At 44.2% G+C, this 263,868-nt stretch overlaps 5 protein-coding genes across 9 annotated transcripts; 4 read left to right on the top strand and 1 right to left on the bottom strand.

The window, feature by feature from the left end:
* The first annotated feature begins 35,192 nt into the window (after positions 1-35,192).
* cep350 (centrosomal protein 350) lies at positions 35,193-80,671 on the top strand. 4 transcript variants are annotated; one of them, XM_029254714.1, is made up of 39 exons: positions 35,193-35,270; positions 38,747-38,832; positions 39,337-39,380; positions 39,708-39,822; positions 40,138-40,306; positions 41,675-42,216; positions 42,347-42,460; positions 44,610-44,726; positions 46,079-46,204; positions 47,212-47,882; positions 48,564-48,688; positions 53,978-54,891; positions 55,217-55,373; positions 56,130-56,278; positions 56,702-56,894; positions 59,033-59,313; positions 60,603-60,766; positions 60,950-61,060; positions 61,344-61,484; positions 61,655-61,785; positions 61,889-61,990; positions 62,934-63,103; positions 63,223-63,425; positions 64,233-64,423; positions 64,763-64,850; positions 64,947-65,093; positions 65,901-66,058; positions 68,876-68,998; positions 71,089-71,312; positions 71,566-71,756; positions 72,775-72,925; positions 73,234-73,394; positions 73,667-73,803; positions 73,900-73,982; positions 74,161-76,148; positions 76,630-77,094; positions 77,558-77,704; positions 77,793-77,915; positions 78,114-80,671. In XM_029254714.1, the coding sequence occupies exons 2-39, from the start codon at positions 38,760-38,762 to the stop codon at positions 78,276-78,278; spliced, it is 9,354 nt and encodes a 3,117-aa protein (XP_029110547.1). In that variant the 5' UTR covers positions 35,193-35,270; positions 38,747-38,759; the 3' UTR covers positions 78,279-80,671. The 4 variants fall into 4 exon arrangements, with proteins under 4 accessions (XP_029110547.1, XP_029110548.1, XP_029110546.1 ...); XM_029254715.1 differs by having other exon boundaries at positions 71,566-71,759; positions 72,775-72,898; XM_029254713.1 differs by having other exon boundaries at positions 71,566-71,759.
* A 4,043-nt stretch (positions 80,672-84,714) lies between these two features.
* qsox1 (quiescin Q6 sulfhydryl oxidase 1) lies at positions 84,715-105,187 on the top strand. The gene is made up of 12 exons (XM_018726722.2): positions 84,715-85,220; positions 87,023-87,123; positions 88,263-88,311; positions 89,215-89,317; positions 90,261-90,351; positions 90,565-90,710; positions 92,210-92,344; positions 92,691-92,820; positions 96,427-96,549; positions 97,487-97,625; positions 99,656-99,832; positions 103,069-105,187. Exons 1-12 carry the CDS (start codon positions 84,938-84,940, stop codon positions 103,986-103,988), a joined length of 2,397 nt encoding a protein of 798 aa, XP_018582238.2. The 5' UTR covers positions 84,715-84,937; the 3' UTR covers positions 103,989-105,187.
* A 19,156-nt stretch (positions 105,188-124,343) lies between these two features.
* lhx4 (LIM homeobox 4) lies at positions 124,344-136,055 on the top strand. Of its 2 annotated transcripts, none has more exons than XM_018726747.2 (6): positions 124,344-124,422; positions 129,308-129,479; positions 131,991-132,193; positions 133,405-133,559; positions 134,914-135,085; positions 135,667-136,055. In XM_018726747.2, the coding sequence occupies exons 1-6, from the start codon at positions 124,344-124,346 to the stop codon at positions 136,053-136,055; spliced, it is 1,170 nt and encodes a 389-aa protein (XP_018582263.2). The 2 variants fall into 2 exon arrangements, with proteins under 2 accessions (XP_018582263.2, XP_029110879.1); XM_029255046.1 differs by having other exon boundaries at positions 124,347-124,353.
* Positions 136,056-141,521: 5,466 nt separating this feature from the next.
* acbd6 (acyl-CoA binding domain containing 6) lies at positions 141,522-171,490 on the bottom strand. Its single transcript, XM_018726703.2, has 8 exons — positions 171,003-171,490; positions 168,894-168,958; positions 167,906-168,002; positions 164,262-164,344; positions 161,048-161,153; positions 156,090-156,179; positions 144,403-144,433; positions 141,522-141,847 (listed from the first exon to the last, which is right to left on the bottom strand). Exons 1-8 carry the CDS (start codon positions 171,276-171,278, stop codon positions 141,693-141,695), a joined length of 903 nt encoding a protein of 300 aa, XP_018582219.2. The 5' UTR covers positions 171,279-171,490; the 3' UTR covers positions 141,522-141,692.
* A 5,012-nt stretch (positions 171,491-176,502) lies between these two features.
* Positions 176,503-256,289, top strand: xpr1a (xenotropic and polytropic retrovirus receptor 1a). Its single transcript, XM_018726800.2, has 15 exons — positions 176,503-176,985; positions 185,789-185,840; positions 232,033-232,134; positions 237,285-237,505; positions 237,600-237,749; positions 238,002-238,085; positions 240,883-240,964; positions 241,315-241,502; positions 242,040-242,219; positions 244,622-244,790; positions 247,366-247,557; positions 254,395-254,561; positions 254,789-254,928; positions 255,091-255,312; positions 255,577-256,289. Exons 1-15 carry the CDS (start codon positions 176,917-176,919, stop codon positions 255,635-255,637), a joined length of 2,079 nt encoding a protein of 692 aa, XP_018582316.1. The 5' UTR covers positions 176,503-176,916; the 3' UTR covers positions 255,638-256,289.
* The last annotated feature ends 7,579 nt before the right edge of the window (positions 256,290-263,868 follow it).

Raw genomic sequence — 263,868 nt, 5'->3', positions numbered from 1 at the left:
AATTCTGTCAAATTTCAAAATGGAAAACTAAAGATTTCAAGCTAAGATCTTGTAATATGTATGTTGTTTTGCCCTGTGCAAAAAAACAGGTGTTTTTGAGGATTTTCACTAATCATAATCCAGCCAAAACAATGACCTTGTTCTGTTAAGTAGCTTGGGCTTCTGATTTGGGGTGGAGGCCAGAACTTTCGCGTAAAGAGCTAATAAATGCTTTTTTCCCCATTACTGGGACGATATGGTGTTACACTGCTTTGGGGAATATTGTTACATTATCTCACCTTGTACAGTTGTTTCAGCTTTTGCCGTTCCCAAACAATCTGGTCTATGAGCTGGGTTCTGCTGGTTTCTGTGAAGTGTGTTTTTGGATCACGGTATGAAAACCTGCTTTCAGATTTGTTCACTGTAGCTGGGAAACAGGATCCATTAATGAAGTGTGCTTATTTTATGTCAACAAAAGCCCATAGATATAAGCTGCCAACTGAACCTGGTGTTTTTACATGTATTTATATTCATCAGGAAGTCTGGACAAGAGATAGGCAGTAGTTGAAGTTTAATAAGGATGACATTATGCCCCAGCTCTAATAAACAGCCTGGAAAATCATGATTTTCTTTTTCCGCTTCAATCTGTAGTTAAATCACAGGGTGAAATACTATTATTCATTTGTGCTTTTCAAGAAATTAATATAGAGTCATTGCTGATTAAACTGATTGGCAGCTTTGCACTAACCCGGTTCAGTCAAATCCCTATAAGCATTCGGGTGAGATTTGGAGCTTTTCGTTCAGGCTCCACAAAGCATTGCTTTTGCTTCAGATGAAATAGACCAGGGGTGAGAAGAGTGATCCAGAGGCCAGCCTGAATCACTGCGTGAGACTGGCAAAAAAAGTGCTCCAGTCAGGGGGCAGAACCATGAACAGCATTACAGCCACTAGGATGGTAAAATGGTGTACTCATTCCCAGGGTCTCATATCAGCCACCACCTTCCGCTTGGGTTTTCAATACTTCTTACGTTCCGTGTTACTACAGCTGCTTATGTTTAAATAATCATTAGAATATTAAGGTCCATATTAATAAAATGAAATGCTATCAAACTGTAAACAATTTTTTTCATGCATTCAAATTTCTTTCAACACATGGAATGTAAAAAACAAATGTATACTAAGTACAGAAGGATTTTTGACATTGTTTTTAATGTGGGAATAAGGGGTTACTAAGTGGGACTGGTTTTTAAAGTCTTCAGCAAAGTCAACTGAATGTTGCATCCGGCTAAAACACACACAACGCCGTTATGAGGGGACATCGATCAATCAAACCCTCGTGGTGATGAAGACGGCTCAAAGAAGAGTGAAGGAGAGCACAACCCGTTGATGACCACTCTTTCCACACACCTCACATTGCTCTTCAGCGCCCAAGGCTCATAATTTCTAAAACAAATAAAGACATTCCTTCAGAATAAATCACTACATTCGCAAACACGAGAAATATTTCTACATTAGCGCTAAATAAAGAGACTTCAGAGAAAACAAGTTGTCCGTTCTAATATCTATCGCCAGGTGCACGGACTCTAAGGTCAGATTGCAATTTTCAGACATTAATTCACAGTGACACTTACAAGTGAGTGAAGGCAGGCGTGCGAGAGCAGGCACTAATGCTGCTTATAAAGGTACTAGATCACACAGACAATTCCAGGTCTCCTCCCGTTGGTTTTTATATCAAGTGGATATTGACTATAATTTTCACACCATAGAGTGACAAAAAACTGAGCTCAAATCAAGCTATACTGTTACATTGACTTACTGTAACTATGTCCAGCTGCTTGTTTATGGGTTTTTGTTTAACCACCATGTATTAGTCCTCCCACCACTTCTAAGAAGTTCACATCTGAGGCCAGATGAACACATCTTTCCGCTGAACAATTCACCCTTAGAAACCAGATAGCACCTGTGGCTTACAGATAAATGCAGAACAACATCCACCCATTTTCTCCAGCTGCTTGTCATGGTCAGGGTCAGGGTCGCAGAGGAGCTGGGCCTATCCTTGAATCACTGGGCTCAGGGCCAAGGGGGATACACCCTCGATGGGACACAAGTCCATTGCAGACACAAAACAACAAAACACACCAATCACCTGACTGGAACAAAAGCATTAATTTGTTCGTAATGACCACACAACAGGATACCAGCAGGCCACCAGCAGCAGTAAAGTCTCCACCTGTCCGAACCTCAAATTAAGGTCAGCACTGATAGGAAAGCTGAGGAACCTGGACAGGACGTGACCTGAGGCTTCTGTGTGTGCATGTTCCCCCTCACTGGGACAGCAGAGCTCCTGCTCTGGAGCACGACCTGGGGACCAGCACCGAAACAGAACCCACAACCCAACGAAGACAGGATTGAGCCTTCACTAGGACAACAAGAAACTTCTTTCTGTTTTCAGAATTACAACACAACAAATCAAAGCATAAGTTCACGTTTTTAAAATCTTTTTCTCCTCCACATTTTCCGATGTTTCTCTGCACTAACAGACATAATCATACAGAATTCAGATAAACCAGGATTCATCAAGACGCATTTTGATTGTTTAAAAAAGCGATTTCAGCCAATTCTCAATTAGAGCAAAGACATTCTCAACAAGGCCAGGAAAAGCAGATCAGAGCATTAACCAAAAAAACAAGAATATGTTCGTAAACGGAGGTGATATGTAACTTTGTGCCCATGGGAGTGCTAACATATGTCTTTTGGGTGACCTATGGATGACAGACAAATGTGGCATGGGGGACAGCCCATTGAAATATGCTGCAGAAGAGGCAGAATGTTTGACAGTGAGAATAAAGACACATAACCAAGCAAGGCGATTTTCTGCCAAAAAGTGGGAGCGCTGTCAAGTCGTCGACATGTTTCCGACTTTCAGGAAAGGAGTGGAAAAGATGGTTTCCATGGCAATGCAGCAGCGATATCCTGGGTTGGTATTTACCCAATCAAATCATATTTTGAAAGGGAAAGAAAGGGTTTGTCATGCTTACTGCAGCTATAATAAAAATTTAATCTGGATGTCATTTGAATGTTCCGCTCAAAAGAGCGCTGGCATTTCCACAGCTCCAGTCATAGATCAAATCAGAGAATTGCTACATTAAGACAATTCTTCCTTTCACAGTGTGTTTTAGAACACATACATTTTACAGTGCAATATAACAGGCAGTTGTGATATTATGCAAAGTAAGCAATTTCACAAAATAGATGAGACGGTGACCATCGACCCCGTTAACGAAACCCCCTCAAAAATCTGCTATATTTCCTTCACATGGGACACTAGGCACACTGCTGCCTTAACCCTGAAACAACCAGCCAAGTCCTGTAACAGACATTTCCTGGGAGATAGGCATTCACATAACAGAGAAGATCTCAGCAGATACTGTAATAAATCACTTTAACAAACAAATTCAGCAGGATCCGAGTCACTGATGGTCTCAGAGGATGGGTTCCGTAGGGTCTATGCTGACTGGAACACCAAGACAGTTTTCACAGTTGGACTGTCAGACCAACAAATGGTGGCTCCTGTCAAAGAACCACCGCTGAGAAATAACGGTGCATTTACATGCATGCATGAATCCACAGGTAAGGCAATCGTCCTAGGAGGCCCATGACGTGTGCGGGTTTTCTCTACTTCCCAGCATGAAACACCTTAATTAAAAGCAATCATTCAACTGAAAGAAGAAATAGCTCCTGGCTTTAACACAGCTGTGTCATTATTAACCACAAATGACAGGCTATGTTTTTCCTATAATCTAAAGAGCAACTTGACCCTCCAGTCTTCACGGAGAGTACGGCATGCTTGCTTATGACTCCAATTTCATCTCAAGATTCGAGAAAATCATTCTATTTCATTTGATTTGTAAAAGGCATTAACCAAAGCAACGTACATAGTGCATAGTACAAAATTCCTCCATTTGTTGAGCTGGACATTTTTTAAAGGAATAGTTGCTCTGAAATGTATGGTGTAACAGCCCTCTGAAAAGATCAGCAGCCCTTTGACCTTTCACAACTACACTGTCTGCAGCTGAAGGATTTTTTGCATAAAGTCACAAAAAAGGTGAAGATAATGAAGGGTCATATTGATTATAAAAATTAGGGCAAGCTACTGTGTGGTATTATTTTCTGTGTATAACTATGCACTTCTATACAAAGTAATATATATTTAGAACTGAATGTTACCAGGTAATACTATCTAATGCTGTGAACAGGGGAATTTGACATGTCATTAAAAGGATCAACAAATTAATGTTTACCAACAGATGGAACAAATGGAAAAAAAATAACTTTAACAAACACTTGAATGTTGTTCCTATAGAATAGGTACTATTTGCAGATTGTGGTCTTTGAAATGCGATCACATTTGAAAAGGTGATCTGGAACGCTGCAGAACAAGCTGTGTTAGGTCTACCAAAGTGTTTCCATGCATCTTTCATGCTCATCTCTTGATTGATTTCCTGCAGCTGCCCATATCAAGTTCAAGACTGTTCATGGCCTACAGGACAGTGAAAGGACCTGAATCCTAATATCTACAGGACTGATCACACCCTACACCACAGCAACAGCGCTGCTCTCTTCCACATCTGGCTGCTTCGTGGACCCACTCATAAGTGGTCCAAAGTTAGTAGGTTCTCAGTTTTGGCCTCATTGTGGTGGAATGAGCACCCTCTCCCCCTTTCACCATTCAAGATGGATCACATAATACATCTCTTTTCAAATCCTGTAATCTATGAATTTCCTACCTGACTTTGTCTGCTACACAGCTGCTTGAGTGATGCAAACCAGCAACATCACGGTATCAGACAAAGCTGTTCTTTGATAGTCGTGAGTCTGTATCTAAAGCTTTAGTGTGTTGGGGAATGCACTCTTGTTAACTGCATTGTACATCACTTTGGACAAAAGCATCTGGTAGATGGAGAACTGTAAATGTACATGGAAAATCCAGTCAACGATAACTGATTTGCGTAGATTTAGTCTTGAATTAATCCACTTCTGGCCTGACAAACTATTTTGATCCTTCATCACTTAAAATGTTTTGAAGTCACTACTGTTTTACTGCTTTTTCAAAGATATACACACAGGTGTGTTTTTAACATGTATGGTTATACTATGGGTGAACAACCGTTTTATGGGAGTGAGGTGTCCAGCAAGCCAGCTTTTACACACACACACACACACACACACAGTCTGAAACTGCTTGTCCCAAGCGGGGTCATGGTAAACCAGAGCCTAACCCGGCAACACAGGGTACAAGGGCAGAGGGGGAGGGGACACACCCAGGACGGGATGCTGGTCCGTCACAGGGCATCCCAAGCGGGACTCAAACCCCAGACCCACCAGAGAGCAGGACCCGGCCAAGCCCTCTGTGCCACCACACCCCCCAGCCAGCTTTTAATAAATCACAAATAGCTCTCAAGTAACAAATAATAATCTGATATGTTCATATATAAAATGCAACACTATGCATTCAACATTAATGCAATGTTGCAACATGCAACAACAATGCATTCAGTAGCGCTGCTGTCTCACAGCACCTGGGTGGTGCGAGAGGACGTGGCTTCAATCCCTGCTCAGTCTGTGTGGAGTTTGCATGTTCTCCATGTGTCTGTATGGATTTCCTCTGGGTGCTCTGGTTTCCTCCCACAGTCCAAAGATGTTCAGGTTCCCCATAGTGTGTGAGTGACAGAGAGAGTGTGTTCCACTGATGTATGGATGAGTGACCCAGTGTAAGTAATGTATCTAGCAGTGTAAGTCACCTTGGTGAATAAGTTGTGTGGGATGATAACACCACATAGAGTTCATTGGAAGTCGCTTTGGAGAAAAGTGTCTGCTAAATAAATAAATGTAACAGGACCACCACTGGGGCCTGTCCCTATTCAACATCTGGGTTTGCTCCTTTCTGCGCCCATGGGAAATTAAGACACTCTGGAAAGGAGAGCTATGGCACTCATCCCCACAGGTGAACACTCACACCCTCCTCTTTAGGAAAGATGCACGACGACTATCACCTGTGACGCACGTTTCAAGCAGCCATTAGTTACATATTAAGCAAGGCTTGGACTATACAGAATGATGTAAGTTGTGCAAAAATGCAAATCTGAATAGATTTGAAAGCACATTTTTCCTCTTGTCGTCTGGACATTAAATGCAGCTCACTGATGTCTATAATTTGTAGGCTTTGTCTAGACTGAAGCACTGATGAAAGAAAACATTTTTCCATTGTGTTTGTTAAAAAATGACCTTTTTTGCTTTTTCATTTCCCAAACAAAAGGTTTCACATATGAGGAAACCCTGATACCATTAGCAGAAGCATAACCAAATCTGTTAATTGCATTTCTGGTCATGTAATGACAACTCTAAAGAGCACCGTCCATAGCCCACTGCTAATCAGATAGTAGCAAAAGTGACAATGTAATAGCTGCTTACCTAAAGTCACTACAGTTTACGCTCTTCCATTAGAGTGCTCAACATGACTTGATTTCTGGAAATGACATGGAACAGACTGCTCTGTTGGCAGGGCAGGATTCTAGCTGGAGGATGATTCTAGATCTCTACTGTACTGCTCTAACAAGACATAGCCTTGATCTGGTTTTAGCCAATACATCTGAATGTCTCTGCAGCTCTACAGAACCCATTATTTGACCTCTTCCACCTATTGTTAAGTTACACTCAAGCAGATCAGCGGTAAAATGTCATGAGTAACAAGCAGTCAATTAAGACTGGTAAATGTACTTTGGATACTACTCTTAACTAGCAACTCTATGTAGGCTTATCCTTGGTACTTATCGTTCAGTAATGTCATATTTTGCATCCATTTAAACTGAAGTTGTCATTTTCTAATTTCAGATAACTGAGGAGTATTATCCTAAATTGTTATTCGCCTATATAACTTTAGTTCAGCAAAGCCATCAAAAAAGCATTTTAAAAACCCTCACATTTTTGCCTTATTTGTCTTTAAACTATATGCAATCATATTTGGAAAAACTACACGTTACTCTATTAATTCATCTTGAAACAACCATACTCAATGTTTTTTGTTTTAGACTATGAATTTCAAGAAGAGAACCATTGATACTGTCGTAGAAATTTCAAGAATATGGCTTTTTATATGAACACCTCGTACAGCTTCACTTGCAAATGACAACAGCGATTGCTATCCAGACATGTAAACTGTTTCTTCTCTGCCTGAGGCAACTGCTGGATGGGAACTGTGGTATGAGATACTTACTCCCATTCCTTGCGCCGGGCCTGTGGTGTGCTCTGGATCTTGTGCGCCTGGTGGGCCTTGACAATGTCACGTTGCTCAATGAGGCCTCCACGTCGCCGTTTGATGACATGGGGGCTGATCGGAAGGTCCATCTCTGGTCCACGCGGTGAGATTTCCATGGGACCTTGCACGTCAGTAGCACATGGGAGTTCAAGGCTAAGGACGGTCGGGGGCTCGAGCCGTGTGTTGCTCGGGATCAGCCCCTCAGTCAGACCACCCCGGTGCTTCTTCCAGCTTTCCTGCTCAGGTGGCAGGAGGAAGTAGCGGTGAGGCATGCCACTGCCACACACGCCCACGCCCATGCCGACACCAAGCTGAGGGACTCTGAGGGCACTGTGGCCCGACAGAGGGTGCACTCCCCCTGAACAGGTGCCCAGTTCCAACATCCCGAGGCCAGGTCTTCAACACAGTACTGTGAAGAGCACTGCAAAAAAGGACAGGACAGAAAGAAGGTACTGTTAATAGAATAAAAGTATTCATATTATTTTATTCAATTATACAACTTCACACTGTCAAGAAGCAGTTTGGGTATGAACCTTATATACCTTATATAAAATAGCAGTGGCCAATTGGCCTATGATTAACAGCCACCTAATTAACCATCAAATTATGTGGACACCATAATTAGGGTAAGATGTATAATACTGATATGGATTGGCGTCCTGTCCACGGTCTACACCCCCTCAGGCTTGCACCCAATGCTTCTGGGATAGTCTCAGGACAAGCAAATATTAAAATCAGATAGATGGATGGATGGATGGATGGATGGATGGATGGATCACACTGATGAAATGTACACTAGTAAGTTGTTATACCTAAACTGCATGATGCCATGAACCAATTGAGTAACTGGGTCAGGATGATTGAAATTATAATATAATCTCTGTTGAATTGATTCAGCTGTTTTCTTCACAACATCACATGTTATTGACAATTTCCTGCTGTCTTTTGAGTCCACAGCCACTGACTCACACGTTGCCTGTCTCAGTTGGCAGCTGGCCTTTGACAGGAAGGAGGTGATGTACATTAATACCATCTGTACCCTATTACAAGAAAACGGCAAACAAATCCCATCCAACAAGACTAACAGAGCCAACCCATTAAATGCAGAATTGAAAAGGTTTTCTTCTTACATTGCTACGTTGCTTAGCACAAGCTTTTATTTACAGTGCCTAACATATCTCACCGTTTTACAATATTATCTTTTGAAAACACTCTGTTTTACCGAAGCAAACCATGAGGACCTCTCAGACCTACAGTAAAATTAATTCTGCACATCCCCCACTATTCCAGGCCTGCAGGACAATTCATCATTCACAAACATTATTGACGAACACGGTGAGAGCACAAAAAGGGAAAATAATGGTGAACTGTACCAGATTTTTAAAACCTGCTCAGTGAAGTTCATTGCATTTTTAGCCACTGTTGGAATACACCTGAACCTTTAAGACACTGGGAATCCATACTGATTATCTAATTTGGCATTTATAATTTCATGTTTCCTCCACATTATGCTATTTGTCACTTCTGTGTGGCCCCAGTGGTCTGCTGTTCCTGCCACGGAGTGCCAAAGACATCCTGCATATCATCCCTCATCAGTTCAAAGTGACTCAAACCTGCGCCGTGACGGAAAGATCTGACAGGCACTCAGGGCAAGTGCTTTTACTGCCTTGGCCATTCAAGAGCCCCTTCTCTCTTTGTGCTATAACACAATTATAATATGTCAAACCGGCTAACATTCTCTTTCTGAAGAGTATATAGCTGGATGGGTGCTGGTTGCATCAACCTAACTGCAAAAAACTGTCACGCGTAAAGTGCACAGAAGTCATACAGCATCCATTCTGATAATAAACTGGCACGATGATGTACTGTATTGACTGTTTTGCCTCAAAACCATGTTAGTGTAGAAAAAACTGCATAAAAATAAATCATCCATTCATTTGGTCATAAATGCAAAACACAAAATTCTGATTTTTTAAAAATGACAGAGGAAGGTCAAGGGCATTAAACTAGTTGCCATATTTTTTATTCTCAAACATCTTGGATAGTTATAAAAAGTATAAGAATTCAGCTCATAACTTAGACACTGGACATATTAAAAAGACAGAAAACAAAGTAAAATATCCAAAACCATATGGATCATGTGAAATATCAAAAAAAATCCAAATAACTGTTAAATTTCCAAAAAAAAACACCTGAACATTTTATAATACTCATTCAACAATATACTTTATTAATGTAATACATTAATTAATGTAATTAATTTAATAAATCGATTACTTATTGAATTAATTACATTAATTATAAAATTAATTGATGTAATTAATTTAATAAATCGATTAATTTATATTGCTTTATTATGTCTAAATAAGTGCAAGAGAGACAAATTGTGCTGCTGTTTTGTTCCCATGCACTGATTTCTTTTGGCCTCATTAACAGAGAAATTTCTGCAGGCCACATAACTGGAACACACACATCCAGAGATCCAATGTCCCATTATTCTGAGCACATAGCTCTTCCTTCATACAGCAGAAGGCAGCTCATAAAAAGAGGAAAATACCTTACTCTAAAGCTGTTACTCGGTAGACAGACAGATAGGTGGAAAACGTATCATGTGACAAGCCCTTTCCATGAAAACAAACTCTCCAGCACACCGCTTGTCTCTTCAGCTTCAATTTCAGTCTAATTAACGAATAATTTTATCCATCTGATGTCCGTCCCTGCGCTGCTTCATCAGCCTTATCGAAGTTTAACTGACTCCAAGTATAACACAGATTGTTATTCATTATGACATTAGGAGAGAGGAAATTACATTTTTTTTTCCCAGCAATATCCATGAGCCTAGCTGTTCAGAATCTATCCCTGGTGTGTGATGCCAATCCAAAACTGAGACAGAAAATCATGGACCTAACATTCTGTAGCATTACGTTTCTGCGCCTGACCGTTGCCCTGGTGCAACCTCCTGAAATAGCGCTGCACCGGACTCCTGCCAGGCACCCACCTCTGCAGCCCAGCACTCTGGATTAACCCCGTGCTTGTCGACTTGCCTCGCTGGGGCAAGCTAATGAGGGCCCGCTCCGTGACGCCAGCGCAGGATTGTCTCGGAAGGAGCTGGATAAATGGCAGCTGCGCCACGCGGAATGCGAGCCTCCAGCTGGGTGCCTCAGCCAAGCTTCCTTCACAGGCTCCAATTAACCTCTTTAGCGCACCATGGCATACAGCTCAATGGAAATGAAGGCGGCTGCCGCAAATAAATACGTATTTAGCCCCAATGATACATTTCTGGCACAGGTTGCTCTGTAAGTGACAGCGCATCAACTGAACTCGACCGTAATAAATCCATTTCCTAATTGCATTTCGAACCAGATATAGCATGAAATACGGCGCACCCTGCGCAATTCGGCTGTGCTGCAACTATTTCTCTCGTACTACTTCTGAAAAAGCTCCCCTAAAAAATAACACTTGTAATCCTATATATTTAACTTGAATAATGCTAAATAAATGGAAACGGGTGCAAAAATTAATTTTAAAAAAATGGAGAGAAACAAAAAAGGATATCTACCCAACGATCCAACGTATGGGGCATTTTTTTCCACATCTTTTAACAATGGAGACATATCCCATAGACAGTTTTTCTATCCTATAGGAACTTCAGACACCATCGAGCAGTCATCGTCAGGCACCACTGCTCATTTATAACATTCTCCAGCAGTCACCCTCACACACTGATGGGCACTATAGACACTGTCCTTCAGCGATTCTCAGACATCACTGCACTTTTTACTGCCATTGTGTCATTGCAGCTTCAACTCTATTCACTGCTGGGACTAAAAATGATTCTTGGATTCTCCCAAAAGAGAAATAACCATAAAACCCAGAGATTTCTGAGAAGAGATACATTCCAAGAAAAAAAAAAAAAAAAAAAAAAAAACGCAAGGACAGGAGCAAAGGCAAAGGCTTAGTTGGTGTTACAGGATATCACATTAAAGATTAAGGGTCCCATATTCTGCATATTAACACGGAGGCAAATTTGGTTCAAACTGCAATACTGAAGGTTTACATTATATTTGCTCTCCATGTCCTGGTTTAAATATTTATGACACAAATTACAGCAATATGAGTGATTGGTTTGCTCGAAGCACACAAATGAAAGGAGTGAACTGCACAGATTATTCCAAAAAATGACAAGCTATTTTTCAAAACTACACAATACTTGAAGATCAGTGCCGGAGAGTTATGTAAGGGTCTCCTCAGATTCCATCTGAAAACGTTGTTCTCACAAAAGACACATTCAGTCTAGTGCTTGTAATATTACATCCAAACAAGAACAACACTTCAAGGCCTACGCCGAGTAAAAACCGAAAAGGCTGGGCTTTGGAGGTTCCGGGGAAAATATCCGAGACACAATCATGCAGCACACGTTCGCATGCTCTTCAAAGTAGTATAACTTGCATACCCGAGAGGCTAATTATGGTGGATTGAAACAGAGAGGTGCAAGGAAAATGACCTCTTCAAGCACCTGCTGCTCATGATTTGCTCTGATTAACCATCACATGTCTTTCCCACCCCGTACCCTTGCTCTCAGTTCCTTCCTCGACAGCGGCATGGGCATCAAGTCACATTACAGTAACAAAACGCACAGACAGAGAGACAGACACACACACACAGACCTCATAAAGGAAATGTAATTTCAAATGTCTTCTGCAAGGTAAATTACTGATCATTGTCTTAACTTCTAAACCACTTCATTAGAGGTGTACAGCTGTTACACCAAAGACTGGAAGCTTCCATACTTCATTTTAATAATTTAATGGTGGAAACATTTGATATAAAAAGTGAAGGAATTAGACTGGAAAGAAATCTTAGAGTGTGTTGACAAATAATAAGGCATTGCTGCTTGAACGCCTATGAAGACCCTACTGGTTAATTGGCGTTACTACTGATAGCTATTCAATAATGGTATCTGCTAAAGTAACATTAAGGTAAACTGTCAACATGAAAACTTTAAAATGAATGCTTTGATCTTCAGAAAAGGCAGAAAGATTACAGTAAAGTAACTGAGAAGAAATCTTAAGGCAAAAAGATGAGAGTTTGCATAAAATCTTTTCAGGGGTTTATGTATTATTTGGAGAGATAACTTGATTATTTATATAAACAGACATAATATTTACAATTAATTTTTGAAAAATGGACGTAGATTTGTCAAAATCAGAGCAATTAGAGGTGCATGATTTCTGAAGGGTACGTGTTCATTTCCCTCATCTCTTTGCCTTAGCAGCTACTTAACACTTTGAAAGTTGTAAAACCATGACACTATGTGTCACACATCCAATTAAAATTTATTTTAGGCACAACCATGATGCGATCTTTAAACTGCCATTACTGATGCCATGAGTCCAGCACACAGCAAGAAGAAAAGTGTCTTCTAATGAAACGCAGGCTGTTGGAAGCCATGGTTGAATTCTGGTTCCCCAACCGTTTCTCTTAGTCCTTGCAGAGCCTTTGACTGACCTTTAGGCACCAGCTGGAATCAGCTAGCTATTAGAACACATGAAGAAACAGCATGCCACCAATCCTTCAGGCTTCCTTCTATCACTGGGGCCAATATGGCTAGCCCTTAGAGGAAAGCCTGTCTCTCATCATAGCTCTGCATTTTCCATGTACTTAGCAGATCAAGGGACCTCCAAGGCAGTTAAGAGGAATACTTCTTTATAAGTGTAAGACAAGTGACAAGTAGTGCCCCGGTTTGGGATTTCACCTTATAATGCGAAGGTTCCCTGTTCGAATTGCCACTTCAGCTGTATAGCCTTGGCCCGTATTGCTCCACAACAAAACCACATGGTACAAATGAGCAAACTATTGATGCTTGTCTAACACTGTTGGACAAAGGTCAAATAATGACATTTTTAAACAGTCATAAAACAGTTGCTAATAATATAGTGCAAAAGAGTAAATGGTGCATAAATATACAGTGGATGGAAAAAAAGTAAAAAGTAAACAACAGCACCCAATACCACTCAGGTAATAAGAGTTTAGTCCCACCCTGACAGTGAGAGGACTTATTGTAGAGCCTAATAGCCATTGGCACAAATGACCTACAGTAGCACTCCTTGGAACGGTGCAACTGGACCAGTCTGTTGCTGAAAGCGCTCAACTGTTTAGCCAGGGTGGCATGCAGAAGGTCAGAGTCTTTGTCTATAATTGACAGCAATTTGTTCAGCGTCAACTTGCCATATACTATTTGACATTATTTTAATATAATTCAATTCAGTTTAATTGCATTTATTTTTGTAGAGCGCCTCTCTTACACAGTGACACAGAGCCCTGAACAAAGGATCTGAGGCATAATGCAAATAAAAGGTTGGCTATACATTTAATTACTGGAGTAACTATGTAATTATTAAAGCTGTAAGTAAGCCAACTGGCCATGGAGGAAAGGAACAAAAAAAACTCCCAACTGAAAGTCAGAAGGGAGAAAGAAAACATCTGGGGTCCAAGTGCCAGCGGCTGCCCACCCCTCTTGGGCATTCTAGATTTAAAAAAGTCAATTTTCAGCTATTTATAACATCAAATGAATAGAGGAATCATTCTCAATGGCATAGTTTTACAATGCAATGGTTAAAAACTAAAACATTTTTTCTGCTTAAAATTGAATTCTTTTATAGCTTGAATATTCAACTGACACTCATTTTCTGATCCATTTCTCAGCGGGGCGGCAGTACAGCAGTGCCTGTTGAATATTCTATTACATGATCTAAATTGTATAATTTTTAATATTTTTAAATTGCTGTTGTGACCAGAGGGGGGCACGGTAGCGCAGTGGGTTGGACCTGCTCTCCGGTGGGTCTGGGGTTCGAGTCCTGCTTGGGGTGCCTTGCGGCGAACTGGCGTCCCATCCTGGGTGCGTCCCCTTCCCCTCCAGCCTTGCGTCCTGTGTTGTCGGGTTAGGCTTTGGCTCCCCGCGACCCCGTATGGGACAAGCAGTTCCGATAACGTGTGTGTGTGTGTGTGTGTGTGTGTTTATCCTTGTGTGCGGTGAAACGCATATTTGAGAGAAGTATTCTTGCAGCAACCACTTCAGCTGTGTCAAACCCGATTAGCACACTGCAAAAAATGTCACTGCACACTGCGAAGAGATGGTATTCACATGGTGATTTGTGCAACCAGGAAAAAATCTACTTACTCCTCTCAGCTCATTCTGCAAGACACGTGCAGCTAGGATGCATATGCAGTCTGCAAATGATCCATCCAGCATTTGACACCTGATGGAGACACTCCACACCAGGTCTGCACAGTCTCCACCACCGCACCCATCACCTGAGCAACATCTGCAAACCTGAATATTTTAGCTTTACAGAAAGATTTTTTTTCCTTATATTCTCATACAAGAAAATAAATTTATTGCAAATTCCATGCAGTAATTACTATTTCTGATATTATCAAAAGTTAAAACAGTGGAATAAAAAATTAAGTGGGAGGTCCCCAGTGGGAACTCTATTCACTCTAATTCAATATGCCATGATGTGTGTACACTGAGATTTCACGGTATAGTACTGGTGCTGTTGCCTGAGAGCAGAACGGACAAAATAGATCACTGCAGCAGAAGGAGGCATACTGGATTTATACCTTGACAACAAAGTTTGCATTGTCTTACAACACACACACACACACACACACACACACACAGACGCACGCTGTCTGAAACTGCTTGTCCCAAGCAGGGTCGTGGCAAGCCAGACCCAGCAACACAAGGCTGGAGGGGGAGGGGGACACATCCAGGACAGGACATCGGTCCATCACAAGGCACCCCAAGCGGGACTCGAACCCCAGACCCGCCAGAGAGCAGGACCCGGCAAAGCCTGCTGCACCACCACGCCCCCCTTACAGTAGTACTTTTATAATTACATTTTTGCACCTATGCAACATTTTGTGGCTTCAATTTACAAATGTAAAAACGTACATTTTAAGCCTTGCACTGTTTTGTGTTTTACGTTCTTTCAAGCAAACACCGAGGAAGGCCGGTACCAAAACCAGCATAAAAAACATTATCATAATATTATGAACATGTAGTATTTTTAAACACGTACACCGTTTAGTCAATATCTGTTGAGCAGAGAAAGTACAACCGCAAGTACAACAGTAAATGAAGATGTAAAGTAATTGCATGCATACCGACTACAAGAACGATGCATTTATCATTTAGTTCCGCGCAGCAGCTCAAGAAACACACACCCTGGCTTTTTGTTATCAACCCCACTACCAGCCCATGTGAACGGCAAGAATGACAAAGTATTGAATAAAATCATTTTCCTTTCCATGCGTCATTTAAGACGAGCCAGACTGACGAAAAGACAAATTCGTGAAAAGGTGATCATATCACCAACCTGAAACTTAGAGTGAACAGCAAAAACACACTGATTGCTAAAGAGTAATAAAATTTGATTCTACTACAGAGTTGGAAACTTACAACAGTCAGTACCTGATTTGTTGTATAGAGCAAATTGGCAGAGAAAGCTAACGAGGTACTTAGTCACACTTCGTTATTGAGATAAATTATCAGAATGCTTTGCTGTCATTTGTTTAAATTGCTTTCAGGGTTTTATTATGTTTTCCATCAGGCAGTTCTTGTAAAATATAATAAGTGCTATTATTTCAAATATATTATTAAAATGAAGAAAAATTACTACTTTATGTGCTGTGCAGTATATACATACACCAAAGACAGAAAACACACAAAATATTGAAATATGGGGGGGACTTCCAGACCAAGATGTAAGAAGCTGTTTGGTGCAAAACAAAATGATGGAATTCACTTTGCCGTAGAAATCAAAGTATTGATTTTGTGCAGCCTCAGGGGAAGCATATGTGAGCAAACTTTGACAGAGATTTCAACCCCAGAAAATATAATCAGAAACCCGGCTGAAGATATACAGTTAAAAGCGACAGTTGTAATGACCCTCATGAGAATAGGCTTTAAAATTTGAGCCTGTATGAGGGGCTGGGCACAGTTGCCCAAAAGCCCCCATCGGAAGAGGAGTAATTACAAGACTGCAATCCACAGCAAAGCAGGAAAGAAGCAGAGCTGCTGTCATCTGTTTGTTTTAACCATCAGTCAAAACACAGAAAATCCATTAAAAAAAAAAAAAAAAAAAAAAAATTAAAAACTGGAATCACCAGAAGATTGGTAAGTATCACAATGTGTATCATCTTGTTTTTTTTTTGTTTTTTTTAATAATTGCATCAGAGCCAAAAGGACAAAACATCCTATGACTTAGCAGCAAAGTCTATTTGTTTTTTCCTTTGACTCGTTTGTTAGAAATAGAAGGCAATGGCTTGCAATTGTGATAAGCTATTCTTTTTCTTAATGTTGTTTTAAACTTTCACAGAGATAACAGAGATGGCCCAAACTTCTGAGTTAAGCACTGTCATACTATACTCTACAGGCATTCTGCCGAACGGACTGTCACCTACAACCAAAAGACATATTGCTGTCACACTACAAGCCCTTTTCATCTGGTTTGAAAGAAAACAAGCAACAATAATGCTATGAAATACTTAAAAAACTTGCAGTAGTTTACAGTACAGCTTAAGTTCCAGAACAACTTTTATAGGCAAAGTGTTAGTAGTCCTGAGTGCACCATGCTGCTGAGATTTTGCATTTTTCCACTCCATTGTTTACTAATTACTCATTTTTTTACTGCATTTTCCCCTCAGCTTATATTTGTGTGTGAGCTCGTTTTATTGTGTTTACACACCATAAACTCTAAAGTTGGCTCAGTTATGTCGTTCTAAGCTGGGATAGGAGTCTGTCATATTTCTAAATGTCAATCTTATTTCAGCATAAATTATAAGAATACTTGCAGTATTCTACTCACCAAATATTCCAGAGACTGTATGGGAAGGGTCACAGTACCCTGATGTAGCATTTGTTGTATTTAATTCTAAAAATCCAACAGGGATGGGAGGGCCAAGTAATCAAAGCACTAAAGTGATGTAATCTTGTTCAATGCTTGTATTGTAGGGGGTGTGGTGGCGTAGCGGGTTTGACCGGGTCCTGCTCTCCTGTGGGTCTGAGGTTCGGGTCCTGCTCGGGGTGCCTTGCAATGGACTGGTGTCCCATCCTGGGTGTGTCCCCTCCCCCTCTAGCCTTGCGCCCTGTGTTACCGGGTTAGGCACTTGCTCCCTACAACCCTGCATAGGTCAAGCAGTTTCAGACTGTATGCGTGCGTGCTTGTATTGTCAATTAGAATTGCTTGCTCATTCCAAAGCACAGTACAGCCATGTGCCAAAAAATGACCATTTGGTTTACAAGAATTTGACATCACAAAGAGTTTCATTTAAAACCTCTACTTTGGCTTACAAAGCATTTCTTCACACTTAGAACCAAAGCTGAACTAGTGTGTTTCTCAACCTCTGAGCAGAATGAGACCAGAGCATCTTCTTCGCAAGTATTCTTTGGCTCCTACTGCATTCATTTCTCAACCTCCATTATTCCTTATTTGGTGGTCTCCCTTCGGTAACCATGACCCCATAATAAATCACGTTCGGACTAGCCAAACGCTGTCAACTTATTCAGTGAGCGCAAATTAATTTGTATTGCTTTCATTGATTTCGTTCATCTTTTTTTTGCATTAAAACTCAGATAATATGTAAATGTTTGGTTCATATGATGGAAAGAAATTAACTGCACTTAAGAATCACACATCTGCATCTAAGTTTCTCTTCCTGCGAGTGTAATGCACGCATTGTATTTTCTGAGATGTATGTCACTTTGGACAAAAGCCGTCTGCTAAATGAATAAATGTAAATGTAAACGTAAACACTGAGTATCACATCTGTATGTTTTCTTAGTGTTTTGTTAGCCGTACAGGCACAGTAAACATCCATACACTGTTGAGTTATTAATGAAGGGAAATTGCATTTTTATATTTTGTTATAACTAATGTTAACTTGAAGTAAATTTGTGTTAACGGAATTTGAAGATATCAAATTTTAACATAAATAAACCTTACTAATGGTAATTACGTCTTATGCAATATTGTGACATACTTGTGATGTCACCGACTCATAACTGTCTACCTTAATCTTTGAAGCAAAATGTTCTGCAAGCTTTGTAATGGAAGACCTTATAAATATTCTAAAAATAGGCCCCAGAAAATGTACTGTGCATGTTGTGGAAAAATCACTCTAGAAAACAATATAGACAAGAAAACCTGCACATAGACCTTCCAGAACAACATGTATTTCATTCGTCTCAATTTTTCAGTTCATGTTTGACTAATGCAAGTGTGTCTCTCCTCACCATGTTTCACGCCCACTTCCATCATTTTTACAGCAATAATTTCATCATGGACATTCTACATATTTAAAGACACATGTAGGTTTCTTCATCCAAAGCAAACAAATTTGATACATGTAGATTGCTAAATGCATCACAGTTATAATAATAAAAATATGGTTAGTTGCACAGTGGCATCATGAGAAAAGACAGAATGTTAACTTGAGCCATGAGTGGTACAATTGAATGACCTCAAATTATACTGAAAATACAACTACTTTAAAACATTTTACAGATGTACTACAATGAAAGTGCAAACAAAAAATGTAATCTCCTATGGTCAGTAATTTTCTTGGATCTGCATTTTACATGAAGCACAGAAAATACATACATTTAATTACTCAATGTAACAGGTTTTTTTTTTTTTTTTTTAAAAAAAAAAAAAAAAAACAAAAAAAACATCAATCAGTGCTGAGAAAATGTTTTACAACCCAAGCTGTTGGTAGTGCAAAACCCTTTCTAAAGATTGCTGGTTCACATTGAAGGAAGGGCTTTGTTGCAGTACCCATGACAAATGAGATTAGCTAATCTCTCCATAAATGTTTAGTAATATCTGTCAGCTTTATCACTCGATTTTGGACAAAAACACCAGCAAAGAAACAAAACTAAAGTTAAAACATTAAATTGAAGTCTGAAACCAATAAGCAGGTTGACTCATTTCCATGGCAACAGGGGATAATGCCTTATCTTAGAAATTATTAAATAGTTTCTAATTCAAATAGCTGAATTTCCAATGATAATTATTGTTTATTTGAAGTTGTTGCTGTGAGGGATTCCATTCAAGGAATGACTGCAGAGGATTCAATGAACGCTACTGCAAGTGTAAATGTGCAGGCATGAAACATCTGGGTGCAACCATCATGAGACAAACAGTGAGCCACAAAAAATATGCAGCATTCTGTTCATCTTTCAAAACAGAGCAACAATACACTTTATTACAATCACTCACGTTCTGTGCGTTTTCTACCCGTTTATGACATCTCACCCATATGACCATCATCGGATCTGCAGTACATGTTATACATTTTACGCAAAACAAAGACTCTTCTTTAAGAAAGAACTACAAATATATGTTTGTAAAGCTGGTCAGCATAATTTTTTTAATATTGTAAGACGGCTGGCCAGCGGATGTGGTCTGCATGGACACAGGTTCACCCTCAGGGCAGTATAATCCATTAGACCATGCAAACAAAGCCCCAGGTGCACAGCAGGAGATAAATGTCAGTGGTAGACCTGGATCCATAAACGGGCCTGACATTTCCTACCATTAGACCTGAGATTTCAATAAATCTAATAGAAATCTATGAATGATATGTGCTTAAATTACTTGCCCTGACAAGACCCCAACACCACCCACCTACATCTGTGTACACAAAACTGTATTCACCTTTTCAGAAATTATTTTAGAAATGGATTTAATAAAAAAAAAAAAAAAAAAGAACTTGGGGAATGTGGCAAAATGTTCTCTCTTCCAAACGGTAATTTCTGTCCAATTTATCACCAGAGCAATTAATGATGTTACACCCCCTCGGGCTGCGTGCATGGTCATTTTGTCTTTCAACTTTTTGCCTTTGTGTGATAAATATTGTGGTAGATTGACAATAACGCTGGCTTGCTATTTAAACATTTGATGTTGAACCATCAGATCCCAGAAATAGAGACCTAAAGATGATCCCAAGATCACCTGACATTTTTTCCGTACAAGTCAACTAGCTTTTCTTTAAGTACTTTAATTTTCAGAAGTATAAGTCGGATACAATGTTTATACCAAGCGTCTATGAAAGTTACTGCCAGCTTAGACGAGAAGCAAAAACACCTCCACAAGCAATACTGTGGATCAAATTGTTTAATATGTTATTTTGTGTTATATTGTGACACCTGAACAAGATTCTGTAGTTTATTAATTCTGACACTGAGGGTAATGAAGCAATAAAAAGCATGAGTGGTGTGCATGTGACTAATATTCTTGATTACTACGACTTTTTCAGACTACCAACGTTGTACGTACTGAGCAGCGCTTAGTAATTCCGTTCTTGTTTGTTTTATTGAGTTCCGTACTGCTTCCAGAAAGAGATTTCATTACATCGATCCCTTATCTTAAACGCAGAACTAGAAATGCAGCCCTCATCTGAATATTTTAAGAGATATATTTGAGAAACCTGGGTTGTGAGTGAGTCAGATTTACATCAGTATGATTCAAACTGGATGACATGATTTAACTCATACTGTACAAGAAACAGGACATCTTTAACCGTGCTACTAACTGTCATTCAGTTGTTCATGTTTATCATCATTTAAAAAGTTTTGTTAAGCATGCTTTATAAGAATCGGTTGTCTCATATTAGTTGGATTCTTTTTAAATTGTAACCGTAACACATAATTGTTCAAATACCATAGAATGCCATTACATTGTTAAGCATTAACAGCCAACTCTCATACTCTTTGTCATTAGTTTGTTAGTTAGCCACAGAGGTAGTTGGGCACATTAAGCTGAAAGCGCAAGCGCAAGCGCACGCGCGCGCGCGCACACACACACACACACACACACACACACACACACACACACACACACACAGGCTGAAGTCACGGCAAGCAGGAGCCTGACCCGGCAACACAGGGCACATGGCTGGAGGGGGAGGGGACACACCCAAGATGGGATGCCAGTCCATCACAAGGCACCCCAAGCGGGACTTGAACCCCAGCCCCGCTAGGGAGCCAAACCCAGCCAAACCCATTGCGCCACCACGCCCCCTAAACTGAAACAGTATGACCTGTATACACATCTAAACACTTGAAAGAACACAACACTTCCACCTCTGGGTAACCTGCAGTGTAGTGATCAGAGAACCAGACTTTTCCAGCGCAAACACATACATGTCAACATCACAAAGACACACACACACTGGCTGAAGCTGCTCGTCCTGAGCGGGGTCACGGCGAACCGGAGCCCAACCCGGCAACACAGGGTGCAAGGCTGGAGGGGGAGGGGACACACCAAGGACGGGACGCCAGTCCATCACAAGGCACCCCAAGCAGGACTCAAACCCCAGACCCACCAGAGAGCAGGCGCAGGCCAAACCCGCTGCGCCACCGCATCCCTACGTCACAAAGAACTGAAACTATTTAGCTCAACGAACAGCTTTCAGAAGGATTATGCAAGGAAACAAAATGATTAAATACTTCATATTATTTGTTTGCTAAATAAAAAAGACTGACACATTGACAATAATTCATAGATGGCCCTCACTCAATAACGAAATAGACATTTCACTACATATCAATGATCACACTTATCTGTGTTAAGGTATTAATTTGTTCAATTTCAATGTCTTTTTTCCCCTAATGTGTTCATTTATTATTTATTACTTTGCACAACATACTGTTCAGAAAATTGTTCTACGAATGCTTTGGCAATACAACGTCTCATGCCAATAAATTGAAAATTATTATTTAATAATTCCCGTCCTGGGTGTGTCCCCTTCCCCCTCCAGCCTTATTCCCTGTGTTGCCGGGTAGGCTCCAGTTCCCCGTGACCCCGTATGGGACAAGCGGTTCTGAAAATGTGTGTGTGTGTGTATTTAATAATTGCAAATAAATTGAAAGTTGACATTTCAATGGTGCATGGTGACAAAATTTAGTCACTCACTCACCATCAGTAGCCACTTGCTCAATTTGGGGTTTCTGTGGGCTGGAGCCTATAATGGAAGTACAGGGCACAAGATTAGTCAAGGATACGCCCTGGAGGAGGCACCAGTCCAGAATGAAGTAGCCATGCACATACACTATGGGCAACTTAGAGCCACCAATCTACCAAAAATGCATGTTTTTCCAGATGTGGGATGAATGTAAGCACCACACAGAATAACCTGGATTTGAATCTACACCCACACAGCCCAGAGCTGTGAGACAACAGCACTACCTGCTGCACCACCATGCCACCCTAAACATGCGCGCGCGCGCGCACACACACACACACACACACACACACACACACACACACACTGGCTGAACTGCTTGTCCCATACGGAGTCGCAGGGAGCCGGAGCCTAACCCGGCAACACAGGGCGCAAGGCTGGAGGGGGAGGGGACACACCCAGGATGGGACGCCAGTCCATTGCAGGGCACCCCAAGCGAGACTCGAACCCAAGACCCACCAAAGAGCAGGACACGGTCCAACCCACTGCACCACCATGCCCCCTGCCCTAAACATGCACCATATTCTTATTTATAATCCAGGCATGAAACATTGCTCCAAGGAGGAGTCCACATGAAACAATTAATCAGATTACTGTAACAATACTGAATATTCCTCTCCCCTCCCCCTTCTGTTTCATTTCATCTTAATTTTGCACATTTTGCACATTATTTTGTTCTAAAAACACCGATGACTTTTCCATGAAATTGCATAGTGCCTTCCCACAGCTATTTTTGTCTCTTTGTAGTGATGAAATCTTGGAAGCCTCAGACTAAGAGCCTCCAATAGTAATCACTGTCTAACATTGTCATTAGGCCAGTGGTGCACAGCTGCAGTCCTAACGTGCTACCAACCAGCACAATTTATCCATCCCTCAGTCAACAGCTCTCATTTTTAAATGACAAAGAAATTCTCATCCAATCTAATAACTTATTTGACTGGGTATTGCTTTTTAATAAATCATAACTCCGCCAGTTTCTTAGCCTCCAAGACCTTACATTTGTTCCCGCTCAGACGTAAGCAAATTTCAGTCACAAAGATAATTAGTAACAGCTAAATAATTTAAAACTGCTTTAGTCACAGCACATTTACTAACTGATGGACACTGCTTATATTCAGATCACAAAAACATACCAATGTGTCCCGTTTTCGAAAGCACCATCTTTTCGCTGGGGAGTAAGAAGCTTAAACGTGAGAATGGACGCCAGGAGCAGCAATGAAAACCAGCGGTAATGAATTGATACAAAAGCACCCAGTGGTAAGACAAGAATGCAATGCAATGAGAAATCACACGTGAAAGTGGGCTCCGTCTGGCCTGCACACTCTTTCGGAGAACAACTACACACCGGATCTAGACAGCTGTCCAACATGGTCTGCATTTCAATGACATGGGTTCGGTGAGCAGCAGAAAGGAAGGAAAAAGAAAAAAAAAAAACCTCATAGGAGCACTCAGCAGTGCAATCTACAAAACAGTCCCTGTACAGACTCTGCGCTGCCAACACTGAACACTGCATTAAAGTTATAGACATAAAAACCAAATTGTAATACAAAAAAAGTTAACGTGGCGCAGTACAAACAGAACGATTGGCATTCCTCCCTTGTATCATACATCTTCTCACACCTACATATTAAGCCTTCTTTATTTTACGCAGCCTTCAAAACAGCATATCAGGTGTCACAAATAAAATACTAAATAAAATAATTAAATAAGGATTAGGTAACACACGCAAACACCAATGGCTGTGATTTCCATAATAATCTACAGTAAGGCTGTGGAAAAGCACTGGGATCAAAGCTTTAGGCACAGGAAACCGGTACAGTGCAAGAAACATCTAACACTGACACTGACACACACACACACCAGCAGCAATACAGACACAAAAGCAGCTTCACACTCCATTCTGTGTCTAATCTCAGCTACAGGTGCTCTCCCCCAATGCCAGTGTTCTTCTGCAACTTGAATCCCTCCAGACACGAACAGAAACACATACACTATATACATACACACACATAGAGACACGTGTTTGTGTGTATATACACATACAGTATATATATATATATATATATATATATAAAATGTTTCTGTCAGACTGGAGCCAATGGGAAAATTAATGCTAACGAAACGTTAGTTTACCCGAGCAGATCGGCGCTGCTCCCCACATGTTCCCTCCAAGCTCTCCTCTCCTTGCCGTTGAGATGCTGGCGCGGCAGCCAGCGGAGCTCGCGCTGCGCGCTCCGTGCAGGTGCCTCGAGTGGGGCGGCGCGCGCGAGGGGGGCGGGTCCACAGGTTAGCGCACCGCCGGGGGGGGGATGGGGACGAGGAAGGGTTAGGCTCCCGGAGCCACGCTGCCTGGCTAATTAAGATAGTGCTGCGTAAATAATTCAACGCGCGCTGATGCCGCTCACAGAAAAGTGACTAAGGGAGCTGTCAGGGCTCACGATCGCACCCAGCCCACTTGTTGTTGTTGTTGCACTGAGCGACTGACTTGGCTCCTTCCCGACCCCGACTAATTATTTTTATGCGGGTGCAAGTTGTGATTGGCAAATGGGGTGTGGTCTGTTCGTCCAGTGGACGCCGGCGCGGAGGACTCGCGCTTTATTTCCGTTTCATTTCTTCTACAGTCTGCTCACTGACGAGGAAACGTGATCGTTTGCCTGCAAAAGCCCTCGAAGGCGGTCACGTACTTCCCCGTTCGCGCTGGACTACGAGTCTGGACTGTTTGCTTGTGTCCCAGCAATGAACGATCAGCTATTAATTCGTTAGGAGAGAACTGCGAATTAAGTTTTTTTTTTTTTTTTTTTTTTTTTTTTTTTTTCCTCCCTTCACTCTATCGCCATTGTTGATCGGAGCTTTCAGCAAATCTAGCTGTATAGATTAGAAAATGTATAGTTACTGTTCGCACAGGAAAAAGGAAATACTATCGCGGGTGGGGGTCCAATCACAGTCCCTAACAGTCCCCTCTATGGTTGCATAGATATGTACACTTCCCAGCAACCCTTGTTCTCGTCAACTAAAATGTATACAAAATGCCCGGGAAAAGGTGCAACAGGTTAAAAACTGAATATGGTTACAATATAAATAAATATGAACAAGCTTTGTAACATAACGTCACATGCAGTTAGTGTAAAAAAAAAATGGTCAGAAATTAAAGTAAAAAATGCACAAACCTGTATTTTCGTTATGACTCTTATGGTAAAATATAATGCTTGAAGCTTGTCCTGCCAGTGCCTGGACTAAAGGTTTTAGATTACATATTTAATGAATGCATTTTTACTGAGTTCGGTGTAGGAGGCATTTAGCTGTCTCACTGTGTTGTTTGTTCACCTGCATAGTATACTCTATCATAATATATTACACTATGTTCAATTCAATTCAATTTATTTTTATAGAGTGCTCTTCTCACAAAGTGACACAGAGCGCTTTAACACAAGCATAAGGCAAGAAAAACAAACACATCAGATAAAGAAACATAGAAGACAGTTGATTACACACTATCATAATATAATGCTTTTATAGAACTATAAGTATGCCTACTGGCCTCAGAGGAAAGGATCAAAAACTCCCAACTGAAAATCGAGGGAGAAAAAATCTCTGGGGGTCCAAGGGCCAGTGGCTTCCCACCACTCCTGGGCATTCTAGATTAAGTAACAGCTCTAAGCCAGTTTACAAGTAATTACAATATTGTTGCTGTATGGTGGCTTGAATCCCCAGCTCAGCATGGTACGTCTCGTCCATCATGGCAGTTGGTCATCATCTTCAGTCAGCATCGGGGTGCGTCTATGACTGCCGGCCGGCCTTCTCAGGTCTTATGTAGGGAGACAATGGTTTAGAAGAAGAAATACTTAGTAATTTGTAATTTACAAGTAAATTTAATTTGCATTGATATAGAGGTGGGGGGAAAAAACACAGGCAAGTGAAATCACATTTCGAGGTGAAATGCCTGAGTAAACATGTAAGTCTTTAGTCTGGATTTGAAGACAGAGACAAACGGGGCATTCCTGACAGTAACTGGTAGAGTATTCCATAGTTTAGGAGCTCTGTAACTAAAGGTGTGACCTCCTACTTGTAGGTACTTTAAGGTAACCTTCATCCAATGAATGAAGATATCATCCCAGGATATACACACACGATCTGAAACTGCTTGTCCCATACAGGGTTGCGGGGAGCCGGAGCCTAACCTGGCAACACAGGGCGTAAGGCTGGATGGGGAGGGGACACACCCAGGACAGGACGCCAGTCTGTTGCAAGGTACCCTAAGCAGGACTCGAGCTCCAGAACCACCGAAGAGCAAGACCCGGTGAAACCCACAGCACCACTGCGCCACCACACCCCCCTCCTGGGATATAAGAATCAAGAATCTCACAAAGGTAAGCTAGGTCAAAAGTAGGATTTTATAATGAACTCAAAATATGACCAGGAGCCAATACAACACTTTAAGTACCGGTGTTATATGGTCATACTTCCTAGTTCTAGTGACAATTCTCTCAGCAGCATTTTGTACCAACTATGGCCTGAATACAGTCTGGTATGGACAAGCCAATAATAAAGCATTACAATAGTCTAGCCTGCTTAAAACAAAAGATGAACTAATTTCTCAGCATCCTGTCTACATAGGAATCGGTGTAATTTAGCTATGTTTCTTAACTGAAGGAAGCACGACTTAGTCAAAGCATTTACTTGAGATACAAATGACAAATGCCACACACACACACACATTTTCAGAACCGCTCATCCCATACAAGGTCGCGGGGAAACAGAACCTACCCGGCAACACAGGGCGTAAGGCTGGAGGGGGAGGGGACACACCCAGGACGAGATGCCAGTCCGCCGCAAGGCACCCCAAGCGGGACTCGAACCCCAGACCCACCGGAGAGCAGGACCCGGTCCAACCCACTGCGCCCCATATGACAGATACCATGCAGTGTAATTCACATTGCATACTGTTTTTCCCAGGGTCAACTTCAATGTTTGAGACCATAAACAGATAAGTATCTATTGAAAATAATGCCCCTCCCGGGTGTCTCCCCTCCCACTTCAGCTTTCCGCCCTGTGTTGCCGGGTTAGGCTCTGGTTCGCCACGACCCCGTTTGGGACAAGCGGTTTCAAACAGTGTGTGTGTGTGTGTGTGTGTGTGTGTGTGTGTGTGTGTGTGTGTGTGTGTGTGTGTGTGAAAATAATGCATGCACAACTTACATGAAAATACAGGGCTTTGTATTATGCATTTCTGACACTAAGTGGCAGCACTGGAAAGCACTAAATTTCACTGTTTTTGTATTCCATTGGGGGGGTGTGGTGGCGCAGTGGGTTGGACCGCAGTCCTGCTCTCCGGTGGGTCTGGGGTTCGAGTCCCGCTTGGGGTGCCTTGCGACGGACTGGCGTCCCGTCCTGGGTGTGTCCCCTCCCCCTCTGGCCTTACACCCTGTGTTGCCGGGTAGGCTCCGGTTCCCCGTGACCCTGTAAGGGACAAGCGGTTCAGAAAATGTGTGTGTGTGTGTGTGTGTGTTCCATTGGCAAGGGGGTGTGGTGGTACAGTGGGTTGGACCGGGTCCTGCTCTCCGGTGGGTCTGGGGTTTGAGTCCCGCTTGGAGTGCCTTGCGATGGACTGGCATTCTGTCCTGGGTGTGTCCCCTCCCCCTCCAGCCTTACACCCTGTGTTGCCAGGTTAGGCTCTGGCTCCCCCTGACCCTGAATGGGACAAGTGGTTCAGACAGTGTGTGTGTATGTATTCCATTGGATGATGGGGTTTAACAATATTTAAATTTCTTCATTTAGCTGACACTTTTCTCCAAAGTAACCTACAATGTTAAGGTTACCACTGTTATTTACCCATTTATACAGCTGGGTAATTTGCTGGAACAATTTAGGGTAAGTACCTTACTCAAGGGTACTACAGCTGGAGATCAAACCTTTGACCTTTGGGTCCAAAGGCTGTAGCTCTAACCACTACATTACCAGCAATATATGTGCTGTACCACAGTACAATGCGCACTAAAAAGCAGGTGGTTAATCACATGTCACTGTTTGACTAATGAGTGAAGATTTAATTTCAGCGTACTGCATACTTTAGAGTTACACGTCATTGTGCTTCAGGGTCCTTGAAACATTGCATGAGCTGGTTTTTCAGATCAAGAAGTTTTGTAATTTGAGTTTCATAATAAAAGATAGGGCTACGTGTGTCAAGATCCAATCTTATTAGCCTAAAATTAAATTCAATCAGTATTAAAATATTAGTCAGACTAATATTAATAGACATTTCAGCAGTGTTGTTCAGTGCTTGACAAATTTTTTGGTCAACCAGGAGCTCTTGTGAATATAATTTTTTTTTCCTTAAATGAGAAATATATTTGTGAAATAGATACCATGATCAAGAAAAAATGAGTACTGTTGAATTAATAATATTTTTCCCTTCTTTTACACAGTTTTCAGATAATTTTACCAAGAAAAGTTGCTTTACATATCAACTGAGCTTTTTTCTTTATTTTGTTTTATACAAAGCACAGCTTTCTATCAAAAACTGAGGCATTCGGATTCCAAACATTAGAGTTAATACTGTAGAAATTAAAGATGATTCAGTGTTGCATTGCACTAACTGATAATAAGCATTTCATACTCTATAAACCTAAATTCATTAACTTCTCTCAGTTTTATGGCATCTCAAGAATAGAGTCGGGTGATATATGTTTTGTGCAGTAATGTGTGCAAGGACCAACTATAATAAATGTTCTGCAGTTACTGATGCTGAAAAGAATTTGAGTTTGCCTGCTTAAGCTTTGCAGGGGGTGCGGTGGCGCAGTGGGTTGGACCACAGTCCTGCTCCCTAGTGGGTCTGGGGTTCGAATCCTGCTTGGGGTGCCTTGCGGTGGACTGGCGTCCTGTCCTGGGTGTGTCCCCTTCCCCCTCTGGCCTTACGCCCTGTGTTACCGGGTAGGCTCCGGTTCCCCGTGACCCTGTCTGGGACAAGCGCTTCTGAAAGTGTGTGTGTGTGTGCGCGCTTAAGCTTCTGATACCTCCTATTACTGAAGGTAACTGTTCTAAAGGCATAACTTTACTATGAACTACTGATGATGATGCTGATTATCATTATTTACATGTACTTACTGCCAATGTGAACATTTTTTTTTTTTTTGGGGGGGGGGGCAGAGAGACCCAAGCCCCAAAAGTACCATTAACCCTGACTGTATAAATGGTAAGCTTTTGTATTAAAATGTCAAGATTCAGTATTTTTGTAAATTATTTGTTTCTGACAGAAGATTTTAAAGAAACTCAATTTACACTAGATTAAAAATGGAATAAAAGGCAAAGACATTGACACCAAAATGAAATGCATAACAATAGCTCCTACAAAATATTTTTAAATCAGAGTAAACCTTCTGTCTCAGTTAACCTCTCTGGAAAATTCTAGCAACAAATACCGTTTAGCAAAGTATAGTAAAGTTATTGTATCTGACATAATGATGACTTTGTAAATGGACTATTTCATGTAAAGAATAAATTCTTCACACTCACAAATGCCAGAGTTGTATAAAAACCAACTCTGGGGTCAGAAGGTTACAATTTATCACAGGTATAGTGCTGCTGTCTCACAGCACCTGGGTGGCGCGTGAGGACATGGGTTCGATCCCCACTCAGTCTGTGTGGAGTTTGCATGTTCTTCCCATCTCTGCATGGGTTTCCTCCCATAGTCCAAAGATATGCTGTTCAGGTTTATCCCTAGTGTGTGAGTGACAGAGAGACTGTGTGTGTTGCACTGATGTATGGATGAGTGACCCATTGTAAGTGGTGTATCTAACAGTATAAGTCACCTGTGAATAAGGTGTGTGGGCTGATAACAGTACATAGAGTTCATTGGAAGTTGCTTTGAAGAAAAGCATCTGCTAAATAAATAAATGTAATGTAAGTGGGACAGCCACTAGTGTAGTGCTTACAGCTGCTGCCTTTGGCTCCAGAGGTTGCAGGTTTGAGCCCCACCTCTGGCTGTAGTACCCTTGAGCAAGGTACTTACCCTGAATTGCTCCAGTAAAATTACCTGAATGCGTGAATAATTGTAACCTTAATACTATAAGTTGGTTTGGAGAAAAGTGTCACTGAATGAATTATATTAAAAAATATTTTTAAAAATGGACAGCATGGTGGCACAGCAAGTAGCATTGTTGTCTCACGGTGCCTGGGTGGTGCGTGAGAACATGGGTTTGATCCCTGCTCAGTCTGTGTGGAGTTTGCATGTTCTCCCTGTGTCTGTGTGGGTTTCCTCCCACAGTCCAAAGACATGCTGTTCAGGTTCCCCTTAGTGTGCGAGTGTCACAAAGAGAGTGTGTTTCACTGGTGTATGGATGAGTGACCCATTGTAAGTAGTGTAAATCACCTTGGTGAATAAGGTGTGTGGGCTAGTACACTACGTAGTATGTGTTGTAAGTTGCTTTGGAGAAAAGTGTCTGCTAAGTGAATAAATGTAAATGTATGATCATGTAACACTTTCTAATAGCTTCCAGAAGGGTGTCCAGCTATTCTATCCATCCATCCATTTTCTTGACCGATTATCCTACTAGGGTCGCAGTGGCAACAGGGAGAGCAGAGAGGCCCAGCCGTCCCGGTCCCCCGCAACTTCCTCCATCTTAGCCCGGGGATCTCCAGGCATCCCCAGGCCAACTGTGAGATATAATCCCTCCAGCGGGTCCTGGGTCGACCTCCGGGCCTCATCCCAGTTGGCTGTGCCTGGTATAGGTAAGGGTAAGGGATGTGCCCAGGGGGCATCCATATCAGATACCCAAACTACCTCAGCTGGCTCCTCTCAATGTGGAGGAGTGGCGGCTCTGCTCTGAGTTCCTCCTGGATGTCCGAACTCCTCACCTTATTATGGAGAGCGAGTCCCAACACCCTGTGGAGAAAACTCATTTCAGCCCCTTGTATCTGCGATCTTATTCTTTCGGTCATTACCCAGAGTTCATGACCATAGGTGAGGGTAGGGACCTAGATCGACCGGTAAATGGAGAGCTTTGCCTTATAGCTCAGCTGCCCCTTCACCGCTACAGTGCGGTACAGCGACCACATTACTGTTGCTGCTGCTCCCAGTTTGCGGCCGATCTCACGCTCCCTTCTCCCCTCACTCGTGAACAAGACCCCAAGATACTTAAACTTCCAACTCCCACATAAAATGCTCTCCTGACCTCGACTGTGCCTTGATATCCTGTCCATGAAAACCACAAACAGGAGTGGGGACAAGGCACAACCTTGGCGGAGTCCAGCGCCTACATTGAACAAACTTGATTTAATGCCGAGTATGCGGACACAGTTCTCACACTCCGTGTGTACAGAGACTGAATGGCCCGCAGTAGTGGCCCTGACACCCTATACTCCTGAAGCACCTCCCACAGAATTTCTCGGGGAACACGGTCATAGGCCTTCTCCAAGTCCCACAAAACACATGTAGACTGGATTAGCAAACTCCCATGCCCCCTTGATTATCTGTGAAAGGGTAAAAAGCTGCTCCACTGTTCCATGGCCAGGACGGAATCCACATTGTTCCTCTTCAAGCTGAGGCTCAACTATCGGCCAGAGCCTCCTTTCCAGCACTCTGGCATAGACTTTCCCAGTGAGACTGAGAAACGTGATACCCCGATAGTTGGCACACACTCTCTGATCCCCTTTCTTAAAAGATAAAGACCACCACCCCAGTTTGCCAATCCAAAGGCACTGTCCCCGAGGTCCATGCAACATTGCAGAGGTGTGTCAGCCATGACAGCACTACAAATTCCAAGACCATAAGCAGTTAAGGGGCAGATCTCATCCACCCCCGGTGCTTTGCCACTGTGGAGCTTACCAACTACCTCAGTGACTTCCACCAAAGAAATGGACTCTGATAGTCAGGAAGCCTCTGGCCCTGACTCCCGTAAGGGAGGCATATCTCTCGGGTTTAAGAGTTCCTCAAAGTGCTCCACCCACCTCCCGACAATGTCCTCATTAGAGGTCAGAGTTTCTCCACTCTTGCTGAGCACAGCTTGAGCAAAGCTCCTCTGACCTCTCGTGAGCTGCCGGATGGTTCTCCAGGACCTCTTTGAAGCCAACCGATAGTCATTTTCCATAGCCTCTCCAAACTCCTCCCACGCTCTAGATTTTGCTTCTGCAACCGCAGCCACTGCTCTTTTTTTGCCTGCCTGTACCTGTCTGCCGAGTCAGCAGTCCCCAGAGCCAACCAGGCCCTAAAGGCCTCCTTCTTCAGCTTGACGGCCTCCCTCACCACCGGTGTCCACCAGCGGGTTTTTGGGTTGCCACCTTGACTGGCACCAACAAGCTTTTGGCCACTTCCACAATGGAGGTTTTCAACAGGGTCCATTCAGACTCCACGTCCCCTACCTCCTCCAGGACGTGGGAGAAGCTCTCCCGGAGGCGACTTAAAATCATTCCAGACAGGGTCCCCCGACAGTCGTTCCCACCACACCCTCACTAAACACTTGGGTCTACTGGGGCTGTCCATCAGTTTTCCCTGCCATCTGATCCAACTCACCACTAGATGGTGATCGGTTGACAGCTCAGCACCTCTCTTCACCCAAGCGTCCAGAACATGTGGCCTCAAGTCAGATGTGAAACGACTACAAAGTCAATCATTGACCTTTGTCCCAAGGAGCTCTGGTATCAAGTACACTTACAGTATGAGAATCCTTGTGTTCGAACATGGTGTTTGTTATGGATAAGCCATGGCTAGCACAGAAGTCCAATAACATTTCACCATTTGGGTTCAGATTGGGCAAGCCATTCTTCCCAATCACCCCCTGCTAGATTTCCCAGTCATTGCCAACGTGAGCGTTGAAGTCCCCCAACAGGACTATGGAGTTAGTAGCTGGGGCCCTGTCCAAAACCCCACCCACCCTTTCCAAGAAGGTTGTATACTCTGAACTGTTTGGTGCATAAGCACACCCAACAATCCAAGTTTTCCACTCTGCAACCTTAAGTCGCATTGAGGTGACCCTCTCGTCCACCAGGATAAACTCAGCTGTATGTCAGTATCCCCAAACCTGCCCAGCACCTCTCACCCTGTGCAACTCCTGAGTAGGAGAGAGACCACCCCCTATCGAGGAGTTTGGTTCCAGAGCCAACACTGTGAGTGGAGGTGAGCCCAACTTTATCTAATTAGTATCGCTCAACTTCCCGCACCAGTTCCGGCTCCTTGCCCCCATTGACGTTACATTCCACATTCCAAGAGCCAGTTTCTGTCGCGAGGGTGACGCCACGCGCCACCCCGCTGGCTCCTGCTGCCTGATAAATATCGCACCCAACCCTCACATTGGACCTTGCGGGTGGTGGGCCCACATGCCCCCCCCCTGTTATCTTTCGGGGTTGCCTTCTCTTTTCGGGCTGGGCCCAGTCAGGTTATGTGGGCTGCCCAGCCACCAGGCGCTCGCCTAGGAACACTACCCGCAGGCCTGGCTCCAGGGGTAGGTCCTGGTGACCCTATTCCGGGCAGGGTAAACGTTCTCATGTTCACTTTTTTCATGGAGGTTTTTGGATCACATTAATCTGGATCTTCACTCCAGACCTGTTTGCCTTGGGAGACCCTACCAGGAGCATACTGCTCCTGCCGATATAGCTCTTGAGATCCCCAGATCACACAAGCCCTTCCGCCACGCCAAGGTCCCGATCTTCCACAATCCACCTGTCAGATTTTCAAGTGGAAGAAACAAATACTTTTATCCATGTGTTTACAGAGAGAACTTTGTAGACAGACCAAGCATTAAAATACATTTTTTGTCAGATATGTAGGAATAGCTTATGTACAACATCTTCCAGAAAGGAGTTGAAGCCTTTTGTGTTGACTTGCGACAAAGGATTTGAATATAAGAGCTTTAATAGGTATTACCCAATTTAAGTCTATCCAAGACAGCAAATAAGAAACACCATTCTACTTGGTCAAATGCTATTTACATTTATTCATTTATTTTAGCAGACACTTTGCTCCAAAGCGAAACACATGTCACAGCAATACAATCAATGCCCTGGCTTTCGTTTCGCAGAGACAGATGATTACACCAGGTTCAGGCTTTCCAGCAATGTTTATAATATTTAAGACATGGAGTCCCCTCCCCTGGTTATGCCTATTTTGCAAATTAAAAAAAAAAAAAAAAAGAAAAAAAAAAGGCAGTTTTCCCCCTAAAAACTTTTACAATTCAATTTAACGCTAGCAGTCAAACGTAATTGATCTCGTCGACCTAGCTAAGCCTAACTAGTAGGCTAATAGTTCAGCTTCCACCTCACCGAAAGTGTCCTACAACGGACTATATCACCTCTATCTATGTTCATAGCTATTTTGTCAAGTGAATAAGACATTGCATTATACGTTTAACTCCTGAACTAATGCCATTTTTCATGAAAGTCTAATTTGCGCTTTACTGCTAAACGGACGAGTCGCAGACACAACGAACTGACACCGAAGCCGTTGTCTTCTTCTGTTTCCTCCTGAGTCGAGTTCTCCTGTCTCGCGATATTACCGTACTCCCGCGAATCGACGCGCCTCTCCCTCTTCGGTTTCCTGCCTTTCCCAGTTGTTTAGTTAATGGCGGACGGAAAAAGTGCGATCGACTGCATCTTCACTTTTAACCGGGAAAATACAGTCAAAGAGGCGGTTACTTCAACTGACACTTGGGGGGGTGGGAAATTTGCCTTACTGAGGAGACGCGGAGAAGGCCTTACTTACAACCCGAAGCGACGTTGCCTTGAAGAACGCTGACACAGGAACTAAAGTTGGCTAGCATTAGCTTCCCTGTTAGCTGTGGTAATGAGCGTTACGGTAGTGGAAGTGTCCGTCTGAGCACAAGCTGTTCGATCGGCTGGAGAGAAAAAAAAAAAAAAAAAAAGCAGCCGGTAAAATAGACTCATCTGTGTGTGAAGCCAGGGCGACGCTGAGTGGAGGCAGCCTGCTGCGGACGTGTGACATGGCCCTGCTCGTTTCGGAAAGGTGACATGAACCGAAGTGCCGAGAAGCTGTGTGTGTTGTTGAAGTTAGCCGAGCTTCTGTGTGTGTGTGTGTTTTGCAGGCCTCCCGCTAGGCGCTCGTCTTACGCGCTAACACGGCCACATCATCGGGCAGCGAGCGCTCGGGTGCTGAAGTGTACTAGCTCTGCTCTCCAGCGAGACTGCTGGCTCTGCGATCCCGTCGGGCTGTGTGTTAGCTGGAGCCCGCGGGCGCGGCGGCGCTGCGGGAGCGGGAGGCTGCGCCGGCCGGGATCCCCCGCCCGAGCCGAGGCTGCGCGAGCGTCTCTGCGCCGCTGGCGGAGGGAACGAGCGGCCCAGTAGCAGAAGCGCCGTCTCCAGCGCGGCGGAGCGATGAGCCGTGAACGAGTCCGCGCGACGGTCACTCGCTCTCCCCTTTAATCATCTCACTTGTCTAAGTGCAGCTGCGAGTCATTCATTGCGTTGGGAGAAGATGTGACATTGTTGTCTGTGCCTGAGGAACTTGCGCGAAGAAGGTGGTTTTGACAGCAGCGCAGCAGCTTAAACTTGAGCTTCTGTGATAATTATAATAATTAATACAACCAAGATTGATTTTATGCATTTGGACCTTCCCCAGGGGATATGACAGCCCTAAACTGCTCACCAACCCAGAAAGAGAGAGAGGAAGAGCTTAAACTAGAGAGCAACTAAGTGTAGATGCGTAAAACAAACAGGACCGTCTGGTTCGAAGAGCCCGTGTCTGAGTCGGGACGGGACAGAACAGTACAGTACGATAAAGATGTAGCTTACACTAGCTGGTCTACAGCACTTCAGTTCGTGACCGAAGGATGTGTTGAGCATCGGAGGACAGCGGGTGACGTGTGCTGGTCGGAGCCGATTCTGCCTGTCTGAAAGTTGTTGGTTCACATGTGCAGCACCCCTTGACGGTGCTGCATGCCCCGATCTGGTGGGGTATGAATACTTCTCTGCGCTGATTGGTCAAGGTGGGGGTGCGGTGGCGCAGCGGGTTTGACCAGGTTCTGCTCTCGGGGGGTCTGGGGTTCGAGTCCCGCTTGGGGTACCTTGTGACGGATCTGTCCTGGGTGCGTCCCCTCCAGCCTTGCACCCTGTGTTGCCGGGTTAGGCTCCGGCTTGCCGCGACCCTGCTTGGGACAAGCCGTTTCAGACAGTGTGTGCGTGCACGCGCTAATTGGTCTAGAGTCCTTTTTGTGCAAGAATGTCTACTGTGCGACAAATTAATGAATGAAGACTTTTTCAGAGAATGATTTGCGGGCTGCTCAGCGTTTTGTGGCTCAGATTCCGAGGCTGGTCGTAAAAACGTGTTCTGAGCTCTGTGCTTGTAGGGTATGGATGCACAATGTCTATGAGGAGTCTCCTTCATGTAAGCACACATTTGTTCCAGGTCAGCAAATGCACGGAAAGAATATACCAGTTAAAAAGGACAACGAATGAGATATTTTGCAGTACATTTTTAGGTCAGTTTTTTTTTTTTTTTCTTCCTCTCTGCTTTCATGCTTTCATGAAACCGGAGTGAAGGCTTTCAGCTGCGTACAAAGGTGTTTGATTTATTTTGCCATATGCTTTGTCTCAGTTTAGCAGCAAATTGGTAAGGGACAGATCATAAAGGGAATGAGTTGCCGCAGTTGATAGGGACGTCCATTTTTGCTTTGTGTAACACTCGCATAACGTTCATCTAATTTACAGTACCTGTTTTTAAGGCTTGCCCTACATTTGTTGAAACATACGTTATTCACATGCTCTGCGGGCACAGTTTTCCAGGGTCATCTGGGTGATGTACCGGTTTACACTTCAATCTATATGGTCAGACATTTAGTGGAACACTTTACACATTAACTGCTCTTCTTTGATTATTATCTACACGCAGTCACATGTTTTTGTTTTTTTTTTTTAAAATTTCTGACATATTGTGTTGTGCATTTGTCATGAGTGCCCAGACTGAGTAGCAGAAATAGTGACTAGTTCAGCAGTATTACTGTGATGGGAGAAGCAAGATGGGAATAACTGCCATCAGAGCAAGTATCACGATAAGGAACGTAAAGATTACTAGATCAAATGTAGTCTTTTACAACAAAGAACAAACTTGAATCATTTAGTGCATTGTATTAGCTATTACTGTACAGTGTTATTTGTTTCCTTTATAGTGTAACTTCTACAAGGCAAAAACATTCACTGCTATTCTGACAGTCATCATTGCTTAACCTGTAAACATCGTCATGCTTTTATTACAGACAGTACTGTGTATGAAAATGTTTACTCTAAAGGTATAATGGTTGTTGTAAGTGAATAGTTAAAAGTAATGTTGGTTATTTTATGTCATCTCGTGTTTAATAAGGAAGGACTTGCCAGTCTGTCCATTTTACTTGTAGACCAGGTATATATTTAGAGACCTGATGGCCATATACCTCAGGGGTGTTTATCACATAGCTGATGAGAAATAAACTGAAATGAAAAACTTGCTGTGTTTGAGATAAAACTTGTTTTTTAGACATCTACATAATGTATGAAGTAACATATTTGACAGCACCTTTATTCAGAAACAGCATGTCTGGCTTCAAGTTGAACTATATGCCGATTCTTTGTGAATTGCTAGTTTTGTTTTAAGGTGACAGTAGCAGCTATATTGAAGAAATCTGTTTTGTTTTTAAGTTGTTAAAATATCCTGGGAGCTGTTCTGCCGAATCTTCCAAAAATCAGTATTCTGTCCTTAGTATTGTTCGCTTCTTTATTCAGAACGCTTTGTACCATGTATCGTGTTTTTGTTTTGAAGGAATTGGCTGTTATGGTTGGAATGCTTGAGGCATGTTGTGTGCAGTTTCAGAATGCAGACTGTTTTTCACAAGTACAAGAACTGAAGCCCTGTGTGTTTGTGTAACCTAATCCTGGTGGCTGTGGAGACCAAATAACCTATTCAGAGCAGTGTCCTGTTAACAGTTACCCTGTTTGGCTTTTGAGTTACTCCCTTGTGATTGTGCTAAGAGGAGAAATAGTCATCTTTTTATTATTGTTTTTTTCCTCTCTCTTTTTTTTTTTTTTTTTTAAAAAAAATAAATCTTCCCTCTATCGCCACACGTTGAGTGCCACGCAGGTTTTCATGCTAAGCTTGTTTATAATTGGCAGCTTGGCATTGAGTACAAGAACATATTCTCTGTCAGCATTCTCTTAGAAAGACAGGCATTTGCTGCCTCTTTTACTCTCTATATAAATAATTGTCCTTGTATTTACATATGTTTGTTTTTGATGCACAGCAATATTAGAGTAGGTTCCTAAAAATTGTTGCATTTCAGCCTTTAATATATGAGACTAAGGAAGAACTAAGACACAAATTGTTAAACTTGCTTATGCATCCTTTGTACTTTATGGATGCGTTACAAGTCATTTACCACTGCATATATTGTGTTTGATGATATTCTACCAAAGTGGCCCTAACAGACCCTGTGTCCCTTCTCCTGTCTTCCTCAGGTGACCAAGCAAGATGTTGAGTCGAAGGCTAAATGAGGTATCTCAGATGGCCTCTGCACATCCTGGCGGAGTGGACCCAGGGAAAGGTCAGGCTCCTCTGGCACTACCTTTCATGTCATGAAGTGACAGTGCATCGCTCTGACTTTAGACTTTTAAAATTTCACAACCATCCTGAATAACTGTTTGGTGGAAGTATGTGAACCCTATAGGGATAGTCATTAATCTTGTACAAAATAATGACAAATACTTATGAAATCTAAATCTTAAAATAGTCTTGTGAAATGAATAAATGATTATGATTTAAACACCTAATTCTACTTACATACTTGGTTTAACCAGTGCCCTTTGGGGTTCACTTATTTTTGCACCTGCACTGCTGCTGTTTTTCTTCTAGGTAATATATGAAATTGATAATTACACACCTCTTATGTCAGATGAAAGTACTTCTCATTCAGTGACCATTTTGGGACACAAAGGTTCACATACTTTAAAGCAGCACACTATGCACTCTTATGTTATTTCTTAGCATTTCCTGATTTTATGTATGTACTTTTACTTGAAGGGGTTCAGTTATTTCTTACTTATTTCAGAGCTGTCGTCTGCATGGAAAAGTCTGAGTCAGACCAAAGCTGCAGTAAGTATGGAGAGACTGCTTTGTTTGCACATTTAAGCAACTGATGCAGTTGGTTGATAGTTTTATCATGTATTTAATCATAGGTTTAACATTAAAACTATAGTTTCTTGAATAAACTCCAATGTAGACTCAGATTTGTTATAACATTCTTGATAAAAGTTCTTGTATTGATGTGCATTAGTAATTATGCAGCTATCTATATAAAAAAAAAACAAAATTGGAAACAGTTTTGGGGTTTCTTAGCAAATGTAGCACCTCAGCGTCAGTCTTTCAAAAATAGCTTAGTGTGTGCATTGTAATTAACGCAGGGATTTTGTTTCCTTGTAGTTACGGCACATTGAGAACCGCCTGGAGGCAGTCCCTGGCACAGGGGTGCTGCTAAACTCAGTCATGGACACCAAGAAAGCATCCAGCACCACCACGAGGAAGATTAGCAACAGAGGTGAGGAACTAGAGCTGCTCAGTGGTAATAGCTGGCAGGCGATGCTGCAAACGGTCCTTTTATTGACAGCATGTTGTGAATCATTGACTCTCTACCCTTACATTAAATGAATGCCTTAGCAATTGTTTCAGAGAGGGTCAAATTAAAATGGAAACATCACTTTCTGTGGGTTAAGTTATCGGAGCAACTGATTAGTCATTTAGAAAAGGGATTAGTGGCCTTGGTGGGGGTATGGTATAGTACCTTGAAACAAAGTATTTTAGCAGACATGCAGATTGCAATTAATAAAAGCCATGTCATTCTTGCTACCCTCAGAAGGGCGACACGCTGCGGACACTTTCCAAGGCCAGGTCTCTAAGTCAAGAACTCGGAGTTGCCGCAGCCCCGAAAAAAGCTCGCGCAGTCCTCTAAGGACAACCACGCTGGACAGCAACGTGCGACGGACTGGCTGCGTGGAGTTCAAGGAGCCGCTTGCCTCTTATAGGTCAGAGCAGAAACTGCAGTCTTTCCTTGCAGTCTTCTGAAACTGTTTTAAATGTGTCTTCGAGGATCAGAACATGTTATCTCTCTATCTCTCCATCTTCTTCCTTTTTCCCTCCACAAGTTTGTTTGGCCCTACTAGGCTTAGATACAAATATCCAGATATTTTTGGAGCTATTTAGAAGTTTCTGAGATATTTAGAAAAAAACTGATATCCTGGGATATTTAGAAAAATGAAGCATAGTTTTGAGTCTGCTTTGAGGGTTTCTTTGCATTTCCGTTGGTTTTACTGAGCCGGCAAGCTAATCATCCAGCATCTTTTACTATTTCATAATGTATCCCACAATGCCTGGTGCAATCCAACATGGAGGATGCAGATCGTGACGACAGGCAAACCCCTGAAGCTCAAAGTTCCAGTACTAGTACAGCAGTGAGGGAAAACAAATTGGTGTGCCTTTTAAATCATCTCAAAGCTCCAGGGTTTTTGAGAGGGTTTTCTCGTTACTGGCCACCATGTTTGGCAATCAACAGCATGAAGCTCTAGAAGATTACACCGAGGTGGCATTGATGCTACAAGTTAACGGTCATTAGAACAGGACTCAATCTAGTTGTCTGCCAGACATTTACATTGACTACTGTTGTAATGATTATTAGGCTATCAGTAATGATTGGTGGAATGTTGAACCTTAGTGTATAAATCCAACAACAGCCAGCCTCTGTAAACATGTTCTTTGTTGTTTTGGATTCAACGCACTTTAATAACTTTTCTGCCAACCCACTGGAACACTAGAATCTGAATCAAGCATGGAAGTTCTGAGATTTAAGTCATTTCAAGTACGTAATAAAACCGTTTTTACGCGTTTTTCAGTCTCATCCTTTCATGGACAACACAATCTTTAAAATAATATAGATATGTATATAGATATTTAGGCATTTTTGAGGATATTTAGAAACTTGAAACACATTTATGCTAATTTTCAAGATATTTGTGTCTAAGCCTAGGCCCTACCAGGTACAGCACACAATAAGGTTAAGTTTTCACCGACTGATTTTATTGACAGATAGTCTAAAGCATTCTTATGCATTTTATTCTTTGTTGTTATTCAGTCATCTCCATGTATTTTGATTTTTTTTTTTTTTTTTTTGGATGAGTTATCACATAATTCCTTCTGAACAGCTTTTTATAGCAGATAACAGCCAAAAGACAGCTCCTGCCTCTGGTAGAGTTAGTTAACTAATGTGTTGTGGTTTTGAGAATCATTTTCTGGTGTCATTGTTCCATCATTACTCTTTTGTTTTCTGTGGCTTTCACTAAGACACCACTGGTCACGACTTGTCATAGTCACGAAGGTTTGTTTCCCCCTTTTTACAGAGAGCCCTCTCCATTGCCTTTGACTTCTTCCCAGCATGAGGCTCAAAATCTGATGTCTGTGGTGCCTCCTTCCCCTAACCGTGAAATGCGGCTGAGCCAACTAGTGTACCGGCGAGACACACGTGACCAGCAGACCAGTGAAATAGGCAACACCTTCCCCTCAGCCCCTGACAACACTGTGGTGCGTTACCTCAATGACCGACCTGCTCTTGATGCTCTTCGTCAGCCAGTGACCAGGTCCAACGAGTCTTCTCATGGAGAGTCACTGCTAGCTGAAGCCCCACAGTCCTCCAGCCCAAGTCCCACCTCCCAGCGGCTGGAGAATCTGAGACGTAAGCAACCTGATGATAAGCTGGAGAAACTTAAGGAGAGGATCCGCCGGCAGCGTGAGCATCTAGAGGAAGCAGCTGAAGCACAGAGGATGTTGGAATGCCTGCAGCAGCCAAGGTGTGTGGCCAATGGAACTGAGAGCGTGGCAGCAGCAGCACCCATCGCCAAAGTGCGCAAGGTGGCAGCTGCTCCCCCAGCCCCTGTATATAAAGGTAAGAATTCACAAAGGGTCCAACTTTATACCAAATTGTCCAGTTCCTCTGAATATGTTGACCTTTTTAAAGCCTCTCTGGGAAGAGGGTGTAGGCTTGCTTTTAATTAGGTACTGATTTACTTTGACAGGTTTCAACCCCAGTGTGCCGAAGGTCCTCACTCCCACTGGGAAAGAATGGTGTGAGGAAGACTTCCAGAAATTGAGTACAGATATCTACCCAGATCTGTCCGTTCAGCTGGCAGGTAAGTACACAGAATGGAAGCAAAGGGGGAGGGAGGGAGGGAGGGAGGGAGAGAGAGGGAGAGAGAGAGAGAGACTACTTGCACAGGCAGCCAGCTGACCTGCTGTTTCTGACTGGCAGTTTGAGCTGAAACAGTTAAAATGCACTGACATTTATTGATTTAATCAATGCTTTTCTCCAACTGTGTAAACAAAAGTGCATTTCACAAGAGGTTTAGATGCAGAAGTGATTGTTGAAGCAGTTTGTCCAAATCCACTGTCTTTGCTATGTCACATTACATGAATATGTGCCGAGAGAACTTGTAGGAAATACAAAGGTAATCATGGCAGATAATGTGATAGGAATTTCTGGAGCACAAGTGGGTTTGAAAGACATGCATTTCAGGCTGCTGCTTGCTTTTTGAATGTTGAAAGGGATTTAACAGTTCTGAGGGTGCTCCTTCCACTACAGTGGACCCATAACTGAGTACCTACAGACTATGGACCTCTTGTGAGTGGGACTACCAAGTGTCTACAAGTGGAGGAGGGCAGTGCTCTTGCCAGGGTATAGGAAGTGATCAGGCTCTGTAGGTATCTGTGTGCAGATCCTTTGACCATTTTATAGACTGTATTCAGTGTCTTGATACGGAGAACTAGAGGGATCCAGTTGTAGGAGATGAGGAAGTGTGAACACTTTGACAAATTAAACTCAACTTGTGCAGCATTATTTTGGATCATTAGGAGAGGCTTGATGGCAGAAGTAGGTAGACGAGGCTGGTGGGAGGTGTAATAGTCCAGGCAGGATATCACCATGGTCAAGACCAAGTGCCATGTATTGTGAAATGATGGACAGATCCTGTGGTTATACAGATGGTATGTGCAGGTTGAAACAGTAAAGACATTTCTGACTGAGTTTAAAAACCAACCAAGCTCTTGTTTGAAACCCTCAATCACTTTGCTGCCAAAAAAAGGCATTCTTAAGGTCCCTGTGAACACAGAAGAGAAAATGTTTTAAAGTTAATGTCATCTCTCTGATTCTGTTTAAATTTGAAATGAACACATCAGTGCATTTGTTTGTGTTAGGCCCAAACAGCATGTGAACATTCCTAAAGAAGAGGTGCAGGTTCTGTTGCTCCGTTCCACAAAAGTTATTGTAAGGCCTGGATATTTCCTCATTCGAGAAAGTTTTTGGTTTTCCTACAACCAAACATTATTCTTGATATTATTAGTTCTCTGGCTTCTTGTATTATGTCAGAATAATGGCCCTTTTGCAATTTTTTTCATTGTTTTTACTGAAGCACAGATGCATACACAGATACAAGAATTTTTTCAGTGTCATGAGAAAAGGTTGATGTACAGATTGGTTTGTATGTCAGGATGTCACGAATATAGATTGTGTGAGTTTTTTTTTTTTTTTGTACAAAAATGTTTTATTCTAGAAATAGATGCATGACAATGGGTTCTGAAGGCTCTGCATTGAGTATATAATAGTTAACAAAAACATACATAAATTCTTATACATTTGAAGATCTTTGAAGTAATATTGAACAAGAATAATCAAACACAATAGGCACAGTACTGAAGTGCAAACCTGCACAAACTGAGGACAGTAGATACATGGTTCTTGGAATAGAAATAACCAGTAATGTATAATGAGGACAAACATGGCTGAGAACCAGTGAAATCAAATTGTAGGTAAAGGAAGACTGATACTCATTTTAACCAGTATTGTGGCAGATCAATTAAAATATGCCATTTCTAATACCTTTCTCAGTGGACCATTAATCTATCAATATTTGTCTGAGATTAACTCAGTTCTGTCAAACAAAACCTGTCTTCCAAACTTACTGTGTTGGTGTTTTTCGCTATTGAAGTACAACCCAGTAGAATTGGTTTTATATCAGTTCTTCATGAAAGGGGACCAGTCTTTGGTCTGCCCAAGGCTGGACTTTCAGCTAATAATTGGGCTGTCGTCTTCTCTCTCTCATTCCTCCTTTCTCTTCTCGTTCATTCTTCTTTAAATATGTTATTCAGGAGCTCCTTGTAGGTGCTCTTATCTTGAGTTCTTACCGTAACAGTTATCAATTTAAATGAAAATGAACCTCCTGTTTTTGTTACATCTGTTGATCTCCCTTTAAACTCATTGTTTTGTTGTCTTGTTTTTAATTTCAGCAGAGAAAGCACAGAGCATACCAAAGCCAGTGGACAGAGGTCAGGACAAGAAACCCTGCAAGCCCGTGAGAAAAGTGCACAAGTGGGCTCCCCAGCCCACTTCTGACACCAAGCCAGGTTCGGCCTGTTTTGTACTGTTTCTACTTTGCCTTTTGTCATGTAAATGCTTGGAGTCTACGGAGTTTTCCTTCTGTCATTTGCATACTGTTTAATCTCTGGCTCTCATGGAAGTCTTTTGCTTACTAAGGGAAAAATTTGGGTGGGGTTATTTGCCGACTTCTGTATCAAGAGCTGTTCTAGCTCTTACATTTAGAATCTACATGGTTGACCTTGCATAGCAACATTGATTTGTCCCGTGTCTGTGGAAACCGGTCCCTTATATATGTACGCCTTCTCGGGGTAGAAATGATCAGTATGTGTAGTATGGGAATTCTCAATATGCTGCCTGGAATGCTGCTCCTTTCCAAAACTGATACTCCAGTACTGAGTGCTGGAATCTAGAAGACCTTTGGTACCTCCCTCCCTTCTCCTAATGCACACCATGAGGGTGTTTTACTCTGACCTCGTAACCCAACCCACCCAACCCAGACATATCGTTGGCACTAGTTGTCCTGGCTAGAAATAGCACTGTAAATCTATGATTAAGTACTTTGCTTGTTCAGACTGGTCCAATACACTGAACCAGATGCATTTTTGTCTGATGTAGAGAACAGATTTAATCGGCTGTAAAATGAGTCAGTCTCTCAACTTTAAATTAAGTTGCTACAAAGCATTTAACTGTAATACAAAAAACTGTGGAAAATTGCAGTAACATTTCAAAAGAGCTTTTTTCCAACTTGGTAGGTAAGAACAAATTCAAACACAACTAGATAAAAGTACCCACCTACAGAAATTTTAACATTTTATTTTTTTGGCATGAGACATATGTCTTCTGCTCTCACCTCCCACTTGGGTGTTGTTTAATCATTTCTGCTTTGGTTTTTACATTTATTCATTTAGCAGATGCTTTTCTCCAAAGCAACTTCCAATGAACTCTGTGTAGTGCTATCAGCCCACACACCTTATTCACCAATGTGACTTACACTGCTAGATACACTACTTACAATGCGTCACTCATCCATACATCAGTGGAACACACTCTCTCTGTCACTCACTCACACACTATGGGGGAACCTGAACAGCATGTCTTTGGACTGTGGGAGGAAACCGGAGTACCTGGAGGAAACCCACGCAGATGCGGGAAGAACATGCAAACTCCACATACCATTTTTGAAATGGTACATGAATAAATGGCTGATTTAAGTTTCAAGAAACAGTCAGGGAATTCTCCTAATGAAAGATTTGTGAACCCACCATCTTTAACTGTTTCACTGAAAGAAGTGCCTGCAGGCAGCATCCAGTGTTCACTGCTTTAAAGATCCTTTAAATCTTTCTCTTTTCTGCTGTTGCTGTTCCTGGTTTATCTTCAGCTGCTCCAGTAATCAGTACCTCATCTTGGCGGGAAGGTCAGAAGCTGGTTGAAATGGTTTTGGGACCGACACCTCGGCTTCCCCGTGAGCTGAGAGCAGAGCCTGTAGAGACTGCTGAAAGGAAAGGTGGGGAATCACAGCAATCTCCCCTCGGCACATTTATTTACAGTTTTACTGTAGCATTCGGCACGTTCAAAACCTTTGTTACCATTACTTAGACCCTGATAGGAATCTCACATTTTCTCTTCTAAGCATTTTTTCAAACATCGGTGCCGAGTATTAAGCGAAAATGACATTGGACTTTTGTAGTTACACAGCTTTATAGATGCATGTCCCGTCCATAGTGGCATAGAGAATGTGAGACATAACAAACAAACATATGCAGTGGCGGGCTGTCGGAGTCGATGACCGTAAGGAATGGGATTGACTCGCTGTTTCTGACTCGCTGAACAATTCAGCAGAACCACATTGCCCAGTGCTACCCTCATCCCCTACTTCACACATACAGAGGGTGTTGAGAGGGAAATGGTGGGACGGGACATTTTACACTGTTTTCAGATATCGCAGTGCTTGTCAGTGCAAAATGTAATGTCATGCCCCCAATACATTGTTTTTCTGTAACAGTTCCCCTCAAAAATGTCACATGCATTTAAAGGCACACAGTATTAATAGGACATTACTGTTATCTAAAAGAAGGAAGGAGAGGAACTGTGAATATGTACGAAGGTGCAATGTGTGCAGAATGGTGTAGTTTTCTGGTCTGAGATCAGAGAATAGAAATAGTAGTTTTTTCTTCCCCCTCATAAAATATTTATCAAAGGAACCGCTATTGAGTTGTAATCCTTACTTATACCTGCAGATTCTGAGGTAATAAAAAAAATGATAATCATTAGGCAGTCTGTAAAAATAATGCAATGTCAAACTGCATTTCTGAATTAGTGAGGTTATAGTTACTGGTTTATTTTACTGCAGTATTTCCTTTCAAATCCTTCTATTGTCACAAAGCAGTGAATTCCTATATGTTTTCATAGTGTGCTTTTGTTATCCTGTCCTTTGGCAACTTTGTTTCAAGGTTGCTCATCAGATAGTGTTCATCTCCTTGTCCCCTCTTTTTTTTTTTTTTTTCTTTCCAGGTCCTCCACGGGCAAAGTCTGACTCCCGAACAGAGTCCTGCAGGAGGCCCAGAGCAAGCAGCACTGACAGTTCGAAGAAACGGGTTGCTTTTGGGGAGCAGGTTAAGGGGGTGCAGCTCAAGAAACTATCAGCGGGACTGGGGGAAGAAACCAAGAGGACAGTGAATGACTTCCTTCCATCAGACATGCAGGGGATTCTAGATGACTTACAGCTGGACAGTGGGGTGCATGGGAAGGGCAGCGGTGCAATGGGTAGCAGAGTGGCCACAGGTGCAGGGGTGAAGCAGCGCACAAGGTCAGCACCTGCTTCCACATCCCGCACCTCCCGCAGCACAAGTCCTATCAAGCATAGGCCAGAGACAGCTGAAGCCCCACCAAGGACGCGACACTATGATGCCAACTCGGTACGCCAGTACATCACTCGGCAGCAAGAGGAACGCAGGAAGAGGCAGCAGGAAGAGCGGAGGGCACAGAGGCAGGAGGCCGAGCGCCGGAATCATCGCTTGCAGGAACTCTACAGGAAGCAGAGGGAAGGTGTGTCCAGGGTCCCCCCAACCCATGAAGGTGCCCCACAGAAGCGTCTGCAAGAGACTTACTCAAAGCTGCTGCTTGAGCAGGCCAAGCTGGAGCAAGACCTGCCCTGGACGCAGCCCATACTGGAGAGTCTACAGGTGTGATATCAGTAAACCAGGAGAACCAGAATGACACACTAAAGCACACTGACTGCAAAGCCTGTTATGTTTGTTTCAGTAAAATTACTTCATAATAATTGATCATTTTACTGACTTTATCACAGGGTGGAATTCTGCCAGTTAGGCATAAATTTGACTTTTAGGAACAGCTAGCTCTGCTCTGAAGTCTTCATCATCTGTTTAAGGAGTGTTTCTTCAACCACACAGAAATACTGGAAAAGATGAGCTTGTTGAACAATTGAAAACTCATGAGGTCTTAACACATTCGGTTTAACATTTTTTTGAATTGCCAGATGCATTCAGTCACTCAAATGGAATGGAAGGTATACTGTACAGCTTGAAGGAACAGCATTCCCTATTCCTGTTTTAAACATTGAGTGCCATCATAGCAGTTTTATTAGGAAAAAAAAAAAACTTCTGCATTATTTCCTGTTCAGTATTTGCTCTTATATTATGGCCTCACTTGTTTTTGACATCCTCATTCACTTTAAATTTATTTTGGGAGACTTTTGTCAAGGTCGTTCATCTATGTAATTTAGCTCGATTAGAGCATTTTGTCCTTTTAGATAATCTGAAAATACATGATTTGTCCAGCCCTCACAGTAGTTTGTTTGTCAACAGTGCTGTGTGCTTCATGTATTGATGTGTTTGTTTTTGCAGCCCAAACCGCTTTATCAGCCCTCAGGGGAGTCTGACAAGGAGAACAAGAGGTTAGACAGACCACAGAGCGCCTCATCCAGTAGTGACCTCTCCCTGTCTGAACCGCCGGCCCCTCTGCTTACAAGGTAAGACCTCCTCCTCTGCTGCCCTACTACTTTGAGTGTGTGTCAGTGCGTAACACATACATGAGGGCCAAGACGGCACGGTTTTGTGACATTTACTTCTTTAAGTAAGAGAAGCACGGTGTTCAGCAGGTAACACCAGTCCCTAACAGTTCTTGGGCAGTGGTTTTTATTAAGGGATTCCGCTCCAGCACAATCTGTGAAATTTGCATGTTTACCCTGTGTTCGTATGGGCTTCCCCCAGTCCAAAGATATGGGGAAAAGAAAGTAATGGAAAACCATTTCCATACCCTCTTTTTCCATGAACGCTACTCAAGTGTTCACAAGTATTTGTTAACATGGGCTTGATGGCATTTACTCTACCCTACATACCCTTCAGGAAAGTAAGTAAAGCTGGTGGCTCACAACCACAACAAGCTTTAAATGTACACATTACAAACTGCATGCTTAGCGCTTCAGTACATATTGTTCACTTAATTTTTGCAGTGCTTTGTAATTGTTGGTATTAAATGGACATTGTATATCGTAGAAAAACACGTATGCCGTTAAGTTTAATGAGCAGGAAAATGTCAATTTACAATACATATCGTGGTTACATTAAATAAGGTAAAATTTAGAAGCTTTTTTACCATTCAGAAACAAGGGATCCATACAGCTCTAGTAAAATTTAAGGTCAGATCAATGCTGATTCTTCGAGTAACTCCAAAAGCAAACAGCAGGAGTGCACAGATGGTAATTCCTGTTACGCCAAGAGCTGACGCTGTTAAGGTAATATGACCAAGGGGTTGAGAGATGAAGGATCCCCCCTCCAAATCTTTAATATTTGTTTAATTAATTAATTTATCCCTCTCAATCCCAATATCTCCATTCCACAATCCAACATAGTTGGTAGAAGTAATGTACCTTTATTTTGTCTACCAACACTCATTACACTACTTTCCACGTAGTCTACTTAATAGTAGAACTTGGAACTGATAAAGTATGCAAAGCATTGTTGTGTTTTTTATTTTTACTTATTTTGGCTTAGTATGCGTTAGTTTTTGGTATGGTTCTTTGCAGAGTGACTTCAGAGCCATCCTGTTTCTTTTGGTCAAATGTCCAGTCCACATCCACCTCTGGTAAATTTGCTTGATTGAATGTTATTTAGAAAGGCACATACTCCTTTTTATAAGGTCTCACAGCTCACAGTGCCTGGCAGAGTAAAAAACATGCCATGAAGTCCAAGGAACTCTACTTAGACCCCTGAGATAGGATTGTGGCAGTACACAGACCTGGGAAAGGCTATTAAAATTTGCACAGGAGGTTCCTGGGAGCACAGCAGCCTCCAGTGTGTCAAATGGAAGAAGTTTTGAACTATTGAGACTCTTCCTAGAACTGTCTGTAGCCAAACTGGGTATTTGGAGGTGACCGAGAACCCGAAGGCTGCTCTAACAGTTTCACAGTTCTTGTGTACAAATGGGAGAACTTGCTAGAAGGACAACCATCTCCAGCGCTCAATTGGGTCTCTGTGGTAGAAGAGGTGGTAGAAGCTAGATGGAAACCAGTCTTGAGCAAAAGACAGATGACAGCCTGTCCGGAGTTTGCCAAATGGTGCATAAACCTTGTACCAGATCTATACATTTTGAATTAAGTCTAGAACACAGCAAAGTGTGGGGGAAAAAATTGAGAGATCTGAATATTTCTTAAAGGCACTGTGAACGGGGTAACTGGAAATGCTGTCTTGTAAATTAAAGAATGTTTGTCTTGAAAACTACCTTTGGGCTTTCTAAGGTAAATAGCTCAAAGAAACAAACATGCACAGTGTAACAGCCCAGTTAATTGTAGCATAAATAGTACAGGCATTCCTCGGATTATGAACAAGTTCCGTTTCTCAGTCTGTCTTCAAGGCGGACTTTGGCACAAGTCAGAACAGTTAGGTATGGTGTGTATCTAACGTCAGTTTGTCAAATGTTTGTCTTAATATATAGTATATCGAGTACTTTTCTATGCATAAAAAACATTAAAGAAACATTTCGGGATACACATCTTTAGTATAACAGTTATTTCAGCCGGCAGCATTCTGTGCTATTTCAGCAAGAGATGCGCCCTGCTTAAGCTACAGACATACAAATGTTATCAATACCCCAAGAGTCGGCGAGAGCAGGGGTGGAAGATGACTCATTAGTGGATATAATGGTTTCAGAACTTGCTGTGAATTTGACCACGAGCAGGGGGAGAGGCACAGACATAACCATGCCAGGCAGGGGTGAATCAGTGCTACAGGTGTGTATTGCAGTTGGAGGAAAGTGGACTAGGAAAGTGACTTGAACGTGAAATTTGTGAAGTCGTTGCTTGAGCAAGAGAAGTCCAGTTGTTTACATGTTAGAACGCAGGAGCTGGAGAGTTACTTGCAGGAGATGCACACCGATGGTGAGAGAGGGAGAGTTTTTGAAGTATCTAGAGATATTCCTCCACTAGGGGAGATTGTGGCACAAATGGATGTGAGTCCCCCGAGGCTGAAAGAGGTACAAGAGGTGGTGCGTGGCACGAAAGCAGCATCTGCACTGAGACCTAATGGGGTTCCTTACCGGGGTTACATAGGCGCACCAGATGTCCTAAAGATTTATGGAAGCAGATGGTGGTTGTATGGAAGAAAGGTATTATTCTGAAGGCATGGCGGAGAGTAGGAGGGCGGTCTTTATACCCAAAGAGAAAAATGCTGCAGAGATACGGCAATTCAGGACAATTTGCCTTCTTAATATTGAGTGGTGCAGAGGTTGTCTGCATATTTGTTAGCAAACAATGTAATTGACACATCTGTGCAGAAAGCAGGAATTGCAGGATTTTCAGGATGCCTGGAACATTGTAGTATGATCTGGCATCAGATTAAGGTAGCCAAGACAGAAGGTAAAGACCTCCACGTGGTATTTTTGGACTTGGCAAATGTCTTCGGCTCAGTGCCACATGCTCTCTTGTGGAAGGCATTTGATGTTTTTTTTTTTTTTTTTTTTAAAGTTCCAGAGTGCATTACAAGACTGGTTAAGGTGTATTTTGAGGACATTCAGTTTTATTTTTGCACCAAACGATACACCACATCCTGGCAGCAGTTGGGGATTGGCATAATGCCCAGATGCACAATCTCACCACTGGCTTTCACCATGGCCATGGAGGTGATGATAAAATCTTCGAAATGGGTGGTTGGGGGCATGAGGTTGAAGGATGGCACCCGCCTCTCACCAATTAGAGCATATATGGATGACATGACAATGGTCACTACTACTGTTCCGTGTACACGTTGCTTACCAGCAAAGCTAAATGAAAATCTAAATTTGGTCAGGTTGAAAGTTAAACCTGGTAAGTGTAGGAGTCTGTCAATTGTTAAGGGTAAGTTATTCCAGAAGAACTTTCAGAGTGATGGAGAAATGATTCCATCGGTGGTTGAAAAGCAAATTAAGAGCTTGGGTAGATGGTAGGATTCTTCCTTAAGCGACAGGAAACAGGTAAAAGGACTGAGAGGGGATGTTGTTCAGGCAATTAATACGATTAAGTCCTTTTTAGGGAAGCTGAAGGTTTGGTGTCTGCAATTTGGTATATTTCCTCGTATTGGGTGGCCACTAACTGTACGAGGTCTCTGTGTCAGAGGTGGAAAGATTGTAAGGTGTTTTGAGTAAAGATATATGGAAATGGTTGGGTGTTCCTCACTGTTTGAGTGGTTTGGCATTGTATGGAAAGGGGGTCCTGGAGTTGCCACTGAATAGTGTGGTAGAAGAATTCAGGTGTGTCAAGGTTGGCTTGGAACTGACGTTGTCAGGCACAAGGGACCTAGCGATGAGATCAGTACCTATGAGATTAAAAGCAGGATGTAAGTGGAATCTGTGGGAAGTAGTGGCGCAGACAGCATTGGAGCGCAGAGTTGTGGTTGGTCAGGTGCAAGTAGGTAGGGCGGTGCTCGGTGCAGGTGACCCGATAAAGTTGTGGAGTAAAGCTAAGTTACCAGAAAGGAGGAAGATGGTTATTGGCTTCATCCGCGAACAGGAGGAGGAGACGAGACAGGCGATTTCGATGTCACACAGAGTTCAGGGGCAATGTTTGGCTTGGGAGTACGTGGAGAAACGGAAGATCGGCTGGCGTGATCTGTGGGCGATGGACGCCGGTCGTATTAATTTCATTGTTGGAGCCACCTACGATGTTCTTCCTACTCCACAGAATCTTAGTCGCTGGGTCTTTTATAGCCAAGCGCCCCCGATTGAAGCTGCTGGTTGAGGTGCAGGGCATGGTCGAAACAACTACAGTATTTATGAGCGCGTGTAAAACATTTAACTTTAATGTTCGCTTTACCAGTGTTCGTTGGTGTTTCACCTTTCGCTTTATTCTTTCCACTTTGGTTTCAGTCATGATTGTTCTTCTTTGATGCATCACCATCACTTGCTTCACATTTACGCTTTGGTGCCATGCTTGGGAGTGTGAAAACTGAAAAATTAAAGCCAAATACAGTAACACATGAGACATTTAACAGCAACATGGTCCGATTGAAAAGAAAGAAGTCTTTATCCTACCTCGGGCTCGCGCGCCCATGAGCTGATGTACCGCTGTAGACGCACAATGTTTTGACGCAGGTCGCAAAGTAGCGCCTGTTTCTTATTACAAATCATTGTAGGTAACTCGAATTTTTAATATAATAGGCTTTACAGGGGTGGTTCGTAATCACGGGTTGCACGTAAGTTCGTAACCCAGAGACTGCCTGTGTGTTGTTTCTTTAATTAAAAGAGTATTAATAAAGTATGATCAAATTGCACTGTTGCGCAAGGGGTCCAGATGTTTCAGAATTCCTTAAAATTGTCATTGAAATAGTGTAAATTTTTCAAGCAGGAGTCATCCATAAATTTACATTACAAAATTATCATGTAGACCACATCATTAAAATACATTTCTTTGCCAAATATGTAAGAGTGATTAGCCTGTATACCATAACATCAGAAAATCTGGGTTGAGATTTAACAAGAAAATAGAGGGTTAACAAATTAAAATTAACAATTTCTTTTGTTGGTTGCATGAACCCCATTCCAGTGAATTTGCATCTTATCGAAATCCTGGGGTAAATGTATCAGTGCCTGTAGAAGTTTTGCATTTAAAACACAGCTGTTCCTTTCCTAGTAATTAAAAAAAAAAAAAGCTCACACTTGTCTAAGCCAGGGTCATGGTTGTCCACTGCCATCCTTTCAGTGCAAGATGAATAATATTCACTGTGATGGCAAAAACAAGAGCTTAAGAAAAAAATCTTGACAATTTTTTTTTTTTCTCTCCTCATGTAAGAGCTGAGTTGGACCTTGGCCCAGCTTGGCTGCAAGCAGACAGCATGAGACCTCCTTCAGAAGCAACCAGCTCTTTGGTGCCACCAGCTGGTCACCTCTTCACACAGCTTCTGGGCCTGGACACAGGAACTTCAGGGCTGAAAAGGCAGAACCAGAATGTGCCACCTGCAGACGAGTTGACAAAGAGTAAAACGAGCCGCATTGAGGCCCTGAAGGCGAAGGCAGCCTCTATCTCCACCCGCATTGAGACTGAGGCCCGCAAACTGGCTATGGCTGGAATCAGCAGTGGCCATGCCTCTGGGCTCATCAACACAAATGCAGTGTTCTCCCCACAGGTTCCACAAGACAAGGGACCCTGGATCAAACCCTGCAGCCCACCAGAGCGTGAGGATACTAAGCCAAATGATCTGACACTTAAGCTCCAGCAGCTGCTGAGTGCTGGGCAGTCTGGCTGTGATGGTACCCTCCCTGGGGTGGGAAACCTGCATACCTTTGGGAACTTGACAGAAGCGGTCAATGAAGTCAACAAGCCCAGGGCAGCCTCAGTGACCCACCTGGGTCCAGTCTCATCACATGAATCTGAGCATGATGCTGGTCACCTTAACTCTAGTGTTGAATCCATCAGTGAGGGGCCCCTACTGAGTGAAGGTAGTCTGTCAGACCATGACCATGATATAAGCATTGAAGGGAGTATACCTAAACCAGTTCAGTGCATTGGAAGCCCTGGGTTCTGTATGGCTGAGCGAGATGCTCTCCATCCTATCGCTCGCTTCCAGAGGGAGGCACAGAAGTATCATGCCTTTAGCTCACTGTCCCCAACAACAGAAAACAGGAGCCCATGGGAGGAACTAGCAAAGGGGAGCCCCCACAGTGTCATCAACATCTTCACCAAGAACCTGCACAGCTACAGCAGTGGTCAGTGCCCCATCATCCAGTAGTGTTTCAAAACTTTATTGGCACTCATTTATGTGGTACAGTCAGTAATCTACAGTAGTGCCACTCAGTGGCCAGTTATAGAATTTACTGACTCTGTACCATGTAGATATTTGGCAAGTTTTGCACTGTTGGTTTTGGACAGAGTTTAGTTTCTTGAGTATCTTTGGAAGAATATTACATCTGTATCTGTTTTCCAAATGCATGGACAGATTTTTCCTCTTTATGATTTCATGTTGCATATAGTTTTAATATGGTGTGTCAGTGCAAGACTGATTTATTTCTTGCTCCTTCTCCCTTCCTGAAGCGATTGAGCAAAAAGCAGACCAAGGTTCCCAAGCCACACGCCCGGCTATATCTGCTGCTAGCCCACTGGATAGCAGAGGGTACGAGGACGATTTTATCTCCAGTCACAGTGCTGGTGGCACCAGCCAGTCAAGCAGGAGATTACACAGCAGACTCAGGTAAGGAATGCTCCTGATTCATCCTATTCTGTTGGAGTAAATTTAATATAGTTTCACGCTTTGACATCTATGGCTATTGACAGTGAAGTCAATCCAAACAGGATTGCTTTAAACATATCAAAACAGCCTCAGGAAAATGCAGCTGAAACTACGATGGGATGCTGGTTGGCGGAAAATTGTCTATTTAAATATAATATCCATTAGGGGGAGCCCTTAGAGCACATTTTAATATGGGTTTTCTGTTTATAAGCTAAAGACAAGTTAAGATACTTTGTCACTGTATTACACACACACACACACATTTTCAGAACCGCCTGTCCCATACGGGGTCGCGGGAAACCGGAGCCTACCCGGTAACACAGGGCGTAAGGCCGGAGGGGGAGGGGACACACCCAGGACGGGACGCCAGTCCGTCGCAAGGCACCCCAAGCAGGACTCGAACCCCAGACCCACCGGAGAGTAGGACTGCAGTCCAACCCACTGCGCCACCGCACCCCCTTACCACTGTATTACAATACAATGAAATTCTATATGGCAACCCTCAGAAGAACAGCAGCACAAAGAACACTTGATACAAACAACCAAATAAGTCAGTAAATAAATAAATAGGAATTAGAATAAATAAGAATTGCACTGAAAAGATAGCAGGAACATGAACTCTTCTGCTTTTTTTCTTTACTAATTCAACCTGTCCTTTGATCTCCTCTGAACAGTTGAGAAAGATTTAATTGTTTTGTTCACCCCCCCCCCCCCCAGTTCTGACCACAGTGTCTACAGTCCCCATGATGAGTTGCTGAACAGGAGGTCTCCGAGTGATGTCCAGGCCATGGATTTGCAATCTCTTCATTCCTCAGGCTCCACACCTGTCTCTTCCCCACACTCAGCAGACTCCCTTCAAAAACAGGGTGAGGCACTGCTATATAGTGCTCCAGATCACTGAAATATAGCATTATGGATAATTGGTACTGACTCACTGCATGGGTGACACTTTAGTTTAGCTTGTAGCTACCAGCTTGCAGACTGGAATCTAGCACCTTGTCTGTGTTGAGTCTGCATGTTGTAGCTCCATTTGGGTGTTTTCCCTCTGGGATATCTGGTTTCTTCGCATGATCCAAAGATATTTTATGTATTTTTATGCATGAATTTGATGCATGTCATTTTTAGAAATGAAAACTAGTTCCCTGCTGACATTACTTTATAAAGTAAAAGTTGAGTTCAAGTAAAATTAAAGAGAAGTGCCCATTTTTCCAGACATTAGTTTTAAAAGTATCTGTTGGTTACTCAATGCTAGCCCATGTACTTATGCATATTGCTCTTCACCTCAACAGCTGTCAAAGCATTGGAAGAAAATTCAATGGAACGCACGTTGGTGGATGGCCAGAAGCCTACCTTAGATGGCTCAGGTAGCCAATCCCAGGAGTCCAAACAAGGCTCCCCTGGCAACAGTCATCCCTGCAGTCCGGGGCATGGCACAGACTCAGATGCAACACTGCGCAGTGTTTCAGGCCTTTCTGCTCTCAGGTAACGCCCACTGTTTGCATGGGACAAGAAAGATTTTGTTTTAACTGCATGAAGTCCTTGCAGGTGATAAGTTCTTAGGCAGGTTATTAAATCATGCTGTAATTTTCAAATATATCACCATGTAAGAGGTTAAACTTTTTACCCTTGTGGCATAACATCAGTCTGCTCATTCTAAATTAATGCTATTACTGTGCATGGCCAGACTTAGCTTTATGCAAATAGAAAATGAGAATTAAATGATTGAATTAACTGAACTGTAGCAAGTTTCTTTTACCAATCAACCAATGTCAACAACCAATTGTCCCGAGTGGGGTCGCGGCACACCAGAGCCTATCCCGGGATCAAGGTGCAAGGCTGAAGGGAGAGGGGGGAAACACCCTGGACGGAACGCCAGTCCACCGCAAGGCACCCCAAGCAGGACTTGAACCCTGGGCCTGCCACACAGATATATAAAACATATATTTACTGTTTGCAAAAAACTATGCTCCATTTGTCTGAACTTTTTTTTTTATCTGGGTAAATAGTGGGGAAATGGGAAAAGTAAAGACAGTCATCTGTAGTTAAGAAAGTATTGTTATATGATGTTTTTAGCTCTGCTTAAGTACAGCTTTTCCCCACTTATTTAACACTTACACTTTTTAGTGCCTTGTTTTGTGGTCATGTATATTTATTAAACTAGTATTTTTACCTTTTTTACTGAATAAGGGAGTGATTAGAAGAGGTCAACAAACAAGTAAGGGTATATCTAGTTGAACGGCAAAAGTGCAGCGCTAGCCTTCCCGGGCAATACCCACTTACAGCCTGAAGAGGAAGAAATGCTTTAAAATGCTTACTCAGCAGAAGAGATCAGGGTAGAGAGCTAAGTGCCATAATAAATATGCTGACAAAAACCTATGTAAAAGGTGCCAATGAAAACAGTCTGATGGTATGCCATTTTGTGAAGGCTGAATGGTCTGAACCCAGGATGCTGTTGGGGTAGGGTGGAGGGGCCTTACCGCCCAACACTGGCTCCTTTGTGTGGGTTGTAAGGTGGGTAGATTGTCCTCCACACTACCTTGGGTCTCCTGCCAGTGAGAGGGCTTTGTGACATCGGGGAGTCGTTCTGGATTTTTTTTTTTTTTCAGCCCGGGTACTAGATTCCTCCCATGCCTTGTCACCGGTTGAGTGTGTTTGTGGTTTTGCTTCCTTGTCTCTGTCTATTCTAGCTTGAGTAACATGGTTTTTATCTTACAGAAATGTAAAGTGATACATTTTAATCAGTTGGAACCTAGATGTATTGCTTCTAAGTTTCACGTACAAAAATAGTGCTTTTGTGTTTGGTAGATCTGCAGTCATTTTTCTAGATTTATTTAAACCTATGTTATCCATTTAATTTGTAAGGCACATTTTTTCTAAAATGATTGACTGTTTAGCTGAAACCTTTGTTTAAGGTGACTTGTGATTCTACACACACTGCACTGAACCCTCTACAGTAATTCTCCCCTTTATATAGCAGAGCAAGGTAATGTACTTGCTCACTCAGTCTCACACACACACATATTGCGAACAGTGTAGGTTCCCCAGTTCACCTCAAGCATGCCTTTGGATTGTGGGAGGAAGCTGGAACACCTTGAGAAAACCCAGAGGGAGAACTGACTGATAGATTTGAGTCCCCCCATGCAGAGAACAGAGTTCATGCATAGCCAAGGTGCTGCAAGGCACCAGTGTTACCATCATGTCTAGATATTTGGTTAATTGCAGCATGACTTATGAAATGTTCAGAATGTCAGTCAGAAGACATCAGATACGGTTGTGCATCAAGTAGCACTTCTGTCTCACAGCACCTGGACAGTGTGAGAGGATATGGGTTTCATACAACTCGCTCTGTGGAGTTAGCATTTTTTCCCCTGTGTTCATGTGAGTTATCTCCGAGTGCTCTAGTTTCCACCCACAGTCCAAAGACTTGTGCTGTTGCGGTGGCATCCTGAGTGGATTTACCCACGGCAATCAATATAATTATTACCATGTTGCTGGAGATGCAGCTGTTGAATAGGCAGACTGAGACACTGCTTAATCATTTACACAGTTGATGTGGAAACCTTGACTCCCCTTTTTCACATGTGAATAAAGCAATTTTTCTTTTGCTTGTATTTTCACAGCTTGGTGTCAGATGGCAAGAAGTCACCCAGGAGCCCAGCTCAGTCTGTCTCTCCAGCGTCTGGCTCTCCAGGGTCTCCCTCTCCAACACGCTCTTCTTCCCAGAAAACTTCACCGGATACCACGTCTTCAGCTGGGGCCAGGCACAGAAAAGCACCTTCATCAAAACCACCTAATGCCCCAGGACCGTCGTCAGCCTCTTTGCCCTCTGTCCAGTCTGTTGTTGATCCCAGTGCTTTGACTGGGCATAGAGGTGAAGGAAGGGCAGAGTGTAAAACTACAGGTACACAAAAAAAAAAATTTGTTATAGCATGTGGGATTCATTAAGCGGTCCCCACACCACTGATGATTATAAGCATCGAAGTACATATTTTCAGTTAAGTTCAGGACACAAGTGAATCTACTAAAGGAAACACTCCTTAAGGCTTTATATGTATTTAAACACTTTCTAACAAGGTAGATTAAGCAGTCATAGTGATAGTGTATCATTTCCTGTGGGTGAAAAACTAGCCAAAATGTTTACGGTGGTTTAGATCTGCTTGATTTTACTTGCATTCCAAACAAAAAACATCACCAAGCAATAAGTATGTTCTTTCATACTTGGGCCAAGCGAAATGAGCCGTACTGCATTCTCCTTAATGTCAACTAATTTAACTGTGATACAGTGAGTATAGGTTAGGGTTGTATGAATGCCAAAAATTACACTGGCTCCTCTTGCTATGGTCAGATTTTTAAGGATAGAAACAACTTTCAATCTATTTTAAATTGCATTTTCTTCACTTTTATGTTCTAAATTTGGGTTTGTAGTGAAACGCAAGCTGACAAACCAACAGATGCCAGAAAAATGTGGTAAAATAGAATGAATTGTTAATGTACTTCACCTAGTTTCCCCCGTTTATTTGCTTACTAACGTCTAGTTAGCAGTAAGGTCCACCTAAATATTATATTGTATGATCACCTTTATCTAATAAATCGCCGCAGTGTTTACAACTCTTCTCTGGTGTTTATCAGTACTGAATTGCATAAAATTATGGGATGAATTGGTCAGCAATTGAGTTTCCAAAGAATGTATTTTTGATTTATTTAAAATTAGTTTTAATTCAGCTCCAAGTACCACAATGTATTTTATACATCATAGCTATATTTTAAATTGCATTTAAGCCTGATGTACCTCAAACTTTAGAAATTTTTATTTTTTTTCTTTTTTAAACATATGACCTGATGTATCTGTTGACTGCAGCAGTGAGTTTAATACATTTATAAATGTTTGAATTATGGATTCTGTTAAAAAAAAAAATGTGCAGTCATCAAATGATTGTGAGGTATACATTCTTCTTTCTTTTGTGTCCTGTCTTTTTTTATTTGTTTAATAGGTCAGTTCATATAAAATTTGAAATAATTGATCCTGGTTGTTTTAAATTAAAAATTAAATTAGTAAGTGTCAGCTAAATTGATTAATGTAGAAATAAATGGTCCCATTTAATTTTATAACAATCTTTTGACTAAGATTAGCTGTTACTTTGATGGCATCATACAAGTCCTTTTAATTCCTGTTTATCCTTCCTTCCCAAGATGAACTTCAGTACACACCAGGCGTGCTGCAGCATCGCATGTCTGCTGAGCTTAGCTACCTGGATGCCATTGAAGAATCGGTGCGACAGCTGGCCGATGTGGAGCGCCTGCGGGGAGTATCTCTAGCCCAGCAGGAGAGTGTCTCTCTGGCCCAGATACTCAAGGTGAGTGAAGAGGCTCTGTGCTGGCTGGCAGTGATGAGGCACAGATGAAATGGTGAGCCTAATCAGGGCTGTTTAGTTACCATAGTAACTAATAGAGATAGCAAAACTTTACAATGTTTTCATTTTAGGTGCAGGATTGCTTTTGAAATATATTAATTTCCTACCCTACACACATTTACAAAGGCACAGCAACAGAGACATGAGCATGACCTGTTGCTGTTGAAGCTAAAGGCTGAGAAGGAGGAGCTGGAGACTAGGCGGCAGCTGGAGGAGACTCGGCAGCGAGCTGCACGGGTATGGGCCAGATTATTACATTCATCATAGTGGCACATGGCTTCTCTTTGTTTTTGCCTGTCTGTTTGTGAGTGACAGGAATTAGTAACAACTAGATTTTATTTAATTACAAGAACTGTTTTAAAGCCAGAGCATTTTATTTTATAGTTGTGCATTTACAGTATTTTTTTTTCCCCCCCCATTCTCCACAACAGTGGCCTTTTCACATGGCCTCTAGCTGTCTGTGTGAGAAAACTGAGTAATAACAATAGCTCCTTACACAGTGTTTTCTTTCCCACCTTAGGCCCATGCTGAACTTCAGGAAAACGTGGCCAGATCACGGCAAGAGTCTCTGGGCAGTCTGCAGGAAGCTACCACTAAGATGATTGGCCAGCAGGCAGAGGCTGTTCGCTACACATCAGATGCTGCCCGCCACATCAGAGAGGTGCAAGAGACTTACCTCATTCATCACTCAGACCCGTGTTTTCATAACTTCATCAATTATTGTAGCAAATAAATTGACAAAATTTGACACTTGAGTTACTTTGAGAACTGCAAAGGGTCTCATTTGTTGTTTCGAGAGCCTACTGGCCTGATGTTTGTTTTGATTTTTAGATGACAGAGCTGGCACACTCCCACATCGCACAGGCTCTGAATGTCCCGGCCACCCCTGTTACTGCACTCTTTGATCAGCAGCGGCAGCAACACCACATGAGACAGATTGAGTGTCATGTTGCCACTGACAGGTAACCACTGCAGACCTGGTAGGAGATGCTCTGACAAAGTACCGGACTAGAACAGGAAAATTCTATGAGGTTCGTTTAAAATATTTCCCCCCTTTTTCAACAGCAGGAAGACCGAAGGTTCTTCACCAAGATCTCGGACAGAGGAGTCCGTCTCCTCTCTCAACAGCCCCTCTGAATCCACCGCCTCTAGGACACATGCCCTAAGGTAGAAGCTCTTAAATTCACTTTTTCCTTCAGTTTGTCTGATTGTCTGACATTTTGCACCAGGGGTGTCAGTGGCAGTGTGGTAGTTCTGTTTTGTGCAATTGGCTTTGCATTTTCTTTTCTTTGCAGTTCATATGTTGCATTTTCTTACTTAAAACTGATATTGAGTTGGTTACTTTTTGGGAATAACATTTAGCATTTACCTGAATCTATGTGCTAAACATAGCTTCCGAGTCAAGAAAGAAAGCTTTCTGATAAATGTAATATATTTCAAGCAAAATGGGTGAGTTTGATATGAAGCAAAATTGCTTCAGTTCTTAAGGAACATAATGTTAAGATGTTTGCAAAACTTTAGAGTAAGACAAGTTTTAAGGCCAATGTTGAGAAAACTACGTCTGAAAATTACTCTTACGGACAGCAGTGACTTTTTAAGAATGTGTTCTTTCAGTCAGAATCACTGGTCAGAGTGAGCTGTGCAGTAGCTGAAAATTGTAATAAAAAATATAGAAGCCTTTTTTGTGTAGCAAATTTGTTTTTTAAAAAAAAAAAAGGTTTTCACTGAGTTGCTGATATGTCTTGAGAAGAAATACAGTTTGCAGGTGTACAGCTCACAATATGGACAAGTTAGCCACTAGTGTTGAGCATTTTTAAAAACGAATGCATAAAGTGTCACATATAATTATTGTAGTGTCTTTATTGTTATTGTGCATCCAACTTGAAGAAAAGGTTTGAAAAATTTCTCTTTGGCCTTTGAAAAGAATCCTCTCTCAAGAGAGGAGTATCCTGTATCCATTTTTATATCACAAGTTACAAGTTACCCTTACTGTGGTTTTTAAATATACGGGTCCAAAACCAGTTCAAAGTAACAGTCGTGGCATTTGGTCAAAAATGTTTGCACACCACTGTACAGTAATCAAACCAAATCTGTCGTCTGCCATTCCCAGTACTAGCAGCAACGAGATTGCCCAAGTAAACCTGTCCAGGTCTGACAGGCGGAAGAATAGCAGTCTGTCCATAAAGGAGGTGACTGGCAGTTCTGTGGAAGAGGAGGCTCATGTGGCAGCAGACACCTCGGTCCACAGTGACAGCATTCCTTCACTCCTGGATGAGAAGGGTGTGTACTGGGGGTCTCATGAGGATATGGCACAGGGACTTACTGCTTCATTGGGCTGCTGAGATTTCATTGAGCCATCTCAGATAATCTGTAAGATGGTGCTTTGTTTTCCCTGGCAGACAACACTTCAGTTGCCACAGAGTACTCCCTGAAGTTTGATGAGTCAATGACAGAGGATGAGATCGAGGAGCGTTCTTTTCGCTCGCTGCTGCCCTCAGAGTCTCATCGCCGTGGCGCCGGCATGGAAAAGAAGCGTGGCACGCATGAGGAGTCAGAGGATGAAGCTTGCCAAGAGAAGTCTAGTGTGCTTGATGGTGGCAAGGTATACCCCATCATTCAGGGTAACAGTGGGACAGCTGTTATATGACAGTTCGCTGCTAGTTTTCAATTTCTGTATTGCTAACGTAAATCTAATTGTGTACCCATATAGCAAAACTCATGCCTGTCTAAGGACTTAGTTGGAACATTTGGGGTTCAAAATAGTTTATGTAAATTCCAGGTAGTATTTAAAAAATTTTATGTCACTCCTTTAGTATTGTAGTATTTTTTGAGAAAAGACTGAAATGGTAGGTATGTGAAGGGAGTAAACGCATACCACTATACCTGCTTGTCTTGGCAGACTGATATGATGGCGAACTACCCTCTACTGTGACTCCAGTTGTCATTAATGTTGAGCTCTTTGGAGATCCACGTATTCCACACTGCCTGAATATTTTAAATAAAGTGGTTAAGTAACAGCCTCACGCCCTGTGTTGCTGGGTTAGGCTCCAATTTGCCTCGACTCCGCTTGGGATAAGCGGTTTCAGACTCTGTGTGTATGTGTGTGGTTAAGTAAGACTTTGGTGGTGAGATAGAGAGGAGAACCATGGTAAAGTCTGGAGTGTTACTTTATTGGGTGGCTCAGGTTGTTCAAATGGCCATGAGGAAAAATTTTGCTTTCACGTATTCCTTCGCTGGCAGCAGTATTTACAAAAGGAGAAAACTGTTTTCCTGTTCAGTTTGTGAGTCCTAGGATGGATTACAGAAATGCAGTTATCGGACACTGAGCTTGTTTCCTCGCCTGAATCTACTATTGTGTCTTTGTGCCAGTGACTCGCCCTACCCTCACTCTGCCTTCCCTGTTCCCTAGTCTCAGGAAGGGAGCGTGTCTTTTTCCAATGGCCAGGACAGCTTCTCCAAGTTCACCATGGACATGGTACGCCAGTACATGAAGGAGGAGGAGGTGAGGGCACAGCACCAGAACTCGTTGCTGCGGCTGCGGGAGAAGGCCCTGAAAGAGAAGACCAAAGCGGAGCTGGCCTGGCTGGAACACCAGAAGAGGCATGTCTCTAATCATATAGTGGTGCCATGATTCTCATCCTTATAAGTTCCTGTTAACAGAGGCAGCAGTGCAAATTTGATCTGAAAGAACATACTGAGTGCCCCTATTTCCACTAACCAGCTGGTGAATTTACTGAACTGAAACTCCTCAGTGTAATACATGTTGGAACTTATATTACATGGATTTGAACAAGGATTCGGCTCAGTGTTTTCGTGGGGGACCTGTGGATCGTTCTCACAGCGCAAGGCTTTTGGATAAATGGCCAACCTTAAATTGCCAGTGACGCATGATGGAATAAATACATTTCTTTTTTATTCTTTCCTGGCCTTGCTTTGCAGGCATCTGAGAGATAAGGGAGAAGATGACAAGATGCCGCCCATTCGGAAGAGGCAGCGAGGCCTGTTGCTGAAGCTGCAGCAGGAACAGGTAACAGCAGACTTTGCACACATTTTCTCCCCACCAGTAGCAGATGCGGAGGGTTTAGTTACCGTTTCCCTTGTCACTGTTCCCCCTGGCCCACAGGCAGAGATCAAGAGGCTGCAGGAGGCCAACAAGGCAGCAAGAAAGGAGAGGCAACTTCTGCTGAAGCAGCAGGAGGAGATTGAGCGGCTGCGCCACACTACCCTTAAGATCAAGGAACGCCTCAAATCTGCAGGGGAAACACAGATGGTCAGTGCATACCCCACCCCCACTGCTTTTGACACACTTAACATTCAGCAAGGTGTCCAAATTGTTCCTGTTTAACATCCAGCTATACATTAGTAGTACCACATACGAAAGGTAAAGCGTGGAGGTTCTCAGTTCCAGCTCCTTTGTGGTGGAATGACCATCCCCCCCACTCAGAACTGCAGAAACTCTGTCTACATTCAAGAAAGGTCTTAAAACTCACCTTTTCCCGACTCACTTCATCCATGATCTTTCAAGCTTATGTATGATGTAAATGTTCATGCACCGTAACTTTATGATCATGTCCAGATAACCCTTTACATAGCCGCTACTCCTGTATTGTATGTAAATGTTTGTGTACCTCTTTTATTTAAAAAACATTTTTAAAAAAGTAGGAAGGTGATCAGGATTAGTCTATCCTGAGTTTTGTGCACGCACTTGAGCGATGAACATTGGTGGATAAACTGGAAAGAAACGAACTAGGTTTACTTAATCATGTCTGCAACTATGTCTCTCTTTCTCATAATGCAATGCACAAGTTGTATTTTCTCTGAGATGTATGTTGCTTTTGAGAGAAGCATCTGCTAAATGAATAAATGTACATGTAAATGTATTGTAAGAAAGACGCATTGAGGTTGAATTAATCAAATAAGCCCTGTAAGGCTGCCTTTTTTTTTTTTTTTTTTTTTTAAATTTTTTTTTGCCCTCTCTTTTCTTTTTTCCTTTTGTGTGTTTTATGCTCTGTATGGTCTGTTGCAACCACATGATCCTGTAGCTGTGACATTGTCATGGTTTATGTATCCGATACAGGAAACTTCCACCATGGAGGTCACAGAGGATGTGGCCACACCTGTTCAAAGTATGACAGACCTGGATACACGCAGCCCCTCCCCCATCTCTGTGTCAGGCAGCGAGACCAGCAGCATCATGCAGAAGCTGAAGAAGATGCGCTGTCATATGGATGAAAAGTAATGACACCTTCCTGTTCTTCATAGCACATTGTAAAGCATTTTGTTTCATATATTAGCTGAACTTCTGAACTGCACTGAATTCATTCATGATTTTATATTCCAATTTGGGCTTTGTTCTGTATCCTAATATTTTAATACTCTAACCCTTCGCTTTTAGTTGTTTTCCTTTTTCTTCAGTTCTTATAGGAGCTCTTATGCCTCTGTAGATTGTACAGATCTTACAAGTTAGTCTTAGGGAATTGCATTTTTTAACATAATTATTAATTCTTTTAACCCTTTGCAAAACCATAGCCATTTAATTATGTCATTACAGACTGTAACAGTGGCTACACTCAAGCACTTGCAGTATTTTTTTTATAATTATAATGTAACTACAGATGTATAATGGCCTGTTTTTGTGTGAGAAACGACTGATGGAAAGGGTTAGGTTTTATCAAGATGTCTTTCCTAGTCAAGTTATATTTCAAGTTTGCTTGCTTTGGTTAACACAATATAAACTGGTCTTCGGCAATAGTTGTTTTTTTTTTTTTTTTTTTTTTTTTTTTTTTTTTTTTTTTTTTTTTTTTAAAATGTTCCTGAAAGGCATGTTCAGTTGATACCAGGTCATGGTATATGATAGTGCTCATATTCCTCTGTCATCTATACAGTGGTAAATACTGTTAAATTTACTTCCTGTGATATATGATGGATGATCTGGATTGGATGTTCTCAAAGTGACTTGTGGGGTTGAGATCAAGTCCTAATATAAATTAGATGTAGAAAAATTGGCAGTTCCCAGATTGGGACATTTCTTACTATGAACTGAGATTGATTTTGAACCTTTGAGTGTAAAATGGAAGTCTGAAATAAAGGGGGGGTAGTCAGAATAAAGCAAACCAACAGTGACTAGCAAGAGCTTCATATTAAATTTATACTCTGCCAAAAGTGAGGTGTTAGAGACTGAAATTCCGGCCTCTGTCACTGATGTGTTCAGACTCAGTGTTACTGGTCTGCTAAACAAACCCATTACCTAGTGCACCTTTGCATTTTTAGCACTAAATCAGTCTTGGATATATCGCTTCTTCAGCCTTACAAGTACAAAATGCAAACTTGCTCTATGAAACAAGTGATTTCTGTTACTACTAGTTCTGTTTAAGTTACAACAGCTGAAATCCATGGCACGAGGAAAATTAAGAGCATTTATCTTTTCCTGTTGATGAAATGTTACCATTGTTCTTCAAAAGCCAGATAAGCAGGGCTGCATGCGGCATCGCTTCCCCATGTGTGCTAAGAAGCAGGACGGGGGATTAGTGCTGTACTGACTGTGAGCTGCTCTCCTGCCTGATCACAATCTTCCTCCCCTCTGTGGTGTGTGTGCGTGTGTGAATACGAGCATGTTGTATACAGGAAATCAGTAAATCGTGCCCATTTGCAGTCGGAAATGCAGTGTCGTACCCTGTCTGAAAGCACCTCCGTATCTCCCTGTAATCCAGGGAAAATTTGATAACTGTCAGTGGCTTTCTGTAGCTCTATGTTTCCTTTTCTTATTCTCTCTTTGACCATAAAAATATAGGTACAGCATCCTTTTGTAGTCTCCATAAAAACAGCCATAACTGCTGAATGGTACTCAATCTGTGTTGCTCAACACACAAAGCTGCCATTTCTATGAATTTTATCGGTTTTGCTTTGAGTCAACAGCTTTAGCTGTGTTTTTTTTTATTTTTTATTTTTAAAAGAGAATGCCAGTTCAGTAGTACACTTTTTTAAACTTGTAATTGACTTCTGAAGCCTTCTTATATACAGGTTATTTGACTAATTGCCATCAGTTGACTTATAGCTGTAGCTTCAGTTCTGCTATAACACGTTTTAATTGCACGATTTGGGTGTAACATATTGAAAAAATTGAGGAACACAGTCGTCTTAGATGCAGATTTTTGCAAGTGCAATTTCATAATAATTCCATTCTGAAAATTCAAACTCTCACCATGCATTTTTGCATTTTCTGTTTAATTTTGAGCTACTGTATTCTAGTTAAACATGGTTGCCCAAAGTGATGAGTGTAAAGAAGCATTCTTCTGGTCCATGTTCTGATCAAATAAGATAGCTAAAACTCTAGAACAGAAGCGCTTAAGAAACAAAACAAGTTTCACAAACTGCATACTTTTTATTTTCATGTGTTTTATCATTTATTAGCAATATTTTGGTATGTTTTAAATTATCTTCTAATTTGAATGTGTGTATGCAGGGAGTGATGATTACCGTTTTATGTGCTCTGCCTGGAACCACATTTTTCCCATTGAAAATTTTTCTTACAGGAATTACCATAACAGAATATTTCATAGGAACACAGCTGTCATGTTATAGCAGAACTGACTGTATCACTTTAAATTGCGCTCACAAGCTGCTTCATGCTGTTCTTCTGTTTCTTCCTGTATTAATCATTGCTTAGTCAAATTCCCTCTGTTTCTCAATATAATCATACCTTCTTTTGACCCTCACTTTCTTCTCAACTAGCAAAATTTCTACCTAAGCATCAGCTTTGACTATGCTTCAAGTCCTGAAACCATCACACACAAAAACAATATATGCGATGACCCCTTCATTGTTAGTGAAAGCATGTGGATTAAAGGAATCTTCATGAGCATGTCCCATTGCAGCCTTTTTGAAGAAACTGCATTTCGCCTTTGAATGAAACATTAAATGCAATAAGACTCATGCTTATTCACTTTTCTCTCTCTCCCCCCTTCTCTATGGTTCTTGACCCAATTCTTTTTCAAATATTTTCTATACTCATCCTTTTTTTTTTTTTCCCCCCCTTCATGCTTTATTTTGTAGACACTGCTCTCCTGTCCACTACTTCTTCTCTGTCTTTACGGCTCACCATTGGGCCTCTCTCAGTGTCTGTTTCCCCAACCTCCATCCCAAATTCCAGCTGTTTATCTACAGCCAGTTGGTCAGGTACAGTGCCCGCGCCTCTCTCAGTTCCTCCCGCCCCCACCCCATGTCCCACGGAGCATGCTCTTGTTCAGTCACCGCCACCAAAGAGTGGGCGGGAAGGTTGTTGTTGGGTGGGGGTTATGGGTGGTTTTTGCTGGGGAGCAGCCAGGAGGTATGGGATTAGAATGCTACACAGCATAGCTTTGTTCAAATGAGTGGGCTTCTTGGCATGTGTGGATACATGAACAAATCCATAGAACAAAAGCAGCCTTTCCATTAACTTAATATCTCCCATTTTATTTACCCTTCCCTGGCTGCAGAGGTGTCAGGTCCCCTCTTGTAAAAGTGATGGAAAAAATCAGTTGAATAATTGGACTGTTCTGTGACTGTTAAGCCTGAAGCCAAAAGGTCATCGGAAGGTTTATCTCAAGATGACCAACATTTGCACTCATTTTGACATAGTTGCGCTGTTTGTACACAGGTCTGTCTAAATACCAAGACTTCTCATGTCTCTATGGGCTGTTGCTTTTTTGTCCCTCCTAAACCCTGATTTAGTTTCACTCATCTGTAGTATATAAAAGGCTCTGGCACCAAAAAACTCAATCATTAGTGAATGAATCATGTTCCATTTCCCATCATCTTCACCCTGCAGTTTTGAGAAAGAGGTGGCAACACGAGTCAAACAATTTTTTTTTTTTTTTTTAGCGATTTTAATTTGTGGATGCATTTACATTCTGCACCCACTGCCCTTTGAGCTTACAACAAAGCTCCCACTACTATCAAGTCAATTATTTATTAACAGGTAGCACTGAGTAATGGGAATGACTAAAAAAATAGACTACTGAAGTAAATAAAGGTACAGGGAAAAATGCATCCTGCTCTTCGTAATTGATAAATTATTTAATGATGATAAAACACACCATTTACAGTGTTATTAGCTGGGTAATGGTCTCTGTAAATCCTGGCTGTTTCTTATGATGAGATTATGTGGAAGTTAGCGGTTATAATAAGTGTATATATTATATATATATATATATATATATATATATATATATATATATATATGCAGAGAGTAAGTAATAAAATTACATGGTCATAGACCAATACCTTAAACATCTGATCCTTTGCATCAGCTTGTACGTTGTACTCCGTAATCTTAATTAACTTTTTCAGTTTTCTTACTACATCGCTGACTCCCAGACAAGTAAATCTTGTGCGAATGGTGTGTCTTCTGTGAGAATCCAGAATAGTTTCTAATTAGAGCTGAGGTTCTTGTTACATGTCTATAAATGAATTCAGAGAAAATATTGCCCTGTTTATTGCACTGAAACTTTTTTTTTTTACCTTGACATAAAACTGTCATAGTTAACTGCTGTTTATTTGTGCTTTTAAGTTAGTGCTATTTTCAAAGCAAGTTTGCTCTTCGCAAACTCCCTGAAGCTCATATATAGACCGCCCCCCAAAGGGGTCCATGGACCCCATGACAAACACTCTTGAATTAAAATGAGATGAACAGGAAGATCAACCAGTTCACTAGGTTTTTAGCTGCCACACACTGAAATGCTGCATTAATTTGAAAGTCCATATATTGGTGCCTCCATGGAATGTATTGGACATTCTCAAGTTGCTCCCATAGAGACATGCAAGTTTTTTTTTATACACTGTGTATTACTCCTGGGTGGAATTGCTTGTGAATGGATTGCTTTCAAAACCTCCTGTGCTGAACCGAATGCATGAATCCCTGCCTTGTAATAAAATGGTACAGCTCATTGCGGTGCCAGTTCTCTTCCATTGTGGTGAAACTTCCCATGTACTCTCCCTGCTTGGTTTGAGTTGGTGCAGCTACACAAAATGGGAAAACCCATATGTGTCGAGGCAGGCATGGTCCTTATGGCCGGAGTGTGGTTGGTTAAAAAGGTGTTTAAATGGGTATCCAATGGGTGGGGATCATTTGGTTTTTGATGGGCTGCAGCAGGCATTTACTGTGGTTCTGTGGTCATTTCTCTGCTCCTCACGCTGGCTGTCCCTTCTCTGTGTGTCTCCTTTTTTCTACTTCCTCCACCCGGTGCCTCTTTCTTTCCATCTGCCTTTTGCTCATCTCCCACACCCAGGTTCCTAACTAAGAGGGAACAACAGCTCATGAGGCGACGGCGCCATGCAGAGGAACTGCTAGAGTGGAAGCAGCGTCTGGATGCTGAGGAAGCTGAAGTGAGGCGTATGGAGAAACAAGCACTGGCAGCTTGGGATGGGGAGCATCAGCGGGATAAGCGCCACCGCAGGGAAAGCGCCAGCATTGCTGTAGCTGCTGTCCCTAAGAGTCCGGAGGCAGCCCAGGGTGAGCTTGAGCCACAAGTGGGAGTGAAGGAAGTTCTGAAACTGTCAGTTGCAAAATAAGGTTCTGTGGACCAGTTAAAGCGATAAGCCATTATTACATATTTAATGGTTCAATAATGTTAATGAGCCAGTGGATCCTTCTCATTCCAGCTGACTTTTTGACTTTTTTCCGCATTTTGATATTCCACTATATTAGCTGTGCTACTAACTCTACAGGACCTAAGTATCTGTATTCTGTTTGTGTCTCCCCTCAGAGCTAGCCAAGGACAGTCACTCTGCAGATAATATAGTCTCCAGCCTGCCCACTGAGCCTTCTGTGCCTGAGGACCTGGACAGTCCATCCACAGACCACCCTGTTTCTGAGTTGCCCTCACCTCATAAGGACAGTAGCCAGGATGAACATTCTGTTTACTCTCAAGACTTTGACTCCAGCTCAGAGAGCAAGGTGGTGAGTCTAGAAAAGTCTGGCTTTCAAGTCATATTTGCTGCATTAAAAATTGCTGGGGCAATATGCAGCACTTTTTCAGTATTAACTGCTGAATCTGCTGTAAGATATCCTTGAGTCTTGGGCTGCTGAGCCATTTTAGTAATGTCCTCTAATATTAAACAACAGCTAGTTGTAGTGATTAGAGCTGCTCCCTTTGGAGCTAAAGGTTGCAGGTTCAAATCCCATCTCCCGTTGCAGTACCCTTGAGCAAGGTACTTACCCTAAATTGCTCCAGTAACAATTACGCAGAGTTAGATATGTAATTGTAGGTAGATTAACCTACAATTGTAAGTTGCTTTAGAGAAAAGTGACAGCTAAATGAATAAATGTGAATTTACAGATGAAATTTAACAGAAATGGGCAGAAATCTATATTTTCAATTTTTAGTATAATTTTAGGACAAGGTTAGGTTTTATTTGATTTCTTTTGAATGCAGCACTTTGAGTTTGTTGTTTTTTTTTTAAAGATAATGTAACCCGAAGATTCCAAAACACCTTTTAGCCACCAAAAAAGTCAATTTGCAGACTGTAGTTGCACTGCTCCAATCTCACTTGGCGTTTGTTTATCCTTAGCAATGCTTTCCTGAAAGGACTGATTTTTGTTTCTAATGTAAACCACAGTAACATTTGTATTAAATCCTGATGTAATTCTCTTGTGTTCAGTGCACTGTAGCTAGAAGTTTCCAAGAATATTATGTTCTACAGTTTGTATTCTGCAGTTTTTCAGAAAAGTACTGAAAACAATTTTCTACTTGTGATTTCCCAATACTACAGAAACCCCTCAAAAACACTAAAAGAAGTATCTGTTTTGAGTTAATACAGAAGCAGTTATATTAAACCTCACAACTTAGACATGTTAGGTAATGCTAATATTGAAAGTTTACCATAATTTCTTGAAAAATTTGCTTTGGAAGCCCTCTGTGTGGTATGCTCAGTGTGTCAAAAGCTGTCCTAAGGCGTGTTTCTTTTCTTGAAAGTCTCCAATATGGAAAGCCGTAGACAGTGTGTCTAGACATCCTGAGAGCAGTGGAGCCAACAAGAGCAGTGGCAGCAGATCACTATACAGTTCCATCTCTTTGGCTGCACCCATTGAGCCCTCCGGTGAGCAACGCTCGACTCCACCATCCGGTGAGCTCTATCCCTGTGCCACTTCTGCTCTGCAGTGTGGAAATAAAAACTCTAAAAACACTTATTGCAGTGTACAGAGAAAAATTTGTTCTTCCTTGACCACTCAGCCTGTGTAGCTGATGACTGTAAACCATTATTAGATTTAAGCTTTGTTGTCATGACCAAGTTAGCAATATTCAGCGGTGTTGAATATTCTGTTATATATCGTACAGAATTACTTAGTTACAAAACTGATTATCTCTGCATGTCCTTCACTAAATAGAGCAGTGCATTTTAAGGGGTTTAATGTGAGAGATCCTGTGCTGCAGAGCCAACATCTGACCAGAGTGACATTGAAAGCCGCATCCGTGCCCTCAAGGAAGAGCTGCGCAAACGCAAGTCCGTCGTCTGTCAGCTTAAAAAAGAACAGAGGAAGCGTCACAAAGAGCGCCTCAAAGCCCAAGAAGCAAGCTTGCTGAAGCAGCTGGAGGTCAGTGTGTCCCACCAGGCATTTTTGTCAGACATGACCTTTAAATCAAATACAGGTGAACAAGACAAGGAAAGTCACACCAATAGGATTCCATTGCTAAGATTTGCCTATTATTATGGTAGGTCATTGATCGTTACAATGACTAGTTCTGTCAGTGCAAGTTTTTAGCTTTTGTTTTACACTTCTCAATTCTTTCACAGTAGATACTTTCACCCCCCTGAACCAGCTACTGATTGTTGTGTTTATGTCAGATTGCGTTATTTCTTTTCTAGTCCTATAATGAATTCATTCAGAAGACCAAGGCTGAGTTGGATGAAGACCTAGACATGATACCCACAACTAAACCCCAGATTAAAACACCAACATCAGCCACAGAAAAACCCCGAATTAAACCACCACCTGTTCAAAGGTATTACCCTGAAAATCAGTTTGTGTGCACTGATTTCTGACACTGCACTGAGTACACAGTATAGGTGTAAACTTTATTTTTATATCTGTTTTACAGGCCGGAAACAAGCAAACACTTTAAAGTTGTTACAGAGTTAGAGAAGGAAAAGAAAGTCCAATTGGATTCTCAAGCAGAATTTGGTGTGTATAAAACTTTTTTTTTTTTTTTTTTTATACTGTATTTGTACAAAAATTTTGCAAATGACAGTTTAACTTGGTTTCCTTAATATATTTTGTTCATCAAATAGTTTCTTGGAAGTGTATTTCAGAGGCTATTCTTTCATATATTGTAAGACCTAATTTTCAAAAATAATTTCAGATGACATCACACCATCTGGCCATAGTAAATTTACCTTTATGAGTGAAGAAGGATCCTCAGAGGATGATCACTCAACAATGACACCAACTCCTGTGCTGAAAAGTCCAGACCACTTTAGTGGTTTGAAGAATTTAATATCATCAGAACTTCACTCCTATTCTCTATCTGAACAAGTGCAAGCCCAGGAAAAACTCGCCAAACCCATTGCAGACTCTGGTGAAGAGGTTGACACCTCCAGTCAAAAATCAGAAGTGGAAGAACAGCTAGAATGCTTGAAATCTGACAAGTCTGCAGGTGACAGTTCTCACTTGCTCAAAGTGGTCCAAGAGCAGCAACCCAGAATCCAACAGGAGGATTCACTAAAAGATGACTTATCTGCTAGGAGCAGTGAAGGAGGGCTTTTGTCGAAGAGCACCTGTGATGATATAGAGAATGTTATTGAAAAGGAAGACCTCCTGTCTAGCAACTCGCATTCAAATAAATTGAAATCATTGCATGAAGAACAGGAGCAAAAAGGCAGAGACGAGCACTTGTCTGAGATTAATAGCTCCATCAAGGAGCATCACTATACTCCTGAATTTGACATTCTGCTACCAGACAATGACAGGCAAGTGATAAAGGAGGAACATTCTGATGCATACCTTGATGATTTTGAATCTTCAGCAGATTCATCTCCTCATGAGGGTTATCAAGACTCTAAACCAAGTTCACATGCAGCACTGGACAAAAAAGAAGAAACTTTCAGTAGGTCTCATACATATACCACTGAGGAAGACATTGGTGAGGAGCTTGGTGAAATATCATTTGCTACCAGTGGCTCCTCTCATTCTGGTGTGATTTTAGATGTGAAATCTCAGGCAGTGCTTTCTGATAAAACTGAGAGAGAGAACAAGGAAGGGGTCGGAAGTCTTAGGCATTCACCCTCAGTTTCACCTCCCCAGTCTCCAATGTTCGACTTTAACATTGGAGACAGAGTCCTTGTGAGTAATGTGCAGCTAGGAACACTAAGGTTCAAGGGACTAGCTAGCTTTGCCAAAGGATTCTGGGCTGGAGTGGAGCTTGATGAGTCTGAGGGTAGCAACAACGGCACCTATGATGGGGTAGTTTACTTTGAATGTAAAGAACGGCATGGCATCTTTGCTCCGCCGGATAAAATATCTCGGGTTCCAGAGAAACTTGAGGTCTTTGTGGACACTAGTGAAGATGAGGACTCTTTTGATGAACCATCTGACAGCATGACCAAGAAGGAGCATGAAGCAAAGGAGGATCGGGGTAAGCTCACAGAACTACAAGACACAAAACAAGATGAGTCAAAGAGCAGTGGTTGCTTAGAAAACAAGACACCTTCTGACATGAATGAAGCCACAGCTGGATACCCCACAAAACAAACTGTGTTCAGTGAAATGAAGATGTCAAAACAATCTGAGTTTGAACTATATGATCTCAAAACAAATACTACTAAACTGAATGGAGCACTCCATCCAACTCCCAACGGAACCAGCAGGAGCATCATCTTGGAGTTTGAAGATATATCAAATGATGACTATGATCTCTTAATTACAGAGGCAAGAAATGAAACTGTAGGGGAGATAGAAAAGGCTTCCACTCCAATCTTGGACCTCTTGGCTAGAGAGAAAGACAACCTTGAGACTCAACAAATATCTTCCCTCTCTCATCAGACTCCTGAGGCAGAATCATTTAAAAACACAGATGCTGAAAAAATCCTTGATGAGAAAAATATCAGCAGTTTTGCTGATAACCTCCTTAACAACTTTTTGATGGATGCAATTAAGCAATTACAAAATATTAAAAAAAACAAAACTGAGAAGATAACAGTTTCTAATCAGTTGGCAGGTGAAAATGGGACAGGTGACCTCCAAGAAACAACCACTGATCATGTAGGTCCCTGCATTACACAATCATATCTTATCCCCAGTTTCATAGAAGATGGGCAGGAAGTCCCCTCTCCAGAACTCTACATTCGTCCGGTGAGTTCATGACTATTTCAGTTATAAGTTTACATAGCAAAAAGATCTCTCTGGCAAAACGAGAAGGCTCAAAACAAAGAACAGAGAACCTGCACTGAAAATGTGTTAAATTATTACTTAAACATGAGTCATCAAGTAAATGAATAAACCAGTAGCGAGATAACCCACCTCAGCAAGAAGAAAATCATCAATTTTTTCAGTGATATTGACATACATCCAGTCCTTGATTTGGCCTCATTTTTTGTTCACATATCAAAGTACAAAGGTTAAACAATCCAAATTCTCTGTAGTCCAGACAAGTTGTTTTTCAGCTCATTGTACTTGCTGTCAGTAAAGTTTAAGTAATTTAATTTAATGACATTTCTAGCCATTGTTTGTGCAGTTGTTTGTATTGAGTTCTTAACAGTGAAGTATACTGTTTCTGCCTCAAAGAGTAGGTATACAGGTTTCTGCTCTAAACCATCTTCCCTATTCTTACCAGGAGAGCCCTGTGCTGGGGGCCAGTGGTCAGGAGGAGCTGGCCAAGCGTTTGGCTGAGCTGGAGCTGAGCAGGGAGCTACTGGATGATCTTGGCGATGAACAGGACTGGTTTGACGAGGACTTTGGCCTCAGTTCACGAAAAGAGCAACAGAAACGCCAGCAGTCCCTGTCCTCTTCGGGCCCTGTTGCCTTTGAGGGAGGGGAAAGGACCAAGATCTTGGCCAAGCCTGAGCACCCCCAGCACGCTAAACCTACAGAGGAGCCAGCCATGGTGGTGCCACACACCTCACTAGAGGTGAAACAGCTTGTGCACTCTGCCACACAGGTGATCTGGAACAGCTGCAGTCTGGGCCAAAGCCTGCCCAATCTTGTGGGAGTCTCCATCCCAATTGCCCCTGAAGACTATTATGGGTGTAATGCCCATGATCAGGACCTAGAGAGCCTCAGCAAACGCAGCTACAGACAGGTGAGGCAAGAGAATCAGCTGATGGTGAAATGACAGGTCTTTTTTATCTTTATTTCCCTTCTTTTATCCATGGACTGCTGGACAAGTCGTGTGTTTTCTTTCATGGTTTTCAGTCATATCAGTGATCTTCAGGTGTCCAAATGAAGTTTAACAACTGTAACAACACCATAACTGACATGAGATTTTATCTTATCAACTTTCTAACAATTCATTTTTTTTGTATGATTCATACTTCAAGAAACAGGTTTTGTGGTATCACTATCAAGTAAATGAGAATTACATAATCAGTTCCTCTATGGTTAGAACAAAATTATAGCTATTGAAGAAAGCTGTAGTCTCTAAGCAAGGGTTCAAAGCAAATATCAAATATTTGTCCTTGATATCCAGTACATCCGTAATGTAAATGAACTGGAGTTCAACAGTTTTTGAGAGACCTTGTGGTTTTTTCCATGATATTTTGCAGGTTGTGTTTGACTTAACTTGGGAGATCATACAGGAGATCTTTGCAGAGGATCCTAATGCCCATCAACCCCAGTGGGTTAAGCCCCGTCGCATGAATTCCTCATACTTCCATCGCGTGAAATGCCCTAGCGATATTTCTGAGGTGCAGGTGTGTACTGTACTTCCTTCCATAAGCTTATAAGAGAGTGTGTGTGCCTGTTTAAATATTGAGGCATTAGTTTCTGCTCCCATTACAGGACTTTGTCACCAATGAGGTTTTAAAGCTGCTTGGCCTAAAGAAAGACCAGAACCAAAAAACTGATTGGCAAAAGATGCTGAAATTTGGGAGGAAGAAGCGAGACAGAGTGGATCAAATTCTGGTAAAAAAAAAAATGTTGTCTTTACAATGGGTTATCATTAAATCACCATTAATCTTACAACATAATGTTAAACATGACTACCAATTACTTGTAAGCATGTAATTTCTGGTGTGTATACAGTCTCAACACACTTGAAAAGCAATTTGAAACAACTTAAACTGTTCTGAAGTAGTAGAAAAACCCCTGTCTTTATTTCAGGTTCAAGAGCTACATGAAGAGGAGTCTCAGTGGGTTAACTATGACGAGGACGAGCTCTTCGTGAAGATGCAGTTGGCTGACGGAATCTTTGATGCCTTAATGAAGGACACTATTGATGTCTTCCTCCAAATTCAGGAGAAGCAAGCAAAAAGAATCTTTTCATAAAAGTGTGAACTTTAATTTTCAAAGATGATAACAGACCCTCCAACAAACTTCCAAACCCAACGTGCCAATAATTTCCTCTTGCCTTCACTCGCATACCTTGGGCAGCCTTACCCTAAACTTTTTTCTGAAAAACAGTACTCTTCTTTTCTTACTTGAAAACAGTTTCACCAAACGAATATGAAATCCAGCTTTTTACCAATTTAAACATTTTTAAAGTGCATTTTGGGTGGCTTGGCCTTTTCATCTGACCTCCAAAATATCACATGCTGGACTATCGCTGTTTCTACGACAGGGTTCGGTTTGAATGACCTGAGTAATGGACCTAAGCTTGATTTGTTGCTGCTAAACAAACTTCTCAATAGGGACATTCTCTCTTGCCTTTCTTGTGGGAGGTTTTGAAAAATTGGTTGAAAATGCATTATTGAAATCTTTAGCTCCTGCAAAGTCCCAGTTTTCACAACATAAAGATGAACTGGAGAAATTAACGAAAATTTTTATTTTGTATAAGACGCATGTTTTCTATTCTTGCGTCCACTAGATTACTGTATTCTGATAGGGTTGATGCATTTTTCAGTTAGGTAAAATACTGAATATTGTACCTAATTTACTACCAGTAGCATTATGACCACTAGGCTCAGACATAAGACAACCCTGAAATACTGTTTGAATTTACACACTGTGCAGAGTTTTGTAATATATTTTATGAAAATGGTAGAAAGGACTGAGGACTAAAAACTACAGCATTTTGAGTTTGTACAAAACCTTTTCACTCTAATCACACAACTCAAACGTAGTTACCGGAAGGTAGTCAGATTGGTGCTTTAAGATGCATAAAAACTGTCATGCAGAACTTGGACCACAAGATTTGCCTTTTTACTTAAGTTTTTAAGTGCCTCCATGGTTATGAATTTTTGTGTAAGCCCTTATTTGGCCCACTGTGAAGGTTTTTATTCTGTTCAGTGTGTATAATTAGAATAAAATGGTATACATGTAGATATACATGTAGTTGCATGTATAGTATTTTATTCTTACCCTTAACAGCAATAATTTCCATTTCCAGATGGGCAAGGCTTTGTTCTCTGTAACATCATTGTAGTTTTTTCCAGTGAAATGTCAGTGGTGTTTGCTGCCAACAGTTGCCCTAATTGCCTTGTTTATTTCATCAGTCCGTATTATTGATGGTACATAACGTGAAGTATAATTTGAAAGCCACAGAAGTTTAAAATGTAATTTAATATTTATTAATCTGTGGCAGGATTCCAGTATACATGTTATAAAAGCGTAGCATTAAAACTGGAGTATACTTTCCACCTGTCACGTACACAGTGGGTATTACATCTTACTAGCTAGTGAGTCATGGATTGATTTGAATTTCATAGAGAACAGCAATTGTTCAGTGACTTGTTTTGACTACTGCGTACAGCTGAAAATAGTACATTACAGAAATTATCTCCAACTACATCCTGGCACATTCGTGAGAACATGACAAGGCATGACACATTTGCGATTAGTACATTAAGTGTCCTTAGGTGAGAGGTAGGCAGTCCTGTATAATCGGTCATGTTTAAATTTTGCTGAGTTAACTGGCCATTGAGCGAAGGTGGTTTGCACAGGTGTTGGGGTCATGTACAAAACCCATGGAAGAAAAGCATGTTTTATGTGTACTTTTAGTATGAAATCTAGGGTTAATCTCTGACTATTTGTTGCCCATTTTCAGAAGCTGTATCTAGTAAGTGCTGTTGCTGAACACCTCTTTTTTTTTTTTCTTTTTTTTTTTTATGTACTGTGGAATTTGTTGCTTCTGTTTTTGCTTGGGGTACTGTTTTTGAATCATCTTCTGCCTAACTATGCATTATTTCTAGTACTGATTGATTTATAGATCTTAGTCTCTACATTTGTGGGCATGGACCAGGAGAAAGCCAAACTACAGTCTGTGAGTTTATTAACAGTGGACCTTGTAAAAGACTGCAAATTAACAGCCTGCTTTTTCCTGCACCCCCACTGAACAGTCCTCATAGTGTCGTGTTATAGAGGGTAACGCACAGCCACACACAACTGGCTGTACATTGGACCTTTAAGATAATTGAAACTACATTTTCCTCAGATTAAAGCACAAATGGTTCCATTTATCTTGAGTATGTTTTTGCAATTTTAGAAATGTAATTATTTATAATGACAATTTACTGTGAGTGATACAGATGCACTTGAAGGCTTGTGAATTGTTACATGGATGTAAATATACGAGATTACTGTCCAATTTGATCAGACACCCGTATTAACCTGTTAGATTATATTAAGATCTGGTTCTATGTGAATGCAAATGTGTATATATTATATATTTGTGGACTAAACTGATCATTGAAATTGTAAATAAAGGGGTTTGTATTTCTAAAGGTATGCTGTCAAATTTCATTTTTCATATTTGTTAATGACAAAAGGTGACAAGAATAAACCCTTTACTCTGTACAAAGTACACACACACTTTTATTAACATGTGGCTACACAAAACCACATCAATGAGAACTAGAATTCTCCCTTCATGCTGATTCTTGATCAGTGGTCTACAAAAATTGAAGACTTTAAACCCTTTCTATCTGCATTCTAATAAAAGGTTATGTCTTTCAAATGAGACACCAAAGGGAGAAATTTTCTTTTTATTTGACTACATATTTCAAATCAAACATGTCCAACCTCAGTTTAAACAGATTTCAGTGGCTCAACTTTGGTAGAAGCTTAAACTTTCTGTGTGGGACAAGTCAAGAGTAAATATTTGACAAAAGGGTGCTGTTTGTTGCCTGAAAAACAATTATGTTCACAATATAAACCTGTATTCTATAAAAGAGAAATGTAAGGTATTGGTTTCTCATGGTAAAGCATAGTCTACATTATGTCCCTTCACATAGCCAGTTGTCTGAAACTGCTTAGTTTTTCATTCAGCCATACAGTTCAACTTTGGAGTAATTTTAATATATATTTGCCTAAGTATCTGCCGAGATAACAGTAGCTGGGCGGGACTTGTCTGAAAACACATCAGTGAGTCTTGAAGCTCTTTCCATTTGCTCTCCCACAGCAAAGAATTACTTCACATATTTGGATATCAAACTGCTGCTGCAAATGTTATGTACAGTCGTACCATAATAAACTTTTTCATGTGTCGTTCTCATTGAGGATCCTTTTGCCTGTAGGGTACTATTATACCAGAATTTATGCAAAAGTGGAATGAAAGTTTTCATGATGGAGTCCTGTGGATATGATCAATGATCTGTTTGATTTTTCCACTTATTAGTGAATTTAGCAAAGTACTCTACCTGTTGCTGTCAAGAGAATCCAATAGTGAGTATGAACCTAAAATGCTGTTGCATGAGTAATGTTGGCTCAAGAAAACGGCCTTACAGCACAAGATATGAGTTTTATAGTCACGGGAAAAAGGAATAGTTTTGTTCAGCCCTATTTAGTCCAAGTCTAAGTCTGTTTGGTCCATGTATACAGTGTTTCATCATGCTTTCAGACTCCAGCCATGTTGTTTCTAGCTGAATTTAGGCAACATGAGGACTACTATTAAGAAACTACATGGAGAAGAGATGGATTATTGTATTGATCTGGAAAAAAAATCTGCTCTTTCCATTGTCCAGCTTTTTCAAAAATGTGCTGTAGACCTTTATTTTAGATCAACATCATCATATGGACAGTTTCTCCTTTTCATTACCATATGAATTTCATATATTGACCATAGCTTGACATTTAAAAAAAAAAAAAAACTGAATATCCAGATTCACCAGGAGTGTGAGACCATTTCAGATATTCAGAACAAAAATATTGGAAGTGCCCAGTGCAGTCGCACACAAATATTGAGGGGACAAAGGAAGGCTTGCTTGAACACTAGCAGGAAGCACCATCCTAATTATTACCCTTATCATATACCTCATATTTATGGACCAAAGCTTGCACATTAGTTTTTTGTGCCAAAAATTATTAGAAAGTTCAATCTGAAAGCTTCAAGACTCACTGATGTGCTTTCAGTCTGGGACAGCTGGTAGCATAGTGATTAGAACAGCTGCCTTTTGACCCAAAGGTTGCAGGTTTGAGCCTCACCCCTGGCTGTAATACTCTTGAGCAAGGTATTTGCCCTAAATTGCTCCAGTAAAATTACCCAGCTGTATAAATGGGTAAGTAATTGTAACTTTAACATTGTAAGTTGCTTTGGAGCAAAGCATCAGCTAAATGAATAAATGTAAATGTCTGTGCTGAAAAGGGGAGAAAAATGCTGGGTTCTGATAGAAAGAACAGGTTTCATAAAGGTTAGTAGGTACAGTCCTGTTTGGGACTAATATAATGTCATCAGGATGGTGCTGGTTCAAATCCCACTCCTGCTGTACTAGCCTTGATACAGGTACACCCTGGACAGGATGCAAATCCATAGCAGGGTAGACATGTGAGCACACACACAGAGAAAACCTATGCCAGTTCACCTGGACTGCATGTCTTTGGACTGTGGGAAGAAACCCACAGAGAGATGAGGGTAACATGTAAATAGAATGGCAAGGAAAAGTATGTGAACCCTTTGGAAATTACTACATTCATGTATAAATTTGTCTTAAAAGCTGGTTTGACATTCATCTAAGTTACAGTAATCAACAAACAATCTGTTTTCACTAATAACACACAAATTATTGTATTGTTCTTGTAAACATTGAATTTATCACTTAGATATTCACAGTATAGGTTGGAAAAAATATGTGAAACCCTAGGCTAATGTCTTCAACAAAAGCTAATTAAAGCTTTAAACTGGCAAACCTGGTGTCCAATTAATGAAAGAAGATTGGAGGTAGGGTTTAGAGCTACTTGACTTATAAAAAATACTCAAACAGTTTGCGTTCACTATTTACAAAAAGCATCTGTTGATGTGAACCATGCCTTGCAAAAAAAAAAAAAAAAGCTCTCAGAAGACCTGCGATCAAGAACTGTTGTGCTGGATAAAGATGGAAAGGGTTACAACGTTATTTCAAAGAGCTTAGATATTTCTGTCCACTGTCAGACAAACTGTCTATAAATGGAGACGATTTAGTACTGTGGCTACTCTCCCAAGAAGTGGCTGTCCAGCCAACGTGACTCAAAGGGCACGCCACACAATTCTCAATGAGGTAAAATAGAACCCTAAAATGACAGCTAAAGACTTGAAGAAATCATTGGCACTAGTTAACATCTCTTTACATGGGTCTACTATACGGAAAACATTGAACGGGCATGGTGTCCATGGGAGGACACCACGAAGAAAGCTGCTGCTTTCCAAAGAAAAACACTGCTGTGTGCTTGATGTTCGCCAAAGACCACCTTGACACGTCGCAACGCTAATGGAAAAATGTTTTGTGGACTGAAACTAAGGCTGAGTTGTTTGGGAAGAACACGCAGCTCTATGTATGGAATAAAAAGGGCACCGCATACCAACATGAAAACATCATCCCAACAGTTAAGTATGGTGGAGGGAGCATCATGATTTGGAGCCACTTTGGGGCCTGGACCACTTGCCATCATGGAGGGAAAAATGAATTTTGAAGTTTATCAACTTATCCTACAAGATAATATCAGGGCGGCTGTGTGCCAGCTGAAGCTCACTAGAAGCTGGGTGATGCAGCAGGACAATGATCCTAAATATCAACGTAAATCCACTTCAGAATGGCTTCAAACAAAGAAAATCTGCCTTTTGGAGTGGCCCAGTCAAAGCCCAGACCTTAACCCCATAGAGATGCTGTGGAACAACCTCAAGAGAGCTGTTCACACCAGACATCCTAAGAATATGGCTGAGCTGAAGCAGTTATGTAAGGAAGAGTGGTCCAAAATTCCTCCCGAATGTTGTGCAGGCCTAATCCGCAGCAACCGGAAACGCTTGGTTGAGGTTATTGCTGCCAAAGGAGGATCAACTAGCTACTAAATCCAAGTGTTCACTTACTTTTTCCACAGCACTGTGAATGTGTAATGTGTTCAGTAAAACCATGAGAGATTTGTAATTGTGTGTTGTTAGCTTAGTCACGTTGTCTATACTTGTGACTTTGGAGATGCCATGACATTTTATGACCAATTAATTCAGAAAACAACTAATTCCAAAGTCTTGAACTGGGAATATGTCCGAAAAGTCGCACTGCACATGAATAGGTGTGGTTTTTCCCACTCTTAAAACTTCATAGTGTATAAAAAAAAAAAAAAAATGTGCTTTAGTTTCATAGCTTGTTATTGACCTTCGTCTGAATGGTGTTGATTATACATTGGCAAGAAAAAGTACGTGGTAACTTTAGCAGCATTTGTGGAATGTGAGCGAGGCAGCGGTCAGTGCCTCAGAGAATCAGGCCAGCTGGGCGACTAAAGTTGCTGAGTAAACAAGGCAAAGTGAGGCACACACACAGAGAGAGAGTTCCGCTGTGTTTGAAGAAGTGAAACAAACAGCAGCTGAGTGGCGGGAACTGCCGCACGAGAATACGGCGGCGCGAGCGGGCAGGCGGCGAGGACGTGGCTCCTCCTTCGCGCCCTTTCCAGAGGGAGGAGGAGAGACTGGCGGCTACTGGTACAGCCTGCGAGAGGCAGGTCCGCTCAGAGAGTCGGCCGCTCGTCGAGCAGGAGCAACTTTTCCCCGTCTCTCTCTCTCCCTCACAGCTCGACGCTCGAACATGGCGCGGTTCCGCCGCTGCGCCTCACGTCGTTCCGCTTCGCCGCCGCGCTCGTCCCCGCAGGTGCTCGTCCTCGCGCTTTCCGCCTGCGCGCTGCTGCCGTGGGGCGCCCAAGCGGGACTTTACACGCAGTCCGACCAGGTCGTGCTGTTGACCACGAGCACCGTGGACTCGGTGCTCTTCAACTCGTCCGTGGCGGTCGTGGTCGAGTTCTACGCGTCGTGGTGCGGACACTGCGTGAGCTTCGCGCCGCTGTGGAAGAGCCTGGCCCGGGACACGAGAGGTGGGACATGCGCGCGACTCCATCTGGCAGCGGAGTCCGGACTCTCTCTCTCTCTGTGTGTGTGTGTGTGTGTGTGTGTGTGTGTGTGTGTGTGTGTGTGTGAGAGAGAGAGAGAGAGCGCGAGTGAGTGGGAGGCAGACGAACAGAACTGGGACTGAGGTGTGAAACTCTGAGGTTCGAAAAGGACCCGCGGTGGCCTTGTCTTGTGTAGTAAGGCTGTTGCCTTGCAACTTGTAGGTTGTGGGTTCGCATCCCACTCCTGTTGTACTTGATCAAGTGAGGTACTTCACCCTGAACTAATAAGTTTAAACGAGTAAGTCACTAAAGTACCTCCCCCCCCCCAGCGTTGTAAGTCTCTTTAAACAAAGTTGTCAGCACTGTAAAGGTTAATAAAAGGGTGTATAATGTGTTACTGATGAAGCAGCAGCTGCACTTTGTTTAATTTTGTGGTGTGTAAACTGAGCCAAGTGCCTCCAGTCTCTTTGTACACTGAGTGGTTTCTCCTGTGTATATTAATATTTGTGGTAAATTTTTGACTTCGCTGTGTATGCATGCGTTTTTCACACACACCTCTCCCGGAACCCAAATAAACTTTGGGTTCACTGCTGCGTCCTTTCATCATACCACCGGCTGACATTATTACTTGTGTGCGTGTATTGTTTGTTTTTCGCCCCCCTCAAGCTGGGGGTGGCTTGGTCTCCTGGATCACAAGGTTGATCGTGGGGTTTAATCCCTTCAGCAGGCCGCTCTGTCGATTCGTGTTAAGAAAATGCGCTCCCGGTCGGGGTCTCGGGGTGTTTTTGTTTCCCTCGAGGTGAGGACAGCGTCCAAGGGCCAGTGCTTCATGTTCTTCGGCACAGGGGTGCTGCGCGTCTCCGTACCGGCGCAGCTCACACACATGGTGTTAGCGTGCACTCCTAGTCTTAGTTTGTACTGTGAACCATAGGAAGTATAGTGGTTATGTCCATCATTGTATCTCAGGGCTCCCAGTGGGTTTGAATCCCATTCCAACTGCAAGTTCCCTTGATCAAGGTACTTATCTTGAGTTGATAGAGTAGGAAGGCCTTGCAGTATAACTGTGTAAATAATTGTAAAGTTAATCATCTCACACCAAGTCCCTTTGGACGGACGTCAGTTAAATAACGACTCATATTTAGAAATATTAGTAATTCGAGGGAATCTGTTTGATCTTTGCGTTCTGCCGTACGCTCCGTGTTGCATAAGCTGTGAACGAGTTAAGTCATACGTACTTATGACAAATGAAATATCATACAGGATGTTTTATTTAAGAATTAATTAATGAATCAGCCTATTTTTATAGGATTAATTATATATCACTGTTGTGTTAGCTGGCCGCACCCCATTGGTATTCAGCAACACATCTGGTTCATTTCTGAGTCAAGGCAGTATGGTCAGCACAGCTCTTTACTTTTAACAGCGTTGTGAGCATATTGTCCTCTTTCGTTACAGAAACTTATTTGAATCCATGATTTAAGTTACTGTGTGGATTCTGCACGTGGTGTACTTGTTAAGATCGGTCCCGAATTGAAATCCCCCCCCTTCCTGCAGTAGTGCCATTGATCAATATACTTACATAGTTGCTCCAGTAAAAATTACTCAGCTGTATGAATGGGTCAGTCACTGAAGTTTACTAACACTTTGCCTTGGCCAAAGGGATCAGGTAAATAGGTGTGACATACTGTGGTTAGCACCCTAAATTTTGTATCTTTTAGGTTTACGTGTTTTAATTATTGCTTGTCATTATAGATACTGCATCATTGTTCCCAATTTGTGTCCATCAGAGTGGAAGCCTGCAGTGGATTTGGCAGTCATCGATTGTGCGGACAGTGAAAACTGGGAAGTGTGCACCCGTTTCGGCGTCAGGGGGTACCCCACTCTGAAGGTACGAGCAATCACTCGGCAGAGCATTCCACTAGCTGCTAGTGTGATGCCATCTGTTGTAGCACAAATGTATGAGACATGAAGTCCAGTTCTGGGTTTATTACTTTATTAGTCTCCTTAGTCTTCCCCATTTCAAATTTAAGTAGTTAAACCTATTCTGTTTTAAATATGAACTTAAAAAGTGAGGTATATATAGATTTCTTAATGAACCTTTTGTATGGCTTTGTTAGATGTGGTGATTAAATGTTTTTCTCTGCAATGTAAGCTTTGAAAAAGTACTTGTACCTGTTCGTAGTTTAGAAAATCACAAGAGACATCTAATTTCATGTACCTTAATTGACATACATTTCCGAGTGTTATAGGCCAGATGTTTGTAGATATTTAATTCTAATGTTGATGTGGGTGACATTGACTAGGTGTCTGGTAGTGCAAAGGTTAAGAAAACACACTTGACTGATAGGTTCTCAGACCAGGATCTCCTGTTGCACTTATGCAAATGTACTTTACTTGAATTGACCTAATCAATACATAGTCTACATGTTGTTTTTCTATAAAGAGAAACAGATTACAGAAATACACTATTCGGTATGTTTATTCAATACACCTAATGGTCTATAAACTGCTACAAGTAGCATTAAGATTTATATAAGTTTGTTTTTTTTTTTTTTTTTTTCTTTCTTTTCTTTTCTTTCTCCCCCTCCCTTCTGTCAAGAATTGTCTGGAGTCTGGATCCACAATGGTGGCATGGGGGGGGGGGGGCATATTGAAGATTCCAATGGATGATTTATGGGTGAAATAAAATGTCCTGCAGTAATTTTTGTGAGCGCTGCAGTCTGTCAAGGTTCCTGAACCCATATGACTTCTCCAGTTTAAATTAAACATGAAATTGCTGCTTGGGTAAAAGACATGTTTGCATGCTGGAAGTTTTCTTTGGAGATTATTAGTACTCAGCCCAACATGTGTTATCTGAGCTTAAATTTCTGCATAGAAAACACAGTGAAACCTGGTTGTTGTGGTTAATAGGAAGGGGGTTACAGCTGCTCATTTCACTATGTGTTTCTCATGCTGTTCTTATAACAATTCTACTTGCACTGCCTCCTTTGGTGTGTGTGTGTGACACTCTCTCTTTCTCCCAAACAGTTCTTCCATGCTTACTCTAGCAAAGAGTCCACTGGAGTCCTCTTTCAAGGTAATATCTGTCCGTCTCCATTCGGAGCCCTGTGTTGTGTGGTCTCATGGTTTGCAAGCACTGAGGTGTAAAGTGTAGCAAGCTGTGGCTACATAACTGCCGGGTTCCAGAAACACTCCCACCACCTTTTTGCAGTCAGCACTCTTTCACCATTGTACACCCACAGCTGCGGCCTCTGTGTGTCCATAACAACAGTGAAATGCATGGCCGGCATCCTCGGTCCCTCAGTGGTCGGCATCCTCTAGAAAATGTCTGCATGGCTGTGCACGTTCACACTGGTTGTCAACACCTGCACATTAGTGTGACTTTCCAGGTCGTGACCACTTGTGGTGGAAACTACGTAGCGTGGCCGACACTGCAGCTGGTAGCATAGTGGTTAGAGTTACTGCCTTTGGTTCCAAAGGTCGTAGGGTCGATATCCACCTCCGTCTGTAGTACCCTTGAGCAAGGTACTTACCCTAAATTGCTCCAATAAATTACACAGCTATATTAATGGGTGCATAATTGTAAATTTGTAACTGTAATAAGTGTAAACTTAACATTGTAAGTCGCTTTGGAGAAGTGTCAGTTAAATACATAAATGTAAACGTTCTGTCATATTGCGACGGACTGGCGTCGCCTCTGGGGTGTCTCCCCCTCCAGCCTTGCGCCCTGTGTTGCTGGGTTAGGCTCCGGCTCACCGCGACCCATTTGGGAAACTCTGTTTCAGACAACGTGTGTGTGTATTGCCATACTAATATCACACAGGTGGCTGCTCACTACACCAGGAGAACTTATCATACCACTGTTCCGGGACCTGTTTTCCTGCCAGACAGTTCAAGAGCTTCAATCACAGTGCTGTAATATGCAATTAAAATATTTTTGGTTGTCTTCTCATTTCCCAAACCCCTGATGTGCCCACAGTGCCCATGCGCAATTTGACAACCTTGCGACGCCACATAATCAATATGGTAGAGACGTACAAGGACTCGTGGCCCCCGGCCTGCCCTCCCTTAGAGCCTGCCAGGTGAGTTCATTACCACACCGGGTAGGCCATTGACCTGGAATTGTGCAGATCCATTACATCTTAGTTCACCCCTTTGTCGTCTTGTCCTTTCTGTGCTATTGGCCTCATAAATCCTGCTTTCAGCCATCTAAATGCTCAGAATAAAAACTTATACTTTTCGATGATACCACGGTGAGTTGAGAAGTTGTGCTTGGTCAGTTTCTGGCCCTCTGTGTCAAGTAGCGCTGAATGTTTACGTTGAGTCCAGGGCCAAGCCACAAAATTAGAGTACAGAGCAGCTGCCAAAGAGGAAGCTTTTGTGCCAGCCAAAAGTGTTAAAATGAATATCTTGCAGAAAAACGAGTCTCTTCCTTTATGGGTTTATCCGGTAATGAGATCACAACAGTTTAGATTACTCTGGTTCCTTCCCACCACATGTGTACATTCAGATATTACGAGGGTGAGCGAGAGAGCATGCAAATGTCTGCATTCGTACTGATCCGTATAGTGCACCATTGCACAACTGTGAGGACAAATTTCAGTCCCATGGAGGCAGAGTTTCCACGTGACCAGTACACCTAGAAGTCCAGCCAGGAACAATGAGCCTGTTTTCTGGACACAGCCTCTGCAGTTGAACTGTAGTACTGCAACAGATTGGCACCAATGCAGAAATGCAGGTTTAAGTTCATGAGGGCTTGGACATGGAATTTCACAAGTTAGTGGTCTGTTTTCCCAGGTCATTGTAGCATTTAGATGACTGTAGTGTTTAGGATCATGGTGTATGAACTTGTGGTCTTCATAAAGCTGTGATGGTTGTGGGAAGTAGGTCTCAGACTGATACGGTGGTGAGCCGTTGTTTCTTGTATATCTTGCTGCAGATCCAGCTTCTGAGAACCTCCACTGTTAGTTTGATTTCTTCCTTTGTTCATTTAAAATTTGACTTGACTCGTCGTCTTCTCCTCAGCCAAGTAGAGATTGACAAGTTCTTTGAAACAAACAGCGTGGAACACTTGGCACTGGTGTTCGAGAAGGCTGACTCCTATGTTGGCAGGGAGGTGAGAGATATTGCCCGTGATGTCAAAAATATCAACCTTAATCTGGTTTTTACAACACTGTTTCCTCCTTGCCATAGTACCCTGAGTGATGCTGTACATACATAAGGAAAAAATGACAAAGCAAGAAAACACTCCAACAGTATTCATGTAGGAAGCATTTTAAGAGTGCTCAGAGACCTTTGTTCAATATGTATTTATTTTAAACTTCTCCAGGTCATCCTTGATTTGCTTCAGTTTGAGAACATTGCAGTTCGGCGGGTACTGGACACAGAGGAGGGTCTCGTTTCCAGATTTGGGGTGACAGATTTCCCATCCTGCTACCTGTACTATCCAGATGGGCACTTCACTCGACTCAGATTGTGAGTGGCTGCTGTGCCCCCCCCCCCCCCCCCCCGTACTGACATACAGTAGCCCTTTCACTGTCCCTCATGTGCTTGTGCTATAAACCAGGAAACATGACAACACAAAGACCCCACTGAGCATTTCTAGTAAATTAAAGCATTGTTCTTGACAGTTCGGGTTTGGGTATCACTCGGCTTTTCTTTATAGTTTTATACATGGCATCAAGCTTTTTAATGGTTCCATCAAGTTATAATCTGTTTAATTCATAAGTTATTAATCAATACCAAAATACTCTGACAGCAGTTTCTTAAAAAGATTTATTGATGTTCGTTTTTTTTTTTTTTAAACTGTGTAATTTATTTTAATAAACTAGCTGTACAGAGCAGGTCTTGACAAAGGCAGCGAAGGGATGATTTATGGAAGGTTTGTTTATGATTCCACGCTGCTCTGGCACACAGAACAGAGTGGGTTTTTTAATCTGTTGTGTGGAAACAATGGCCTCTCCTTCCTGCATTTCACCTGCCAAGGGGCTGCCGGGCAACAGATGGCAGCCCATCCGCACAGAACGGGTGATGGATCTGCTACGCTGTCAGGGCGACACGCGTGCTCCCACCCCCAGGTGAACGTGATCGTTCCCCCCCTCCCACCGATGCATGTCTCTGTGCTCTGGGGAACGACACAATGAATAGGCTCCCAGTCGGGTGTAATCAAGTCCTAGGCCGTGATGGGACGTCAGGGCCCAGCACGTCCTCGTGCCTCATTCCCTGCCAGTTCCCTGAACCCCCCCCCACCTGCCGGCAATGAGCGCTTTGGCCGGAGACCTGAATGGGGAACCATAACTGGAGCCTTATTGTTCTGCTGCCAGAGTTGGCAAACAGGGACGTGGCTGTGGCCTGTGTGTCCCATGCCCCATCCTGCAGCATCTGTTTATCAGTAAGAGCTTCAGACTGGGGCACTCACTGGGGGAGGGGGGTGTTACTACTTGACAGTTCAGCCCCAGCTGATACTGTGGTCCCTGGGGAGGTTGGGAGGTATGAGAGTACATTGCACAAGGAAGCTCTGTCTCCCTCTTTTGTGTGATTTTTCCATTATTCAGACGTGTGCGTTGCCAGAGGAGGATTTAATTTGGAAAGTGCACTAAATCTGTGCTTGTCAGTTTTTGTCTAGTCTCTCCTGCCTAAGGTCTGTATACAGTCAAATGGGGTGTATGAATCAGTTTGCCATTCTCACAAATAGTTGACGTGTAAAACTCGTGTTGCCCTACTCTATTAATTTCTCAAACTACTCTCTTTTTAAAGCTAATAGCATAGAAAGCATCCTGAAATTATATTTTTCTGTTAATTGCGTTCCAGTTTTATTTTCAGAAAGGACTTTTGGGCCTCATTTTTATGTATTATTTAAGATAACACTCAACACACTCTTCTTGGACAGCTGTTTGTTTTCCAGTGGCTCTTGCTGACCTGCCTGCTACAGGACCTCTGTCCGGTGAATTGACTGCGTTTTTGTCCTCCTCCAGGCAAATGGAAGGCCGTACCTTCTTCTCCTATGCCCTTCAGAGGCTGCCAGGTGTGGTGCGTTCTGGCAAGCCACCACCCTTGGCCTCTGACATCAGTCCTAACAACACCGAGATGCAGTGGAAGCAGTTTAATAGGTATGGTAAAGGGCAGGTGAGCTTTGACACACTGAGAAAGTTTAGCACTTGTAACCTAAAATTTTCTCACCCACACACACAGTTTTTTTAATTTTCAAAATGCTTATTTTTATGTGTCCTAAACCAAACTGATACTTGGGCAGTGCCCCCAAAATCTGTAATTTCATCAGGGATATTCTGCAACCGGGTTACTTTAGTTCATCTTATAAATTAAAGAAGAGCATAAAGAAATTTCCTCTTTCCAAGAGGTCAGGTTTAGCTTCCATTCCTTCAGGTGTGGGGCCTATGCAGTGTGGGGTTTTTTTCGTAGTCTGAAATTCCAGTCTTGCGATGTGTGCCTCTCCAGGACTCGCGTGTACATGGCAGATCTAGAGTCAGCCTTGCACTACTCACTGCGCCTGGAGCTAGCTGCCCATCCTACCATCAGCGGTGGGGCGCTGACTGCACTGAAGCGCTACATCTCCATTCTGGCCAAGGTGAGGCGTGTTTCATCTGTGTGTCCCGCATGCATTTCGGTACTCACTTGTTGCCTGCTGCGATTGTAGCAAACATCCACCAGGGGGAGACCTGACTTTAAGGCTGTAAGGTGGTTGGTTTTTAAAATTTTTCATTTTTTTTGCAATAGAATACCTGAGACCCCAACTTGATTATAACTTCCAGTATTTTAAATCGTGAAGGCCGTGCTCAGATGTGTAGCAAATTTGCATGCTTGACATTTCTGTACGTCCTGAATAATTAATACTCATTACTGAATGAAAAACAGCCTTGGAAAACTTCCGCTCGTTGGCTTTGTACAGGATGGCCACTCCTGGTACCGGTCTCTGGCTTTCATTTCTCCTTATCATGTTGGGAAGGTGTGGAGAGGTGTGCAAGGAAGGTGACTCATTCACTCCAATTTGTTTAGCCGGCATCCTGAAAGTCCTATAAGAGAATTTACTATGAAATTTCACACCTCATTACCAAGTGCACGCGGTGAGGAGATATTAACGTGTGCTTAACATCTCGAGTGTTTAAGTTGATAAAGTTCCCACTGCAACAGAGGATGGGACAAAGTTAGAGGGGTACAGGCTTGCTCTCATGGATTGCATTTCACGCATTTCGCACACATTTGTCGACATGAAGACTGGAGCTTCCCCACAGTCGTGTGTCCAGATCAGTTTGCTTGAGTAAATGCTAGTTAAGTAGCCATTATTGAACGCAAGCAGTTAAGCTTTTTTTGGTGTCTAATAGTTTATGGCAATAGTTATGTGAACTTGATATAACGTCTTAACTACAATTTGAGTAATGCTTTGTGGTGATGCACCGAGTCCCTGACCTGTGTGTGGTGTCTTGGACTGTGTGTCAGACCTTCACTGTGCCACAGTGTGGCCTTTGCATTCACTGAAGGACTAACTCACTAAGGTGTCCTTAATACAGTTCTTCTGCACCATGCTATTGCTCAACTTATCAGGCTGCAGCACAGAAGCAATATGTAGGAAGTCCAACGTGTGTTTTGGGATAATAAAGGCATATCTCAGTAGCACAAGAATTACCAAGGAGCTTTGTGATTGCTCTGCCAACCTTCCTTTTTTTGCAGCAGGGGGGCCTGAAAGGATACCAAAGAAAAAAAGTCAACGGGAGCCGGAGCCAATAAGACAAATGCGCGCGCGCACACACACACGCACGCACGCATGCGCACACACAGAGGGCTGCTGTCGTGGCAGTAGTGGAATGTGGGGTTGGTAGTGGATGGGCTGAGCTTTGGTGGCAAACCCAGCTTTGCTTTCCAGGCAATCAAAGGCCCTACAGTGTGCAGTTTATGGCTCAGGATGGCTGCTCCACAGACTGGGGCTACAAGGCTGCCTGGGGCAGTTCTTGGCTTGCTGTAACTCAGGAGTGTGTCCTTCTGTCTCTGTGTGTGAGGCTCCCTTTGGCCAAGCAGCACTGGATTACACAAGGTTTCCCCAGCAGGCCACACACACAGTCTCCCTCACTTAATTGGATTCTCAATGGCATGTTGCTGAGGGGGAAGTGGATTGTCGTGGTCCCAGCAGAGACGGTTCTGAACAGCCAGAGGCCTGGGACGGAGAGGGTCAGTTCATTGCCAGATGCTTTTTTAAGAAACTTATGAGTGTTCATTCTAGAAACTGAAATGAAGCACGTGGCCTTGTCTTTATTGTTCATCACAGTTCTTTGTTTCAGGAGCTTCTTTTGCATTCACAGTGATACCTCTGAATTTTCTTCTGTACACATTTGTAATCCCAGGAACAAACCGAGTCACAACATGGTTGTGTTGAGCAATTAGGATGTAACAGATGCAAGCTAAACCCCTTGTTCTATTTGAGAATCCCTGATGTTCTTCCTCTCATTTACTTTAGAAAAGACCTGGATTAAAAGTAGTGGGCTTTTCGTTCATTTTTGCTCTGTGCTGTAATGTGCTCAACAGCTGAACCCCCCTTGGTCACAAGAGGGCTCCACTGCATGCCTTTTACATGCTGAGAGGAAGGGCTGATGGCATTGTTCTGCCCAGGAATACCCAAACACGCCTCTTGTTATGTCGTTTATTTATTTATTCTTTGCCTTTGCTTGGGGATTGTTGTAGCAGTTAGATAAAGAAAACAGATCCAGCCAAAGTGGGGTGAAGGGGTTAAGTGAATATTCAAGAGCCTCTTTAGTGAACTGTGTTTAATGGAGATCCCGTTAGAGAGTGATGAATAGATGCACGATCCCAGCGCTGAACAGATGGCGAGTGCAAATTGAAAAGACTCGGCGGCACAAATCAAAGAAGGTACACCTCTGGGAGGTTGGTCGCGGCCCCCCTTCTGCGTTTTACTGATGTTTGGTCCTCGCATCCTTGCGTCCATGGGGGGGGGGTTCAGGGGTCAGTGCTGGCTTCCTTCTCCCCTGTGTGTGTTTCTCCAATGATGCCTTGGAAAGTCCATATGAACTCTCTGTGTGACATTCGAGTACCAGAAAACTACAGCTGTATAGTTTGTCTGTTTACTCAGATACACACTAGTGGTGTCACTGGTGGCTCTGTGGGGTCTGCAGCATAAACATTGTTAATGCTGCTGGAGAGCAGATTGGTGGGTGATTTAGTTTTGTCCCTGCTTGTGCTGAAAGGATTGTGATGGTGGATTTTTTTTTTTTTTTTTTTTTTTTTTTTATACAAGGCGATAGTAATAAAAACCAAACAAAAGTTAAATGAGTGATGCTTGTTGAGTGTGGGGATCGTCATTTCACCTGTGCTTCCCTGACACTGCAATTCCATGCACATTTTCAGAAGTTTACAAGCTGCCAATAAAAATAAATACCTTTTTATGTATTACATCAAAATACTTATTTTAAGGATCAAGGCTTCAGTTTGAATTTTTGCATTTACTTAAACTGCTGTTTTGAACTATTGTTTTGTTGTACAATGTCTGATAGTACTTCTTTTGTACTGTTCTCTTACCGTACCAATCACACACAAGACTGGTAGATCACATTCTACCCAGGGAGGACCTTGTTGATAGCTTATCCTTTCATGTGGTATTTCCTTCTAGGTTGTAGGTAGTGCAGTGATGATGAATTAAAAACAAGCGTCTTTGCGGCTGAAACTCAACTGGCAACATGAAGTTACACGATTTGCTATCTTTGCTATGTACTTTAGTAAAATGAATTGCATTTAATGTGGAGTCATGCTTTAAAACCATGGTTTTTGAATCTCTCAGCCACAGATCATATGGGTAGTCTGTGATGTAGCTCAAAAAATAGTTTGTGCATATAACAATATGCTAGCATTACTCTTTAGTGAGATTTCTTAGATGCTGACAGTGGTGCTTGTATAAGATCGGCTAACCCTCTGCTAGCGTTTGGTGATATGAAGGGGAAAGTCGGAACGACACAGGAACAGATGACTGCTTTAGTTAAACAGATGTGGTACTCAATGTCAAATGTGAAAGATAGCTGTCTGAAGTCCTCATCCTTATTTTAGTTTGAAAGGAATGGCTGCCTTGCTGCTCAAGATTCAATATAGTAAAGTTAGTTGTTTGCTAAGTAAAAGGTGGCTTCCTTTGAAAAGTAAATTCAGCCACTTTCCTGTGTTTGCATGGGTTCCACAGCATTTCCCTGGTCGACGTGTGGTGAGGAACCTGCTGCAGGCTGCGGACACATGGCTGCAGAGCCAAGAGGACCCGGAGATCTCATACAAGTCTCTGCTAGCGGTGCTGGACAACAAGGCAGGGGTGAGGGCCCACACATCAGGAAATACTGCTGGGTTTTTGGGCAGCTGGCGGTTAAAGATAAGGGTGTAACAATTTTTTGGACAAAACTGCCTTCTTGCCAAACACATTTGTGAATGACCTTCTGCATCATGCTTAGTTTTTTGGTAGTTTTGAATTATTATAAATTGATCTAATTAATTTTGCTTTGTTTCAGCTGTTTCCTCACATAATACATGTTTTCGTTCAAAAAACCTTTGCATACATTTCTTTTTTGTGGCCCTTCACTCACTCCTGTCTGGGTTTTTTTTTCCTCTCGTTAAATGCTTTTCACTCAGACTTCATGTTTATGTCATGCAAGAAATGGACACATCTCCATGCATGACCCCAAATTGGACTGGTCTTTTAATGACATTGTTAGCTTTTGACCAGAAGAATCAATGAATCGATGAGGCAGTGAGGAAGTATAAACCACTTCCCTTGAGAAAATGGACTGGACTCCAAGAGATTCGAGTTCAACGCACAGACATACACCATTCCTTTACAATGAACTGCTTTATACTGCTGTCAGTCAACAGTTTGCCATAAAGCCAAGTTGTCATTCATCTGCCTGCAAAAGCGTGATTGTGTGTTACTGAATGTCGTTTTTTTAATCAAATCACTTCCTATCAATGCTACAACTGGCTGATAAATCAGTCGAGTTACATTGTGTTTCTTATCAAACTGTTGATACACATCAGACCTTTCAGTCCTAAATGTATCATTTATGTGGCTCGACTTTTCCCTCCAAAATATACATTTTAATTTTCTTAATGGTTTATATTGTTTCGTTTTCAACAAAACGGTAGATTCAGAGATCAATCATTAGAGAGAGCAATGTGACTTGTTACTGGAACAGTTGACAGCAGTGCTGAGAACCATGGGGGTGATATGTCTCTCTGTATATGTGTGTGTTTGGCAGACACCAGAAGCGGTCCTCCCCAAAGGCCTTCAATGGGTGGGCTGCCAGGGCTCCAAGCCACACTTCAGGCGGTACCCTTGCTCCATGTGGACCCTGTTCCATGTGATCACCGTGGAGGCCTTGAACAGCTCCATCTCAGGTGTGGCACCCCAGGCACATCTTGTTACCTTAAACTGACTCTGACCTCTTTGTACTTCTTAGCATTGATTGGTGTTATCAGGACTTCCTTGCAGCTGGACACAGGACTTTTTTGTGGAAAAAGTGTCGTCATAAGTGTTTCCAAAGAAGCTTTAAATTAGGACAGATTGTAGTGTAGAGGTTAGAGCTGTTGCATTTAGACCCCAAGGTCGTAGGTTCGAGTCTCACTTCCAGTTGTAAAACACTTAAGTAAGGTACCTACTCTAAACTGCTACAATAAAAATCACTTAGCTGTATAAAGGAGTAAATAAGTGTAAGTATCTTAACGTTGTAAGTCTTTTTAGAGAAAAGTATCAGCCAAATGAAGTAATGTGTGTGAGTGACAGAGGAGAGTGTGTTCCACTGATGTATGGATGAGTGACCCAGTGTAAGTAGTGTATCTATCAGTGTAAGTCACCTTGGTGAATAAGGTGTATGGGTTGGGTAACACTACATAGAGTTCACTGGATGTTGCTTTGGAGAAAAGTGCTAAATAAGTAAATGTAAAAGTAATATTATTTCTTAATAACTAGTGAGTCAATTTTACTGGTCTGAGATAGTCCATCTCTGTGCATTCCCTGCGCAATCACTAAACTATTGAATTATGACCAGGGTACAGTGCGGTGAAATTTGGTTGACTTTCAGTACCCTTTCCCTCAGCCTGAGGTAGAAAACGCATAGCTTTGAAACAAGCATTGAGCCTGAGATGGGGTAAAAGTTAGAGATTGTGCAGGATGTCCTCAAGAGACCTCACCCCCCCACTCCAGAGTGAGAAACACCAAGAAAAAGTGGAGTCTTTTAAACTGTTGCCTGTTTCACTCTTCAGATAAAAAATTTGACTTTTTTTAGAATGTTGCCAGAGTTCTGTAAGTTTCCACAATAATGCTTTCCCTTTTCCTGGTCTTCCTCAGATGTCAACATAAACTGTCAGTGGGTTTAAAAAAAAGATTTCGTTAGATTAGTGGAACTGGAACAATAATTTCGGTGTTTGTTAAAAGGGGCATTTGAGCAGTGTTCCTGTTCTTCCAGGGTTAATCTCAGGGCTTATGGGGCACAGGGGCCCTGCAGATGGGCAAACAGGGGTGTCCATCTGCCCATTACAGGCCCCTGGATTACCCCTGTCCACCCAGATTATCTAAGGGGGTAAAAAGGATTTCAAGCAAACCATCGAACCCAAACTCTAAAAGGATCTGCATTACCAGAACATCTGTCTTGTCTTTTTTTTTTTTTTAAATCTGTTAAGATCAATGTCACATACAGTTCTTTCTCTATACAGACTTTTGATTTCAGGATTCATTGTTTTTGCTGATGACGTAAACACATTTTACCCATTTTTATTACCTAGGAGACAAAAGTTCTCTGCTATCTGTGTACCAATAAAACCACACTAAAATACAGGTGTTTTGTCAAATTAATGTTTAGCTTTCTGTCAAGACTGAAAGGTTTGTCCAGATTCCCTTCAAGCATCATTTGGTTTGAGTTTTATACCTCTACAGCTACCAGACCCTTCCATGATAATTTAGCTGCAGTTAAGTGTGGGTACGAACAACAATCTGTAACTTTATTTAAAAAAAATTTAAATTACCTAAGGGAATTCATATGTACTTTGCTGTTTAACGCTTTAGCAGACATGTTTAACTAGAAGTTGTTCATATCCAGTGTAAATGTAAGAAGTGTGATGTATACTGTCTAAGTCTCTCTGGTTATTTAGGGTGTTTATTTTAATATGTTTGTTTGTCTGGTAGCGTAGTGGTTAGAGTTATTGCCTTTGGATCCAAATATCGCAGGTTTGATCCCCACTCTTGAGCAAGGTACTTTCCCTAAATTAGTCCAGTGAAAATCATCCAGCTGTATAAATGGGTAAACAATTGTAAGCTTCTAACTGCAGTAATTGTAACTTTAACATTGTAAGTCTCTTTGGAGAAAAGGCTGAGCTAAAAGGGTAAATATAAATGTTTGTAGTGAAGCCCAGTCTTTTTGTTCTTTCTGCAGATGCCCAGGACATTTTGCAGGCCTTCAGGGGTTATGTTTACTACTACTTTGGCTGCCGCGAGTGCGCAGCCCATTTTGAGCACATGGCAAAGGAGAGCATGAACCTGGTGAAGAAGCTGTCTGATGCCATTCTGTGGCTCTGGTCCCGACACAACCGTGTCAACAACCGGCTGGCAGGTGAGTGTGGAAGAGGCCGGGGCTCAGCCAATTTGGTTGGATCAGGCATGGTGAACTCTACCTCTCAAGACAGAGGTTGTTATGGCCTTCCTTCCAGCAAAGCGCTTCAGATGCAAATCACATTAAACTGAGTGTGTCAAGTTGCTAGGGTTTTCAGTTGTTAAACCAAGCTTCCATTATTCAAGCAATATTAACTTAATGGTCAGAAAAAAAAAGTGTGTGTGTGTGTGTGTGTGTATATATAATATATATATATATATATATATATATATATATATATATATATATATATATATATATATATATAAGTATTTTAAAGTGTTACAGGGTTGGCGAACATTATCAAAATAAAGTTCAATTTACATTTATTCATTTAGCAGACGCTTTTGTCCAAAGCGACATTCATCTCAGCAAAAGTACGATTTATGCATTACATTAAGAGAAGAAGACATAGCTGCAGACATGAAAGTCTCAAGCAAACCTAGTTTACCTACCACTTGCTGCACCAAGGTTCACTTATTCTCATTTTTAATTTCACCAGAGAACATTTTATTAACACGTATACATTTCTGAAGTTTTATTTTGGTTTAACGTGATGGAAAACAGTTGCCAGTTTCAGCAAATTCATTTCATTTAACACATTTGAGTTGAGAGACACATTTGGTCCTAATCAAAATTAAAGGCAAGTGATGAGATGCTTCGAAATAAGTCAGTATACTGTACAGCTTAAAGAATGAGCATTCCTTAACCCTGATCTAGACACACAGCACAGGCTGGTCCCACAGTGTAGGTTGTAAAAGGTTTGGTTTTCTTTTTTTTTTTTTTTTTCCTTTTTTTTTTTTTTTTTTATTTTAACAGAGCAATAGGCCTCACTGTATTCCTGAGATGGCGGAGACCCATTTTGGGGTACAAGCTATCCAAGTCAGGCCACAGAAGGCTATGGAGGAAAGTTCAAGGCCTTCCTCCATATCCTCCTTCAGCCAAAACCTTTTTGACTCCTTTAGAATGCATAGGAAAGTCAACAACAAAGGTTTTCTTTACAGTTGTCGTCCCAGGTTCCACGACTCGCCCCTAAACCCCTGTAATTCTACGATCCTGTGGGCAGACACCAGCTGTCCCTCGCTCCCTGGCCCATCTCTTCCTCAGGATTAGCCTTCCTTCTCAAGGCTGAGAATCTATTGCCGGCTCATCTGCAGCTTAGTGAAGATGCTGCAGGGCACATTCCTACTCCAGACACTCCATGGGAGAAGGCGGCACACTCCCAAAAATAGGGTGCTTATTGGGCACTAACAATGCTGCCTGTTGTTTTCAGTCTGTCTTCAGTGTCTGCTTTCTGTACCAAACTACACGTCTTTTTTTTTTTTTTCGCCCTCTCTCTTCAGCTCACTTTCTTCAGTTTCTCTCAGTTCTTCAGCTGGTACTTGCCCTTGTGGTATTCTCATTAACACCCAGAACAGGGTTCTGAAATGGACTAGCCATGCATCTTGTGTGAGGAAAAGGAAATTACATTTTACCGTTATACAAATCAAGTGTCCATTTGTGTTTCAGCTACTTTATCCCCAGGGGCCATAATGTGGGTTTATCAGGTACAAGTCTGTCATCGTCACACTACTCTGTTAAATCACTTAATTGTTTTCTTTCACTGGCCTCGATGAGGAGAAGCATTGCCCCGGCCCCTATCTGCAGGGAGGAGTCTGGAGGACACCCACGGGACCCCCTTGCTGCTCTGTACTCCCTGGCGTTCCTCCCTATAAAGCGTCCCTAGGCGACCATTTTCCTAGTTTCACAATTGACGCGTCACACAATGGAGTGGCATGGGGACGCCTCGACATCAGCAGAATTCCCATGATGCCCTGGCAGCAGGTGGCACCAACTCACAAGCCCCTCCCCTGCAGCACTGTGATCCCTTGCCAAAGAGGTTAACGTGGTGAAGTGGCGCGTGCTCACGTCTGACGATGGAGCTGGCGCGTGGGGCAGGGTCAGGCGGTGGCAATGAGTAGCAATATCCTCCCTGTACCACCCCCCAGCCAACACACCCTTCTGTTGCCTCGGTTCCTCAGCACTGTGCTCCCCAGGGAGACCAGCCTCATCCTAAAAGTGTCTCTTTAGCAAATCCCCTTCCTTTGTGGTGCAGCGATGCATGAAAGGGCCTATTTGTAAAGCAGTGAGACAATTAATTTAAGAGGTACCAAGACCCCGGGAGCACAGGAGCAGAGCCCGACGCCCAGCAACAGGGTGGCGTGTGGACCTGTCCCTTTCACACAGGTGGCTGGAGACACGTGTGTTCACAGGATAAACAGCCCTCCCACTTTGCATGAAAGAGGAAGTTGTTCCCTGTTGTCACCACTCGCAAAAGGTTTAGATCGCATCTGTTTGCTCACACTTCAGGCCGTCTGTGAAGCTAGGATGCGAGACGCTGCTCGGCCATCGTCGTGCAGCGGTAGAGCTCTTCTGCCAGAGATCTAGTAACAAACAATTGCTCTAAGAAATGACACTTGACGCGCAGGTCAGTACTATACTGCGTTACGTTCACAAAATGATTTTATATTGCACACGTCTCCAGTCAGCATGGTCTGAAAAGGAGATGATGAGAGTTGAGAGAAAGATTAGGAATTGTCGTCATGTGATGCTGTAGTATGAAAGCTGTCATGGTGAAATGTAGAAAAGGCCCCAATTCCAACTGGGCCCAATAAAATTGATGTATCTCTTATGTAAAGTGCTGTATGCAGAGTACGCACACGCATGCATATAACTGAGAGTAATCTGGTAGCGAGATGGGAGGGGAATGTAAATTGACACTGTCGTAAAGTGACAGACCCCACCCCAACCCCCACCCTCGGCATCGGTGGCGACAAGCAATTTATTAGCAGATGCCTCCATTCGGAGGCCCTGAGGAAAACATGCGGTGCAAAAAATTCTAATTCATTAAAAGGAGCACTCCACTGGAGGTCCTGCTTTCATATTCAATTTGGAGATGGTGCGATCTTCAAAAGGGGGGTGGAGACATGGGATTGGAGGTGTGTGGGGGTTCCTTTACCTCATCTGTTATCTCTAGGACATCCTATTGAACCTTTTGCTATTGTCTGTTGCTTGTCCCAGATGTACCAAGTGTATGTCAGTAATGTCTGTCTGTACAACAGGAGGAAGTGCAGCACGTTGCTGAAAGTCATAACCATGCGCTCTTTTAGTACTACACTGCAGCCCTTGTAATGATTCTTTTTGCCTTTGTTTTGAAGGTGCTCTGAGCGAGGACCCCCACTTCCCCAAGGTTCAGTGGCCTCCCCCGGAGCTGTGTCCTAAATGTCACAGCTTGGAATTGGGGGATCATGCATGGAACTACAGAGAGGTGCTGAGCTTCCTGCAGGAGTACTACTCTGCCAACCGCATCCTTCTCGACTACCTGGAGCCGGAGACCGAGCTGCTGAGGCGGCAGCGGGGGCACCAGGTTATCCCGAAGGAGAACGAAGAGGTGACGGGGGACCACACAGCCCGGGCAGCCAGGGATGTTCATGAGGATCTTGAGGAGGGCCAGGTACAGGAGGAGCCACCACAGGAGGACCAGGAGGAGCACCCAGGAATGGAGGACAACCAGGAGCTGGACGCAGACCAGTTTGCAGATCCCGGAGAGGGAGGAAACGACGTGACCCCGGATCTACCGCCCTGGAAAAAGGCAGCGCCTGAGGAGGCGGCAGCGCGTAGGCCCAGCATCGTGGGGCTGCGGCCCAGGGAGCCACGGGAGGATATCGTGGACCTGGATTCCTTTGTCAACCAGCACTACAAGGCCAAGGCACTCCGTGCTGCTTTGATATCCCAACGTGCGCGGAAGGCTCTCCCCAGGCAGCACGAGGGGGGAGAACTCCAGGACGTGGGCCTGCAGCCCATGGAGCCCGACCAGTTTAGCTGGGGGGAGAAGCAGAGGCTTCAGAAGCGAGCGCTAACGGGGAAGTACACGGGGCTCGAGGAAGAAGAGGAACTTGACGTGCGCTCTCAGTCCATTCGGGGTCCTTGGATGTCTGTGCTGAGTCTGGGCTTCTCGCGCCTGGATGTCAGCCTGTGCATGCTGCTCTACATGCTGTCCTCCCTCTGCCTTCTGGCCATGTACCACTACTTCCAGTTGCGCGTGCGGCACCGCCGTGGAAAGGTAGCGCTGCCTTGAGCTCGAGTCGCTGGTGGCCGTCAAGTTTTTGGTGTCCGTCCCCCCCCAACAGGGTCAGTCTCGGCACCGAGAGATGACCTCAAGCTGTGGTGCACATTTGTGGCCCACTTTTCTTTTATTTGGATAAATGGTCAAGGGGCTTTCAAATATACTTTTGACCACTTCAGCACAAGTTGTATACACCAAAATGAAGAAATCTCGAAAAAGATGAAGGAATTTCCACTTAATTTATGAGACTTTATTTTGATATGCAAATCAAGTGTGGGACATTTAATTTGGTACATTTACTGTGACTTAATAGTTGTCTGCTATTGCCTTTTAATATATACATTCACACATACTCTTCTACTCTATTTACAAGACTGAAAAGTGAATTTTAATGTCCACTTTGTGCCTTGTGTTTATTTACCCAGCAAGGATTCTCCATTAAAATATCTGTTGATCAAGAATTGGTGCAATCTACATCATGTTCAAGTATTCAACTGCTTCCATTTCATTCTTGTACATTAATTGCAGCTGACAAGTTACTATCAAGTTTTCACTGCAAAACATTGTGGAGACCGGTGTGCCATAATGCAGGAAATCTGTCAAAGCTTTCTAGTTGTAATTTTAATTGCTCTTTCTTGGCACTTGAGTAACCCAATAAAAATATATTTTTTTTAAAGACCTCATTTGATGTTTCTCTGAGGGGATAGTTTTGTGTAAGTAGGAAGAATGACAGGTTCTGCACTAATACACACATAACTTGCAGGGTAAGTGAGGGGCTAGAATGTGTGTAGGAAAGGTCTGGGTTTGTTCCCTCCAAGTTTGTACTCTTTACTGCTGTGACTCTTAATGCTGTAGGAGTTGCCTAAGCTCCAGCAGGCCTCTTCTATACATTGTTGGGACTGTCACAACGGTCGGGTACAGGTGTGATAATGCAGCAGTAGTGCTGCTCTATGAAACTCATCCAGTTTTTAATTTTCCTAATCTGTTAACATGTCTTAGAGAACATGTTTATAGGGGACTGTTTTGGGAAGAGTTGGTGTGGGAGGCTGAAGAACAAGCCTGTTGCCATCTGGTCTACTGGAGTAACTAAATCCTAACAATTTCATACGGATTATAGCAAGTGAGTAATCCAGCTTTCCTTTGGGCTGTGGGAGCTTAGTACGAGGATTAGCCTCTACCCGATAATAAACTTTATTAAAACACAATCGGCTTTCACGGCCTCTTCCTTCACGCGCTCGGGGATGGGGCACGGGACCTTGGAGAGTACAGGCTTTTGCATGCTGCAGATTACCTGCTTTTCTGAAGAAAACTGATGTCTGAGATCTTGAACCTTGCATTTCCAGAAACAATACACTTCAGCCCTTTTTACTGCTCAATTAGAACCCCCACCCAGTAAAACCAAAAGGCAGATTGAGCTGACTTTGAGCAGTCGCAAGTGTCATTGCCACCTTCAGCGTGTGCATTTTGCCTGTGCACACGGAGAACATGCAAACTCCCCAAGCGCTGAGCTGGACTCGGTGGACACTGGTGCCTTGTAATGTCCAAGATGTGCATTTGTATGAAGGAATCAAGTCTGGCTCAGCTGATAAGGCTTAAGATTTTTGCAAGTTTTTTAAAGACTTGTTGCCAAGACAGAATTCACCTTGTACTTATGCCCATCATAAGGAGATTATGTTTGAGCCACTTAAAATTACACAATGCAACAAAATTTTTAAATGTTCCTATCTCAATTTTTGCATTGATTGGTTAAACTTTACTGATAAAAATAGCACTGGTACTAGGTCAGTTTTAGCCACAGAATCTTGCTTTCACTATTTTTATAAAATCTCAATTTTTTTCCTCATATGAATGCTAAATTGAAAGATTTTAAACATTAATGAAAAAAATAGATATTCTGCACTGGAACATTCTGAAAAAGCACAGCAGCTATTGGAAGATTCTAGAAGACACGAGAACATTCTAGAAAGCGTCAGATCCTCAAACGTACTGGAATATTCGGTGCTTGGAACCCGGTGCCAAAATGTACCAAAACTTGCTAATTTCAAGAAGGTGGACCATTTGTCTAAAAAAACTGACACTTTGTACACACACACATTTCAGAACCGCTCATCCCATACGGGGTCACGGGGAACCGGAGCCTACCCGGCAACACAGGGCGTAAGGCCGGAGGGGGAGGGGACAAACTATGCTTAATCTAACAAAACTGGAAAATGTGGGGGGGGGGGGGAAATTGATGGTTTTTGTTACATTGTGTTATTGAATTTACCCTTATTTTGGGTGTAAATGTCCCTTGAAACTCTTGGAATGGTGAAAGGATTGGGAATTTTGCCCTTTGTCCTGCAGGTCCAGGCTGCCTTCAGGTGAGCAAAGCTGCGGTTGTTACGGAAGCTCAGACAAATAAGAGATAATGACCAAGTTGGCCGCAACACACTACACAGCAGGGACTCGTCTGTCTCAAAGGTGAAAAGTTCAGGCGGAAGTCAAGTTCTAATCCTGATCCTTGGCCTTCGCTGATAACCTGCATTCTGGTTTTAGAAGGACTGTTTGCGTCGAAGGACTTTCACAAATACAGTGTGGCCCACTTATCCATAGACTTTGAACAACATCGCTTCGAGTCACTGCCTTTGGACCCAAAGGTCACAGGTTTGACTCCCACCTCTGTATAAATGGGTAAATAACACTAAGTTGCTTTGGGAAAAAAGGCTCAGTAAAATGTATTCTGCATGATGTAGATACAGAATGATGAAGAGGTGCAGACTTTTTGGTGACTGCTCTGTTCACTGCTGATCAACTAAACATAATGTTGACAATAGCCAGTTTAGAAATTAAACAATTGCTTCGTTTAAAGGATTTCAGATTTAGCTCAGCGGAGGCAAACAGTACGGCAATTATAACAAAAATTGCAGCATTTCGAATGTAAAACAAGCATCAGAAGAAACCCATAATTACCAGCTATATTGCTCTTCTACTTATAATGCATTTTAATGTTGTTTTACTGCTAGCACGCACCACATGTTCTCAATTTTGTCATGCATGATCATACAGAAAACATTTCAATATCCCGAAGCTCGGATCTCAAGGGTAAAAAAAAAATTCACCTTGTGAGCCTTCTGTTGTCTTCCATAAATTTGACAATGTTCAGTTTTATTGGCGAGTTCTCCTGTATTCGCCGTCTCACTGTTTATGACCCATCTTCTGTTAGTATTAAAATGCTGGACAGGTTTGATACATTTTCTGTCATCTCTCCCTGACTTTAATAATACCATAAAGCTTTCCCATAGAGGCACAGTGTGCAGAATCAAACTGAATAAATTAAAAGAAAAAAGCTTAAATATATGGTATTCATCACACCCCTCTTCCTCCTCCTGACCTCTAGCTTCTACAATTATTCCTGGACATGAGGCAAGCAGGGTCAAGGTAATCTTACTCTCCATTGCCATGACTGCCCCTTTCCCACAACCCTCAGCGCTGGCTCTCATGCTCCAGCCCACCGGTCACCAGCGTGTTCCAGCAACAGCCACGTCTCTCCTTAACAAGGTGACGCGCATCCTGTCAAAAACGTAGTAACAAAACTGATCTATGGGATCAAACTATTATCTTGCTGTGAAAATGAAGTCACTTTTTTAATTAAAGTAAGCAAGAGGTTAATTAAGGTTAATAAAGGGTGAAAAACATTATTTGCTGGCCATTTTAAATTGGGCTTTAAAAGTCAAAGATAGCATTTTCACTCATTAACATGCGAGTTGTTCATTCTGACCTCATAATTTGTATTCGCCGATTTCTAAAATTGAACCTTAAGAGACAACGGAAATAAATGCTCCTTTTAGCATTAATACGGTTCTGTTCTGGCTAATGTAGAGCAGTGTATTTTTCATAGTAAAAACATAGACGGTACATACAAAAATTGACCAAAAAACGGGAAACATGAAGATCTATATGGCATAAAGCAATTTTCTATCAAACTTCTTAAATCGGATTCATGCAAAGTTTGGGTTAAACATGACAGTAATAAGGCCAAAGGCAACACAAATGTCTGCAACTCTATATGTGGCAGTGGTCCAGAGCCTGTCCCAGGAAGCACAAGATACACTGCAGGTAGGGTATTCTCACACCCACCCCCCTCCCACACCATGGTCAGCTTAAGGTCACCAGTTCACCACATTTTTAGACAGTGGGAGGAAACCGGAGCACTCACAGAAAAAAATCATTCAACCCTGAGGAGGACATCCAAACAGACACACAACCTGGGCCAGACTCAAACCCACAACTGCTGAGCTGTGAAGAGCCTTTACCGCCAGTGCTGTTAACATCTTCATAAATGCATCCAAACTCCTACTTGTGACTCATATGTTGAGCTACTAATTTGTGTCTTTTTTTCTGGAACCCATGGAGGAGGTTCGCGAAGCAATGCACCTGTTACCGCACAGAACCGTAAGTGCTGGGAGATCCATCCAGGGAATCTGACCTACTGACTGACAAACGTGTTCCGACCCATCGGCCGCGCAGGCGCCTGCCTAGTCTACCGGCTCGGCTCGGCTCGGCGATTGTCTGTCCTGGTGTCTGAGCAGTGCTGTCGACATTTACTGTATTCTCTTGAAACCTGCCTTCAATGTGTGCCAACCGTGTTAGAAAACAATTAATCAATATGCATGTCTTTAAAATTGAATTTGATGCCTAATGCTTTGATCCTGTTACAGTTCTTGAGCAGTTAGGAGGCTATAGGCATCATATTTATAGAATTAGAGACAGAATCGGTTGAATTTGCATTCTCTTAATAATGTGAAGTTGTATCATTTCTATACTATTACTTCCAAAAAGAGAACCTTTGTCAATTTTACCAGAAAGAGTATATTGCTTCCAGTTATATGTTTCATTCTTGTTTCTTTCTATTGCTTTTCTATTCTTTATTTCTTTATGATGATGCAAAGTAAATGCTGCATAATTAAAACTGCAATTAATTTATCATACAGCTATTTTATTCTTCTCTGTCATGTTATTTATGTGTCATGACAACTGGCATGGGGCCAGTGCCATATTCAGGAGCCACAGATAATCTAGGAAGCGCTTCTTCACAGAGGTCCGGAAAGTGTGTGTAGGGAGTGTTTGGAACAGCATGAAAACCAACACACAGCGCTCCAGTTCTCAGTCTTGAGGACTTAAGCCTTGAGCCATCGCAGTTTTCTGGAGTTCCTCACCTGATCTGGAATTTCTGAGCTTAATCAAGTCCTTCCTTGATTCTGAATTGCTAGTTCCTGACTTAGAAATGTGTCTGAATTTTGATCTCCTTGTGTGTCTCCTGTTTTTTGGAAACTCGTGTTCTTGCTGAATCCCTACACTGTCTACACTCCCTGCTTGGGTCAGTACTTTGTGGACCTTCACAAACTTCACAAACCAACCGTCTGCGACTCAAGTCCTGCTGATTGTAACTCAGAGGCTCAGCCAAAGTGGTGTGACCTCCCCATCAGAGTGAAAAATGCCAAAATGCTGTTAGGGTCTAAACAAGTAGAGTAGTATGTCCCTCCAGCACAATTCCAATACAGCTTTTGTTGTCTGCAACATTTACTCATTTACTTATGCTTTTAGGGACCTACAATGTTAAGCTACCTAGAAATATTTACATCACTGGGTAATTTTTTTACTGGAGCAATTCAGGGTTAACTACCATGCTCCAGTGTACTACAGCTGCGGGTGGCATTTGATGCTGTAATCTCTAAGCCCAAAGGCGGCAGCGTTAACCACTAAGCCACTTGCTCCCCCGACTCCTACATCTTTCTAGTCAGACACCAACATAATTTAACTGGTTTTCAGCTGGCCTGGCAACTAAACATCCCACTAGAGCCACTGCAACCAACATGAAGTCATGACCAAGCCAGAGATATTCAATACCGAACCCGGTGCCTTTGGATTGTAGTCCTGCATCATGAGTCCATCACATTCCTGCCTGGGGTTACTCTGCTCAGTCCATATATTTTAGACCTTCCGCAGTTGAAACATCATAACCTTAAGATTTGCTCGCAGACAGCTACTGTGGTGTGGTCTGCTTGGAACAGTCATTCCAACGGCCCTTGCATGCTACCAGCAACGAAGTGTACCGCTGCCAAAAAACAGCAGGGAGATGCTGAATTCACACTTCATTGCACTTTATTTTCCAAGGTACATCATCTCATAAGGCAACGTACAGCTGAATGCTTCTACGTCACAAACTGTCAACGACTGAGAACAATCCACATCTTTAAAGAGGTTCAGAAGTTCTACAGATTCACAAACATTTAAAGATTTCTTTGAAACTCGAGTGCCACTATAGCACCTACCACTGCCCTAACCGAGGGTACATCAAGATGCACCACATAGACCCCCTAGGCGCAGCTGTCCCTCAATGAACTAAAAAAGCAGTTCACTATGGTCCTGTCTCCTGCTATCCCAAACCAGGGATTCCTTTTATTGTGCAGTCAATGCTCCTGATCACAACAATTTGGGAGTCTGCCCAAGTTCCTTCCCTGCATGTATTTTTACTGCCAACTGACTTCCGCTGAGAGAAATTACTATGTGGCCAACAGCAAACTGCTGGCTGTAAAGCTGGCTACGGAGGAGCAGTGTCTCTGGTTGGAGGCTATTTGGATCCTTTGCAGTCACAAGAATCTTATCTTCATTCTGCAAAATTGAAAACCTCGATTCCCAGTAAGATGGACTCTATTCTTAGCTATAAACATCCCCCCCAATAACCTATCAACTGGGATCCAGTAACTTTATGCAACACAACCACTCTCAAGAGAGGCCTGAACCTATTTCCATTCTATTTCCTATTTTCAGTTTTTTGGCACTGGCATTCTAGGCAGTGGAACATGCTGTAAAAGTGGCCCTGAACATGTACCCAGGGGCCAAAAGCCTGTCTAGTAGGCCACGTTACATGTCACCTGCCATCTGGACACAAGTCATGCAATGGGATCATCTCATCTTTTATTAATTAGCCAATAGTGCACCAAATACAGGAGTTTTTGGAGAGGTGCTTTGACACCCTACTATTTGTAGGCACATAAGTTTGTGTGCGTTAACATGTTTCCTACGTGCTTTCTTACAGCTCTACCAGTTTAAAACAATATACTATCTTCCCCTTGTCCTTGACTAGTTTGTTGTCTCCTTTCCCTGATAAAGTTACATTTTGTTAAAGAGCTATGACTTTTTTATACTGCATGTACATAACAAATTACATTTGTTTATTTAGCAGACACTTTTCTCCAAAGTGACTTCCAATGAACTCTATGTATTGTTACCAGCCCACACACCTTATTCACCAAGGTGACTTACACTGCTAGATAGACTACTTACAATGGGTCGCTCATCCATACATCAATGGAACACACCCTCTCTGTCACTCACACACTATGGTTGAACCTGAAAAGCATGTCTTTGGACTACAGAAGGAAACCAGAGCACCCAGAGGGGGCCCACGTAGACATGGGGACAACATGCAAATTCAACACAGACTGAGCAGGGATCAAACCCACATCCTCTCACACCACCCAGGCGCTGTGAGACAACAGCGCTACTCGCTGTGCTACCGTGCCACCCAGAGTGAACATAGTGAAGCTACACATCATTCCCTTGGAGTTTCTATCTCATCAAGGTCCACAGTTCATTCCCAGAGTTTTGAAAGCTTTCTGTCAACCTACAGGTTTATCAAAGTCTCGCATCCAGATTTCACTCACCCACAAATGTCAATGAGAAACTGATGAGTTTGGCACATCCCTCTGCTATAGAGACAGTTTCTCCATTCTAAAGTGCTCTACGATACCAGCAGCTCTCTACTCTATAAACCTACCTTCTACCAGAGACGCAGCAACTGATGGCATTTCTGGGTCTGGCACCAGTTTCAAAGGTCTGTCCTCTTGTCCTAAAGCAAACAGAAGAAGCAGCAGATCATCACCAACGGACCATTTGTCTTCTCCATCAAGGGGTAAAGAATGGAAGAGGGCTAAAAAGTCACAGGGCCACCGGACCAGAGAGAGTCTGGTTCTACCAGAAAGATGTGTGGATTTGCTGTTGCTGTCAACGTGCTGTACTTGAACTGTATATTTGGGCACGAGAACCTGTACGTACGTGCATAGGAAGTGTGACAGCTGTATAAATAGTGGTAAAAGCCTCAACTGTGTATTTTGAGTCAAATATATGTAAATAGTTAATTGTAAATAAGTATAAAGAAACAATTGCCGGAAGGGGATGAGTGCCATTTTCTCCTGTACCAGTTTTTCTCCTGTTTTTCTTTAGTTCGGAGTCAAGTTAGACTGGCGTACTTTTGTTTGTTTTATTTTGATAGGGTAGATAGTGTCACAAAGGGTAGGATTCACTTTTGTTGGTTGTGTTGACACATCTCACCCCTGAAGAAATGGCCTGTGAGTTGCAGAACTGGTGTTCTTCTTTCTGGTCGTAGTCAGTCTCAATAACACTGTGTTGCAGTTCAACCCTAGACTGGGCTCTAACACTGGATAATATTAGTTAATATCATGGAAAAAGGTTCTCGTATAACACATTTATACATACAACAGCATCTCGTTTCTACTGAGGAAATGAGAAGATACAAATCAGTCATGAATTGCCAAGTTCTATCTGTGAAATTTCATCAGAATGTTAGTATAAATGCATACAAATGTTGCTGACGAGCAAAACTGGTCCCAGAACATCAAACTAATGTGTCACGAGTCTTAAAGTCATTGGGATTATCGTGAGATGCAGGCATTTAAATGGCAAGTTGTATAAACTGAGATGTGTACAGTCATAAGGGGGCAAAATAACTGACAATGAGTGGAACTGTATTCCTTTTCTTTCTCGTAACTAAATAAAAGTAGCAGTAAACGAAACATATTTCAGCTGTGATAAATGACCAAAGCAAAACTCCATTCAGCCAACCAGAAGTAAAAAAAAAAAAAAAATATCACACAGCACAGGTGCATGGTGAGCCCAAACCGACTCGGCCAAATATCAGGTCGGTCGCTGCTGCATCCACGTGCATGGGCTCGAGCTGCACTGCGACGTCGGTCGGGTGCGCGAGAAGTCGATGGTTGCGGCTCCGAGGCCGCCCTGGGCCCTGAGGCGATTTTGCAGCCTTCCGCGCACGCTGCACACGCTAGCTCAGACGGTGTCTTCGAATCCCAGAGGCCTCGCCTTGCTCCCTAGACTTAGCGCAGCTCGTCGGTCGCGATAGTACTTTGCGTCGTGTTTGTTTGGCATCTTTGAAATGTTTAATTCGATGATCCGCCTTCGGGCTCCCTACCTCGGTCTCAATGAAGATTTTCCTACCGGCGCGATAAGTGTCCGATAGCGCGGCTCTCTAGTGACAAACTGAAGTGCTGACGTGGTTCGAACGTGATGACGTAGCGTAGCGCGCGGCAACTCCATAACGAGCAAATGGTGGAGATCTTCGCAACGTTGCCAGCTCGCTCAGGCTTAACCGGCAGCGGCCGTTCATATCTCGTTCGATGCGGTGTTCCTTCCTCTGTCCAACAGTATATGCACTATCTCTCTGTGTCTTTTTATTTGCGAGCAGTAGCAGCGAGAGGGGTTGCATCTTTTGTGACATTCAATTCCCAAGTTACCCCCTCCGCCTCCCTCACTAGGGTCTAGTAAGGAGAAAGACGTAGTTCTATGTCAAAAAAAAAGAATAGAAATGAAAACAAAAAGCCCTTTCAAGACAAAAAAAATACTCTAACATCTTTGTACAATGAGAAATGTCAGCTCAGTGATACATATCATTTCAAATATTATTTTACTGTCAGGTATCATAGCTGTTGTGTTATGAGGAAATGCGAGCCACAGCAGTGGAGAGAGTACTCAACGACTCATGCATTGTTCACATACACACACACACACACGTTGTCTGAAACCGCTTGTCCCGAGCGGGGTCGTGGCGAGCCTGAGCCTAACCCGGCAACACAGGGCGCAAGGCTGTAGGGCGAGGGAACACACCCGGGACGGGACGCCAGTCCATTGCAAGGCACCCCAAGCAGGACTCAAACCCCAGAGCCACCAGAGAGCAGGACCCGGTCAAACCCACCGCGTCACCGTGCCCCCCTGATGCATTGTTCATACATACATATTTACAGTAGTTCATACATATGCATTGCGGTATCTGCACAGGCTATGCTGTATTAACCTTGAGAAGGTACTGAATTTCTCCAGTAAAATGTGCCACTACATAAACATACAAAAAAGATGCGGGGGCTGCACAGTAGTTAGTCATTGCTTACTGCCTACCTAATGAAGAACCTTACAGCAAGGTGTGATACTTACCTTAAATTATTCCAATAAAAATTGCTCTGCTGTATAAATGGGGAAGAAATGACTGCAAGCAGTTTAACACCGTCAGTTGCTTTGGAGAGAAGAGTCAGCTAAATGAATGAACATTAAACTATAAAGTTGCATTCTATTAGAACATCAGCTAAGCAATAACTATTCATTTTTGACAAATCTGCTAACTATCTGGCTGGGAGAGCCTTCTGCAGCTAACAGAGAAAACCCACTACGTCAGAGATAAGTGCGATCCCCTGCCTTAGGTCTAACCTTGAACATTATATGTATCCCCACCAATAAAGCATGGGAAGTACAGATGTCACACACACAAACCAGTGAACCACTCTCTAGTCCCACACTCTCCACCCACCACATGCTGCCTTCGTACATACACGTCACCCTCACATTACACACTCCCCCATACACTCCGTTCTCCCCATGCACTACACCTCCTGCATGCCCCCCATCACACCACACACCTAGTATGCTTCTGCATCCTGCAAGCTACACTAATAGGATTCCGGTGTCGCATAAGCCCTTCTCGATCTGTTTAATGTATGGCCCATAAGCAGGCAAAAGAAGAAGTACTGAATGGATTACATTGCCAGGCTAAGTTTTTAATCTCTATTTAAAGTTAGACTTCCATCACAAGGACAAGGCAGATTCTCATTCAGCGCCATTAAGTTATAGCATAAGGACAGGACTTTTCAATGACACAAATGATTGAAATAAAATACAACGTAGAACATTTATTCTTCCTGTTTATGATGCATCTTATCCTTCTTGTTTATGATTATTATTATTTTAAATAATTCATATGTTTGGTGATATGCATGTCGCACAAGGTGATATGTATGTGGTACTGGGTACTATGTGTTCTGTATTGGGCAATAAATGTACTGTTTTTTGCATTTTCAGAGAGTAATATGTGTGTTGTATAAAGTAATATAGGTATGCATACTGTACATCAGCGCTCAGTCGCTAGTTTCTGGCTGTCCTGTATTATATTTAAATATATTTGATTTAAGGGGGCGCAGTGGTGCAGTGGGTTGGACTGGGTCCTGCTCTCCAGTGGGTCTGGGGTTCAAGTCCTGTTTGGGGTGCCTTGTGATGAACTGGCGTCCCATCCTGGGTGTGTCCCCTCCCCCTCCAGCCTTTCACCCTGAGTTGCCGGGTTAGGCTCCGGTTCCCCACGACCCCGTATGGGAAAAGCGGTTCAGAAGGTGTGTGTGTGTGTGTGTGTGTGTGTGTGTGTGTGTGTGTGTGTGTGTGTGTGTGTGTGTGTGTGTGTGCATATTTGATTTAAATTACGCAATGTCCCTCAGCAAGAAATGCTTCATAGCAAAATATCAGGGTGCTTCACAATCTATTAGAGATGAGAAAGGGGTGAGTTATCACTTAGCTCTTCTCTAACCTTGTCAACAAATGAACTCACTTCTTGCATACTCAGTTCCCAGTTCAATTTCAGTTGAAGCGGATAGTTCCCTAGTATTCTTTCAGCAACAGCATGTGTTAGTATCCTAAACTAGATCTGATTAAAGCAAAAAAAGAAAAAAAAAAACATCTTTACGTTTAAGGTGATTTCACAAACATGGTATGAGGCCCACGAAACCTGAAAAATGGGCTTCAGGAGTAGGTCAAAATTGGTCCAGCTGCCATTCCAGACCTCATTGCATGTTGGTGCTAATATTTTTATATTGAGGGAACACTTCAAAAACACATTAATAATACCATTATTGAGTTCATTGTCTGGACCACCCAGTTGTCTTTCTCACATAGGCTGTTGCTTTTCCAATATGAGCTTGGATTACTTCCCAGGTCTGTCAGTCAGCCTTTTATTGATGTTCTCCACTGCCTTTTGGTCTATCCCGTAAACAAAAGATACCACAACATAGGCCTCACATATTTTCAAAAACATTAAACAGGTATTAATGTACAAAAGGCTATATCACTGAAAAAAGCTGCACTGAAAGTAATGCATTCCTCGTAGCTGGATCAGTTTAACGAACAGAGCACACATTACACTAACACTGAGCTTCTAAGGTTACAGCGATAACCCTACATCATGGTTATCATAGAAAATGAAAATACGACAGTGATTTCTGTGACCCAGTTGTGAATTGTTCCGTAAAAACAGCACAAGGAAATTACCTAGTACATAAATGTAAAACACATAATGAATATGGGTTGAGACCTAGTAAGCCAGACTCAAATAACCTAATTTATATGTCCAGTACTGACATAGACCCGAGTTACTTTTAATCCATGAGTTCTTAGACAGTTATCTCAGAATTCAATTTAGTTCCAGTTTTTGATTTAAGTACGAAAATCAGTATTTAAAAATGACTAGCATTTATATCTAACAGACAGTAGTGAGTAGAAGAAATTTAAGACAGTTCAGTAGCTTAATGAATGCTTAGTATGTTAATCTATACTCTATTCTGCAAATAATGGGTAAAAATTTATTCATATACACCTATATATATATACACATATATATATACACACACACATATATATATATATATATATATATATATATATATATATATATATATATATATATATACGGATATACACCAACCAGGCTTAGTGGGTTAATGAGGAGACCCAACATGATTGGTTGCTTTCTTAACCAATGCAATAGATCATAAAAATTGAAAATACTGCAGTGATTTGCATAAGCCAACTATGAGTGACTGTGAAAACAGCACAGGGAAATTACCCAACACATAATGATAAAATACATAGGCCAAATTATAATGGTTCCAAAGCTGGGCTACAACACCCAGCATGTGTTCCGTTTCCTATTGATCTAGTCTTGGTTCCATATTAGAATCTAATTAGAACTTGTGTTTGACTTTAAAATATGACTTTGTTTTTATAGCCATTCTTCCCATTCACGCAACATTGCCCGACTGTGTTACTATGCATGGGTATAAAGTTTGGTTACTGGTTAACAATGAAACTAGCCCCTCTAAGGTCAGATGTCAAATACTGTTAAGGGCTTGCAGAAAACACCCAAAAAGCAGCTTATTTCTAAGTGTGGAGGGTTTCTACTCCTACTGAAGGTAAAGGAACTTGTGGATAATGTTTACCATCCAATTAAATTTAGCCTTGCTTCTTTAATCAGAGCCTTGACCTACCAAATGATTATTCAACCCCAAGTGCGTTATTCAACTCCAACTAAGTGATTATTCAACCTACTGAGCACACAGAGTAGGGTAAATGATTCCTCCACTAACTCAAGTAATTCGATTAATTAAAATCCTTGATTCAAATTTTCTGCTTCCTGGAGAACTCATTTCATCCATCTATATGGAAAGATTAAGTTTTCTTTTTTCATTGAAAGGTGTGTACTCCCAATATCTCCGCTCCATACTCCAGTCCAGCTGGTTGTGCCAATTCAACTTTCATTGGTCTGCCAACTGCCATTGGAACTTGTATCTGTGCATGTGTGTCCACTTTTGTTGTTCTTCTAATCTCCTGGGCACTATTTTTTACAAATTCCAAGAGCCTTCCAAGAAAACATTTTATTGTTCGCTGAAACCACATGCTCCTCTAGGGCTTACATCATTCCTAACATGGACTTAAATTAAAATTTGTATTTGTGAAATTTAAGTTGTGCTACTTTCTACACTAAGTAGAACCTGGAACGATAAAATATGTAAACAATGCTGTTTTTTTCATTTTTATTTATTTTGGTTTACTTATCCATTAAGTCTTTGATTGTATGTTAGAAAATAATTTGAAATATATTTTTGGTAATTTGATTTTATGCTTTAATTTAAACTTGAAGTGCAATTAATATGGCCCTTAACTGCTAAATAGGCTTGAGTCTGTACTTTAGATTACATTTGTTTCATTGAAATATGCCACTTAAAGATGCTGATTTTCATAAAATTAAAAAAGTAATTGTTCATTTTAAGAGATTTGCCTTTTTCCCCCCCCCCTCTTCTGAATATTTTCTTTTTACTAAATCATAAGAAATGATTTCCACATTCAATTACTCGACTTGAGGATAACTGGTAGAGTACTCTTATTATAAGGAGCATATAACGGAGAGCCAGCGATCAGTAAGGAAAGCAACCGGTAACTGAGGAGAGGAAAACAAGAAACTCACAAAGAAATAGAAATATTAACCTCTCGGGGTCCAAGTACCAGTGGCTGCCCACCCCCACCCGTCCGAGACATTCTGATGTATTTTAATGGTCCTAAGGGATTTCTCTGTTTGTAACTCAAAAGTGTCGTTCATTTAGACAATGTTGGTGTCAGGAGTACATTGGCAGCACATTCGGCACGCATACATGATTATGTACTAAGTTCACATGTCATAATATGACATTTTACATTTTGTAAAGAATAAAGATCTTCATTGTTCACTTCCATCGTTCGTAATTTGTATCAGCCTTTACATGTTTCTTCAAAGTTGCCGCTAAGTACAACAAAAAGAGGGAAATAATTACTTAATAACTATTACATTCAGTGTTTCTCGTGTACTGATATCGGTGTACAATTTAACCAGACGATTTTTCTCCGTTTGAAAACATTATTATACAATTAAATTGCACCTTTACGATCACTTTGCAAGTCCCCCAGCTTTGTACAGTGGACTGAGCTGCAGTCGTAGAGAAGCCCAGTGCATTTAACTTGCCGCAATCACATTATGGACACATTACCTACATTTGTACAAAATCTATTGTAAATGAAACGGTAAAGTGCAGTCAAGTCCAAAGGAAAGCAGTTTCGTACTGGAATACGCCGTCGTTTTGTTGATTCAAACAATGTACAAGCTCGTCCTTCAACTAATTAGGTAAATGGACAGGAGCTGTCAAGAGACAATAACTATTCCCTAATAGAATTTGCCCGCAAGTGCAATTTAATTTTGTGCCTGCCCTCTCCTAAGGTCCCAGTCTCCATTTCCGCGCGTTTCTAGCGAAGACCTGGAGTGGAGAGCGGAGCTGTGCGTGCGGTACACGCCTCGGCCTCCCGCGGGCTCTTTTCAGTCGCTTACGAACGAAGACAAAGCGGGAAAGAGAAAACGAAAGCACCTGCTGCCGCGCGCCACCCCCGTCGGCAGCTCCGCGTGAGGAGCGCGCGCGCTCCCACGTCACAGAGCAGGTAGGTCTGCGCCGCGGCTGCCAGTCAGGCTGCACACCTGCGTAGGTAGGACGAGCGATCCCGCTGACCACCAGCCGTGGCCAGGCGCTTGTCACATTTCCTCCTTATACATGCGCGTCTCCTCAGTCATATTTAACATGTGTCCCGCGAGTCAGATCAAGACCAAATTAACAGCTGCATCCAGGCTTAATTACCCTGATTTCTGCCTCGGGGGCGGCACGTTTTACATTTAAAAAATGTAAAAGCATTGGCAGAGAGTAAGTGCAAAGTGAAGAAATAGGGTATGGTGAGTACACCGTACACGTGTCTGTGGTACTACTGACGTGCGCCGTAACAGCTGCTCAGGGAATATTGAATATGGTACGGAATGGAATATGACACAAATATCGGGGTGTTACACCTGTGTCACTAACCCATCGTAATATTTTGCGATTTTTTTTTTTTCTTCTTATATTACTTGTATAAAAAAAATTGTTGTGGGCTCAGCAATCTGCAGTTTTGCTTTTGGTGGTGGTGATGCGTTTTGAAAATGCACTAAACTTTTAGTGGGAAATGTAAATGTGGCAAAAAAAAAATTTTTAAAAAGAGGCGTTTTTTTTCTCATTTAATTTTTCCATTTTCATGTCCAAGAATCAAAGATTTCTCATTCATCACTATAGGTATTTTACAGCTCTAGTATTTAACATCGACAGCTATAAAGGCTCTTTTACAGATAAAAACGACGTTTCTGGACGATGCACTCTGAATCATTACCGAGAAATATGTCGGTGAGTCTTTTTAAGGGAAAATGCTTGTTTAAAAGTCATGCATAACTGTATATCAAAGCTGACATTTACTAGTCAGGTAAACCAGGCGTGAGCCTCCTCTATTTATGACGCGTCCGCTGTCCTCGCGGAGACGTTAAGGGACGCGGGGGGTCACGCTGTGTGCGAGGTGGAGCGCAGAGATAAGGTTGTGTATGTGAGGTGGAACACAGAGGCAAGGTGTGTGTGTGTGTGTGTGTGTGTGTGTGTGTGTGTGTGTGTGTGTGTGTGTGTGTGAGAGAGAGAGAGAGGTGGAGCGCAGGGTCACCTGCTGACACAGACAGAGAGACCGTGTGCGGTACAGAGAAGAGCAGGGCTGCATTTACTCGAGTGAAACTGTGCGACATAGGCTTTAAGCGGCGTATTGGGACTCAAACTGGAAATGCAAATTTGGATTTTCTTCACCCACACCCAAGTTGGTTCAAATCAGTTCATAATAACGTTTCCCTTTTCTATAAACATAAAAGAAGTTTGAGCCCTGGTTTCTACACTGCACTTTGCCGACACACTCACTGTATTTACCCCACACCTATGTACAAGGTCACTTGCAACGTTAGACGATCAACTTTACGAGGACTTACCAGGTACGCAGCAGGGTATTCCTGCCCTTTTAAGGTAAGTGCCGTGAACAAGGACGCTACATCACAACTGGTACTGGAATGGGCAACACTGACAGCAGCCCTACACACCCGAAACTCGTGCTTTCCACCAGGACACGAGCTATGAGGAACACACCTTAGGAGGGGGACGCGAACGAAAGGCACCTACTGGACTTCATTCACTGTTCACGACAAACGTGTTAATCTTACTCTCGAAGTCCAGGGAAATAACATCTAATCGGAGGTGACAAGGTCAACAGCAAAGTCAAAAAAAGTCGCCCCTTGTAATGAATGGCAGTCTCTTCGCTTGTACACATGGGTACCGCTTATTACTTTTCACAAACTGCCCTTCTCGTTGAGGCACATCAAGGACATGTGGAAAATATCGCAGCTGCACACTCAAAATTACAACGTGACATTTCACATGCAGTTATGGACACCTAGAAGTACAACTCGTTATTTTCTTTTCACTGTTACTACGTTAATCGTTTTAAATTGTTTAATTCTTAGTAGGCTTTTTAGGGTCGGAAACCAGCGGTATACAGCTGTACAGTATTTTCTACGAGATAGTGGAACAGAGTCATAGATTTTCCTTTCAACACGAATGTGTGTGTGTGTGGAGATGTTAATACTTTAAGGTCATTTAGTTCTTAGTGCATTTTAAAGCCAGATATGTATTTTTCAATCATCATAATTGAAAGATTTTAGCGGGGGGCTATGATCACAGATAATATAATGTAAATGAAGATGAATGTGTGTGCGACACCAGTGCGTCACGGTGGATACATGTGGTGTAGAGTTCGTTTTGGACGGCGGTGCCGGAGCTCAGAGTAAACCAGCTTGACGGGTTTCCTCGCCAAATCACATTACCAAAAACGAAACACTTTTTGAAACAAACAAAACTAGGCTTCAGGTCTTTATAAGGGCGTCTAAAACAGCAGAGTCCGTACATTTTTTTTTTTTTAAAAAAGAAAAAAAAAAAAAAAAGCACAAGCATAGTTTGTCTATTTTAAGAAGATTAGACATCCGACTAGGTAGGTTGAGAAAACAATATTACCACACGTGCAGGACATATTTGCAGCTTTTGCTTGGGATGCAGTGGAGATTAATATGAAAAGAAGGAGGGGGCTGGACTTCGTTTACCGGATCAATAGCAACAGTTATTAAAAAAAAAAAAAAAAAGTACATTCTTTCTGTGGAGCTGTGAGATCATTTTCATCCTTATAATAAAAATACAGGTAAGCCCATTCCTACCCGACTCCAATCACGAAGAAATTAAGGATAAATTAAAAAAGACTAAACAAAGCTGGTATAAGAATCTCAGTTCCGAACACATTTAGTAAATTTACTTATTGTTATGTTATCCGTGTTCATTTACCGTAACTCACCTATTACTTTAAATAATACATTCAAAATGCTTTCAATGATATCTGATTAATTGCGAACGTCACTAATATTTGAATCGTTTCATTGTTTTTTTAAGTGCCGGGTGAATTGAGATGTTTTGATAATTACTTGATAAATACAGTGTAGTAATGTATCGCTGGAGGGATAATCATTTGAACCAAAGGGAGGCACGATCGCGTCGTGGTGCGATGATAAAACACACACTGAACATTTACTACACCGCTGTACACAGGATTAATCACTAAAATATTGTCAGTTGCGATTTTTCCTGTCTTGGGCGATATATGTAGGCGAAAACAGGAGGAGCGAGACATTACTTTAAAAACCCATGTATATTTGAATATATACTATACATGTGAGTGTTCAACACTGGTAAAACTGAGCCAAAGTGTGTGTGGCATTTCAAAGTACATTTTGGTAACGGTACGTTTATACCTCGCGAATTGCCATATAATCCACGTTACATGTACACGTTACATGACTCGGCAAGAAATTTCTTTAGGTTACTAATATGTTTAATTGCATTTTGTTTTAAAAACATATTTCATCAATTTTGATGTGGAGTGTACTTTTTTTTTTTTTTTTTTTTTTGGTATGTATGTTCTGGCCACATATAAAATGTAGAAAAATAAATCCAGAAGCAGCTGTACACATACATGCGCGCAAAAAAAAAAAAAAGTGTATCCATTAACAAAAGAATCTCAAATAAAGAAACTCTTTCACTGAGAAAACTGTCCTCTCTATGAGCAATAAAGTGCTGAATGTGTGCCAGTCAGTGTAATGGTTATTTACCGTATGTGTGACACTGTATAACACCATAATATAAGCCTTACAATTAATTAGGATTCCGGACGTGTGGAGGCAGCTTTTACCGCGCTGTTCACCTGTTCACAGGAATTTTATTAATGAAACTATTTAACTATGGTTTATAATAATGCGGATTTTAGGCAGATATTATTCCTTATTAATATCCTAATAGATTATAATATATTAATCTATTGTGCATGACTGAAAGGGCTGTACTTAGTAATTTCTATTAAAAAAAAGTGTACTATGACACTGAGTGTGATCATTATTACCGTTACCACTGTGGATCCACACTAGGAGGTAGCAGGGAGGGCACTCACTCGGCGGCGGCGGTACGGTAACTGTGGGTCGGCCCTGGGAGGGACGGGGGAGCGCCGCGCATTCTGCGGGTTCCGCCGCGTCCTTGAGGAGAATTGGATGTGAATGCGGAGTTCATCTGGACTGAAGCGGCAAACCTCCAGAGGGACCATCCTCCGCCTCTGGACTCAAATGAACACTGACTGTCAGGGAGGGAGCGCTCGACTCGTCCCCAGCCTGAGGAGCTTGGCTGTCGGGGCCAGTAATGCATAAATGCGCTCCGCACAGCCTGCCGCCGGGCTACAGTGAATTACACACAGTGGTACGCATTCTCGCACTTTTTCTGTCAAATAGAGCATCATGTTTACGATAAACACCTACGAAAATGCGCACCTAACAGGTCACATTATTAAGCTTCGAACTGACCATGAATGAAGTCCTGCTCCTGGCTGGTGGTGGTTGTTGCTCTGCGGGGAAACACTTAAACAATTAATTTCAATTGCTACCTTAATGTACAATATCTTTAAATAATTTAAATTAATTCTATTTAACACATACAAACAGAGGTTGCGCTTGTTGGACAAACCTTTCGTGAGGAGGAGCGCCGCTCACATTTAATGCCCTCGCCTCAGGTCCCCACCGCCTCCCGCCCCTGCGCTCCACAGCCCGCCTTTACAGTGCGTTACCTGGCGCTCGCGAGCGGAACACTTCCGCCCGCCGTCAGCCAATGGCTGCTGTCCTCCGGCCTCTGGGCGGAGCCTCGGCGCCTGCTGACGTCATGACTACCCCTGCAGTGTGAATGAATCAAGCAGCCTGTTCGATCCACACCAAAACAGCGCGGCCAGAACCCGCAGAGCCTTCGACGGCTGTCCCGGATAAATAAAACTCGAGAACGGGAGAGCGGAGCCTTGACACGAGAAAAGAGGCTCGTCCTTTTTATATGCATATATATATTTTTTTTTTATTTTATTTTTACGTGAGATATAAAAGGGGACACACAGCCGCCCGCTAGTGTGCGTGTGTGTGAATTTTTACATTGTTGGATCACAATGATGCAAAGTACGGCTGTCATACCAACGGAGAGCCCGGTGAAGAGTCTACCAGACATACTCGGAGTGCCAATGCAACGTAAGGCCTTTTCTCCCTTTTTATTGATCATTTCATCCACTAATTGCAGTGCATGGACCGGGAATGCTGCAGTGTACTGGTCTAGGGCACAGAAATGTGTAATATTCCATTTAAATGGCCAGGAAATGCTCGTGAAAGATGGTGTGGCATTTGTCAGACTGCGTGTGTGTTGATGTCAACACCTTACATCAGAACGTATGATGTCCTGTGCAAGGTTGACCCCACATGAGTAAAGCACAGCTCTTTGACTTTATGAAGCACTTGTGCTTTTTTTTTTTTTTTTTTTTTTTTGACGGAACTGTCGATCGGCATCATGTTCGGTCTTGTGTCTCTTGTTACTCGCCTCGTCTCTTCATTGCGACACAAATTTTCCTTCGGTGTCTCTGTAATTATATCTGTTGACGGTGCTGAAAAGAAAGTTTTGGTCCTTGATTGTATGTAAGAGTCAACTGATGCTCCTTTGGAATCTGTGTGTGTGTGTGTGTGTGAGAGAGTGAGAGAGAGAGAGATGTCAGAGATGAGGGATCAGGGTTCATTCCACAGCGCGTGTGTGTGTGTGCGGCGTGTATGCAGTGTGTGTGTGTGTGTGTGTGTGTGTGTGTGTGTGTGTGTGTGTGTGTGTGTGCCGGAATTGGACCACATTCGCCTTTCAAACACGTATCAAGTATGTATCACATAAACCTGTGCATTTTATTACCGGCTGGGATCTAAATTTAAATTCAAGTTCTTGGTCAATAGCTCTTTCTGTTTGGTTCGAAATCATCATGAATCACGCTGAAATTGCATTTGCAAAATCAATTGCTTTAATTAACTAAAACTAAAAGCCAATAAGGCCGTTTTTTTTTCAGGAAGGGATGGAAAGAACATGGCTTTATGTGCTCCGGGAAAACTGTGTCTTCTACATTATATGTGTGTGTGTGTGTGTGTGTGTGTGTGTGTGTGTGTGTGTATATCTTATATATGTACGTAGGCTTTTTTTTTTTTTTTTTTTTTTTAAATTTTCTCCATATTTGATGTCTGCAGAATTATCAACATCACAGTAAAAAATTACCTATTATCTTCGCATCTGCTCTTTATCTCCAGCATGTTAATCTCTACTAGGCCCATATAATCTGATGGCACAATCAGAGTGCATCTTCAATGGGATGAATTCCTGACCTAATTATTCATATCTAAGCTACTGGAATGTGGACATGCGGTTCATTTATTACATATCACATTTTCTTCTATAGATTAAAACTAATGGATGCGGGGGGGGGGGGGGGGGGCTGTGCTAAATTCCCATTAATATTAGGTATAAAATCGAAAAATGTAGATTTGATAACATTCCTCCTGCAGTATATATTTACTAATTTTATAGTCAGAAAAGTAACTAAAAACCTGAATGCTCAATCCATTTAATCTACATTGAAAAAATATTAATAATAATAATATTATTACATTTTAAACAAAACGGGCTAAAGTATTTTCAAATATTTTGTAGTGCAACATTGTTTTAAATAATCTGTACATATGGTGTTACAATAATTCAGTCCGGCCGTCATATATTTCAAGACTTTTATTAACTCTGTCCTGCTTTGACCCAGCATTAATAATCTACAAATGTGCCGCACATTATATTCACTTGTCCATGTATTAACATTATGTTTTTTTTTGCCTTTTCCTAAATATTGTGCGATTTAATTCTAGATCCGAAATCACACTTTTCCATCTTTGCTGTTAATTTGGATTAATAAACTGTACAGATGATCATCTACAGCTAGTCACTACAATTTGTATTTAAAGGTGTACATCTGTTAACATTTATGTAAATAATGGGGGGAAAAAATCGTGCATTTCTTCAAAATGTCCCATGTCAAAGATGAAGTGCATTTATCAGGCTTATATTTGAAACTGGCGGCAGTACAGTATTGCAGAAATACAACGTGACTGTCCCCACTTCGAACTGCGCTCCTACTACAGGAGCTACTCTTGGTCGAGGTACTTTACTCTGTACTGATGCAGTAAAAAATACCCATCTGTTGAGGGGGGAAAAAAAAAACGCTGTAAAATAGAATACCTTTCATTGTAAACTGCTGCTTGGGACAGAAGGTCATATTTTAAAAGATGATGATGATGATGATAATAATAATAAGCGATGAATTCAGATGGTTTAGGAGGTGAGGTAGCAGGGTCCTGTCAGAAAGGAAACGAAGAGAGAATAATGAATGACAGCAGCACTCGGCGTTCTGATGAGGGAAGCGAAGAGCGACAATTGGGAATATTGTAATGCATTTAGGGGCCCGCGAGCCAAGGGGAAGTGCTCCAGTCCAGGTGCCTTTGCCAAGTGCGCGGCCCCGCGATGGAGCGGCCCGCAGCGCTGTCCCGTGAGCAGTCCGACCCGGCGGCCCCTGCGGCCCGGCGCGCTCCCCTCGCGCCGCCCTCGCGCCGCCCTCGCGCTCCCCGCTCGCGCCGCTCTTCGCCCCGTGCGGAGCCGCCTATTAAATGGGTTCACCGAAATCATCAGGAACATGTACGCTGACACGGAGCTTTATTTATAGCCTCGCTTCTTTTAATTAATGCCACGGAAAGTGTGGCAGCACTTATTGTGAAAACGCGGTGCCAAAGTGGTGTAAAAAGGAGGCTTCACCTCACCGCCGGCACTGAAAGCTTTTCCAGCAGCCGCGTTAAGCCTTTTCCCAAATCGACACAATTCATGAAACACCTCCGACTATTGACAGATAATATTGTTACTGAAACTGATACGCAGCATGTCGTTTGTGGTTTGCTGGGGCGATACTTGTTCCGGAGCCGTGAATAAAACTAAGCGCATTACTCTTCTTCTGTGGACAGCCTTACAGACATTACCGTGTCTTCTCTTGTTTCAATTGATTTTTTTTTTTTTTTTTAATGATTAATCCTAGGCGGAGAGCATAGATTAATAAGAGCCGTTATGGAGCGCCTACCCACGCTGTGCGCGTGTGCGGTGATTTAAAGGCCTTACGGACCCGTGTCTGTGGGAAGAAGTCTGTTCGCTGACGCTGTGTTCACACCCGTGGGCGACGGCGCACTTTACTGCCCCACGATCGCCGTGAACTTGTGCTAAATACGGACAGCCGCGTCGTGCCGTCAAACGGTGACACCCCGTCAAGTCCCAGATTCGGACCGAGGAGTCTGACAGTGAGGGTCACGTGTTGAACCGCTCGCGGTTGTTTGATGTAAAGGAAAAGCGGAATGTCGCGATTTGTCGGGATGTGACGCGATTCGCGGCTGAAGGACGAAAGGTCGCCCCCCCCCCCCCCCCCTTTTTTATAAACACCCGAATTAAAATCACTTGTCTTGCAAAACATTGGAAGCGATTTCAGTTCATTTTGTGCGCACCTGACTGGTTCACCTCTTCTCAGCTCAGTCTCTCCCTCTCAGGAAAGAACTCCAACACTATACAGTGTATATTTCTGAAGAGGATACAATATTTAAAAGAAAGGTTAAATTATAAGGCTAGTGAGTGTCTCATTGTCACCACAATGATTGTTACACTAGTCTGTGAAATAATATTATTACTGCAAAATGAGACTAAGGTAACAAATTAAAGTGCTGCTGATTTAGGAAGCATATTGTAAATAAAATATATTGATGATTCCTCGAAATTTAATTCAAGAAAGATTCATACCGTGGCATATTATCAAAATGATGATAAATGATGAGTGAAACATGAATGCATTTACCTTATTCTGGTCGGTAATATTTCTCAATTCTGCCCCTAAAAATATGATGATGTATGTATTTCAATTAGTGTTCAGAAGACAGACAAATAGTGTAGAATAAACTCTGTTCATTACCTCCAAATTAGATAAAGTCTAATATATTTTCCGTGTAAAAAAACAGAGATTCGCCCAGTTTCATTCATTTGAGAGCGTTTTCCGCAGTCGCATGATTAAAAGACGTTTTATGCCATTAAGGCGTTAGAAATAAACAAACTAAACAGTAAAACACGATTAAGTGACTGACTGACTTTATTCCTTCTCTGTGAAGTCGTACCAAAAATCGATCCATATAAAAAACATGTCGATGATATTTCTATGTAATAATTATATTTAAAATATTCATCCAATAACTATTCAGAACTGCACATATATAATACGCATAAAACTGAACGAAATCACTGTACAGTTTAACTGCAAACTATAAAGCGATTTTAAAGCTGTAATGTATCCTCTTTAACCCCTTGATATTTTTCCTTAAATTTAATTTTATTTTGGTGATAAACTTTATTTCTAACTATTTGTTTATAGTCTCCCGTCTATTAATTAAATCGTCCCCGTTAGTAAAATTAATTACCCCTTTATTATGTCCCGTTATTGTTTTCCTTCCTCCAGTGCTCCTCATTGTAATGAGAGCATCTTGTGTGTATAATCGAGTTATTTGTCCCTCTTATATTCATAAGCGTCGTCTGTGGGGTTTTTCTCACCCGCTCCTTCTCCCTGTGAATGTTCCTCCCTTCAGTGGATCTTCTCTTTCCATCGAGCTCCTTCCTCCACAGCAAACACCAGTGACGTCACCATTCCAAAGCAAATAAAGTAATATCATAAGTAACAGTAGTGTATGTGATGTGATGCTTCGAGATGAGAAGTAGGATTATTGTCAAGATCATCCCTGTCCGGCAGAAATCTGTGAAAAGCTGCAGCTCTGCTGTGCGACCGGCGCGTCGGAATGTGGGCAGAGGGTCCTCTCCTGCTTAGAGCCCGTGCCGTGGAACCTGAAGGCTGCGAGTTCGAAACCCAGCCCGCTGTAGAAGCGATACAGTGAAGAACGGCCTGCTGCGAGGTTCCTTCGACAGTGTTGCGCTCGAAGTGCCGATGTGTCATCGGAAGGTAACGGGGCCCTTGTGTTCTCTCTGCTCCAACAGAAGTCCCCCAGTGCGCGGGCTGCAGTCAGCACATCCTGGACAAGTTCATCCTGAAGGTGCTCGACCGCCACTGGCACTCCAAGTGCCTCAAGTGCGCCGACTGCCAGGCACCCTTGGCCGACAAGTGCTTCTCCAGGGCTGGAAACGTCTACTGCAAAGACGACTTCTTCAAGTGAGAACCTGCCTGTACTTTTTTTTTTTTTTTTATCCTCTTTTCTTTCATCACGTTGCAACTGCCTACTCACCGGCCTGGTTGCGGTGCTGTTCTTGCATAAATGTTACGGTCACATTTTGGAGGCCTCCTGTTAGGTAAGGAATGAAAAAGCTCTCCTAGCATAACAAGGCATGGAACGGCCAAACGCCAAAACTCGCAGTCCCTTTATCTTCCCCCTTTTCTTTTTTCTTCCTTCATAAAAGTACTTGCACCTTACTGCAGATGGAACGAGGACATATATGACCATGGCCCATGAAGTATCTCCGTAAGCTAGAAAACCACCATTTTTTTCCAAGACTCTTGTACAGAATGAAATAGTGGCAACGGTGCTCAAGGTACAAACGGCAGAAGCTGTATGTGAATGAGTTACATTTACGTTTATTCATTTAGCAAACACTTTTCTCCAAAGCGACGTACATCTCAGGGAAAATACAACGTGTGAAATTATGCTGATCTCGTAACATGGAGACCTACATAAACAAAGATGAGCAAAAAAGAAAAAGTAGGCATTAAGACAGGAAATATTCATCATACTAAAAATTTATTTAATTTTAATGAATGTGTGGAAGTTTTCAACATGTTGCGCTTATGAACAATTAATGCTCTTTAAAAAGAGTACGGAGCGCGGGCTGAGTCGTCGCTCATTCCACCACATCTGAGTGGTTACTGAGGTTAGATATTTACAAGTATAGAAATTCAGCGCATTCACAGACATGTGACAGAACCAAAAAAAAGGGCACTGACCAAATATAAGGTCCATCTAGGGTTGTTTGGCACAGGGATCAAGTCATGCAGCACCACCTTCCGAACGATGGAGTTGGAGCGGCTTGAACAGCAAATAACAGAGCGGCTAAGAACTAGATTCATCTCCAAGTACATGAGCGGCTGCTGAATCGATAAGTATGTAAATTGGTTTTGGTAAAGAACAAACTGATTACACAGGGGGAAACTATAAAAATGAAATAATTTAAGTGAATCCCTGGGACAAAAAGTGATACAAATAAATAGATCGCAGTACAAACACATAGATCGGGAATGTGACGGGTGGCTGTTTGGGTTGCTGGAAATTAGGTTACATGCAGGTTACTTGCGACTGTTTAATTCTATATCACAAGATCAGACGTTCAGTCCGAATTATATCTAGGGAAATAATTGGTTGTACTGCTGCGCTGAGTATGTGGAACACCTGTTTAATGCAGAGTGGGGATTTTTACAGTACCGAACTGTTAATCTGAGGTCTTGGGGGGGGAGGTTGACCGAAACACCTGTCCTTGATCCCTGACCTGTCCTGTTTAACGTACACCTGCATCTGTAGCTTTGTCTGAGTGTCCCACAGCAACACGGTGTCATGTTGACATTGCCACACAGCCTCCGATTCACTCCTTTCAGCAGCACAGACCTTAAAGTAGCACTGCTGTAAGATGCTTGTTTTCATATTTTGCGGAGATGGAAGTGTCTGAATTATGGACTGTAGGGTTTCGATGCCTTCGCTTTTAGCGTGCAGTTCTTCGACGGTGACCGTGTTGACGTGCGAGGGTAAGGACATCTGTCGCGACAGCGTTCGGAGCAGCAAGTCCCGAGGACAAGGCTGCAACCTTTGCGAGTTTGTTGGGGGATACAAGTGACCCTCACTAAGGTGCACATTCGTAGTCCTACTGGCTGCTCCTGCTCTTGCAGTGGGAGGCCATGGCGTTCATGGGCAGCCCCAGACGGGCACAGCAAATGTCAACTTTGCATTTCTGGCCCCTTTTCTTCTTTCTCTTTCCTTCCTCTTCCCCCCTTTTTTTTACGATTTAATTTCCGAGGCATTAAAGAAGAAAATTAGGTTTGACTTTTATCCAAAACAGGATCAGTACTTGCTTTTACCAAATCACGTTTGAGGGGTTTTAATGTCAAAGGCTTCAATGGGCCCTAAAAAGCTCAGGAGTCAGGGAGTGGAAGGTAACTTTGTTAGTTGGCCCAGGGGACAGTGGGGGGGAGGGGGGCTTTTAATGTTAAAATTGCCACCACGTGCGGGAGGGTCTTCTGGTGGACAGAGAGAAGAAGCGGATAACTTGGGCAGGGTAGCGTTTCCCAGCAGGACCGGAGAAGCTTCACCTTGGCTGGGAGGAGGGCTTTATTTCTCTCTTTATTCTGGCTGATTTATAGTCTTCCGCACATTTACTATGTCTACTGCTCTGGCGCTCTGGGCCCCGCTACCTTGATTCAGGGCTGTGAATCAACAAAGAGTCAAGCTTGCTGCGAGGAGTTGCTCTCCACATTTGCAACGTAACACTTATGCAATGATAATAGGCTTCGGTTTTAAGAGGCGGCACGAAAGCAGCCGTTTATTGCCGTTTATTCCAAGTTACTGTCCACCGTGTTTCAAAACCAGCGTTAACTTGATGGAACGAACAGACGGGGCCATTGTGTCTAATGTCAAGTGTCCCGCTCATGAGTGTTTTCGTGTGTGTGTGTGTGTGCTCGTAGGCGCTTCGGGACGAAGTGCGCGTCGTGTCAACAGGGGATCCCCCCAACGCAGGTGGTTCGAAAAGCACAGGACTTTGTGTACCACCTGCACTGCTTTGCCTGTGTCATGTGCAGCCGCCAGCTGGCCACCGGGGATGAGTTCTACCTCATGGAGGATGGCAGGCTGGTCTGCAAGGTGGACTACGAGACTGCCAAGCAGAACGGTACCCGCTCCCTCCGTGTTCTTCCTGATCATTGCAGAACCCCTTATCTCAGCGTATATCACGTACCGCAGTAAAACACCCTCAATACACCTGCCTAACATAGGGCACGGACAAAAAGTTGTACCTGTGGAAATCTGGTACAATATTGAAAGTGAAGTAAGTAATATTTGAAAGGATTGTTTTTCAGTACGGTCAATAGTTTGGCATGTATTTTATCCTCTTATTTAATGCTGAATACAGCTGTCTGGGAAATAGCAAATTTGCTCAAAAATATAATACAAAATTTTCAATGAATTTGCACTACCATTAGTGTTATGGGTTGCGCAATCAGTGACAATCAGTAGGCAGACGGCGCATCTTGCGGCCATAAGTGATTGTTGCTAGAATGAATTATTCCATTTAAGCTTCACGAGGAGTGTAATGCAGCGTACGGCAGTAACGCACAAATGAGCAGGTGTTGAGTGTTGCCTGCGTCATGTCCGCAGACCAGGCAGTTATCATTTTGGTGTTTCCCTGCTGAGCTGTGGTGATAATCGTGGCCTGGGCATGGCACGGCGGCTCCGTTAATGATTTCTGGTTCTGCAGATAGAAAGGCACCCCATCCCTGTTGTATACAATAACAGAGACACTAGGAGATGATGTGAGGCAGAGGGTAGTGAAGAAACGAAATCATAGTAAAAATACCTCAGGGTCTCCACATCCTGGTTATTAAATCTTCGGTTGACGTGACCTTTTATGTATCTGATGCTGAAAGCCCTGGCTTCGTGTTTATGGAGATTTCCATGCGATGCTCATTGATTATGCTAAGTGATGTAATGCACATTTATGGAGGGGCCTCAATAACTCCCCATTCCCTACATCCCTCTGGGAGATTTATGTGCCCTACAGCCTGAGTTGTACTGATGGAGCATCTCAAAGGGGTCAAACCCTTTATCTCCTTCCAGCAGCCCTGTCAGATGGTTGTGGCAGTATCTCTCTCATATTTTCCTTGAAACTTAAAAGATTTTCTATTGTAAAACATATTTTGTGAATTCTTAAGAAACGTCCTCCAGATGTATGACCTGTCCCCAATTGTGTTGTACAGAAGTGAAACCCATCTATTATCAAGTGGTCCCTCCCACACTTGTCATTTACCAAGGCTACATATTGATGGTTTTGCGTTTGGTTTTTACAATTTCACTTTTTATGAGATCTTCTCCACTCTTTTGAAGATGACTCAGAAACAGGAGCCAAGCGACCGCGGACCACCATTACTGCCAAGCAGTTGGAGACTCTGAAGAGCGCTTACAAGAACTCTCCGAAACCAGCTCGACATGTCCGAGAACAGCTCTCCTCAGAGACGGGCTTGGACATGAGGGTGGTTCAGGTATGTCCTCCACGCAGATCTTTGCTGGCAGGACAAAGGCCCATCCTCTTATTACGGTATTGACCTTTAATTTAGTTGACGCCTTTGTCCAAGGTGACTTACAATAGTAGGTTTGTACATTTAGCTACTAACAATGATTTACTTATCCATTTAAAAGTACTTAGAGCTTTGTGAGAGATCCATGTTATCCACTCTCTCACACACACACTAAGGATAATTTTGATTCTGCAATATGCCTGAGGTACACATCCATGAACTGTGAGAGGAAACCAGAGCAGCCAGGAGAAACTCGTGCAAACCTAGGGAGAACATGCCAACTCCACACAAACTAAGCTGGATTCAAACCCAAAGCCAAACCTAGAGCACAAGAGCTGTGAGGCACCAGTACTATCCAATGTCTCACAGTGCTGTTTGAAAGTATGTGAACTACTTAGGCCCCTTAGTTTTACCACAAAACGATTATTGAATGAGAGGCAGCCTTTCTCACCTGACATAAAGGGTGCGTAATAATCAATTCCATATGCTGGTTTAGACGAAATCTTGAGTGTAGTGGAAAAATGCAAGTAGTGTAGGTGCGAAAATAAGTGAGCCCCAAGGTGCTTTTTTAGAACCAAGTGGATAAGCTGAATCAGCTGTGTGAATCATAATCATTTATTAATTTAGTTGATGCTTTTCTCCAAAGCAACTTGCAGTGTTGAGGTTACAATTACTTACCCATTTATACATGTGAGTAATTTCACTGGAGCAATTTAGGGTAAGTACCTCGCTCAAGGGTACTACAGCTGGCAGTGAGGTTCAAACCTGCAACCTTTGAGTACAAAGGTAGCAGCTTCAACCACTACTCTACCAGCTGCCCTTTATTCATCTGCCCACTTTATTTTAAGATTTAAAGTTTAGCTCTTATAAGTTTATTTTAATATTTGATACAAGAATAATGACCAGCCCTATAGGGTTCACAAACTTTCAAGAAGCACTGTAAATACCTGTGTTACATGTACAAGTGAATAGTATTCCACAGCACAAGACTGGAATTTTATTTATGGCAGCTTGGTTTTATCAAAAGAGGCTTGTGCCGCTTACAAAACACTGTCCACTTATAAAGATCAATATTTACTGAAGCAACTTAGTTTAAGTACTCAAGAGTACAATAAGCAAGAACCCTTCTGGGACTTGAAACAGCATCTTACTTTAGCCTGTGTCCTTAAACACTGTGTGGTATGGATAGAGGTTTCAATGTGTAATATAACCAAAATTGCACATTGAAGAACCGTTAACCTATGTGCTTGGCAGGAAAGAAAGTCCACGCTTTAATTTATTTGATGCCCAGAGACTTTGCTTGCCTCCACACGTTCAGGTGTGGTTCCAGAACCGGCGTGCCAAGGAGAAGCGGTTGAAAAAGGATGCGGGCCGACACCGCTGGGGCCAGTTCTACAAGAATGTGAAGCGCAACCGCGGAGGTGCCAAGGCAGACCGGGAGAGCTCGGCAGAGGATGGGGGTCTGAGCGACAGCGAACTCAGCTTCAGAGGTCAGAGTCTACATGAGGTTCGGCTTCGGCTGGTTCGCTCACTTTCGTCGTAGCGCCCCTCCTCTCGCGTCACTGTACAGAGTGGCTGGCCACGTCTGAGCAAACTTGCCATGGCTAAGGTATTTCTTCCGTTCACGGGCACGTTTTGGGGGCTTGTAAAGTTTTCCCCAAGCCTCTCTTTAAGAGAAGCCATTTTTTACGAGAAACAAAAAGGCAGCCACACAAACTCTATAAAGTAGGCGAGGCTTTTAGTCAATTAGCAGGAAAGTGCTCTGGGGCGCTGTTGTTGCTGGAACAGCACTTGAGGGACTGAGAGGAAGCGCTTTGTGCCTCCTGTGGGGGGCCGCCGCGTGCGTCTGCTTGTAAATCACAGCGGCTCCCTCAGCCACTCGCCAAACCCTGGGCGACATCTGCAGGAAGTAATTCGTTGGCTACAGTTAACAGTATTTTCATCATTCATGCCTTCCCTTCTATCACTGTTGAAATGTTTAAAGCCATTTAAACAGTAACAAAATCAGTTGTATGTCCAGATTGCTGTCATATTCTGTCACTGATGCAATGGTCCTCCTCCCACTGTGCAGAAGACCAGATCCTGTCAGACCTGAGCCATAACAACGCCCTGTATGGGAGCGTGGGTGACGTAGGGAATGGAAACCTGCTGAATGGAGGCTTCCCCCTGGACAGCACCGGACAGCCGTACCATGAGCTGCGGGCTGGCAGCCCCTATGGTCTCCCCCAGTCGCCCTCCTCCATTGCCTCCCTGCCCGGCCACACCCCACTGCTGGGCAGCCTGGCCTTTCCTATGGACAGCCTGGCGGCACAAGGGCCTCAGGGCAGTGCGGGCCAGGCCATGCGCACCATGCAGGGAGGGCCCACCTCCGACCTCTCCACAGAGAGCAGCACGGGCTACCCAGACTTCCCTACCAGCCCTGCATCCTGGCTGGACGAGATGGACCACTCGCAGTTTTGAAGGCCAAGGCCTAGTAGCCATTTCGTATACACAGCAGACAGAGGGAAGATGGGGGGGAAAAAAAAAAAAAAAAAAAGAAACTGAAGCAAGCTTTTTACATTTCTATCTTCCAGATCTGATATTTTGGTTTTCTAGTAAGGGTCAAGGAGGAGCAGGGTATGGAGACTATTACTCAGCTGTGCCACTTCGTGAAAGGAGATACAAAAACCCACCACTCCACCCATGACCCCAGACAACAGTCAAACTGGAATTGCTAGGGACTAGGAGATGAACATAGAGCAGGCTGGCCGAGACTACCTGAGGTCCATTATGACACAGAACCATGTCAATGTGGACCCTATTTCAAATCATTTTGATTAATTTTATTTATTACATTCTGTCTTTTGCCATTTTTACATTTAAACATTCCCGTAGGGGTTACAGTGAAGATTCGGGGTAGTTTCTAAATGAAGGGCGAGTGAAAACATGCAATGAATACTGACTTAAAACAATTTTCTGCATGCTTCTGATGGTAGGAATACTATAGTTTGAGCCTTTCCACCAGCAACGCACTTTACACTATTTTGCACAGCTACAGAAAGTGACACAAGAGGAATGAGTGTGCAATGCAAACTACAGAAGTTACGTTTCATTCCAAGACTTTAAAGTTTGACGAAAAAACATGGTGCCCACGAGTCAGGCTCTCCAATCTTGAACTGATCAATGAATCCCACAAAAGCCTGAAACATCTTGTGTAGTCTGCTTGTCCATGAATTTCCTATGCAGATAAGTCTTGCATTCGGACAGGGGTTAAACCTTCGTGGGCCTTAGTGGGGTGCCGAGATGGAGCCTAATTCTGGGAGAAGATTGTGGTTGACCTGCCAAAGCCATTCTCTACTGAAATGTACTCTTTGTATTGTTCTATAAGTAACTTCTTGCACTGTGTTCTGGTGAACATCAACTTTATTCTGTTTGTTCTGAAGGCTGCCTAAATTCCCAGGGTCCCTTCCATCACTGAATATTCAGAGAGATAATTGGACAGTATGGAATGTCACTCAATGTGTAAAGATGGCCTCAAACAAAAGCCACCGTGAAGGGTTTAGTGGCCTTCAAAGCCTAAAACCAACTGTACCGTCTCAGCACATTTCCAAAATGGAAAATACAATGTTGAGATGATTGAGGCTGGGTGGAGGAAGTCTCATGTCTACCTTTTTTATTCAACCTCAATATGAAGATTGAACACATGGTGTCTTGAATTTCGAAACACTCAGCAGTGGTGAAATGTGGCCCTATCTATGAGGGGGCTCATACTAACGTGACTGTTCTGACAGCTGAAATAAACTAAAAAACACCCATCAAGTATTTCATCCAGTGTTGTAGAGTTATCGGAATGTGATCATCGCAGCAGATGTCTTTATGTATTTATGAGACATTCCAGAAAACATCTTGAATGTGGCCAGACCGAGCAAAATCAGCAGTCAACGAGTGTAAAGAAAAATAAAGAGCTTAATGTTCGTTGCAATACTTCATTATATCACTCCATATTCGCAATGCACCTCCAGCAATATTCATAAAAAGGAACAAAAGCAAAACAGCATTAGAATCTGGCAATACTGCGGCAGCTGACATAATGAATGTGCTGTTATTTTGACATTTTTAATGGTTTAGACAGTAAATATCCTGCCCTGCAAGCTTCTTCTTAGCATAATAAGCATCGTTTTTCCTGAATAGTCTTTTCTTCTTCCCTTCATCAAATCCTCTTCCATACCTTCTAAATGTGTGTACATAAAAGTACATCCATAGGAATGGAAAGAGCCGTGAGATGTACTAAATTATTTGAAGAGCTCAAAAACATGTCAACATTTCTAACAGTGTCAGTCACGGATTGACAGATGATAGACTATTGTTGGAATTACCTGATATGATACAGTAAGTCAAGTTTAAAAAAAAAAAAACTATATATAATCATACTAAATTATATATTTAAAATCATTTTCTGTTCGAACTACTGTTGCCTCTGAACATGGAGTTTTAACTGTTGTATATTTTGTACAGTTTCAAAAGGTGTTGAGCGTCTCGTTCCGTAAGCGCTATTTATTGCCATGTGTCTTTGAGAAAGAATTTAAAAAGAAAGCACTGAATCTATTCGCATATGCCTTCTGTGGGACGGCATGACCTGTGTACAGCAAAAACTATATGAGGTAAAATAAAGTCAAATTGTCTTTGGTTTACTGAAACTGCCTTTCTGATTGTTGCTTGTTTTTTGTGGGGGGGTGATCTATGTCTTGGGACACGGTGGTGCAGTGGGTTGGCCTGGGTCCTGCTCTCTGGTGGGTCTGGGGTTCGAGCCCTACTTGGGGGGCCTTGCGACAGACTGGTGTCCCGTCCTGGGTGTGTCCCCTCTCCCTCCAGCCTTACGCCCTGTCCTGCCAAGTTAGGTTCCGGCTTCCCATAACCCTGTAGAGGACAAGCGGTTTCAGATGGTGTGTGTGTGTGTGTGTGATCTATGTCTCCCTCAGACCTTTCTGTGTGGTCCTTAATATTTCCAAAAAACCCAGCAGGTTTCTACCACGTTGCTAAACAGGGACACGCTACAGAAGACGGCACCAGAGCGTAGCCCGGATCAATCGGATATTTTCTTAATGCGGCCGTTGCCATTAAATTGCGAAGTGCTGAAACGCGGATAAATATATACTGCACGAAACCGAACGGGAACAAGTGAAGTATGCCCACTCAAACCATGCTGAGTAGACAAAAGGCTTCATGCCTATTTATGGTCTAATCCTGAGCAAATTCAATCAGTGGGCGAACATTAGCGACAAAGGAAGACTCGGGAATAAAATGAGACCATTCATATTGTCCTATTTGTAGACGGACTCATTAAATTCCACATTTATGTGACAAAGCATGTCTGGAATGAAGCCTAAATGAAAACTACCTTAAATTCTGTCTTCCCAGAGACGGGACAGAAAAAAAGATGCTGAGAATTTTTTCAGTCAATTTGCGGTCCTTGTTTTGCCTTTGGTAAACGATTAGAGGATAGTCATCAGATGCGCACTTTTGCGAAATAATACTTCAAAACAAGGCGATTCTTTCCTGCCCATTGATTAACCAAGCCATGGCCACAAATGGATAGCCATTAATAGTGCAGCGTAACAAAGACAAATAGCGACAAAGACAGTTAGGATAATTTACACGCCACTTACAGCACTACTATACAAATAAATCTGAGGAATTCCTGCACTGTTGCTTTTGCAAAGATGACAAACACAAGCAAAAATGGCCATTTTCATCGATCTGAGGCTTTTATTACAAACTTCCGGGGGCCAAGGGTTCTGCATTCAGTGTGCTTGCGAGACTATAAATTAATATACAGAACAAGAGTTAAATGTCATATTTCTTTGTGAAGTTGGAAACTTTTACTCCGCAGATGATGCATGTATGACATGCTGATGGGAAATTCAAGCAATCAGAGCAGACGATGGCATCTGTCTTGGCCCTCAGCAGCAACGTTAAGGGAGCAGCGTGACATTAACGATCAGTCACCTGAACGTAAAACCTCGGAGAATGCCACCGGTTGCCGGGTAATAATTTGTTTGAATTCGAGCTTTGTGTGGAATCTATGGTAACGCTTGAAAGAGCTGCCAGAAATATGCATTCTCTGCACACAAAAATGCACAGCGACAGATTGCAAACTTGAGCGAAATGCCTAATGGTGATATTAGAGGTATACGCCGTACAGCAGGGATTTTGCTTGTGCCTGAATTACAAGCAATGCCATGTGGGGGACAAAAGGATCACATTAAGCGTCGCCCAATACAGTGCTTTCATCCTTTGAGGGAGACAGCAAGCGAGAGCGAGAGAGAAGAGTGCCCATTCTCATCCCGTTTACAAACCTTGGCCATCTGTCTCTAATGGTGTTAGGGAACCAGAGAGAGAGGCAACTTGTAAAAATGCATAAACGTTAAGTAAAGAAGGCTGAGCAATATGGGACATGATTTGAGGGGAGGCAGTGTCAGAAGTGAAAAGCTCAGGGAAAATTGAGGCTCATAATGGAAACATAATGGGCTTAGTGTCACAGTTGTACAGACATGCAGAGGGAGCGTGCCTTCACTGACGGTAGCCCCACCCCCGTCACCCCCACCACCTCTCCCAACTGGGATTTAAGGCATTCCTCAAAAAGCGAGGCAAACTGTGCCGTGAAATATAACAGCACGGTTCCTCCTAGGCTGCAGGCCACGTGCAGGGAACGTGCAAGGAGGAAAAGACTGGCTGGTGTTTCTGTAATGTTAAGTGACTCGACAACAGACCAAAAAGCTGCTGATAGGTCTTTTTTCATACATGTTATTTAATGCATCATATTAAAGGGGATTTTGAGGAGCAGGATTACAGTATGTCCCCATTGTTTGGGCAAATATGCATTAGCTTCTTTAATAAGTAGTTAGGAGTGGAGATCTGGATTTGAAATTTCCATCTACTATGGGTGCCTGGATTTGGGGATGGGGAATTGAGGGAGGCAATGGATGAATGAGCAAAGCAGCTTTAGGAAACAGATTTGGAGGCAACTCCATGTGTCGGCTATTTAAATAAAATGCATATGTAGCGTACCTTAAATGACATAATATGGAGAGATGGGTATGTGTAGTTATTCCTGGAAAGCGGCATTAGGAGAGCTAGAAAATGTTCAGTTTAAGAGGGCGTTTCACATGCAAATTAACAACTTCCCAGTGCCAGGGGAAAGACAGTTTCTAAGTACCGACAACTTTGTGATATAACAACAAATGCTTTCCTTGGAAAAATGGTACGTTAAACCTGTAAATGAATGACATATACTCTTTCCTTCAATCATTCTGAAGAACCGAAAAATATGCTCAAAAAAAAGATGCTGGCAATGATTAAGGTGGTCTGAATATCAACAAATTTGAGATGAAAATACTAACTTTTCAAAACCCAGTAAGGCAAAAAAACTCAACCATAAAGAACTGCGATGTGTGACTCTGTTAACATCAAAATGCAGTGTCAGTCATGCTGGTACTCCATCATAGGTCTCTAATCACCTGTATGAATACATAAAAAAAAAAAGAGGAAAGTACTTTTAAATGATTGTTCACAAGGGAAAATCAGTTCATCTTTATTCCACAAACAAGAGAAGCTGGAGCTGGAGCCAATTTCAACTTGTATAATCAGAAATTTCAACTGTTTTGAAGAAAACACGATGATTAGTGTCTGTCACATTCAAAAATGACCGATCTACAGACTATAGAACTTCACAATAAGTAATACACAATATTCATAAAAGAAATAAAAGTCTGCGGTCCATAAAGTTCAAGCCTAATCAGGTACTTTAAAAAAGAAAAAAAGAAAAAAAAAAATGAATAAGAGATGATGTCAAGAACAAAACAAACTGCAGAAAAGCAGACTGGCTCTTTTCTATATGCATTCAAATCTGAATAATGAAGAGCTCATGAACAAAAAAGCAAACACTTCTCAGTTTTCTCTGTTTTAATAATGATTAACACATTCCATGGAAGCGGACATAATGACCTTATTGGGAGGAAAGGGGGGGGCTTTGCTAAGGAGGTGGGTGTTCTTTTCTGACTGCTCTGCTGTGCTCTGAGGGGTGCCAAGGTCCCCAGGCCCCTAGACCCAGGGCCTAATCTAGCCCTTGGATGCAGCGTACTGGCGGAGGAGAGAGGAGATGTCCTTGGACTCTGTGACCTCTTCAGGCAGCGAACCCTCCTGGTCTTTAATGGAGGGATCTGCTCCAGCCTGGAGGAGAAGCTCCACGATGTCAGCAAACTCACATGCAGAGGCTGGTGAGGGGAACATCCAAAAAAAAAAAAAAAGGCAAAAAATCATTAAGGTCATCATCCAGAATGCAAGGCAAAGCCAAAACACTCATATGGAATGTGTCAGAGAACTATGGCAAATCCTCAGCTTAAAGGACCCCAATTTAATGTATTTTAGATTTAACGTACAAAATTGTACTATTCATAGGTTGGTACTTCATTATTTTCTAGAGGATATGTCAATATTTCAGTGCTTCCCCATAACAGTCTGGTTGATATGTTTGTACTCTCTCAGTCGTGCTGCAACAGTAACACGTATTGAGTGCACAGATTGTTCTATGCAAATTCAATTTGCTGTGCTGTGTTACAAATGTTTTCTAAAATTAATACACAATGGACAAAAAAGAAATAGGACAAACTTGAGTGCTAAGCAAGTAAGAACTGATTGAACAACAAGAATCAGGAGTATCTGTCACATTTTTGTGAGGAATACTGCAGCCAAATATTTGCAAAGCAAAGGGTAAGTTTATTTCTCTTCTGAATAGATTACAAATTGTTCAGTTTTTCTTTTTAAGAAAGGGTTGGCAATTTAATTTCTAATGCATGATATGTAATGTACATTGCAAAATGTCATTTTTCACACAAATTTGCCTGATGGTGTGCTTCAAAATATATCTTTTGTTATTTAATGGACTTTTGGTTTCATAGAGAAGCTATTTCATGAACACTTGAGCTGAAGTGACGTTCAGCAATGTTGGACACCCACTCCATCCAATTAGTCGGGTAAATGAAGGATATACTGTAATGATGGGTGTCATCTCACATACCTGTTGTACCACAGCACTTATCTCACTCACAGTGAAAACTCAGGCCATTTTAAGCCACATCTGAACGAGCCTTTTAGTCTCTTTAGTCCCACATCATACAGAAATATATCATCCAAGTACATTCCTTCTGTTTTTGGATCAAGTCGTTTAAAAATAAAAATAAAAAAAAACGTTAGATACTAAGGGCTAAACAAGTACGTTCTGGAATTTTTGGCAATGGAAATTTATATTTCAAATTTAATTAAAGTCTGCTGAGGGCCCACGGACACCAATCCTGAACTATGAAGGTCAAGAAAGTTAGATCTATGGCCAACTAGCAATCTGTCGCACTTAAAAGGGCTCAAACACTCTGCAAAGATCGAAGGGGAGTTATGCATTTTCTTAACTGAGTTAGTGAGCGACTGCGCTGATGCACCCAGATTCCTTTGCTGAGTGCTTTTTTCACTTGGGTGTCAATCAGTCGCTCTCCTTAAAAACTGGCTCCTCCCTTCACCCTGATGGGCTGACCTCAGCAAAAAATTCTGAACTACAAAGGTGGCCCTTTACAACTCCTCAGCTGCCAGAATGTGCAGGAATCTTTGAAGGAAAGAAAAAATTTGGTTGTCAGTTTTTTGATTTTTTTTTAATTGTATTTTACTTTCCAGCCACCAAGCACAGGGGCAGCGGGCTGTAAAATCCCCCAATCTCAAGGGAGTGGTTGAGGAGGAGAACAATTTATGGCATGCAGTAAACCTTCAATTAATCATTTGCCAGCCACGATGGCCCTGTGCAAAGAGAGGGGGAAATGAATTTTCATTCTCCGCTATTTGTCTCCTCGAGTTCATCGCTTATGTTTATTAGGAATTTTTTTTTTTTTTTTTTCTTCCCCCCACCGCCCACCCCAGTATGTCTTTCCCCCTGGGCTGTTTCCTGGCAGTGATGGCTCTGCTGGGGCACACCCTACTCGGGTGCCCCAACCTGGGGACAGATGGCGTTCCTGGCCCAAGGGCCTAGAGGACACGGGGGACCACCCTTGTTTGGTGTCATGACGCCATAGAGAGCAAGGACTGATTTCCTCTGGGAGTTATGATGGTTTTCACTGCTCCTCCAATCCCTCATGCATGCCACATGCACATCACACTCCTTCAACCCTGCAGTCTCCTTTCACCATGCACACAGGCACAGGCTGAACGGGGATGACGCTCATCGATGAAACCAAACTCGCGCTGAGACAGTGGGACAAGTGGGAATTAAGCTCTGACTAACCCTGAACCTTCATATCCAACCCAGCACACAAATTTTGTTCCACACCATAAAAACTCCATAAGTATAAATAGCCTGTTTTTCAAGGCAGTTACATCACAAAGTTCAATTCAGTGATGAAAACTGGATGTTAAACACAGACAATAAATTAACATCAGAACCACGATATGGTTAAATGTTTTTAATAATTTATTATTCATCATTAGTATATGCTTTAAAAATTCAAGTTATTTACAAAGGTTAAATAGCACATTTTCCGAGTTTAAGAGATTATCAATAAATAATTTTAGTTATAACTTATGTAACTTTAATGATTTACTACTATTTGAGATAGTATAATTTGATTTCAGCTTTTTATGTGCTCTTTTCATTACCGTGAAATTTTCCAGAAGATATTCTATGTTTATAGTATTTGATCATTCTAACAACAAATAAAAAAAAAAAACTGGAGTACACCAAAATGTCATAAAAAGATAAACTGTGATTGAATAACCTGGTCATAAGTCTTACCATAGTGTAATGCTGTCTGTCCTTCATTATCCTGAAAGAAAGAAACAAGCACTTAGCACAAGTATAAAACAATTCTGGCAAAAACAATAAACATGATGTTATCACAACCAAACAAAAGAAGTGATTCAAGTTTCAGAGGAATTATGTGAAATGATTAAATATTGATTTTTTTCACTACAGAGAATTATCAAATCCTTTCAGTTGGGAGGAGACCCCCCCAAGTAACCCGAGAGCATGGAATCTGTGACATTAACAAAGAGATGCTGTTATGTCCCGCACTGCAGGTTAAGGCAGCGTAGCCAATCGGAGAATTAGGGCCCTATGTCTGCCAGGCGCAAAAGGTGAGACGGGCCGGGCGGAAGAGAGCCTAAGAGGATTTTTGCATTGTTAAAGGCTGCACCGTGCAAAATGAATTACCGCAGGCGTCGCTGCACCATGCAACGGTCGTGGACAAAAGACAAGTCCGATTCCCATACGCACACGTATGTGTTCCTGTAGAGAGTGTGTGACTAATTGAGGTGGGCCACCGTGGACATTGTGATGGGCGATAAAGACAGACAATATTTAGGACAGGGGTTAACGGGGGGTGTAAATCCTACAGTCACCCTGCTATGTGTGTGACATGCTTCATCAGAACCACATCATTTCTTAATTACCACTTGAGCATGGCTTTCACCCCCATAATGATGATAAATGGAAATATTGTTGCTGCAAGCAACAACATTAGGTCACCCAAATAATACTTTGGTCCTGAATATCAGCACTTTACTGGTCAGAGGCATACAGTGCAACCAGCTGCATTCTGAGCCATGTAGTCCTCATTTTGCCTGAGAACAGAAATCACGCAAATATAAATCACAGATTTTCTAGGTGTGGGAGAATATTTCTCTATATCCAATAGAATACCATAAAGCAACTGGGAAAAAACTGCGGTACTTTGAGCCCAAATCTGTTCAACATTCAAATGTAATGCAAATGTATTTAAATGGAAATTACATCAATGACATACCAGGGATCACAATGGTGCTTTTCAGTTTTGCAGCAGACTGAACAACTACTCTTTGCCTCCCTAACGTTGAGCCTGCAAAGGAAGCTTCTCTCTGCACAGAACACAACATGTCCCCATACAGACACTCTCAAGGGATCTCAGAGTTCTTCTGGGAATCGCTTCTTCAGGAGTCAACTGATTAGATGAGTGTTTAATTCCCACCAGGCAGATATAAAGGCCATGTGGAGAGCATGTGTACAAAGGCACACAAGGGTTTGAGCACCGTAGTCTACAGCACTGTTCAAGCGGTGTGTGCAGTTAAGCAGAGAAAAGCCCAAAATACACTACAAACGAAACCTGTTGCCTTGTGACATACTGAACCTTAAGATGGAATTTCTGTTTCAAGATTCACACAAAGCCAAAAATAATATGTGAAACTCACTTGTCTTTTTCAAGATCAGTAATACAGCTGCTTCCTTCGCAATACATTATTCACCACCTTGCAATTCCACTTTAACTTTTGAAATTAAAGAAAAAAATATTCGTTATCAATACCATAGACCACAAAAAAGTTTAATGAAATGGAAATGTCACAAAATTTGAACCCAGACTGGCTGAACAGACCTACATGTCTGTGGCACAAGAGAACACAGTGAAGGGTGTTGGTTGAGGCCTGTTTTTTGTGTGCTGCAAAAGAGTGGCAGATGTTTACAGAGATGACAGGAAGGGTGGGGTTCCTGTCGCACACAAATACATACAGGAATAATTAAAGTGTAAGGGGTTTAGTGGCCGTAATCTGCTTTCGCTAATCTGACCGCCTATCCCGCTCCATCCAGACCACAGAACGTGTAGTGCGGAGAGAACCCAGAGCTGGGGGGACACGTGGCAGCAAGACAGCACACGACAACAAATTTCCTGACACTGTACAGACGTATATCTTACACATACATACACTATAAACAAGCCCAAAATTAAAATCAAAATTAAAAACCCGCATAAATGCACAACAAAATGAAAACACACACAACTGAACATAAAAAAAAAAACACGTAAAAATCCTACAGATGCAGTAAATCACAGATGTAAAAAATCTCTGAAGCTGGTGTGACATCATCAAATCACTTTTAACATGTGATCACAGAGCAAATTAGACTTTAGATGAAGATTCTAAGACAGGCACTACCTCAAATCAATGGCTCCACACATCCCGCATTGTCTTTAGTCTGCCCGGAGATGAGAGGTCCTCACATGCATCTCCCTTAAATCTGGGGACATGGTGTTACTGAGGTAGCCCTGAGTTGGGTCTGGAAAACAGGGGCGGGTCGGTATCTTGTTGGTATCTCCCATCACATGTCGGCTAATGCTACTGCTTTTCGGCACGGTAGCCCTGCCTGAGACTCAGTTGGCACCTCCTTTGCAGTTTAGCCTTGGCTAATGCTAATGTTAATACTAATGCTGGTGCTCTTCACAGGGCAGCCCAGCCTGGGACCCAGACAGCTGGGAAAGGTTGGCACCTCGTCCTCCATCGAGCCCTGAAAGAAGCCTGATGAAATCAGGGAAATTGGATTGAGTCCCATTTGGTTTTAGAGAGAAAGCGAGAGACACCAGCAGCAGCTTTTCTTTTTTCTCCATGTATCTATTCATCCCATTATGGAACCTCATGAGACAGAGCATCTTTAGAAATGTCAAAAGTTTTCCTGCATCCCTGCAAAAAATGGATGGCTGGATGTATAGATTTACAGACAAGTAAGAGACTCCTACCATAAAGGAAAAGGAAAAAAAATCTATTATGGTTTTAAAAGAAAAACAGTCACAGTGATGGTTTTTGCCAATACTTGGAGCATCTGATTAATCTGAATCTGCTAAGCCTCAAGTGTATGCACTTCCATGAGTGTGCACGTGTTCGTCTATCAATATGCCCTGTTTGTTTAGGCATTTATATTAGTCAAAACCCAAGAGGATGCTTCAATCCGATTACAGCCAAAGCCCAAGAGACAGCTTCAGTCAGATGTCTGAGGGAGTGTATGAGTATATGAGGCCTGCCAGTAGCATGCAGAAGGGCTGTACAACACCCGTGCTCACAGGACACACGGAGAGCAGTAGTGCAGGACCGGTGGTCTTCTGGTATCTTTAGTCTGGGGGCGAAACATTCACAACAGGCTGTTAGTTTTTGTTCTGCCACAGTCCAATGTGCTTTACTAAGGTGAACAACTACAAAGAAAGTCACACCCTCACACTGGTGCTTCTGGTGTATGACAGGCACTTATTAAAATGCATTCTCAAAAACCATAAGCACTCTGGCACTCCAGACCTCTACGTTCTGCTCCGAATCATCAAAAGGGCCATGGTTTACGTCAGCCAGTCACATATTCTCACTCTCAAATATACACTCTCTCTCTCACACACACAAAGCCATCTGTGAAACCTTCCTCAGCGTATGAGACAGAAAGGGCCCATGTGGCCGTTCCTCTTGTAGAGCCACTAAAAGCTTTACTGCTTTGGAAGCGCAACAATCCGTCGATTGCTCACGACATATGGTAGGTGTCCTGGAAGCCATTGTGGCACTTTCATCCTCTAACACGATTCTCTGGAACAGTTAAATCTCTCCCCCTCACTTCAGTTTTTCCACTCACTCTCACTCACTCATTCACTCACTCTTGACTGTCCCTAGGAATAGACAATCGATTATGATGTATGATCAATGTATGCAGCCGCAGCTGACTCTGTTGTAATGACAATGACAGGTAGGGGCTATGAAAGGGGAACCAGAAAAAAATTTCATGTAATTCATATGCAGATACCATTATGATGAGCAGGTGCCATCAAAAAAAGGAACTGGCACAAGATTACAACATGATTTATTTTACACTATGGCCAGACTTTGCATCTAGTGATCCACTAATAACATAACCAACCCAACAAGCAGTGGGCTTAAAGGAAGAGCTACAGTACTGTAGGGTTTTAAAAAAAGGATGTTTAGTGAGTGTGCCACAATCCCATGGGATGAGAATCAACCCGAAGGACGATACCACGGCTCCCTAAAATGACCTATGACATCTCCTCTTAATGTATTTTGCCATCTGAGGAAGGAAAGACTGTACATGAGCTACGGTGGATCGAGAGGAAAGCATACAGTGTTAAAAGGATCAGAAAAGAGGGGTGGGCTTAATTGAATCTCAGCCACCTTCCAGGGCAATAAGTGTTAACCTTGCCAATCAGCATGTGAGGGTCGGCACCGTGGTGCAGATTTGCTCTTCCCACAGTGTCCTTGAGGTGCCCCTACCCTTTACTTAGACAACAGTTGCCACCTTCCCTTTCAACTGCTTTTCTCCATCCTGCCATCACAGATATCCTCACATAGCTTCAGAGAAAGCAAGCCAAAAATACTGGGACACAACTGAGGACCACAAAAATGTCCAAAAACTGTCTCTAGAGATCTAGAAACCACCCACAGCATTTTCTTAGAAATTAAAGGTGGGGGAGGAATTCAGCTCTTAAGTTTCTTTTAATGTTCTCAATGGGACTGATTAGGACTAAGGACAGCAATTGATTTTTCAGAGTCAATGCCATGACCACAGGCTCTGCATATCTGGAGTGTCCTAATGCACTGCTGCACAGCATATAAACTCACATGCACATACATGTATATTTATCCCCTGTACCTAGTGGCTGTATGTGTCCTTCCGCAAACTGGAATAATAGCGCATTTCTCAGTGCGTCTATTTAGAGAGAGACTGCACCTCACCCCAGTTGCTGTACATGGGGCACAAAAAAAAATAGAGAGGTAATGAGAAGAGGGGAAAAAACGTGTCTCCTCGGCTGCATCCTTGTTCCCTTACCTCCATCTCCCTCTAGCTGTTCCAGTCTCTCGGGATGCCTCAGGATCCATTAAGTAATTTAACGGGGGGCAAAAATGGCAGGAAATTAACAACGGGAAGCCGGGGTCTATGTGGCTCATCAGTGATGTTTAAAAAGAAATATATAAAATAAATAAATACATCAGAGGCCGTAATATGAAAATCAATAGGCAAACGCAAGTGAAGCCTTCCAGAAGGAACCCCATAAAGGTGGGCAACAGGGCATGGTGCCAATCCAGGAACCAGAAACAAGGATGGGAACAGTCACTGTTTTCCTTCTTCCCATTCACGGTCAGCAAAGGACAGATTTAATGCTGAGAGCAATTTACATCGATGGTATTGCAAAATGAAAGCAAATCAAACTTGTTAAGGGGCGATACTGACTTGGTGAAAAATTTCTTTTAGGGGAATCAAGATAAACTGATCAAGATTATTAGAAAAACATTAATTTTCTTGAGAATTTGTAATGCAATATTCCTCTACATTACGATAATCAATCTTTCCTAAGCATAATGAAATGATAAAACTAAATAAACGGCATATAAAAGATAAGTCACATTCATTTTAATTTCAACATACGTACTGGTACACAGATTTATGTGGAACTGTGCGTTATTTGTCAATTTTCTTTCAGCATGTTTATTAGGTGTCATGAAAGGAAAAACTAAAAGGCAACCTTTATCAACCACTTATAACTCCCCTATCAAAACAAAAAACATATTTCAAATTTTTTCAGGGCTTTTCATGAGTCTGAAAATAAACTTAGAACCTTCCTGAGAGTGACATATTCCCTCTATACAAGGGGCCATGCAAAACACTATGCTGATGTGTTCATATTCTGCATAACTGCAAATTTCAAGAGATGCCACTTTAAATATTGCATGGATGTGGCATAAGAGAAACACAAATCTGGACCAGTGGTTAAAACATCTGTACAGAGGTCCGCAGAAGTGTTTTGACACCGTTTCCAGCCCCACAGCCGGCATTCAACTCACTCCTCTCATGAACACTTGTTATGCAGCTGGCAGCGGTACATTTTCCCCCAGAGTTATGACAAATTCTGTGAGATATTTGTTATGACAGAGGTGACTAGGCCATTTGTTATGGGAGCTTGTGTTAGGAGGGGGCCAGAAAAGAAAGTGTAATAATGTTGCCATCATTGAATTTCAATCAGTTTATGTATATATGTTATATATCTATACATATATATATATACACACACACACACAGACACTGAACCATAATATCAATATACAGACAGTATATTAGCACGTGTGGCAACTAGGTTTGCTTGAGACTTTCATGTCTGCAGCTATGTCTCCTCCTCTCAATGTAATGCATAAATTGTACTTTTTCTGAGATGTACATCACTTTGGACAAAAGCATCTGCTAAATTAAGAAATGTAAATGTAAATGTGTGTGTGTGTATATATACACACACGCACACACACACACACACACTTATGCAGAATGATAGACTGTTTAAGCTTTGACACAACCCATCCTTGATGGACACTAGTAGATGAGGACTATCTATCAGTTTTCTAAAGATCTGCTGAAGAAGGATTTGACTTTCTCTTTTTAAATAAACTACTGCATCGTAACTCATCTCGGAGTTCAACGACATCTTCAGCAAAGCCATTTAAGTTACAGGAATAACACCACTTATTCTCACGGTCAATAACATATTAATGAAATTCAGAAGCAACCCAAACAAACCTTGGCCTGGGTTCAACTGCATTTCTGCAGGAGTATCCCTCTGTCAAATTAAGAAGTAATGAAGCTCAAAGCAGTGTTTGAGGCTTCAAAAGGCATGATTTGTCGATCCAGGGTAAAGTATTCAGCTCACGACAAGCAAGCGCTGCCATTGTTGTGAGTAATTCTTTTGGCTGAACCTTTTACATAAAGCACAACGCCTCCTCTGTACACCATGTCTACTTCTGGATTTGTCCTTGTACATTGTGTTTCACATTTCGGTCACTTGGCACACGTCTCCCTCTCGATAAAAATGTTAGCTACGAGAGCACAAACAGTACATAAACATAGCTATGCTAGCATGAAGCAAATATGCAAAAAGCCTACATTTCGCAGACTGAATAAACGCACACTTAGCAAAAGCACAAAACAAGCCCCACATTAATTGGTTTTTTACATTTAAGGCTGTGAGTGAGGGGGGAAAAAAAAACGAAATCACAGCTACATGAAAATACTGTATGTTCCACCTCTGAAAATTTACTAACACACATAAACATAACATAATACATACATTCAAGTAAAGAATCAAGTAAAGAATGTGCATACTTAACCACCTATATAGGAATATATTTAAAAAAACAAGACAACCCAACCTAAAGCCTTGACAAAACCCAACACAAAGTAATTAGCCTGTTCATAACCAGCAACTGATTTCAGCGCAACATCAATGAATATAACTGCAAATCACTCAGGATTTTACACACTCGGTTATGCAACAACACAACTCAAATGTGTCTCCTTCCTCCCAGTACCCACCTTCAATCAGAAATCACAAAAACAAGAGCCCCAAGCTATCCCACTACCCTGCGTCCCTCTTATGTCCAAAAAACAAACAGTCCTGAAGGTCTCAGCAGCCCCAGCGGGACCAATGTACCCTCTGTCCCACAGAATTTGTCACCATGAACTAGTAGTGCAGTCTGGCCAGATATTTATTACTATTGATCTACCTGCTCCCAGCCAGGGACTTTTGTTCTTCTAGCTTGAGGCTCTGACCTCAATTAAGTTATGAATTTCAATCTGATAGACTGCGAGTGCCTTCGCCCTCGCCCTCGGCCTCGCCTTCGCCCGCACTCCTCAGACCCTGAGCGGATTCATTCCAATTAGCCACGCCGCCACTGGCCATCTCAATTTTGCGACTCACGTTGTTTCAGTACAACACAGAGTCCCTGGTGGAGGACAGCAAGGAATTTGTTCTGGAAATGAACTCCCCAGGAATACAATTTACTATCTGCCAATATCAATTGTAGCCCTACCCACTTTAATCTCCTCAAGTTGTACCCCCCCCCATTGCATCTTGCACAAGACTTCTTTTTGGTTTGGTCTCCTGACTTTGGTGTTCCTTGGGCACATTTAACCTGCTGTCTCTGTGACCATGTTTCAGAACCAATAAGGGTTGAAGGCAAAGACTTGTAATTTGAATTCCAGGGGTACAGAATGCTGGAGTTGCCTTGTAGTTGCACGGTTCACAAGGGTACTTTTGACAAAGAACCACAAATGTTACCGTAAAAAATCCACCCATGTTCACTTCCAATCACTTAAGGTGAAAGTGATGGCAAGCAATGGAATGGTAACTACAATAAAGATCTGTCACTTCTTTCTGGCAGACAGACAAGTTTTGCAGGCCCATTTCTGAATGAGCTAAACCAGAAATGGTACAGAAGTGGTCACAGGTTCTAGCCAAAGCCACAGGCCCTCTAATACACTGACTGATACACCAGCCACAGCAAGTTAACCCAGCTAAGGACTTTTCATTATCCTGAAAGTTTCACCTTTGTGTTGATTGGTGCCACTTAATATTTGTGTTAGAACGTGATTTTTTTTTTTCTCCAGTGTCTTTTTATAATACTTGAGGTGATAGGCCAGCTTCTGTATAGTTCCATGGTGATATTTTGTCTTTTGATTCTGGTAAATACGAAACCAAAGCAAGTCCTCCCAACCCTGTGTTATGCCTGGTCACTGTCTGGACCAGGTGTGTTACACACTAAAGTTCACAATTAGCTCGCTGAGCACAGGACCATTCACAGATTAAGTGTTTGCTGATTTACTGAAATCTCACCCACCACGTCTTCTTCCTTAGACACACCTGTTGTGGTTTATTTTCAATGTGGCAAAGATGACAATACAGGCTGGAAATGGCAAGAAAGAGGAGCTCCTCACATTCCCTGTTGCTAAATTAACATTCCAGCATGCATGGGGGAAGGACACCCAGGTCTGTAAAGGGAGGTGCGGTGAACACATGCCCACGGTGATACAGGGTGTCTGTCCTTGTAGAGTTACATACAGGAATGGGCCTATAATTGCTAACTAATGGAACTGCCAACTAACATCCTGTGGACATTCAAATTAGTACGGCAGCTTCGACAGTTATTAAAGAACTGGACTAATGGTAAAAGAAATTGCTGGTTAGCTCTAAAAGGCACTCTGCTGTTGAACCACATAAGACACTTAACTATTCACTATCTGTGGCAAGAATTTTTAAGACATTTAAATCATTTACACTAAGTATCTACTAAACAAAATGCATAAATAAAATATCCAAATCTGACAAAACGGTCTTCGTACAAAACGTAAAATCACTCGTCTTTAAACTTACTGGTTACTGGACAACTTATCATTCACTTGTCATTTACCTGGTAATTTCATTTAGAGACCAATCTACTTCAATGTGTAAAATGTGTGAATTGAACAATGAATGGTACTTGGGAAGAGAACAGGTCAGACATAAGAATGCCTGAAGTATTCTTGTGTCACTCTTAAAAAGCACAGCACCCATATATCAGCTCGGCAAGGGTGGAAGCATACGCACACCATCTCTGGACTACATGCTGCAAACCATTCAGTTCTTTTCACTTTACAAGGCTGCAGGACTCATCTGGAGATGTAAAAGGTTTGGAGGAGAGCACTATTACCCTGATTCGAACAACAGCCACGTCGGCAGCCAGCCAGCCGCTTGTGTCGCTGTCAGCAATGAGGGAAAGAGGACCCCAGCCATCTCAGCCACCAAAGGGAGCATGAGCCAGTTTGTCATAGAAAGAATTCAAACCCACATTTTCACCATAGAACAATTTACTGGCGAGTAAATAGCGAAGCATTCTGGGTGGGCACTTCTGACAGGTGGCAAAATATCTGATCTGTGTATTCACCTATTGTAGCCACCCTGATCCGGGATTACAGTCTGTGTATAAGTGAATGAAAAAGCACAATGTAGGTTATGGGGTTGGACTATCAGTAAAATAATCACTTGATTAATTCAAACAATTTTCTAATATAAAAGGGGAAAAATATTTAATCAACAAATTAAAAATAAATCACTTTTATCTCTATTCAATGACATTTGGTGGGGCCATTGCAGATTATTAAAATATCTAGTGCCCAGGACACAACATCAGCACTCCAGAGATGGGACAAAATTGTTGATGCTCTAGCCGTAGAATCAATACAGGCATAGCAATTGTACAGCAATTTTTGCTCCTCCTTTGTTGTGTCTTCATTAAGAGAACATTCATCCTGCACAAAATTGCAAGACAAAGTGCACGTTCATTCAGGGCATTCCTGAGTCGATGCGTCGTATAAAGACATCTTTAAAATAAGCGTTGAGATTATAGCAATATTCACACTTTCTTCAATAATGATGAAGAAAGAGGATAAAGAAACATAGCAATGTATAACAGGCTATAAAGCATTTCTACTCAAGCAGACATGCTATGCCCACTTGTCTTTCAAACTGCCAGGACTGCCTGCCTTATCGGTAATTAGTCTTCGATGATGCCTACAAATATGGCCATACCACAATGCACTACTTTTCATGCAGATGTGGTGGGTAAGGAGCATTCAAGATGGCTGGAGACACCAGCCTAATAAAACAGCCTGAGTTCTTAGTGTGACGACTCCCCCCCCCGCCCAAATCCCTGCAGGAATGAAAAATAACATATTATGTTTATTAATGCATCTTACAATGGATCTTGAAATTTTAAATACAATTAGGCATATTGATTGGTATAGAAGAGCATAATTCTGTATGAATTAGTTGCTGCAGCAGGGTAAGGTATGCCTCACTATGGCAAGTGTGTGCTCCAGGAGCATCAAGGACTGTGAGTAAGAGTATGCACAGAAGGACACTCGAGAAAAAAAAAAAAAGCATAATGGAATATAGAATCATTAGTGAAACATCTCCTGGTAACATTTACAATCTCTAAAATTTGTGCTGTAAATCAAGATGAAGAAAGGCAACAGATCTTTATGGAAGATTCTTTGCAAATCATCTTATACAGCATATTGTATGCAAACTAATAACAATACTGCCAATCTTAATTTGCATTTAGTGAGCGTAATTAATATATACTGCTCTTCGATAGAAAATAGCTGAAGCTAATTGTGTTAAACTTCAAGAAGACAATAATAAAGCAAAAAAATAAAATCTGGCTCGGCAGCCCTTGACGTTCATCAATACAAAAAAAAACGGTTTATGACCACAAAAATGAAAGTGATTTCTAAATGTTCTGATTATACGGGTTGTATAATGCAAACAATTTTCCTGATTACTTCCAATTGATTTGTCTTACTGTGGAGCAGTAAAGCACCAGCTCTAAGTCCATACTCCCCAGTATTCATTTCTCAATGCATCATTCAGGAGGATTAACACAAAGCCAAATCTGTCTCTAACCCTGAACTTGGCAGGACTGCACTCCCAGGCAGGTCAGACAGCAAGACTACCTGCTTATGGTCGTATTTAAAATCCACGGTATTTACAAATACCAAAAAATAGAACAGACTTGCCCTTGTGAAAAGTAAAAGACACTGCGTGACTCTGTCAGCGATGTGCACAGTGACTGCGCTACAGAAGCAGGATTTACAGTCCTCGAACCTGTAAAGTTCAGGTATGTCCTGTTTTTTGGTCACGGTGCTGAAGATCATGGTGAAAACTAAGTAAGGAGACCGATGCATCCAAGGAAAGCTTCTTAAACTGTCAGTGATGTAGGACAATTGGGTTCATTTCTCACCTTCCGATGCCAACAACACCGAGAGGGCTACTGTGTTCCACTAAACCTTTGACCTTCAAGCTGCGGCGTTTGACATCTATGACTCACCTGGCTGTTAATGTCAGCATTGTTCTGCAACAGGACGATCACCAGCTCCTTGTGCCCCCGGTCGCAGGCCCAGTGCAGCAGAGCCCTGCCCTGAAACACATTTAACGTCTCAGTTAATATACCTGCTGATCTCCACATTTTATGTTGTTCCCGTTTGCAATGGGTACCGACAATAAAAGGCCACGTACTGTACATATAAATACATGGGTAAGAGATGAGAGCTCATTAACAAATGAACATATAAGATATAACCTCCCAGACAATATGTACGAACGAGTACTTGCATTCAAGGTGTCGCAGCAGCACATTTAACAACCAATTTTAACTGAGTGTTATTATTTTGTAAGCTCATTTAATACCCACAGACATTCTTTCACTCGTCAGTCGATGCGTTTACGTCCAGAAGCGATCCGGCAGGTCTGCAGTCTAGGCAGACTTGTGTTTCTGTCAGCTCCCTGCAACCAATAACCGGTGCCGTTACTCAATCTTCCGTACACTGCCGAATTTGTCCAAAGCCCGGCGGATTTCTGTAAAATACGCTAATGAGCACATTTAAATCTTTGCCTCCTGTTTTCCTCAGGAACGTTGGAAGTATTGATGCGACGGGGCTTGGCCCACGTCGGGCCATCTGCTGGATTTACTGGGCCTGCTGTGAGCACCAGGCCAGTAGGAGCAGTAAAGCACGTCAGGGAAGTGGACAGACCTGATAGAGCACTCAGCCAAAGGAGCGGGGGCCCTCAGACCCTCCTCGCCCCTCATAGATCCATTCTTCCACTTTGGTTACGCACAGCCCCATAAAGTTAACTTCACAATAGATGCCTTCTTAAGAAAAAATATATCACGCGCATCAATTTGTAACTCAAGGCCTTTGGAGCCCCAGTTCTTTAATGACGTGGCGACAGGATGAGCTCTCTACTGCCATTTCCTCAGAACACAGAGGGAGGGAAGGGGAGGTGGTGGTGGCAGGGGGTGGGGGGAAATTGGAGAGGCTCAGTGGAGCATTTTGCTTTGATCGATAGGCTGCTGTGGATGAAACCCAAGCTTGTCGTGAGCAAACCTCCTACCGCATCCTGGAGCAGCCCGCAACCCAGTTACACACCTTCCTCGGCTCCAAAGTCCCTGCACTCACACCGAACGCGGGCCTTAATTTTTCACGAGCCCAATTAAGTAAAGGCAGCTCCTTAGGTTGTATTCCGCAGCTTAAATTGTATTGATCACATCTGCCGCATGTTCAAATGGATATATATTACAGGCCCACAGCCTTTCGCTGCAGGGCCTCTCCTTCTTCTTGTCCCGACTCTTTCCCACAATTAAAGGAGAGTCTTTTCTGTGTCTCCCTCATCATTCCTTCCAAAGTTCATTTACTACATGAAACCTCTTTGCCATGAGCATCCTAACAGCTGGAATTGCAAACATCTTTTAAAATGAACACGAACGTAAAAACAGACTTGCTCCTGGTATCAAGCACAAAACAGTACAATTTCAGCTTTGGTTTGCTCTTTATACTGAAACAATTGAAACTGGGGGGATCCAGGTAAAATAAATGCCTGAGTAAACCGAGTAGGGTGCAAGGACAGCCATGCAAATGCCTGTCCAAGGCGCAGTGGGGCAGCCGTCAGTACAGCACCTCTCTGCAAAGAGACACGCTGTCATGTGATCTTCATTTCCTCGTCCTCTTTGGGGCACTTCTTGCAACGGGAACAGCAAATAAAACAGGTAAACATTTAACCACCTCTGATTCCCAGCAGACATTTTTCTTTACAGATAAAACAGACACAGTTAGAAGTTACTGCTTGGCAGAAAGTGGCAGCCCATAATGTTTTTTTTGGATGAAAACGGAGGAACCAGCCGCTGGAAGGCAGCCCAAACTATCTGCGCTGGGTGTGCTTTCGGGAATTGAATTGCCTGGAAAGCTCCAGTCTTAAAAGCACCCCCTCCCCCCTCGGCCAGGGTGCTGGATTAGCCACTTCAAGGCAGAGGAGGAAGAATGCGCTGCTCTCAATGCCTGCACTTCAGAAAGAGGAGCTGAACTACAACTAATTGTTATTAGTATTATTATTAATGTTATTAATTTTGAGAGCTGACGCTTTTCTCCAAAACAACTTACAATTTTACGTTAGTACCCTAAAATACTTAAAGTAATTCAGTCATTTATACAGCTGGCTCATTTTTACTGGGACAGTTCGGGACAATTACTTTGTTCAGCACAGCAAGAGCGAGACTAGACTGCAGATACGTTGAGTGGAAGATGACGGCTCCAGTCACTGCGCTACTAGATGGAGGACAAAACCGAAAGAACTGCTTCACCGTAAAATGCACATAATGCGGAGGAAAGAAAGGACGTGTGCATTTTTTCGCTTGCAAAAGTGCAACAATCTGGGGACGCTCTTTACTGAGCTCATAGCGGCACTCACTGAAGAATTCTGGGAAATATATTTCACAAGTACTGTGTCTGCAATAACCTTCAACGAAGAACAACAGTGAGGTACAGGAACAACGCCGAGTGCCTCGCCCCTTGGCAGGTTGCTGACGTCAAACAGACATGCAGGGAACAAAATGAGAGGGATCACTCAGAAGTATCAACTGGAATGAGCATCATGATGCTGATCGCACTGTGGAACTATCACAACCTGCAGAATCTCCATACAGTTCACACAGGCAACATGTTGTGGACAGCCTGTACCGTAAAAACACACTTGAAGGTTAACCGGTGTAACTGCACCTCCAAACTTGCGTCAAGCCCAAATAAGGGAGTTGTTATGCTGCAGAACGCAGTCATCCATTATTATCATCACTATGAACAGTCTCCCAACTGTACATTAGAGGTAATGCATTTGGCCTCAGGAGTGGGAGAGCTGCCCCGGGGGTCGTAGGGCACCCAGGAGCGTGTATCATACAGAATTAAAGTGCTGATCTCAGCCGCTGCTGAAAACATCAAAACTCAAGCTCCTCTCAATAGTACAGCCACTCTTATTTGTCATTTTACAGTGCATGAAAAGGTACCTTTGGGGGCTTAAGAATTCATTAGTTGGCAAATGCAAGTCTGAGTGACCCATTGTAAGTAGTGTATCTAGCAGTGTAAGTCACCTTGGTGAATAAGGTGTGTGGGCTGATAGCATTACATAGAGTTCATTGTAAGTCACTTTGGAGAAAAGCGTTTGCTAAATAAATAAATGTAAATGTAAGTCAAATTCTGTACAACACAGTCAGCCTGAATGGTAGGGGCCTTATTTTTCTAAGGTTGATCACACCGTGGTGCCTGGTAAAACGCTATGAAACTGCAGCTGCTGTCTTGTCATGTACCTGACATGACATGCGGCTCAGCAGGTAGAACCGTCATCTGTCAAGACTGTTTGACTCTGAACTCTGTAGAGTCTGCTATAAGCGTGTATCTTCTCTCGGGTTTGCCGGGGTATCCATGGACTTCTCCTTTTCCGCCAACAACTAAAGACAACCTTTTCAAACAAATTTGTGACTAAACTGCTCTTGCGTTGTGCCTCTGTGTGAGAGTGTGTGTGTATGCGTGCATCTGCGGGTGGCCTGCAATGAACTGCTGTCTTGCCCTGGGTCCCTCCTGCCTTATGCTTCCTACAACTGGATCCGCAACAGTGGAGCTCATTGGCTACGCAGCTACTGGAAATAGACAGATCATTTATTAAAATGTGGCAGAATCATAAAATAAATGCTAGGGCTATTCAACAACTTCCCGTAACCTGATTTTAAGTTTTTTTTTTCTTTTTATGAGTGCAATTATAATGAAAGGGAAAGGCAAGAAAAAGAAACACTGGCAGAGCCAACGTGAACCTGAAGCCAGGAGTTTTTATCAAGGCCACACCGGTACATCAGAGATTGGGGTTTCCACCATCTGGGCCACAAAGCTGGAGGAGGGTATTATTTGCAATGTGTACAATACAAATATAATTAAACACTGGCACTTGCTATACAGTGACTGCCTCTAATGCTTTCCAAATGAAAATGAACACTTATGAGCCAATGAGCCATACAAAGTTAACAGAATAAATCTACCGCTGAAGAGCAGTAAAAGAAGCTTTTTAAGATATCTTGATTGGAATTTTTTTTGTCAATATGATATAATCAAGAAAATACAAATATAAACTAAAAAATATAGTTATCTGATGCCTTTGCCCAAGGCAATTGAAAGTATTAGATACTCAGCTGTACAGTGATTTACATGATTATATAGCAGGACATTGTTATATCAATTCAGGGTAAATACCTTGATTATAGGCTCTACAGGAGGAACTTTGCAAGTACAAGTCATAAGCTCTAAGCAGTGCACCACCTGCTGCTTTCTGTATTCGAATGTACCGAGACACTTTCATTAGGAAAATTACGGTGACAAAAAGTTAACTGCACACACCTGAAAAGCTCATAACAAACTGCAGTAAAACATCTTGCTAAGGGGCACAAGAGCAGGGTGTCTGCCGTGATCCGAACGTGCACCCTCCTGGTCACGCAGTTCAGACTACTGGGCACCTCCCAGTCCTCCTTGTGGAAGAGTGACAGGCTATATGACACCCCATACTGCTACAAGAGAGACAGGTATGGAAACGATGGGAAAAAAGGAGCCTGGGGCGAAATGTGAAACGGGCTGGCAGTAGTCCAGCCGAAGGTTCACGCGTGCCCCCTGCTGGACACAGGTCCACTGTGCTCTGAACAAAGGCAGCATCTGTCCTTCCAGCCTCACCAACTAGTTACCTGCTTTATGAGTAGTACCACAACAGCAAGACAGCAATAGCCACGTTAGAAAAAATAAACTATTTCTATAATGGTCAAGTCCCATAAATATGCAGGTATATTTGTTTTGTTTTCATTTCAGCTAGTATTGATGGAATAACTTTGAAAGTAATGAGCTAGACAACTTGCTCATGCAAAACTTCACCATGATTAGTGAATGGGTTTTTTTTTTCCCCCCCAAGTAATTTCATGAGAAATACCTCCTCGTCTTTTGCGTTGACCTCAACCTTGTCGGAGCTGATAGCTTTGGTGACCCGCTCAATGTTGTTCTCTCTGCAGTAGTCAAATATGTTCTTGTCTTCTTCCCTTGTGGACAGAAAAAAAAGAAGAGAGGTGACACAAAGGGAAAACAGTTGTGCGGAGGCTGAGGCTGACGGTGAACCGTCCAAGAATCCCTGCCAGGTGAAGAACTCAAGCCTGTTACAAAAGGGACTGACCAAACAACTCATCATCGTCATCTTTTTCCACCCAGATTCACCAGAATTCCTTTAAATCACAGACTGCAAAATGCTTGTTTCTCATAGCTGCTACAACTGTTCTGGCACTGAAGGGCTATTTAGTGTTTTCCATGGTATTTTTGTACACTGTCTATGCAGATACAGTACACACGAGCTCACATTATAGATATATAAAAAGTAAAAGTAGAATCTCTCAAATTAAAATGTAACAAATAAAATACAAAAACAGCATATCATACACCCAAAAAGCATACATTTGACATGAAAGCCAACAGTACAGAGGGTGTTACATGCAACATATATAAAAACTAAGAATGGACTGTAGAAGCTGAGTGTGTCTATGTATGTGAAGCAGTAGACATTGTAAACATAGCATTCGTAGAAGGTTATAGTGTAGAGTATTTACTAAGGAGCACTCAAAACGATTACTGTATATCGAATGCAAAAACTAATAATACGGCACAGTATTAGACATTCAGACTAGTGCAGTGTGCCATATACAAAGAAGCTAACAGTACACAGTAGAGGTTAATGCTGTATTTCCCACATAAAATCACAGTGAAGAATTTCTCCTGGTTCCTTATTGATGTATGTGGGGGCCATCCCTGCACAGGTACACTCGGGAGTCAACGCTACATGTACGTCAGCCACCCCCACCCCGATGTGCACCGCAGTAACAGTGTCCTCCTCCTTTCCACCAGCTGTCCCCTGAGAGGCGATCCCAGGCCCTACTATCTCTAATTATATTCTCACTATAATCACCTGCTGGCACCAGAGCCCAACTGGGTTTGGAAGGGAAGAAGTACTTGTTTAAACACAGTCAACCTCACCCTGCTCTCCACCACGTACCCCTAGCCCATTGCTTTAGGGCTCCCGTTGTCTGTCTGAGACACCAAGCCTTTGTCTGAGGATAAGGACACGGGAGGACAGCTGCATCGGCTCGCTGACAATATTGACCGGCAGCTTCACAGACCGAACTCCTTAAGCAAATGGACATCAGCTCTCTGCAGTTTTCTGTACCTGTGGCTGGTATGAATCAGACCAGGTGGGGAATGATGGGCAGGCCTCTTTTTCCCCAAACACAGTCGCAGATATGAGGTACCAACCTCTGCCTATATATCTATTGATACAGATTCATTTTCCACTTTACATACAGGTCGTTTGCGTAATCTATGTAGTATACTGGTTCGGGGGGCTAGTCGTCTCCCCTCCCCCATGGTCGGTGAGCACGGAGTGACCCTCCCACGTGGCCGCCATCCGTCTTCTGGGGCAACTAATCAATTGGGGAGCTCATCAGTCAGACCGTGGTGTGTGGTACGGACCCGCTGCGCTCTGCCACGGCTGGCCGGCTGACAGGCCCGAACCGCATTAATGCCGGCCTGATAAATGACATCAGTGGTGCCGCGTGGCATGCTGGGAAGGTCACAAGCTACTCTGTCATCTTTCCAGCATGGCTAAACATTTCTGACTGTCACAAGCATCGAGCAGAAAGGTGGCCTAGCAATCTTGTAGTGATGTTGTGTGCCTTGGTGCGTGTGCGCATTCCTGTGAACAAGGCCACAAAATGTACCCTCTACACATGAGCTGATGTGCCTGCCACAAATCCACATTACACAGTATATTTCGGTCAGCTGCAGGAGCACAGTTCAGCGCATCGAGTTCCAATTTCATACATGCTATTACACTGCCAGCAGTTCCTATATGCTCCAGTTTCTGTCAAGTTTCCGCTCAGCCCGTTTCTTCTTACAGCGGGATCTCATCTGGAGTTGGATCAGGGTGTGTGTTTCACTGTTCCCTGCCTGCAGGAGAATGGCATGAGTAGCAGCAGCAGCAGCTACAAGTGCAGCTGAACCCAATGTGTAAGGACACACATTCCCGCCATCAATCAGATCCGCAGTTCCTACATCTTATTCATCTTTCCCTCAGCATAAGTACTGAAATCCTCCATCAATCACAGCCCCACAGGGCAGAGAGGTGGGGGGGGGGGGGGGGGGTCATTCCTCATCAGCAAAACACTGGGACTAGCAGCAAATCAACAGCTGGGCACATTCTGAGCAATCCGGTACCTGTGCTGGAGCATTCAACATCTACCGAGTCATATGTGTTTCCACAAAAGTGTCTATAAGGTAACTTTATGGTATATTTTGGAGCACATGCAGATTAAACACATACCAGCTACATTAAATTACTACCATGAAAAAGCACTGGACAAACCTGTGCATAGCATTCCGAGAATGTCTCAGATCTTATTTATTTGTGCCAATATTTATTCCATACTTAGCTGAACAGTAAATGAGCAAAGATTATGCAATTATATTACTAAAGCAGGTGCTCAACACAGTACTGTTAATATGGAAGAGGTCTCTCTGTATCAAGCAGAAAATTGAAGTTCAGCGAAGCAGTCAGTGCAGCGGTTACAGGCAGGCAAACGTGAGGACAGCAGCGAGCTGAAGGAAGCCAACGGGTGCTAATTGCTTCCTCTCCGCTGCTCCCAGGAGGCACCTCGACTGGCGACAGGGAGCCCTCCTCATGTTGTCAAAATGCACACTTGTTATGCTGGTCTCTGTTTAATTTCTCCACTCCACAGAAGTAATAACATTCAAGAATACTCATGCTGCTTTCTTTCATATTAATAACAACAAAAATAACACGTTAAATATAATACACTCTGCTTCATTGCCAGCATCAGTCCAGAAAACATGGGCAAGCGAGCCCAGGTTAGATTTTCAAAGGTTTTATAAACTACATGACATGAACGTAATCCTCACATTTACCCAGAAGCAGAACACCAGACAGTGCGAAGTGTCAAAGGCCACCGTTTCACATGGGGCCCCTCCTGCATTGCACTCCATTACAGAGAACCATCAGCTTTTCTTTGCATGCGGTTCTCAGTCTCGCAGAAAGCAGTGTGCAACTGTACGCCCTCCCCGCAACCCAGACAAAGGGGGGCCATTACCTTATCATCTCCTCCTGGTACAGAGAGCTGATGGCTGGGCCCCCAAATCCTGTTCTGCGCTCCTTCGCCCGTTTCTCAGAGAACTGGAATGGACAGAGCAAGACGTTACAAGAAGGCCTGCTGCGAGTGATACAAACACTGCACGGGCTGCAAAACACAAGCCTCTCTGGCAACTGGTCCCCAATCAAAAGAGCTCACAGAAAACACACCCTCTCACAGCTGAGAGAGAGTGCGGACTGCTGTTACATACTCCACACTGCCCACCTGGTCAAAAAGTGCTGCTGGGAACCAATTATTTTTTTTTGTTTCTATTCAGGGCTATGTAGATCTTAAAATTTTGCTAAATAAAAAAAAACTTATTCAAGTAACAGTAATAAACTGCTGGGAAAACACACAAGTTTATTCTGAACCTCCTTAAACAAAAGAAAGCATTCAAAACAGAAATGTATGTGTAACGACTCTCATACAGGTTTTACAAGTCAACAAATAAAAAAACTGTGATTTAATTAACCATTAATACATTTCAGCTTCAAGTGCATGTCCCCCTCAAAAGAACATACATTACTGCTAAACAGTGCACTAGGAGGACATATAGGTCTTTTTGTAATTCCAAATAAGAATAATAACGGTAAATAGAACATTCGCTCATGTCACAACATGGTTAAATTTTCAGAAAGAAATTCCATTGTACAACAATTCCATATGTATTTATGCCACGTAACCCTGTGACAACACTATTTTGTAAACAAAGAATTATTCAATTTGCTCCATCGCAGCTTTTCTGGGGTTTTGACAGCAAGTACGAAGCATAGTATTCATTCTTTCACTAATTATATTCCAACCCTTTTACAATATTTGTTCAACAGCACACGCGTATACATTAAAGTCTGGTATCGCTGCAGATGTACAGTATTAGCAAACTGACAATGCATGTACTTTTGAAAGAATAATTGACTTTTTTATGAAGAGAGAAACTATTCGCTGATGCACTTTGTTTTATTGAAGTGGCGCGCGCCGGCCAACAGCGCACACGAGACAGCGAGGTCAAGCGCTCGGCCATTATCTCGGCCGCCCCGCTCTTAACTCCGTTTCCCCGGACCTCAGCAGGAACGCGAGCACGGGGCTTTGTTAGCACTAATACAATCATTCCTTTAGCCTTTTTTGTGTTATTTTAAGTGGGGCTGCTGTTCTCCAGGCAGCTCTCCGAACATCCGCCTTGCGTGGTTTGGGCCCCGCATCAGCACACGCTGCCAGGGGCCATCGTCCAGGAGAAAGGAAAGTGTCACGTCGGGCCGGCTGCTCGTGATGAGTGCTGACACCCACATTGTGGGAGAGTGGACCGGGGCAGGGGGGGCGTCCAGGGGAGACGAGCTGTGTGACAGGCTTTTATACCGCAGAACCCAAAACTTCACTCTCAATCACCCCTTCCAGGATAGGCAGTTTTTCTGAAGAAAAAAAGGACATCCCTCTGAAAGCAATTTTGTGCCATTAAAGCGATGTTTGTGAATTTCCATCATGTCCTTCTCTTTGACGTGAACAAAATAAGACAAAATGTACTATCCCCCCCCCTCCCGCCTGAGAGGTAAGAGACCATTATATTCTGGCTGCTGCAGTAAACTGAAGGTTGGTTTAAAGGGCCACAGCATCTTCGAGGTACACCATCACTTATTATTGTTTACTGTACCTGCCAAGTAAACATTTTATGCACTATTTTAATTTCCTGTATGTATAACATGTGCTTTTAGGACAAAACTTTATATTACTGACAACACTGATACTTTTTAAATCTTAAAAATTTTTCACCTGAGCTTTAAAGCAGCTAATTTGCCTAAAGTGTTACTGAAAACTGACATGGACCATCTGACCAAAGTAAATACAGACGTACAACTTTAACTTGGTTCCACCTTCAGAATGCAAATTTTAAGAATTTCTAACATGGTTGGAAACTCATTCAACTAAGCCTTTACTTACTATGTGTTTAGCTGGCTGGCACTTTCCTCCAAAATGACTTACAGTGTTAAGCTGCCTATACATTATGTATCCATTTATACAGCCAGGCAATTTTACTTCAGCAATTTAAGGTAAGTATGTTGCTCAAGAATACGACAGCTGGAGGTAGGATTTGAACCTGCAACCTTCAGGTCCAAAGGCAGCAGTCTAAGCACTACGCTAGCAGCTGCCTCTTCTTCCGAGGCAGGAATAGATGCCATCCGCCTTGCTGCTTAATTGCTACTCTCATTAGATGCTTTAAAGAAAGGGCCAGGCAACAAAATGGCAGCAGAACCCTGTTGATATGATGTTTATTAGATGGCACGCCTCCTCTCTGAGACCAGGTGTTCCCACCAGCTGTGACAGTATCAGGCGTTGGCCCCCAGCGGCAGGGCCGTCACTCTCATCATGTCTCATTTACCGAATGAGCGAGCGCACAGCCACCTTCCCCTCCACTCCGAGCCCCCAGGAGCAAACCTAAGCGTGAACCCACTGCACCGCACCAACCCGGTTCCCAGCAAGCCTCATTCAGCCCATATACATATATACACATATCGTATACTACACAAATACACATTCATGCTATCTTGCTTATTGAAGGCGCTCCCAGATAACAAGACTACGTTCTTCAGCAAGACACATAAAAATAATCTAACAATGTTTCGTGGACTACACTAGAATCATATTTAAAATGACAACTAAATAACAGGCACTAAAAAAAAAAATTAAAAATCAATGTTTATTGTAAATATATGGCAGCAAGCCCTGTGTGCAATTAATAATTTATTAAATCATCACTCCACCCCCCAGCAACATGTTGATTCGCATATTAGTACACTGAGATTCTAATTAATTTTACAAGCTGTTACTTCACACAGTGGCTGCACACGGTGTCTTGGATTGAAGCAGATGTTTAGGGGGGGCAGCAGAGCAAAGCGTGGAAATGAGACTCGGAAAAACACTGCACACAGTCTGCTCAGACCTCCCCATGGACGCCACAGTGCCGTTTACCCACAACAAGTTGCTCTGTGGCAAACCCAGCAGGATCAGACGGCCTTAGGGGAGCAGTGGGGACTCCAGGAAACACTGAATGTATTTGACATGTCCTGTTAAGTCTCTAAGTGGGGAATTCAATCTGTTTTGACAATGGAAAAAAGACAACAGGAGGAGAGGTGGTAAGCAGTCACAAGAAAGGCCTCCTGTCTGCGGTAAAGCAGTGTCAAATTTTCAGATTGGGAGATAGGCTACACATACAGAAAAATGACTTCACCCTGCACAGCCTGGTGTGTGTCTGCCCCCTGGTGGTGAGGAGTTTAACACCAAAGACAGAGGCCTCAGATTCTGTCCACTGAGGCTCAAATGCATGTAGGTCTTTCCTCTGCTACTCAATCAGCTAAATCATGTCTGACCATTTCAGCTCTTCTCTCCCACGACAGATATTCTCAGTTCGCTCCAGTGCTTTTGTAAAAGGACATTCGAGGTATTCCACGTAAGATTAACTACCATGCGTTAGTATAGAGGAATGAGCTGGATGTAAAACAAGCACGTGCACAGTCGTTCTGCTCAGTGAGGGAGAGACCCCCAGTTCCAGAGGTCTCCCTTTGTATTTTAGAGCGGCAAAGGATTTGTTACGAAGCCCTGCGGGCAGCTCTTACCATGTGGCTGCTGTCCGGATCGAGGGCCTGTACACAGGACACGTACTCCTGCATGGCCTGCTCCACGCTCATGTCCCCCAGTTGCTTCCAGGCCTGCCTGCAGCCACGACACCAGAGATAAAAGTAACGTACAGACGGACCACGTACACGGCATACACACGACTCGCATTCCAGACTTCCAGCATCCAATATTGGTTATTTCATACGGAGCAGCAACACCCCACATTTATTTCGTCTGAGGCCGATACATTTCTTTCTTTCACACCTACTAATTTAGCTAATTTTCACTAATTTGATCAGTTCTTTTACTGCTTCATTTGAGGGTTTTATTACCAGCTATATGAAACATTTGTGCTTTTTTAGGCCTATACATATTACTAAAATCATTAGTTTTTGCGTAGCAGATGCTTTTATTCAAAGCAACTTACGCTCTTTGACCCATTTATACGGGTTGTTATTTTTCATTGAACAATTTAGGTACGTGCAGTTAGAACGAGTGACCTTTATTTTACAGAACCCATGTCCTTAAGGGCTAATCTATCTGCTGTAATGACTCTTCAAATTTGTCCAGCAGGGCGAGTTAGAAAAGATCAAAGGGCTTGAAATAAACGTGACTGTGCAGAAACCCTAGTCAAGACATCAGCGTCTAAGAACAGAGTGTTGTACACCAAATCCAAGCACCTTCAGCGGAGAACCAATCCTGTGAGAAATGGGTCTTTGGTGTAACATGGCTGGGGCTTTAAGCTGCAACTTAAATCATAAGACCGGGCCACAAGAAGGAAACCGACTAAAATTTTGCATGAAACAGCAGAGGAAAAATGATCCAAAAGCAAATACAGGCTGAGGGCCCGATTGCTCCGGACTTCGTCATACCAACCTCCAGGATGTTAATGCAATATTAAACATCTTTGAAACATCAGTAATGACACTCATTTTGGGAGGTTCACACATTCCGTACCCACACATACCCTTTTATTGTGAGACTTACCACTTCCTTTGACCTTCAAAGTCAAAAAACCCTGGCTTTGGTGTATTGCATTTTCCAACCTTCACCTACAAAAGAAAATTGAAAACCTGAACAAACACTGCGGCAAGAATCAGTATTAGAAATAAGATGAAAGACAAGTAGCCGCAGAGGGTTGGATTGGTTACTAAGAGCATGCGGGGCTGCGTAGCTTAGTTGCGAATGTTTCAGCAACACGTGAATATAACCTCTAGGATCTTGTGCGAAGCCAAAACATTTGCAACTGAATCACTCAGCCCTGCATCCACTTAGTAAAAAAGAATCAGTATCTTGGAACAGGTCAGTGTGCCTATTTATTCACTTGTATCGTAATAAAAATATTTCATCATTTAATGGTCAACATCTTCATAAAGAGAAACAAAAGGATTCCATGGTAAGACTTTTACTACTTAATACCTGCTGTCTTTGTTTATAAAGCTTCTGCTATTATAATGTGTTCACCAGTATGTCAGAAATATTTCACTGGTTTTCTACAACATGTGGAAATTGATACTTTTCTGATTACAAACTTAAAAAAGTAATATGACAATATAATATGAACGGCCATGGATTTTTATATAGATAATAGTGGCTGCCACCCACGCTTTGGTATGTATAAGATCAGTCTTATATTCAAAGTGATGCAATACAAAACTCATACTCATTTCCTGACAAAGCAGAAGCTGGACTTTTATAGATGACACCATAAAAATTAATGGAACCCAAAAAAGGATAAACACTATTGTACAAATATTACAAAATGCAATTACCTAATGCATCAAGTTGCCAAAGATGCTGCATCTAAGGAAAATTGTTAATCTGTCCCTTGGAATGAGACATCGGTGGGACAGAAATAGGATCCGAGCTGAAAGACGGTCCAAGTTCACTACAGACTTTGCGCAGGAGCCAAGCACACAACTCAACGTTCTTCCCCTCGCTGAGGGCCTCAGTCGACTTTTTACACAGACCCAAGTCATGCACTGCCGAGCGTGGATGCAAAAACCTACAGAGTTTAAAACGTTGTGTGTGTGTTTTAAACCTGACGTACATGTCATCCAGCACAGTAAGTTACCATGGTACTCGGCAAAGCTAAAATGCACTCTGACTGCTACTTTCACAAAAACCCACCGGAATCTTCCTGTAACCTGCTGGAGCCACAGCGGTTACACAAGTTTCACAAAACCATCTCTTCACCTCTTTCACCCCCACTTCTCCTCTGATCTCCTATGTGCTCCATAAACTTGTACTGATTTGTTTAATCATTTAAGGACCGGCGTTACCCGTAAGTTTGAGCGGGAACGGTGTCTATTATAAATAGTTGCATTATGGGAAAAATAAGTAAAGTAGGTGTGCAACCGCTGTGGGGACTTACGGGTAGAATAAAGGGGTGTCCGTGTTTGAGAGCGGGAAGAAAACATGGGGGCGCAAAGGAGGCTGGGAAGGGTGGTCTGAGAGTCCTGTTTATCTGTGTGCCGATGCTCTAATAAAGTGTTCATTATGAATGCTGTCTGTACGTCCTTCTTCGTCCCACCCAAGCCCAGAGCACCTCAATATATTTATTTAAATTTAAAAGAAAAAAAAAAACTACATGCTGGTACCTGTGTTATATACACCGGTTTCTACTGCGGTACGTGAAATGAACTGTCCTTCACCTCACGCGTCTCCCCTCCGCTCTCCTTCTCTTTGGTACAACACTTTTATTTTTCTTCCCTGACAGACAGTGCAACACTTCGGGATCTGGGTATGCCGAATGTAAATAATTTGTCAACTAAGTTTAAATGTAAACTTAAGCGAAAGCCGCCACTTCGCTGGGATACATTTAAGACGTTCAGTCACAAGCACTAGAAGCGCGGCTGCGCTGTCGCCAGCGGGAAAAGCAGTTGCTGTGCAGCTGTGCAGTTGTTTGCAGCGCAGGTAAGACTGGGCCGGCAGGCCGGACCGCGCGTCACTCCTGACCGCGAGAACATGATGATGCGGCTGTGTCGCGAGCTGTGCTGTAAAGTTGCTCTTCTGACACTAGGAAGGTGTCGCGTTCGCAAATGTTATCGAAAGCCGCGATGCACGGGCAGGGAGTGACGTGGGCGTGCGAGGTACCTGTTTGTACCTGGCGTACAGGTACAGCAGCTGCTCCCTGCTGGCCGTCTGCACGAGACTCGGCACGCGCTCTGCCGCCGCGTCAAACTCCGCCTCCAGCTCGGCTCCCTCGAGGCGCAGTCCCGCGCACGCGGCCCCGCGGTCCAGCTCCCCGAGGCCCAAGTCCGAGTCGGAGTCTGAGCCCCCGCCGAGCGGCTCGCCCGTGTCGGGCCGAGCGGGGTCGGTACCTGAGCCGGTGGCGGAGTCGGGGGAAGACGACGGTGACCGAGACGCCATGTTGTTAATTTACTCGAGGGGGTGTTTCTATAAAAACTGTTCACAAGCTAATCCCCCTCGGGGTTGGAGGTCCGCCTGCTTGTGTCCCGGCGACGGTCCTCGACCAGCTCAGCCAGCTGATACAATAATAATTTTGCGAAGACTCTTCACTTGGCTGCGTTGCAGTCGGACATGTAAGTGTAATGGTCCGTCTGCGGTACGCTTTCCTAAAAAGCCCGGCGTGCAACTAGTGCTGAAGAAGCGTTCCTCGCATCCCCGGACGCTAAGGTGCCAACAGCCGGACAAGTCGCAGAACGCACCATACTGGGGCCATAACGAGGGGCGTGTCTCCGCAGTTCTCAGACAAACAGCATGTGCTCCCCGATATTAGTGTGTAACTCCACTTAGTACTGTACATCGTATTTTTGGTCCCCTGACTGACAAGTTACTATACCTCTTCTGAAAACTAACCAAAAGTGGTGTTTTGTGTATCATCTTAACCAGCTCATGCTTGTAATTTTGTTCAGTGTGCAAATCACACCTGGAGTGTGTTCCACTGATGTACGGATGAGTGACCCAGTGCAAGTAGTGTATCTAGCAGTGGACGTCTTTGGGTGCTCTGGTTTCCTCCCACACTCCAAAGACAAGCTGTTCGGGTTCCCCCATAGTGTGTGAGTGACAGAGAGAGTGTGTTCCACTGGTGTATGGGTGAGTGACCCATTGTAAGTAGGGTATCTACTAGTATAAGTCCTTGGAGAATAAGGTGTGTGTGCTGGTAACACTACATAGAGTTCATTGGAAAGTTGCTTTGGAGAAAAGCGTCTGCTAGTGAATAAATCATGTAAATGTAAATAACACATTTATAATTTACATTTATTTATTGAGCCAAAACATTTCTGAAGAGCAATGGGGTAAACAAGAGTGCATTTGTAACTCGATTTGTAAATCTAAAGTCACTTTTAGGGGAGCGACTTAGTGAAACAGAGCTCCCTCAGTTTATAACCTCACTGTGTATGTTTTATAAAAACCAGAGATGAATCTATACACACACACACACACACACACACATTTTCAGAACCGCTTGTCCCATACGGGGTCACGGGGAACCGGAGCCTACCCGGCAACACAGGGCGTAAGGCCAGAAGGGGAGGGGACACACCCAGGACGGGACGCCAGTCCGTCGCAAGGCACCCCAAGCGGGACTTGAACCCCAGACCCACCGGAGAGCAGGACTGCGGTCCAATCCACTGCGCCACCGCGCCCCTCACAGAGATGAATCTATAATAAATAAAAATATATCTGTAAGATGCTTAATTTTTTAATTTCAACTATCACTAAAGTTAATATAAAATAACTGAAAATAAGAAAATTCTGTTATTTCTACAGATTTGTAATAAATCCCAATTCATCCCATAAGTGTGTGCAAAGTGAACTTCTTGTCACTTTCACCTCCCTTTCTCTTCTGAACAATGAAAAGCTTAATAATACAGTAATAATAATATTACAGTTCCCTGATTTATTTACTTGTTAGGTTCAGTGAAAGTCTCAGATGAAGCTGTATTATGTAAAAATATCTTTCTTTAAAGGGGGTGCAGTGGTGCAGTGGGTTGGCCTGGGTCCTGCTCTCCGGTGGGTCTGGGGTTCGAGTCCTGCTTGGGGTGCCTTGCGACGGACTGGCGCCTTGTCCTGGGTGTGTCCCCTCCCCCTCCGGCCTTGTGCCCTGAGTTGCCGGGTTGGGCTCCGGTTCCCCGTGACCCCATATGGGACAAGCGGTTCAGAAAGTGTGTGTGTGTGTGTGTATCTTTCTTTAAAACATTTTAATTACCTTTGAACTACATTAAGCTCTCACTTCTCACTTTTTCTGTAACTGCTTGTCTAAGTCAGGGTCAGAGCAGTCTGCAGCCTATCCAAGAAGCAAGGGGTCCACGGTTAAACAATGTACTCCATGGAGGAGATGCCAGCCCATCACAGAACTACGTTTTACACACACACACACACACACACACACACACACACACTGGCTGAAACTGCTTGTCCCGAGGTGAGCTGGAGCCTAACCCCGCAGCACAGGGCGGAAGGCTGGAGGGGGAGGGGACACACCCCGGACAGGACACCAGTCCATCACAAGGCACCCCAAGCAGGACTCAAACCCCAGACCCACAGGAGAGCAGGACCCGGGCAAACCTGCCATGCCACCGTGTCCCCTAACTATGTTACAATTAGAACTAATTTAAATGACTGAAAATAAAAATAGGTCATCTCCACAAGCTGCTTTTCAGTGTTATTTGCTTAGTTTTTGATTTATTCCATTGACATGTGCAGCACTCATCCTGCTTTTGATCATGGACACACAAACACCAGACATGAGCTGGAAACACTGGAAGAGGGCTGAATAAATGTGGCACCACACTCCCACACTGCTTGGGTGAGTGTTGCTGCCAGTCAAAAGGTAGGCAAGGAAATGCAGCTTTTTTTTACTCCCCAGCAGAGAAAGAGTGCATAAAATGGGTAAGCAAAGGAAATGCTGCAAAAATCCAAACTCGAGCATTAGTAACTCGAGGAGTCGGTTCAATGGATTCCCAGTAAAGGAACAATCCAGTAAACCTCTAACATCCTTGGTTCCAATAGGTGGCAATGTTTGCAAAGTAAAGGATTTTATGTGGAAATCCTGGGATCCCAGCCACTGAAATTAATATTTAACTCAATCAATAGGACTCAGTCCTTCTGCAAGAAACTGAATCACAAACACAAACTGTATTATGAAATAACATTTTGAAAATCTGGGTGAATATCAATTTTTTTATGCTAAAACTAAATATAAAAAGCTGTCATAGAAATAAACCTCTGAAAACTGTAAGAAAAGCACTCCGGTATGTGAAAGGAAGTATGCCCGACTGCGTGTAAAAATAGACTCTGCTTTATGGTCTTCCATATATTTTTAATTTTCAGACTCTGCTTGTGGGACTGTTGTATTTATAGCTGTTTATCGTCTTGGCTTACCATGTGGCGGTCGAGTCATGACACCCTGGTGTTAAGCAGGCCCGACACTAACTCAAACTCTGTTGTTCAATGCAACATTTCAAAGTGAGCTGTATGCACCAAAATGACTTAAGGTCGCTTACAGAAGTAGACTATAACGCAAGGTTTACCTGCGCTGCTCATACAGTCGAAAAGTTACTAAGTTAATGCTCTAGCATAGTCTGTCTTCTTCGTTGGGGTTATTTATTTATGTATGTATTTATTTATTTATTTGCAAATTTGGCACTTCTCAGAGTTATTTCAATGTTCTTTAATATGGTGTAAACCAAAAATGCCATTATTCAGATGTTGTTTTTACAAGGCCAGCTTTTAAAGAGCGAAAAAGAATGTGTTGATATCTGTACATGGTACATTTATGATAGTCGCACATTTTTTGTCATACTGACCTTGGTCTATGTCTGCCACAAGACCTGACTGATTAAAAACCACTGATAAAATAAATCCATTATAAATGCAATCCCTCTTGTCTGCATATCTTTTTTGCAAAGCCCTCATCCTTTATTCAGGTGACGTAATGCAGCTGTCCCAAAACATAAGAATCATCATTAGAGGCAATTATGTGAATAGGAATTAGTGGAAACTTAGCACCGAACAGTTTTAGCCCTAAATTAAGGAAGGATCTTTTGTGTAATAAGATAAAAATTAAGGAGTGGATCATTTGTTCTGACCCACTTTCTTTTAATGCCTATCAGCTGCAAGAAAATACACCATACATGATGACACGCTTTACTCTTATTTCCTCCCATAATGTGAACTGGTGAGTGAATCTCCTGCAGTGTGTGTGTGTGTGTGTGTGTGTGTGTGTGTCTGTGTGTGAGTGGACGAGTGTGTGTCACTGCTCTGTCATGGACTGGTGTGTGATCCACAGCGCAGCCTGCCTCACACCCCATGATTCCAGGATAGGCTCCAGACCATGGAGACCCTGACCCTGGCAAGTTTAAAGTGGCTCTTGATAATGGATGGACTATTAACGCTCCTCTCTGTCATGTATCGTGGATGTTCACTGTGTTTTCTGGTAAACAGCTCTGTAATTTATTCTCGTGCATTTCGCAGTATTTTTGACGTGTTTTTACAAAGCAATGGTTCGGACTTCTCTCCATCATGACTCTATGGTTTCACTTCGCGTGAGAAATAAATGGCTCTCGTGTCTCTTCCCTACGAGGCTCGATCCCTCTGTCCTTCCTGTCCTTCTGGTGTGTGTCAGACCTGTTAAGAATGTGCGTGCAACTTGAAGTTCCTGTTTAACTTTTCTCTTTGTCTATGCTCAAGGACAAATGAACGTGACTGAAATATCACATACCCCCCCTATATCCTCTCTATATGTATAACCAATCACAGTGTTCTGTTGTTTAACATTACCTTTTAGTTTTGTCCCTAGACCCCGACTCACTTTCTAAACCAATGAGAACTTATTTCTTTGTTCTGCAAAATATTATATAATCTGTGTGAACACGCAATAAACTTGAGGAGGATTTGGAACCAAACACTCTGCTTGTTCTTGTGTCCTACTCCTCCCAGTGATCACTGGTCTCTGGTGTCAGGACGGCCCTGAGGTGGCAGAAGGCTGAGATAGAAATTAAAATAATTTCTAATCTAACGCTTGGTAAAACTTGAAGAGCTCTTTATGTGGTCTAAACGAACTCCTCAGACAACAGGAGGGTCTAAAGGGACATTTTGTCACGGAAATGAGTGCGGAATGTTGAGGGTTAGAGCAGCTTGAGCGCAAAGGGAAGGGACCTTAGGGAGTGGCGCTCAAAGCACACATGTGGCACATGATCATGTGTCCCTCAGGTGACAAGGAGCCCTTGCGGCGTCGCCCTTCGCATCAGTGGGGTCCGGAGCGCCTTCACACGCGCTGCTCGCACGCGCTGTCCGCACGAGCTCCCGCACACCTGACGAACACGGCGGCGTCAGTGTGTCCGTACGGCGTACTGATACCACAGCGACATTACTACGCCGGTAAAGGACGGGCCGCTCTCCGCCGCCGCCCCCCCCCACCAACAGCACAATAAACTTTTGTGTCACTTATTTATCACACGGCGCGTTGTGCTGTTTTTGAGCTCCGGAGAAGAACTCCGCTCAAGTCCTAGTTAAGGCGGTGTGTGTGTCGGTGTGTCCTGCTGTGTGTGTCACGGCGCGCGTGTCACTTGGTGACGGCGTGTGTGTGTGTGTGTGTGTGTGTTTGTGACGCAGCCGCGCTGTCCGCGCCGTGTCGTGTGTGATGGCGGTCAGCGTTCCCTCCACTCCGACTCCGGGAGCTCGAGGAGAAGGAGCGAGTCCGTAATATTGCCGGACAGCCGCCTCGTAGCGGGAGGGGGGTCTACCGTGTGCGCTCACCGCCTTCCGAACGCCCCCCCCCGCCTTCCTTTTTTTTTTTTTTTTTAAAAATAATATGTGGGACGGGATATCGGCGGGGCGGCACACGCGGGACGAGGCGAAGTCGGGCACCGTTCACTACCGCTAGGGCGGCGAGGCGGGCGCGTGCCACCGAGCGAGCTGTCGGCGCGAGCTGTCCTCTCGCGCGCGCCACCCCAAACCAGCGACACTTAGCACACTGACAGGAGGAAGTGCCCGAGCGAAACCCCGCGCGCCAGCGGCCAGCAGCAGCAGCAGCAGCAGCATGAAATTCGCGGAGCACCTTTCGGCGCACATCACCCCGGAGTGGAGGAAACAGTACATCCAGTATGAGGTAAAAGCCAGGCAGGGTGAGGGTCCGAGCGCCGCGGAGCGCGCTGCAGGTCGCACTTTGTTTGTGGACGCGAGTTGGGCTCTTCGGCTTTTGCTGCGTGTCGTCGGCAGCTGTTGTCTGACAGGGCAGGGGGGACGAGGAGCAGCGCAGCGGAGACGCTGACAGCCCCCCTGTTTACTGTTTACTCTTAGGACGCGCGTTCGCAGCCGCATCGCCGTCGCATCGCGGCGCGCTCCTCCTCCGGTCGCTCTCGGTGATGAGTCTCCGCGCGTTTTGCTGCGTCTCCACACGATCACCATGTCCCAGCGCGTTTCTCTCTGTCTGTGTGTCGCGCTGCTGCCTGTACCTGTACAGGTGTGAGCCGCTGAGCGGTACAGCGAGCCCGGGGTTCCTGCGGGGACCGCACACGGTCCACACCGACCGTTCGATCACCGATCGGTTACCGGGGACTACCTGCAGTACACGGGACGCAACCACCATGGGCCATGGGCAGTTCGTCACAACATATTCTGCCCACGGTACCTGAAGTCTCTTCAACAATAATTAATGACAGCATATCGTATTTTATTATATCATACTAGGAAAGAGAACGCGCAGCGCTCCCATGATGATCATGTGCCAGCAGACGCGTTTCAAGCACCTGTTTGTCTTAAGACTTAATAAGAGCAGCTTGTTTGTTTGCATCAGAGCGGCGTCCTCACTCAACTGACTCCACTGTTCTTGTGATCCGAGTGCGAATTTTCCCAACAAAGTGTTAAGAACACATTAAAACCAGCAAGTTTGATAAAAGACAGGTCCGGAGTGGAATTTCCTTTTGTGCTTCCTTCCTGCAGCAGCAGGGCGGGTCAAACTCCTCGGTTCGTGGTCCGATACTCATAATACTCTGTACAGTGTACTGTCTCGCATAATTGCAATTAACTTTTGAAAGACATCGAGGGGGGGAAAAAATCAAAACTTTCTTTCTTAGAAATGATTGAGGATATAAGATTGGCGTCTTTTTGTTCATTTTAAATTGTGCTCCCAGCTGCCATGGATCATGTATATGATTTATGTATATAGTATTTATTATAGCAGTTCCCTTTCAGAATTTGGAAGAGAGAAATACTCTCAAGGAATTTTATTATTTAAATGTGCCACAACTGTTCATTGTGAAGTCTGATTTAAAGGTTTTGTGTCTGGGATCTGAAATTTCAGAATGAATGACAAAGACATTTCCCCCTTGGAAATGCACGTGTCAATTTTATCACCTTAGAAAAGAGATACAGCTTATTAACAGCATGTTTTATTGTCTGCTTATCCCCACTAAGCATTGAAGTAGTAAGAATTATTTTCCAGAGTAATTGTACTTCTTTAGTATTGGTGCTTTTGTTCTCCTGGTAATTCAGAAATATATTGCTTGTTTTTTGGAACAATTATTCTTGCAGTATTATATATAGGCAATGGAATTGTTTAACATCCAAGGGTCTTTTATTGGGGCACAGTATTTCAATAGCAATGGTTTTTATTCATGAGAAAAGTATTCTTCTTCTTATTATTATTATTATTATTACACATTCTTGTCTCATTATTGACGTTGCAGCCTTTATAAGAGCGTGTAGTGCAAAATACAATTCACCTCCGTTAGATGTGTTTGTGTCTGGTTCTGGGGAAACCATGCTTGCAGTCTCCCTATAGAAAATGCATGCGTTCATCAGACACGTTCTTTGTTTGCAGCCTTGGTAAGCCCAGTTTCAGTCCATGTGAAGTGTCCGTTCACGGACGTGTCCACAGACGGCTCCGCTGTTGCATTTTGTCTACTGAATTATGGACAAAGGAGGGCATCTCTGGTGGAATACTTCTCCACAATACCGAACTTCCCTTTTTCTCATGGTAGCCTGTTCCTCTCCCAGACATTCCAAGGAGCTATCCAGTCTTTTATTGTTGAATTTCATACGGAATAATATCCTAGATGGGTGTAATTCCCTTATGGTTAACTTTGGTGCAGGAAATGAGTTATTGGACCAGTTGTGTTCATCTGCTGTAATCGTGATTAGAGTGTCGCCGTGAAATCGAAAGACCCAGGTTCAAATTCAGCCATCTGCCGTAGTCCCTGTGAGCATGATACTTACCCTGAACTGCTCCAGTAAAACCACACGGCTCTATAAATAGGTAAATTGTGGCGAGTAGTTTAGTGCACAAAGCTGCTTTGGAGAAAAGCATCAGATAAATGAATAACAAATAGCACAGCAGGTTTTGTCTATCATAATAAAAGTTTGGCATGTGCCGCACTTTATATTTTGTGCTTTGTAGTCTGTGTTTTAACAGTCCATTGAGACAAGGCAATTTTATTGAAGTAAAATCTTTTGTAATTCCCATTCGGTCTTTGTGGGGAATGGATGTAAATGTCCAGGTTTGGAGAATGAGAAATGTCTACAGTGAAGGTGCCTTAAATACGAAACCATTAGAGGACAATAGCTGATTACAGCATGATTCTGCGGAGCCCTTGGACGATGGGCGATTGCACCATTTGTATCTAGTATCACGCTGGAAAGAGTTGCTCAAGTGCAGTTTTTTGCATAATCCTGGGTTTTGATGCTTTATCTCAAACATTATAAACATTACAATGCTTTATTGTAAATGTTATCGCTGTCCTGCAGTAGCTGTGCGTTAACTCACTCGAAATTTGTTCAGGTTTCTATATATTGACCGTGGCCAAACACGAACAAGAAATAGCGTAATGCGAACTCCTGAGTGCATTAAAATACTGTACACGCAAGGTGTTTTTTCCCATTGGCTTGACCCATTTATAAAAGTTTAAGGATAATTGTACTGACTGCGTGTCACAAATTGCTGTAGAACATAATTACCAAGGGAAGTGGAATACGTTCTTATGAAATTTCATGTCTGTAGACGGTCCGTGTGGGGCTGTCGATTTGGCTTCTTCCACGTACGTACCTGCGGAAACCAGGTGGGATGCGGGCCGGAGATGTAAGCTTACCTCACTGACGCATCGCAAGAGGGGCTGCGGTGCACGGTGGTGCATTTCATCCTTGCTGTTTCGGTTCGCTGTAACGCTTATTGTCTCACTCATCCCAGGGTCAATGGTTACTCATTTCACTGTTAAGATTTCTTGGCAGTTTTTAATTACATTTCACCAAATCACCTACAGTGTCGTTAAAATTGAATGCAGCGGTTAAACGTTATTTTGCTTGGTATATACACACACTATGTGTCATTATATTTAGCAGTAAACCGTTCTCCGACAGACGTTCGATAGCGGAATCGTAAAGTTGGAGCACGCGGTAAAGGGAAACACGGTAGTAGCAGTGTGAGATGCCGCGGTGTTTGACGACACTTTTCATGCGCTCTTCACTAATGCTCTTTGTCTGGCTGTGTACAGAGGGAGTAGCGCTGCATTTGCCTGGGGATTCTGACGGCGATAGACACCGAATAGCTCAGTGCAGCCTCGTGCAAATTAGCCTGGGTATATTTAGTGTCTACGTATAAATCTACTGACACTCTCTTTTTGTCGAGTACGTGGTGATGGTTTAATCCCCGTGTGCAATATTTTTCAGCCAGCCTGCTTCCGTCTAAAGGCAGTTTTCGGAAGGAGGCCCGGCGGAGCCGCTGACATGTACTACGCAGGTGATCGAAGTGAAAGATGTCTAACACGTTTTGTGGTTCCTTTGGATACGCTTGTAGACGTAAGCCTAGCTTTGGGAAAAAATGAAAAGGCAGCTCGAAATCACTGGAGCCGTCATCGTCCGGGCTGTCCGAGCGTTGTGTTCTGCGGCTGCTTACGACAGGTGCCCCGACGGTAGCTTCCGGAACAATACCCGGTTTTACACATGTAGAAATGGACCCAAGAAGCACATGTTCCTCGACTGGCTCGATGGCGACCGATGTCTATCTGAGAAGCGATTAATTTTTTACACTAGATTCCAGAGCGAAAGTCCTTAATAAAAAGAAATCGCTCCATCGATCATTTTACTTAATTAGTCTATCAGCGTGTTGTCGAAACGTCTGCTGATCCCCGAGTCGCGAATGCCTTTCTTGCACTTTGTGGACGCTGTGTCGGTGCCTTGCGTCAGCCGGGAGAGCTCAAATCTAATAGCCCTAATAGCCAGGAGCTTAAGCTAAGGAATGAGGAATGGACTCTGTGATCGTGTGATTAGTTAATGGGGTCACGTCGGTCATCAGGCCCGCATCGGTCAACAGGCCCGAGTGCGTGCATTTGCGACGCCCGCCTTGCACACAGTCTCGCTCCACAGATAACCGGAGGGAGTCCTCTCTGCCTTAAAACAGATCTCACACCTTCTTGCAACGAGTGTTCGCTAAGGGTGCGTGCGTGCATGGACGGATGATGAGAATATGTGTGATGGGTTTTTTTTGCGGCGAGGTCACGGTCTGTCTCGAGAGTCGCTAGACAGGTGTAGTCTTTAAGCGGGAAGCTGGAATAAAGACACCCGGGCTGTTCTGAGAGGAGCGATGGGGGCAGTTAGCAGCCCGTCAGAGTGCAGCAGCCTTTGTGTGTTGCCTCTGCAGCGCGGTTATTTCAACACGGGTTTGTCGGGAGCGGTGTGTGTGTGTGTGTGTGCGTGCGCATGCTGATTTCCGTTTTAATGGCCAATCGTCCTCCGTATTTCAGAGGCAGCCTACTTCGATAATGTTAATAACGATGCCGTTCCCCGGGAAGCCTTGTCTCTGTAAGGATAACCGTTGAGGGGAATGCGAATCTCTTGGTGACGTCCAGACGTGTCGCTGCATGAGACTAATGGCTCTGCCTCCCTCTCGTCTCAGCGGACAAAAAAAACGTGTGTGCTGTTTGCTCGGAGGTCCACATTTCACACGAGGAGGCCCGGCGGGTAAAGATGCGTATTAGTTTCGGAGAAGGGTACATAAAAACACCGAACTGGGTGCGTCGCTTTTGAAATTCTTTTTGTGAGATATTTGTGGGGAAGAAAGTGGAGTTCCTTGAATAACACGACTTGGCTGGTACGCACTAATCGTATTTGCTGTTCACCGTGTGTTTTGTTACAAATGCAACTATTTCCTTTTGCTTTTCTCCTTTGGGTCGTGTTAGCACGATAAAGCGGTTTGGGGGCTAGGGCCGCCCCAATGAATTCCGCTGAGGGCCGTTTCGCTGCTGGCCGTACCGTGGTTTCTGTTAGATATCACCCCCAATGTGACCGAGGAGCAGTTAGCCCCATCTCCAGCCCTGATGGGTCCACGTGTCCGTGTGCAGTGCGTTACGTTCTCCGGTCGTTCTCCGTTTTTCTTGTTGTTTGTTATCAACAGCCATCATTATGGGCCTACCTAAAAAAAATATTGACAAAAGTTCGAAATAATGAAGTCATAGTTGTCACGTCCACGCCCGCAGCACAAGCAACAACACCTGACTCCGCACTAACTCATGAGTAATCACTCACCTTATAAAGACCTTCTTCAGCTCCCCTACCCCTGCGGAATCTCGTCAGGGACAACCGCCCTTTCCCGTGACACTTCGTTCACAAGCGTCGCTAGCTCTTCGTTCACGTCCTCCGGTTTTTGACTCTTCGCTTCGTTTCCCGACCACATCCACGGATCCTCGTTCCTGTCCCGTTCGCCATTCGACCGACCCTTCGCTAAGTCCCCCGACCTCGTCCATGGATCTTCGCTCTGACCCTGACCGCCGATCGACCGACCCTTCGCCTGTCCCCGACACCGAAAACTTGCCTCATCCCTCATCTCCTGACAAACAACGCTGCACTTGGGTTCAGCCATCACGGCCTCCTGTGCTCCGCGTGACAATAGTATATTCATTCTGACTCTACGTCGTGCCTGCTTTTTGAGTCAATGCTGACTACGTGTTAGGAGGATTTCTAAAAGAACAATTGTCCGACATGAACGTTTGAAGCACTTCCAACAGCTGATTGATTCCCTTGTGCCCAACCACCCAGACAGGCGTTCTTCCGCTACAAGGCATCTCCCTGTCGAATGAAATGGCTTGGACCTGGATGGGGGCTGTGCTTACGGATGAAACTTGGACGCAAGATTCACAGACGTACATTTATTCAGACTTCAGTGTTTTTGATCCAACATATGTGGGGAAAGAAAGCCCATTATAGTTTGACAAACATCAGCCTTTGGTCTCTGGGATGAAGATACCATGTGGCCCTTCGGCTGACAAAAAGGAGCTCAGCAAGCAGATGATTGTTTCTGTAGAGAGGAAAGAGGTCATGACAGCAGCCGGCCACCCCATCGGCCTTCGCCTGCCAAGTTCTGCTGTTCTCGTCAAACGTGCTCTCTGCTGGAACTCATTACAGGGCCCAAAAACAGGTCGCTCTCTCCGCTCTCCGAGCACATACCCCAGACAAATAACCCCAGCCTACTAATAGGGACGTTTTGCTGTCCTCTGTAGTCCATTTGTCGATGTTCAGACTTCCTGTTGTTACTAAAGATGCCAGTAATGTTAATGTAAAATCATGTATTGGCATCCTGTCCAGGGTGTGCCATCCTTAGCCTTGCACCCTGTGCTTCTAGGAGAGGCTCGGTTACAGATAGCGAGTGAGTCAATTGTACACGTAAGTTGTTTTCATTGTGACTACCTAGGCTTCCCGAGTAAACACATAACTGTATACTGGCTTTGCTTCATATACGTATGTGCATACATGCATGCACGGATCTATAAATAGAACGATCAAACTTAATAGGTTGCTGAAATTATTAGGTAGCGGAGAGTACAGGTGGTCCCCGGTTTACGATTTTTTTCGACTGTACGACGGTGAGCTGGCGATAGACATTCGGTAGAAACCGTGCTTAGAATTTTGAATTTCTATCTTTTGCCGGGCAAGCGATATGCGGTGCGATACTCTCTCGCGATGCTGGGCAGCGGCAGCGATCCGCATCTCCCAGTCTGCCGTGCGCTCGCTATACAGATACCCCCCTGTATCTGCGTTGTGTTTTGTGCATCCATCATATGACAGAAACGCTCATCTGTGTCTCCTGCTACTGGTGAGAAGAAGAAAAGGGGGGCAATTACTCTTGAGGAGAAACTCAAGATAATTGCCCAGCACGAAGGCGGCAAGCTCATAATGGCCATCGCACGTACGTTAGGCTATGATGTTCGGTAGGTTAGGTGCATTAAATGCATTTTCGACTTACGATATTTTCGACCTATGATGGGTTTCGCGGGACGTAACCCCATCGTAAATCGGGGACCACCTGTATAGCGTTGTGTATACCGTGCGTAATGTGAAAAATATTTATTATTATAATAGCCCATTTCGCTCTCATTAACGCTGTGTGCTGAGTACAGTGAGGGCATTTGATGAAAATCTTTTCATTAATCCGCTGTATGTGTAAGACAGAGACGCGGCTATTGGTTGGCTCTGCTAATGAAGTGTGCACATTCCTTATATAGATGTCCAGCGAGTAGACACGCCCCCTTTCCTCCCCCTCCTGCTGACACGGCATCTGGTCCTATGGGCCCCCCCGTGTCCGCAGAGGATCCGACCCACCTGTCCAGTGATGGGGTGGTTCACCAGGGCGGCTGTCCGGCGAGTGATGCGCCAAGGCGGTGCGAGGTCTGCAATGGCGACCTGTCGGCTGTCGTCCGCTGCGGACAGCGTAACAGCTAATGCTGCGCAACAGTGGAATGTGAACACTGCTGACTGACGGAGTGGTACCCCTTCTGTGATGCTGCGCGCAATCGCCATGGAGACGTTTCCGTTGTACTGGGAGCAGATGTCACAGACAGATGACAGTCCGATCTGCTCTTCTGCCCCACCTCCCCCCGTATCTGCAGTGACATTGAGCGTGTGGCTCTCTTTGACTAACGGTGGGGGCATTATAAGCCACCTGCATTTTATAATCAGACAGATACTTTCCAACATCCGCTGATGTATTGCACTCATAGTACTTTTCTCTAAGATGTACGTCGCTTTGGAGAAAAGCGTCCGCTAAATGAATAAATGTAAATGCCGTTATCGTTGATGGTGTAGCAAGGAGGCGTGTTGTGGATCTTCCTTCTCCCCACTGCCCTCCTGTAGACCTGCAGGTGTGAATCATGTCTTCGAACATCAGACTTTAATCACTGCAGCAGAAGCTCTCGCTTTTCTGCAGGTCAGTCAGTTCTCATTAAGGACTTCCAATCAGACCACAAGGCGCTCATCATTGCAGCGCGTGTGTGTGTGTGTGTGTGTGTGTGTGTGTGTGTGTGTGTGTGTGTGTGTGTGCTCTAAGTGAAAATCACTGTCACAAGGGCATTTATTTCCCATAATATTCTGTTCTTGTGTTTTCCTCCTCATTATAAGCCTTATTTGTAGCCCGCATTGTTTTTTTCTTCCTTGAAGTACGAGGCCCTAATTTATCCTGAATGCTTCAGCATCTGTTCCCTTTCTTATTCATTTTTTTTTTGCACTTCAAACCTGACCAGTTTGTGATTGTGTGGCGGTTTTGATTATGCATTTGCAAGATTAAAGAATGAATTATTCAGCAACTGTAATCACATTATACACACACACACACACACACACACACACACATTTTCGGAACCGCTTGCCCCAACATTTTTAGCTGCGCTACAAATCGTGCTTTACAGCTGGCATTTTTGTTGCATCATTCAGGAAAGACGGTTTAATATTTAATTTTGTGTGTCGGCTCAGCGGCCTAATTTTTAACAAACCTCCTCTGCGGCTACTTGCTTTTCCAGCGGCATCGCCGCTGTGCTCGCTTGACCCGTCTGCCTTTTCTCGTGTAAAATAAGTCCTGAACTGAGCTTCGGCTCTCATCCGGTCTCTTCAGAGACCTTAAAGTCCTGTTTGTGTTTCGTTTGTTTCCTTAGGCCTTCAAGGAGATGCTGTATGCAGCACAAGACCAGGCCCCCTCCATAGAAGGTAAGGAACCCCCCTCGGCCAGACATCAAGGATCTGCACCAGCCAACCCCCCCCCAAAAATAAACCAGAACTAAATATAGTGGGAATAACAGCGACCCGGCCGGTCCCTCTTCGCCAGTGGTCCGTCACTGCAGTGACCGCACAGCGTAAGGCCAGGTGCTGAGATAAGGGTCCAGGCTATAATTATAATATACGCTTATGTGCCTGGGAAGACATTAATGGGTGGCCGTACACGTGCCTGACTGGAATAAAGCGTTCTTGGGTTGCAGTTGCAGTGCTCTGTTGCTCCGGTGACATATTGACCTGGGAGAACCGTCCCCGGTGTATACGGGTCTCCACGCAGACAAAGCAACTACAGCTCTCATGCCGGATTACTTGCATTGTTCACTGTGCGTTGTGTTTAAGGGTTAAAAATGTTACTTGACGATGTCAGCGAAACAGTGATACAGGTACTCATAGCATGTATTGTTGAGAAAAGGGAGGACGATTACATTATATAGGGCTGTGTTATTAATATTTTCTTCGCCGGACCTTTTTATTAGTAAGTTGTCTTTTTGTTGACGCCGACATCGGTGTTCTTCGTGTTGACCGATGCAGAACGATGCAATTCTGCCTGAAACAGAGAAGAAATTCCGGCAAAATGAGCCTCGCTTGATTGCGAAGAGAGTGCCTGACGTCTCCATCTAGCACAAGGCACTTTGTGGGCTCTGCAAGATCCCTCAATAGTTCTTCGAATGTCACGAATTCAGACTGGGGCTATGCGTTTCTGTCAAGGTGCGAGAGAGATGTTTTCCTTTCTTACCGGGAGCTCTGTGTGTGGTGTGGTGTGCCAGTGTGTCTGCATACACTTTGTCTGACCTTGTAGCTTCTGTAAGCACAGCTCCAGCAAAATAGGAAAGAGGAGCACTTGGCAGGTCTGTCCGGCAGACTAACAGACTAGAGACTGAATCAGCAGAAAAACAACTGGCTTTTCCAAAAAAAAAAGGGAAAAAAAAAAAACGTGGTGCCCTGGGTGATCGAGAGCCTGTATGCTGGACGCTTGCCCAGACTGATATTGTTGAATAAGTTACAGGTGTCTCATACTGTATTTTATTTAAATCTATTTTTAAATGTGGTCGGCGGGAAGCATTCGAACAGAAAACCCTTCGTCCGTAGAGTCAAAGCTTTGCTTTTCCATAGTGGATCATATGCCTGGAGTACATTGTGCAGTTTCCCTTCTCCCTGACATTTGCATCCCTGCCCAGCACCTAATGCAAAAGGGGTGTCTGTGACATCCTGTATTTGTGTAAGGTAATCAGTACATTGTGAAGAGAACAAAGATGTACACAAGTAATGTTTCAAAGTGTGTTCATGCTCTTTCCCTGTAGGATAATGCTGCAAACCTGGCTGGTTCCTCTACCTGTGTGTGAAGGATCTATCTATCTATCTATCTATCTATCTATCTATCTATCTATCTATCTATCTATCCTTATGTCTTGTTTTAGAGGGGCATAATGAATTCTTCACCTGCCACATAGGAGATCAACAGACTAGCATGTTTTTAAAGGATGTGGAACTGCTGTCTCTAGAGTGTCTGTCCTTGTTCATTATTGTGGTAAACAGAATTTTATGCCATTCTGCTGATCATTTGGGGTTTGACCAGAGAAGCGTACGTCGGTGCTTCCATCGGTTTCTTTCACACCGAATCCGTGGAAGCAGAAGGCTCTGAAGCTTGAGGTCATTGGGGGGGATCGGAAGCATATGTATGGATGCAAAATCACTCCCTGTGATTGGATGCAGAAGGTAATTTTAATTTAACCTTGTTATAACTTTGATAAGGGAGCGCAATGACGCAGCGGGTTTGGCCAAGTCCTGCTCTCCAGTGGGTCTGGGGTTCGAGTTCCGCTTGGGGTGCCTTGCGGCGGACTGGCGTCCCGTGCTGGGTGTGTCCCCTCCCCCTCCAGCCTTGCACCCTGTGTTGCTGGGTTAGGCTCCGGCTCGCCATAACCCCGCTCGGGACAAGCAGTTTCAGTCAATGTGTGTGTGTGTGTGTGTGATAACTTTGAAATGGAGGGATTTGTTTCCATCATTTCTGCAGTGTTTCTTACATGCCTTAAAAACCGGGATTGCGAGCAGCCTGTCTAACCCATAAATCTAGTCCATCCCACTGGTGTGTTGTGGGTTTGCAGCCCAGACTCTGGGTCAGGGTGTGGTATCTCATGTGTCACTGTGCAGGACCTACGTTCAACAAGGGTAGAAGTTCAAGCTCCGGGCTGTTATAAACTAGATCGTAGTTTATAAACAGCCTTTGAAGGAACAGCAGTGAAGGATGGATGGACATTGTAGTCTGTTTTGTATCCAGAGGTTAGCCTATTTTTATAGCAATAATTTGAAACAGTCTTAGGGAATGAAATGGTACTTGTGCCAGTTGAGGGTAACCATAATGACACTTCATAGAATGCAGTTTAAAATCATGTGAGACTCATCTGCTTTTCCTACTGTCACTGCTTGGGCTTCTCAGTTCGAAAGCCAGCCCTGCTGTCAACGGCACATCACCCCACAACCTTCCACATCTCTGTTACTCCTATACACACTGCCGTCATCCACACAGCTGTTAACCCACAGTCCGTATTCATTGCCCTAAGCCCTACATACTCTGTAGTCCTTGAGAATTGCACATTTTTTTTTGGTAATTTGGTCCAGTTTAATAAATATCTGGATTGAGTGACTAAGTTCCTTTGATTGGATTCTTGAAGGTTTTCTATATTCTAGTGACTGCCCTGTCTGAGGTGGGGTTTGATTTTCTGCAAGCTTGCAAGTGCCTTCTGTAGAAGAATATTTCCAGTAAGGTATATGATTTTGTATGGATTATGCTGCATAGGGGGCACGGTGGCACAGTGGGTTTGACCGGGTCCTGCTCTCTAGTGGGGCCAGAGTTCGAGTCCCGCTTGGGGTGCCTTGTGATGGACTGGCGTCCTGTCCTGGGTGTGTCCCCTCTCCCTCCAACCCTACGCCCTGTGTTGTTGGGTTAGGCTTAGCCTTGCCGCGACTCTGCTTGGGACAAGCAGCTTCAACAAGTGTGTGTGTGTGAGATTATGCTGTACATACGGGGGTGTGGTGGTGCAGTGGTTTGGCCAGGTCCTGCTCTCTGGTGGGTCTGAGGTTCGAGCCCTGCTTGGGGTGCCTTTCGATGGACTGGCGTCCCATCCTGGGTGTGTCCGCCTCCAAACTTCCGTCCTGCGTTGCCGGGTTAGGCTACGGTTCGCCGCAACCCTGCTCGGGACAACCGGTTTCGGCCAGTGTGTGTGTGTAATTATGCTGTATGAATGATTATCCATACCTCTGTGCAACTAAATAATAGAACAATAAAGCCTTATAAACCGTACGATTCAGTGTGTCGTTTGTGTGACCAAAAGGCCTTACACTTTTAACATATCATCTGGCTGTGATACAGATGTAGAAAAACAGCATGTTTTTCTTAGCTTTAATTTTCTTGCTCAGCTGAAATTCAGAGCTGTACTAATGTATCGGTCAAGTAAAGGACAATCCGTGATACTGTATACGGAAAGGGGGCAACTGTGGGTGGTCAGAAAGAGGAAATGAAGCTGTGTGATGGATAGCTGAGAATACATGTGGACATGTTTGTCTTAGCACATATAAGGGAGGGTCCTCCCAGATATAGCTTCGGAGGATATTGCATTGCTATATGTCTCCCGTTGCTGCTGCAGCAAATAAAGATTAATCACAGTGACACCCAGACAATGTGAAGAGTTTTTCTTCAACGCTTGGGGAGGCAGTTTAATAGGTTATTAGTTCTTTCTGACCTGTTACCCAGCCTAGTGGAGGGCAGATGGCTTGAGATTTCTGAGGCACGCACACCGACTAACGGGTGGTCCCAGGTTGATGGAAATGCACGTGAAAGTAATCCACACCTACATTCATACACCGGCATGTGGAAGATCTGCCAGGGATGGTTGGGAACAGCAACATGCCTTTCGGTGGCGTATAGGTGGTTTGACAGAGATCGGACCGTTTGCCCCAAGCCGGTCCCAGCGGTAGCTGGGAGGTACGGTAGCCCGAGGATGTGCCGGGACCATCGGGGTCTGGTTCTGCTCCTGTTTACCAGCCACATGCTCGCAACGGGGGTGCTTGGTATTTATGTCACCGTGCCCTTTGAAAGGCTGGCCCGAATTCAGGATGGAGCGAATTCCGTGCGTCTCGTAAAGCTGGCGGCTCATCAGTCCGTGAAACGCACCTGAACCAGCCTACACACAGCACCCTGATTCATTCGCTCAGTCAGATATGAATTCCAGCATTTCACAAAAACCCACATTTCCCTTCTTGATGTTAATCTTCCTTTCGGAGTACCTCAAGAGGTCGTGGCTACAAACAAATCTCATTACTGCTCGGACCACGGGCACCTAAGTACCATCATACGGTGCCCGCTCGCCGCGTTAACAGCTGCCGAAAGACCTACAAACTTGGTTTTTATTTTCAGGGTCTTCCCGGTGCAGAAGAACAGCTGGTTCTGATTGGAAACGCAAGGCTACCTCAGACCAGAAGATCACATTAAATTCCATTCAATCCCGTTTGCTTGGCGATTTAAAAGCAATAACTAGAGATGACCAAAGCAGTGGGAGGAATTCTTGAACACTAGGATTATTTATCGGCTTTGGGATCCGATCGCAGCCCTCGGTCGGTCTCCCTAGCTCGCGCCTCACTCTGACTCTTTGCTCTGATTAGGCCTTCGTGTCTTTCACCCGTATTGTCATCGGGAATGGCATGCGGTATGCTATTGTTCTGTTCTTATGGAGAAGTCCTCGGCGGGGGGGAGGGGGCTGCCCTTGTTGCCGTTTGATTGGGATCGGTGGAGGGTTGTGGCAGGTTAAGGGGGCCTTGGCGAACGGGGACAACACTGTGTCTTCTACACCGCGAATGTGCGGACCACTAGGCTCAGAGATCCCTCCCCTGTCAGCCTCACATCATCCTCCTGCGGATCCCCCGGGGGCATGACAGCTCAGAGGGGAGCTTGTCCTCCTCTCTTGAAATGATCAGTGCTTTCGCCGCACTTGTCACGGGCAATGACACATTCAAGTGCTGATTACATAAGAGAGAAAACGTTTTTCTCGATTTTTCTTCAAATTAGCGTAGAGTCAAGAATTTGATACTTTTTCGGAGTATGAACAGCACGAGTCTGCGCTCAAGGCTGTCCTTTTGATACTGACAGAATGTCAGTACAGGTCTTACGCGGGCCTGTTTGGTGTGTGGCTTTGAAAATCTTTTTCAAAAGCAAACTCAGACATAAACGTACGGTAGCGCTATCACACGCACTGTCTGAAACCGCTTGTCGCGAGTGGTGTCGTGGCGAGCCGGAGCCTAACCCGGCAACACAGGACACAACCAGGACGGGACGCCAGTCCATCGCAAGGCACCCCAAACGGGACTCGAACCCCGGACCCACCAGAGAGCAGGACCCGGCCAGCCCCGCTGCGCCACCGCACCCCGCACGGTAGAGTTATTCAATATGAAATCCACTGAGGCTATTAATTGTTGAAGATGGAGGCAGAAAAAAACCCTATATTTTGTCTGTGTGGTAAAGACAGGGCTGTACATGCTGGGTAAGCTTTCACGATCAGGGTTCCCTTGCTCACGGCAGTTCCTCACCCCTGGTCACGGATGTTCCCTTATACCAACCACCTGAGCTCTTATCTTCTCAGTTACTCGCGGCGCAGGACCAAAAGTGCTTCCTGAGCCGTCGTGGCCGTTCAGCATTTCCTGCTGGAGAATCAATAGGTACAGGAAAGCAAGTGAAGAGCAGTTGAGTTGAGTTCCTCCTCGCCCGCTTTAGCGAGCGAAGAAACAATCCGATTCGATTTTGTGTAGCAACGAGGAGGCCGCACTGGTCGCGTTGGGTTGTCAAGTCAGCCCAGTTGCAAATGGGTGAAGGGAAAAATTTGATCTTTTGTTCATGGTTCTTAGCTGGGGTTGGGATCCCGGTCTCCCGGGCTCCCTGGTATCCGTGTCGTCACCCATAGTGGAGCTGATCTGGTATCAGAGGAGCGCGCTGAAGCAGCTTGTTGCCTGCTGAGGGAACAGTCGGTGTAATTAACCTGCACGGCACGCTGTGGGCGATGAAGGCGGAAGTGACTGTCGATGGCCCTGTCGCATTCGTGCCACATAATGGACTGGCACCCGCCCTATCCCGCCGAACACCCGAATCCCGCTCTCTTGCGTCGCAAATTAGCATGGCTCAAAAAAGCTCGATTGCTACCTTCCCTCCCACTCTTAGTCGAACCCTTTATATAATTTGTGCTCTTCCCTCTGGGGAGAAAATTAATTGCCGCGTATTTGGGCCGTCTAATTAACGGCAGAGCTCGCAAGTCTGTACTCCTGCGTGGACTCCAGCTCCGTCTGCCGCGCCGTCCGGCGCGTGCCGCCGCCATCCATTTTGTCTCTTGCGATCGTGATGGACGTGGCGGGCTATTTTGAAGCCCGTTATTATTTGTATTGTTATTCCGAGCATGCGTTCGTAGGTGCCGCAGCTGTCATTATGGCCGGCCAAACTGCAGGTCCCGTGCTGATTTGAGCAGGAATTCTGCTCCCCGGCACCGGTAGCCCAAGGACACAGACACGCTCAAGGGGAGGGTAGCCTAGCAGCCCAGGTCTCCCGCCGTCCTGCATTATTGATGGACGGCCTCTCACACATGCCGTTCCAGTTTGGATCAAAATGTTAATTGCTCCGGGTATATACACTCCGTGTGTGTGTGTGTCTATGGGTGTATTCGTAATGTAATGCACAGATGTAATGTAATGCATAAATTGTACTTTTGCTGAGGTGCACGTCGCTTTGGACAAATGCGTCTGCTAAATGAATAAATGTAAATTTATCAATTTGTTTATTTTTATTTATTTATTTTTTTCAAATGAATAAGCCCCATTTATTTTGGTCCGAACGCAGGAAAAAAAGCTGCATCCTTAAGAACTGATTGCAGAACGGCAAAAAAGCACCAGGGTCCCTCGTGCAGTTTCGTGCGCTTGGTCAGATGTTGAGATATCGTGTCGATGGTCAGCCGTCCATCGGCGTGTTCCTCGGAGCAAGCGGACGGTTCCGGGGTTTGGAGCGAGAGGTGTTCGGACGGAACTGGATTTGTCTCCGAGATTGATGCGGGTTGCAGGATGAAAGACTGCGGACGGAAGAAGAACAGGGAGAAAAGAGGGGCAGGTTGGGCTTTGTCTAAGCGTGGCCCCCATTCTCTCCACAAAGCAGGGCATCAGACTCCAGCAGAAATGGCCAGAGGACAGGGATGCTCTCCCCGGGCCTATCTCAGCTGCACAATCTGCATTATTTTTCCAGCTGTAGCCACCAAGAGGAGAAAACACCCAGAGATGAAAGTGTTTCCATCTATTATTCATCTATGAATTAGATCTTGCCTGAATGAATTCGGGGGAGAGGAACGTGTGGGAGAGGGGTGAACGGGGGGGTTGTGGGGGAGGGGGCGGCTTCGAAATGTCACGCTCCTGTTTCGGAAAACAAACGGCGATGCCGGCTTCTACGCATCGTGCCCGTTGCCTCACCGTGTGTCAGCCGCTGGAGTGCGGGGACCCTCATGCCACCCTGTACCGCACATAGAAGCAGTCTCTGCAGGCACATCGATTTTCGTTTTACATCACAACGCACATCACGGTTATAGGGCTAATCCTGCATTGCTTTCTCTGTTTTCTTGGTGTGAAAAGGATCTCTGATTGCTGTCACAGATCAAGTGATCTCTCCGTGGCGGTAATGAAAGGGAACACATTTCGTATAAGGTGCAACATGTCTATATGAAATAACCGGATGTGATTTATTTAGATTCTATGGCGTCGGCCTTTTCAGAGCGTATTGGTTGTGGATTAAGATTTCCATGTAGGAAATATTGAAATCAGATTTTTAAAAAAAATTTAAAAAGCAAAGTTTACAGTCGGCCATGGCAGCATAGTTTTTCATCGTTTTTCTATGCAAATAATCTGCTGCATGCTGATTTTTGGTTATTGACTTCACACAAATTAGTATAATGTTTAAATTACATTACACGGTGTACTAAGGGTTTTGCTTTCCAGAAACGAGCCGTTTTTGTCGCCTTGCTGAAGGTGAACCTGAAGGTTGAAGGTTTTAACTGTCGGTGGCAGACCGCTCTCTGGGGAAAAACAATGCCAGCTTGTAAGCGTGCAATCTCCTACAAGCACTAAAAGCAGTTGGGAATGAATTGCCTGTTTTCTGCCACACGGATCTTAAAATGCATCTTCTTTGTAATTTTTTTATTATTACCGTTATTGAATATGGTGCTGCTATCGATAATGAGTTAGCTGTAACCTAGTCAATAAATAATAATGTCAGAAAAAAAAAAATAAAAAAATCTAAGTTTAGATTGTGTTTGTCTTTTACGACTGGTTATCAGACCTCACTGTAGGAAAACGTTGCGTTTAAAAGCCCAGCTTAATTAACATTCATGGCCTATTGTTCTATGTTCCATTTTATGTAACGGTGCACTTTTCAAATGGAGTGGGCGTCTGAGCAAGTAAAAGTGAATTCAGTGATTGCGTTCTGGCTATGAGACTATTTGTCTCCCTCTCTCTCTCTCTCTCTCTCTCTCTCTCTCTCTCTCACACACACACACACACACACACACACACACACACACACACACACACACACACACCAAAAACCGCATGGAGCGTCAGCCGTAATGCTCATGGGGAGTTTTGTCCTATAGGAGATACCATATGTTCAGGTATTTCGAGACCTGCTAATTCCCAGGCCGAGCAGAATCAAATTATGAATTTGCTCCTATAATTTTTGCTGGGTTGCAGTTTGCCAATAAGATCTCTCTGTGGGCAGCCGGGTATCATCTCTTTCGTTTGTATACCATCCATCCCCCTGCGACCTTCCTTGGGGGAAAACTGCATCTTCAATGCAAACCTGAACAGAGATTCATTTAAAGCGATGCAAAACCCATTCAATATATAGCGACATTATTCATCGCTCAGTTCCGAAGGACAGTTTGCAGGATTAGCTTGATGTAGAGATGTATCCTGTGTCCTCAACCTCGTGTTCCCTCTCTGTGTGCCGGATCGCTCTCTGCCTGGCAGAAGAGTCCACTGCTGACTGGTGGCCCTGTTCCTTGGAGAACCCCCCCCCCCGTGAGCAGCCGGTGTGGCGCCAAGTCCACAGTGATTTAGTTGTAATTTATATTCTAATGACCCGGGTCCCCAAGGCAATGTGTATGTTCTCCCTGTGATTGGTGTCAGGCAAAATGATACTGGCAACAATGCCTTGTAGGACTTCGGGTAAAAAAACACAGTTTGCATAGTTTCGAAGTTGGACGTTTCTCCTATAATCAGCGTAAGATGCTTGATTTTCATTTTTTGCTTTTAGGATGAGAAGAGGTCTAATGTTATGCTAAGTGGCTTGGTGAAGAGCAGCAGGTGCTTGTAGAATTTGCATTCCCATTTCAGCACCCTCGGACCTCCCCGCTGAAGCGTGGCTGTGGAGAGCAGCGATTAGAAGCACGCCGCATCAGTGAGGATGTGCCTGTCCAACGGGCAGGTGTTCCCTCACTCTGCGGAGGAGATGGTACAGAACCAGTGTGTTTCTATTTGCACTGACAGACAGGGTCCCCTCTGGTCTCCGCTGTGCCATGCTGGTCATGGTTTCGCGTCATCACAACTTACGCAAATCATCAGACACGTCGCGTGATTCCTCCCCTTTTCCAAAAACACATTTATTTAAAGGAAGCAGTGATTTATGCTTTATGTCATTTTGCGTAAGGCTATTAAAATACTGTAGATGTATTTAATTTGTGCAGAATTACACACGCATCATCTGAAACCACTTGTCCTATATGGGGTTGCGGGGAGCCGGAGCCTAACCCGGCTAGAGGGGGAGGGGACACACCCAGGACGGGACGCCAGTCCATCACAAGGCACCCCAAGCGGGACTCGAACCCCAGACCCACCGGAGAGCAGGACCTGGTCCGCGTCACCATGCCCCCCCCCTTTTGTACAGAAATCCCATTGGGATATGTGATGAGAAATCAAGCCCCATCTGAAAAAATTCCATATTTGAAAGATTAAAAAGTGCATTTAAGATAACGCTCACAGTTGTAACCGTATTTCTTGCAATATGGAAAGTTTGTGAAATTTTGCTGAGCAAAGACTCCCGGTTTGGACAAACGCAAATGCATCCTTTGAACACCTTGCTGTAACTAGCGCCCAAATGGACGACCAGGTGTTAAAAAAACTGCTGTGATTCACTGGTCTTTCAACAATATGCTGTGCAGATACGGAATGCCGTTCTTTTCCTTGGCTCGCATGAGTTGCCAAAACATCAGAAAGCAAAAGGAAATAGCAAGAATTAATAAAATGGGTGGTATAGAATATTTTTTTCACCTATTTCTACAGCTACAGTTTTAAAACAGTTATTTTAAAGTGTCAGTATTAAACAGGAGCTAAGTTATAACCTTGGGTGCATGGGGGATACTTAAAGGCAATAAATTTTTAACCACATCAAGAGTGATATACTTTGCTGTTTGGAAACTTTTTCGTTTGACCTTCACTGACTTTGTCACATCATGCATAGTAACAAACAGCAAAATATTAAAAATAATTTCTGTTCGATAATGCACAGGGTGGTGAAAAATATATTTGACTCTATACTAAAATACACATGTAAGGGTGAGTGAGCGGCTCTGTTCTGGGCAGTGTCACTTGTTCTTGTTTACTGTTAGGTGACATGCACTTTGTTATGATAGTAAAATTTATGTACAGAATATTCTTAATTATATGTACAATCTGAAAGGTAGTTATAGCCAGCTTTCGACAGTTGTTCTTCGCAGCGGGAGATGATATCGGAGGGGCTATCAGTAGGTGATAAAAGCACCACTTGTACGTAAATACACAACGGAAGCCCTGAAAGTCACTAAGAACTCGTTTAACAAATTAACAATCTAGACATTACATGGCTGCCTTCAAACGTGAATTCACTGCTGTCGCCCTCTCTGGCATTCGTTCAATAAAATATTTATTTTACACAATGTTTGTTTCTTCATTGTTTTAATTTGATTATAGCTGCAGTATATATTTGAAACATTTCCTTTCACAGATTTGACTGTCTTGCAGAATTATTGGCAAGTTTATTGTCTGCAGAGTTTGATAGATAACCTAATGTTTATTCACTGTAGCCGGAGTCAGTTACATTACAGTGTATAAGAGCCTCTGCTTTAGAGTCAAATGAACTGCTTTGATTTACGGCAGCTGATCGCAATCGAGGACGATGATGTGCATGACACCATTTGTTCCTAGACAAGTCTTCCTAATTAAGCAAGCAGACCGACCTGGACGTGGCCGTACTCCTGCCGTCTCTCCCCACAGCTGGAATCAGGCGAGTGAAAATAGATTTCCTTGGGCTGTCATTGGAGCTGTTAACTTGGGTGGCACGATGGCACAGCGCCTGAGTGGGTTTGATCCCCACCTAGCCTGTGTGGAGTTTGCATGTTATTCCCGTGTCTGCGTGGGTTTCCTCCGGGTGCTCTGGTTTCCTCCCACAGTACAAAGACATGCTGCTCAGGTTCCTCCATAGTGTGTGGGTGACAGAGAGAGAGTGTGTGTGTGTTCCGCTGATGTATGGATGAGTGACCCAGTGTAAGTAGTGTATCTAGCAGTGTAAGTCACCTTGATGAATAAGGTGTGTGGGCTGATAACACTACATAGAGTTCATTGGAAGTCGCTTTGGAGAAAAGTGTCTGCTAAATAAATAAATGTATTTCTGCCTTTTGCAAAATAGTGAGCTTGTCAGGTCTTCGTTCGTCTCTAAGAGGACAGTGGAATTGAAGAAGCTGTGCTCTTAATCTTTACCACAGATCTATAGATCCATGTTAAAACCCCTTCAGCAGAACAAACATACGAAGACGCGCGCACACACACACACACACACACACACACACACACACACACACACACACACACACACACACACAGAGTGCATCTGATGTTGCAATCTTGGAAAATTCCTGCCAGCGAGTAAACAGGTTCTAACAACAGCAGCCCTCGGCACTTCGTCTTCCCAGTGTCTGCCATATGGCCCATGGGGTGGCGGCATAGTGGTGGGGAACTCTGAAGGATGCATATTTGATTTCCATCCTCAGCCTGTGGGTAATATATGCATGATGAGAATTAATAATGACCAATTAGCACAAACATGAGTTGAGTCCTACGTTAGCATTGTCACATGCACAGATGGCCCTGAAGTCCCATCCCCAGGATTCAGGAAGCTGTGGCAAACACCTCGCCTCGCTGGTGGTCCTCAGGGCCCATGTGACTCTCTCGATTTAAACAGGTAGATCCCATTCCATGATCACCTAAACATGGCTAAACCATCCTTTCGCTCACATGATTCTGCGTTGTGCCATGTTAAATTTAGAAGTATTTTAACCTGACCGCAGGGAAACTGAATCCCTGGACGCACATAGTGTTGGATCTATGAAATTGCTTCCTTTAACTGGTATATTCCTTTTTTGATGGCTGAAATGAAGTCGTTTAATTTCACGCATCTTGCAACAAACTGCATGCCACAAAGACCGAAGAAGTGATGAATAGTGTTTATTAAGTATGATCACCGTTCAGCTGAAATCAGAAGTCGTGTACAAAATGGAAATATAAATAGGGCTAAGGTTAGTAATGTTGAGGTTACGTACATCCATATGTTAAATACAAAATGGGTATTTCGTCAGATATGTGACTTGTTTGCGAAGTGTGGAAGTAACATCTCTGCATGCATAAGGTAGACACCAGAACCAGAGCCTACTCGGCAACACAGGGCGTAGGGCTGAAGGGGGCGGGGACACATCCAGGACGGGACGCCAGTCCATCGCAAGGCACCCCAAGCGGGGCGCGAACCCCAGACCCACCAGAGAGCAGGACTCGGTCAAGCCCACTACGCCACCGCACCCTCCTCATAAGGTAGATGGACAGGTAAATCCTGGACAGGACTGACTCCTACTCGTGTGGCTGGAAACAGAGATATGTGCTTGCCTAGCGGTAGACGAGCAAAGAATAGCTTAACCCTAACCTGACCCGTTGTTCCGTCCCCTCTCTAGCACAACATGTGAGCCCAGTCGTCTATTTGAGCCATTTTTTTTCCCAGTATTAGAAAAATGACACCATCTTCCACCTCCATTAACCCCTCGTGGGCCGATTGTCCCGGCTGCAAAAAAAGCAGGTGTCGGTAAACTCTGGGCCGTGATGAACAAGTAAGGATGTACCCTATCGCTCTTTGTTACGCTTTACCACGGTGAACCCACTCGGTCACTTTGAAAAGTGGGGCAAAGAGCTTCGCTCGAGTGCGACGTCTCTTGGGCGGAAGCTCCGTGATTGCAGCCCTGTTGACAGCCAGTTTAAGAATCTCTTTGAGGAATAATAACAGTGCGCACGCAGCTGGAGCAGTAGTCATTCAAATGAGAAGAAGTTGACCTCAACACGTTGTTTGCTTTAGCTGCAGAAAGCACGTCTTACCCACGCGGTCGTCATTCGCAGCGATCGTCCGTCACGGGAGTCCCTTCGGGGGGGAGCTGGATAAATTACAGCCCGTTCTCTGAAACCCGTGCCGCTGTCACCGTGGGACGCAGAGGTCCGGGCGGGCGTACCAGAGGCACCTTTTCCAGGAAGTGTGCTGACGGGGCCTTTTCGCTTTCTTCACTGCCATTTAAGAAGGAGAACTCGAGGAGAGCCTGCCGTTCGTCCTGCCAACAGGCTTCTGGAACGATCCACGCTCGGGCCCTGTACAGCGTCCCCCCGTGCCTGCAGGCAATGACTAAGGTTACTGACTAAGAGACATATATCTGCTCCTTTTTTGGCTATTTGAAAATAATCCTAAGGCTGATGCGTCGTCTCTAACCGTAAAACGTTTATTATGTCATACACATAGTGTGAGGTTTGAATCAACTGGAAAGACAACAAAACTACGATTTTTTTATTATTAACTTAATTAGGGCGATTTCTCTCTTTTCTCTCCGAATGATTGTGACCAGATGTCCCCTTTTCATATCTGGTCATATGTTGTCCTCCAGCAATGAGACTCGGGAGTACAGACTCATACCCTTGATGTGTGAGCAGTGAGTCGCCCTCTTCTTTTCAGTCTGTGGGCTTTAGGCACCACTGGACAGCTTGCGGAATGGACTTAGATTCAGTCCCAAATTCATTTACCAGCGTGACACTGGGGAGGCCATGCATTACGAATGAACAGTTTTGATTAGCAGGAGCAAAGATATATGACAAAAAAAGGACAATTGTCTTTATATAACGTAGGCTGGACTGGTTTGGTATGAACGGTTACCACGTACTATCATGGACTATCCTGAAAAGTGAACGGATTATTTTGGATGAGTATAGCATTTATACCCCACTCAACAATTATATGTACTATGTGTTCCAAGAGGTCCATTTCCAAGACATGTTAAATGATCATTTTGCCAAACTTGTATTTAAACGTCATAAGTGGGCTTGGTTTTAAAAAGAGGGTAGTGATAACTGACTCATTTCAAGCAACCTGAAACCGGTGTGTTAGAGGGTCATTCCCAGGCCTGGCCTTGATTTTTACCCATGAGCACTTAGGATGAATTGACTCAGTAAATATTCAGCCTGTATGTCAGAAAGTGGGTAGACTGAGCAATTGTGAGCCATGTAAGCACCCTTAATGGGATCGTTTGATAACAAATTGGTCCTTAAGAGAGATGGAGTGGGTTTTGCTTGCTTTCAGCAAGACCATCAAGCCCTGAAATTCCTGTGTTCAGATGTTTTGAACAGTTTGGTGTTTTGTAAGACATTTCTAGGGTGTGTGACAAATTCAACATTTTTTTATTGAATACTCAGTATGCAGGGGGCACGGTGGCGCAGTGGGTTGGACCGGGTCCTGCTCTTCCGTGGGTCTGCGGTTCGAGTCCCGCTTGGGGTGCCTTGCGACGGCCTGGCGTCCCGTCCTGGGTGTGTCCCCTCCCCCTCCGGCCTTACGCCCTGTGTTACCGGGTAGGCTCCGGTTCCCCGTGACCCCGTATGGGACAAGCGGTTCTGAAAATGTGTGTGTGTGTGTGTGTGTGTGTGTGTGTGTACTCAGTATGCAGGGGGCACGGTGGTGCAGCGGGTTTGGCCTGTGCCTGCTCTCTGGTGGGTCTAGGGTTCGCGTTCCGCTTGGGGTGCCTTGTGACGGACTGGTGTCCCGTCCTGGGTGTGCCCCCTCCAGCCCTGTGTTGTCGGGTTAGGCTCCGGCTCCCCGCGACCCTGTATGGGACAAGCGGTTTCTGTGCGTGCGTGCGTGCGTGTGCTCGGTATGCCACAGTATAAAATATAACTGCATCTTGGATAGCAGGGCAATGGATAGTATGGAAGTGAAGGATACAGATTTCCCATGTGAACCTTGATGACTGACCCTTGGTGGAGCCATGCTCTTAGACCCTTTGGTCTGCAACATGAACCTTTCCAATAAAACGTCTAGCTGTTCGGACACTGTTGAACGAAGTGTTTGTCAATTTGGGTGAAAGTGTCAACTAAGCAACTAGAAACAGCAATATGTTTCATATTTAATAACTTTTTTCACTCATGAGTAGAGAATGTACAGGGAACGTTTTAAACCGCAGGACGGACAGCAGTAGTGGAGCACTGGCCGATGAGTAGGGGCCGATGGGTCCATTGTCTGGAACCAGTGAGGCTGGCTGGTGACGCACTGGGACTTGATGGTGTTAGTGTTGCGCAGGGAGCCTCCGACTCCTCGTCCGCTTCATCTGCTTCTCCCCGCCCTGCCCACAAACCATCCCTACACTGCCTGGAGCTATGCATGTCTTTTCAGTGATCCAGTGAAAACATTTCATTTCGTTTTTGGATGAACATCGTTATCTAAAATAAACTGGCTGACAGATGGCGGACCTGTCAGTAGAGTTCCCCCCTACACCCCCTCATGCTCTCTTTCGGTGAACAGTGTTTTTTTTTTTACATACCATTTTGTTTGTGTACTATTTAACCTGGAAATCTGTGCAAGGGCTTTCATACTTAAAAGAGGTCTTTTGTTCCCCACAATTTGACAGCAAGTTAACCATGTCATATTTGGAGAAAACATCACGATGACTTACTTTGTTGTTTCCTGAAGTAACAGAAAGGAGAAAACCTACACGCCGTCTGAAACCGCTTGTCCCATACGGGGTTGCGGGGAGCCGAAGCCTAACCCAGCAACACAGGGCATAAGGCTGGAGGGGGAGGGGAAACACCCAGGACGGGACACCAGTCCATCACAAGGCACCCCAAGCTGGACTTGAACCCCACACCCACCAGAGAGCAGAACCCAGTCCAACCCACTACACCACCGCACCCCCTTGGAGGAAAACTAATTTACCATAAATGAAGCTAATTTCCTAAAACAACTGATTGTGTAATATGAATTTCGGAGAATGTCCATTGTAGCACAGAACGGAGTAAAAACACTCTGTCTCTGACTGCAACCATTTGTTGTATAACGTGTGCATGAAAATGGAACATAAATCACAATGATGTGAGACTTGCAGGTTACCTGTTGGAATTTTATACATGTAAAATATTTCAGATGGTTCAGAAACATTGTATTGATTCGGGAATATTGGATGAATGGTTTTACTTCTCCTGTGGATTTTAACATGTGTTTATTTGAAACGAGTTTGGAGCCACGCATGAGCATAGATTCAAATCCAGCTCGGTCTGCGTGGAGTTTGCATGTTCTCCCCATGTTCATGTGGGTTTCTTCCCGCAGCGCAAAGACATTTGGTTCAGGTGAACTGGCGATACCAAATTGCCAGTAGTGTGTGTGTGTACTGTATGTGTGTGTGCCTACCCCACAGCCTCATGCCCATTGCTTCTGGCATAGGCTCCTGGTCGGGAAAAGAGGTTTCTGAAAGCGAGTAAGATTTTGTTTCTTAATCAAAGCCACACAAATGTAAGGACAGTAATAAATAAATGTACACATCCTTGTAGTATATCCTTTGGGCTAAAATGCCGCTGTGCCGAATAATGAGCCCATTGTATGAAAAAGGATAAATATTTTCATAAGTAACTTGTGGTTTTTTTTCTGTGGTATATGGAGGCTGAGCGTATAGATGAGGGGCAGCAGGTGATGTAGTTATTAGAGCTGCCTCCTTGCGATTGAAGCTCCTGATGTAGGACCCTTGACCAAGGTACCTGAATTCCTCCAGAAAACACATACCCTGCTCTCTAATGGGGGAATAATTCTGCAATTTCTTGTACAAAAATGTAACATTGGAAGTCATTTTGGCTGAATGAATAGTATTTTTCAGTGTTCATTTAGCTGATGCTTTTTTCTAAAGCAACTTGCATTGTTAAGGTCACAATTATTACAGGCTTACAATCATTTATACAGTTGGGAAATTTTTTTTTTTTTTACTGGAGCAATTTAGGGTAAGTACCTTGCTCAAGGGTACTACAGCCAGAAATGGGGATCAAACCTGCAACCATTGGGTCTAAAGGCAGTAGCTCTAACCACCGCACTATCAACTGTCCTTTTTCCCCCTTGTGATTTTGTGAGAAGTAAGACTTTTAAGTGCCCCTAGTCCACGATCAGCAAATGATAGTAAATGGTGCAGCATTAAGAGAGCAGAGATGTGTTCCGAGTCGATGGGGCTGACAGGAGGGCTTTCTTTGTGTGGAGTGAAAGACTTCCTCCAGGGTGTCTCCTCGGGATGGCTCGGTTAAGTGCAGGAGCCCCCCGGGGGGGATACTGACCCCATCAGCATGTGCCGGAACACTTCCGCCGAGCCCAGTCAAGTGCCGCTCGCCTTCGTGTACGGTAACCTCCCCAACCCCTCTGCCATGCAAATTTAGTCCTGTTCATATTACCATTTATCTCCAATCCCTCAGGCTAGGTTTGCCTTTTGTGTCAAGAAGCTTTTTTTAGATCGTGAAATTTTGCAAATGGCCACGGAAGAGGATTTTTTTTTTTTTCCCAAATGCCCCCTTTCACCGCGATCACGCCATGCGCCGTGACAGCACGCATCTGCGCAGATTCCGTCGTCTGAGAAACGTTCCGGGTAATTCCGATGTCCCTTTCAGCTGGCCTCGTGGCGGGCGACCCCCGGTAGGCCGCGCGCGTTGTTGCTGAGGTCTCCAAAAACCTCTTGATGCACACGGCTCCGGCGGATGTTCTTTGTCGCGGAGCATTTGCGTGGCGTAGCGAGAAGCACGGCCCCTCGTCCGCCGCCTCGCACGCCTCCAGCCGCTGCCTCTGTGGAGTGGCCCAGCCAATTAGCCTCATTATTAGCTGCCTGTGCTTTTCTAAAAACGGTCAGTTTTCACACCCCACAGATTCCAGAATGCCTATTCATTAAAACACACACATTTTCTGAACCGCTTGTCCCAGACGGGGTTGCGGGGAGCCAGAGCCTAACCCGGCAACTTATGGTGTAAAGCTGGAGGGGACGCACCCAGGACGGGACGCCAGTCCGTCGCAAGGCACCCCAAGCGGGACTTGAACCCCAGACCCACCGGAGAGCAGGACTCGGTCCAACCCACCGCGCCACTGTGCCACCGCACCCCCCTTCATTAAAACACACACACACACACACACACACACACACACACACACACACACACACACACACACACACACACACACACACACACACACACACACACACACACACACACACACACACACACACACACACACACACACACACACACACACACACACACACACACACACACACACACACACACACACACACACACACACACACACACCTTCAGAACCGCTTGTCCCTTACGGGGTCACGGGGAACCGGAGCCTACCCGGTAACACAGGGCGTAAGGCCAGAGGGGGAAGGGGACACACCCAGGACGGGACGCCAGTCCGCCGCAAGGCACCCCAAGCGGGACTTGAACCCCAGACCCACCGGAGAGCAGGACTGCGGTCCAACCCACTGCGCCACCGCACCCCCTTCATTAAAACATTTTAAAACAATTTTATACGCCTTGTCCAGTATATTAGATGTAACAAGACCTAATGCAAAGAAATCCCTCATTCCCTTTCTCAGTCTTCATCTCTCATGGTATATAAACTATAAATAAATGTGTGAATGTATAATAAATGTCTAAATAAAACTGGGGGGGTGTGGTGGCGCAGTGGGTTGCACTGGGTCCTCCTCTCCGGTGGGTCTGGGGTTCAAATCCCGCTTGGGGTGCCTTGCGATGGACTGGCGGCCCGTCCTGGGTGTGTCCCCTCTCCCTCCGGCCTTCTGCTCTGTGTTGCCGGTTAGGCTCCGGTTCCCCGCGACCCCCGTATGGGACAAGCGGTTTAGGTGATGTGTAAATAAAACTAGAGCCAAAGTACATGGATTTTATTCAATTCCTTTTGTGGCGGGTAGTCATAGCATAGGAATTGTGAGGTATCTGCAGCATTCAAGATCGTAAACTGTAGTTTGGTCCATGTCAGTACACCGAAAGAGCCGTTGACTAGTACAGTCCACACTGAAATGCATCTCATGGAAAATATTATATTATTACTGTGACTGTGATTTGCTTCATCGTGAAAAGGAATATGCAGGTTGCATTGAAGTGAGTATCCTAGTACTTTTTTCAGTTTAGGCATCGCAAGTTTGTACAAGTTTGCAGTTTGTGCTTCATCTCTGGTAATTATGCTTCTTTCGGTCCAATCCCTCCTATCAGTGCGTCTCACAGAGAATCGGGCCGCTGGGGTGTGCAGGCCGGTAATTGACCTCGCCGCTGCCACCAAAGACAGGCTCCGCGGCGCTCCTTATCGCGTGTCTGCAGCTCGTCGCAGGACGTGGCGCAGGTTCTCACGGAGCCGGCTGCTCGCTCGTGGGAGCGGGGCGCTTCCCGGTACTGCCTGGAGCTTCTCTGAAGGGACCACCGGAAAGCTTGTGCTGACCTTCAGACCTGGCATCGCATCGTGTGAAGCTGCTCACTGACCAAGTTACTTGTGTATAAACCAAACAATATAGACCAGTTTGTTCTATACACATTTCATGTATGTTCGAGTTATTAGGCAGTTTAGTAACAGAGTACAGAGCTAAAACCAGTGTGAAGTCTTACAAGATCCATCCATCTGTCGTCTCTAACTGGTCGTCTAAGGCAGGGTCGTGGTGGTCTGGAGCCTGTGCTGGAAGCGCAGGGCATGAGATGGGGTACGCCCTGGACGAGACTCCAGTAAATCAAAGGGCTGTCCCACACTCACTCATTCACTTACAGATACACACACTTTGGGCAATTTGAAGTTCTGCTGAAACATGTCTTTGGCCCGTGGGAGTAAAGTGGAACACTTGGAGGCAGCCAATGCAAACACAAGGAGAACATACAAACTCCATGCAGCGCTGCCAGATTTGAATGTAGGTTGGAACACAAAACACACACCCTCTGCTGTGTGGCACCGGTGCTACGTGCTGTGCCGCTGTGTTGCAAGAATTTACAAAACAGGTAGTATGACTTAGTTACCATGGAAGCTGGGCTGGGTTGTAGCATAATGGTTTGCGCTGCTGCTGCCTTTGGACCCAAAAATTGCAGGTTTGGATCCCACCTTCAGCTGTTGTACCCTTAAGCAAGGTATTTACCCTAAATTGTTCCAATAAAAAAGCCCGGCTATGTAAAGGGGTACATAATTGTAAGCTGCTTTGGAGAAAAGCATCAGCTGAATGAATAAATGTAAGAAATGTCCTTGTAAATTCATAGTTCTGGTGGTGAGTCCAGCTGAGGGCCTTGGGTGAGCTGACAGCTCTTTCTGTCGCTTCGACTTTTATTCTCTGCAGGTCTTTATCCTGATTTTACCCTCAGACTAGACCAACGCGCAATGTGAAGCGTAGAGCAACTGAGCTGCGGTCCTGCCACAAAGCCGATCCACCCTCAGGGCTTCGTGTACCTGTCACCTGCGGGATCAAACGCACAAGCAGTCCCACGTGGCACCACCTGTCCGACGGCGTTTGGGTGACGCGTTTGTCTTCCTTGCGCCGGCGGAGGAGATGCAGCCTGTCCATTTGCGGTGGCCGGGGGGGCTTTTTCCGCCCGCGGTACCTCCAGCCCTAGGTTGTCCTCGCTTCAGGTATTCTAGTCGGGTTGGAGCGCTCTCCCATTTTCTACCTGAACCTTCTGGACCAGAGGTGAATCACCGAAGGAGCATGTGAAGTTTAGTTAGATTGGCTTTAGCACACCGTAAGGATCTTCTGAAATCCTTCAGGACTTCAGACAAATTATTTATCCAGCATTATGCATTTTAAATCAGTTTCGAATGGTGTCCGTTAATTATTCGCACCCTTGATCTTTCGGTTTTGATACGTTGTTGGTGTTTACTGACGTGTTTTCTGGTGTTGGTCTCCGCCTCTTGCTCTAGTTTTGAAATTCAAAAGAAGGCAAATATTGGTAGGCTTAACCGAGCCGGATTGCGTAGATTTGTCCTGTCGGTAGAATAGAAAACCCTAAGTCCCAATGGACAGGTGTTGCTCTGAGATATGAGGATGCGTCAACCAAATGATGGATATGGGAAGATTTCGACAGATGGCTGGATAGGGCAGCGGTGCAGGTACTAGGCAGATGAATTCATAAAGGGAGAGAACAGCAAGCTGATGTGTGTGAGGGTGCGGCGGACGGACAGAACGACGCGTGGTATGTGTAGGCGCGGCAAGGCGGGAAAAAGGGAGCCGTTGCATATGTTGCTTGGTTACGACATCGGTCCCATTGTACGAGTGGCCTTGAGGATGACTGACACCCTGGCTTTTCTGTGGAGGCATTCATCCTCCCCGCCTCCCTCCGTGGCTCAGCGCCTTTCCTATCCGCTGGCATCTTCGAGCAGGCGCGGCGGATCGAATAGCTCACTTTCTTAACCAACCTGCTGTACATGTATAAGATATCTGTGCTCCCCCCGTCATGTCCTAAGATGTGTAGCACTTGTAAGTGACTTTTTACATGCGTCGGACCAAATTAAATACTAAATTTATCATACAATCTAAAATTAACGGGGGCACGGTGGTGCAGCGGGTTTGGCCGGGTCCTGCTCTCTGGTGAGCCTGGGGTTCGAGTCCCGCTTGGGGTGCCTTGCGACGGACTGGCATCCCGTCCTGGGTGTGTCCCCTCCCCCTCCAGCCTTACGCCCTGTGTTGCCGGGTTAGGTTCCGGTTCACCGCAACCCCAGTCGAGACAAGTGGTTGCAGACAGTGTGTGTGTGTATAAAATTAATAATGTACTTATAGAAGTTTTGTGACTCCTGATTATTATATTTTAGCAAAGACACAAGTCCTCTTCTGCATTGTCTACCGCATGACATCAGTATATCTGCAGAAATACATTTACTCTTTTAGCTAACACTTTTCTCCAAAGCAGCTTACAATGTTAAGGTTACAATTATTTACCTCTTTATACAGCTGGATAATTTTACTGGAGCAATTCAGGGTAAGTACCTTGCTCAAGGGTATTACAGCCAGGGTTGAGGATCGAACTCGTGGGTCCGAAGGCAGTCGCTCTAACCGCTACGCTACCAGCTGTCCCGTACGGCTGTTATTGTTACTGCTATTGCTGAGGACACATTTTCTTTCACGGCAAGGCAGGGAAAGACAGAATTTCACAAGGAAGCAGGTGAACCAGGAGTGCGTATTTGTTTTTTCTCTTTCTTACTGGCAGCGACGATTCACCTACGCTTGTGAAGTCAGTGCAGTGCTGACCTAATAACCCGGGGCAATTCTTGCCAATTGCAGATTCTGTTTTAAGGATGATAGGTAATTTGTGGCATTTTATGTTGTGCAACGTAAATGTTTTACGAAGTCATTTTCATTTAAAAATCAGCATAATCCACAGGAAATATCTTTCTTTTCTTGCTGCGTTTATTAGCACGCTCCACTGGCGCGACGAAATGGCCAAATAGAGAAATGCGGAGGGGGGCGCGGGCTCCCGGCAGCGCTCGCATCCCGGCAACAGGTGACGTTTGTCAGTGTAAATGCTTTTAGTTGGTCTTTATGGGCTCGGGTTCATGTGGACCTCGTACCGTAGAGAGAGGGAGCCCTTACTGGCACACGGTGATGCGTCATCCCAATATAGGAGTGCGCCGCCAACCTGACGAGGCCCGGTGGGACGAGAGGCTGCTCTTCTGACTCAGGCTCTCAGACGGTGACTCAATGGATGCCTGTTTATTCCTCCGCGGTAGAGTCTCCGGCTCGGATCCTCCGTTATCCGATTAAGGATTTAGCCGGCCTGCGTTTCCTACGCGGCGCCCCACAGGTGATGAACGTGGACCCTTCCAGTTGTCCCCGACCGCTGCCCGTGCCATGAAATGTAGAGCTGAGGAGCTGCCTGGAACATATGTACTGGCCGTCTCTTTCCCTTCAGTCCATCTGCCCTTTTCTCCTCTTTGCACTGTTCTGTCCATCTGTCTGTCCAGTCCCAGCGGAGGACCGGGAGGGACACGGTGACCTCTCCGTGCACGGTGCTCCCAAATCTCCGAAAAGCTGCTTGTCGGTGACTGGGACGTTATAAATAACCCCTGGAGTCTCTGATTGTGGGACATATTGGCTCAGTGGGTTGGACCGGGTCCTGCTCTCCGGTGGGTCTGGGGTTCGAGTCCCGCTTGGGGTGCCTTGCGATGGACTGGTGTCCCGTTCTGGGTGTGTCCCCTCCAGCCTTGCACCCTGTGCTGCCACGTTAGGTTCCGGCTCATCGGGACAAGCAGTTTCAGATGACGTGCGAGTCCCTCATTTCAGTGTTGTCAGCCTGTCCTCTGTTTGAACCTCGAGCCAACGTGTCTTGCTGGCCACAGATCGTACCTCAGTGGCAAACTTTCCATGTTGCATCAAAACTGACGTATTTCTGGCACATTTGTTCATCCTGATCTCCAGATCTGTTTTTTTTTTAAAGGGATTTTTGTCACCGATGTTTCTTGCTGTTATTAAAACAATCTGACCGTTTAAAATCATTTGATGCCCGATTGTTGCTTATGCTGCACTACTAATTTGTCATCGCTCTCTATCTCTTTCTGTCTTTCTTCCTTCCTCTTTTCCTCCCTGCCAAGGTCTCGCTCAGAAAACCTTTGTCATGGTTGCCATGACAATGCCTCACAATACAAAGGCCGATTTACATTTCATAAAGGTGTGATAAGTGCTGCAATTATGCTAATTCCACCCGGCTAAAGTGTTTTTCTAAATAGGTGATGGCTGTCGCTCTGGCTCTCCGCACATACCCAGCCGAAGTGCGTGGCGCACTGCCGCCGCTGCTCTCCCGCTCCACTCGCGTGGCCCTGCCGCTCGGCCCTGTTCTCCGCCTCTCCCACCGTCCCCCTCTCACGGTCCTCCGCAAGCTGTTCGCCAACCCACCACATTCAAAGTGTCTGTTACATCCTTTTTTTTTTTTGTAAGCGTACTGATCCACAAACCAGAAGCAGAGGTGAGTGTCAGTGCCAGAACATCTCATTTACTCTACATCTGGGGTGCCTTTCTGGGTAGCCACTCTGCTTCCAGGCCTGGCAGACCCCTCATCCGGTGCTGCCAGTTCTTCCCAGATGCTCCCCGCACTGGTGGGCTTCGGAGCTCTCCACCGCCTTGCTCCGTCTTCCCATTTTATTAGTTGAGAAGGTTACTGAAATCATGAGGTGACGCATTCAATACACGCACACATTGTCTGAAACCGCTTGTCCCAAGCGGGGTCGCGGTGAACCGGAGCCTAACCCGGCAACACAGGGCGCAGGGCTGAAGGGGGAGGGGACACACCCAGGATGGCACGCCAGTCCATTACAGGGCACCCCAAGCAGGACTCAAACCCCAGACCCACTGGAGAACAGAACCGCATTCTATATACACACACACACACACTTGTCCCATACGGGGTCGCAGGGAACTGGAGCCTAACCCGGCAACACAGGGTGTAAGGGGGGACACCCAGGACGGGACGCCAGTCCATCACAGGGCACCCCAAGCAGGACTCGAACCCCAGACCCACCGGAGAACAGAACCGCATTCAATATATTTATTGGGAAATATTTTTAAGTGAACACTGTCAAATGTGAACATCCTTGGTTTGTCTCTTCAACTGACTTGTTTCCTGTTGCGGTCGCGGCCGATCACGTCCTAATACAAGCCGACCTTTCTCAAAATGGCACGGCGCAATGCTTCTCAGCCGCGCATTTAAATATGCATTTATTTAAATCTCTTCTTTCAAGTCTGCCCGGCGTGTGCTTACGGTACAATCCTGTTTGCCTTAATTTGGTCACGGGCAGGCGTGCGTGCCCCTCAGTGAATATTCACCCCGCTGTCTTCTCGGACTGGGACGCGGAGGGGGCTCTGCTCCTCCCCCAGGTGCAGAGGGGCCTCGTAGGAGGATGAGGGAGGGAAGAGCGGGGGGTTTGTCCTTCTGTCGCGGAGAGATGGCTTCTGTGAACGATGCGGCTTACCTGGGACACCTTGTTCGATAGAGCCCGTGCCCCTATGGGGATCATCAAGCCCCTTTCACCCGAGAGAGACGAGTACTGTCCAGGATGACGAATAAAGGTTTAGAGCCACAGACACGGCCACCACGGTACCCGTTCCGCTAACATTTCTCAAGTTTGTCCTGAACAGGGGGTGGGCACGGTGGCGCAGTGGGTTGGACCACAGTCCTGCTTTCCGGTGGGTCTGGGGTTCGAGTCCCGCTTGGGGTGCCTTGCGACGGACTGGTGTCCCGTCCTGGGTGTGTCCCCTACGCCCTGTGTTACCGGGTGGGCTCTGGTTCCCCGCAACCCCGTATGGGACAAGCGGTTCTGAAAATGTGTGTGTGTGTGTCCTGAACAGTTGAGTTCTCCCTCGTGAAAAGTTGCCATACATCCTTCTGTTCAGTTACTGGGGTTTTTTTTTTTTTGCTCTGGGCTTTGGCGCGGGATGCCGTCGCAATGTACGTTGCTTCTCGTGTCGAGTGCTGAGCGATCAAAAGGCGGGTTTCTGTCATTTCACAACCCTCATAAATATGACACGAGAGGTCCGTACGGCATGTATTTGCCGTGAAAAGAAAGCGCGGCCCTGCTTTGCCGAATACGTGCCGGGGCGCAGCCGCTCGCGCGTCCTTGAGTGCTTCGGATGGCGCCCTGCGCCGCTCTGTCTGAAAGGTCCCATGCTTTCATTGGACGTGCTGTTGCTATGTCGTCCGCGACTTTGTTTTCCCTCTGCCTGCGTCAGGTGTCTGTTTTCTCTGGGGTCCGCGGTGCAGTCCGGCGCCCCAGACCTTCGGTTCTGGCGAAGTCCAGTCTAACGGCCCAGACCTTGGGATCTCTATACATTTCTGTAAAAATGTGGAAACGACTCAGTAGCCAACGTGGGATTGCGGAGCCGCATTTCCAGCATTTTTACAATCGATCCAGTTGAAGGTTCGGTGCAGTGTTGGGGCGAGTGTGGCTGGCTGTCTGTCACGGGTGCAGGAGAACAGGTAGCCGAAGAGGGGAAAAAAAAACCGCGTGTGAAAACGGAAAGGGGGGGATGGTTAAGGCGGGGATGCGGGGAGGAAGGAGGAGAGCTGCTTTCGGTAAGCAGTCTAAAGGTGGAGGACCACAGAAGGGGCCTCATTAACGGGCTGAGGAGCAAGTTCTGTCGAGCCTGTTCGCACCCGAGTCCGAAGCCAGACCGAGCAGAGACAAAGGCCTCCATTGACTGTGCGAACTGGCACCCGCTGTCCGGCCGGGCTTTCCCACAGTGCCACCGTCTCCCACGGCGACGGCTGAGCCCAGGTCCAGCTTAAGGGGCGATTAGGAAGATTTCCAGTGTGTGCCTCAAGGCAGAGCATGTCCCAAAGTTCATCACTGTCAGCGGTGAAGCATCTCCTCTGGGTCACAAGGCTTACATACCTACCAGGGTGAAGGAAATGAATGTACTGCTTTTAGGCGTGTGTGTGTGTGTGTGTGTGTGTGTGTGTGTGTGTGTGTCCCTGTTGACTGATGTGGAGTTGAAAGAGAGCTTTTGAACTCCTTGCATGGGCTGTTCGTTTGGTGTCTCTTGGCAGCATGTGCTTCACCACCCAGGACAAACTTTCATCTTCTCTGTGTGTGTGTGTGTGTGTGTGTGTGTTTTCTGTGTGTGTATGTACTGGGTGTGTGTGTTTATAATAAGATCTGAACCCTTTTTTGTGCTCCCCCCATACAAGTAATGGTCTCGCCAGGTGGAGGGGGCAGATGCAGGGGGGCTGAGCCAGGGGCGGAGTCAAGAGGCGGAGCCAGGGGCAGAATCAGGAGGCGGAGCAAAATGATATTCATGAGGCGAAACACAAACCGTATTTGCTGTAGCACCTCGTTCGCTCTCCCTGGTCAATTACCCACGTGATAAATAACGACAGCCTGTTTTGTCACTGACACGCTCCGACAAGCACGTTAAACGCAGGACATGAAAATGCGAATAAGAGCGAAACATCAGCACTGCAGTACCTATAAAAAAGAAGAATGTGGGGTGCAGCGAAACAGGGGGTACGGTGTTTGCGCTGTGCTTTGAACACATTAAAGTGCGATATCAGAAAGCTGCATGTGGTATCGTGTACGTCCCTACAGGACGATAATACAGAGATCAGCTCATGGATGAATGAAAATGAAATGAATGAATGAAATGAGCTGGTCAAGTCAAAACTGCTCAGTGGTTTTGTTTTGAAAAGTACATTTCTTTGTTCATTCCGGTTTTCAGAGCTGGAATTAAGTAAGAAGGGGAGGGGGGAGGGCGTGAGCCCCTCTGGGTCTGTTTTATTAATACAGGCTTTTAAGGCCGGACAAAGGGAGCAGCGGTGATGTGATTGACAGCGAGTTGTATCCTTCGCAACAAATGGCGCACCCACGCTGTCCAGCCCAACAGGCTTTGCCGCGGCCACTCGGCCGGCTCTCCAGACCCCCGCCTCGCGCTCGAGGCTTGCAGTGGGGGGAGGGAGAGGGGAGGAACACGGGTTTTAGGGTAGGGGACGGTTCCCTTTGGAGCGGGGGAGGGGGGGCTAGGTGTTTGATGAGGAGTGGGGGTAGGGCCTCAGGAACGGGGATGCAGGGAGGGCCGTGGGAGGGGTACGGCAGGGGCGTTGCACGCATCCATCTGAGCATGTTGGAAATGCTGCTGTGCTGATTAAATAAGTGCTCAGTGGCAGCTGTGTAACAGTCCAGTCATCCATAGGTCATATTTCCGTGGTTTTACGCCATTTTCGGGATGTCGCGATCACACGGCAGGGCCGGTACGCATGAAACGGGGCTGGCGTCACATAAGCAGGCGTCAGACCGACAGGTGCCTTGATGTGCCTATTACTTGTGTTTTTTGTTTTAAAATTTCCTTTATTGCTAAGCTTTTACATTATCTCAAGTTTTTCTTTCTCTGTACACATTTTTGTGTAATCTAAATTTTTCATTTATGATTTGATGTTGAAGCACAAGTGATATTTCATGGGTTGTAGCTATGGCCTTACTGAGTAGTTTTCCTTATATTTAATGTTACTCTTTTAGCCAGTGCTCTTCTTTAAAGTGAACTACACTGTTAAGATACACACAATTTACCCCTTTATACAGCAGGTAGTTTCACTGAAGCAATTTAGAGGAGGTACCTTGCTCGAGGGTGTTGAATGGGGATTTGAACCTGCAACCTTTGGGTCTAATAGCAGGAGTGCAAACCACTACACTACCAGCTGTCTTATCAGGGTTCCTGATATTCCAGTATTAGAATTCCTGTTGTCTCAGTGCAGAGACGTACCAGACCTGCTATGTCTGTATGGACAAATGGACGAAAGCTGCTGTGCTGCTGGTACAATATGTCATTCACACCATGTGGGTAGGCCAGACAGGTGTGTGTGTGTGTGTGTGTGTGTGGGGGGGGTATTTCCGACACCGTGAGGGTATCTGTGTGTGCCCGTGAGAGTATGGCCACCAATGAGGCAGTCAGACAGCAACGGGCAGCCGTACTCTTCTATAAGATTTATTGATTAGCGTCCGGAGAGAAAAGCAGGGAAGCTGGCCAAGAGGAAGCACCCTGGCCGTATTGAAGAAGCATCTAACACTGGCCTCACGTGCTTGAAAGATCAGCCTCATTGCCATGTAAATCAGAGGGGTAAATCACTGCCTGCGGTAAGATCAGGCACATCTCCCTGCTCACACAGGCACCTACACTACCTCTCTTTCAGACAGGTGGCGACTGAAAACATGCAATAGTCGGGATATTAAAAAACACTAGATAGGGTAACTAATAATTCATTACTAACTGGGCTGTGTTATACAGTTCATTTATATCGAACGAAATAAATCACTGCACTTCGTACTCCGTAGTGCATGAAACAGCAGATAAACCCTGATTTCAGTCTGGTGTCGGGTGAGACAGTGCTGCCCTGTGTCCGTCACCCCCCCCCCCGGTTTGGGCAGGTGAGTTTGTTTGTTTTAATTGGTCTGTTAATGGTGTACGTTTGCAGGTTTGGCACTCGTGTTTTAACCGCGGGTCAAATTCCTCCTTGAACCAGAAAGGTGTCCGAGCTAATTATTAATGAAACAGACGTGCACGGCAGTAGGTTTTCATTGACGGAGAAATACCGATGAAGCGCTTGTTGTTTATATTCACTTCAAGCCGCATGTAGCAGCGTCGGTGAGGTGAACATTTTATACAGGTGCGAAACAGGTTTTCATGTGACGGTTTTCCTGATTCATTGTTCCAGATGGGCCTTTTAGTGTCACACAAGGATGTTAGGAAACCGTTTAATTAAAACGTGACCAGATCGAATTATGCCCGCGATATCAATCACTGCCTCTGGTCCCATAAACCCACCACCCTGGAGGATGAGCTGCTATAGATCATAGCATTGTGTGTCTCCCATGGGGGGGTCACGGTCACCTCTCCTACATTTTTTAATGTATGTATGCGTTCAGGAGGGCCCGACGCACCTCCCCCAATCTATAAAGCACACAAATAGACACGTCTTGCCCGTGCTTTGGAAGAAACAGAAAGGGCCTGGCCGGGATACACCCTCTGTGGCGTCAGGAAGGAGGAGGAGGGCCACCGCTCACAGTGACAAAGACATCTGTGCTCGTGAGAACACCGACCCCCTCTGCCGCGGTAATTACTGACTGGTTGGAGAGACTCATTAGTGCCGCGCTGAGCACCGCGCTGAGCACCGCGCCACTGCCTTATCACTATGCTGTCCAGTGCGTGCGTGTGTATGTGTGGGTGTGCATGTTCTTCGCTGGAGATAAGGGAGGATAGTCATTTCTCTAGTTTATCACAGCCGAAACCCTTATCACTTGTACACGCTGAAAAAAGCCGAATTTTCTGGATTTGTTTGACATGATCATTTATGCCCGTCCTGGGGGTGCAGTGGGTTGGACTGGGGCTTGTTGTCCCGTAGCTCTGGGGTTCGAGTCCCGCTTGGGGTGCCTTGCAACGGACTGACATCCCATCCTGGGTGCGTCCCCTCCCCCTCCAGCCTTGCACTGTGTTGCCGGGTTAGGCTCCGGCTCCGCGCCACCCCTGAATGGGACAAGCGGCTCGGAAGCGTGTGTGAAATTTATGGCCATAAAACATGTACATATACTTGATATAACTGGCGTTTCATTATCTGCAAGAGAATTTCAAAGCAGTTGCATTTCGTACCTGCACTTGTGCTGTGGAGTTTATTTTTTTATTAATGCACAAAGGAATGAGTTTTATTGATTGTCAGGTATATTGTTGAGAGTGTCACTGAATACAAAGTGGCATCGGGCTTGTCTAATGCAAGTAGCATTGATTATTTTTTGCTGACTGGGTAATCATTTGACCCGTGTTTGCTGCGCCACCAGATAGCTTATTGCGTGCTATCAGAGAGCTTATTGTACATTCTGGCATATTCCAACAAGTCAGCAAGGATACAAACAGCCTTTCCCAAATGTCCTCTTTGTGTCTAAATTAATGCTTTTCTTTCCATCCTTATTATCGCACAGAAAGATAAAGTGTCACATCCAAGCTTTATTGTGCACGGAGAATGCCAAGCAAGGCGCACGCACGCGCGCGCGCACACACAGACACACAGACGCCGCGGACACCTGCTCATCCGCATGCATGCGCACACACTCATGTGAAAGCAATTGGCCGCATCAGTGAAAAATCCTCACTCTCGGAGATGGTTGCTAATGGCTACAAGGTCCAGGGGGCTGCGGCGGAAAATGTCGATACAGGCGACGTTTCACTCAGGAATCCCGCAAAAAATGTTTCTCGAAAGAAACCCGTGACAACGGAGTCTTCCTTTAGACTGATACTTTTCTAAATGGCGTGTGGCGTCGACATTTCGTTTCTGCACTCACATACAGTAGACTCTGCGATCATACAAATAACAAAAGTTGACGTAAAACGGTGAAAAAACTGGCGATCCACGATATGACCACATGTAGGAAAGTTTGCCTAAGTGTATTTTATATATAGTGAAATCTGTGTCAACATATAAATCATATCTTTTGACAGATCATCTTAAATGTCACAGTGTTAAAAGGCATATAGTCCATCTTGACCATAAAGGGCACTCTTCTAACGGTGATATTGTAACGACCGCGTTACTGTTTTAGGAGGGAAACTGGTTAAATGGAAATAGTTGCATTATGGGAAAAATGTGGAATGTGAGTGTGTAACCATTGGGGGCACTTCTAGGGGAAATGATGGGGTGACTGTGTTTTCCAGAAAGTATCTAGGGGTGTAGCTTTTGAAGGAAATTTGGTTCTCCAACCAAGAAAATTAATTCTCTAGTGTTCAGATAAATTGTTCATGATGAACATTGTCTGTGCATCCTTCTTCCTCTCCCCTGTCAAAGCCTGCAGTGCTGTGTGCTATAATATTAAGGGGATGCTCTAACAGGTGTACTTTTCTCTGTTTTGACTCAGAGCAGCACTGGTGGCGCTGGGCTGTTGTTCCCACCCATTTTATTTGCTGTTTATCAGATAATGATAAATGGAAGAGGTTGCCAGGATGGTTCAGGTGAAGCATGCTTTCCTTGATTAAATCCCAAACCCACATGAACCTTGTTGTGGAAGGTTGATGAGGCCATTTACAACTTGCTTAGTCATCTTAATACAGGTGTGAAACTTGAGCCGTAGGTCTTTGCTTAAGGCTACGACGAATGATTCATCCCCTGAAGTGTTTGATGGGTGCAGTCTGGCAGTGTGTATTGTGTCGTTTCGAAATATAAACCTGTAATGCTGTCCTCGCTGCAGCCAAGCTCTTGGCTGGTTTTCCCTCGGATCCGGGCAGCGGCGCGTTTCCATCCAAAGCCCCGTGAGCACCGCCCGTTTACTTCCATCCGAATGCACTGGCACACAGAGATGCGGACTGCGAGAGCTGGAGAGAGACGGAGGCAGTTAAGAGTCCGCTTTCAGTCCTCGCCCGTACGTTCATAAAGATGTCAAAAAAGACCCGGCCTGGTTCGCAACTCCAGTCCTAAAATAAAATAATAAATAATAAAATTGTCAAAACTCTAGTCTTATAATAAGGGATAGGATGTTCCTCCAACAGCCTGTCTGATCTGAACATGAACATCCTTAGTAAATCCTCCCACAGGTTTGCCTCCCTTATGCACCATTCAGAGGTGGCAAAACAGAAATGAAAAAACATAAATCTTGATTTTTATACATGTTTACAGTCTGTGTATATATATATTTATACACACGTACATGTTTCTATACACACACATTGTCTGAAACCGCTTGTCCAAGGGAGCCGGAGCCCAACCCAGCAACAGGGGGCACAAGGCCGGAGGGGGGAGGGGACACACCCAGGACAGGACGCCAGTCTGCCGCAAGGCATCCCAAGCAGGACTCGAACCCCAGACCCACCAGAGAGCAGGACCCGGTCAAACCTGCTGCACCACCATTCCCCCCTTATAAACCTATATATAAACTATAATATACAGTGTGGTATGTTAGTATAGTATTGTAACTAGTGACTTAGTAACTGTACTATATAGTGTAGAGAACTATATTACTTCATATTACCTACTGTTTTACTTAAATGGCCAAAAAGCTGTAAATCATTTAGTCAAACATAATGTGCAGTGTGCAAAAAAACTAATCTGGTTTTTATGCATCAGTGGTCTTCTTCATAAGTTCATTGTTGTTTTCTTTTCGTGGTCTCTAGAGGTTTTTATGAGGCTTATACACTGTCAAAATGTATTGAAAACTGTGACCGTGGAGGCAGCTTGGCTACAGCAGCACCAGTTTATTTTTGGAAATAATACATGAAAATTTTGTAAATATACAGTATATTGTTTTTACTTGGAAATTGGAAAGTAAAAATCTACTAAGAATTTCAACCTTTTTGCTTTAAGAAATCTGACCTCTATTCCCTTGTGTGACTTATCGGCCGTTCCCGTTAAAAATGGTGTACGAAAAAGCCAGTTTTGAAACACCGATGCCGATATTTTTGATGCAAATGTATTGTGAATACTTTGAAGTCAAGAAGAATTTATTTTCAGAACCTGTGCTTAAAACTCAGTTTTTTTCATCATTGTAAGCTTTTGCTCTTCCAGACACCTGGTGCTACCAAACACCATTTGCCTTCTCCAAAGAGCGCAGGCAGTGCACCGTAATGAGGCGTTTATGAGGGAACCTGGGTTAATGATGATTAAATGGCTGGGTTTTCGGGGTCGCAACACACCATGTCGTCCCTGTCAGTCATGCAACAGCCCTTCCTCCCACCTCATTTCCTTCCACCCCAGGCCTGCTCTCTTAGCGGAGCGTTACAGGGTTAAAAGAGCCGAAAAACACGGACGACCCCGTTTCTCGTAAGGCGATCACAATTTCAAGGCCTGTCCGCACGCCCCATGCCATCAGAACCCACTGAGAAGCAAGGAGACGCCGAAGGGACTTTTGACGTGCCTTTACCACAGGTCCCCGAGAGGGAGTGAGTGCTGAGCCTTGCCGCGTTCATGTTTTCCATGCGACCGTGGTAGGTGCGCATGAAAGGCTTGTCACATGAGGGGAACTGACTGCACTTTGGTCTCATTAGTGGCCCACGCTAATCCTGTACAGAGACAGGTAGACACCTCCAAACATACCGTGCCATAAACGGTTGCTCACATGCATCACGGTCCAAAGGCTATAGCAGCAGTGACTGTATTTTGCCCCTCATTCCAGCAGCTGAGTCTGCTGTAATACTCACCAAACTGAGAGCGATATTATTTTTTACAGCATATCTTCCAGAATCATTTTAAGGGGTTCTTTATCTGGGGCTCCTGAACCCTTTGGAGGGTCTGTGGAAGGACCCTAAGAGGTCCGTAAAGGACAGGTTTGCTTTGAAAACAACATTGTCTTAGTAAGTGAAAATTACTTTCCATGATGTAATTCTCTGTGAAGGTAATCAGTTTTCAAGGCAAGAAATTGAGTGTAATCTCACACACACTGGTTGAAGCCACTTGTCCTGAGCAGGGTGGCAACAAGCCGGAGCCTAACCCGACAATACAGGGTGCAGGACTGAAGGGGGAGGGGACACACCCAGGGCAGGATGCCAGTCCATTGCAAGCCACCCCAAGCAGGACCCAAACCCCAGACCCACCAGAGAGTAGGATCCGGCCAAACCCGGTGCACCACCACACCCCTCGAGCATAAGCGCGCACACACGCACACTTTCTGAACCACTTGTCCCATACGGGGTCGCGGGGAGCCGGAGCCTAACCCGGGAACTCAGGACGTAAGGCTGGAGGGGATGCCAGTCCATCACAAGGCACCCCAAGCGGGATTTGAACCCCAGACCCACCGGAGAGCAGGACCCGGTCCAACCCGCTGCGCCACCACGCCCCCCTCGAGTGTAAGCTTTTTGACAAATTTATTTATGCGCATATTTCTAGCTTTCATCAGCTTCTCAAAGGGGTCCTGATTCTGAAAATTTTAACCACCTCTGGAACCTCTCCATCCCGACTGAGTTCGGACTTCTGTTAACACTAAGCCAAGTATACAGCACAGGATATAGTTTTATGATTGCTTAAGTGGTTCTTTTACAGAGACCAGTGAAATTAGTAGGTAATTTCCACTATTCTTGTTGGTTTAATTAGCCATGCAGCAACAGTTACAAGCAGCATGCGTAGGTGGGCATATCCATTTGAAGTGCTTCAGAAATGACATTTAATTAGGTGTTTCGTTCCATCTGCTGAAGTGCGATATGAGATGAAGCCTCAAAACCCCCTCAGACCCAGAAAAGGCATTGTTTATACCAGATATCTAGAGTGACAGAATATTTTGGTGTAACTTGGGTATTTTCTCCATTCTGCAAGTTGTATTTTCTTGGAAGTTGAAGAGGAGACGGATGATTCTGAAAGAAGGGCTTTACGTTCGGTGCGCGTGGCGGAAAGAGACAAACTAACTGCACTCAAGAATCGCACGTCTGCAACTATTCTTTCTCCTAATGTAATGCACAAACTGTATTTTCTTCAAGATGTACGTCGCTTTGGAGAAAAGCGTCTGCTAAATGAACACGTGTACACGTACGCGCACTAACGCGATGGTGAAAATTGGGGTACTGTGCATGGAAAGTAAGATTGCCGAGAAATGCCGCGCATCGGGTTGGGTAATGGCCGGATGGCGTTGCTTTTGGGGTAGCAATAGTATGTCGTTCTAAGTTACTGGCTAAATGTGAATCTAGAACTTAACTCGATGCCTTGCACCCTGGACTCCCCAGTTAGGCTCTGAAGCGCGGAGATCCTGCTGTAGGACATGCAGGTATCATGAGAATGGATGAAACTTTAACTGACGGCAGCGTACGCGCTGGACTGCAATAAGCCCTAATTATGTATCATCCCAGGACCGAATAAGCAACCGTGATGTAATAAACCATTTCACAGTTATGAAGAATGGCACATCCGCTCATCAGCTCTAATAGAAACATTGGATGCGTCAGGGTGCGAACATCTCAGGTTTCCCGTTTAATGCCTTCGGCTAATTCTGTTTGATATTGTTGAGGAAAGTCAATCCGAGCTGCTGCGCCACTTACGCGGCTGCCATTTCGTAGGCTCTTTGAAGGTGAGTAAACACGAAACGAATTAGGACGAAGTCGGAAAGGCCAAGAAAACTGCCGCCGGTCCCAACGTTTGTGTCCGTTCTTCTGAGCCGCCTAGAAGTGCGCAAGGAGCCACTGGGTAGGGATTAGAACTTCAAGTAGAGCCGTTATCGGTTTGACTTTTTCCCGCAGCCTTTACCTGGGAGTTGAGAACGGAAGTGCCGGGAGGGGCGAGCGGGATGTTCAAGGGCTGCCCCCCCCCCCCCGACGCGACTGTGAGCTACGCTGATAACATTTCGCAGTCGCACAGCCGGGCTGCTTTGGTCCACTGTTTCTTCCTGAACGAGCAAAGCGTAAGCCTAACAATGATTAGAATCCCCAAAGCGATGAGACGCTGCGTGACGGGTGCTGCATCTCAATCAGACGAGGAGCTTTCGCAGCCAACTTATCTGCCCGTGCCTCATTGTGCATCTGGGGCGGGGGCTCCCTTGCGCTCCTGGACAGCGGCCATCCGGGCGTCCTGCCTACCTGCGCCGGACAGAACCCGAGGGCCCGTCCGCAGCCGGGAGATGCCGGTGGGAGATTGGGGCTCGGCTCATCGGGAGCTTTCAGAGTCAATAATGGCGAGGCGCCACCCGGCAAAGTAGAAGAGACCACGCGAAACTCAAGCGGAGGTTCGGAACTAATGCGGATATCGGGCAGATAAGCAGGGCGCCCTGTGGGCGACGGTGAATTCTTCAGCCACTCTGTCTGGAAGACAGGAGACAGGAAGCACGCGGCGAGCTGAGTCGTTTCCCAGTCCTGCGCGGCAGAGCCGAAGGAGCCACATGATTTATGTGTCTAGTTAGAGTCCTGTCAAAACCTCTCTGCTCTGTGGGATTTCACCGGCACCCGAGCCACGGTGCGGCGCTGCACTCCGTACCGCACCCACATGCGTAAAAGCCTTCTTCTCCTGCTATAACTTTGGCCGCGTATCGGCATGCCAGGAATCGCTCTGTCGATAAAGGTTTCGCCCCCATCCTGCTGATCCCCCAGATGGCCCCGAGCGCTCGCTGTGCCGGGGCTGCCGGGCTCATTGTCGCTGGCTGCGGATGCACAGGAAGTTGGATGCGGGGCCGCTCGATGCTCCCTAATCCAATTGTTCCAGTCGAGGAATCCAAAAAACAATTACGGGACATCTCCGGCTTTAAGGAAAACACACCGATGATACATGATGCACGTGAAATGTATGACTTGCACCGAACATCGTTCTCCGTTGTACGGGTCATAATGGTAGTTATGGACTCCAGGACACTAATAGGTTTGCTTGCTTATGGAGATGGTTGAGGAACTGAAGTGTATCCTTGATGCATTCGGGGAAGGTTTCCCTTTAAGGTAATTGGTTCAGGTCTTATGTTTAAATTTGTACTTTTTTCTAATAAACAGAAGGAATGAATTAGGAACATGGAAGGACTCGTGAAGTCGCAAACTTTTCTTCCGGTCCTTGCGTCTGTTGCACGTGCACTAGGAGCTGGGGTTTCTTTAATTGGACAGGGACATGATTTACTCGGTCATATTCCATATCGTGCGCCCCTTCTGTACATGAAATTGCGCGCAGTGCATCAAATAACTACGAATGGAATTTTTGCAACGTCTAGTATTTATGTCCTTAATTCTTATTGCTGTTTGTATGTGCTTTTCAAGGTTGAAGTAAGATTTTAAAAGGTATTTCTTACTGCCCGTAACATCATCACTATTTACATTTATTCACTTAGCAGATGCTTTTCCCCAAAGCAACTTACAATGAACACTCTGTAGTGTTGCCAGCCCACACACCTTATTCACCAAGGTGACTTACACTGCTAGATACACTACTTGCACTGGGTCACTCATCCATACATCGGTGGAGTCTCTGTCACTCACACACTATGGAGGAACCTGAACAGCATGTCTTTGCACTGTGGGAGGAAACCAGAGCACCCAGAGGAAACCCGCACAAACATGGGGAGAACATGCTAAGTCCACACTGAGCAGGGATCAAACCCACATCCTCTCGCACCACACAGGTGCTGTGAGACAGCAGAACTACTCACTGTGCCGCCCCTCTGTTCCAGCGTGTTTGTTAAAGGACATAATATTCAGCATTTTTTCTCCTTTAGTGCCTTAGGCATCAAGTGGCATCTGTATAAACTGAGAGATACACAGCTTTAATTACTATATTGTCTTTTTCTTTCGCTGTAGTGGCCCCTGTAAATACGTTAAAAAAAGAAACAAGCTCAACTTTGGAACGTGCACTACTGAAACACATATTTCCTTCTGGGAAGATTGTTTGAGGAGTGAGAGCAATGCTGTCAAGCCGCTGTCAGTCTGCTATCTCACAGTGACAGAATGTAGCCGACGCCATGCGGTCGGCACCTTGAGCTCAAAGTGGCGAGGGGGGGCGGGAAGAGGGGCGTGCGAGACCCCTACTGCATTTTGGGGTTTCTGACCGTGAGAAAGGTGGATGCTGGCGGGCATTCAAGATCTCTACATGTGAACGTACCCAGGGCCTTCAGGGTATCCCTCTATCTGAGGTCCCTGTTGCAGCGAATTGGGTCTCATATAAAAAACAGCAATTACTGCACATGAAGTGATAGGTCAGATTAATTTCACGTGCGTTAATCGCACTAAGAATCATTTTGTAGGGATAGTACGCCAAAAATGCAAGCGTTGACCGTTGCATCCCTCATTCTTAATGTTGTGTCTCTCACCGTACATAGTGGTTATTTTTTTTTTTACCAGACTTTACTGCTTTATAGACATATATTTTTGTTAATTCATGTGTTATTTATGACTTCCACTGTATGAACGTGGTCTGGGGCGAAGAGTTTTATTGAGTAGAGACGTACTGAATGTTTTATAACGCTGCCAGTGAGGCTGCAGTGTCTCTCAAAGCTGGGTTAATATCACGAGCACCCCCACCCCCCCCCCCCCCACCCCCCCGAGCCCCCCTCGGTTATCCACCCTGTTTTTGAAGTGTGTCAGTCCCCATCTGGAGCGAGCCCTCTTCCCTAGTGTTAATGTATTCAAGTTGCGCGCAGCCTTGGGCCACCGAAATGCCACCTAGACACACACGCGTGCACGCAGATGAGCGAGCGCAATGAAAAGCCGTTCCGCTAAGCTTCGGTATTGACTAAGTATTTAGGTGTAATCCGGTGTGCATCTTTCACATACAGTGTTCTTACTCATGATCGTTATTTTTAGGAACGTGAGCAGAGTTTGCCAGCCCATTTCATGTGCATTGTTAATGGCCTTGTGCCCCCCCCCCCCCCCCCGCAGCTCAGCGACTGTTGAAACTAATTGTGGCTGGAGGGTGAGGGCGGAAGAGGGGGGAGGCGGGCAGCCTGCCGGCCTTTGTTCCACGCCCCTTTGCTGCGTGAGCCGCGGCCGCCGATTCGTCCGTCGCCTCGGCCTCAGCCGCAGCGGGACGGAACCCACCCACATCCTCCTCCTTCTCATCCAGCCAACGGGAATGATCAAATAATAATTACGATGAATTATTAAGCGCTGAAATCATGTCGAGGGCTCTTTGTTTGGCCTCGAGTTGGCTGAGAACGTAGTGCGTTTCTCTGCCTTCTGCCAATGCAGTCAAAACCTACGGCTGTGCGGTCCCTGGCTACTGTTGAGACCAGACAAAGAAATTTTACAATCTGTGTTGGAATAGTACAGGAGTGACCAACCTGTGGGGCTCTGTGCTGAACAGTGAACAAACTGTGATAAAATGCCTTTGCTCCTTTATGTTACTGGGGAGAATTGTTAGAACGGTGGACTATATCTTTTCCTGGGTGTACCGTATTTCACGCCCCGTTTCTAGGATTGGCTGTGTACCGTTGTGACCCTGCGTTGGGCAGGTGGTTATTTATAATGAATGGATGGATTGTTAGAAGGGCTGGGTAAATGCAAAAAAAAAGAGTTTAAAGATGGAACCCAAGCCCCTCTCCTTCCTTAGCATCCCCTTGTGAATGACTCACGTCCGGTAAACACAAGCATCCACCTCGTTCTCTCTGTCAGTCACTGCGCAGAGTGGTCCGATGCCGTGCTTTATCCGTAATTCCAAAAGACGAAGGAGCTGACATTTCTTGTGGAACTTTATCTCCTCAAACTTACTTATGAATCATGAAGATTTACTTATTTAATTCATAAATGAGTTGGGAATGCTGCTCGGTAATACATTTACATTTATTTTTTTAGCAGACGCTTTTCTCCAGAACGACTTCCAGTGAACTCTATGTAGTGTTATCAGCCCACACACCTTATTCACCGTGGTGATTTACACTGCTAGATACACTACATACAATGGGTCACTCATCCGTACGTCAGTGGAACACACTCTCTCTCTGTCAATCACACACTATAATAAAGCAGTTTCACACTATAATAAAGCTGTTTCTCTTGTTAGAGGTGCCTGGCTGGGACAGGTGTATCCACGTGGCCGTATTCGGATTTTCTTGACGTTAGACAGAAGCCTTCCTCAAGCCCCTTCTGCTGAAGGTCTACACCTCTCCCAGTGGCTTTGCTCCGTTCGTTAAATAAAAGCATAATATTGACTGACGACGGAGGCGTGCCGTCAGTGCAGAATCCCTGTCGCAGCAGGGGCATTGGGTTCGCTTAGTTGGAAGGCCTGAAGTGGTTGTCTCCCTGAGCCATCCTTTCCTGGAACATGCTGCAAGAATGGGAGTTGGATCAGAAGAGCACGCCGCTGGTCTTCATGACTTATAAATGATGGGGGGATGTGTTTCTTAACATCCACACAGAGCAGATGTCACACTTCTTTTTCATTCAGATGATGGTGTTATAAATGTTATTTTTAGAGTATTCTGGTTCCGCGTGTAATATTCTTTCAGAACAGATTTCTCTGTTTTGCTTCATGTGTCATATTTTCTGTGTCTGTATGAAAGTAATTCTTGCATCTTCCTCTCACTGCCCAAAGGCAGCTGAGCTCTGAGGTCCTCCCTTGTAGGTCCAGTTTTAGTTGAGGGAGAGCTGAAGGAATCTGCACCGTGGACTCGTGAAGGCCCATAAATGAAGACTAGTCTCATGTGTTTCCATGAAGTCACCCAACAGTCACGCTGGCGCTGTCCGGAGTGCTGAACCGCTCGTAACACCACAATATCCAAAGCATGAATCTGGCTCTATGCGGTGCGTGCACTCTGTACTGAACTCTGTGAAAGGGTTATGGCATATATAATGGTCCCGCTACACACTTATTTGTGATTATGTACTTGTAAATTTGTGCACGCCGATGCACAGACACACTTATGCATTATTATTATTCACCAGACTGATGGTTTTCAGTGGTAGCACCCAGGCTGTTCGGGTATGGGCTTGAATCCAGCTCGGTCTGTGTAGAGTTTGAATGTTCTCTGTGAGGGTTTCCTTCAGGTGCTCCGGTTTCCTCCAAGAGTCCAAATACAAGTGTTTCAGATTGAAGGGTGGTTCTAACTTGGCCGCAGAGTGAGGCAGTTTGTGGCTTCCCTCCAATGGACTGGTATCTCAACTAGGATTTACCCCTCATATCCCAGTGCTAGCGATTCCAGGATAGTCTCTGGGCTACCACGATCCTGGCAACATCATGCGGCTAATGAAAGTCAGCGAGTGTGGTGCTTTCCTCTCAGTAACTTAGATTACAAGGTTTTTTACGCTGAGCTACTTACAATTATTCACACATCTGTACAGATGGGTAAATTTATTGGAGCAATTCAGAATAAGTACCTTGTTCAAGGGTACTGCAGCAGGAGCAGGGATTTAAACCTGTGTCCTGTGATTGCAAGGTGACAGTTCTCAGCACCACGTTACCTGCCGTGCCATATATGCATATGTATGGATATGTATCCACATCCATTCAAGCCTACAGTGAACAATACCGTGGTGTGTGCTTGGCTCTGGAAGACGGGAGTGATTCTTACATTGGCGCTTTGGTGATGGTGCCCGTTAACACCCAACACACCGAGACACAGGAAGACAGTATGCCCACGGGAGGAGCTCCTTGGATCAACACCCCTGCAAGCCCACCATCCCCACAGGATGGAACCTGCACGCTGGTCCTAGGGCTTGTTGATGTGTCCTCAATCAAAACGTAAATCGCATTCAGCATCCACTTGTTTAAGACAGAGGCGCCAGAGCCATGAAGCAGAAGAGGCTTGCAAGCAATAACGCTGAATTAGTCCGTCCTCCCTCCTGAGTGAGTCAGGAAGTGGCAAGCTTTCTCCACACAATTTACAGTCAGGGAAAAGGGGCGGTGCTCAGTCCACACAAGTGTCCGTCATTGGCTGTGGACCAACCGTTGCAGTGCTTGCCTTGGAGGGAAGTGTAGTACGAACACGGCGAGTTAACTGATGAGTTACGAGTTAGCTATAAACAAAAAGCAAAGTGCGAATTGGGCAAGGTCAGCCTCAGCAGTCAGCACAATTCAGACCATCTCCAGTGATTAAATAATTCTTCTGAGATACATCAAGAGGGCTTGTTCTTCCTACATGTAGTATATGGAGTATGCATAGCATGTAGCATATACAGTGTGGGGGGCATGGTGGTGCAGTGGGTTGGACCAGGTCCTGCTCTCCAGTGGTTCTGGGGTTTGAGTCCCGCTTGGGGTGCCTTGCAACAGACTGGCATCCCATCCTGGGTGTGTCCCCTCCCCCTCCAGCCTTACACCCTGTGTTGCCAGGTTAGGCTCCAGCTCCTCACAACCCCATATGGGACAAGTGGTTTAGACAATATAGTATACATATGACATTGACCATGTGGTGATGCTGCAGTGACTCTGTACTGTACAGACCTCACACTGCAAAGAGCATTCAGTCTCTTCAGTCTGTGGTTTGAGCCACACTTTATATTAGAAAGTGGATCTTGCAGGAATGAGTGCCTCAAGCAGGACTCAAACCCCAGAACCACCGGAGAGCAGGACCCGGTGCAACCCACTGCACCACCATGCTGCCGTACCCCCAACACTATATAGTATGTATTACAAAAACAGTAACACATAAGGGGTATACTATATGCTACATGAATGAGTGCCTCCATGCCATGTCCCCCACCTGTCCACAGCAATGTCAGAGTGTGACTCTGGGGTTAATGACAGTTGCATCTGGTGATCAAAACAAAGATGATGTGATGGACATCTTTTGCATGGCAGCAGTGGCTGGAATGGGATGCCATTCACCTGCTCAGAATATGCTAATACAACACGTCCAGTCTGTCTGTAGTCTACGTGTAAAGATGAGAAACGTGTTAAAACTAATATGCTCGCAGAGGATAACTAGTTTGAAGACATATATATTCTTGTGGATATATCCTGCACTGTGTAGTTATGTAAAGTTTATTAAAAGCAAAGCACTTGAATAGGTCATGAAGATCAACAGGGACTGTAGTACAGGTCGTCGGTTGAGAGCATGGTGGGGCTGCTGCCCTGCCCCTCTCTTTGTCATGTAACAAACAAATCAGTCAGCTGCATGCAGCCTCCTGGGACCCTGTGGGACCCCTTGCTCCACTCTGTTGCCATGGGAGAGCTATGGGAAATGTGGAGCCACCCTTTCATGTTCCTTTCTGCCACGCCCACGCCGCCATAGCAACGAGTCACACCTGGGGCTCGGCATAGGCAGACGCATAAAAGGCTGAGACAGAACAAGAACTAACGCGGAACCTTGCTCAGCCTTGCGACTCGCCAAATCCTTGCTCAGCCTTAGCGTCTTCCTTACCTTCATGTCCTCTTCCCAGTTCCCTTGCTCTACTCCTTTGTCCTCCTCGACTCTTCTTGATCATCGACCTTTTACCTGTTTTTCGACCTCGTCTTTTGGATTCCCTGCTCATACAAATCTCAGAGACCTTCGCCTGTCCTGTGACTACGAGTTTTGGATTTCCATAATAAAAGCCCCATTTGCTCCGCACTTGGGTCCGACCACTTCCTTCTGGAACCAACCGTGGCATTTTCATGCATTTCAGACGCCTGTTTTCCCACCGCTCTCGATCTACGTCTTTCTTCTCACCCACCTATTGGTTTGCTTACCAACAGTTTTTACCTACATGCTTGAGTGCCATTATAGAGCTCTGGATGTTATGGCCCAAGAAGAGAGAAGAAATCTCTTTAAATGCTTCCTCTCTTCCGTAATTTAGGACTTTTCCAAAGTGTGTCGTGACTAGCTAAAGCACAAAGTTTGGCTCAGGTTAGGATTGTTTTTCCCCTTCCTGCATCTCCATGTATACTGCAGGGAGCCTCATGCAGATCTTACAGTTGACTTAAAGTTGACCATGATCGACCATGACCACGATTCCATGCAGTGGCTTTCCTAGGTCCATCTCGAATTTTAGCCCAATTTGCCATGACTATGCAGTCTAAATCCTCTGAATAATGTGGGTTTGTTGGTCGTTTAAAAAGTGGGACAGCGTTGCTAATGTTTTCTTCTCTTCGTTTTGCTGGGCTGTTCTCATTAAACTTTGAAATGCACTCGTCTCAGTCTTTCTGCTGCATTCCACTGTAAGGAGACCCCGCCTGCCGTCCAGCTGCTGTCGACACCCAGTGCAGTGAAGCAACACTAATAACCATTAGGTTATTTTTGACCCAGAGCCTTGTGGAAATTGAGACTGGGACAAGTCCATCCATTCACCTCCAGCAGTTAACATAAGCAGCCTTGAACAAGAGAGGAGTCCCCATGCCCTCTGGAAAGTGCAATTGCATTGACCCAACCATTACATACCTGTTACATGCCTATTAAACATGTTATATAATAATTACAAGGGAACATAATTAAACCAGGCAAAAGTATGTATTGCATCATTTGTTTTTTTGTGTCTTTGGGCTGTTTGCGCATAACCAGTCATTAGTGTGCTATAGTCATTGTCAGGAATCCGCATTTTCACTGATTTCCCGAAGACATTTGAGAAGTAAATGTGCCTTTGAAACACTTTTGTGCTAATTCTCTAATAACTGTGATAATAAAAAGAAAAATATATATAAATAAAATTATCAGACAGGTATTTGGCTTTTTTCTTTGTTTCCAAGTCTGTTGACACTGTGATTTTAAGAGGCCATTATTCTTGTCTTCTTTGTGCAGTCAGCTATATGTCGTATTCCCTACCTTTCTTCTCTCAGAGGCCTAGGGAAGAAGGACATTGTGAGCAGGCAACCTTGAATGTCTCTTTCGTTATAGAAAAGAGCAGAAGCAAAATTTTTCCTCTGAAGATGTTTCTTGTCATGATATATAATGTCGCCAATTTCATAACTCCTACTTTGCATGTCTTCATTTCATTTTGTTACGAAATGAAATGTGACTGATGGTAAAATTAACATTTTGAGGCAGACATTTATGCCAATACACAATTCCAAAAAAAAGTAAAGCTTACATATTCCTTTTTCCTACCCTCCGTTGTATGCTTTACCATGACGGTCTCAGGAGAGAATTTTTCTTAGTGCATTACAGTGAGGTTCATGGGAAAAATGTTCTGGGAGGGTAAGATGGAGTGAGAATATTTAACTTCATGGTGATCTTTGGTTAATCTGAATTTGCTCTTTGACAATACTGTCTAAACAGCCTGTGGAAGAGCAGCATGAAGGATTAGGATCACAAATGTGATAGGATGGGAATGGGACCAGAAGTTGAACTTGAACTACCTTGAGGAGTTTTGTTTCAAATGAATGACCATAACATACCTACAGCAATGGCTAAAATTCGGTCAATCATTAAAGTTGTTTGTAGCACAGCTGGAATGATCCTGCTGCCAGTTCATACATGAGGAAAGAATGCAGTATGGGTCAGTTCTTTGCCAGACCAATCTGTTGTTTGAAAAAGTCCTCCTCAGGGTATCAGTTGCTCCTGCCCAAAAACAAATTGCCATTTGTCATCAATTAAAGGCAAGAAGCAGAAACGTGCTGGGTGGAGATATGGAGCCACCTGGTGCATTTTTCCAACAACAATGTAGGGCTCATGCTGTACATTTTTACCACAACCAAAGACCGTGGTCAGAAGTAGTTCTGTTCAGTCGACCTTTCCATAGCTGCAAAGTATGTATCAGTGTACATTTGCATGTTACATTGTTCAGATTGAAGCCTACACAAAGGATAAATCTACCAAAATTTAATCCTGAAACAGATTTAGTGGTGGCAGAAGTGTGATATTTGTGTTGTACATTGGTTGCTGTATTGATGCTTATGCTCATTACAAATTATAATAACAAAGAAGACTGACATTAACATATCTCCTTTCTCTTGCTCTCTTTGTCCTTTTTTCCTTTTATATATGCAGTCACAGATGAAGACACTGTGAAGAGGTACTATGCCAAGTTTGAGGAGAAGTTCTTTCAGACATGTGAGAAGGAACTTGCCAAAATCAACACATTTTATTCAGGTAACTTGATGCAAAAGTGTCTTTTGAGTTGGATTACAAGTATACTTTCTTATTCCAGATATTTAATTAGCTGTTCCAAAGACTTATTCTAGATATTTGTGTTCTTTTTTGCCAGCTGACTTTGAGTGAAATGTTGTCACTGTTTTCAGTAGTGAATAGTTGACTTAGGATAATCTACCACTTACATAGTCCACATTTTCACACCTTTGTCTGCAAGCTTCCAGCTCCTGGCAATAGGACTTTCTAAAATTTTAGTGGCCTTAATGAATTGTACTTCCGTGATGACTAACCAAGGAATTTTTGTGAAGTTATTTTAATGTTGATGCTCTTAATATTGCTTTGGGGATTCACTTGCAAAGCGATCTGGGATTCACAAACTAAGCACTGTTACGCGGAACTGAGGGAGCCGGGACGGCTGGACCCAAGTGCAGAGTCGTTTGTCTGGAGTCAAGGGATCAGGCAAGTTCTTGGTGTCGGGGACAAGCGAAGGGTCGGTTGATCGGCGATCGGAGTCAGAGCGAAGATCCATAGGGGTGGTCAGGGAACGAAGCGAAGGGTCGGTCGAGCAGCGGTCGGGGTTGTAACGAAGATCCATGGACGTGGTCGGGAACAAAGCGAAGGGTCGAAAACCGGAGAACGAGAACTGTGAACTGTGAACTAAAGATGCGTGTGAACGAGACGTCACGAAGAAGGGCGGTTGTCCCTGACGAGATTCCGCAAACGTATGGGCACTGAGGAGGGTCTTTTAGAGGGTGAGCAGTTAGTCAGGAACTGGAGTCAGGTGCTGTCAATTGCGTTGTGGGTGTGAACATGTGAAACTGTAGACCTCTCAAAGTACAACAGATAAAGGTATATACACAATCCCGAACAGTCCTAAACTGAAACAAATAAAATTACACATTGGAATGATGCTCTCACCACACAAAGTGCTTAATGGTTGTATGGTATTAATCTAAACAAAGCTTTTCATCCGATGTGTTATGGATCGGCTTTTGATCTCAGAATTGGAACTGTTTGCATTTTCACATTAAGCTCATGTAATAGGAACAGCACATGGCTGTCCGTTCAGCGTCTGTGCTGTTTCAACGTTATTCTTCACACTGTTAGATTAACAAAAAATTAAAAATGGAACAGTTTATTTCGTATGAGCTTGTGTGTTTGCCAGATGCTCAAATACAGGAAATGAACTTCAGTCACGTTGTGCTGCCAGAAGGAAAGACTGGGCTGCAGATCCAGCTTGAGAAGCCTCTCCACCCAACTGTGTCCAGAGCCTTGTCAATAACAACCTTTTTCCATGCTGACAGCATTACTGTGGCTTTTCCTCTGCATGGCCAGCACTTCCTGATAGGGCTCGTTTGCTGACTCAGCCACAAACGTGACTTCTCCTTGGTCCTCTTTTGGAGCCTTTCTGCTGGATAAGTCAGTGTCAGCTATCATCAGCGGGCCTTTTCTTACTAGAGGCCAATAACTATTTCCCTTCCCCTCACAGCCCATTCAGCCATTGTTTATTAAAATTAGTTTTTCAGCCCCACTGCTTGATTATGGAATCTTGTTTTGTGAAATTATCTTCCTTTTTTATTTTTGACTACGTGAAAAAACTGGGGGGGTGTGGTGGCGTGGTGGCTCAGTGGGTTGGACCGAGTCCTGCTCTCCAGTGGGTCTGTGGTTCGAGTCCCGCTTGGGGTCCCTTGTGATGGACTGGCTTCCCGTCCTAGGTGTGTCCCCTCCCCCCTCCAGCCTTGTGCCCTGTGTTGCTGGGTTAGGCTCCGGCTCCCCACGACCCTCTCTGGGATAAGTGGTTCAGATGATGTGTGTTTGTGTGGAAGAATCACCTGCGGTACTAACACCTCTGATTGGTTTACATTTACATGTATTCATTTAACAGATGCTTTTCTCCAAAGTGACGTACATCTCACGGAAAATACAATGTGTTCATTTCATCAGCAGAAAGAGAAACTTAGATGCAGACATGTGATTATAAAGTACCGTTACTTTCTTTCCACTATATGAATCAATGTTCATCACATGAGTACACTTACATTTACTTATTTAGCAGACACTTTCTCCAAAGCAACTTCCAATGAACTCTATGTAGTGTTATCATCCTACACACCTTATTCACCAAGGTGACTTACGCTGCTAGATACGCTACTTACACTGGGTCACTCATCCATACATCAGTGCAACACACTCTCTCTGTCACTCGCACACTATGGGTCAACCTGAACAGCATGTCTTTGGACTGTGGGAGGAAACCCACACATACAAGGAGAACATGCAGACACCGCACAGACTAAGCAGGGATCAAACCCATGACCTCTCACACCACCCAGGTGCTGTGAGGCATCAGTACTACTTGCTGTGCCACTTGCTGTGCCACCGTGCCTCTGAATAGCTGCATAAAACTTTATCAGAATATCCACGATACCTGATCACCTTCCTAGTAATTTTTTTTTTGTTTTTGGAAATACATATAAACATTTGCGTAACATTACGGGAGTGGTTGTGTAAAGGTTTATCTGGACATGATCTTAAAGTTATAGTGCATGAACATTTACACCCTATATCAACTTAAGAGATCATGGGCAAAGTGAGTTTGGAAGAGATGAGTTTACAGACCCTTTTTAAATGTGGACAGAGATTCAGCAGTTCTGAGTGAGAGAGGGAGGTCGTTCCACCACAACGGATCTAGAACCCGGAACCTCTGTGCTTTACCTTTTTTGCGTGGGACCACCAAGTGGGCAGATGTGGAAGAGTGTAGCAGTCTGGTTGAGGTGTAGCGGTTGATCAAGTCTTGTAGATAGCTGGGAGCAGTTTTATTGATGCATTTGTAGGCAATAACCAGGGTCTTAAATTTGATCCAAGCAGTTATTGGAAGCCAATGCAGAGAAACAAGTAGAGGGGATACATGGCAACGCTTTGGCAAATCAAACACAACTCGGGCAGCAGCGTTCTGTATCAGCTGCAGAGATTTGATGGCAGTAGCAGGAAGGCCAGAAAGGTTCTCAGCAGTTTTCCATTTCTAAAAGGGGTCAGTGATCCTGTTAAATCATTCTGCGCCAGTGAGGTTATCCACATGAATTGGGAAAATCCACCATAATGGCTGCATTATATGTGTGGTCTAACGGTCGTATTATCAACATTCGCCAGCTTAACTGAGCACCTACTGCCGGTGCACTTCCCAGGGAATGCGCAGACGACAGGTCTGCCGCTGCCCGAATCTGAATCTCAGCGTGTCTCTGCGTGTGACTCTGGATCTGTGCGTCCGCCTATGTTGCACTGTGTCACTCTCTGTCTCTGTAACTCTCAAAGGCAGCAATTTGTTTGCGTTTATTTCCCTGGCTGACACAGACATTTCGAGAAGTTCCCCGCTCACCCCGTGCTGCGTATGCTGATTAAAGACGGCTTCACCTACTCGAAGCTGCCGCATTTGAAGTCCGGGAGTTTGTGCCGGGCAACCCTGCTTCGCTGAAAAACATCATTACTCTCTTGCGCTTTCGTTTTCCTGCCAGAGAGTTGTTTGTTTTTTGTTTTTTTTTTTCCCAGCAAAATGCTGTTTTTCAGATATTGCTATAAATCCCGGAATATTCTGGAATTCATGGGTTGCCCCCTCCAGTAAGTTCAGATAATTGTTTCAGGCATGACTGACAAACACCCCTGCCCCTTGTCGGTGACAGGGCGGCCGGAGTGACGCCATACCCCCAACTCACAGGGCACTGACAGCAGGGAGCGTAGTGCTTCGAGCTGCTCCCTCGCACTCCAAGGACCCAGGTTTGCATCCTGCCCCCTGCTGTTGTACCCTTGAGCAAGGTACTTACCCTGGCTTCCTCCAGCAATAGCTACCTAGCTGTGTACGTGGGTAAATCATTGTAAGTAGCTTACCGGTGTAAAGTTGCTTTGTAGGTCTTCCCAGAGACTTTTTCAGCAGGGTCTATGAATAGCACCAGTGCGCTGTATTGGAGCGCTGCAATGAGGACGCAGGTTGGCAGCGACGGTTAGGGTTGCGTGTTGAGGCTGGCTCAGGAGTCTCCAGGAATGTGTCACCGGAGACCATCTGGGGAGGTCAGGGGCGGGGGGCGGTTGTGTGATCGGAGGCAAATCTGGGCTTTGCTCCAAGCCCGTTCATGTTACCCTCAACAAGTCTTACCCAGGGGGTAAATTAACCTGTGGGTGACCTTTCTAATGGGCACATAGAATCCTGCGTTTACGTGTCAGTTGAATCCAATACTCTCTTTCCGCTTCCATGTAATGGAGAGGGCCGCTGTTCCTTCACAAGGGGGAGTTTGTTTGCCCACAACATAGACACCATTTTCCTTGCAGAGTTATGTTGGGTTAGGTGGTCTTTACTGGTTTGATTGCTGCCAACTTTTATTTGCTGGCAGAATCTGTTTTTATAGCGGCTTTGTTATATGTTTTTGAATGCATCGTGAAGGATGTCTAAATGATTAAATTAAACATCAGGACCCATCCACTAACAAGGGGGTGATGTGATGGACACACCCAGGACAGGACACCAGTCCATCACAAGGCACCCCAAGCAGGACTCCAATCCCAGACCCACCAGAGTGCAGGACACATCCACTAACAAGGGGGTGTAGTGGCACAATGGGTTTGGCTGGGTTCTGCACTCTGGTGGGTCTGGGATTGGAGTCCTGCTTGGGGTGCCTTGTGATGGACTGGCATCCCATCCTGGGTGTGTCTCCTCACCTCCAGCCCTACACCCTATGTTGCCAGGGACAAGCAGTTTCAGACTGTGTGTGTGTGTGTGTGAGACACATCCACTGATGAGCCCTTTACTATCCTGTGGTCAAACACACACACACACACACACACACACACACACACACACACACACACACACACACACACACACACACACATTTTCAGAACCACTTGTCCCTTACGGGGTCGCGGGGAACCGGAGCCTACCCAGCAACACAGGGCGTAAGGCTGGAGGGGGAGGGGACACACCCAGGATGGGACGCCAGTCCGTCACAAGGCACCCCAAGCGGGACTCGAACCCCAGACCCACCGGAGAGTAGGACTGCGGTCCAACCCACTGCGCCACCACACCCCCAGTGTGGTCAAACATGCAGAGTCAAAAATAAAAATGTGACTGGTCTCTCCTTCCTTTTCCTGTTGCTTCTCAGAGAAGCTAGCAGAGGCACAGAGGCGGTTCGTCACGCTGCAGAATGAGCTGCAGTCCTCTCTGGATGCGCAGCGGGAGAGCAGCACCCCTGGCCTTCGTCAGCGCCGTAAGACGGTGTTCCACCTGTCACATGAGGAGCGGGTGCAGTACCGCAACATCAAGGACCTGCAGCTGGCCTTCAGCGAGTTCTACCTCAGCCTCATCCTCCTGCAGAACTATCAGGTAGGTGCTCTCCATCACCCTGACCTTTTAACCTCCACCTCTTTGGGTTTGTTTCCCAACTTCCGCTGAGCCCCCTGTCTGACCGTACCCGCAGAACCTGAACTTCACCGGCTTCCGGAAGATCCTGAAGAAGCATGACAAGATCCTGGACACGCCTCGTGGCGCAGACTGGCGGGTGGCCCACGTTGAAGTGGCCCCCTTCTACACCTGTAAGAAGATTACCCAGATGATCTCGGAGACCGAGGTAAGAGGCCTGCATGTAAACCCAATAAAGAAGAACTTGCTTCCCTTGTGTCGCATCTGAAAATGTAATATTTTGTTTTATTAAAAACGAGACAAAGCGCCCTTGAAACGAATATGTTCCGTACTGCTAAGCACCTTCCCGACTTCTTCACTCTACATTCTTTGCCCTTAAAAAACTGAACAAACCTGGATTCCTCGGTTCAAGCACACCTGAGTACCCGAGGCCTAACGTATATGTTGTACGGCTGTGCAGGCTCTTGTGACCACCGAGTTGGAGGGCGGAGATCGACAGAAGGCCATGAAGAGGCTGAGGGTGCCCCCGCTGGGGGCCGCGCAGGTGGGCAGTCTTCGTCCCTCAAAATGGACATCGCAGTCGTGCGCTCAGAATGCTGGAGCGTGCAGGATCCATTAGAGCCCAACGAACAACAGGCATGCACTTGGCCTCCGTAATCAGATTACCGCAGTCAGCATCATCCCGGTAATTCAAAGGACGTGGTGCTTGAAGATTTAGGTGCTTACCAAAGATCCAGTCATGTTTTCTCTGTGAGGTGCTCAGTGGTGTCATGGTTGCTCACAGCTTCCCAGAGGCTCCTCTAGGAAGTTCCCGTGGTGTGATGCATGTTCTCCTTTTCATCTCGTGGCCCTCCTTGTCTGCAGACGCCGTGGGCCTACCATCTTCTCGCTCTAAATATTGAAAGCTCCTGTAGCACACCAGACAGGCATCAGGCCGGTGGAGATGGGGATGGGGATGGGGATGGGGATGGGGGTGGGGAAGAACCACTTGTCACACATCTCTAGTGTGTATGAGAGCATTTGCGTCACTGTTATGTCCTCCTCCATTTGTCCCAGAATCCACCTGGGCTTTTGGGGTACATTCATTGCTTCCTGCTTGAACTGGCCCAGTGTAAACCAAACAATTAGAGATGGACGTTGAAGTTTAATCGCCACTAAGAATTTAGGCTTCGGAAAGTGCGTTCGAATCTAAGTGGTTCAAATCACTGCGCATTATCAGATAGAATAATAATCACTGGCAGCTGGCCCTAAGGATAGAGAAGGGGTCTTAGACTGAAATAAACCATTAACTTGATTGTGATTCTCACAGAAGCATCCTCTCTCTGACTGTAATAACTGCTTAAACATCTTACATTTACATGTGTTCATTTCACAGACGCTTTTCTCCAAAGCGACGTACATAGAAAATACACTTTGTGCATTACATTAGGGGAGACATAGTTGCAGACGTGCGATTCTTAAGTACAGTCAGTTTGTTTCTCTCCGCCATGTGCACCGATGTTCATCGCACGAGTAGCTGCACAAAACTTTCAGAATATCGACATTCCATGTATTCCATATAGCTTATTTTAGATGGCTAAAAAGACAAAATGGGGGGCAGTGGGTTGGACCGGGTCCTTCTCTTCAGTGGGTCTGGGGTTCGAGTCCCGCTTGGGGTGCCTTGCGATGGACTGGCGTCCCGTCCTGGGTGTGTCCCGTCCCCCTCCGGCCTTGCGCCCTGTGTTGTCGGGTTAGGCTTCGGTTCGCCGCGACCCTGTATGGGAGAAGCAGTTTCAGACGGTGTGTGTAAAAAGACAAAATGTTCACTCGTAAATTATAGTTAAATATTCACATTAAGGGGTGCGGTGGCGCAGTGGGTTGGGTCGCAGTCCTGCTGTCCGGTGGGTCTGGGGTTCGAGTCCCGCTTGGGGTGCCTTGTGGCGGACTGGCGTCCCGTCCTGGGTGTGTCCCCTCCCCCTCCGGCCTTACGCCCTGTGTTGCCGGGTAGGCTCCGGTTCCCCGTGACCCCGTATGGGACAAGCGGTTCTGAAAATGTGTGTGTGTGTGTGTGTGTGTGTGTGTGTGTATTCACATTAACTGAACAGTCAACTGCCCAACAAAGTCCAAACAAATGATCTATTCTCATTGCTGATTCCAGTTGTGACGGCTACATCGGCACAATTTTGTTATCCGGTGAATCTGGATAACAAATTTGTATGGCTCCTTAGTGACTAGGCTGGTGTAGGGTACTTAGTCGTCCTTGGCTTGTCTGAACATTTGTCAGTCTGGATTAATCAAGAGAAAGCTTTGGAAATTAGGCACACGTATTTAATTAAAGGCCCATGTTTATCAGTGAATTGCTCTGATGGACGTGCGGAGTGCGGTGGCGCGGTGGGTTGGGTTGGGTTGGGTTGGGCTGGGCTGGGCTGGGCTGGGCTGGGCTGGGTCCTGCTCTCTGGTGGGTCTGGGGTTCAAATCCCACTTGGGGTGCCTTGCAATGGACTGGTGTCCTGTCCTGGGTGTGCCCCCTCCCCCTCCAGCCTTACGCCCTGTGTTGCCGGGTTCGGCTCCGGCTCCCCGTAAGGGACAAGCGGTTCAGACTGTGCGTGCTCTGATGGACACGTTAGTTTGTCCCTCAGTTGCTCTTAGATCTGTTGTCAGTTGTCACACATTTCACTGCTCAGAGAACCTTTAATGGCCTGTTGGGTTTAGTAGTGAATTGTCATTATGGTCTTGGAGAACCTTGTAGCTTTTCCTTTTTCTGCTTGAGATGTATGCAGTGGCTCATAAGGCAGAACGATTCATTGAGAGGGATTTGAACCCTTGACTCTGAGGTCTGGTGTTCTAAGAACCACGCAGCGTGCGTTTCCATGCCGACTGCCTCCCCAGATCAATAGGTCTCATTCTGCTCTCAGAGCTCACGGAGCGTCGCATTGTGTTGATGACTGAACAGGGCTGAAAGGTCAGGCTACAAAACCCAGAGTGTGTGTTCCAGGAAGGGGGAGGGAAGAGGACAGTCTGGCCACAGAGTGTGTGTTCCAGACCAAGGCCAGCTATACGGTGCGCTAGCGGCAAAGGATAGCAGGACTGATGGTTTGCATAGCCTCAGGTACCCATCAGTCATGCATCACTGGGACTGATGTGAACAACAGTGTGCATGCAGTGCATCACAGAAGGGATGTAATAGGAGCGTTGTATAAATCAACACATTGACTTCCTGTAAATTACGTCGATGTTACTTCTCTTTCGAAACGAATCCATCGCGAACGCTACAGACGCCTCGTCGTGCACAAGGCCGTTGCACGTGGACCCTGGGAGTCACTCGATGCGCTGATCTTTGACTGATTCTATCACCCCTCCAGCCAGCGCCGGCCTGGACCACCTTCCGTGTTGGGCTGTACTGTGGGGTCTTCATCATCCTGGCGATCGCCTTCATCCTCTCCGGTATGATCGCTGTAGTCCCTCACCAATTCGTAAGGGCTGTGTCTCGCTCGAAGATATTGAGGAGAAATGTCGTTTCCGTTAAATTGCTGAGAGTCTCTCTGACTGGCAGTTGTACCCATTTGTACTGATTATTGCAACCGGGGCGCTTTAGCTCAGCAGAATCAACCGGAAGCTGCAACTGTCATTTCACCTCTGTGTCATAATCCTCTATATGCTACCTGCTGCCTTATAACTGCACACAGCGGTTGCGAGTCCCTTCCTAACGGCGGATGGGAATTTGATTGTAAAGACAATAGACATGCATAAAAAAAGCACAAGCGCAAATGATCGAATGTTAAGTTATGCCGCAGGTGCCGTGTTCATAAAGGACGGCAACGTGTGGCCGCTGGTGCGCATCTACCGTGGCGGCTTCCTGCTCATCGAGTTCCTTTTCCTGCTGGGCATCAACACGTACGGCTGGCGACAGGCAGGGGTCAACCACGTGCTCATCTTCGAGCTGAACCCCAGGAGCAACCTGTCCCATCAGCACCTGTTTGAGGTAATAAGCACCGGCAGTAGGGCTCCTGAACGTCACTGCGCATGAGGTGGCGGAGAAAACCTCTCAGATAGCAAAACATGTCGAATGGTAGCTTGATGGTTGCCAGCTCAAGTTCCAGGAAAGGAACCTGCCATCACGCCCTAGAATAAAGCATGTAGCCTGCATCACTCCAGAAGATTATTCTGTATATCGTGAGTAAAAGTATCTGCAATAATGTCCAATTACATTTACTTTCATTGACCTACAGGTCGGTGCACACAAAAGGGGTTTCCGCATCCGAGGAAGAGCTTTAGATACAGACACATGACTATGAAAGCACAGATTTTTTTTTTGTCTGTAACACCGTTTTTGCCAGCGCGCATTACTCGGGTGGCTGCTTATAGAATTGTCGATAAAAATTCTAACGCGTCTGTAGATCTGTCCGTAGGAGGTTCCCGTGCGAGGAAAGCCTGCACATCAGCCTGGTTTTTTTTAGAGAGCACGGCAGAGCTGCCGGTGCCGTGAATAATGACTCTACGCACCGGGTCTGCCTCTCAGATTGCAGGCCTCCTCGGGGTGCTTTGGTGCATCAGCATCCTGTCCTGCCTGTACTCGGACTACACCTTCCTGCCCACGCAAGTGAACCCGCTAATACTGTACGGCGTCATGCTCCTGTTCCTCGTAAACCCCTTGAAGACCGCCTACTACAAATCGCGCTTCTGGCTGCTCAAGCTGCTGGTGAGACCTTGGCCACCGTCAACACACACACACACACACACACACACACACATATACTGTTTGAGACATACAGGACAGCTTTGAGCATCTGAGCTGAGCTCAACTGGCTGCCCCAGGAAAGGAGTAAGTGTAGCTTTCCTTCTCTTCGGTCTGATGTTATCTACACAGCCCGTGCGTCTCGTTCTCCTGCGGAGGAAGTAGACTAATCAATACGTAATCTGGAATACTTCAGTACGGAACCGAATTACGATTCTTTCGAGATCTGGAGCATTTATCTGTAATAATATCTTACGGTAATTCTCTCCGGGCGGATTTCTGCCACAGACATCTGCAGATGAAAGTTGAAAGAAACGTCTTTATTTTTTTTTTGAAGAGAACCTTGTCATGCGGGGGCCGATATGCGTCTTGGATAGAAGCGGCACTTCGGAATGAACCGAGCAGCAAGAACGCTTCCCCGATTCTGATGCTAATCCCGTCTTTGACTACATTTTTTGCCGTCAGTATAAAGCTGCTCTTGCAATATTAACGATTCTACAAAATGTGGACGTTTGACTGCCTGTAAGTCATGCTGCAAACCTTTTTTATTTTTTTCTTTTAAACCTGCCCTCGGGTGAGCCACTTTTGCACCGAGCTCGCGAACCACGGCGAACCGGTCTGGTGTCAAATTTCCGTTGAGAAAATTGCGTCGTCAAGAGCTGATATCTTCCTCCTCTGGCCGGGGAAGCGTCAGCGCCCACAGGCGCAAATGACTTACGATCGGTGCGTAAAGCTGGTGGCGGCGGTCATTGCTCGCGACCGACTGCCTCGGACGCACCACGCGTCACGTGGCGATGCTGCTTGCGCAAGTACCGCCGGGCCCTGCGCGTGTATTATTATGAAACGCAATTATGGCACCAATTAGACTGAGGAGTTATATTCCCCCAGCTGTCGGAAGGCTGCGTGCCAGAGGATGCATCTCAGGAAGCATTTTGATACTCTACATTGAACATCTCGCTGCAGCGTGTGGGGATGTGCTCCGCGAGCTGCCGTTATAGCCTCGCACTTTCACACGAGGTCACGCTCAATATCGAGCTCAGATAACATATGCTGTATTATTGCCAACCATCGCCGTTCCTGTCCCGTCTTTGCGCTTGCGCCTCTTTCTGCCCTTTATCGCTGGCAGGCCGGATGCACCGTTTCGGGTCACCCGACAGGTCGCCTGGCGCAAAGCGACGGGGCGCGGGGGCGGCGAGCTAGGGGAAAACGGAAAGCAACGAGCTCCCGTCGCGAGCCGCAGCTCCGACCACGGCGTTGTTGGAGGGGATGGATCTGTCGGCGAAGGCTGTTCTCCAGCCTCCCACTCCTAATTGGGTTTGGCTGGAGCCAAGGATAGCACTGAGGCAGGAAGCTAGGATGCACCTCCCTGCTAATAGCCTGCTCGCACACAACTCGTCCCCAACAGCTCTCATGCGGGCTACCGCATCCACGCAAATTCTCCGGAGCCTTTCTCTGGATTCATTGCGCCAGAAGGGCAACGTGCACTTCTCGTGCCAGAATCAAACGCTAGGTGTGTTCGGAGAGAGGGGCAGATTGGCAGGTGGAATTAATGGAGGCTCATGTATAAGGAGCTGAATCAATGCCCGCTGGCCTTTGCAGCTCGATGACTGCCGCAGCCGAGCCAGTATGTATGTGTGTGGGCAGCTGTGGCTCTGAAATGTCAGCCATACCTTGGAGGCTACCAGACAGCCAGATGGATCCGGTGGGCCCGTGTCGGCCCCGTGCCCAGTCCTTACCGGTCGTCTCTATGGCAGCGGCTCCGAGGCTCGTTTGAACCTCCGGAGGCTCTTCTCCGTCTTTTTGAGGCACGGGGGATGTCAGCGGGTCTCTGCTATGACTTTGTTGATGCATCGTCCCCATGCCACAATAACACACTAAATGACATGGAAAAGTGGTTTATGCAGATGCAGGAGGAAATGCACTAATGATGGCTTCATCCGGCCCCTTAATCCAGCATGTACGGTCACTGGTCCACAAATAGTATATTAAGGGGTTATTTGTTATGGAATGTTGAACTGCATTTTACAAAATTACGGTACTTCTACAGAACACTAAGTTTTATATCAGCTACTTATTAATGATATTCTGGAAAAAAAAAATTGGCCTACATTGAGTAACTGAATCTATAATTGCATTTCTGTGTTTCCTCTTTATGAGGTATATTTATGGCATAAAGCTTTTGCTGATTCTGAGAATGTTCCATTTGTACGTTGCTGTTACAAGACATTTTTCATGGTTCCTTTGGGGTGTGTGTAGTGTTTGTGGTGTTTTGCTGCCCTATTACCTTTGTTTCACTCATTATCGACATGGCAGAAGCTGTAACTCACCCCTTGTACCTTGCTTCACCCCTTTTTGCCCTCTTGCAGTTCCGTGTCTTCACGGCCCCATTCCACAGGGTGGAGTTTGCTGACTTCTGGCTGGCAGACCAGCTCAACTCCCTGGTGATCGTGCTCATGGACCTGGAATACCTAGTGTGCTTCTATATCTTTGAGCTGGAGTGGGGCAAGAGCAACGGTCTGCTAGGCCATGGTCCCGGTGAGCCACCACGACAGCAGGACCCCACCTCTTACTGTCACACTGCCACACTGGTGTGGTTACAGAGGCAACAACAGTGGTACTCCATGTGTCTGTCCCAGGCTACTTTTGAGTCTTGTATATATAGCATATATATGTGTGTGTCTGGGTGTGTGTATTGCCTTGGTTAAATCAAGTAGGTAAGTAGAATCATGTGTGTAAATCAAAATCGTTTATTCATTTTATAAGTTTATTTTAAGATTTAAGATTTGGATAAGTATAATAATTTATACAAGAACAATGACCATATCTACATATATATATCTTTTCATAACTTAATATTAATATTAAATATTTTATACAAGAATAATGACCGTCCTTACAGGGTTCACGTTTATTCAATCGGGACTCTGTGCGTGCGTATACAGTACTGTGCAAAAGAGAGCCCAAGCAGGACTCGAACCCCAGACCCACCAGAGAGCAGGACCCGGCCAAGCCCGCCGCGAGCCCGCTCAGGACAAGCGGTGGTTGACGATGGATGGGTGGATGGACTAACCTCTGTTGGAAGATTATTAATTAATACCATTATTTTTGGAAGCATTCTCACTTGACAGCGTTTTTCCCCAACCAAGTGCCTAAAACTTTTGCACAGTACTGTATATACTTTATATATAATCTGAACTATTAATGTACTGCATAAAGTTGTATAAGGTTTGTACAAATTAATTATATCACGCATCACGGAGTGGATATATAATCAATGGCACAACCTCCCAACCTCAGCAGTTCCAGTGTGAGGAATTTGCCATTGAACACTCAACTGTACTGTCTTCTGCCCTTTACTGTAGCTTTGAAACACACAGCAAGGTTAATAAACTTGTGTATTTGTGTACCTGTGGCCTTGCTGACTGGCTGTCTGCTCTGAGAAAGAAGCTGTCTAGGCTGAAGCAAGAATGAAAAATAATTTGATATATTGATCCAGCATAGGACTTCTGTTGCGTTGACCATGAAAAGGTCTTTTTCGTTGTCTATCTCTTTCCTACGTCTATGTTTCTTTGGACCTTCCTACAGACACAGGTGTGAGGTCCTTGATGAACTAACTTTGAATTTATCTCTATCATTTCTTTGATGAATTTATCTACTCTCTCAGTGTTACAGTGAAACGAGACAATAGATTACTAGTTGAATTGCACAGCAATGGTTCATAAAGCCTACATCGTTCCCGCAAAAGAAGTCTTATTTCCACACCGCAGTGCTAATTCATTTACATTTATTCATTTAGCTGACACTTTTTTCCAATTCGACTTATAACGTTAATCTACTTACCCATTTTACAGTCAGGTAATTTTACTGGAGCAGTTTTTTTGGGTAAGCACCTTACTCGGGGGTACTAAATCTAGAGGTGAGATTCAAAACGGCAATCTTTGGGGCCAAAGGCAGAAGCTCAAATCACTATGCTACCAGTTGCCTGTTTGACAAGCTAATACCCATTTACTACCGAGATTTCTCAAATATTTAATATTTTCTATGCTTGTTTTAAAATTCCTATCTCTTTTTTAATACACTACAGTTTAACTGCTGCATTTGAATATTATTAATTCATTTATGTGATGCTTATTAAGCTATTTACATTGATTTACCTGTATAAATACAGCAAGGGTAATTATTACAACAATTCATGGTAAGTACCTTATTCAAGGTATTATGGCAGTGGTGGGGATTTAAACCCAGATCTGTGGATTACAAAGCGACAGGCCTTACCAGTACAAGACTTGCAGCCGGTATCTATTTTGCATGTTTGCTTAAGCCCCCTTATTACAAATCATTAAATCAGTGTAATATAGTCACGGAGCTAAGTGCATACAGTGAAGGAAAAGGATCTGTAAGCATTATAAAATCATGACACACTCTAGTGTGTAATGTCTGGAAAGCTTATTGGTTCCTGTGAACTATTTAGTGAGATAAAAAGCTTTTAAAAGTCCCTCAATTTTCCAGTTAAAGTTCTGATATTATTTTCTGTGCATATATGCTTGATATTTTTTCATCTGTTTTACATAAATCTAGGCTTATTATTATTTATTTGGATCTTTCTTCACAACATTATTACTTGGATCTGTCGTCATGAAAAATTATGGATAAATTGATGTTATGTGTTTGGTGTACATATGGTATCTTTTATAATTGATACTGTCCCTTTTAACATAAGAATAAAATAAACCGAAATGTTCAAATCACATAGGACTGCTATGAATTAAATCCACTGATAGTTCAGATTGCTGGATTAAATTTTGTAATGTTCAGTGGACACTGAAAATTTGTTCACAATAAAATGACGAGGTCAGCTGTCTAGTGCAGGTAAACGTTTGAATAATGAGAGTCACACTTTAAAACCTTCACTAATTCAGTAAACTTAGAAGGAAAACTTTATTCAACATTGGTGGGCTACTTTAACCAGTAGAAGAGTTAACTTGTTAAAGTAACTAAATACGCAACGGGACCTGGTTCGAACCGCCGAGACTTATCGGGGTTTTGTGACTGAACAGAATAATTGATTGTTTGACTGACCGATCGATTATCCCTGTCTTCCCGCCCACAGACAAGATATGCCACAGCTACTCGTACGGCGTGCGCGCCGTCATCCAGTGTCTGCCCGCCTGGTTGCGCTTTGTGCAGTGTCTCCGACGGTACCGCGACACCAAGCGTGCCTTCCCACACCTGGTCAACGCTGGAAAATACTCCACCACCTTCTTCGTCGTCACATTTGTGGCCCTGTACAGCACACACAGAGGTGAGCAGGAGCAGGAGGTGTGTAAGAGACACAGCTGAGGTCCGGTACAAGGTGACAGAGTCACATGGGTGGTTTTCCCAAGCGTCAGTGTCAAGTGTGATGTCATCAGTACAGGGCGACCGGTCGGTGCATTGGGACGGGTCTTCTCTGGTCGCTCATAAGAGCATAGCCAACCCTGCTGGTACCCTGCTGTGCAGACAAGTCCATTCAACATGAATTCAGTAAACATATTGTAATTTAGGGGGTGCGGTGGTGCTGCGAGTTTTACCAGGTCCTGCTCTCCGGTGGGTCTGGGGTTTGAGTCCCGCTTGGGGTGCCTTGCGATGGACTGGCATCCCCTCATGGGTGTGTCCCCTCCCCCCTCCAGCCTTGCGCCCTGTGTTGCCGGGTTAGGCTCCGGCCCGCCGCAACCCCGCTTGGGATAAGCAGACTGTGTGTGTGTGTACTGTAACTTTAATTTCTAACTATTTAACACACCAGTTCAATTAACTTCTGTTACACTCCAGCACTGAAAGAGTGACTGTTAACCTTTACAGTGATTGATTTTCTATATGAACGCATATGTTTCATTCTAAGAGGTTGTAAGGAAAAATAATAATTTGATTTTTTTTTTTAACTTGCCTTTGGTGCTGTTTCCACTTGCTGCTGCCGTCATTGTGCAAACGTTGCTTTTATTGTCGTTCTTCAAGGACCAGGAGAAAGCAGACCAGATAGACGGAGTGTTGGACCCAGATTTATAGTTTATTACTGTTAGTCAGTTATATATTTCCATGGCTTAAGAAAGACAGGGGTTTCTGTTTGCTACCGGAGGCTGGGAAGATGTTAGGGTCAAATGCCAGGTGGGCCCAGTTGACCTTGTGTAGGAAGAGACAGAAGACACATGAAGCACTCCTTGGTGGGAGAGCCAGCGGCGGATCAGTGGTGCGTCTCAGCAGCTCCCATAAGCAAGCAAGGAAAACGCAATAAGGTCTGCAGGTCTCCAGAAAACCCATCCAGGAAGCTTTCAGTCATTGCAGCACAGATGCGGTGCTGCGGATGCACAAGAGGCTTTGTTTCAGCATCTTAAACATAGCATCAGTTAGCGCTTAATGATTGTCATGAAAGAAGCCGCTTACAAAGCATCAGTTCAGCATGTATTCCCATAACACCACGCTTTTTTGTGGCACTCATTATCTCAGTTGAAATGAATCTTTGCCTAACTCAATTATTTCAAAGTAGTCTGCTAAACAGCTTTTGGCCTTTCATTATTTCTGTTTCTTCTTGGCTGATATGGGGAATTGATTTAATTTCATATCAACCAATCCATTTATTTCACATCCAATTTATTTAGGAATACAATTTTTGTACTTGTGTAATACTTTTCACGACTGTGTTAATGCAGTGCTGTTTTACGACATTGACATTCCCGCCGAATAGACTCAGGAGACTTGATGTGAAGATCATTTTTTTCTCATGCTTTGCTGTTATTGACTCCAGATGTTTGCTGAAGGCTATGTATTTTAGGACTCTTTCAGGTACTTGTCAAAATTTACGTTTTTTCATTTAGCTGGTGCTTTTCTCCAGAATGACACACAATTATTTACCATTTATATTTACACAACAGGGCATTCCGCTTCCTTGTGGTTCCATTTGAAGTTGTATCATACACACACTGTAGCTGTTTTTCCCAAGCGGGGTCGCGGCAAGCAGGAGCCTAACAGCAACACAGGGAACAAGGGTTGGAGGGGGAGGGGACGCTAGTCTGTCGCAAGACACCAGCAAGCAGGACTCGAACCCCAGACCCACCAGAGAGCGGGACCCATTCAAACCCAAAGCGCCATCGCGCCCCCCCTGAATTTGTATCAGATCTTCCCATTTAATGGATGCAATAAAGGGATGGGAGGGGGGTGCGGTGGCGCAGTGGTGCAGCAGGTTTGGCCGGGTCCTGCTCTCTGGTGGGTCCGGGGTTCGAGTCCCGCTTGGGGTGCCTTGTGATGGACTGGCGTCCCATCCTGGGTGTGTCCCCTCCAGCCTCACTCCCTGTGTTGCCGGGTTAGGCTCCGGCTTGCTGCGACCCTGCTTGGGATAAGTGTCCTCAGCCAATGTGTGTGTGTGTAAAGGGATGGGAAAGTGGCTGAACTCCAGTTAGCCTGTGTTCGAACCCCTCTGAAATGGACCGAACCCACTGGCTTTCTGTGTCACACAGAGCCAGCTGATGCTAAGAATGGATGTTAGAGGCAATGAATGTATGTTCTTCATGTCTCCACGTGGCCTTGCTGAGAACCCTGAACCATTGTCCGTGTGGTGCCGTACATCCCTATTGGACATTGTTTGAAGTTCGTTTAATTTCACATTATCTGTGTCTACTCTGGGGGGCGCAGTGGGTTGGACCACAGTCCTGCTCTCCGGTGGGTCAGGGGTTCGAGTCCCGCTTGGGGTGCCTTGCGACGGACTGGCGTCCCGTCCTGGGTGTGTCCCCTCCCCCTCCGGCCTTACGCCCTGTGTTGCCGGGTAGGCTCCGGTTCCCCGTGACCCCGTATGGGATGAGCGGTTCTGAAAATGTGTGTGTGTGTGTGTGTCTACTCTCAGCTCATTTAATTTGCCCATTCAGTGCGAAGTGCACCAGGGAAAACAAATGATAGCCACAGTTCAGAAAAGCCACACGTGGAAAAAAACAATGTGAACAAGTCACTTTAGTCGTGCAAGTTGTGGCTCAGTACCTCTGTAGATTCAAGTCAGTTACTGGCGGACCGCTTCTAGAAAGCTTGTGAGTTAGTGGCTGGCCGTTGAGTTACTGTCTTGAGCCCTCCTCCATCTGCGAAACACACATAGGATCTGTACGCTGGCTACTGAGATCATTTCCATCACAGTATCTTTTGACACATGAGGTGGCTGCACCTCTCAGTGAGACCATGTAGAGAGCACAGATCTAGATCACCATGTACAGCCTTATAAAAAGGGCTGTGGACTGTCCTGTGCCCACCCTGGTGCCCGCCCTGGTGCCCACCCTAATGCCCACCCTAATGCAGCCAGCTGTAGTGCGGCAGACCCGCAGCACCCTGCTCTCCCACGGACCCGATATAGATAGATGCTGGACCTGAGCCACCGAATCCGATTAAACGGCATCTGTCTCACACGCTGGCTGAGTTTATATCAGAATAGATGTACATAAAATGTAAACGTCTGATACACGGTGCTCAGCTGTCGGCCACATTCCCGCCTTTATGAATTTTGATACATTTCGCGTTCGGCCCTTTTTTCCATGGCTTTAAATATAACAAAAATAGGATCTTCAGTGTGACTATATAGGCTATATATACAGTATTATATATAATGGCTATATACTGTATAACCAAAACCGATATGGCCATGCGTGCATTTTAAGTTCCATCTGAATCCTAAGTTAAATATTGGTATGACAGGGAGGGGCAGCTGGGGGTACAAAGGTGACAGACAAAAAATAATGGAGGTGGGGGGAATACGCGGTGAGTACAGTAAAATGTAGTAATAGCAGTGAGATGACAAGGGGGTGAAAAATGGTCCCCAGGAGAATAAGCCACAGAAATGGCATCTGCAGAATAAAGATGGAGATTGTATTTGTGAACTGTGGCAGCGCAGAGTCTGAATGCGCGCGTGTGTGAGGGAGGGAGATGGAGAGGAGTGTGATTGGAAGATCGGAGAAGGGGGGGCTGGAGGGAGTGGGGGTAGCAGGGAAAATGGACTTTCCGGACGAGGCGGAGATGTAATTGGCAGCCCGCTGTGAACACATCTTTCCCGAATGCCGTAGGAATAGCAATGAGTTCCAGGCGTGACTGAGTATGATTTTATCGCTCCTCTTACATTGTACATACGAGGCTGGCCGCCCTGCGGCCTCTGGACTACCGGGCCTGCTGGCTGTCTCCTCCTGGGTTCCCCGTGCTCGAGCGGTCCTGTTCTGAACCATCGCTGATCACGGGACCGTGGGCTACTGAGCTCTGCGTACAAGTGGGAAAATCACCCGCACCAGTCGTCCGTCACTTTCCTGCTGGATTCGCTGGACTTGCAGAGTAGAGATCGGCAATAGCTGATCGTTGCGGCACAGCGACGGGAGCGGAGTAACTGTAAGGTCGAGAAGCGGCCTCGGAGTTGTCACGCGGAACACGGGGAGCCGGGACGGCCGAACCCAAGCGCAGCGTTATTCGTCAGAAGTTGAGGGAAGAGGCAAGTTCTCAAAATCGGGGACGGGCGAAGGGTCGGTCGATCGGCGAACGGGACGGGAACGAGGATCCGTGGACGCGGTCGGAGAACGAAGCGAGGAGTCAAAAAACCGGAGATCGTGGACAGAGCAAGAGTGTAGTGACACGAGGAAGGGCGGTTGTCCCGAACGAGATTCCGCAACGGTACGGAAGCTGAAGAGGGTCTTTATAGGGTGAGCGATTCCTCCGGAGCTAGTGCGGAGTCAGGTGTTGTCGCTTGTGTTGCGGGCGTGGACGTGACAGGGGTCAACTGAGGGAGAATCCGAGTGGCACAGATTCGGCTTCCGTGCAAAATTTTCTCCATCTGCTGTATCTGGATTGCTTAATAGGAGGACATTTCTTCATCGGAAGAACATCGTCTCTGTGCTGAATTTCTCTTCCTTCAGTGTCGTCTCGCCTTTCATTGAAAGGGTTATGTGGAGATGATTGGGGGGAAAAAAATCAACTTGTCTTTTCTCCCACCGCCTCTCAGGGAACGGATAGCATGACTGTGGGACAGGTACACAGCTCTTTATTACCTGAGCTGGAGAAAAAGACAGGAGGGGTGTTAGGTAACAGCCCCAAGACAGACGATTCCTTTTCCTTTTCCTGGGTACTTACAGCTGTCTAAGCGGATCCTGTGCCTTCGCCACACGAAATGCAGCCGATAGTTCACCGCTGACTCTTAAAAGGCTTTTAACCAGTGACAAGACCAATCCGTTTAGATGCCATGACAGGAGCAGCCGGCAGCCATTGCCTCCCTGCACGGTGCTGTGTCACCCACTTCCTGTGCCTCGAGCACGTCGCAGGGATAGTAAATATTCCGCCAGCGAAGAGATTAAGGGTGCCTTGCGACGGACTGGCGTCCCGTCCTGGGTGTGTCCCCTCCCCCTCCGGCCTTACGCCCTGTGTGCCGGGTTAGGCTCCGGTTCCCCGTGCCCCGTATGGGGTGAGCGGTTTGGACGGACGGAAGAGATTAAGGAGAAAGGCACGATTGTCGTCAGGGCTGTGCTCCACCGTTCGTTATCCAGCGGACTCGGCGAATACGCGTAGCTGTCGTTCTCATAACTGGGTTGTTCCGCGACAAAAGTAAAATTTTCCGGAGCGGGCAACCGCGCACGCCTTCCTGTTCCGTGTTCCGGTTTTTCGAAACGGATCATTGCGGAGACGTGATGCGTGGGGATGTGCCCGGCTAACCCGCGCCCCGGTGTCGACTGCAAACCGGAGCTGAGCGAGATGGATGGGATTGTCTCTTACCGGTCTTCCTGGCAAATCAAATTAGCAGGACAATTCCAGACCTATTCATGCACACACACACACACACACACACACTCACGCTAACTGCTCCCTAGTCACAGCTGCAGCAGACTCCACTGTCTTCTACCGTGAGCGGCATCATAAAGCTGAGTCACATATGGCCACTCCCAAAATCATACCATCTACATTTACTTCCAAATTCCAAAGCAGCACACATCTCAGGGTGCATTGATCTAGTCATACACATTAGCGATTGTGCGGATGCTGCAAGATTAACCCTGAGAGTAAAGGAGGTTCTGAAGGCGGTACATGGAAGCCATGTGCTGGAAATTACGTGGTTCATGTTACTGTACTTGTGTCCGGTCATTTTTGTTGTGATGTACAGAAGATGCTCTAGAACTATCACACAGTTTTGAAGCGCTGAGTTGCAATCGCAGCTGCTGCTTAGATGTCAAACGGCGAACGCTAGGAGACGTGTGTTCCTTTCCTGCCGGAGTTAGTAAGCGCGGTTTGCTCATGAGCCACTGGACGACTTTTCATTTTAAAGTTGTTTTAAGCACGTGCGGCTTACGGCACATCACACAGATACCGCGTATATGAAACAAAGATCCATGTTACTGGATTATTGTTTCATCATTTAGCCACATCAGCTGGATCACCGGTGTGCAGGACACAAAAGAATCCTCATGATCCTTCGATATAGTATTAACATGTAACGTGGAGGTGGGGGCGCGGGGGTGCGGTGGGTTGGACCGGGTCCTGCTCTCCGGTGGGTCTGGGGTTCGATTCCCGCTTGGGGTGCCTTGCGACGGACTGGCGTCCCGTCCTGGGTGTTTCCCCTCCCCCTCCGGCCTTACGCCCTGTGTTGCCAGGTTAGGCTCTGGCTCCCTGAGACCACACATGGGACAAGTGGTTTCAGATGATGATGATGATAATGTGTGCACTCTGTACTTGTTGTAGAGCCCCTGTATGTTTTTTTTTCTTTCTTCTCCATGGAAAATACCCCTGTTCCAGCTTTCACTGCAATTTATTTTTATATTTTAAAAATGAATACTAACAAGAATGGGTCACAAAAAAACAGTTTCTGTAAAGCATGCTGAAATATTTCACGTCTTCCTCCATATTCATTCTTACATCAAGCAGTATTAACTCACGGTAGAACTTCTCCATCTAGTGGAGCCAGTAGACATAGGTTTACAGGAATTACATCTGGAGCGAGAGCTATTGTTCCACTCGATCAGCACCGTGACGGCATGTTTGCTGAGCTGCGTAAAGACCCTCGTCTCGTTGGGATCTAATTGTCTCAGTGCGAGCTCCTTTAAGACAAACACTTTGCCGTAATAAAAATGAGCGTGAGTGATGAAGGCTTCGTCCTTCTGCCTTTCAGATCAGGACCACTCAGATGCCGAGGTGTTCTTCTACCTGCTGATCCTCTCCTCGGTGGTCAACTCCTTATACACTCTCATCTGGGATCTAAAGATGGACTGGGGACTGTTTGACCGCAACGCTGGAGAGAATACCTTCCTGAGGGAGGAGATTGTCTACCCTCAAAAAGTGAGACCCTTGTCTTCTCACGACTTATGTTGTCTTACCTATTCATGCTCTTACACTGTCATACACAGCTGTTGCCTCCTGGTGTGGAGCCGTTGTTTTCCACCCTACCACATGAACTTAACACGTAATGCTGGCCCTCCAAGGAGGTCATTCTGATTGCGTTGTCCTTACAGTTTTTGTTCCGGTTCTGGAGCCTGACCACTACTGTTACTCTCTGCTCTGTGCAGGCATATTACTACTGCGCCATCGTGGAGGACGTCATTCTGCGCTTTGCTTGGACCATTCAGATCTCCCTCACCACTACGAACACCGTGCTTTCCACCTCTGACCTCATTGCCACCGTCTTGGCCCCGTTGGAGGTCTTCAGGTGAGGCGGCTCCGCAGAGTGCCATCGGAGTGTCGACTGGTCGTAGCCTGGCGATGGGACCAGCCCATTGTAAAAATGAGATGTGAGTAGGAGGTCTGAGGGTTTCCTGATCCATGCCAGTCTCTGTCTTCTCCTGACCTCCCGCTCCACTGACCACATCAGACGCTTTGTGTGGAACTTCTTCCGCTTGGAGAACGAGCATCTGAACAACTGCGGCGAGTTCCGGGCCGTACGGGACATCTCGGTGGCGCCGCTCAACGCTGACGACCAGACGCTCCTGGAGCAGATGATGGACCAGGAGGACGGGGTTCGAAACCGCCAGGGCAAGAGGAGCTGGAAACGGAGCTATAGCCTGTCATTGAGACGGCCCCTCCTGTCATCACAGTACGAAGCAGCACGCTCCCTCAGCCAGCATGCATATCATCATTATTTTCCATGAGATTACGTTACGCTGACATCAGCGTAGCTGTGATTTCGGCAATGTGTCTCCAACTCATCTTGGACCGCTGTTCTCCTGTCCTTCTGTCCCCTGTCCAAGTAGCGCCAGTCAGAATCACAGTACTCAAGGTTCGTTGTGTGCATTCTGTGAAATTGGTACTTGTTTAGCTGGGATGGCCTAAGTGTCCTTGCACCTCTTTCCTCTTACAGATCCAAGATGCGGGACACCAAGGTGCTGATAGAGGACACGGATGACGAGGCGTATACCTGAGCCCTGGGCACCCGATCACTGCCTGGAGGCCACGCCTCCTCTCCAGCTTTCCAATCAGTCCATCACTAAGCTGCCTCTCCGCACGTAACGCACACCTGAACCGACACAGAAACAAACACACTGACCCAAGCCCGAGAGCTCTCACACCCGGACATGCTCCAGCAGACACGACAAGGAGACGGACGGACACAAACAAACACACAGAGTAATGGTAAAATGCATATTCATCAATACATTTGGAAAAGGCACTGTCTTCTGGAATTTTCTTTAGTTTTTTTAGGCACTTGTGTTTTTATTGTCTTTAGGTTTCATGCTTTAGTTTGTACATCTCTTAAGGAAGCCAATCGTTTTAATAGACATCAATAACAAACGACTGTTTACAAACGTTTATAAATATCAGGATCGACACAGGGAGAAGAAACTTAATAATCAAAGAACTAATATGAGAATAAACCAGAACACGGATTCAGACACCGGACAATAACCAAGATCCGCGCTGTAATACCGCTGGCTCAGACTGGTTGTTGTGTTTTTTCTATTAATATTTTCTTGATTTTCTTAAGTAAGTTGCAATGAAGTCAGTGTACAGGCCTGGCTGCACTTGCAGGAAAAGTGCACTCTAGACATAAAAAAAAAAAAAAAAAAAAAAACGGAAAAAAAAGACAAGCTATATACATACTTCATATGTGAAGGTGCTTTATTTTCTTTGTATTGTATATTTCTTTAATTGTATAGATTTTTTTTGTTATTTATGAATACCGTAGCCTCCGCGACATGTCTACGTCTATAGTCCGTAGTGCGCAATGATTTGCTAACTGTTGCAAGACAGTGGTAAAATTGAGGTGAGGCATCTGCCACGCTTTTGGAAAGCTGACAAGTCCCTTTTGCGATGTTTAATAAACCTTCGGGTGGCACGAATTAAAGTCGGTCCTACGAAGCAGGACACAACAGTAGTATCACTGCCCGTTACCAAAGATAGGTCAGAGGTCAGCTCCTGCAGAATCCTTTTCTTTGAACTTGCCAAAAATAGAACAAGATACTACCATGGATATCCATCGGAGACTGTGATTCTGAAGTTGTTACCACTAAATGATTGGAGGTGTTTTACTGCCAAAACGAAATAACGTGTCGCTTTATTCACGTTGATATTTATAATGGATGAACTGTAAATTGTGGGGAATGGCCACTCCCTCTTTTAATTAAGTGTTTTTAATGCAAAACTTCCCCTGAATATTATAAGTTTAAATGTGTAGATCGTAATTCCAGAACTTTAGTACCATTTAGTTGCTTGTAACGTTTTTTTGATTTGTGAAAGGTATTAATTGAGCCAATTTTGCTGTATGTAGAAGTGTAGTTTTATGCTTTCAGCAGAACAGAATTATTTGCCTGTACATTTGAGTTGCCTTAGAAGAGTAGCTCACGTACTCTGTGGTAAGACTTCGTTAGAATTTAAATGTTTAGGCCACATTTGTATGTAGAGAGCCTTGAAAACGTGCCGTTTTACGGTCACCGAATCTTTTTTTTTACGAGGCGCTTCTCACAAATAACTATGAAAACGTGAGACACCATAAGGACACGTGCAACTCTTGTGTTGTAAACACGGAGATTTTTAACACAGTGCTGTGGTGGCTATGCATACTCTTCGTGCTGCCGCTCTTAATCTATCTTCAGCCACCGTTTACAGACTAGGAGGCTTTTTCCCCACTGCTGTTGTGCCATGTCTGATGGAGCCGTTCACCGCCTCCTGCTCTTTGTGGCCAAATGCCCCAAGGACACACCTTTCCATTTTTACTAGATGGGCGAAAACCCGTACCAGTTGATACAAATGCCGTGTGTCCACTCTGTCTGCCATCCATAGCCCAACCCATTTTCCCAGTACTTTCAACACTGAGTACATTCCCTTCAACTTGCATTGCAGTTCTCCATCTCGCCACCTTAACCAGTGCCTGTTTTGGTCATCGGTATCGTGCTTCGGTTGCTCATTTTATTCAATGAGAGAACGTGCCTATGTGTCATCCGTCTAATTTTTTCAGGTTATTGTTGAATTTACAGTTGTGGTTAAACTGGGGACCAAAGAACCTAGAGAGGGCATTGCGGTGAAAGGATGGTGTGCAGATAAGCCATTCGGTAGGGTGTTTGCCGCCACACACTGACTAGTGTTGGACTTCGTTGTCTTTGAAATGGGTTTACGTAGACAGTGTTTTCATTGTTTCTTCGATTTGGAAACTCAGGTTATGGTCAGTGCTAGTAGGCTTTATTGGAAATACGGTTTGTCAACTCCGTTGATAATGTCAAAGGTTCTGAAACCCTGAACACCGCTGCAAATTTTTACAGCATTAAAAGAAGGTGACCTTGGGTCAGTTATAAATGCAATCCCACTGATGCCACCATTAGGGTGTTTTAAACATCCAGAGAATGTATTCTGTTTCTGGGAATTTGGCTGATTCTGCTGTTGTCACACTGGTTTCTTGTGGCTCCAGACCCTGAAGGTTCGGCAGTGAAAAGCTGCAGCATCCCTTCTGATTACATCCACAAGGTGCTTAATAACATTTATATGCTTTTATACTTTTATTAAAGGCATGTAACTAATTGTAGTCTGTGAGGGAAGTCTGAAAAATCCCTCCCATAAAACATTTTGAGATGTTTTCACTCATCGTGTATCGCATTTGGGAAGAAAACAAGTAGCCATTGTATTCCACTGATCAGAGTGACATGGGAGACTCCTTAGACTTCCATGTGTTAACAGTCATCACTGCAGTGTTACGTGTCAAGGGCGGGTCGTTGGAAGAAGGCCTTTGCTGTGTGTCCTGTTTGCCTTAGAAGAGGGTGGCAGTACAGTTCATCCTGTTACTATCTCTACGTGTGGAGTTGGGGCACTGAAGAGATGGTCGAGTGCCTATAGCCTGCCTCAAAAATGTATGTGTGCGAAATTCGTGCTGCCTCTGTGTGGTGGTTATGCAGGATTCTGAAGCCTCTGATTCTGACTTTCATAGCCATATGATCCATATCTGAACTGATGTAAAAAACATACTTGGATCCCTGACTGGGAGTATCATGAATGTGGCAAAGAGCATTGTTAAGGCTTCTTCTGACAGACACAACCACACGGGGCCATGTACAGTATTCCCCACAGCTGCCACAGACTTACTTGTGTATGCAAGCAAGACTTTGGATGAGGAATGGCTCATCTCACATTTTCTTCGGGCCTCGGGCAGACACAGAGCCACACCAGGCAAGACCCAAAAGCCACTTTTTAACTTTTTACTTGGAACTCTCTTAAGTGAAGGAGCTGTATCATCATCCCAGTCAGTCAGTACAGTGGAATACAAATTAAGCCTTTACATCGTCACAAACCAAAAACCTCTTCACTCAAACCACTTGCTGGAATTTCTATGGTGCACTGGAATAAGAAACTACACCCTCTGTACTATAATTACAGAGACAGAAATAGACAGCGAATGAATTTGTCCAGTTTAATGTTTTCCCATCACATAAAAGCGATGGGGATGGTTTTAATTGTTGCAGCATTTCACAGTGCCTGGACTGACATTCTTGGGGACCTGCTGAGCTCATATTTGGCCGAGCGTCCTGAGAATTGCTCTTCTCTTCGGCCGCTGGTGCCCTAAAGAGGAAGACTTCACATATTCAAAAGGAAGTCAGCCAGCTGTTTTGGCTCTCCTGCTTCTCTAGTATGGACTAAAGATCAAATTATCTCCGATTATCATTTTTAAAACCGAAGTAATTTAATATTGAGAGGCTTAGAATAAAAATATCGTTGTCACGCGTTCCCTTGGGGTATTCAAAGAGCCAGGCTCATTGGTGAAGGGAAATGAAGATCTTAGTTCATCCTTGACTTGGAGAGGTGTCCCTTAGAGATCTATCCTGCAGACGGAGGAAAATCAACAGCAAACCTTCTCCTGTCTAGGACGAGGATACCGCTATACAGTCAGGCACAAGGTGTAACAATATTTAAGGAGTCTTCCTGTGTGCAGCATCTCTCAGATTCTGGTTACCTTTACCTGGTGCTGTGGGTTCTATTTCCACTTACCGTTAGACCTCTGTGCTCTTTTTTGGTGACAGTTATAAATTTCATCGTTACCATTGCACCGATGGAGTACGCCTACTGTCTGTCTATTATCTATACATCTACATCTAAATTTTAAAGAAGCATCCTAGCTGTCTGGTGGTGTTTTCTTCACACTTACTGTGAGAGATTTAGCGTAATGTTGATTTGTGGAGTCTTGTATTTTTGGCAGTTTTGCAGTCCGTTTTTGTAATTTCCTTTGGTTTTTACTATTATGGCTGAAAGAACTCCCAGGTAATGTACAGCTGACCTCTGCAGTTTGAACTTAATTTTTGTTAGAATTTCTTTCCTCAAACGTGCCATCAACCTGTGCAGACAATTTGAGCTTACAATCTCAGCTAAACAGGAAAGCAGAATCTACCACACCTTGCGAGCACAATCTTTATCGGCTGTAATTTTGGAAGCGGGGCGACTGTTCCCGTGGACCGCCAGACTTGTTCAAACAAACATTTACTGTACTCCGTTCTCTGTTAACTGCCTGCTCTGTGTAAATTCTGTCGTTCACCCCGTGGCACAGCTGTGTTTTGGTCGTAATGTCACAGAATTGATGTACGGTGAGCAGTCTGTGTGTCAGTGTTGTGAATCACGTTTCTCCTTTTTTGGCACTGTTATCTGTGCTTTTATTGTAGTGAGCAAATGGGGTGGAGGGACCCAGGCATTCTCTTATCACATAATCGGAACTGTAAAGGCACCCGAAAACAGATAAAATGTCTTCGTTTTCATTTTCATCGAATTCTATACGGCCACTTCACTATGTACCGATCATGGCCGGGGAAATGGCTTTTCTCACTGATAACTGATGCTACATTTTTTATGATTCTATTCTATCAAAATTAAACCACTTTACAGGCTCTAATAAAACACCTAAACTAATATCTGGTCTGTGGACACAGGGAATCCTCGATTCTTCTTTAGTCCCATACTTAACTAGAGCTAAACAATACTGTATATGGGCAGTTATGTCACCAAAGAGCATCCTCCTGCACGCTGCCTTTTGTCTGTTGAGCACCGTCCAAGTAACAGCATCTCTGTCCCTTTATCCTGATAGGAACGGCCCCCCACACATGCACACGCAGACTTTGTTTCTCCACCATCTCACCTGTCCCTCTACCCCTTAACCTTCCTTACCTAATACCGTGCAAGCAAAAATCCCTTAAAACCCTTCACCTCCTTCCTTCAAGATTATGATTTCTACTGCTTTGCCTGTTGTCTTGCTTGCATGCTGTTTTATTTTTCATTGTATATACTTTTCCATTATGTGAAGAAAAATAAACTTGTAATTTTCCTAATCTTTTTTAGATGCGCAGTATTTAGGTGATGAGGAGCACTTTGATTATTCACAATCCTCCACTGCATTGTTAAATGTAAAACCTGTCAAATTGTGTACGTAAAATAGAGAAAGACAGTAGGTGACAATGGATTGTGATTGGTTTTCTCTTGTATATGAAATTTTCCAGTTTTTCTTGGCTCCTTTATCCCCAGGGCTTGTGTCTGTGGCAAAGGGGTAAGGTTCAGATTTAATGCAAAAAGTGGGGAGACCTTATTTTTAAGGGAATATTATGAAATACTCCCTTTGAGAAATTAGAAAAAGCTTATGGAGTACATAATAGTTGACCAAATTAACAATATGAAGCTAACTGTAGAAAAATACCTCAAGCTTTTGAGTTTGATGGTAGGTCTGCAGTTGAATTTTGTTTTTACACTGAAGAATTTAAGAAAAGAACGCAAGCCCTGACCAACGTTGTTTGGAGTACAGATATGATGATGTTAATTTTTACTGCTTGCTAAACCAATATGTTCAGTGATTGATATCCGTACATTTTTATTTCACTCTTAATGCTGTGCCCTTCCTTCCTTTCTGTTCTCTTTCTAAAATAGACTGTAACTGTGTCTGTAGTTATTAGATGGTTGTACTTAAAAAGTTATTTAAAAAATATAAAAAAGGATAAAACTTACGTGGTTAGGTGTTTTTAAGAGATATACAAATTTGAAAGGAAATGTCTTAAATGCCCTTTTACAAAGTAGTTTGTAAATGTTGAGTGTATTGCGCTATATTATGATGGTTTTACTGATGGTCTAATTTGTATTTCTGTATACACTTGGTGATCCTGTCATATCTGGGTTTTATAAACCACGCTTATTTTTAAAAGTGTAGAACTGGGTCTGACTTTTCATTTATGTATATAAGATAATAAAAAACTCCTTTCACCAATACAGCTGAATTCAATGTTTGCATCATCCAAAAACTTTTTCATTAAAACACTGATAATTTAGTATTTCACAAAAACATGTTTCATATTTACTGCCAATAAATCATTAGCATGGTACTGCCTTGAACTTTGACCTTGTAATGGAGAGGTGCCTCTTCAGCTGCACAGACTTTATTTTGTGTAATTTAAGAATTATGGTCATATATAAATATTGTTTTATCAGCAGAGAAAATGTTTAATAATTTTAATCTTTATAAGGAAAGTAATGGTGTGTGTGTGTGTGTGTGTGTGTGTATACATATGTTTTAGAATTTAGGATTTTATGCTGCAAATTCAGATTACATAAAAAAACTAAGAAAACAAAGGAGATCAAGGCAGTACTATTATTATATTGCAAGCACAGGCCTGAAATGACACTTAATAATGGGATATTAAAACACAGGTGCCACAGAAAACTGAAAGGAAACCAATAAAGAGTCAAAAAGTGACTTTTCCTGGTATTTTGGCACAGGACATAATCAAGATTGTGTTTGCAATATTTTTAGGAAGTCTGGGTGTGTTAAAAATTACCTATCCTCTATCTGATAAATTATTAGTTGCTCAAACATTGTACTTCTTTCCCTCTCGGTAGTGCTTTCATAATTAAAAAAGTTGGTTGGGACAAGCGGTTGTAGACATTGGTTGGTAGGTTGGTTCATTCGTTCCTGAGACAAATACTATAGTGTAAAGCTGGACATGATAACAACTAACTGCTTCAGTAATGTGGACTCCGATAGAAATCTCACTCCTGCTGTAGTAGGAACAAGGTACTTCCCATGAACTGATACAGCAAGAATACCCTGCTTTCTGAAAAATGAGTAAATCATTGTAAATTTGTTTAATCTTGCAAGCTGCATGAAAAAAAGCTTCAATAAACCAACACTAACAACTGCTTGTCACGGCAAACCAGACCCTTATTTGGCAACACAGGGCGGAAGACTGAAGGGAGAGGGGACACACCCTGGACAGGACACCAGTCCATTGCAAGGGACCCCAAACAGCGCTTGAACCCCAGACCTACCACACAGTGAGCAGAGGCCAAACCTACCGTACCACCATGCCCCCCTAGACTTCAATTACATAAACCATATTAATTTATACACTTGTCATATTAATAAACAAATTATATATACAGTATTTACATATGTGACATAGATATGTATGATTTGATTCTTCATGTGGTTAAGTGTCATATAAATAATAGAAAAATTATATGACTTATTTACATGAAGGAATCAAATCACACAGATACATAAGAAAATTAAGTAAATAAATTAAAAGGAAATGTGCCTATTCCCAGAGAAAAGGACTAGAAGTACGAGGCAAGCTGGTAAATGTAGTGGTTAGACATGTTGCCTGTGGGGCCCAAAGGTCACAGGGAGGTTTTAATCCCACGACCAACTGTAGTCCCCTTGAGCAGGGTATTTACCCTAAACTGCTCCAGGAAAATTACCCAGATGTAGAAATGGGTAAATAATTGTAAAGTAGCTTGACTGTGCAAGTCACTTTGGGGAAAAGCATCAACTAAATGAAAAAAAGGTAGCGGATGACTGGGCACTACAGTGTTATCAAGCAGTTTAGTGATGGGGAACTGAAAGTGTAAGATGAGAAACTCATGGACTGGAAGGAAGTTAATTTCTTTTTGTGAAGGCATTGCACAATAGGAACTGAAGTTTCAAGTTTATTGTCATAGATACAAGTACCATGTACATGTATCATGAAAATCTTCCCGAATGAACTCCATGTTGTGGTAACATTTAATTTAAAAATACTAATGTTTACATTGCTTCATTTAGCAGACACTTTTCTCCAAAGCGAATTACAATGGATACTATGTAGTGTTATCAGGCCACACACCTTATTCACCAAGGAGACTTACCTGCTAGATACACTGCTTA

Source organism: Scleropages formosus, chromosome 9 (assembly GCF_900964775.1).
Source record: "Scleropages formosus chromosome 9, fSclFor1.1, whole genome shotgun sequence".
Taxonomy (NCBI): domain Eukaryota; kingdom Metazoa; phylum Chordata; class Actinopteri; order Osteoglossiformes; family Osteoglossidae; genus Scleropages; species Scleropages formosus.
This window is presented reverse-complemented; position numbering and strand designations above follow the sequence as displayed.

Excerpts from the sequence above, each read along its gene's own strand:
- cep350 (XM_029254713.1), top strand. The coding sequence starts at position 38,760 with ATGTTGAGTCGAAGGCTAAATGAGGTATCTCAGATGGCCTCTGCACAT. Across the intron at positions 61,485-61,654 it reads CTGCCCGCCACATCAGAGAG|ATGACAGAGCTGGCACACTC; the intron begins GTGCAAGAGACT and ends TTTGATTTTTAG. Across the intron at positions 63,426-64,232 it reads GTGTGCTTGATGGTGGCAAG|TCTCAGGAAGGGAGCGTGTC; the intron begins GTATACCCCATC and ends CCTGTTCCCTAG.
- qsox1 (XM_018726722.2), top strand. The coding sequence starts at position 84,938 with ATGGCGCGGTTCCGCCGCTGCGCCTCACGTCGTTCCGCTTCGCCGCCG. Across the intron at positions 85,221-87,022 it reads CCTGGCCCGGGACACGAGAG|AGTGGAAGCCTGCAGTGGAT; the intron begins GTGGGACATGCG and ends TGTGTCCATCAG. Across the intron at positions 97,626-99,655 it reads CTTGAACAGCTCCATCTCAG|ATGCCCAGGACATTTTGCAG; the intron begins GTGTGGCACCCC and ends TTCTTTCTGCAG.
- lhx4 (XM_018726747.2), top strand. The coding sequence starts at position 124,344 with ATGATGCAAAGTACGGCTGTCATACCAACGGAGAGCCCGGTGAAGAGT. Across the intron at positions 124,423-129,307 it reads ACTCGGAGTGCCAATGCAAC|AAGTCCCCCAGTGCGCGGGC; the intron begins GTAAGGCCTTTT and ends CTGCTCCAACAG. Across the intron at positions 129,480-131,990 it reads TGCAAAGACGACTTCTTCAA|GCGCTTCGGGACGAAGTGCG; the intron begins GTGAGAACCTGC and ends GTGTGCTCGTAG.
- acbd6 (XM_018726703.2), bottom strand. The coding sequence starts at position 171,278 with ATGGCGTCTCGGTCACCGTCGTCTTCCCCCGACTCCGCCACCGGCTCA. Across the intron at positions 168,003-168,893 it reads TTTGAAGGTCAAAGGAAGTG|GCAGGCCTGGAAGCAACTGG; the intron begins GTAAGTCTCACA and ends TCGTGGCTGCAG. Across the intron at positions 161,154-164,261 it reads TACCAGGAGGAGATGATAAG|GGAAGAAGACAAGAACATAT; the intron begins GTAATGGCCCCC and ends TCTGTCCACAAG.
- xpr1a (XM_018726800.2), top strand. The coding sequence starts at position 176,917 with ATGAAATTCGCGGAGCACCTTTCGGCGCACATCACCCCGGAGTGGAGG. Across the intron at positions 237,506-237,599 it reads TCCTCCTGCAGAACTATCAG|AACCTGAACTTCACCGGCTT; the intron begins GTAGGTGCTCTC and ends CCGTACCCGCAG. Across the intron at positions 255,313-255,576 it reads CGGCCCCTCCTGTCATCACA|ATCCAAGATGCGGGACACCA; the intron begins GTACGAAGCAGC and ends TTCCTCTTACAG.